Genomic DNA, 237,807 nt, shown 5'->3' with positions numbered 1-237,807 from the left:
TAAGAAGGAAGGAAAGACAAATATCACCATAGCAGCTGATTTTAATGTAAATGTGATAAGTCATGACAACAGCTGAAACAAGTTTATTGATTTAATTCAGAACTAGGGTTTCAAACTAAATTTTTGAGACTTCACTAGAGAAAATGCTTATTCTGCTACTTGTATAGACAATATCTTAACAAATTACATTTTCGACAGTCAGAACAAGTTCTGTGTAAACTTAGGAATTTCTGACCATTCTGCCTTGTTTATTCAGCTGGCAAGAATAAATAAAGTGGGAAAGGTTTTATGGAAAGAAACTTTTGTAAAAATAACTTGAACCTGTTCTGTGAGAAGACAGGTGGCCTATAAATAATAGTGTGTTAAGTACTGAGAACTTTGATAAATTTCTAAGAAGGTTCCTAGAGGTACTCAGTGAGTCAATTTCACCTAGGATCTGGCACCAAGAACCCAAAAATAAATTAAACTGGATTACTCAAGGTTTAAAAATATCTATTGCGAGAAAATGAGAACTACATAAAGAGCTGAAACACAATAAAAACCCTGAGTTTCTTATCAATGCAGGACGTTACAAAGTTGTGTATAAAAGTGTTGTTAAAACTGCCAAAATAGTTTCAAATGATAAGTTCAGTTTAGGCCATAAAAATAGGTTTAAGACAGTTTGGTCTGTCATTAAACCCAAGTTAGGTACAACAGTTAACTACCAGAAAATTGAAAAAATTAAACAAAAGATAAACACTATTTGAACCATGTTCAAATATCTCAGTGGTTTAATAAATTTATCATCCATGTAGCAAAATCTAATGTAGACGTGATTACTTATCAAAACAGTGGACATTTCTTTGTCCTGAACCAGAACAGTAACCCCTTGTGGCATTAGAAAAGTCTCAACTGAAGTTATAAAAAACAAAAGTGCTTTCGAGTGGATCAAACATCAACTAAAGTAATTAAATTTGTGGGTGATAAAATAGTACACCCTCCAGTCATTTGAGCTAGCCAACTTCTCTGATCTTCTTAAGTATGCATACGTAAACTCACTACACAAGAAAGGATTAAGGGAAGATATGGGAAATTACCATCATATCTCTGTTCTCCCAATGTCATCCAAAGCATTTGAAACAATAGCTGCAGTCCAGATAACAAATTTTATCATGAAACATAATGGTATTCTCAAAGACCAATAGCAGCTCCACATTGGGAAAAGCACCATGAGTACAATTAAAGAATTAATTGAAATAATCATTTCATCACTGGATAAAACAATAAAGTGGCAGGTATCTTATTTACCCTTACAAAGGCATTCGATTCAGTGAATCACTCCATGCTGCTTCATATACTAGATAGGTACAACATCAGACAAATCTCTCTGCAGTGGCTCAGGTCTTATCTGACAAACAGTAAGAAAAGGGTAATTATAACATCTAATACCATAAATTATGCATCTCATTGGGATACAATTTCACAAGGAGTCCCTCAAGGCTCAATCTTAGAACCAATCTTGTTTGTCTTTTATACAAATGATTTATCTCTCAATATCGATAGCATGCCAGACACATTTTCAGATGATACTTCAGTTCTTACTGGAAAAGAAAATGTGAGGAAAACTCCAGAATGTGCAATAAACACACTAAACAACCTAGATACATGGTTTCAACTATTTGGTTCAAATGTTCAAATGTGTGTGAAATCTTGTGGGACTTAACTGCTAAGGTCATCAGTCCCTAAGCTTACACACTACTTAACCTAGATTATCCTAAGGACAGACACACACACACACTCCCATGCACGGGGGAGGACTCGAACCTCCACCGAGACAGCCGCACAGTCTATTGACTGCAGTGTTTTAAACCGCTCAGCTAATTCCACGCGGCTTCAACGATTTGGTCTTAAACTTAATATTTCCGACACCCAGTTTACTCAATTTAAAACCAAATAATCAAAAATCAGTGACAACAATAATTGTACACAGAAATCAAGTTATGGAAGTAGTTCAGTCGATCATATACTTGGGACTAAATGTGGACAGAAAGGTTATCTGGCAAGCACACACAGGTTATTTAGCTACTAAATTAAAGATCTTTTTACACAGTACTCCTGAGCTAACTGGATAAGACCATTTCAAACGTACATACAACACAGGTGAAAGAAAATTTCATGCTTCCAATGCATCACTTAAAATTCTACTAATGGGTACCCCAGCACATGGGAATGATACTCTACAATAAACTCAAGGGTCGAGATGCACTGAGAATGGAGACAGGTTCACTGAAGCGAAAACTGCATGATCTCCTGGTGGAAAAAGGCTGCTACTCAGGTGAGGAATTTATGAATAATGATATGATCATTTTAACAGTGTCACAATGTAATACCATATGTTGTGTATACTATTAAATACACTCCTGGAAATTGAAATAAGAACACCGTGAATTCATTGTCCCAGGAAGGGGAAACTTTATTGACACATTCCTGGGGTCAGATACATCACATGATCACACTGACAGAACCACAGGCACATAGACACAGGCAACAGAGCATGCACAATGTCGGCACTAGTACAGTGTATATCCACCTTTCGCAGCAATGCAGGCTGCTATTCTCCCATGGAGACGATCGTAGAGATGCTGGATGTAGTCCTGTGGAAAGGCTTGCCATGCCATTTCCACCTGGCGCCTCAGTTGGACCAGCGTTCGTGCTGGACGTGCAGACCGCGTGAGACGACGCTTCATCCAGTCCCAAACATGCTCAATGGGGGACAGATCCGGAGATCTTGCTGGCCAGGGTAGTTGACTTACACCTTCTAGAGGACGTTGGGTGGCACGGGATACATGCGGACGTGCATTGTCCTGTTGGAAGAGCAAGTTCCCTTGCCGGTCTAGGAATGGTAGAACGGTGGGTTCAATGACGGTTTGGATGTACCGTGCACTATTCAGTGTCCCCTCGACGATCACCAGTGGTGTACGGCCAGTGTAGGAGATCGCTCCCCACACCATGATGCCGGGTGTTGGCCCTGTGTGCCTCGGTCGTATGCAGTCCTGATTGTGGCGCTCACCTGCACGGCGCCAAACACGCATACGACCATCATTGGCACCAAGGCAGAAGACTCTCATCGCTGAAGACGACACGTCTCCATTCGTCCCTCCATTCACGCCTGTCGCGACACCACTGGAGGCGGGCTGCACGATGGTGGGGCGTGAGCGGAAGACGGCCTAACGGTGTGCGGGACCGTAGCCCAGCTTCATGGAGACGGTTGCGAATGGTCCTCGCCGATACCCCAGGAGCAACAGTGTCCCTAATTTGCTGGAAAGTGGCGGTGCGGTCCCCCACGGCACTGCGTAGGATCCTACGGTCTTGGCGTGCATCCGTGCGTCGCTGCGGTCCGGTCCCAGGTCGACGGGCACGTGCACCTTCCGCCGACCACTGGCGACAACATCGATGTACTGTGGAGACCTCACGCCCCACGTGTTGAGCAATTCGGCGGTACGTCCACCTGGCCTCCCGCATGCCCACTATACGCCCTCGCTCAAAGTCCGTCAACTGCACATACGGTTCACGTCCACGCTGTCGCGGCATGCTACCAGTGTTAAAGACTGCGATGGAGCTCCGTATGCCACGGCAAACTGGCTGACACTGACGGCGGCGGTGCACAAATGCTGCGCAGCTAGCGCCATTCGACGGCCAACACCGCGGTTCCTGGTGTGTCCGCTGTGCCGTGCGTGTGATCATTGCTTGTACAGCCCTCTCGCAGTGTCCGGAGCAAGTATGGTGGGTCTGACACACCGGTGTCAATGTGTTCTTTTTTCCATTTCCAGGAGTGTATATAAACTAATGTCTCGAAAGTTTAGACTCTATGTGCTGGTACATCATGGGAGAAACAATTGATTAGTATTATTGTGTTCAACATAAAACATATGCTAGTAAAAGTAGTGTTATAGAATTATGTAACTATGTATATCATAAGGTCAAAATTGATATGTCTCTTATGGAATAAGATCAAATGTTCTATAAAACCTATCTTATCAGATGAATAAAATACAGATACAAATGTACATGAGTACGTTTCTGTTGAAGTAACGTATTGTAGCATGTATGTTGAATTATTTTTAAGAGTATGTTATTCCTATCATATTTTTCACATCATTCCTATCATAAGTTCAAAGTATGGTATCAAACAGTAATCCTCAGAAAGAATGACTCGATCTGTATCCAGTTAGCTGTTCACATATGTATCTATGGAAGTCAGAATTAATAAATAAAAAGTAAAGTCATGATCATGTGAGATCGAATGCCACTGCACAAAGCTCATCTCAGTACTGTGCAGGGAAAGTAAGGCCACAAGACACTATACACCATACAGAAAGTCTGCATATAGTATTAGAATTAAGGAACTAGCATTGAAAATTGTACTTTTCACATTACTGAAGGGTGAAAGAATACTGCAGTAATATGGCGCCTGGACATTTCAAAAGATCAACTTTCGGTTGCTGGAGGATATATAGGATACAGGTACATAAAACAGTATGTAGAAGGGAACATAAAGAGCCTTTTTACTTTATCGACTGCATTTTGTTTTATTTCCAAGCATCAAGTAACGTCAAAGAGCTATTTTTCTCCTTAGACAGATCTGACATTTTCACTGATAAGGTTTTTTATGAAAATTATTTCATGAGATTATGTTCTCATTCATGCCCATTTCGGATTTTCTCTTTGTCCTATGGAACCTTTGCAGAGTCGCACAAAACAAAGCAAACAGTAAAATAAATGTTAACTGGTGATATATTTCACTACCATAACATGAGTGAGTGCTCTAAGAATAGCTTGCCTTCTGTTGTTATCAGACTAACCTCTCGTTTCGTTGATTGAACATCTGACTAAGCAAATGTTGATTTTCTGTTGGCCAGTAGTACATATTTCTCAATTTTATATTCATGTGATTTATGAACATTGTCTCATTACTAAACAATACTTTCTCCAAAAAACTTTTGTATTTCTGGAGAACCCATCGACAGTATTCAAAACGATGTTGAAAATCGCTTCCTCGTAGCTCTTGATGTAGAAAAATATGAAACGAGTGATATTAATGTTTTTTTAGAATAAGCAGAACGTTTATTTGGCTAATACCAACCTCTTCTTGTATCTGATGAGAACTGTCATTTTGATTTATTGCAGCAGCTACCAGAATTGCAGCAGCTACCAGAACCGCTACTTATGCAGCTTCGTTGCTAGCAGTTTTCTTTTGTATACATTATCTTGAGGCACAGCTTCAAGTCTCGCGACGTCTTTTGATGGTATTAACGGAGATGCGACTGGTTGAACAGCGCCTACATGGGAATATGCTGCTCTTGATGCATTTCGGTAACAGTCACCTTAAATTAAGAATTCCTGAAGATAGTTTATGCATTACTATCGATTCGATTATGTGAATGTTTTACAAGCAACAAACTATAAATGAATTACAGTATTCCTCATAAAAAACCTGATCTATGTCGACAGTGTTCTACTGCAGTCCAGTTAACTCCTGTTAACTTCTCTGGTGGCAAAAGCACAACTGACGACATATCATTTGACTCGACTAACCAGGTTTCCTTCGAGAATACCTAACTTATGGTGTTATCAGCGGAGATAAGTTGGATAGTGGCGTACATTTATGGGGGGTGGGCCGCTGAACAGGAGCAACAACATCCAAAAATCCGTGTGTCCGATATATTTGTACTTTATGATTTCTTGTTAGGTCTATAAAAGAGTTTTATAACTGAATTTGTCTCCTAGAGATCTGCTACTGAGGCGTAGAAAATAGCATAATATCGTTTAAAAGAATAAAACTGATGCCTGTGTCTATCCGTGGATGAAGTTTTAAGAATGAATTGTTGTTTGTTTCGACTAAGCGAAAACAGATTTCAGATAAAGGGTCTAAAGTAACTTGAGATGAAGAAGTTAGACACTTTACTACGTAAAGAATGTTCAATGAGTCTGTGCCCAAAATGACAGGTATGACGGTGGAGACAACAGCAAAAATATTTCGTCAAGGAACCAGTTCTTCGAAATTTTCGCTGAATGAGTATGGAGTATCCAGAAGGCCATTGGAAGTGACTGAGAATTTAAAAAAAAAGTTAAATGTGCTTCACTTCATTATTATTCTGATCAGTTACAATAGTTGCTCAAAATGAGCAATACTTAGCAAGGTGTCTCGTGTTCAGTGGAAAATGTGTGTTGTGTTCCATATAGATGTGATAGCTGCAAGAAATCTTTCTAATAATCACTTCTTTTAGTTCACAGGGGTGGAATACATTTCCAGTGAAAATTTTGTCTCATATAAAAAGGAGGCTACCTGCGTGGAGTGAGATACAGAGAACTCGCAGGCAGTATGTAGTGCTCCATGTTATGTACTACAACCATCAAGCAGGCACCACGTACTGTTTACTGGCTCAATGGGAACGTCATTACGTCACAACACTATGAACCTCAAATTAACTTTGGTGTAATGATGTTTGAAAAAGGGACTTTTCTGTTTATCCCCTTCGCTGCCAGACTACTTACATATCACAGTGTTCGCTCAGTATATGTTTCCGACACCTGGTTGCTTAACGAAATATGCCAGTTGTTGTCTCCGTCATCATATCTGTCAGCCTGGGCACTGAGTTTTGGAACTCCCAGCTTTAGGTAACACTACACTAGCACTTTTCACATGCTTTTCCGCACTGGGTCACTGCGGTGTGAGCAACCGAACTCGAAGCCTGTCGGTGATCGTGTGCATCGTCGCACACTTCCTGCTGTCTCTTATAAGTATGGCAGGTTTATTTAAATGGGTCATTTTTTACGGAAATGTGCGGCCACGTGGTGTTGCGTGAACATTGTTGTAGCTACAACATTGTTGTTGCTGACACAGATTGCTGATAGAGCAGGTTGTTACAAGTAGTTACAGATGTATGACCAATGTGTTGCTGGTGCTGTGCACCAAGGTCGAGTACATTTTGTATGCCGATAACACTGCAGTGCCAAGTCAGGTAATCTCAGAGATGAAACAGTATTTTTTGCTTCAGTTCGAACAGGTGGCATGGGCCTGGAAAGACACTCGCTTTGATTGTTGTCTGGAAGAATGTAGAAGTGGACAAATAAATTTAATATTTACTGTTATGGCTGCAGCTATGGAACATACAAACTGCTATTACAGATACAACAACCTGAAAAAAGCTCTTGCTGCTATTGTTGTAGTAGAAGATCTGCAACAGTTAGCTATAATTCTATTTCACACAGGATAAATCTTCTAAACCTGTTTAAGCCTCTTCACACATGTTTCATATTCATGGACAACAGCTTGCCAACTGCCCCTTTTTGTTACTGTTTCCATATATGTTCCACAACATTGGTTGTAGATGTTCTCTCATTGTACTACTGACCGAAAATAAAATATTATGAAACTTATTCGCAATTGCGGACATAAGCTGCGTTAGGTATGATGATATTACTTATTAATGAAACGTGAAAATTTGTTCCAGACCGGGATTTGTACCTAGATTTCCCACTTGTCACAGGTGGTCACATTAACCACTTTTTCTATCTGAGTGCACTTACTCGACCGACCCAAACTTCTGTATGTCACACTGTATTCGACACCATCGTTCGCAACTTTAATGGGATTTCGACCACAGGGCTTCAAGTAGACAAATGTATTCCATGTTAATGTCACAATTTTGCTCATCGAAGCTTATGACCTTGTAATACTTCTTTTTAACAATATCTTAAGGAACAGATATTAGTGGGCCGGCTGAAGTGGCCGTGCGGTTAAAGGCGCTGCAGTCTGGATCCGCAAGACCGCTACGGTCGCAGGTTCGAATCCTGCCTCGGGCATGGATGTTTGTGATGTCCTTAGGTTAGTTAGGTTTAACTAGTTCTAAGTTCTAGGGGACTAATGACCTCAGAAGTTGAGTCCCATAGTGCTCAGAGCCAACAGATATTAGTGAAGCTCATGCAGATGTACTAAATTTGTGAAATTCATTCGCAACCATGTAATCTTAGCGGCGTTAGGTATGAAGATAGTACCTGTTGATGGCACATGAAAATTTGTGTCTGTCTGGGTCGGATTTCCCACATGTCTCGAGTGGCTGCCTTAGCACTAGAAGGACCATACCGTCATTTCGAAGGGTGCTTTGCTTTAGTAAAGTTATTTTCTTATAAATGGTTTATTCTACATTTTCCATCTTCTACAACATTTAATAAATACAGTATTAAGTACATGAATGAGATTTTCACTCTGCAGCAGAGCGTGCGCGAGACTCTCCTGCGAACCTTTTTCGCAGGAGAGCTTATGTAAAGTTTGGAAGGTAGGAGATGAGATACTGGCAGAAGTAAAGCTGTGAGGACGGGGCGTGTGTCGTGCTTGGGTAGCTCAGTTGGTAGAGCACTTTCCCGTGAAAGGCAAAGGTCCCGAGTTCGAGTCTCGGTCCGGCACACAGTTTTAATCTGCCAGGAAGTTTCAGTAGAAGTACATGTCTACCAAGAAATAAACGTTTACGACCTTTCTGAAGAGTTGCACAAGGAACTCCTGCTAGATGGTGGACTGTTTGACAGGTATGAATGTGTGAAACATAGCTGTCGCACTTGCCCACTGCTATTGACGTATACATTTGTGGTAAGTATATTGCATTCTGCAGACACTTTGATGATGAGAAAGGAAGCTTCATTGCTCAAGTAGCACAGTTTGTGTTGAGTACATTTCTATTGCTTCATAATGGCGTTTCAAAGCCATGGTTTGTATGGTAAAGAAATTTTAAAGTATATGATCAGATCCAGCAGTTTTCCGCAACACAATGAGTAGAAATCAATTCACTGATAATTTGTGGTTTATGCGATTTGATGAAAACGACACACGTTCCTAAAGACAAGGATAGATCGCTTTGCACCTGCTATCTCTGCATAGAATCGTTTTATTGCTAATCCCAGGAGAAAATATCACTATGGATGAGCAACTGTTTCCATGCAAGGCTTAATGCTCTTTCGTCCGCAGCTCGTGGTCTCGCGATCGCGTTCTCGCTTCAAGAGCATGGGGTTCCATGGTTCGATTCCTGGCGGCATCAGAGATTTTCACCTGCCTCGAGATGACTGGGTGTTTGTGTTGTCCTCATCATTTCATCGTTATTCATGAAAATGGCGAGATTGGGCTGAGCAAAGGTTGGGAATTTGTACGGGCGCTGATAACCGCGCAGTTGAGCGCCCCCCCCCCCCCCCCCACAAACCAAACATCATCACCATCATCAATGCTCTTTCATTCAATATAGGAGCAATAAACCTGACAAATTTGGAATAAAGTTTTGGCTGCAGTTGATACAAATTCTAGGAATCTGGTGAATGGTTATTCTTACTTAGGCACAGATGTGCAGTGCCCCTCAGGCATTCCTCTTGCAGAGCATGTTGTAACACATTTGTTTCCACAGGAAAAATATTACTTGTGACAAATGACTTGTAGAAAGTTTGAAATGTAAGAATAGAAGCTTGATGGGCATAGTGAAAAGCTCTATAACGGAAATCTCTCAGTCAGCGAAAACTACTGTAGCACCTCTTGCATACAACTACACTTTATAAGTCCTGTTATATGACTAACATGCTATCAAAGGCAAAGAACAACAATGTGCTTCTTTTGAATCGAATGCCTAACTCAGTAACTATCAATTAATGACATCCCGAAAAGTTACCAATGTTTCTTTCAATATATTGGACTTGGCAGCCATTAATGCATGAGAATTCTGCAAGAAATAAACAGATGAAAAAGTAAGCAGACGTCAGTTTACATACAAGTTCGAAGAAGACCTTCAGCATATAAGGCCATGAGGGTATAAAATGTGCTTCCTAACACAGTACTGCAACATAGGAACATTCCCAAGACTTGTCAAACTGGAAGATGCAGGGGGAAGAATAGCAGCAAGCATCTATGTACAAAGTGCAGGAAGTATGTTTGTGGACCACATTTAGACAATGCTGAATACATATGTGCTAGGTGTCACAATGCAGCAGGAGGCTTTGAATAAACCAAATCACAGCTAGGAATGCTATGTATACGTTGTGATTCATGAAGATATGTAAATATTTTAATAAGTTATTCTACAAGTAAAACTAAAGAAAACGTTCCTGTAAACATAGGTCCACAAATGGTTAGTTACGAAGTTACACCTAATAAAAGATTTTGCCAGAAATTTAGCAATTTCGCTAATATGAAGACATCACAAAATTGTATGAGGTTAAAGTGAAGCACGATTTCTATTTATTTTGTTGTTATTGATCTAGTGAATCTAATAAAACATGTCCCAGACGTGTCTCTGCAGTAGTTTTCCAGAACATCCGGAGAAGCAACGATTATTACACAAGCAAATTTGTTTACTTTCCATTAAGAATGAAGAAACGTTTATGTCATTGTTGGCAACCGTTAGTGAGTTGTTTTAGTCGTTTTTTAAGCCTGAAACGAGTTAGTTTTCTGCAGTATTCAGTGAAAGAACATAATAACAATAGTGTATTTAAGTGAAACCAGACAGTAACTGTCGTAGTTTGTAGATTATTTATGAAATATGGATGCCTTTCAAATTTACGACAGCAGAATACGCCGATATGGTGTTTATTTATGGCAAATGCGATGTAATGCTGCAGCTGCAGTTAACGAATATCGCGTACGTTATCTAACTCGAAGGATTCCAAATGCACGAACCATTAGTGGAGTATTTCGAATGTTACGGGATACAGGTTCTGTACCTAGCGTTCATAACCAGTACGAGGGCTCGATACGTGAATATGATGATGAGGATATTATGGATGCTGTTCACTGTAGCCTGAGTACCAGTACATGATATATCTATCAACGATTAGGCATTTCACAATCTAAGGTATGGCGTACACTGAAGCACATAAACAAAAACTGCATCATTTACATCTGGGATATCCTGCTCTTCGCTTGGAGCTGTGCAAGTGGTTAAATACTAATAGGCAGTTACACAAATACATTTTATTTACTGATGAGGTACAGTTTACTCGAGACGGCATAAAACAACTTACACAACAATCTCATATGGTCTGAAGCAAACCCACCTGCAACAGTGCAACGCAATTTCCAGCAGCGATTTACCATATATGTGTGGTGTGGTGTAATCAACACACACTTTATTGGACCATTCATTTTCCCAGGACGTCTAACTGGCGAGACGTACTTACAATTCCTTCAAGAAGAAATGCCCTGCTTGCTCGAAGGTGTTCCACTTGTTACTCGATTGCAGGTGTATTTTCAACACGATAGCGTGTCTCCAAATTTCACCAACGCCGTTACTACACATTTAAATGAACATTTTCCCCAGAAATGGATTGGTCGTGGTGCTACACGTCTGTGGCCACGCAGATCGCTCGATTTAACATTAATGAATTTTTGTGTGTGGGGATGGATGAAAGACATAGTTTACGAGGACAAAGTCAATACACGTGTGGCATTACTTGCTCACAATATGAATGAATAGACGAAATTAAGAACAACCCTGTGAAACTGAAACGAGCAACAAAATCTGTTCATACACATGCAGCTAAATGCATTGATCTCGATGGAGACATTTTTGAACACTTATTGAGAATATATAGTGAAACTGTATGTACACTGTATAACTTCCTTAACACTGAGCTTTGGTTTTTCCCGTTTACCACGATTTCACATGTGCTATGGTATTAATAAAAGCTGATAATATGACACATTCATACAGTTTCATTTAACGTTATTACCATCATTTTTCCAAAATTAAATTCTCTATAACTTATGGCAAAAACTTTGTGCAGTTCTCTGGATTTCAGAAAACAAATTGGGTTAAGTAGTTAATAAATTAAAAATTTTACAAAATTACTTCTTTACTTCTCTAGATGTTCTGGAAAACTACTGCAGATACATGGCTGGGACATGTTTTATTAGATTCACTAGTTCAATAGCAACAACATAAATGAAAGTCGTGCTTTGCTTCAACTTCGTACAGTTTTGTGATGGCGTCATATTAGCGAAGTTGCTAAATTTCAGGCAAAATCTTTTACTAGCCATAACTCCATAACTAAACATTAGCGGACCTATGATTACATGAACTTTTTTCATTAGTTTTACTTGTAGAATAACATATTAAAACATATGCATATCTTTGTGAATCACCCTGTATTGCACTATTCAAAATTTTATGTCGAAACAAGTTTTTGCTGGGGGAAGCTATCCATTTCACAACTTGCTATCATATATATTTTGTATGAAGTGTTCATTATACCACACAATGTTTCCCGAAAAATAAAATGACATCCTGGCAACATATATAAATACTACGAAATAAATTGGTATATAGCCAAATTTGTTTACTATTTTAACTAGGCAAATCAAACTGTACCTGTGAAAATGGCAGGTTGATCCTGGGGGGGACCACAATCACCAGTCCTTCTAGTGTTCACCACTACAGCTGTCTGAGCATGCTTCCAGAACTGACCCCAACTTCCATATGTCATACTTCTGTATGTCATACTGTATACGATCCCATCACTTGCAATTCTACATGGATTCCCACCACAGGGTTTCAAGTACACAAAGGTATTCTATGTTAGTATCACAATCGTTATGTACCACTCGAGACTTGTAATACCTATTTTTAATAATGCCTGAAGAAACAGAATCTCTTGAAGCTGTACTAAATTTGTGAGATTCGCTTGCAGCCGTGAAATCTTTCTGACATTAGCTGCGTTAGGTTTGAAGATATTATATATTGATGAGGTATGAAAATTTGTGTCTGACTGCGACTCAGACTGGGATTTCCCACATGTTGCGAGTGGTTTCCTTAACCACTTCAGGTCTCTGACCTTGCTTCCAGAACTGACTCCAACTTCCATATGTCATACTGTCTACGACACCAGTGCTCGCAATTTTGCTTGGATTCCCGCCATTGGGTTTCATTATTATAAGCCTTGATGAGCAAAATGATGTTTGTAATACTGCCATTGAATATTTTTGGCTCTTTGAATCGTTTTGGTGGGAATACAAGTAAAGGTAGGAGTGATGGGATTGTAGATAGTATCACATATGAAAGTTTGGGTTGATCCAGGAAGTGTGCTCCGACAGGTGACAACTCGCGATAAGCAGGAAATCTGGGTCCGAGTCCTGGTCTGGCGCAAATTTTCATGTGTCGTCAATAGGTAATATTATCATAACAAATGCTGCTAAAATCTGAAAGAGTCTGTAATTACGAATAAATTTCATGAATTTAGTATAGCTGCTAGAGGGTCACCAATGTCTGTTTCTTCAGAAATGGATAAAAGTAAGTAACAAAATGTTAATTTAAAAATTCGATTCCTTGAGATTTTTTGCCACAGTGTTGCAGTTAGTGGTACCAAGAGGCATACTCGTGAGAAGTGTACTTTAAAGAAGTATACTAAACTTGTACATGAATCATCAGTAGCCAGTTATCTTACAAACTTTTATACAATCTTTCATATTAGTATTTATTTTATTAGTTCTTGGACAAATTGCTATTCTGACATATTTAGATTGTGTTTCAATATTCTAAGTGAGGTGTGCATCCAGCATCAGTTGTACATTAAAAATTGACAAAGGTTTGCTTATTTAAAAAAGGATACACCTACAAAGTCCAAATCGTCTTCATATTTTATCATTCTCGTTGTGGAATTAAAATGCAGTGTAGTGCAATATAAACTTACAAAAATTCAATGGCGATGTTGATCTTGTTGTGTCACTTTCATTAAGAAAAATAACAAAATTATTTCTGATATGTTAACCAGCTTTAAATAATGTTTAGTTGAACGTAGGTGCAGCAAATGTAATTAAAGTTCCTCGACTACTAATTGTTAAAGTTCAATAATAAAGTTTACTCTCCTTTTTCACATATTCTGAATGTAGACTGGTGATTAAACTCAACTGTGAAGTTAAGTGACTCGAAAATTGCTTGGGACTCAATATTGTAGTTAGTAAACACACTATATAATTAAAATAATGGTTAACACAGCAAGTGTTTACAGTTGAAGTTTTTCGAAGTGACAAATCAACACAAACACAATAAAATACAAGTCTAATTGAAACACGATATAACGATCATAAATATCTATCAGCATTGCAATGTACAAAGTCCCCATTAGCGAACTAGGTTAAAGTTAGACTCAGTGCATAAAACTATTGCGTCCCAGAATAATATTCCAGGCAGATAATAAGCAAAGTTCTTTTTTGGCAAACCAGAGACAATGCATAATGGTCAAACACCAGACAGAATGCCAGCAAGTGAGAAACACTGATGCAGTAGCTCCAAACATTCGAGCGACTGCAACGTTCTAGATGAGCTGGTACTCATGGAAGCGAACACAGCAAAGTGGAATCATGGCAGCACAGGCAAAACGTCATAGTTTTGACTGCACAAAGTGTCACAAAAAAGCTCAGATGTAATGCAGGAGTAGGTAATCATCGAGTTACTGATTCAGCTGAAATGAAAGGTGAAGGTGCGACATTCTCAAGTGACCAAATGCCCTGACGAACTCCGAAAACTAGACCATGTTCTGTCAGCCCCGCTGAAAGATATCATCATCGACACAGGCCAACAAGTACTTATAGCCTGGCTGCCACAGCTTAGCTCTCATTTATTGTCTGTTATAATTTAGTGTTGCAGTAACTAGTACCGACGCAGAACCTGTGATACTCTTGTCTGCAGCCTACTGCAATCTAAGATGCCATCGCCAACTAGATGTTATGAAGTGTGGTGCTGAGAGCTGCTGCTACCTCATCCTCACCATCACTGATGGGAATACTTTGGCGCCTTAGCAAGTCTTACTGATGGACCTTGGCGAGCTGATAAATCATCATCCTTCCAGGGGAATGCAGTAATTTCTGTGGCCAGACTTCCAGCTCGTGGGTTGATCTCTCTCTCCTCTGGTGCCGAGAGCAGCTGCTACCTCATCCTCGCTATCACTGATAGGAATACTTTGGGGTCTTACAACACCATCTACATCTAAATCATACTCCGCAAGCCATCTAATGGTGTGTGGCGGAGGGTACTTTCGGTACCACTATCTGATCCCTCCAACCCTGTTCCACTAGGGAATGGTGTGTGGGAAGAATAATTGTCGGTAAGCCTCTGTTTTGGCTCCAATTTCTCAAATTTTCTCCTTTTGTTCAATACGAGAGATGTATGTGGGGGGAAGAAATATGTTGCTTGACTGCTCCTGAAAAGTGCTGTCCCAAAATTTTAATAGTGAATCTCTCCGTGATGCACAACTTCTCTCTTGTAACATCTGCCAGTGAAGTTTGTTTAGCATCTCCGTAACGCTCTCTCGCCAGCTAAACGATCCCGTGGCGAAACGCGCTGCTCTTCAATGGATCTTCTCTATCTCCGGTATCAGCCCTACCTGATAGGGATCCATGATAGTTGAACAATACTCAAGAATCTGACGAACAAGCGCCTTATAAGCCACTTCTTTCGTGGATGAGTTACATTTCCTTAAGAATCTTGTGATGAATCTGAGTATGGTGTCTGCTTTTCCCACTATATGTTTTATATGCTCGTTACACTTAAGGTCGCTCTGAATAGTTACGCCTATATATTTTACGGCAGACACTGTTTCCAGCTGTTTGTCATCAATAGTGTAGCTGTACAGTAATGGATTTCTTTTCCTGTGTATGTGCAATATATTACATTTATTTACGTTCAGTGTCAACTGCCAGAGTCTGCACCATTCATGAATTCTCTGCAGGTCGTTCTGCAAATTCTTACTATCTTCTGGCGTTGCTACTTTAGTATAAACAACTGCATCATCAGCGAATAGCCTTAAAGAGCATCCCATATGTCTTGAGTCCCATCTGCAAAAAAGTCTTGAATCCAATCACAGGTCTGCTCCGATACTCCATTTTTTTCATTAAACGGCAATGCGGGACGGTGGCAAATGCCTTACTAAAATCAAGGAACACGGCATTAGCCTCAGCGCCGTTGTCCACTGCGCTGTGGATCTCATCGAGGAAGAGAGCGAGCTGTTTCGCAGGATCTCTGTTTGTGGAATCCGTGTTGGTAGAGGAGCTGTTCATTTTCCAAGAACGTCATAATTCTTGAGTATAAAACATGTTTCATAATTCTACAACAGACTGACGTCAACGATATAGGTCTATAATCGTGTGGATCAGTTTTGTGGCCTATCTTAAAGACGGGAATAACTTGCGCTTTTTTCCAGTCGTTAGGTACCTTTCGTTGCTCAAGCGACCTACGATAAATTACTGCTAGAAGGGAAGCAAGTTCTTTTGCGTAATCTTTATAGAAGCTTACAGGATCTCATGTGGTCCTGCAGCCTCTCCACTACTAAGCGACTGTAGCTGCTTTTGAATCCCGCGATCGGCTATCTCAGTATCTGCCATTTCGACGTTCACACGATGATTGAAAGAAGGGAGAGTGTTAAGATCTTCCGCCGTGAAACAACTTCGGAAGACCGAATTCAGTATTTCGGCCTTCTCTTTGTTATTTTCCGTTTCTGTGCCGGTGTGATCGCTGGGAGAATGAATAGATGATTTAGACCCACTTATTGATTTTACATATGACCAAAATCACTTAGGGTTTTTACTCAGATCGCTCGACAACGTCTTACTTTCGAAATCATTAAACGCTTCCCTCATTACTCTTCTTATGCTCATTTTCCCTTCGTTCAGCTTTTGTTTGTCAGCTACTTCTCTTGAATCTAAGATGAAGTGCTCTTTGTTTACGTAGCGCTTTTCTAACACGGCTATTAAACCACGGTGGATCTTTCCCAACCCTTAAAATCTTACTCAGAACATACTTGTCTAAGGCATATTGAATGATTCCTTTGAATTTTTTAAATTTGTTCTCTACATCTTCGTACTCGTCACAGAAAATTTGATGCCAACTGCTGAGATATTCTGAAACTTGTATCCTGACACCCTCTCTGAGAAAATATATCTTCCTACCTTTTTTAACATTCCTTGTAGGTACCGTCGTAATAGATGCTGTCACAGCCTTATGATCACTCTTACCTTCCTCTAAGTTACTGATTCGGTAAGTTCAGGTCTGTTTGTTGCCAGGAGGTCTAAGACTTTACCCTCAGGAGTTGGTTCTCTAACTATCTACTCAAGGTAATTTTCAGACAAAACATCCAGAACAATGCCACACGATTCCCTGTCTCTGGCATCAGTTTGAAGGCATAACACTCTGAATCTATACATGGCAAGTTGAAGTCACCGCCTATTACAATTGCATGGTCAGGAAAATTACTAATGTCTGAAGGGCTCTTCAACTACAGATCCTGACTCAGGTGGTCTATAAAAGCATCCAATCACCATTTTTGATCGTTCCTTGATACTCAATTTCACCAAGATTAGTTCACATTCGGAAACCGTGATAACGTCGCTAGATTTTATCGAATTTTTTACTGTAATAAACATGTCGCCACCATCCTTACGATAAATATTCCACTCTGAACTTAGTATTAGGTTGTCATTGACGTCTGGCTTCAACCAGCTTTCTGTTCCCAATACTATCTCTGCATTATAACCTTCAAAAAGCAATACTAATTCTGGGGCCTCTACACGCTGTACTGATGGACCTAGGAGAGCTGATCAGTCACCTTCATTGTAGGAGAATTCAGCAACTGCTGCCCCCTGATTTGCAGCTATGAACAGACTCCAGCTCGTGGTCTGGTCTCTCGTAGAGAGGCTATGATGTGACTCTTCACGACTACAGCCACTTTGAACTGAGCTGCTGGGTACTTTTCTGATGCACAGTCTATGATATCAGCAACAGCGCCCTAGGAATTCAGTGGGAAGAGCTGCAGGCATCGAAGCAGAACTGGCTGTGCTTGCAGTGCTATTGTGTCAGCAATCATCGCTGACTTAGTGGCTACTATGTGAGCTTCTCCACTGCTGTGCTGACAGAGGGGTGGTGCCCATGTCCACAAATATTAGCCATTGACAACTCTGCTGGCTGCCTGTCTGCCACCAATCTGAGGAAAGATGGTGCTGTACTAATTGTTAACAAATCTTTAAACTGACGGTAATGTTTCTTCAGCACTTTTGGGCATTTGACAGATCCTCACTACTACATCCCACAGGCCTTACTGATGTAATTAAATGCCAGTATCTTGATAAAACGTCCAGTAATGTTATTTGATTTCAGCAACTGGCTGCCAGCAGCAGAAATGTCTACACCTGGTTCCACATCTGTATGTCAGTAGACATAGTTACTGGTTTAGGACTCAATTCCCAAGAAAATGGTTTTCCATATCCATTTCCCTGGAAACTGATCCATAAATCCCAAATAATATCTACTCAAAGTTAGTTCATTTAGACAAAAACCTTTCAAGCATAAAAATCTAGATATAAAACTTTCACATCATCTCCTCTTTTTCACCCCTTTTTGTGCTCTTGAAGATGTGGATAAGAAATTGGAAAAACTCAGATGCAATAACTTTTTATTTCTCTCTCTCTCATTTAATCACTTAAAAATTTATATCAAAAATATTTTTTCATTGTATATGGGTTTATTCAAAGTTTTGGAAGACTTAGGAAATTTTAACATGAAATATATTTTGTTATTTGATAAATCTGTGAAAATGTTAATTATAACATACACATTCTATAATGAGAATTACAATAAATCTTTTTTTTAAATTTCAGTGATGTTATAAGTTTAAAAGATGCTTATGGTGGCCACGAATATAGACTTGGAGTCAAATAACATATCACTTATTACTTTCGCCAAAGGAAAACATAAATATTGAAAGTGGATTTAAAAAAATTAAGAATATATTACATGTAAAATAGTTTGAAGCTTCTGACTCAGTTCCCAAGAAAATGAAAAATGGCAAAATGTGTTGTGTTAATGTTTTCAACATTATGATTTATGAATGTAGATATATCATCGTCATCAGGATAACAAAGACATAGAAAAGGTGAGAGTGCAAGGTGAGAATGCATCCATTTTATGTTAATAAATTCTTATACAATATTTTTCTATTCATTTATCCAAGTATTATATGAATTGCCAAATCCTAACCTTTTAAATTATATTTTATCCTCATTTGTTTCAATCTCTACATCCAGAAATTTTGTTCTTGAAGTTATTGCTAATAACAATTTCCTTTTTAATCTTTCAGGTTGTAAGTAAATGATTCCGAACATATAACATACTATATTTCAAAATTTTCTGTCAACCAATTTTGTCAAAAATTCTTTTCAGTTTGTTTAACCCTTATTTTAAATTTGGGTTTATAATCGTTAGATACAATTCTAATCTGATTTTAATTAGATTTATTTACATCTTTTAGTTTCATTTTTAGTATTAAATCTTTAATATTACAATAGTCATCATTCAATTTTACAGCAAAATCAACCCAACTGTAATAATCTTGAATAGAAAATTTTTCCACATTTGTTCTTTTAGTGTTTTATGGAATATGTCAACAACAGATATTTTTAACTTAGAAAAATTCAGTAATGTTTATGTTATATTTTTTCATAAGTTCTTGAAAATCTTCTTTAAGGAAGGGTTTTCCACTAGCTGTCGTTAGATCTCTCATAGTTTTTGTTACCAACATTTCTTCAAAACCTCCTGAAACATTTATACCTGTTTTATCTTTAACTGCAATAGTCGAGGTGAATTCTAAAAAAATAACAACAGCTATAATTATCACATATTTGTATACATTATTTATTTTTGATGTTCCTTATAATTTACCAGTATCCATTTCAACTAAATCTGCTACAATAATTGTCTAACTCAAATGACAGAACATTTCTTGTACTAAACATTTTCCTTATTGACATATGTAAGTTATTAATTATTTTGTCACAGACGTATAAAAATTTTTTAATAGATTTACATTTTTAAGTTCTACATACCCCACAAATTCCTTCAATCCTCTGACTTCCATTTTTAGTTATTTTTCTTTGATGATGAGTTGAAGAAAGTTCTTGCACTTGAAACACAAAATATGATAGTTCTTAAGGACTGGGGATGAATTTTGATCACACATTTATATAGATTAAGTCTGACAAAATAACTTGTTTTAGATCAGATGCTACAGTTTAACTGTATTTTTAATGTTACTGTTAAAAAATTTCATTTATTCACTATTATTGATTGTGTCTTAATATTTACTTCATACTGAGTATAATTTCACTTAATGTAATATCAAAATTAATAAATGTTAAATCCTTGGTAGTATTTTTACCAGTGACAAATATTTATTCAGCATAAAATCATACTAAAAATTATATATCTGTTGCTCATTTCCTAACAGAAATGAAGATTTAGTTTTTTGATTAAAATGTGACTTTTTTCTAGTACACCAACAAAATCTTTTGCACAAATTTCTAATTCTCTTTTCAATTTATTAATCTCTCCACAAAGATATGTTATAGTGATGTAATTATCATTATGAAGCTGATGAATTTTTTCGTTAAGATGAGTTTTAGTGAAATAACTACTTAATTGCATTAGAATACTTTTGTCTTCAGATTTTGGAAATAGATTATAAAATTCACTTTCTAAGTTTCTTTTGTTAACTGCATCTTTTTTGTCAGCTGGACAATTTACATCTGTTAATGTTCTGCTGGTGAATACAATATAAATTTTTGTTACTTGAATAATGGACTCAGTTCGATACAAAACTGTAGAACAAAATTTTTTGATTGCATTGTCTTTTAATCTCATTTCCTTATTCTCTTAATTTTATTTTATAACGCTTTGCAAGTTTATTATATCTCCTAAAATGTAAATCAATTAGATTCAAAATATCGTTAAACTTATAATTATTTACCAGCAGCTGTACCACAAATAAACTGAAATGAGGACATGTGAGTTCCAATGATCTTGTAATCCTTCAATATTTTAATATAATTTATTTGCACCTAAATATTTAATCAGGAGTTTCTGAAAGTTAATGCTAGTGGGGAATGGTTAATGGAAGGATTGTGTTGGCATAATATTAGTGTTCAAACAACATTAATTTTTTCTTAACAAAAACAGACATAAATTATGGTAAACAAGTTATTGATTGAATATCGTAAACAATTAACAGGTGGTTTAAGACTACACAGGGCAAGGATCCTAGGTTGGCAAAGATGGTTTAACTCTGGCCCTAAAGTGTGGATAACGCAATCTGAATTTATCTGACACTGAGGAGACTTTGATTGATCAAATCTACTGAAGTTTCTCTATATAGCTGCAGCTGAGAGCAAGTGGTGATTGAGATCTGTACGCCCCGACAATGCCTGGGCAGCATTACGCTACCTTGTTTGCTCGCTGTGACGGAAGAAATGCAAAAATCTCACTGTCTAGGGATCAGGCAAACGGATCGCAATTTCCTCTCTATCAGAGCCCTGAAATGACAGTAGATTTCAGTGTGTGACACACCCATTCTCTGGTTGTACCAAGGACCAATTTGGCTCACTTATACGACAGATCACACAAGGATATCAAACATCAAGACCGATAAATAAAAAACTAATAAGTGTACCCTCGGCAAATGAGCAGTCTGAGACGTTTGAAGTCACACTGTTGGTAGAGTAAGAACTTCACCACAGGCCCGCAGTATAAACTACTCGCAAGCGAAGTCAGTCTCAGGACAAGTATCATGTACCAAATACACATGCCAGAGCCTCGACTAGAAATGCTTACCAGACCAAAGTCCTGCACCAGACCCAAGAAAAAAAATCTGCTTTCCCGCAAAGTGCACGAAAGGTACCGCCATCACCACATCTTGAGCCAATCACAGGGCTCTAGAGGCGCTAAAGCTCCCCTCCCACACGACAGCACAAACTCATGCCAAACCAGTGCAAGAGTTAAGAAACCTGCATCTCTCGAAAAAAAGAGAATCCGCCAATTATAATCTTTTTTTAGTTTTCACAGAGGTGGAAGAGACGATTTTCTCTGGTGTCATGTCACTTCCCATGGAAACAAGCGCACAGATACAATCTTAAAGACCTTTATGTAAATCGCCTGTGCCTTGGAGCTTGTGAGTCCTAGCTATGAGGTGTAATAAAGATTCTATCTAAAAACAATTTCTCAGATACCGGATTTTTCTTATACAACCAAGACGGCCTGGGGGAGTGACTCACTGGCCTATTTGCACTTTCGGCAAATATGAAAACTTGTGAATTTGTATTGCATGTGGCTCTGCACACAATGCCCGGTTTATGACTCCACTGTGTAGACGCAGTCCTTCTGACTGTCGCCCCACCCCAGGCTTTCTGCTGGGGCAACGGCAGGTATCACTGCATTGTTCTGCTGGAGACCTGTGTAGATTAGGAGCTGTCCTGTCTGCCCTGTCTGCCCTGTATGGCGGTGGGCCTGTCCAGTAAGGGATGAGCTCACCCCCAATTCCTTTCAACTCCCAACATGCCGTTTCTACGAGCTAATAATCATAAAAATACCTCATGTTTTTGTCACTCTACCAGGCTCCAAACACATCTGCTCAGGCTGTTAACTTTCTAGAGTCTCGTTCAAGGTGCATAAGGTTGTAATAAAATCGTTAATAATTTTCCATATGTGGAAAATATGTGAGAGAGCAACTTGTCCTCTCTCAATTTTGCCATATTGCAACCAACTGAATCAAATACAATATTTGTATTCTTTAATTATAACAAATCCAATATTTGCATATACACTCCTGGAAATGGAAAAAAGAACACATTGACACCGGTGTGTCAGACCCACCATACTTGCTCCGGACACTGCGAGAGGGCTGTACAAGCAATGATCACACGCACGGCACAGCGGACACACCAGGAACCGCGGTGTTGGCCGTCGAATGGCGCTAGCTGCGCAGCATTTGTGCACCGCCGCCGTCAGTGTCAGCCAGTTTGCCGTGGCATACGGAGCTCCATCGCAGTCTTTGACACTGGTAGCATGCCGCGACAGCGTGGACGTGAACCGTATGTGCACTTGACGGACTTTGAGCGAGGGCGTATAGTGGGCATGCGGGAGGCCGGGTGGACGTACCGCCGAATTGCTCAACACGTGGGGCGTGAGGTCTCCACAGTACATCGATGTTGTCGCCAGTGGTCGGCGGAAGGTGCACGTGCCCGTCGACCTGGGACCGGACCGCAGCGACGCACGGATGCACGCCAAGACTGTAGGATCATACGCAGTGCCGTAGGGGACCACACCGCCACTTCCCAGCAAATTAGGGACACTGTTGCTCCTGGGGTATCGGCGAGGACCATTCGCAACCGTCTCCATGAAGCTGGGCTACGGTCCCGCCCACCGTTAGGCCGTCTTCCGCTCACGCCCCAACATCGTGCAGCCCGCCTCCAGTGGTGTCGCGACAGGCGTGAATGGAGGGACGAATGGAGACGTGTCGTCTTCAGCGATGAGAGTCGCTTCTGCCTTGGTGCCAATGATGGTCGTATGCGTGTTTGGCGCCGTGCAGGTGAGCGCCACAATCAGGACTGCATACGACCGAGGCACACAGGGCCAACACCCGGCATCATGGTGTGGGGAGCGATCTCCTACACTGGCCGTACACCACTGGTGATCGTCGAGGGGACACTGAATAGTGCACGGTACATCAAAACCGTCATCGAACCCATCGTTCTACCATTCCTAGACCGGCAAGGGAACTTGCTGTTCCAACAGGACAATGCACGTCCGCATGTATCCCGTGACACCCAACGTCCTCTAGAAGGTGTAAGTCAACTACCCTGGCCAGCAAGATCTCCGGATCTGTCCCCCATTGAGCATGTTTGGGTCTGGATGAAGCGTCGTCTCACGCGGTCTGCACGTCCAGCACGAACGCTGGTCCAACTGAGGCGCCAGGTGGAAATGGCATGGCAAGCCGTTCCACAGGACTACATCCAGCATCTCTACGATCGTCTCCATGGGAGAATAGCAGCCTGCATTGCTGCGAAAGGTGGATATACACTGTACTAGTGCCGACATTGTGCATGCTCTGTTGCCTGTGTCTATGTGCCTGTGGTTCTGTCAGTGTGATCATGTGATGTATCTGACCCCAGGAATGTGTCAATAAAGTTTCCCCTTCCTGGGACAATGAATTCACGGTGTTCTTATTTCAATTTCCAGGAGTGTATGATTTGAAGTACCTAATGATTGTTCGTACAAAACCCTTCGGTTTATTATGAAATTTACCAATCATAAAAAACCAAAAAAATTTTTAGTTTTAAACTGACTACATTTTCTAGTTCAAAATTTGATAATGCTCTATAATATTTCTGATTTATCTTTTCGAATTTTTAATTCCTTTATTTTCATTTCTGTTGTTAAATTATGTCTTGTTTGTTCTTCTAATTCAGAATTAATTTTTGTATCACTAGCTGATTTACCAAAGGCTGCTGTTCCGCCAGATATTGAATTAACAGCTATTAATTCTACTGATAAAGTAGGTAAAAAACCTCCAAGGCAGCTTTTTTCATTAATTATCGAATTTTTTTGTGTAACTGACATATCTAATGTAATAAGTAAATTTCCACCAGTATTTTACCTGTCTTTCGTTTTTGAGCAACAGTTACAAAATTATCAATTCTATTTGATTGTTCATTATTGAGTTTAATTTTGATTGATTAAGATTTTGGTTGACCTAATCTCTTTTTATTTCCATACATTACTGCTCTAAATGCTCTTCCAGCTAATTTTTCTCACAATGATGCATTGTTTCTTTTGTGATTTTATGGAGTTGTTTATCTGCTTCATGCCTAGATTCCAAAAATTTGTTTTTTGTTTCAAATATTATGTTTTTTATATCCTCCACCTAACAGATTTATAACCTGACCTACTCTAGCTAATCTCTTTTCAAGTTCAGTTCCTTGACCACAATAATGATAGCAAGGAAGATGCATTTAAAAACTAATTTATTAATTAACATGGTCTGCTAAATCATTATCATATTTCTGACATTTACAAAATGCATGCTAAAATTGTTCAAAATTTAATTAAATAATGTATACCTTTTGGACTGTTGATAATAAAATCAATTGCTTCCTAGTTAACATTTAAGACATACCAAAATTATCATTATGTTAATTCTTATTTTCACCTAATCCTTCATAATAAATTATCATTAATCTCTCAATTACATTTCTTACATAATTCATGCACACATATTCTACTAGTTTTACTGAGTAGATTTTTGTTAATCTTTCACCAGTTAAATTGTCATCATAAGAATCGGCTGCTAGTTTTGGAAAATGAACCAAGAATTTCGGTTACGATATTATTGTGATAATACCTTTACTTGACTTTATTTTATTTGCAGCTTTTCTGAATATAGTACTCCTGAATCAAACAATATATTTGTATATTTTGAAAAATGAACAAACCCAAATTTTGAAACTGTATCTTCTACCATAGTATATGTTATAGTTAAAAGATTCATTAATCCATCTCTAACAATGTATTCTCTTTAGTCAATAATTTATTTATGTACATGAAATTTATCAGGTAATGTTCCAATATTCTTAAACATATTAACAGCTCTTACTTAAAAAAGTGTACTTTCTCTATTGTTAACGAATTTCAACATTTGTTACCTATATTCATATTTACACTTTATTCCTTTCAATTCTTCTTCATATTAATTTTCCTCTTGTAATTCTGATTTGCTTAATATAGAATCAGTTGGTGGTACATCTTAAAATTTTCATAAATACTGACAAGCATAAGTTTCGCTGCAATAAGTAATAACTTTGTTTTTAGCTTCTTCATTTTGTTCAATAGGTTTTGAGATGTTATCACTTTATCTTGAATTCCTTATTTATCTTTTTATGTTATATCGAAAACAGGCTGATGTTATTTTTTAAAATTCTCATATTCTGTTCTCTGTTGTTTTTCTATTTTTTAAATTCTTCTTTTGATTCTCCAACATTTTCTATTTCATGTAAATTATTTAACAACTTCAAAACAGAATGAAGTAATTGTCAGATTGTATTTTGGTAACATTTAATTACAATATAAAAATTAGTAATGTATTATTTTAATATCTGGGTATATGTATAAGAAGTTTAACATTTATGTCTAATGGTCATGTTTAATGGTTATGTTCAACATATATGTTTAAAGTTCAACATTTATGTTTCTATTTAAGATTCACTTCTAATGTATATCCTTAAAAAAATTATTTCTTAAATTTTACTTTCAAAACAAAGTCCTAAAAATTAACATTAAATTATATTAATAGATTTTTAATGTCCCTTTTGTAAGGTCATTTAATTAAGATGGAAAATTAGTTCCTTCTGTGGAAATTTGTTTCCTTAATTTGATATTTTCGAACATTAATTTTTCTAGTTGTATCTGTTGTAAGAAATTCGAAGTCTCTCTCATTCCAACATTTACTACCTTTTCCCTAAAATCATTAAAATTTAAATCACCACCAACAAACTCATTTGTAAATATGACTTACACTTCTCTCATTTTGTCTTTATGTATTTGAAAAATTGAGATTATCTTTGATTAATTCTGTACCTATTTTTGAATATGTTTAATATAAATAAAAGCAGTCTATTCTTTTTTGTATGTTTCTGGTAAAATGATTATTCATTCCAGCGTTATTTTCAAGAATGAAATCGCGAAACAAAACAACTGTATAATTTCGGCCCTTATCTAATGGTGCAATTTCAGTTTCTTTTTAATAAGAGTAACAGCAGGCTGTTTAAAATTTAGACATTTCTATAAATTGTAGGTAATTTGTTTTAGAATAAAAATAAAAATAATTGATATTGTATTATTTTAACTGTCTTATAGCTAAAATATAATTAGTCATCTTTTTTATTTTATTTTTCCAATCCTGTTTAGAACAATTTATTTGCATTAAACTGAATTAGGTATAGGTTATATATGTTTGTTTTAAGATTTCTTCTTCTAAATTTTTATTCCTGGATCCCAATCATTTTTCAATTGACTTAGTAACAATTTATTAGTTCTAAAGGAGTCAGTTATTTCAATTAAGTGGTAATTCGCCAGTTCCCAAGGAAAGGTTAACTCTACCCATAAGTTATGGTTATAAAAATATTGCACTCATTAATTTTATTCAACATTGTTAATTCCAAATATTATGTCAAACAATATTCAGCTGTATTATTCAACATTGTTAATTCCAAATATTATCTCAAACAATATTCAGCTGTATTATGATCGAGAAACAGTAAGAAATCCTGTAGATCAATATAGTTTAAAAGCAGCTGAAAAATTTAGTAACACAAATTATTTGATATATATACTAAAGCAGATGAAAATTTAAATATATTTACTATTGAGAGTAATATTAAATTTTTTATGGACTTGAAAGACGCTGTTCAAATTGTGTTACCATTTAGTAATCAAATTAATGAAGTTAGTAAAATAATTATTAGATATTACATTAGAAAACTGTACCATATGATTTAATGAAAATTAATTTCAATTCAGCTGATGCAATCTTTGCAAAATGTTGTTTATTGTGACCATGAAACTAGTAACATATACGCCCAATGTCAAAATAGGTGTACCTATAATTATGAAACAATTCATCCTTCATTTCTTACAATTCATGTTATAATTCATAACTTAGACGTAAAAATTAATGATGAAAAAGATGTTTTGATTGACTTCAATAATTGTAACCGTTATTTTACGATTGAATTAATAAATTTTAATCTTTATAAATGAACAGGATTTCAAGGTATCAGTTTTATTGTTTTGCAGTGCATGAGAAAAATCATAATAATAATAAAAATTTTCCTGATAAGAAAGTAGACATTAACATTCATATTAGTGATGGGTGTTTCTATTCAAATCATATTCAACTGTACATAAATTTTAAAATTATTACAGTTGATGAAACAGATAATCCAACATATGATGGAGGAATTATGGAGAAATTAACTGATATCAATGTAACAAAACCATCGGATTTTTTAACTATCAAGGAAGGTAATAATGATTTATCTAGGCTAGGACATCCTTTTATTTCAACATCAGTTTCATTACATTTAACTCTATCTCTTGCTGATGAAATGTGCGTGTTAGGACATACTTAATAATGATAAAATAAGGAGCATTAAAATGGAGTATTATATTCACATGAGATTTTTGTTGGTATTTAAATATTTTAAAGAAGTAATATGGGAAGGAGATTTAGATGTAATTTTTACTTGGAGTTCAAGTTCAAATGACATTATATTCCGATTGCCTCATTTTAATGATGCTAGAGTCCGAATAAAACTTGCAAAATCAAAAGAATATAAAATTATAGTTGGGAATGTGGAGATTTGGCAGTCAGTTGTGAAGTATGACCCAATTTTGAGCTTGAACAACGAGATATTATATTGAATCTCCTAATATAACGATTTTTTATATAAGTAGAGGGAAAATGCTTGTTCCACTCTCAAATTTCAAGATGAAGCACTTTTATACGATTTGATCTAAATTAACAAATCCTATAAAAGCATGTGCATAACTTGTTCACAAAATGGTAATCTCATTTTGGTGCATTCAGGATAATAAATGAATGCAGCTAGTGATTATAAATGTAATATGTACAACAAATGTTGAAATATTATGTAAGATTTTCGAATGCATATTAAAAATTTAGTAAGACTATATGAAAAGTACAACTCTAAAATAATTATTGAAGTTGCTTGCAGAAAAAATAAGAATATGTTTAGATAAATAACATATTTATATGAAAATCTGTAATCAGATAATACCTAATTGAATGATGAGGTTTGAAAAACCAATTGTGATTAATCTACCTGGCCTACCTGATTGTAAACAATCAGATTTTTGTCAAAATTGTACACAATGGTGGTGTGATGGTAAAAAATGTTACTATCGCTATCCTAACCAGTCACACTCGCATAACAACCAAATACATATGTCTAAAAATTTTGATAGGCATTTAATGAATTTTTGTAAAACAGATAATGAAGGTGTAGATATGTTTATGTTGAAAACATATAAAAAGGATTGTATTGAAGAATTGGTTAGTATATTTAACACATGGCACAAAAGTAAAACTTTAGCATATAAAGATTTCATTGTAAATATTGCGAACTGTTAAATATTGATCGTCAAATAAAAATACATAACACATTGTGTTACATTAATTTATGATATTAATTTTTGAAGATGACTCCATCCCATGTGATTCAAAAACAGAAGAAATTTTATGGATATGTGGAGGCTCAGCCTATGGAGTACCAGTAATATAAAATTTCATAGGTAACGTAGATGAATAAAGTTAATAATTTTCATTTCACATGTGAGATTTTTCTTACCATACATAATTTTGTAGGTAGTGTATCATTTGGTATGTAATCATTAGGAGCTGCACACATTTTTATAAGAGTTTTTTCAGCATGTCATATTAATGAGATAGATACAACAAGCTGTTCCAAAATTATCAGTGGGTTATTTTAGGATTAATTTGAAATACAACAAATTCAAAAGAAGGCAAATAAAATTCAATCAAATTATAATAATTTATGATACCTGTTTCAAATTTTTTGTTATACTTTAATCGAGTAGCCTCTGTGGTTTGTACTTCATTGAATGATATCGATATTTTACGATTTTTCATCATTTTTTATCGAATTATGTTCGTATTTAACAATTGGTGTTCGAATTTTCGTATTTTCAACTACAATTTTACCTTGTTTTCTAAGACTATTTTTTTATTTTAACTCCTGCATCGTTATAATAAGTCCATCTAAGAATCCAGTCATTTGTACTTGAACACCACACGAAATATACAGTAATATCATCATACCACATAACTTCTATGTTATAATCTTAAGAGTAGCGACACTCAATGCTGTAAAAGTTTTTACCGTTTCACAGTTGGAGCGACACTAGCGCTCCAAGCGGCGAGAAAGGAGAACATCAGAAGCGTCGTAGGCATAACCTTTGTTTTGTATCCCTTTCCTACATGATTTACAAAATATTTGAATTATTTTCTTACCTCAAGAGTTTGTGTAATATCAGAAGATGTAGATGTTTCTAAAAATGATTCTAAAATAAGTGCAAGTTGGGATAAAACTCACGAATCCAGTGGCAAGCTAGAACGCGTTTGTGAAGAAATACTTTGGATAGAACTGCAGCTTACCGCGTTGATGTCAGAGGAACAGAAACACATAGATTCACACATAAGAAGCACAGAGATGTACCTCTACATGCAAAAGGGATCGACGCCCCATTTGTCATTCCGTAGGCCTACTGTGTTTTAGTCATTGTCAGCTGTTGCCAATAGTACGACCTTCATCTTTGTATTATTCTAAGTGAGACAAAAAACAGCGAAATAGTGGGAGAAATGTGCAGTACGTGTAAATTCAAGGTTCTCAAAGACAATAACACTGTCAGAAATTCAGTCATATGTTAAATTTGACACTAGAGACATTTCATCCAATGACATATTCACTAGTTTATCTGTGTCGGAAAAATGATGTACTTTCTGCTTTAAAAGGTGGAATATATTGTCACTTACCCACATTTTATTTGTATGCCTTCCACATACCTTTGTAATGTACACACTGATGGAAGCATAAAACATTCTGACAAAATCTCTATGCCTGAGTGCTGCAATATATTAAATTTAGAGCAAACAGCTTATTTTCCTCTTTCCAGCTTCCAGCACATTTCTCCTTCAGTGGCATGTTAATCTGACTTGACAAAAAGTAAAGGGCATCTGTTTTTAAATATCGGGATCCTATAGTCTTCGAAAATTGTTCATCCTTGTTCAATTGATCCTTCTGACACAGTTTCTGTTGCTATCTGTACTTAAAATGATAGCCACTTTCCTTGTCCCATAATAGTTTAGCACCAAGTCTAGCGATCTGCACATCCTAACACTTCACACACTTCTGCAATACACAAATAGTTGCACTTAATCCAACCACTTCATCGTCAAAGCAGGCCTGTGTCGACGATTCAGATGAATCTGGCGCTGAGATATGGAGAGTTGAAATGGCTGCTTCTGTGCTATAGGACTATTCTACAGCCTTAGACGAATTGTCGAATCTTGGCGGCAGTTTCCTCCTCGTCGTTAGTTGAGGTGGCTTATTTGGGATGTCAAAGAGTGTGGGTTACTGCATTCCACATACGTTTATTATTGTCTGCATTCATGAACTGGTTTTATTCGAAGTGTAGTGAGCAATACTTAACATTATATAAAAAGGTAAACTGGGTCTTTTTCAAAAGATCCTCTTATCTGCTATTCACTAGCCATTTTCTTCTTCTAAAACGAAACATTAATCATTAACCACACATAGAATGAAACTTTCACTCTACAGCGGAGTGTGCGCTGGTATGAAACTTCCTGACAGATTAAACACGTGTGCTGGACCAAGACTCGAACTCGGGACCTTTGACTTTCGTGGGTAAGTGCTCTACCGACTGAGCTACCCAAGCACGACTCACGCCCCGTCCTCACAGCTTTAATTCCGCCAGTACCTCGTCTCGAGGGCAAGTGTTCTACCAGTTTGGAAGGTAGGAGACGAGGTACTGGCGGAATTAAAGCTGTGAGGACGGGGCGTGAGTCGTGCTTGGGTAGCTCAGCGGTAGAGCACTTGCCCGTGAAAGACAAAGGTCCCGAGTTCGAGTCTCGGCCCGGCACACAGTTTTAATCTGCCAGGAAATTTCATATCAGCGCACACTCCGCTGTAGAGCGAAAATTTCATTCTAGAAACATCCCCCAGGCTGTGGCTAAGCCATGTCTCCGCAATATCCTTTCTTCCAGGAGTGCTAGTTCTGGAAGGTTCGCAAGAGAGCTTCTGTGAAGTTCGGAAGATAGGAGACGAGGTACTGGCGGAATTAAAGCTGCGAGGAGGGGCGTGAGTCGTGCTTGGGTAGCTCAGTCGGTAAAGCACTTGCCCGCGAAAGGCAAAGGTCCCCAGTTCGAGTCTCGGCCCGGCACACAGTTTTAATCTGCCAGGAAGTTTCAACACACACATAGTTTGCAAGCGAAACCCGTTGATACAATTTAGTAACATGATTGTCTATACCTCTCAGGGTCCTTAGGAAACCTACAAAAAGACAGATGAGGTGTCTTCTTCTTGTTGTTGTTGCTGCGATTTATTGCGCTACAGACGCTGCAGTTTGTAAAAACAGTTGTACAAACCAAAATAAACCACTTATATTCGCATTCATGATCGCGCCGAACTCAACAGATTTACTTACTGGCCGCTTGGCGCTCTGCTGCCGCAGTAAGAAACAAAATTGAGGAGAACTGTCGCGACTGTTATGTTAGACTGTGGCGGCACTGTATACTACTGAAATGGTTTTTTTTCTTCATAATAAAGTTTTCGTTTTGTACAACTAAAGCATTGCCAATTGCAGAGTTTTAATTTGTTTCTTGCTTACATTTATCAGATGATGTCTACATGCAAGTTTGACTAAAATTTTCCTCTTTGATATCGCCGCAATACCGGCACATAAAAATGTAAAAGAAATGAGCGATCATGAATGAAGAACAATGAAACAGAAAAAGACTGACAATGAAGTCTACTGGTAAGTTAATATTTTTCGGGTGGGCAATAACACAGACAATTGGCCGCAGAAGGGCGGACGACAGATAGATGCACGATTGTTTCCCGCTCCACATCTCACACCTTGCAGGCATTTTTCTGAACTGGCTACTGCAAGTTTTACATTACGTTAATAATGATAATGGCTGAAAAGTAACTACATGAATTTGTGCAAGACAGGCGGAGATCGGTTTTTCTTTTTAACTACGGCATTATTCATGTACTGTACACTATAAAAGACTGTCATTAGACTTTTTCATCAAAGACAGTGTCGTATAAATGTTCAATTTTCATTTAATACAACATAAGTAATATTTTCCGTTTCTGAAAATCTAGACCTTAATTCCTAACATGGCATTTTCTTTTTTCCGAATGACATATCTGCGACATCCACACAGAACTCTACACCGCGATATTGACACAAAGCCAGTAACAACTGAATGACAGTTTGTGGTTCGTTATCTGTGGTAAGGTTGTTGAATATGGCGGAAAAACAAAGTACAAAAGTTTCGGCAGATAATGGGCAATGAATTCTCTAGCTTAAATTGACTTAATCCGTGTGTTAATCGTTAGTGACGCGTGTTTACGTTTCTCATGTGATGTGTTACTCAGCAGAAGAGGAGGACTTCTTCAATGCCGATAATATAAGGTGAGGCACGAAATGATAGCATTTGTTTTGCTGAGAAGTTTGTTTGAGCAAACTGTCGCATAAACACAAACAATTCTGTTTCCACTGAGATATTTTCAGAAATTTAGATTCTTGTGTGACCAGGCTCCATTGAAACATCGGGTCTACATCCGTACTTACCTCTTTCGTGAATTGTCAGTGCCTTTCATGTTTGTTTAGTTCGTGTGTTTCGAATTCGTAAAGCTCCACAAAATAAATCTAAGTCTCATATCACGCTTATCTCCTTTGTTTTGGTTGACAGCTGCTGAACGTGAATAATGATAAATTTTTACCATGTGATTCTGGTCGTACCTACTGTTTACAGTCAAGCAAGTTGACATGATACAGAGAAACACTTTCTGTATGTTTCGGTTTGTATCGTTCGTTGATTAGTAGATTGTAATATTCGGTATTCATGTCCCAAGCCCATCCCCAATATTGTTGAATACTACAAGCGAAGACGGGGGTTGATGTGCAGTAACATGCATTCTTCCATGCAGAAGGGTGTGGTCATTGAGTATCTGGTAACAAGATACTTTATACTGTTGAATGCAGTTGTTTTACATCTGAATACCACACTTATTTTCTAAATTTAAACATAGTTTTGGCAGGATATATATATATATATATGTAATATATGGATTAAGGTTTTGACCTGTAAAATAATAAAAGTTAATATTTTGTTAACAAAAGTACCCACCCTTTCTAATAGATAATACCACTTTCTGACAATGTGACTTGAGTTGTTATGTGCTGATTATAAATGCACATGTATACCTGAAGTGAACAGGACAGAAAATCTCACGTTAGTTAACAACTTCTTTCTTGCTATTTTCTCAGAGGTCACTAGACACACATTCTGTTGAGAGCACGGTAATTGGAATACGTACTGTGGCGAGGATTATCATTTTTTTACCCATACAGTTTCAACAGTATGAGCTAACATGCTTAGGCAACATTGTTTGGTAAATGTTGGTAATGAATAATGTTGATTATTATAGTGCTCGTTGGTGGTCATAAATGATGGGAGTAGAGCAGTGTAGTGAAAAACTCAATATTCTGCCTCTTAGAACAGAGAAATTAGATCTGTAATTTGACTGTAATTAACAGTACAATGTATTTAATTCCGTGTTGGAATAAAATTTCACTCTGATCATTGACACTTTGTTAAGTGATGGATCTCGAATAATTTTTCTGTAAATATTATCTAACTAAAAAGATAAAGTTCTGGGCATTAGATTAGATGTACTTTTCATTCTAATATACCCATCCATATTGAGGTGGTCCTGCAGGGTCTAGAACATGTCAAGCACGAATACACCATAAATATTTACAAAGAAAAACAAACGTACTGATGTAACTTCCTAGATCCCGAGTGAAATGATCCTCATGGATGGGGAAAAAAAACTTAAATATATTTTCATTTAAAAGGTAATACATAAATTATCACAAATCATGTAAATACACTGATTAATAGACGATTCCATTATGGTTAGTCATGCATGGTCACATTACTGCAATAAATTTGTACAGAAGTCAGTTTGTACGAATACTTGCATTATTTGATATTATTATTAACATATACTCATTAGTTGGTTATACTAAAAATTCATCAGTGGATTAGAAGGAGTTGGCCACCAATAAATCCTTTACATTCCTCTTAAACTGAACTGTATAAATATGTAAACTTTTGATTGCTGGTGGCAAGTCACTGAAAATGTGTGTTCTTGAATAACCTTAAGGAACTGTTCTTGAATAACCTTGAGGAACCAAAATGATTTTAAATGATTGTGAAGATTATTCTTATTTGTAGTATTGATTCCACGAGCTGAGCTGTTGGCTTTAAAAAAGATATACTGGGTGTCCATAAATTATCTTTACAACTTAAGACAAAACTACACTAGATATTAACAAGTGGTTTTCAACATGGGATAAGATGACTGATAAAGTTTTATTTCTTCTTTCATACACATCAGTGTGTGCACCATTAGTGTCATAGATGGCTAGTCGAGATTCCATTTCTTTCCACATATGATTCAAGATTGCCATGGTGATTTGTTCAAATGCATTGGAAATGCGTGTCTTGAAGTCCTGTAGGTTTGATTCGGTAGACCAGATCCTTTACGAAACACCACAGGAAGAAGTCTAGTGGTGTGAGGGATCAGATGTCATCTGTATGAACCAGAAATATTTTTGTTGTTTGTATGGGCTGCTTTTGCCTTGCCCTCCACTGAGCTGCTCTGCTCTCATACTGATGCAGGCACATTTTAAAGAATGGGGCACTTCTACTTCACCTTTCGCTCACCGTAGTATTGACTAGATGTGATTGGTATGCCTATGGTCTTTTAACATTGCTCACTTGATGATGCGGCTTAGTCACGAAATAGTCGTATTTTAATAAACAACAATTTTACCAGCTGTAAGGTGTGTTCTTCCTAACATCATGTACGAACCAGGCCAAACACTGAGTTTTTGAGTGTGGTGTCCACATGTTATGAGATTTTCAAGTTCAATTATCCATCAAGTTGTGTCACCCTGAGATTATTTTTAAAAAAAGGAAAAAAAAGAAAGAAACTTTATAAGTTATCTTATCACATGTTGAAATCATTTGTTAATATCTAATATAGTTTTCAAGTTGGTAGTGTTGGGCTGTAAAGATAATATATGGACACCCTGTATAATTTAAATGAAAAAAATTATTAAGAAATAAATGTATTGGGAAGCAGTAGTTAATATCCCTGGTTCCTTGAACAGGCATCTGCAGGATGTTCTTTAGTTCACATCATAAACTTTTTGAATGTGGAAAACTTTGAAGTGAATTGATTTATTTGGCTGTAAACAACTGTTGTGTAGTCCAAGGCATCATTAGTAGATACATAAATATACAAATGGTTAACATATGTAAATATTATTACACTGATATTGCTTGCCTTGTACTCATCACATAATAAGTAATTTTGTGACCATGTGGGGGGAAAATGATTATTTAAATACCCCTCTGTGTGCTGTAATTAATCTAATCTTATCCTCAGGATCCCTATGGGAGCGATATGTGGGGGTTGTATATTTGTAGAGTCATCACTTTAACCTGTTCTTGAAACTTTGTCAGTAGACTGCTTCAGGATAGTTTCTGTTCCTCTTCAAGAGTCTGCTCATTAAATTCCTTCAACATCTCAATGTTGCTCTTCCACAGCTCAAACAAAATGGTGACCATTTGTGCTGCCTTTGTCTGTATAAGTTCAATATTCCCTGGTAGTCTTATTTGATATGGGTCCCACACACTTGAGCAATACTCGCGGATGGGTCACATGAGTGATCTGTAAGCTATATGATTTGTAGACTGATTGCATTTCCATAGTATTCTACCAGTATACTACCTGCTGTACCCGTGACTGAGCCTATGTGATCATTCCACTTCATATCCCTACCAAGTGTTACACCCAGCTACGGATTCCAGCAGTGACTCACTAATATTATAGTCATAGGATACTTTTTTTGTTTATTTTGTAAAGTGAAGGGCTTTACATTTTTGAACATTAAAAGCAAGCTGCCAATCACTACACCACTTTGAAATCTTATCAGGGTCTGACTGAATATCTATTTGTACATCTTCATTCAGACTGTACTTCATTTTAGATAACTGTGAAAAGTCTGAGGTTGTTATTGATATTGTATGCAAGATCATTAGGCCTAATATACAACATGAACAGCAAGGCACCCAACACACTTCTGTTGGGTACACCAAAAGTTAATTCTACACTTGTCAATGACTTTACATACAAGATAATGTGCTGTGTTCTCCCTACCAAGAAATGTTCAGTCTACTCACATATTTCGTCTTATATCCCAAATGATAAAATTTTTTGATAATAAGTGTAGGTGTGATACTGAGTCAAATGCTTTTCAGAAATCAAGAAATACTACATTTACTAAACTGCCTTGATCCATGGCTCTCAGGATGTCATGTGAGAAAAGTGCAAATTGGGTTTCACATTATTTGTGTTTTTAAATTCCACCCTGGTTGACATGGAGGTGGGCGTTATGTTCGATATACCTAATTATGTTTGAGCTCAGAATATGTTCTAGGCTTCTACAACAAATGGATCTCAAGAACATTGGATCACTACTGCTACCCTTTTTGTGGGCAGATGGCCTGTGCTTTCTTCTAATTGCTAAGAACAGTTTTTTGTTTGAGGGATCTACGATAGATTGGAGTTAACAGAGGGGTTAACTCAGCTGCAAACTGGGTATAGAATCTGATAGGGATGCTATGGGTCCTGGGGCATTGTTCAGTTTTAACCATTTCAGCTGTTTCTAAACACCACTGACAGTAGTATGTATTACATACATCTTTTCAGTGTTATGGGAGTTATATTGGGACAATACATCTGGGTTTTCCTTTGGAAAAGAACATTTGAAAACAGGGTTAAGGATTTCTGCTTTTTCTTTGCTACTCTCAGTTTCCGTTCTAGTCTTGTTCATGTGTGACTGTTCACTTAACTTTGGTGCCATTAACAACGTTTACATATTACCAGCATTTCTTCGTGTTTTGTGAGGAATTGACAGTATTCTACTACAGCAGTCATTGAAGGCTTCACGCATTGCTGTCTGGATTGTCAGATGTGTTTCATTTGGCATCTTTCTATCTATAGCCCTGCGCTTTCTTTTACACTTATTGTGCAACAGTGCCTGCTACCTTAGAAGTTTCATTATCGTGACTGTACATCATGGAGGATCTCTCCCATTCTGAACTGCCCTACTGAATACATTTCTATCCAGTGCATGGTCAACTATATTTTTAAATTAGTTTTTTATGCTGTTTTTATAGGACTCAAATTAGGTTGTTATAATGTTCTTTATTCACATTTATAATAAAAATCATCATTTTTTCCATTGTATATAAATTAATAGAATTCTTTTTCTTTCGACCATCTGTTTACAATGATTTTAAATTTGTATTCATACAATGTCCCTTGTCATGTGGTATGTTGTTGGAAAATATGACTGTAAAAAGTTATTTTGGACGTCACTTAAATGAGTCCAAGCAATGTCCAGTAAGTTCCTGTTTCTGGTTCCACATGAGTGCATATGGGATCTACTTTCACATATGTGCACATTTTGTTTGGCACGCATAAGTACTTTGACCATGTGTAGATTAGATACTGTAAGTATTTGCTGCTTAGTAAAGTACTGTCTGCAAGAAGTTACATCGCTCAAATGAAAAATACATCTAATGGCTTTCTTCTGCCAGAGGAAAACCTCTTTTATCCCAGCGGAGTTTCCCCAAAGTATTCCATAATGCAAGTGTGTATGAAAAAGGCATAGTTTGCGATAAACATGAGCGGGTCAAGAGGAATGTTTGATACAACTTGTTGGCTTTCCCATTGATATACGTAATGCTGATGGCTGCTATCATGTCACATTTTTATGCATATATTCACAGTTCTGTTGTTAGTTGGTGAAGCCAACTAGTGTGAAAGCAAAAAGGACTGGTTCTGGTGACACATTGATCTGTAGCTTAGCCTGAGGTATGGGTTAGGTTGTAAGGAGACAGTGTGGTTGTGAGTTGATGAAGCTAACAAATGTGAAACTAACTGGTGTGGTGACAGACTGATCTTTGCATTTTCCAATATGGTACAGACGTAAACAGTAGGCTTCCCTTAGCAGTCAATTTCTTATCCCAACCAGATTTTCTGCTTTCACATTTGTTGGCTTTGCCAACTCTCAACCAAATTTCCTCCTTCCAACCTAACCTAGAACTTGAGCTTCAGTACAGATCAATTTATCACAACAGCCAGGATTGATTTATTTTTTATTTATTTATTTTTTTTTTTTTTTGGGCGGGGGGGGGGGGGGGCGGACACTTCAATATGTAACTGTAATCAACATTTTTCTATATTCAGCACACGCTCCTTTGCTAACATACTGTACAGCTTTTCTGGGTGGGTATTCCAACATAATTTTTTATCAAGGTATATGCCTAACAGTTTTCTAAAAGAGGGTGTGTTCAGTTTTATTTTTATTTAATGTCAATGTATATTTTTGAAACCAGTGAGGTGCCTTTCCCGTTGATTTGTTTGGCAGTTCATATCATTATGTGATACGATGAGAGTTTGTGTCATTGGCATATATCGTGGATTTATATGGTAGTAAGTAGGATAGGTCATTCACACAGACAATACATAAGCAAGATCCCAGTGTAGATCCTTATGGAACCCCATATTTTATCTTGCTAAGGTCTCATGTTTTATTTGAGTTTACAAACACCGTTTGGTTTCTTTTTGTTAAATAGGATTTCAGTAATGCTTGTTCTATTTCAGGCATTCCATATCTGTCAAGTCTCTTAATTAAAATGCTACGTGAGACAGTGTGAAATTCTGTAGTTAAATCTGCTATAGTTGTATAGGTGTGCTCCCTATTTTCAAAACCCTGCACTACTGATAATACAACTTCTTCAACTGCCTTAATTGTTGACAGCCCACTTCGGAATTCATATTGGGTCCCATTAAGTAGTAACACTCAAACGAATCATTTCCGGTCTGCCACACGTTCTGGAAATCACGGAATATCAGGGAATATTAATACATATCAGGAAAATCAAGGAACTATCAGGGAAATAAATAAAAAAAACTGGAAAATCTTGTTTCTGTATCAGTAGATGAAATGATTTGTTTACTGAGATATCATGCATCATCGCAGGCTGGGTGCAGATGAGTATGTGCGCTGCTTCCCTACTCCCTCATTTTTACTGCTTCTCCCCTCCCTACCACTCCCCTCAGCTTGTAGTCAGTGCTGTCACCACATCTTGCCACTAGCCTAGCAGCTGCCGACAAGAGGCAGGGAGGCATGAGGAGTGGTTTGTTTGGATCTGATTCTCAGATACTGTTGATGCAGTGGCCAGAGATGGCGGTCATGTGTGCATGAGTTGTGTGAGTGATTGTGTATGTGCACTCTCGTTTTCTGACAAAGGCTATGCCCAAAAATTTAGTTGTCAGTGTGTGATTGTGTTTCCTACGTGCCTGTCTGCAGCTCAGCGATCATCGTTACAGTGAGTTGTTACATATCTTCATTAGTATTGACTCTCATTGTATTTGTGCAAGTTACAATGAAGTGCCAAAGGAACTGGTATAGGCATGTATATTCAAATACAGAGAGATGTAAACATGCAGAATACGGCTCTGCAGTCGGCAATGGGTATATAAAATAACAAGTGTCTGGCGCAGTTGTTAGATCGGTTACTGCTGCTACAGCGGCAGGTTATCAAGATTTAAGTGAGTTTGTACAAGGTGTTATAATCGGCGTACGAGTGATGGAACACAATATCTCCGAGGTAGCGATGAAGTGGGGATTTTCCCATATGACCATTTCACGAATGTATCCTGAATATCAGGAATCTCATGAAACATCAACTCTCCGACATTGCTGTGGCTGAAGAAAGATCTACATCTACGTCCATACTCCGCAAGCCACCTGACGGTGTGTGGCAGAGGGTACTTTTGGTACCTCTATCGATTCTCCCTTCTATTCCAGTCTCGTTTTGTTCGTGGAAAGAAAGATTGTTGGTATGCCTCTGTGTGAGCTCTAATCTCTCTGATTTTACCCTCATGGTCTCTTCACGAGATATACGTAGGAGGGAGCAATATACTGCTTGACTCCACGGTGAAGGTATGTTCTCGAAACTTCAACAAAAGCCCGTACCGAGCTACTGAGCATCTCTCTTGCAGAGTCTTCTACTGGAGTTTATCTATCATCTCCATAACGCTTTCGCAATTACTAAATGATCTTGTAACGAAGCGCGCTGCTCTCCGTTGGATCTTCTCTCTCCTTCTATCAACCCTACGTGGTATGGATCCCACACCGGTGAGCAGAATTCAAGCAGTGGGTGAACAAGTGTACTGTAACCTACTTCCTTTGTTTTTGGATTGCATTTCCTTAGGATTCTTCCAATGAATCTCAGTCTGGCATCTGCTTTACTGACGATTAATTTTACATGGTCATTCCATTTTAAATCACTCCTAATGCCTACTCCCAGATGATTTATGGAATTAACTGCTTCCAGTTGCTGACCTGCTATATTGTAGCTAAATGATAAGGGATCTTTCTTTCGATGTATTCACAACACATTACACTTGTCTACATTGAGATTCAATTGCCATTCCCTGCACCATGCATCAATACTTTGCAGGTCCTCCTGCATTTCAGAAAAAATTGCCATTGTTACAACGTCTGAATATACTACCGCATCATCCGCAAAAAGCCTCAGTGAACTTCCGACGTTATCCACAAAGTCATTTATGTATATCGTGAATAGCTACGGTCCTACGACACTCCCCTGCGGCACACCTGAAATCACTCTTACTTCGGAAGATCCTGCAAGAAAGGAACCAACAAAGACCGAAGAGAATCACTCAACGTGACGGAAGTGCAACTCTCCTGCAAATTGCTGCAGATTTCAATGCTGGGCCATCACGTGTTGGTGTGTGAACCATTCCATGAAACATCACCGCTATGGGCTTTCAGAGCCAAAAGCCCATTCGTGTACCCTTGATGACTGCACAGCACAAAGCTTTATACCTCGCCTGGGCCTGTCATCACCAAAATTGGACTGTTGATGACTGGAAATGTGTTGCACGGTTGAACGAGTCTTGTTTCAAATTGTATCGAGTGGATAGATGTGTACGGGTATGGAGACAATCTCATGAATCCAGAGATCCTGCATGTCAGCTGCGGACTGTTCAGGCTGTTGGAGGCTCTGTAATGGTGTGGGGCGTTTGCAGTTGGAGTAGTAAGTGACCCTTGATAAGTCTAGATATGACTCTGACAGGTGACACGTACGTAAGTGTCCTGTCTGATCACCTGCATCCATTCATGTCCATTGTGCAGTCCGACGGACTTGGGCAATTCCAGCAGGACAATGTGACACCCCACCCAGAATTGCTCCAGGAACACTCTTCTGAGTTTAAACACTTCTACTGGCCACCATACTCCCCAGGCACGAACATTACTGAGCATATCTGGGATGTCTTGCAACATGCTGTTCAGAACAGATCTCCACCTCCTCGTACTCTTGTGGATTTATGGACAGCCCTATAGAATTCATGGTGTCAAATCCCTTCAGTGCTGCTTCAGACATTAGTTGAGTCCATGCCACGTCGTGTTGTGGCACTTCCGTGTGTTGCCAGGGACTGTACGCGAAATTAGGAAGGGGTACTAGTTTCTTTGGCTCTTCAGTGTGGGTGGTGCATGGATTGATTACCTCCTTATCATCTAATCAGGATGCTATCTGTGACATGTGAATAGTTGGCCACGTGAGTGGACTTCCACTACAGGCCATAACCGCAGGCCATTTCTGTGGGTATCTCTAACGGATCAAGCCTTCTGATCTCAAGCCCATCATTTCCCACTAATGCACAAGCTCTGTCCGTCAGATTTTGACTCATCAATCTGACCACAGGCTGGGTCTGTTTGTGTGTTGCATAATGCTTTGGATTTTTGTGGTTTATCCAAGGACACAGGACTGCGGTGCTTCGTGGCAGGTCAGAGGCCACAGGTGATGGATTTCAGGAATTTTGACTGCCTCACCCCAAGTACATTGTACAGTGCGGCATTTTATAGACATTTTATTTATTCTATACATTTTGGCACTTTTAAAGTAATTTATATATCAGAAAGCATGGATGATATGGAGAAAATTGTGGCTGTCACTGGCAGTTTGTGTGCTATGTACTAATATATTTCTCGAAAGATAACTCACACACTACCTGTAAAATAATAGACATAACACAGTGGGTAATAACTGACAATAACGAACATAGTAGAACCAACATTTTAATGGCGGTCACCCATACTGTTGGTTTACACAGCTCTTCACTGCCATATACACTTCTTTCAAGAGGCCTACTTTTTTCTGAGGTTATTTCTCAAATCAGTGCAGGTATTTTAAATCTGTCTTGCGACTCCAAGGAAATGTGTGTTTTTGTCACCAAATGTGTTTTGTTTTATTGAAATAAAATAACAGTGGTCTTAGTGAAACACACATACTATTTTGCCTGCTTTCTCCATCTAAAAACAGTCATTACAAAAGATGTTGATGTTGGTACTTAACATTTTTGCTCACACGGGGGAGAAATACAGAAGTCTGTAAAATTTTTTTGTCTACTTATGTCTTTACTTACCCTTGAGAGCTCAAAATTTGTCAGGGAAAAATGCTAAAACTTGGCTGGAAACCAGGGAATTTCACTTGAGGAAACTTGTGGGAATGCTGCATTTAATTGGTCTTCCATTAAACTTTCAATAATTTTTTATATTATTGGTGCAGGTCTGTAATTTTAGGGTGAATTTCTGCCTCCTTGTTTGTACATGGGCAAGACAATTGCCAGTTTCAGGCTGTATGGAAATGTTCCCTCTCGAAACATCCTGTTGTTGTAAGGTAAGACAGTGGAATGTATATAGTATCTATTTTCTACAGGGACTTTTAGACCAGTGTAAGTAAAAAGGTATGTTACATTTCAGTTTTGACAGCACTTGATCTCATATTGTATTTTGTGTATGATAAATTTTTTAAAAGTACATAGCTATGTTTCATTCTGACAGAGTGTTTCTTCTTTAAATATTAGCAATTCCAGTTTACTGTAATGTATTCACATATCTTAACAATCTCATGACACATAATCAGGAAAATGACCATTATATTATCACATGTTATATGTTTTTTATGTTATACTTTCTGATGTGTTCCATACCCACAAGAATTATCTCATTTTTGGGTTTACAGAACGAGAACTGAATCAAATCTAATCTAATCCCAATCCTAATGCATGTTTTCAGTTCTGGAGTTGCTTTTGGCAAGTGTACTGCCGACTCTGTTTCCTGTGAATATGGAAGTCTATCCTCATTGTCATCTAAATTACTTTTATCTGACATAGTTAATTTTCCAGACTTTATGACTCTATTATTTAGCTCATCTGCTCTTAAAGGAGCCCTGTTTCCACTTTAACTATGTTCCTTGCTGCTTTACATTTGTTACTGAACTGAAAAATATAGTTATCATTGGCTCCTTTCTTTGCAGAAAAGGTATATTTTCTGGAAAGCTTTTTTAATTTGGAACATGAATGTTTATACTCATTATTAGTACAAGACTTGTCGTGGTACATTTCTGACGTAATCCTTAAATTATTCAAGTAAAGTGTATACTCATCAGTTACATTTCTCTTTTGTTTTTTCCTTGCAGTAAATCTATAGTGTTTAATGATGAGGAGACACTATTCATTAAAGATAGTGGTAATGGTTTGTAAGAAATAATCAAAGGCATCACTTAATGACTCATTCTCCATGATGAGTTAACCCAAAAAATAACCCTGTAAGACATTATGGAATGAAAGTAAGCATAGTATGCCAGCTTTTTAATTTTTCTATGACCTAAGTCTGACAACATTCACTCTGCAAATAGAGATTTATTTCAGGGCTTTGCAGTTCTGTGGTGTGCTGCTCCCAGTTGAACTTACCATCAAGCTGTAATACCAATAATTTAACACTGTCAACTTCTATGTGTTTGTCATCATATTTTAGGCATATACTGGTGGGAAACACCTTACAAATTCTGAACTGTGTATAGTGTGTTGTTTCAAAGTTTAGTGACAAAGAATTGGTTAGGAACATTTTATTAATATCCATTAAAATTTCAGTAACCAATCTTTCTGAAACTATACTTGATGCACACAGAAGTGGTGCAATACAACATGCCATGGACGCAACTAATGTCTGAAGTAATGCTGGAAGGAATTGACACCATGAATCTTGCGGGGCTGTCCATAAATCCGTAAGAGTATGAGGGAGTGGAGCTCTCTTCTGAACAGCATGTTGCAAGGTATCCCAGATGCACTTAATAATGTTCATGCATGGGGAGTTTGGTGGCCAGCGGAAGTGTTTAAACTCAGAAGAGGGTTCCTGGAGCCACTCTGTAGCAATTCTAGACATAGGGGTGTCAGATTGTCCTGCTGGAACTGCCCAAGTCCGTCAGAATGCACAATGGACATGAATGGATGCAGGTGATTAGTGAGGATGCTTACGCATCTGTCACCTTTCGGAGTTGTATCTAGATGTATCAGGAGTCCCATATCACTCCAACTGCACACGCCCCACACCATTAGAGAGCCTCCACTAGCTTGAACAGTCCGCTGCTGACATGCAGGGTCCCTGGATTCATGAGATTGTCTCTATACTCGTACACGTCCATCCACTCGATACCATTTGAAATGAGACTCGTCCGACCAGGCAACATGTTTCCAGTCATCGACAGTCCAAATGTTGGTGTTGATGGGCCCAGGCGAGGTGTAAAGCTTTGTGTTGTGAAGTCATAAAGGATACACGAGTGGGCCATCATCTCTGAAAGTCCATGTTGATGGTGGGTCATTCCACATCAAATCATCCAGAAATTTTAGGAAATGACACCCATCATTATGCAGATCCTTGAAATTTTGGGTGGTGGAAGTTTACCTACATATATTCACATTTCCAAAATTTAAATGTTGCAGGTCAATTACTTTTTCACTTATGATGATAAGAAGTTGTATAAATTCAGGAATTTAGGCTTTCGTAGACAAGCTCCTTTGTAATTTAAAAATGCAATAGTTCCTACAGTTTTTGCAGTGGAAGCTTGATTTTTAGTTAAAGAGGAAGCTTTATATTTTTATAGTAATGCTTCTTTTAGTGAATATCCATCATCTACATCTCAGAAAAAATTGTAAATAATTTCTTTTAAACAAAATCCATGCATGGACATTATAATTTTTTAAGGTGTTGCCCCCTCATAGATACCTTCGAAAAATTTACAGTATTATTATAAATATTCCATTATGTCACACAAAAAGAAACAGCTTGTAGAAATAATGGTAAGTGTGAAAAACAACATTATTGTAAAAGAAATATTGATGTTGCTAATTCATGTCACCCCTAAATTGCTGAAGTTGACTACACTGGATATTCCTAGGAACAAATCATATCTGAGAACACTGTTTTATTGTCACTACATGTATTGTATCAACAAGTTCCTTTGTTTTGAGTAATGTGTTCACTGAGCATGCAGTTCTGAGCTCTTCTACCGAGTTGTACCCAGAGTCAATTATTGGTTAAAAATTCAGTTGTTGCAGTTTTTAACTATTCATTCCATAACAAAAGTAAGTCCCCTAATGTTGCAATAATAATGTGAAATACTTTTGTACTGAAACAATGGCATAGAGTGATTTCTCATTATTTAATTACTTTTTATTTTACACCAAACATATTTTGAATTATTTATGACAGATATTGGTTTTATGACTGAAACAGTATGGAAAGTACAAGTAGGCAGTATTTTCTTGGACAGTATCTGCGAGATATGTGTGATAATGCTCTGACTTGCGTGAATGAATTGACCAGTGAAGAACAAGAACTTTTAGTATAGCAAAGCAACAGTCATTCATACTGTGATTTAAGTGTTTCGTGTGTGTGTGTGTGAGTGAGTGTGTGTGTGTGTGTGTGTGTGTGTGTGTGTGTGTGTGTGTGTTAAACACGAAGACAGATTCTCTCGCAGATTCTCTCTACATAAGAAAGTTTGCTGTGATCCCTTCAAGCGCCATGAACGATTGCATAAATTAGTTTAGAAAAGGCAAAGACCTTCAAAATGAGAGGCTTAAGTGTTATTCCTGGGGAGAAAATGTGCCCAACCTGTATCAAACTTTTTATTAATAAAAAAAAACAAGCAAGTGGCGACTCATCACCAGACTTTATAAATGACAGTAATGGGAAGGTGCGTACTCCTGAAAAAACTGTGCTCAATACTAGCTTAGGAGTATCTGCTGCAAAGCTGCATTCAGTTGCTCGACATTGTCGGTGTATAGCAGCCAAATGAAAATTGGAATCAGCAGCTGGGGCTCTGAAAACTAAAATTCACATACATATCAAGTTGAGCTGGCTGCTGATGCAAGCACTACCCCTGACAGTGATTTAACCGAACTGGAAGAAAAGGCACAACATCATGATGAACTCATCGACAAAATCAAACAGAAAATTGAATATGCAAATAATCATGAAAAAATTCAGTTACTTACTCTTGTGTCACCAACTTGGTGTCGACAGAAAGTCTGTTCCAAATTTCAGGTTTCTGAATATTTGGTACGACAAGCACGAGCTCTCTTAATGCAGAAGGGTCTTTTATCAACGGCTGAGCAGAAAAGAGGAAAGACATTGCTACATGATACAGTGGAAAAAGTTGAGAGATTTTATTTTGATGACGGAAACACAAGAACAATGCCTGGGAAAAAAGACAAAAGTGAGCACCAGCAAAAATACCTATCAACAAAAACATCTTGTTTTAAGTAATTTAACTGAACTGTATTCTCTCTATAAAAAGAAGTATCGAGAAGACAAAGTAGGATTATCAAATTGTGCTTCTCTACAGCCAAAACAGTGTATACTTGAAGAATCATCAGGAACACATACCATATGTGTGTGCATTTACCACCAAAACGTAAAATTGCTTCCAAATTCCATTTCTGGTAAAGAAACATAGCAAGATATAATTAAAATAACAACATGTGATATAAATAACTGAGCCTGTATGCTTCGTCTGTGTGAAAAATGCCCCACCAGTTCATTGCTTCAAACCCACTTACAAAATGAAATAGAAGACTATGATCCCGAAGAGATGGTTCACTATGGTCAATGGGTATCAACTGATAGAATGACTTTAAGTGTTCAAATCACTTCTCCATCAGAATTCTGTGACACACTATTTAAGAAAATTGAAAAACTTACTCCACACTCTTTCATTTCTCAATCAAAATCTGATTATCTGAAAATGAAGAAGGAAACACTTGAAGGATCAGTGTTAATTTTAATGGATTTCAGTGCAAATCTCAATTTTGTTGTTCACGATGAAGTTCAGGGGTACCATTGGAACAGTGGCACCTGCACTCTTCACACTGTCCATATATATTACAGAAAGAACAAACAGTTGCATGCAAAAAGTATTTGTATTGTCTCTAATGATCTAGAACATCTTGTTGCCATGGTGTACCAGACTCAGAAGACTGTATTGAATTTTTTAAAGTGTGAATTTCCAGAAATTCACCTTGCTAATGTTGAATATTTCATTGATGGTTGTGCTGCACAATATAAAAATTGTAAGAACCTTAGGAATATGCGCTACCATGAGCACGACTTCAACATAAAGTGCAACTGGTCCTTTTCTTGCTACCAGCCATGGCAAATCTCCTTGTGATGGTATTGGTGGCACTATTGAAAGACTTGTTACAAAAACAAGGTTACAAGGAGTTTACAAAGGTCAGATACTTACAGCTTCCCAGGTATTTGAATTCTGTCGCGAAAAACTGCAAGGCATTTCAATTGTCTTTGTTTCAAAGGATGAAATGGTAGAAGTCAGACATTATTTTTCTCAATGCTTCACAAGTGCAAAAACAATTCCTGGAACATGATCTGTGCATCATATTGTACCATTATCACCAACCAAGATCGGAGCAAAAAGGCGGAGCTGTGATACAGGTCTTAGTGTTGTGCATGACTTCTTTGATGCACTTCCGCCACTAATACCAGAATGCACTGTGCAGCCCAACTGCTATGTTGCATGCACATATGACTCTTCTTGGTATTTGGGAATTGTTGAGAAGGTGAATTGTGAAGGAGGACATATTACAGTAAGGTTCATGCATCCTCTTGGACCATCCCTGTGCTGTTGGCCTGATGATGATGATTGTGATGTTTCTTTCTCTCATATTCTGTGTGAAGTTGATATAATCACAGCAACAGGTCATACTTATTCTCTGAGCAAAGAGTCCTCAAAGTTGGTGGAAGAAAAGTGGTTTACTTCCTAATTTTTTCAGTGTTTTCCAGGGGGGGGGGGGGGTGAGGAATTGTCCAAAATATTTTTTCTCATTTAACAATAAAATTAATTTATGAAAATTTAATTGGACAATTCTAACATGTTTTCAGAAACTACATGTCCAAAAGAATATTCAGGGATAATACTGTCAGCATACCATTTTTTGTTTAAAAACTGCTGCCAATTTTCAAATTTTTACAGTTTGCTTTGAAATAACACATTGCATAAAACTTTCATCGATTGCTACCAACAGAATGTATATAAAGCAATAAAAATTGGCAAAAGTGTATGATATTAGATACAAAAGCAGTACACAAAACCTCAGTTCACAACTAGATACTGGGTGTCATGGCCTGGATGACTTAACGTGGAATGACCTTCATGTTTGGTTAAATGGTTCGCATGCTGACACTTATTGATGGCCCAGCATTGAAATCTGTAGCAATTTGCTGAAGGGTTACACTTCTCTCACATTGAACGATTCTCTTCAGTCATCGTTGGTCCCGTTTTTGCAGGATCTTTTTCTGGCTGCAGCGATGTCAGAGATTTGATGTTTTACCGGATTCCTGCTATTCATGGTACACTCGTGAAATGGTTGTACTGAAAAATCCCTGCTTCATCACTACCTTGGAGATGCTGTGTCCCATCGCTCGTGCGCCGGCTATAACACCACTTTCGAAGTCACTTAAATCTTGATAACCTGCCATTGTAGCAGTACTAACCAATCTAACAACGGCACCCAACACTTGTTGTCTTATATAGGCTTTGCCGGCTGCAGTGCTGTAGTCTGCCTGTTTACATATTTCATGCATATACCAGTTTCTTTGGTGCTTCAGTGCATTACAGATGAAAAGTCATTGATATACACAAGAAAAAGTAAGGACCCTAAAATGGGACCTCGTGGGACACCACATGTAATTAGTTTCCAATTGAATGATGCCTGATAAATTGACACATCTCTCTCTCCTAATGACATCTTTTGTTTCCTGCCAGATATGTAGGGTTTGAACCATTTTGCGACATGTTCTGTTACACCATAATATTCTAGTTTACTTATGAAGCTATTATGTTTTACAGAGTCAGATGCCTTTGACAGATCACAAAATATACCAGGAGCATGTTAATTTATTGCCTAATGAGTTAAGTGCATACTTAGTGTGTGTGTGTGTGTGTGTGTGTGTGTGTGTGTGTGTGTGTGTGGATAGGCTTCTCAGTGTTGGGACCCTTTAGAAATCTGAACTTTGCCTTTGACAGTACATTATTTGCTGTTAGATGGTGAAAAAAGCCGATTGCATACTACCCTTCACCCTTTTCTACAACTTTTGAGAATGCTGGCAAGAGTGAAATTGGACTGAATGTTGATGGTATATCTCCTTTCTTAAACAAAGTCTTAATTTCAGCATATTTGAACCATTCAGGAAATGTACCACTGATAAACAAATAGCTACACAGATAACTTAATGTGTTACTAAACTCAGAGTAATCAATTTTTCGCTTACTAACCGCTTTCGTGCACTCAGATTTAGTAGGTTTTATATCCATTTCATTATTAACATTTAACAAATAGAACTGTTTGTCATCATCTGAAATACCATTGGTTATACAAGGGTTGTCCAGAAAGTTGTCCAGAAAGTTAGTTCCGATTGGTCGCGAAATGGACACCACAGTGAAAACCCAACGAAGCTTTGCACAGATGTGTTGGGTAGTGTTTAGTATGACCTTCAATCACATCAAGACACTCTTTTCGGTTGTGAGTGAGTAAAGGTGCCTAGAACAACGATGTCTCCTGCCAAGTAGGAGGGCCCGCATAGAGGTTTCGCCTTAATGAATGCAACCCACCTAACACAACTGCCACACGCTTTCTTCTTCATGGCAATTTTCTGCAGGGGCAGTGTAGACGCTCCTGCAGCCTTTTCGGTGGGAAGTGTTTGATCACCCACAACACAGCCCTAATTGGCTCGTCCTGAGTATCATCTCTGTTCACATGAAACGCTGGATACAAAGACAACACTTGGGCGCAGGCTACATGCTATAGACCAGCATAGAGAATTATCGGAAAGCACAGGTGGCTGCCTTCAATGACGATGGTGTTGGAAATTTGCTATGACGCTCCGACAAATGTCTAAGTTGGAGTGGCGACGACGTAGAGAAGTATCTGGAAAGTGTAGCTATCTCTTTCAAATAAAATGTTTCTGGTTTTCACTGTGGTTTCCATTTAGCGACTGATCGGAACTTACTTTCTGGACAACCCTCGTATAGTATAATTTTGTTCCTCAGAACTTTCTATGAAGATATTATCAATAGCTGTGTGTGGGCAATTAGCTACTGGTATGGTAGTTGGGCAGTGTACAGTAGGAATTACTTTGGATGATAGCATTACTGACTGTAATAAATTCTTACTGGAAGAGTTTGTCAGAAAATGTACATTAAAACCACCAATAACCATTGTTTCTTTGTTTTATTGTTAAATAATCCAGTCGAGCTTCAACGTGATAAAATTAATAAAGCCTTCATTAACAAACAGGTTTGTAATAATGCCTCATTAACTATGGTCTCTTGAGTTCAGATTGTTAAGGAATATGAACTCCAAAACAATGACCTTAGGTTTATTTTCTGGTCTGGCCACTACACTGTATGTTGCTATGGATTACATTAAATTAATCTTAGCAGACTTGTGGTGGGTCTCTTGAGAACCAGGGCACATGTTTTTGTCACTTTTTGCCTGTTTCAAGCACTCATCAGCACATTTTACACTTTAAAATAATAGAAATCCTTCTACAGAATAGGAGTTTTCAAGGAGAAACTCTTTCACTTTGTTTTCAAATTTTACTTTGCTGTCTCTCAGACGTTTTATAGCCCTGGGTAAGGAAACAAAAATTTTAGTTGCAGCATTGTGCACCATTTTTTGTTCTAAAGACAACCTTAATGTGGAGTAATGAATGTAATTTTTCCTTCTGGTATTGTAATTATGTACACCAAACTTCATGAGAAGGTAAATATATTTTGCAGTAGTGATTGGATGAGCACCACATATAAGAATAACAGCACATTTTTGATCAAATTAGGCTTTTTTACTTAGATTATTTGCCCCAGAACAGTATTCCATAAGACATTATTGAATGAAAATATGCAAAATATGTCAACCTGATTTGTCTTGCCGCAAGATTTGCAATGATTCTAAATGCAAATGTAGCTGAACTAAGTTGTTTTAGGGATTCCGAAATGAGCTTTCTCCAGCTTAAATTTCATCAATATTGTCGCAGAAGAAGCTGAGTAGTACTATGGTGTAGTGGTTATGATACTAAACTGTTGAATGCAGGGTCATGAGTTCTAAACTCACCTGGACTGTACCATTTTAATTTCTATATTCGGTTCGAGTACATTCTAGATGTATCCACAAATGTCAAGAACCATTGTACTGGAATGTTCTGTAGCTGTATATACACTGAATGTGTTCTGGCCGGAGGCAGTTCGCTCTGCGCTCTTGTATGTGCAAGTGCTGAATAAACCTTCATTAAGTGAAGTTAGTGTTCGTCATTCATCTAATTACACCTTCTTCTACGTGACATTTTTCTGGTGGAGGCGCTGGGCATTGGAACTTGTGATAGCGTACATTATTGACTGTACAGTGGCTACCATCAGACAATGACAGAGCCACCGTTTACGTGGCGAGAAACCCAAGTTCGAGCCATTTTCAACAGATCGCAATCTACCGGAGACAGAAGAAGAAGAGCGCGTTACCATGACAGCAACTGTGTGCCACCACATGAGACATCCTTCCGGGTCCTCTGGTGACGATGGCCAAGATCCAAACAAGTGGCTGAAGGTATATGAGCGTATAGCCAAATTTAACAAATGGGATGACACCACGTGTTTGGCTAACGTATTTTTCTACGTTGAGGGCACTGCCAAGCAATGGTATGAGAACAACGAGGACAAGTTCACAAGCTGGGTAGTATTCCAGGCGGAACTGCGCAAGTATTTTGGTGACACACAACAACAGAAGTGCAAGGCTGAAGATTAATTAAAGTGCAGTGCTCAGTGTCCATGAGAAACTACATTATCCTACATTCAAGATGTCTTGGAGCTGTGTAAAATAGTGGATCCATAGAATGGAAGAGATAGGTAAGGTTGCACGCCTCATGAAGAGTGTTGCTGAGGACATGTATCAAACCCTACTCCTGAAGGAGGTTCTGACAGCAGACGGCTTCATAAAAAGGTGCCAGTATATTGAGACAATGCATAAAAAAAAATTACACACAAGAAGTTTGAACGGCTTCCAAATGTTGTATCAGTGTCTGTGATGGAGGAAGCAACTGATTTCACAAGTGTTCTTCGTCAGATAGTAAGAGAGAGGAAGTTCAGAAGGCACTTGGATTGCATGGCGAGCAAAAAACTGAGACACTTCAAGAGGTCATAAGGGAGGAAGTGGAATAGACATTGAACCCAATATCTCGTCCTTCATTTCCCTTTAAAACGGTGAAAAAGTCGAGACCCAGGCGGAGTTACATTCCTTCAATGCTGCATGAGGAACCTGTTTGGGCACCAAGGAAGATTGATGTCTGGAGGACCCATGATAACCAACCAGTATGTTTCCACTGCGGACGACTGGGACATGTGGTGCGCTATTGTCGAGAAAGGCGGCGGATATTTGATGACGCCCACGCCAGAAGACAGCAGACCGATCTCAGCCAACGCCAACTCTGGGACGACAAAGATGAACAAGAAGATGTGGGTGCAGGACGACGTAGGTCACTATCACAGCAAGCTAGCTGCTGCAGACGACACTCCCCAACACACCGATCAAGGTCTCCATCGCCGTTTAGAAGCTCCAGCCGATCACCTAGCAGCCACAACCTGGAAAACTAAAGGGCGCGACCTTCCTTGGAGCCAAGGCCCCTGAAGAGAAAAATCCTCTGCCGTCGATCACTACAAAAATGATAGGAAACTATGTCGATATCCTCATGGATGACCAACCAGCCCAAGCTATTGTGGACTCTGGAACATCATATTCAGTCATTTCGGAGAAGTACCGTCCCCAATTGCAGAAAACCATATTCGTCGACAACAAAACATCTCTGCTGAAGGCGGCTAATTGGAAATATGGGAAACCTACAGGAAGATGTACCATTTGTGTGGGTATAAGTGGCCATACACAGCCCTTAGAATTCATCGTCTTACAAGAGTGTAGTCATGACGTCATTCTTGGATGGGACTTTTTGAAAGCTTCTCAGGAAATTATAGATTTTGGTCACTCGAAGATTATGCTAGACGAGATGAGATACTGTGGACAGGAAGATGTGCATCCAAGTGTGTGGAGACTATGTGTGCTGGATGAAGTGATCATTCCTGCAGTCAGTGCTAGAAAGGTAACTGTCACTTGTCATGCAATACATCAACCCATGGATCTTGTAGTGGACTGTAAGAGAAGCATACCACTGAAGAATAACTCGGTCATCCCAGCCTCTGTGGTCTCGTTTAAGAACAGATTCGGTGAATTGTGGATAGTTAACTGTTGCTGAGAACTACAGATCCTTCCAAGACGCATGTGCATAGCAAATGCTGAGCCATTAATTGAAAAACATCTGAGCTTCATAGAAACCTGCCATGCTGAGTCTGTGGGCAAAATTAGCGCTACCAGTACGAGACAAGATCTTGTAACTCGACTATCACCAGATCTCACTAAGAAACAACAGAAGCAGTTACTTGCCATTCTTCAAGAGTTCTCTGAATGCTTCAGTCCACAGGTGAAGAGCAGATTAGACAATTCGACGGTGAAGCACCAGGTTAGCACTGGATACCGTCAACCGATAAACCAGAGAGCATGTTGTGTGTCAGCAACAGAATGTTGAATAATTCGCGTTGAGGTAGAGAAAATGATGATGAATGACATCATTCAACCTCCACAGAGCCAATGTTCGTCACCAGTGGTCCTCGTCAGGAAGAAGGATGGCAGTTGGTGCTTTTGTGTTGATTACAGGAAGCTTAATAAGATAACTAAAAAGGACGTTTACCCTCTTCCATGAATTGACAATACACTAGATTGAAGTGGGCTAAGTTTTTTCTCAACCATGTACATGTACTTGGGATACTGGCAAATCAAAGTAGATGGGGCTGATCGTGAGAGAACTGCATTCATCACCCCTGAGGGCCTGTAAGAGTTTACGGTAATGCCGTTCGGTTTGTGTAATGCACCAGCAACTTTTGAATGGATGATGGCTAATCTTCTATGTCACCTGAAGAGGACAATGCGTCTATGTTATTTAGATGACATTATAGTGTTCTCAGAGACATTAAATGAACATACAAAAAGACTGAGGGCCATTCTTAAGCGGCTGCAGCAAGTTGGACTGAAACTTAATCCAAGAAAGTGTCTTTTTGCAGCAAAATATATCAAAATACTTGGACACCTGGTGTCAAAAGATGATGTGCAGCCAGACTCAGAAAAGGTGAGATCTGTAACGGTATTTCCTATTCCTAAAAGTATTAGAGATGTTGTTTTTTATTTTTATTTATTTATTGTTCCGTGGGACCACATTTAGTAGAAGTCTCCATGGTCAGGGAACGAGTCAATACATGAAATTACAACACGATTGTAGAAACAGATAAAATGAAATATAAGAAACATATTCAGGCGACAAGTCGTTAGTTTAAATAAAGAAAATCAAGAATGTAACACTGGAATTTGCTTAATTTTTTAGCTCTTCCAGGAGCTCCTCGACAGAATAGAAGGAGTGAGCCATGAGGAAACTCTTCAGTTTAGACTTAAAAGTGTTTGGGCTACTGCTAAGATTTTTGAGTTCTTGTGGTAGCTTATTGAAAATGGATGCAGCAGAATACTGCACTCCTTTCTGCACAAGAGTCAAGGAAGTGCATTCCACATGCAGATTTGATTTCTGCCTAGTATTAACTGAGTGAAAGCTGCTAACTCTTGGGAATAAGCTAATATTGCTAACAACAAACGACATTAAAGATAATACATACTGTGAGGGCAATGTCAAAATTCCCAGACTATTGAATAGGGGTCGACAAGAGGTTTTCGAACTTACACCATACATAGCTCGAACAGCCCCTTTTTGAATCAGAAGAATTACCCCAAAAAATAATACCATATGACATAAGCGTATGAAAATATGCGAAGTATACTACTTTTCGTGTTGAAATGTCACTTATTTCAGATACTGTTCTAATGGTAAATAAAGCGGCATTTAGTTTCTGAACAAGATCCTGAACATGGGCTTTCCACAACAGCTTACTATCTATCCGTACGCCTAGGAACTTGAACTGTTCCGTCTCGCTTATAACATGCCCATTCTGTCTGATTAAAATGTCAGTTCTTGTTGAATTGTGGGTTAGAAACTGTAAAAACTGAGTCTTACTGTGATTTAGCATCAAATTATTTTCCACAAGCCACGAACTTATTTCATGAACTACATTATTTGATAATGTTTCAATATTACACACAAGATCCTTCACTACCAAGGCGGTGTCATCAGCAAACAGAAATATTTTTGAATCACCTGTAATACTAGAAGGCATATCATTTACATAAATAAGAAACAGCAGTGGCCCCAGCACCGACCCTTGGGGAACGCCCCATTTAACAGTGCCCCATTGGGACTGAACATCATTACCACTCTCAATATTGCGGAGGATTACCTTCTGCTTTCTGTTCTTAAAGTAGGAGGCGAACCAATTGTAAGCTACTCCCCTTACTCCATAATGTTCCAACTTCTGCAGTAATATTTTGTGGTCAACACAGTCAAAAGCCTTCGTTAAATCAAAGAAAACACCTAACGTTCGCAACCTTTTATTTAATCCGTCCAAAACCTCACAGAGAAAAGAGACTATAGCATTTTCAGTTGTTAAGCCATTTCTAAAACCAAACTGTACATTTGACAGCAAATTATGTGAATTTAAATGCTGCAGTAACCTTGTATATACAACCCTCTCGATAACTTTAGCAAACACCGATGGCATAGAAATAGGTCTATAATTGTCAACATTATCCCTGTCTCCCTTTTTATAAAGTGGCTTCACTACCGAGTACTTTAATCGGTCAGGAAACCGACCACTCCTAAAGGAAAAATTACAGATATGGCTAAGTACTGAGCTAACATACGTGGAACAATACTTCAGTATTCTGCTAGATACCCCGTCATATCCATGAGAGTTCTTGGTCTTTAGTGATTTAATTATTAACTCAATCTCCCTCTTGTCAGTATCATGGAGGAGCATTTCAGGTAACAGTCTTGGAACACTTTTTTCTACGAGCGCTATATCATTCCCTGTTGGGACTAGGTTTCTATTTAGTTCACCTGCTATATTCAGAAAGTGATTATTAAGTACTGTACATATTTGCGACTTATCAGTAACACGGACATCCCCACTACGCACTGATTCTATATTCTCGACCTGTCTCTGCAGACCAGCCACTTCCTTTACGACTGACCATATGGTTTTAATTTTATTATCCTGAGACTTAGCTATTCTATCTGCATACCACATACTTTTTGCCTTCCTAATAACTTTTTTAAGCACCTTACAATACTGTTTGTAATGGGCTGCTGCATTTAGATTTTGACTGTTTCTAACGTTTTGATATAATTGCCACTTTGTTCTACAAGATATTCTTATCCCTTTAGTCAGCCACCCAGGCTGCCTGTTTGTGCTAGTACCCTGTTTTGAACGTTCTAACGGAAAGCAACTTTCAAAAAGCACGAGAAAAGTCTTGAGGAAAGCGTTATATTTATCGTCTACTGTATCAGCACTATAAACATCTTGCCACTCTTGTTCCTTGATAAGGTTTGCAAAAGTCTCTACAGCAACTGGATCAGCTTTCCTAAAAAGTTGGTAACTATATTTAACATGTGTTGCAGCACAAAAATCTTTTAGACTTAAAATTTGTGCATCATGATCTGAAAGGCCATTCAACATTTTGCTAACAGAATGACCTTCTAGTAATGACGAATGAACAAAAATATTGTCTATGGTTGTTCTACTGTTCCCTTGCACTCTCGTTGGAAAGAATACGGTTTGCATAAGATTATATGAATTAAGGTGGTCTACCAGCATCCTTTTCCTTGCACAATCACTTATACAATTTATATTGAAGTCACCACATATAACTAACTTTTTGTATTTCCTATAAAGTTAACCAAGAACCTCCTCTAGCTTTAGCAAAAATGTTGTGAAATCGGAGTCTGGGGATCTATAAATAACAACAGTAAGAAGTTTAGCTCCACTAAATTTAACCACACCTGCACAACATTCAAACACCTTTTCAGTGCAGTACTTTGAAACATCAATTGACTCAAATGGGATACCGTTTTTCACATACATGGCTACTCCCCCACACCGCAAAGAGCTCCTAGAAAAGCTGCCAGCCAACCTGTATCCTGGTGAGAAGCTTCCTCAGATTATGTTCTTATTACTGACATTTTATCAGAGACTTTTGTATCAAAGCCAGGCCACCCCAAGAGTTGTTAAAAGCCGATGCTAAATTTATCTAGGGTGTTGTTCAACAAGATTTTTTCGATGTGCTGCGAAAAGCTCTGATGACTGACCCTGTACTTGGTCTGTATGATGAGAGAGCACCCACAGAACTACACACAGATGCCAGTGGATATGGAATCGGTGCTGTTCTGGTGCAAATTTCAGATTGAAAAGGGAAGTTTATAGCCTACACTTCTAGGACACGTACAAAAGCCGAGAGAAACTACTCGACTACAAAAAGAGAATGTCTTGCTGTGATCGGGGCCATGTGCAAATTTTGACAGTGTCTCTATGGAAGGCCATTCACAGTTGTTACAGACCATCATTCACTTTATTGGTTGACAGGTCTTACAGATCCAATAGGACAACTCACCAGGTGGGCACTATGTCTTCAAGGGTATGACATTACCATAGTGTACAAAAGTGGAGGAAAACACCAAGACACCGACTGTCTTTCAAGAAACCCTGTGCAAGACCATCAAGACTTTGTTGAAGATAGTGACTGTCTTGCTGCACTCCAGGATCTCTCTGCTGAGCAGGAGAAGGACACCAATATATTTCAAATTATGCTTGCCTTAAATCGGTCAGAGGATGTGAAAGGACAATTTAAGGTAGTTAATGGATTACTTTGCAAGAAAAACTTTGATCTGTTTGGAAAGGGACGGCTACCAGTGATTCCTAAACACATGCGCCTAGATATTCTACAGAAATTCTGTGACACACTTGAGGCCGGAAATTTAGGATTTATAAAGACCTACGATAGAATCCGCAAGAGATTTTTCTGGCCAGGTTTATTTAGGAGTGTCCGTCATTATGTGTCACAGTGCAGCGAGTGTCAGAGGAGAAAGGCAGTTCCTCAAAAACCACCTGCCCGACTCATACCAATTCCAACAGCGGAAACGCCTTCCCAGCACGTTGGGATTGAACTCCTCGGACGATTTTCAACGTCTGCTAGTGGCAATAGATTGATTATTGTTTGCACTGATTATCTGACACGCTATGCTATTACAAAGGCCGTGGAAACAGCCAAGTCATCTGAGGTAGCCAAATTCATCGTGGAAGACATTGTATTAAAATACGGTGCCCCAAGGATCGAGGGAAAGTTTTTCAATCAAATCTTGTGACAGAGATAAACCGTCGGTGCAACATTACTCATCACATGCGACTGCCTACCATCCACAAAGTAATAGGCTTACTGAACGCCTTAATAAGACCTTGGCCGACATGCTATCAATGTTGAGCAGAGCAACTGGGATGAGGTGCTACCTTTCGTGACGTTTGGCTACAACACCACCAAACAAGACACCACAGGATTTACGCCATTTTTCCTGGTGCATGGGCGTGATGCGACTACGATGATGGACACTGTGTTTCCGTTACATCCTGATGACGTGGACGACGACTACATTGGCCAGGTGTTAACAACAACAGCTAGAGCGACTCCGCACACTGCAGGCTCAAGAAAACGATCGTGGAAGGTATGACACGAGCCACCACCCTGTTGTCTACCAGCCTGGTGACCTCGCCTGGATCTTCACTCCTGTTCGGAAGGTTGGTCTCTCTGAGAAGCTCCTCAGGCGCTACTTTGGACCTTATAAGGTTGTAAGACAGTTGTCTAATGTTACTTTTGAAGTTGAACATTTTGACCCTGACGCAAGACAATGAAAGGTCAGAGAAACGGTCCACGTCCTTCGAATGAAGCCCTACAAGGATCCTGCCACCCAGGGTAAATTCGAAGCTCCGGCGACGGGCCACAAGCCGATCACCGCCAAAGCGAGCATCAGTCATCGGGAGTCGGAGTATGCAGGACCGATGACTCGTTCCCGGACTAGGAGGACGTAACACAAGGACACTGTTCTCTTTAAGGAGGGAGCAATGTCGCTGAAGAATCTGAGTAGTTCCATGGTGTAGTGTTTATGATACTGAACTGTTGAATGCAGGTTTGTGAGTTCTAAACTCACCTGGACTGTACCATTTTAATTTCTATATTCGATTTGAGTTCATTCTATAAGTATCCACAAATGTCAAGAATCATTGTACTGGAATGTTCTGTAGCTGTATATATACTGTATGTGTTCTGGCCGGAGGCAGTTCACTTTGCGCTCTTGTATGTGCAAGTGCTGAATAAACCTTCGGTAAGTGAAGTTAGTGTTCGTCATTCATCTAATTACACCTTCTCCTACGTGAGAATATGGACGCCTAAGAACTTTGAAGTTTCCACCCTATTTATTATTTCCTCACCATGTGTTAGACTTACCATTGGTGTTGTACCCTTAGATGTCCGGAGCTGAATATATTGTGTCTTTTTAAAATTTAGAGTGAGACCATTCCCAGAAAACCGGTCAGTAATGCTTTTAAGAACATTGTTTTCATTTTCTTCTGTTTGTGATGTATGCTTGGATTGATTACAATACTAGTGTCACCTGCAAAAAGAACTAATTCTGCTTGTTGTATATTAAATGGAAGATCGTTTACATACATGAGGAACAATACTGAACGTAAGCTTGAGTCTGACGGAATCCCACATGTGATTTCCACCCAGTCAGAATAATGTCCCTGGATTATATTGGTTGATTTTCTTAGTACAACTTTCCACATACTTTTGGTTAGATATCACATTAACCATTGGTTGGCTATACCATCAATCCCATAAAACGTCAATTTATGTAGGATAATGCTGTGATTCAAACAGTCAAATAACTTAGCTAAGTTGCAGAAAATACCAACTGGTGCTACTTTATTATTTAGTGCATGTAAAATTTGAAACTTCCTTGCAGATTAAAACTGTGTGATGAACCGAGACTCAAACTTGGGACCTTTGCCTTTCACAGGCAAGTGCTCCCCTGTGGGTCTGGGGGTTAGAATAGGCCCGAGGTATTCCTGCCTGTCGTAAGAGGTGACTAGAAGGAGCCTCTCACTTTTTGGCCTTTATGTGTTAGCCCCCCTGTAGGGTTTGACATCCATTTTTCAAAATTTTCCTGAAAAGCAAGCCAATTTGGGAAGGGCACCTTACATGGTGCATCGTGTCCATCGTGCATTGAGATATTTAGCCCACTTTCTCGTCGTCACATTGCAGTCCCGCCCATTCTCCATCTCTTGGGCGAGGACACCTTCCTGGGTGCGTTTTCCACCATGCATTATGCAGTGTCACTACTGTACCGACGATGACTGTGGACTTCCTTGCACCTCATATCCAGTAAGGTAGCCAGTCTGTTGTGGTGGGGCCGGCATGTATCCTGTTGGTTGTAGCCCCCTGACAACACAGGTATGGCCCTGTTGATGCCTGTACCGTGAACTCCCCATGTATGCCAAGGAGTAAATGCCCGTCACCCTGGGGCATCGGGACTCCCGGCAATGGCCATCCTGCCAGCTGGCCTTTGCTGCGTCAGGGCCCCTGGTCGGAGTGGGTGGCATCAGGGCGGATGACACGCCATGAAGTGTAGTATGCCATCTCTTGCTGGTGGTCCACTGCCAGCAGTCTCTAAGCGGGCAAATTCTAACTTTAATGCTAAGAAGTATGACCCCAAGTCATTCCCCTCCCAGGCCACACCATGATAGGAATGCCAGGCTAAGGATGGCAGTGAAGCTTATTCGCCCCATTACCTCATATGTACGAGAGTTGATGGGGAATCTTTCATGTCCATGAAGCCTCAGTTTTTTGTGGAGCATTTGGAGGACAAGTTTGGGGAGGTGGGGGGCTTGTCCAAAATGCGCTCTGGGTCAGTTTTGATAAAAACAGCGTCCTCTTCCCAGTCATGGGCATTACTCGCTTGTGGAAAGTTGGGGGCTTTTTCTGTTACCGTCACGCCTCTGAAGAGCTTAAATATGGTCCAGGGTATCACATTCCTCTGGGACCTTCTTTTGCAGTGTGACAATGAGCTGCGCGCCAATTTAGAATGGCGATGTGTTCATTTCGTCCAGCGCGTCCATCGGGGTCCGAGGGATAACCAAGTAGCCACCGGTGCCTTCATCTTGGCCTAGAGGGTGACACATTGCCTGAGAGCTTTAAGTGCTGGAAGTTCGGCCATATGTCTTCCCATTCTACTTCCAGCCCCACCTGTCGAGGACATCCATTGCATCCCAATACTCCATGTGCCCCACCTCCCATCTGTGTCAACTGCAAAGAGCATCATTCACCTTGGTTGCCAGACAGCTGGATTTTACAGAAAGAGAGTAAAATCATGGAGTGTAAGACCTTGGACAGACTGACCTACACAGAGGCCAAGAGGAAATTTGAGCGCCCACATCCTGTGGCTATGACCTCCTCATATGCCGCCGCTATGAGAACAGTTGTCGCCCCATCACTTCCTCGAATTCCTGTTGCCTCTCAGAACTGGGAGATTACACCTGCCCCTTCGATGGTGGGGGGCACTTCCCTCCCTGTTGCTCCTGCACCATCTACTTCAGGGGCAACACCCCCCCCCCCCCCCCCCCCCCAACAATTGGGGATTTCAGTCCCCACTTCTGGGCCAGAGAAGTGTAAGGCTTCTTTGGCTCCTCTCGCTATGAAGGGGTCCCTTGGGCCACTCCCTTCCCAGGTTTCTGCTAGTGGGACTCCTGCCAATGGCTGAAGATTTTAACACCCATAACCCCTTGTGGGGTGGCACTGCGCTTACTGGCCGAGGGAGAGATATCAAAACTTTACTGTTTCAGTTTGAACACTGCCTCTTAAATTCTGGGGCCGCCACACATTTCAGTGTGGTTCGATGTAGTTACTCGGCCATTGATTTATCAATTTGCAGCCCAGGACTTCTCACGTCTATCCACTGGAGAGCATATGATGACCTGGGTGGTAGTGACCACTTTGCCATCTTCCTGTCACTGCCCCATCGTCAGGCCCACAGACACCTGTCCAGATGGGCTTTAAACAAGGCAAACTGGGAAACTTTCACCTCTCGTGTCACTATTGACTCTCCCCCACATGGTAACATCGATGTAATGGTTGAGCAGGTGACTACCACAATCATTTCTGCAGCAGAAAACTCGATCCCTCACTCTTTAGGGTGCCCCCGACAAATGACAGTCCCTTGGTGGTCGCTGGAAGTTGCTGAGGCAATTACAGAATGTCTGTGAACTCTACAGCAACATCAGTGACACCCTTCCCTAGAGCATCTGATAGCCTTTAAGCGGCTCTATACGCGCACTCGCCAACTTATCAAATGACGGAAGCAGGAGTGTTGGGAGAGGTACATGTCGACCATTGGGTGCCATACGTCAGCTTCCCAAGTCTGGACAAAGATCAAACATATTTTTGGGTACCATACCCCAACAGGTGTCCCTAGCATTACCATCAATGACATGCTATGTACTGACGCAAACACGATTGCTGAGCACTTTGCTCGACCCTCTGTGTCGAACTACCCCCCAGCCATTCGCACCTTCAAACGGCGGATGGAAAGGAAAGTCCTGTCGTTCGCTACATGCCACGGTGAATTGTATAATGCCTCATTTACGGAGTGGGAGCTCCTCAGCGCACTTGCACATTGCCTCGATATAGCTCCTGGGCCGGATCAGATCCATAGTCAGATGATTAAACATCTCTCGTCTGACTAAAAGTGCCATCTCCTTGTCATCTTCAACCGGATCTGGTGCAATGGCGTCTTTCCATCGCAATGGCAGGAGAGCACCATCGTTCCGGTGCTCAAACCCAGTAAAAACTCGCTTGATGTGGATAGCTATCGGCCCATCAGCCTAACCAACATTGTCTGTAAGCTGCTGGAACGTATGGTGTGTCAGTGGATGGGTTGGGTCCTGGAGTCACATGGCCTACTGGTTCCACGTCAGGGCGGGTTCCGCCAGGGGCGCTCTACCACTGATAATCTTGTGTCCCTTTAGTCTGGCATCCGAACAGCCTTTTCTAGACGCCAACACCTTGTTGCCGTCTTTATTGATCTACGCAAAATGTATGACACCACCTGGCAACATCATATCCTTGCCACATTATGTGGGTGAGATCTCAGAGGCCTGCTCCCAATTTTTATCCAGAATTTCCTGTTGCTCGGTACTTTCCGTGTCCAAATTGGTGCCTCCCATAGTTCCGCCCATATCCAGGAGAATAGGGTCCCGCAGGGCTCTGTATTGAGTGTATCACTATTTTAGTAATCATTAACGGTCTAGCAGCAGCTTTAGGCTGCTCGTCTCACCCTCTCTGTAGGCAGACAACTTCTGCATTTCGTACTGCTCCACCAGTACTGTTGCTGAGCGGTGCCTACAGGGAGCCATCCACAAGGCACAGTCATGTGCTCTCGCCCACAGATTCTAGTTTTCGGCCTCTAAGTCGTGTGTCATGCACTTCTGTCAGTGTCGTACCATTCATCCGGAACCAGAGCTTTACCTTCATGATGATCCACTCACTGTAGTGGAGACATATAAATTCTTAGGAATGGTTTTCGATGCCCGATTGACTTGGCTACCTCACCTTCGTCATCTTAAGTGGGAAGTGCTGGCAGCACCTCAATGCCCTTTGCTGCTTGAGCAACACCAACTGGGGTGCAGATCGCTCTACTCTGCAGCAGTTGTACAAAGCCCTTGTTCAATACCGCCTTGACTATGAGAGTCTGGTTTATGGTTCGGTGGCAACCTCAGTGTTGCGTGTACTTGACCCAGTGCACCACTGTGACGTTTGCCTAGTGACAGGAGCTTTTAGAACGAGTCCGGTGACCAGTGTCCTGGTGGAGGCCGGAGTCCCTCCATTGCAGATCCGACGTGCACAACTGCTCACCAGTTATGTTGCACACATTCGTAATTCTCCTGCGCATCCAAATTACCGTCTCCTTTTTCCACCTACGACAGTTCACCTCCCGCATCGGTGGCCCAGGTCAGGGCTAAGAATTGCGGTTCACATGCAATCCCTTCTGTCTGAACTGGAGTCCTTCCCTTTACCACATCCGATCTAGGTCCATCCGCATACACTTCTATGATGTACACCTAGGCCGCAGATTCGTCTAGACCTTTTGTGTGACCCTAAGAACTCAGTTACTCCTGCCGCTCTCCGCTGTCACTTCCTCTCGGTTCTTGATGTGTTCTGGGGCTCTGAAATGGTTTATGCCAATGGCTCAATGGGTGATGGCCATGTTGGCTTCACCTACGTCCACAGAGGCCATTTTGAACAGCATTCCTTGCCTGATGGCTGCAGTGTATTCATTGCAGAGCTGTTGGCCATCTCTCGTGCACTTCAGTATATCCTTTCATGCCCCGGAGAATCGTTTCGTCTGTGTACTGACTCTTTGAGCAGCCTACAAGCTATTGATTAGTGCTACCCTCGCCATCCTTTGGTAGTGTCCATCCAGGAGTCCATCTATGCCTTGGACCGGTCCTGCTGTTCAGACTTGCCGACAGGCTGGCCAAACAGGCTACGCAGAAACCGCTTCTGGAGATGGACATCTCTGAACCTGACCTGCGTTCTGACTTACGCTGTAGGGTTTTTCGGCTTTGAGGGATGGAATGGCGTAACAGTACACACTACAAACTGCATGTCATTAAGGAGACTATGAATGTGTGGAAGTCTTCCATGCGGACCTCTTGCAGGGATTCAGTTGTCCTCTGCCGGCTCCGCATTGGCCGCACTTGGGCGACCCAAGGTTACCTCCTGCGCCGTGAAGACTTTCTTGAGTGTCGGTGCGGTGCCCCGTTGTCAGTGTCCCATATTCTGGTGCACTGTCCCACTTTGACTGCCCAGCTATGAAACATTGGGTTACCGGACGTGTTCCCACTAATTTTATCTGACAATGCCTCACTGGCTGATTTAGTTTTACGTTTTATTCGTGAGGGTGGGTTTTATCATTTGATCTAAGTTTTAGTGCATTTCCTTTGTCCCTCTGTGTCCTCCACCCTAGTGCTTTTAAGGTGGAGGTTTTAATGTGTTGAAGAGTAGCTGGCTTCTCCTCTTTTTTTGTCAGCCAGCCGTCAGCAAGCGCTCTAGCATTTGGTGAGTGAACATGTAAATTTCATTCTCAGTAGAGTAATTCTTCTGAAATCCAAATCGTGATTTGCTGAAGATATTATTATTGTTACGGTGAGATACTATGCAAGAATAAATCCTCCTCCCTCCCCCCCCCCCCCCCCCCTCAAATATTTTAAAAAATATCAGCAGTGGAACAGATTGGTAGTTACTGACATCTCTCATATCACCTTTCTTAAATAGGGGCTTGACAACTGCATATTTCAGTCTCTCTGGAAAAATGCCTTGAGTTTGTGATGTAATGCATATTTGAAATAAGATACCGTATTTACTCGAATCAAAGCCGCACCTTTTTTCCGGTTCTCGTAATCCACAAAACCGCCTGCGGCTTAGAATCGAGTGCAAAGCAAGCGGAAGTTATGAAAAATGTTGGTACGTGCCGCCACAACTAACTTCTGCCGTCGAATATATGTAGCACTACGCAGGCATGCTTTGTAGGCACAAAGATAAATACTGGCGCCAAAACCTCTGCGTCAGTAAATAAATTTTTTTAAAAAAAGTGGAAGACGAGCTTTTTTTCTCCGCCGCGAGTTTCGACCACTGCATTTTCATACATTATGCAACGAAGTAAATACAAATTCCGTATTGTTCATCTTCGAATGTAGCACAATTTCAGTGTACTACGAAAATCTGACTGGCAAGACTGTTTGGGATTTTTGTCAATATGGCCAACTCTACGTTCTGAATTTTTTCCTATCTGTGAGAAGAGATGGGTGCTAATAGGAACCTGATGAAATTTGAATCACATACAGTATTCTCTTCCCCATAAGAATAATACGAATATACACATTTTGCCATGTATTCTTCCGTGTTTGCTGCTATCTCATTTAAATCCTGTCTGCCTAATAAACTACGAAACTAGTGAGACAACAGCAAACGCGGAACAATATACGTATCGTGTCATGTTTGTATTCGTATTATTCTTATGCCTAATAGTGATACAGTCAGAAATGAAGCACGGCAAGGGACTAGATTTTTAAATCTAAGATGACTCTAATTTCTGTGCAGAATTTGATGTAATAAAGAAGCGGCCGCAAAGATTTTCAAACGGAGAAAAATTTTCGCCTAACTCTCGTTCAGAACATGTTCTATCATACGTAGTCTATTACTTGATTCTTGTTGATCATTATCAAAGAAAGCAACAGTGTAAGTAACAACAAATAGCAGTCTCTTGCCATTGTTTCGCTAATGAGACGGTTCTTCACTTTTTTTTTTTTTTTTTTTTTTTTTTTAAATTGTACGCGGCGGTAGCGCGCACAAAAGCAAGCTATGTCGCGAGTCGCGACAGGCCGTAAACACGCACTATCAGAATGCGACAAACAATGCATGACACAGTGCAGTAATGCATTTTCAGCTTAAGAGTGACGCAAACACCAATAACGAAGAAAACGGCACTTATCAGATCAAAGCAAAATAAGCAATCGATTCAAACCAGACGAAGCACGTGAAAAAGGAAGGGTACCCGTATAAATACGGACGGAGCGCCTGACGCATAGAAATGGCTACGTGGTAAAGCTTAACTGCTAAGCTTACGACTCGAACCAAACTATTGTAGCTGTATCGTCATTCATTCGACCTAAATTGTGTCTCATATTACAATGGACCAACTTTGTTTCGATTTGGAGGTGCGGCCTAAAACTTTTGTGTCCCCTTGAATTTCGAGTCTCAAATTTCAGGTGCGGCTTAGATTCGGGAATTTTTTTTCCTTTATTTCGAGTCTCATTTTTCAGTTGCGGCTTAGATTCGAGTAAATACGGTAGGTCTTATTATAGGGGAACAAATATATATCATTCTGTTGGAAACCCCATCAAGACCAAATCAGTTTTTATTTTTTAGAGAATATATTATTTCCTTATTTTCAGAAGGAGAAGTTGATGATACATTCATAAATTGAATGTTGTTGATTTTACTTTTCAAACTACTACTTAAACCAAAGGCAGCGCTAAGTCGTGATGATTTTACATAGAACATGGCACAGAATTCCCCCTATCCTAACTCATATTTGTTGATAATCTCTTGTGTGGTGAATAGTCTCATGTGGCTAGCAAAGAGTGCAATTCACTCCTGTTTACCAAAGGGATGAAATAATGAATGTGCAGAATTACAGACCAATATCTCTGTTGTCACACTGTTGCAGCTCAGTAAAGCGTATTTTAAGCTCAAACATTGCTGGAGGAAATGATGAATTCACGGGCATGGATTCAGGGAAAACATTGAATCTCGCGCGCGCGCGCGCGCGCGCGCGCGCGCGTGTGTGTGTGTGTGTGTGTGTGTGTGTGTAAAAGTAAGCAAGTAAGATATAATTCATTACATTGTACCTGACAGCAACACACAAATACAAAAGAAGGTGGTAGGGTTTGTATGGGAGCATACTGTCTATCAGTTTCTCTGTTTATAATTGGAACAGGAAAGGCAACAATATAGTATCTTCCATCATGTAGTGTACAGTGGGTTGCAGGGTGTTGTCTTCTGTAGTCCGGGGCCACAAGAAAACTATTTTCATTACAAAAGGAAACGAATTTGATACATACTGAGCCAGGCTCCATAACTGCATTTGAAAATGGCATGTAAGGTTGAAATTGGCAAGCTTTAATAAAGTGAACACTTGTCAACAATCACCAAGTTGGAAACCTAAATCTTCTAAGAAATACATGGTACACCACATGAAGAAAATGATCAAAAAATATCGTAATTTATTTGAAACGTTATTCGATTGAGGGACTGTAAATGTGTAGGTCTTATGTTATTGAATATGTACTACAGCTACATCTACATATGTGCTATGGTACTTGGTGGGGGGGTACCTTGTACCAACACTAGTCATTTCCTTCCCTGTTCAGCTCACTAATAGAGCAAGGGAACCACACAAGCCGTAATTTGTCCCACCATATCTTCATGGCCCTTGTGCGAAATGTGCATTCGCAGCAGTGGAATCGTTCTGCAGTCAGCTTCAAATGCTGGTTCTCTAAATTTTCTCGGTAGTGTTCTTTGAATAGAATGTGGCCTTCCCTCTGGCGATTCTGATTTGAATTCCTGAAGCATCTCTGTAATACCTGTGTGTTGTTCGAACCTATCGGCAACAAATCTAGCAGCCTGCCTCTAAATTGCTTAAATAACTTTTGCAATCCACCCGGTGGTGATCACAAACACTCAAGTAGTACTCAAGAATGGGTTGTACCAGTACCCTGTACACAGTCTCATTTACAGCTGAACCACATTTTCTTAAAATTCTTCCAATAAACTGAAGTCAACCATTTGCCATCCCCACTACAATCCTTGTGTGCTCATTCCATTTCATATCACTTTGAAATATTACGCCCAGATATTTAATAGACATGAGAGTGTCAAGCAGCACACTACTAATACTTTATTTGAACATTATGGGTTCGTTTTTCCTACTGGTCAAAACTGACGTACATTTTTTGACATTTAGAGAAAGCTGCCATTCGTCACACCAACTAGAAATGTTGTCTAAGCCATCTTATATCATCCTACAGTAACACAATGATGACACTTTCCCATTCACCACAGCATCATCAGCAAACAGCTGCAAATTTCTGCTCACTCTGTCTGTATGGTCATTTATGTATATTGGAAAATAATAGCAATCATAACATACTTCCCTGGCGCACTCCTGATGATACCCTTCTCTCCGAGGACAACATACTGGGTTTTATTACATAAGAGGTATTTGAACCACTCTCATAACTGGGAATCTATTCTGTATGCTTGCACCTTCATTAACAGTCTGCTCTGGGGCACCCTGTCAAATGCTTTTTGGAAATTCATAATATGGAATCTGCCTATTGCCCTTCATCCGTAGTTCACAGAATGTCCTGTGAGAAAAGGACGAACAGAGTTTCGCATTAGCTCGATTTGTGAATATAAGCTTTTCCATCTCAAGGAAATTCATTATATTTGAACTGAAAATATGTTCAAGAATTCTGCAGTAAACTGGTGTTAAGGATAGTGGTCTGTAATGTTGCAGGTCTGTTCTTTTACCTTCTTGTATACAGCAGTCACCTGCATTTTCTTGCAATTGCTTGGGACTTTGCGCTGGGCAAGATATTTGCATTAAATGCAAGCTTAGTAGGGGGCTAATGCCCCAGAGTACTCTTTATTAAACTGAACTGGGACTCCATCAGGACCTGGATACTTATTTGTTTTCAACACACTGTTGTTTTTCTATGCTGGTGATGTCTATTACTGTCCCCTCTGTATGGCAGTCTGTGTGATGTTCAAATGATAGTATGCTTGTAAGAGTCTTGTGTGTGAACAATTTCGTAATTGCGAAATTTATAACTTCAGCTTTCCGTTTGCTACCATCTAGTGCTACACCATACTGGACAACAAGTGACTCATAGTAGCCTTCAGACCATTTAGCAATTTTACTTAGGACCAGAATTTTCTTGGGTTTTCAGCAATATCTTTTGCTAAGGTATTACAGTGATAGTTGAACGCTTTGCGCATCGATCCTTTTACAAATGCATTAATCTCTAGTAACTTCTGCCTGTCATCATTTGCGCTTTCTCTTTTGAACTGAAAGTGCAGCAGTCTTTGGTTTCTCAGCATTTTCCAAATGATGATGTTAAACTGCAGTGGATCTTTTCCATTCTTAATCCACTTACTCGAGACATACTAAACTTCACCCATAAATCCTCTATGTCCATCAAACTGCAAGTAAATGATGTGAATTCATTGTCTAAGTGGGATGCTAACAACTGCTTATTGGCCCTTTCCGATAAGAATGCTGTCCAAGGCTTCTTGACTGATTTATTAACTTTAGTAACCATGATCCTAAATGTGCATTGTCAGTGGTGGAGTTTAATATGAATCAGTTATGAAGCAATAATCTACCAGTTGGTCTCTCTCTTGAATTGTTATTTGTCATGAGTGTTTGCCTTGTTTGCAGACTAGATAGGTGAGAGTGAATTGCTGAGCATGGGCCTCCGAGGTAAAGCGACGAACTGCAAAGAGAACTCGAGGACACGCTGATTGTATAGGCAGTGCAGAGGGCGCCACTGTCCATCACAAGGTGTCGGCTTTGAGATTGTCTCTGGTAATGCCAACATTCTCTATTGAAATTAATCATTCGTCACACTTCCGGTGCAACACTGACATCCAAATTTTATTCAGTTTAACACTTTCCTCTTTCCTGTTAAAATTATTATGGTGTTAACCAATCTCGATAGCCTCTCTATTCGTGTGCGCATAATAATGCGATGCTTTAGATATGACACTCGTCTCACTGAATTTTATTTCATGATTACGTTTCTGGTAAACATGTTCTGCTATGGCCGATTTACCTGTGTGACCCAGGCTGCAATTCCTCTTATGTTCAACAAGATGGATGTTAACACTTTTCTTTGTGGTACCGATTTAAACCTGTCCACAACTACAAGGAATTTAGTATACCCCAGTGTAGCCAAAGGATGTCTTGCATCTTTTGCTGATCTTAAATATTCTTTTATTTTTCTAGTGGGTCTGAAAACAGTTTGCACCCCCTACTTGCTTATTTCCCAATGCGATCTTACTAATGAATGGAAGAAAAACCTTGTCGTTGGGCAGCTGTTGTTCATCGTTGCTCCTGATTCTCTGCCTAGAGCGAAGTGCTCGATCTATCTCCTTGCTAGAATAGCCATTCTTCACGAAAGTCGACCGTAGATGTTCAGTCGGATCTTTTAAATAAATAGTTTCACAAATGTTGTACCAAGGTTTTTATTACACCTCTTGGTTGTCGAGGGTGGTGGTTTGAATCTTTATGCAGATAATGATCAGTATGTGTGGCCTTTCTATACACCTTATGGCCCAATGTTCCACCCCATCATTTAATCACAGACACATCCAGAAAATTCATGCCTGCAGTGACTCTCTCATCCCTGCAGTCGCAGTTAGCTGAGCTGACTACAGAAATTGCTGCGCTCCAAATGACACACTCATCAATGGCTGTGTGCCAATCATCCTGCTATACTGAATAGCTGCTGGTACCATAAGAAGTTTGTCAACAACGTCTGAAAATATAGTCTTCTGAGTTTAAACAGTTCCACTGGTCACAAAACTCCGCAGACATGAATATTATCGAGCGTGTATCGGATGCCTTACAATGTGCTGTTCAGAAGAGATCTCCACCCTCTCGTACTCTCACGGATTTATGGACAGCCCTGCAAGATTCATGGTGTTAATTTTCTCCAGCACTACTTCAGACATTAGTTGAGTCCATGTCATGTCATGTTGCGGCACTTCTCTGTCTTCATAGTACATTGGATTTTTGGGCTGTTTAGATGTGTCAGGAAGGCATTCAACTCCTCTGCTCCATGTGTCCATACTGTGAAAGTGTCATTGACATAGTGATACCAGCTGGCTGGTCTCTTACTGGCAGTCTGCCACGCCTGTTGCTCAAAAATCTCCTTAAACAAGTTAGCCACAGCAGGACTAAGAGAACTACCCGTAGCCACCTGTCAATCTGTTTATAAAAGTCACTGTTGTATTGAAAGTAGGTTGTGGTGAGGCAGTGTCGGAATAATGCCACAACGTCAGTAGGAAAAATATCTTCTATGCATGAGATAGCTTCGTTTACCAGAATCATGGTAAATAACAACACATTATCAAAACTCACGAAGATATCTTCTGGGCCCACACTCATTTCCTTCAACTTGTTAATGAAATGAGCTGAATTTTTAATATGACTGTCAGTCCTACCAACGTAAGGTTGCAGCAATGAGGCAATGTGTCTAGCTAACTTGTTGGTGGGGCCACCTACAGTGCTGACAATTGGCCTCAAAGGAACCTCGGGTTTATGCACTTTGGGTAATCCATAGTGTCTAGGTGGGCATGCTTCTCTTTTACAAAGCAGCTTCTTATCTTCGGAGGAGAATGAAGATGCTTTTACCAGTTGATTTTTAAAAAAATCTTTATATTCGGATCCTTCTGAAGTTTTTTGTAATTGGAGTAATGTTGAGGCACTCAAAGGTTTTAGGAGGGAAGGTGGGAGCACATGTCAAGAAACTGTAGATAATAATTTTTCCTATGAAACGATGTTATATTCTTTTATAGTTAGCACCATTAATTATTGTAGTATGCTGGGCAACTTGTAGAACTTTTTTGCAATTCCTAGTAATAAACAAAAGGTAAAATTTTATATTTCAATTGAAGCATCTTTTTGTTGAAATTTAACCATGTAGTGGGACACATTTCAATAGGGGATATGTGGTACTTTTCAGCACCTAAATGAGATCAGCTCTTTTTATTTTTAAGTCAACTAAAGATATATTTTTTGAATGTATCTCACACACACACACACACACACACACACACACACACACACACACACACACACACACACCCTTCCAGGACCAAATTGGTGATCCCTTGATGTCTCAGAATATGTCCTATGAACCAATCCCTTCTTCTAGTCAGGTTGTGCCATAAATATCTTTTCTCCCCAATTATACTCGGTACCACGTCATTAGTTATGTGATCTACCTATCTAATCTTCAGCATTTTTGTGTAGCACCACATTTCAAAAGCTTCTATTCTCTTCTTGTCTAAACTGTTTCTCGTCCAAGTTTCACTTCCGTGCAAGGCTATACTCCATACAAATACTTTTAGATAAGACTTCCTGACACTTAAATCTATACTTGATGTTGACAAATTTCTCTTCTTCAGAAACATTTTTCTTGCCATTGCCAGTCTACATTTTATATCCTCTCTACTTTGGCCATCATTAGTTATTTTGCAGCCCAAATAACAAAACTCATCTACTGCTTTAAGTGTCTATTGTCCTAATCTGATTCCCTCAGTATCACCTGATTTAATTTGACTGCATTCTATTATCCTTGTTTTGCTTTGTTGGTGTTCATCTTATATCCTCCTTTCAAGACACTGTCCATTCAATTCAACTGCTCTTCCAAATCCTTTGCTGTCTCCGAGGGAACTACAATGTCATCAGTAAACCTCAAAGTTTTTATTTCTTCTCCGTGAACTTTAATTCGTACTCCATTTTTTTCTTCTTTTTTTTGTTTCCCTTAATGCATGTTCAGTGTAAAGTATGAATAATGTTGGGGATAGGCTATAATCCTGTCTCGCTTCCTGCACAACCACTGCTTCCCTTTCATTCCCCTGGACTCATAACTGTCATCTGGTTTCTGTACATATTGTAAATAGCCTTTCACCCCCTGTCAGAGAGGGTATTCCAGTCAATATTGTCAAAAATGTTCTTTAAGTTAACAAATGCTATAAATCTAGCTTTGTCTTTCTTTACCCTATCTTCTGTTAGAAGTCATAGGGTCAATATTGCCTCGCATGTTCATATATTTCTCTGGAATCCAAACTGATCTTCCCCGAGTCTGGCTTCTACCAGTTTTTCCATTCTTTTGTAAAGAATTTGTGTTGGAGCGACTTATTAAACTAATAGTTCAGTAATATTCACACTTTTCAGTACCTACTTCCTTTGGGATTGGAATTATTAAATTCTTTTTTAAATCTGATGGTATTTCACCTGTTTCATACCTCTAGCTCACGAGATGGAAGAGTTTTGTCATGGCTGGCTCTCCCCAGGCTATCAGTGGTTCTGATAGAGTGTAGTTTATTCCCGGGACCTTGTTTCGACTTAGATTTTGCAGTGCCCTCTCAAATTATTTTCATGGTGTCAAGTCTCCCCCATCTCATCTCCATTTATGTTGTATGAGGTCTGTTCAAAAAATTCCAGAACATTTGTGATTTTGTGCAAATGAGTGTTGGAGCGAAATGCAGTTGGCATCCCTGCACACACCTGTGTTCAATGTGTAACTACTGGAAGTTTCATTGTTTTATGTCTGTTAGTTATTGTTCAGAGCTGTATTGAGTGGAACGTTGTGTCATACAGTTTGCGAATTTCGAGATGGCAGAGTTAGAGGAGCAATGTGTCTACATTAAATTTTGCAGGAAACAAGAAAATCTGTAGACATACACCAAATGCTGCAGGAAGCCTATGGTGATGAGTGCTTAAGCCATACTCGGTGTTACAAGTGGTTCACACGGTTTACAAATGGCCAGACAGAAGTTAAAAATGACCCTCGCTCAGGACGCCTTTCGACGTCTACTGATGATGCTCATGTCAGTAACGCCAACAAAATTGTCCATGCCAATTGAAGACAGACTGTCTGAGAGATTGCAGAAGAATGTAACATTTCAGTTGGATCATGTCATGAAATACTGACACAGCATCTTGGAGTGCACCGTGTTGCCACAAAGTTCGTCCATGGCTCATGAGTCAAGACCAGAAAAACTTTTCCATCGTAATCTGTGAAGAACTTTTGGATCGCAAAAATGAGAACGAGATGTTCCTTAAGAGAATAATAACTGGTGATGAGACATGGGTCTATGATGTTGAGATCAAGGTTCAATCTTCACAATGAGTTGGGAAAGATTCTCCAAGACAAAAAATACTTGTCAGGCCGGGTCAAATGCAAAGCCATGCTGAGAGTTTTCTATGACTTTGAATGATTAGTTCATCATGAATCTGTGCCACAGGGACAAACTGTTAATCATTGGTACTATTGGAACGTATTGCAATGCCTGCAAGAAAATGTGAGAAGGAAATAACCTGAATTTTGTGAGACAATGTATGGCTCTTGCATCATGATAACGTACCCCCACATTCATCCATTTTGGTGTGTGACTGTTGCACAAAAAGTGCAGTCACTTTGCTACCTCATCCTCTGTACTCTCCAGACCTGGCCCCTGCAGACTTTTTTTTAACTTCCAAAGTTGAAAACCCCATTGAAAGGATGAAGATTTGCAATGATAGATGAGATGAAAGAAGATGTACAGATGTCATTTCACACGATTCAGCAAGAGGTGTAACAAGACTGCTTTTGGAAGTGGAAACGATGTTGGGAGCGGTGTATGAATTGGGAACATAGTATTTTGAAGGAGACCATGCACAATGAGTAAAAGGTAAACATAAAAAAATTTTGTGATTTTTTTTTTTTTTTAACATAACTCGTATTCTATTTCTATAATACTGCCCTCAAGTACGTCTCTCTTGTATAGACTCTGTATGTACTCCTTCCACCTTTCACCGTTTAGCTTTCCCCTCAGTGGAGGACTGGTTTTCCATCTGAGCTCTTGATATTCATACAGGTGGTTCTCTTTCCTCCATAGGCTTCTTCAACTTCCCGTAGATGGTATCTATCTTTCCCCTAGTGATCTATGCTTCTAAATCCTTACATTTGTCCTCTAGCTATCCCTGCTTAGCCATTTTGCACTGTTTGTCAATCTCATGTTTTAGACATTTGTATTCCCTTTTTCCTGCTACCTTTACTGAATTTTTATAAATATCTCCTTTTGTCATTTAAGTTCAACATCTTTTGTGTTACCCAAGGATCTCTACTAGTCCTCATCTTTTTACTTATTTGATCATCTGCTACCTTCACTGTTTCACCTCACAAAGCTACCCATTCTTCCTCCCTTGCTCTTGTTAATTCTTCCCTAATTCCCCCTCTGAAACTATCAACAACCTCTGGCTCTTTCATTTTATCCAGGCTCCACTCCTTAATTTCCTACCTTTTTGCAGTTTCTTCAGTTTTAATGTACAGTTCATAACCAATAAATTGTGGTCAGAGTACACATTTGCCCCTGGAAATATCTTACAGTTTAAAAACTGATTCTGCAATCCCTGGCTTTCACTATATAATCAATCTGAAACCTTCCGGTGTCTCCAGGTCACTTCCATACACACAGACTTCTTTCATGGTTCTTAAACCAAGTGTTAGCGATGATTAAATTATGCTCTGTGCAAAATACCACTTGGCGTCTTTCATTCCTTCCCCTCAGCTCATATTCACCTTCTATTTTTGCCTCTCTTCATTTTCTTACTATCAAATTCCAGTTCCCCATGACTATAAAATTTTTATCTCCCTTAACTATCTAAATAATTTGTTTCTCATTGTACATTTCCCCATTCTCTTCATCTACAGAGCTACTTCATATATAAACTGTACTACCATGTTAGGTGTGCGCTTCATGTCTATCTTGGGTTCAATAGTGCATCCACTATGCTTTTCATAGTAGCTTATTCACATTTCTATTTTCTTATTCATTATTGAACCTACACCTGCATTACCCCTATTTGATTTTGTATTTACGACCCTGTATTCACCTGACTAGAAGTCCTCTTCCTCTTTCTGTCGAACTACACTAATTCCCACTCTACCTAACTTTAACCTACCCATTTTCCTTTTTAAATTTTATAACTTACCAGCCCGATTAAGGGATCTGACATTCCACACTCCGATCCATAGAACACCAGCTTTCTTTCTCCTGATAACGACATCCTCCTAAGTAGAGATCAACAGGGGGGCTATTTTACCTCTGGAATGTTTTACGCAAGAGGATGCTGTCATCATTTAACCATACAATAGAGCTGCATGCTCTCAGGAAAAATTATGGCTGAAGTTTCCCCTTGCTTTTAGACATTTGCAGTTACCAGAACAGCCAGGCCATTTTGGTTGACGTTGCAAGGCCAGATCAATCAATATACAGACTGTTGCTCCAGCAACTACTGAAAAGGCTGCTGCACCTCTTCAGGAACCACACATTTGTTGGGTCTCTCAACAGATGCCTCTCCATAGTGGTTGCACCTATGGTACAGATATCTGTATCACTGAGGCCCACAAACCTCCCCACCGACGGCAAGGTCCGTTATTCATGGGGGGGGGGTCTTTGTCTTTGTTTTTCACATTTTACTCCTGCCTGAGGAAAAGGCTGGATTTTCAGATGTTCTTCATTTGTGCTTGCTTAAAACAGATATTTGATTTTTCTCTTGCAGGCGTAGGACTACAGCTTGTGAGTTGGCATGAAAGCAGTGCTGTTCTCGGCTTTCAGCTGTGTAGCGCTAATGGTTGCAAGCGAAAACAACAGCTGCGACAACGCTGAGGCGCATTCATATTTATGTTTACAAAATTGCATTACATGATTGGTTGATGTAGGCGCACTACAATTGTCGGGGATCTTCTTAATGCTGACTGAACTACAGGTTCTCATGCAATAGTGCAGCTTCAAGCAAGTAAGTGAAGCATCTGGGATGTGTATTCAGTCTACTGTGGAATCATCTGAAATAATAGTACCTGCATAATTATGTGTCATTTGCTTTATTAAAAGTTGCTACTCTTGTTATGCTAGTTTGTTCAGGTTTTCATTAGGTGAACTATTGATAACGACCCCTGAAACCCTTGACCAAGTCAATTCACAATATTTATTTACATTCCAACTACTTTGTATGCTTGAACCCAGCTATTTTGCATATTTTTATGCAAGCTGTCATATCTGTTTGTGAGACAGTCCTTAAATATTAATAATGTAATCACCAAGCTAATGTTCTTCATTTGCAACGAAAACTTGTTGACTTGTATACATCAAGTGATAACAGTTTGGTGATGGTGGTGTTTCATTACTGTCACTCGGCCACTGCATTACTGTTTCTTAATCTGTCAAATAAAGCAGAATAGTACATTCTAAATAGATCTACAGCATAAGAGACATTTAATCTTTTATTGCGTTCATGCCCATTACAATTTGTTCTTCGCTTGCTACTAATTTAAGACACATCTTTCGACTTACTTTGTACAAATTATTCCATAAGTGTATTATTCTCTAAAGAAATAATTTAGATGCACTGCGAGGGACATTTCAACAGCGTTGAAATCTACCCCCAGGTTTTGTTGCAATCTGCATCTACATACATACTCACTCCGCAAGCCACCGGACATTGGGTGGCGGAGGATATACTGTACCACTATTAGTAGTTTCCTTTCCTGTTTCACTGATAGATAGAGCGAGGGAAAAACGACTGTCAGTATGCCTCTGTATGAGCCCTAATTTCTCATATCTTATCATTGTGGTATATTGGCAGCATAGTATTATTCTGCAATGAGCTTCAAATGCTACTTCTCTAAATTTTCTTGATGGTGTTCTGTGCAAAGAATGTCACCTTCCCTCAAGTGATAACCATTTAAATTCATGAAGCATCTCCATAATACTTGTGTGTTGTTGAGACCTACCAGTAACAAATCTAACTGCCCGCCTCTGAATTCCTAAATATCTTCCTTTAATCCAAGCTGGTGAAGATCCCAAACACTCGAGCAGCACTCATGAATAGGTTGCACTAGCGTTGTGTTTGTGGTCTCCTTTACAGGTGAACCACATTTTTCTAAGATTCTCCCAGTAAACTAAAGTTGACCATGTACCTTCCCCACCACAATCCTCACTTGCTCATTCCATTTCATATCACTTTGCAGTGTTACACCCAGATATTTAAATGACGCAACTGTCAATCGTGACAGTGCTAATGCTGCATCTGGACAGTACAGGTTTGTTTTTCCTACTCATTTGCATTAACTTACATTTTTCTACATTTAGAGCCAAATACCATTCATCATACGAACTAGGAATTTTGTTTAAATCTGCCCCACCTTCAGCCATTAAGGTAAAGCTCTGTTACTCACTTTTTTTAAAAATGTGCGTCAAGTAGTTTATAGTATATTAATAAACAGAATCTCCTCCTTGATTGTGTGAAAAAATCTCACTTACCTCAGTTAATATTAAGTACCAGTAATATGCTATTGAAAACAAAAGTACTTGTTAAATAACAATCTTCTTATGGATAATAATGGAGAGCAATCTGTGGTCAGTTTTTGTCCTCTTGAGGAACTCAACTGTTGGCCTGTTGATCAGTTAAACAGAGGTTCTGACAGTGAAAAATTCAAATTGTTGAAAAGTGCTCCCCCTCTCCCCTCCCCGGTTTACTAACTAATGTGTGCACCTATGAGAAAATGTTTTGCGACCATGACCAAAGTAAAAAAGTTATATTAGTGATAGTGGTTTTTGTGTACTGAGTGGGGGGAAAACATAAAACCTTTTGTTTAAATTTGATTATAAGAGTTTTTATTAAAAAAAATTATTTTATGTGTTAAACTCTCTCCTGTTTCAGACAGTATTGTTAATTTGGTTTGCTAGTTTCCAAACTGAGTGCCTTAAAATGAGTATGAAGAGGATTCGCCGCAGGCTTTCTCAGACGTTCCGTTTCAGCATTGAAGGATCATTATCTGAGTTAGCTGAACAGTTGACTATTGATAATAATGAAGAAATTAAGAAGAATGGTGAGTCAAATAAGTCTTTACAGATTTTTTCCTTCTTATTGCTCATTGGCACTTAAAGTGGAATTGTAAAAGTTAGATAAATTTGCGATAATTTACTATTGCTGAGGCTCTCCAATATTGGAATAGAACCTCAGCATTGTACGTAATGGGGAAGTCATGCTTGTACCTCAGGCATAGGTGATGTATTGATCTGATATAATTAAATTTTCCTTGAGACATTTGTATGATGATCTAAGAAGGGGAAAATAAGCTGAATATGTGAATTGAAGTTTGTGTTAGGGAGGGCATTTTACTAGGGTATTCTGTGCAGCTATGCTAGTTGTAGTGCTGTGGTTGTGTAATGGCTAGCATACCTGCCTAGCAACCAAGGAGACCTGGCTACAAGTCCCAGCTATGGCACAAATTTTAAATCATATCTTCAGCTTCCATTATTATTGTTGATAAAGATGAGACTCAAATGCCTCTAGGAAAATTTAATTATATCAGATTAATTAAATTTAATCCACTTTACAGTGTGTTCCACCCCACTATGTGAAATTGTTTAAAACATACAATGGAAACTATAAATTTAACTGTGTGGATTAAACCTGCCTCCACTAAAACAAGTCCAATGTTTAAACCTGCTAGGTGTTACAAAATGCTGTGTAATTGAAAAGGCCTATAATTTCACAACTTTTCAAGGATTGTCCTCAGTGGAGTGGCATGTGCATGTGTGTGTAGCTATTATGTGTGATGCTACCAAATTACAAGATACAACCTGCTTCCCTCCATGTTAATAAATGTTCTATAGCCAAGAACTCAGCTTACTTCTGTGTTTTCACATATCTGTAGGATCATTTGGTATCAAGAGAGGGTACGGATGGTGGAAGAAGAAAACCCAAAGGCCTGGGTAATTATTTGACTTGGGTTGAAGGCTGTCAGTTGGTCTGTGGTTTAAAGGAATGGCACCTTTGTTTACGCCACTTTACCGTATTGAGATGATTCAAAGAGTTGCAGGATAAAATGTCAATCTCAAGGGCTCTCTGCGGATAGCTTGACTTCCTCTGGCATTTATTAAATAGAATATTGCTGCAGTACTGAAACTAATGGAAGAAAATGAATGTGTGTTCAAGCGTACTATAGCAAGGCAGCTTTGTTCTTTGTGGACACCACAGTTCTTTTCACAGGAACAAAACGCACATCATGTCTCATGGTAGAAAAGAAGAATTTTTACAAATTTCTTACATAATGCATCTTGCTTTGTGAGTAATACCTCTACAGGCAGCAGAAAATGGGTTTATTACTATGGTCTTCAAATGAAGAAATGACTTTTGAAGATGGTGGTACACTTGTTACAGTCTGAAGACCCTTATCTTTCTTGCTATAAGGAGAATGTCCAATCATTTGATGTTTGACTATCATAAAAAAAGCCACTGGTATGTGGCACAAAGCTCGTATTGAATCCCAGAGTACTTCAAATTATCAATCAAAGAACAAAACACATTTAATTTTTACTTTGTTCAAAAGTTTTTTTTCTGACTATTCAGATTCGGCAGGCTTCAGACATCAGGTGCATCATTTGGTACAGCCTTGATCGTGCCACATGCAACTTGGCTACTTTCTACATGTAAAGACTTCTTAACTGATAGAAAATTTGCATTGATAAAGAAGTCTTAAGATACATGGGATAATGAAAAAACTCACCTGCTCAAAGACACGTGGAAAAGTATTTTAATGAGTGAGTTTGAAAAATGGGCAGATACTTTGACTGTAACTTACTTTTTCTTTTTTCAACTGAGTAAAATAAATAGTGATGTATTACTCTCCTAATATCTCTCGTATATGTAGTATATAGGGTAATGGCATGGAAATTTTCTGCTGGTATTGTTATTTATGAGAAATAAATTCCAACTGAATTCTACTAAGTATACAGCTTGAAGTAATAAAGGAATTCTCTGGTGGAAGATGAGTATTACCACCATTATTTCAAACTGAGTGAGGTGGCGCAGTGGGTAGCACACTGGACTCGCATTCAGGATGATGACGGTTCAAACTCGCGTCTGGCCATCCTGATTTAGGTTTTCTGTTATTTCCCTAAATCGCTTCAGGAAAATGCCACAATGGTTCCTTTGAAAGGGCACAGCTGACTTCCTTTCCCATCTTTTCCTAATCCAGCAGGACTGATGACGTCAGGTTTGGTGCCCTCCCCCAAATCAGCCATCCAACGAACCAACCAACCACCATTTAAAAAGCAACAGCAAGAAATATGAATCAAACACTATTTTGTGTGTTACCTGATATGTCACTGAGACACCATTTCCATTATTAAACATAGTTGTTTCCACTTCATGATTGGCAAAAATTTAATCATTTTGTTTTTAGTGATTTCAGTTTCAAGTATTACTCAATTTCAGGCAGTTGGAAGCGTGCAGCGTATCACTTACTTACAGCACTTGTTCAGTCCAACTTCTAAATGCACAAAGCTTTCCACACAACCTAATTTCCATTGTCGTGCTATAAAGACACATGCATCGCCTGTCAATTTTAACCATGTTATATTCAGTTATCAGTCATTTGACAAGTTGCGAAAGTCACTACAGCCTTCATATTCTCAAGAAAGACTTCAATTTCTTTCCCAGATTTCCTGTCGAACAGTGCGATCAAAGCAGATGTAGTGTAGTCCAATACTGGGGTAGGTGAACTGGGAGACACTAGGGTTTCTTCCCCTCTGGCTATGCTCAACTTCTTTAGTTGTCAGCCAAACTACAATTATCCGCATGTAACTGTGCAATCTAGCACAAAAATGGTGCAATCAATCTTGAGCAGTAACTTTTTTGCCCCCGCCCCCTTCTTGTAACTATTAATTATTAAGGATAGAGAGGGAAAATACAAAAATAGATAGGTCGCACATGGCAAAAGCACCCACCCCATAAATCCACGCTTACTCACACTGTTGGCTACGATCTGGCAGAAACAAAGCATGCAGTGGAGTCATGTTTGAGCACACCAGTTGAATTAGTGCAGTGATGTGCTGAAAACCGACCACACTAGTTTACCCAATGCCACTTCTGTCACCAGTTGTAATGAGGGTGGAGTAGAACAGCAGAGGGTTGTCAGGATGGCGTGCCTGACAACATATCAGATGGTTGTACTGGGTCTGTACATTATCGGTTTCTGGTCGTAGGCTGACACAGCAAGGCTATGAGTGGCAGCAGTATCTGTGTTTGTTATCTGCAGCTGTGGCTCGGTGATCCATTCTCAGGTTTGAGAACTGGCTCCAGTAAATAATCGAAGACCTGGACAACTTTAATGGATTTATTATGACTGTCCATCCAGTACAGTTCACATCTTTGGTAAGTCTAATGGTGGTCAAACTCCACACACCGAGACATCTATAGGCTTCAGTACTATGAACTGGCATAACCTGTTGGATAGTAGCCACCACCACCATCACCACCATCTTTTGGGTAGGTTGTTGAACATATTTATAGGCTGTGAGCCAGCCCAGCCCACACCATTCAGCAACTTGAATGAGAAGCTTATAATGGCCTAGGTACCTGCATCTTCACCTTCCATGCTGAGAGCAGTTTTCTGTCTCTTCTAATCAATTATCCTTTCAATCATACTCGGCCCTGTGCTTCAACTGGGATGACTGCATGTAGGAAGAAAACTCTAAGTACCACAGTATTTACATTGCAGACATGATTGTTATTTCTAGCATTTCTTTGCTCCAGATTCCTATGTTATTTGGTACACTGTAGAATATGACCTCCTTACATAGTTCTTGTAAGCAAAGAAATGAATTTTGGATGTTCTGGCCTAGTTTCTCTGATAAATACATGCAATGGATGGCCTGAAACACAGTTAAGGAGTAGGAGTGGATTGAGGAACTAGAGTCATAAACAGATGTGGGTCATAACATACTTAGAAGCTCACACTCAGATCGGAGGTGATGTTGAATTTGATGTCCTCTGCCTCTTGGTACACAAGCTGCTGCATACAGAACTTATGTAGCGATGGGGTCAAGCTGAGATTTTTCAGGTCTCTGTGGCTGGAGACTGTATAGAATGACTGGGATGTAAGGCTAAGGAGGTAGACATGGTGATGACAAGGAAATGAGACTCTGGGTTGGTTTTCTGGTATGCTTTTTACCGTTTCTTCGCGTGTTTGCATTGAACATGCAGAAGACCAGAGACACCAGTTTGTAACATTAGTAAGTGTAAAACACAGACAAGGCATAGCAGATTTTCCATTAATACAATTAATACATCCCTGTGACACAAGTGCATACTATAAGCAATCACATCTTCTCCATCCTTCATCTGCACTCCCAGAATTTCCTGTGAGCCGGATTGCAATTCCGTGCACATGGTCATAACACTTCTCTTCTTTTCACTTCGTGCATTGGATGCTGCACGTGAGATATCTAAGCATCACTCCTTTGGTTACGAATGTGGTGGTGGTTACCAACGTATAGATGGAAATGCGTGTTTTCCAGTTGAGTCTCTCAGTCTCTGCTACCATTTTGTATAATCCAAACTTATTTTCTAATTCATTCATATGCTATCCTATCCCTCCTGCGTGCTACTGCTGCCAGGGTTAGACTAATAGTGGCAAAGTGACTGGGGCTCTTCATGTCTCTGATGATGATCACTTCGTCTCCCTCCACTGTACTTTAAGAATTCCTATACACAAGTCATTAATCAGTTTTGACATAGAATTTAGCCTTTTCTTGCTGCTTTATATTTCAGAATACATCAACTCAACTTTTATCACAACCTCACATGTCTAAAGTTAAATGAGCTCCTTTAATCTGTACACCTATACTGTTATGAACTTTTTATTTGTTAATTGAATGACTACATTTGGTCCAAGCATCCTTAAAACATGAAAAACATCTTGTCTCCTGCCCTGAATTACTTGGGGTTTTGAGCACATTGATAATACTCCTTATTCTTCTCCTTATATTCCTTATGACCTCTGTATGTGTTTCCTCTATCTTTATCAAGGGTGATGGTGGATGGGGTGTCCATTTCCCTACTCCAGTGCAACTCGGCCACATGGCGTCTCTTATCCTGATGCATCTGTCTATAGTGCAGTTCCTTGCACAATGACTTCCTCTCATACATCTAAAACAGTAATCTCTCATAGACTGGATTCACCAAACTTTTCTTTACAAGAGGCGATGGATGCTTTTTTCGTTAATGCTAGATCCACTGCTTGGGCTAACATTAAATCTTCTGTGCTTGCTCTCATGACTGTTTCAGTCCTCTCATCTTCAATTCATCATATAAATACTGCTCGTGCCACTTTCCCAATTAGCACTGGGCTGCCCAGAATGTCAGATTTCCCATTATTTCCAGGATGGCTTCTCAAAATTGGTCCTGCAATGTGTCAACACAACATGCCCATTTGGTCGTATTTTCGGCCCTGGTCTGCGTACCAGAGAATGATAGACGTGCAGGATAATCCAAAGTCCATTTTGACTCATAGTTCTCCAACAAAATACCCTTCACATTTACCCAACTTGTTGTCAAATTGCATACAAGTGGTTTTCTTTGAACTGCACCCGCAATCCTAATTTCAATAGCACACTGTGACTTGGTCACAATTGCCTATGAATTCTCTAATTTCATCATACAAGACTATATAGTGAACAGGGCCCTCACTAACTTCCACATCCATATTAGGTGGTTTTTTATCCTTTCTGAGAAAGGATAGTCTATGGCTGTGAGAGCTGTAGACTATGTTGTGATTCACTCACCGTCAGTCAATTCAACAGTGCTGCATTGGCATAATGCTGGAATTTGGTGTGGTCAATACGCACACGCTGCTGATGCAGATGATGGCAGTCCCAGCCTTAGTTTTCATAACAGCTGCAAAGCCATTCTCTGTTGTTTACTCCAGTGGTGTGCTCGCTGCTTTATTGTAATTTTCCAACACAGGACGGTGGACAACCTCCTGACTTCTTCTTGTTTTGCTCCTGCTGTGTGCTGGAAAGGACTGATCTACCTGTTCATTGTACCTGATGTACCTCGAAAGCTCAAGCCGATTCATTCTAAGACGGGGTTTGCTAGTTCTCCTTAGAAAAAATTCTATCTTTCATGCTCTAAGGCACCTTACTTCTTAGTAAAGGTAGTAAGCCAGGTATCAAAGGCTGGACCCAACACCTGGCACCAGTTTGTGTGTGGTAACCTGACATGGACCATAACGTACTTACTTAGTTGATGCGGGATTTGAGGTGATAGGCGTCATGGTACGTGAGTGGCTGTGTCTAGGACTGAGATGATGATGGGTTCAACCTGAGGTTTTTCTGGTTTCTGTGGTTAGAGACAGCATGGTATGACTTGGATGTTAGGCTAAGGAGATAGATGCAGTGATGACAAGGAAATGAGACTCTGAGTTGGTTCACTGGCCTGCTTTTTATTGCTTCTTCATCTTTGAAATGAAAATGCAGAAGAGGACAGACACTAGGTTACAATATTGTATGTGTAAGGCATAAATGAAGCTTACTAGATTCTCCAGTCAGTAACCAGAACAAATGGCCACTTCGGCTTATAACTTCATTAAGATTTGGGTATACACAATAACGTATGGTACTGCAGACCACAAACCATGGAAGTGCCTGATCATCGCTCTAATAGAACCTTTAGTTTGAAGTCCTCGTCACATTGAAAGTGATGTGCAGACATAGATACATGCAGATAAATGTATGGTGGAAACCAATAACCCTAGTCCAGAGGTACATACAGGCATACTTTGCAAGTCCTTAGTTTGCAAAGTTAATTCAGTATAATTTTCACTCCCTTACTATCTGCTGTGGACTGTTTGTCATCCAAGGCTTCTGGCTGGAAGTCTCCCCGGACTGGAACTCTACTTTGTTTGATATGAGAGGGCCCTTTTTTTTGGTGCTGTTTGCTTACTGATGTATATGACAGCATCGTTTTATAGCCACAATTTGCAGCCATTTAGCATGAAATCAGTTTCTCAATGTGTATGACTTCTTTGTGGAGTCACAAAAGCGGTTTGCACTGTACCTCTCTAAGTTAAAATGCTTACTGCTAATAGGACAAGGAATTCTGCCTTATGCAAGACACTTTTTCAGTTTCGTTTTACACAGACATGGTTCAGCACTTTTTGCACTATCTTCAGTGGGTTATTTTATTTAGCACAAAAAGTGCTGAAATGTGTCTGGGTACAACAAAACTGAAAAGGTGTCTTGCATAAGGCAGAATTCCTCGTTCTATTTTCATAGCAATCGTGGACATAAGAAGTACTGCATCAGCACAAGATGATTATTTATTGCTAATATTCATATTTAGACGTTTTTTTTTTTTTTTTTTTTTTTTGTGTGCAACCGTTTGTGATTCGGTCAAAATTTCTTTTGACATTCATCCATTACTGGCTTGAGTGGTATTTATTTTTCACAAGGATTCCCACTTCACGATAAGCTCTCTCTTGTCTGATGATGTCCTTTCTATGGAATGTATGTATCATTAGCACAAGAACTCTTAAAAACTGGTCTTGTGCAGACTCCTTTCCTAATAATCTTTCTTTGTTCTACAAGCACCATGGGGCATATATGTTAAACACTGTAGTATTGGAGCCAGGTTACTGTATCGGTTTTTCTTTTCATTTGCCTTTCAGCCAACATTAAAAACTCACAACCAACAGTGGCCTGATTGTGGGGCTAGAGGTTCCTTGTAATATACTTTATATTCCATGTCTTCTAAGATTGGGCCTTCATCAGACCCTTCAGATGAAATGTACACCATTTTATCTGGTGACTTGTTTGCCATATTACTTGGTATGTGCTTCTTGGTTCCTTATTTGCTCTATGGGGAGTGTCTTGGTTGTGTTTCTAAGGTATCACTAACTGTAGTGAGTATGTTTCAGGTATGATTATTACTTTGGTCATAATTGTTCTCTCTCAATTTTTGACACGGAAAGATGGCAGGTTTAGTGGTAGATGTTCTCTCGCTTGAAAGAACTGCATGACACACACGCATACAAGAGCATGTTGAGTCCATAAATGCACCATCTATGTCTCCGAATACACAATTTTTGCTATGATATTTCTCACTGCAAAGACAACAGATATAACAAAAATTAATAGCTACATGAATTGGCACATTTTTCTAGCCTCGGGCTGGTGTACACATTTACTCTTCTCTATTTCTTGGATCTTTTTGTCTTTATTATAAACCAGAATCCTTGCTAGTAGCTGAATGTTAGCTTGAAAAGATAATATACTTCTGGTGACAGTTATCCTTTGCCCGACCTGTGCTACTTCGATAAATCAAGTAGCAAGACCCTCGCAAACAAGTGTGGTATCGCTAATTCTTTTGGCATTTGAAGCTCTGGAGATGATTTGGGATGTGTGAACCAACCCGTAAGCAGATAAATCAAGGCTTAATATGTTCAGCCAAAACTGCTGAATTGAATGTCAGAATGAATGTGAGGTATTTTCGGGGTTAATGGTCATCAATTTGTTATATTTAGCACTTGAGAAACGGCACCTTGCTCCCATACTATATGTAGTTTGACAGGAGCCTACATTGTTACGCCCTTGAATGATATGACCCGATATCTTGAATTAAGAATTTTGTGCAATTTTGCTACAAAGGGATATGTGCTACTCATCTCCCCATTCAGAATTTGCCGTCACTACTCTAGATATCACATTGTTCACAGACAGTATTACATTCAGTCGCATCTTAACTCGTTTTAGACAACTTATTGTTTTCTGTATTCACTTTTGTGCTTTACCCTTTCATGCAAATTACCACGCCCAAAAAGAGTGGCCCAGATGAATATAAACTTAGATTATGTGTAGAACAGTGTGCCAATGTGACTCATTGACATGGGATGGCACAATATTAATGTGTGAGTGAGTTTGATTGGGGCAGAATCGTCTGTCCACATCTTGTGCATATGTCACATTGTTACATTTTGGCTCATATGGCATGCTGCTACAACAGTAATCTGTGTGGAAGCAACAGACTGTGATAAGTGAGTAATGGACAACGCCGTGTGGCTACAACATGGAATGATTCCTGTCTTGTCCACATGTCAGTAATGCACATTACAACTTTGTCCAGTTACTTTGGGTTGATACTAGAGCACAGCAACAAATGTGAATCTGTCTTTGTTGATGGTTCAGCACTGTCTGTTGTGGACATGCATACCATTGTGTTAGATTTCATTGTCTAGAAATCAAAAATACTTCAAACTGTAATGGACAAATGAATGTCATTGCTAACATTCGCCATTGCAAAATGTAGTACTTTGAAGGGGTGCCACTTTGTCCTACCCTACTTCGACACTCCCGTATGTATTTAGACATTACAGGAATCAAAGTTATGTGCCAGTTTGTGCCATAATAGGCAAACAGTATGTGTGATGTCATGGAGCTCTATGGGATACAATCAGTGATCTTGACTCCTATCACAGAATGCTGCATCATGGAGGCTTTGTAACTCTTAGGTACAGCCTCTCTTTTGGACAGCTCTGTTCCAGATGGAGGCATAAAATGTTCAAACTTTCGTTGAAATATTCTAAGTAATACTGGTACCACTGTTTTCTGTGCCTACATATTTTCTTCAGATGCAGGCATCGAAAATGTTGGGGATGTGGTTGGTCAATAATACCGGGTGATCAAAAAGTCAGTATAAATTTGAAAACTGAATAAATGACGGAATAATGTAGATAGAGAGGTACAAATTGACACACATGCTTGGAATGACATGGGGTTTTACTAGAACAAAAAAAAAAATACAAAAGTTAAAAAAATGTCCTACAGATGGCGCTTCATCTGATCAGAGTAGCAATAATTAGCATAACAAAGTAAGACAAAGCAAAGATGGTGTTCTTTACAGGAAATGCTCAATATGTCCACCATCATTCCTCAACAATAGCTGTAGTCGAGGAATAATGTTGTGAACAGTACTGTAAAGCATGTCCGGAGTTATGGTGAGGCTTTGATGTTGGATGTTGTCTTTCAGCATCCTTAGAGATGTCGGTTGATCACAATACACTTGCGACTTCAGGTAACCCCAAAGCCAATAATTGCCCGGACTGAGGTCTGGGGACCTGGGAGGCCAAGCATGACGAAAGTGGCGGCTGAGCACATGATCATCACCAAACGACGCGCGCAAGAGATCTTTCACGCGTCTAGCAATATGGGGTGGAGCGCCATCCTGCATAAACATCGTACGTTCCAACAGGTGTTTATCAGCCAGGCTGGGGATGATGCGATTCTGTAACATATCGGCGTACCTCTCACCCGTCATGGTAGCAGTTACAAAACCAGAATCACGCATTTCCTCGAAGAAAAAAGGCCCGATAACAGTAGATGATTTTTTTCTTTTTTTTTTTTCCTAATAAAACCCCATGTCATTCCAAGCATGTGTGTCAATTTTTACCTGTCTATCTACATTATTCCATGGTTTATTAAGTTTTCAAATTTATACCGACTTTTTGATCACCCGGTACTTTCAGCATAGTCCTCCAGCAACCAGTGGTGATGCTGTGTAAACTCATATAAAACAGTGTGAAGGCTGATTTCTCAGGAACATATCTAGCCTTTGTTTGATTCCTCGCTGCAAATTTTAAAGACTCTGTTACCTAATCTGTGGTATGCACTTTATTTCATTCATATAGATCCTTCAGAGTGGTTGTAATTCTCACAAAAACCAGTGTGAATAGGATACTGACAACTCATTAATGGTCCCACCTGTGTTTTTCTGATGAGAAAAAGAAAAGAAAAAAAAAGAACTCACAATTTGAATCCATTTGTCTTGGTACTTATAACGGATCCTTGTTTTATCCAATATATGCTTAGGAAATTACCTTGTTGAGTTGGGTGTTTGTATTTACCAAGAATCAACTCATCCTGTTGGGAGTAGAAGAAAAAAGCTGTGTAAGAACCATCTTGATCCCCCAGATAACTGTGGAAATGTATATCAGCTCAGGTAGGTAGTCCTGTGTGTGTCTGAGGAAGCCTAATGTGACTCAGGGAAGATAAGTGCACTGAGTTTGCCAGTTAAGATGTGTTTCACCTCAACATCCATATACCGTAATAGCATGTAGCTAACATGGAGGTTGCATCTATGTGGTATAGATGCTTATAACAACTTCATGATCTATGTGGTAAAACCAAGGTCTCTACTCACCAGTGTTTTAATATCGTGCCTAGTGGTGGGTGCTGAAGCATTCGCAGAGGACATCTGGCACTGATCAGACCCGCTCTCACTTACAAATGGCATGTTCATCACACTTATACCCAGACAGAACTAAGTTTCCTGATGTACTCATCATTTAGAAATACTTCAGGAGTGGTTGAGAAACGTGCATGTGGTTTGAGATTCTGCCTAAAAACTGTTGATATTTGTTTCATGAGCATTAAAATGTGGTCCAAGGCAAGGCAGATAAATCAGCAGTAATAGATCGTGCACTAGGGCAGGGAAGCCATGAAATTGATTTCTCAGATACTGTTGTTTTACAAGATATAATAATTACTCTCCTAGGATGTGCAGAGGCCATAGAAATATCAAATCACAAAAACAATTTCAACAGAAGAGGAGGAGGAGGATTGAAATTAGACATGGTGTGGGAATTAGCGTTTAATAAAACAAACTGTGCCAGCTCTTCCCCACAAATCCATTGCATACATTGGCATGACTCTGTGATCTTAGGCAGGAGTCTGATGACATCACAAACAAACTCTTGTGTGGATGCATGTAAACAGTTTGGCTTTCTGAGTTGTTAAAGCCTCCGATGATGTGTCCAGCGTTGGAAGACAGCACATTACGCAGAGAATTATGCCTTGAACAATGGCCTAATGCCCATAATACAAATATCAGCAATATTGCAGATACCGGCCATGGAAGTTTGCCTTCTGAATTGTGTTACGTTTATGTTTTAGGGTTTGTGTGCATAGTTCACTGTTTCCATTTGACATAAGTGTGTGACAAATACAGTGTACTGACTCTACTACAAATGTCAATTATTAACAATGACACCTTCCCTATCTTCAAAAAATCTGCAAATGAGGCTGCATTATAAATCTAGTAAAAAGTAAAAACCTCATTCAACTTCATAGCCACTCTGATACCTCCTTGCATGCTATCCTGACTCTCAAAAACCCTCAGATTCTGTTCTTTGACTTCTTGTCATTTTTATTTCTGATTATTTTATGGAATCTTTTCATACATTTTCAGTGTTGATATAGGTTACTAGAAAGTTGAATGGAGAGGTTTGAGAACCACTTTGAAATAGATAAAAAATGCTTATAATTCAGGAGTGGAGTACTGGAAGTGGTGTGTCATTTGACTAAAGATATCTACAATAAAAAGGATATTTCAGTAAATGCCAAGATCAGTTTTGCATCAGTTCCCAATGCAAATGAGTAATCGCTAAACACAGCCAAGTTCATTGTGAGCTGAGAACTCAATAAATACCAGTAAAAATAGCCAGAAAATTAATGTTGAGAGCAGGGTTGGTATTCGACTACTTTACGAGACTGAATTGCAGCTCCTTGCATAGCCCTTTTGCTGTGAGTGATGGGGCCCATATGAAATGCTGCACATGCCTTTGGTGGGGACACCTGTCAATCACAAGCAGTAATGCCTCTGAGTCACTATCGATATAGGACAGCAGCGAGGATATTAGGTCCCTTCCCCCTGAAATTGGCACTTAGGTCTGAAAATGTTCCAGCTCCTTTCAGTGTTGGTGGGGTGGGGAAGGGATTGGGGGGAGGGGGGGGGGGGGGGAAGTTGGGCGGAGTAACAGCACTCTACACCAACAGAACCATGGGCTTAGGGTTGGCCTTCTCAAGCGACCTAGCCGCGAACTGCGGGGGCAGTGCACCGGAGGTAACAAGCTGCACCAGTACAACCTGGAGACAGTGAAGATGGCAATGCATCAGAGGCAGCAAGCTGCACTGGTACAACCTGAGTGAGGGAAGGTAGGGTCAGAGAAAATGGGTCTGTCTCCACAGACTCTGAAACTGTGATCCCCTCGCTGTCCTGCTGACAAGCGGAGTTGCAGGGTAGAGGTTGTACTGGCTCATGAGGCAAGACCAAGAGGCTTCGCTGGTGACAGCTGTAGTGTCCTATCTGGGGAGCAGAGGCAGAGTTTGGGAATGCCAGTTGCAACTAGTCTAAGCAGGAACTTGTTGCAGAGGTGGGTCATTGGATGTGCCTGTATGCAACATCAAACAACTGAGTGTCCCTGTAGCCTGCGAAAACCCCATAGATGCACCCTGGATACCAGCTGAGTGTGCGTGCCCAGTTACAAGTGCCCCATGCACAGGCAAGCCTGTATGCAGGCTGGGCACAGTGCTTGGGATGCTGGAATTCTAAAAGGGTGCAAAGTTGATGCAATATTCATCTGGCCTTGAACCTGTTGACTGTGGTGCACTTTGTACATTTTGAGGGATCTGTGCAGGGCATCCTTGGCACATGACATTTGTAAAGTGATCAGCATCTGAGTTTTGAATGTGTGGAAGAAGCTGTGCAGTTGTCAGTTGGGAGCTCTAGTCGACACCAGGTGGCAAGTCACCTGGCGAAAATCCTCTCGAGGGCATGGATGGTGACATTCGTTTCACATATGAGAAGTTAGAGAGCATGTCCCCAAGCTGCCACATAGTTCCCTTAAATGGCCCAGCAAAATCAATGTAGACCCTCTGCCATGGGTGGTGGGGCTGGGGACATGGTGGGAAACGTGAGCAGGAGTCGCCTGATTGAGGGAGCAGGCATGACAGGAGTGGCACACACATTCAATTTTGGCATTAATGGTAGGCCAGTTGACGTGGTGCCAGGCCAATGCCTTCATGCATGTCATCCCCCAGTGCAAAGGCAGCAACAGGCAGATTCCATATTCCCAGACATCCGGAAAATATTTGACATGGTGCCTCAGTGCAGATTGTTAATGAAGGTCCGCAGAAGTGCCCCAGGGAAGTGTGATAGGACAGCTCTTATTCACTATATACATAAATGATCTGATGGACAGGATTAGCAGCAATCTGTGGCTGTTTGCTGATGATAGTGTTTTGTATGGAAAGGTTGACCGACTGCTGAAGGATACAAAAATGACTTCAAGGTGATGAAACGGCAGTTGTATTTTATTTTATGTTTATGGTATGTGAAGTTCAAGACTCGAATGTTGATATCCCAAAGTTGTTTGATGCCACTCTCAAAAAGATTGACTTTGAAGTTTTCTGAGCACCTTTAGTACACTAAATTAATCTCGATATTTTGACAGGCAGTGTGGCTTTGTGGTAGGATGCTCGCTTGGTGAGTTGTTGGCCTGGGTTCGATACATGACCAATGCAAATTTTATAAAAAAAAATTATATTTGGAATGAAAATTGGCTTTTTGTGTGTGATATATAATTAAGAAAAAGATGATGTTCATTTTTCATAAAAAATGACAGTTGTGTGTGTGTTAACTAGCATAATATTAACGACTTTTATATTTAAATGCTGTAGGTATTCAAACTGGGAAAAAAACCAAAATGTGACTCTAAGCAGCTTACCAATCTCTAGCATTACCATTTTCTTTTTTTCATCTTAATGTATTTTATGCTTCAGGGAGATGCTCGTAGTAGGGCCTGCACCTTTGTTTAAAAATTTGGTTCGTGTGACAGTCGAACCCAGGCTGCTCTCATTTAAGATGAGCTCTCTACAACAGAGCTACACTACCTGTACAAAATTCGACCTTAGTTTAGGATATTAAAGGTACTTGGAAAATTAAAAATGGATTTTCTCGAAAATTTTTGAGAGTTGCATCGGTTTGCTGTGGACGATCAACATATGAGTTCTGGACTTCACATACCATAAACATAAAAAAAATTCAAAAATCTGATTGCTGTGTGGGCTTCTTGGAGAAAATACCCAGTTAGTGTGATGAATGGCAGCTTGCTGTAAATGTAGAAAAACTTAAGTTAATTCAGATGAGCTGGAAAAACAATCCTGTAATATATAAATGCAGTATCAGTGGTGTATCACTAAGGCAAACGGTAGACTTTGATCTATTGGGAGTATTTTAGGAAAGTGTAGCTCATCTGTAAAAGAGACCACATATAGAACAGTAGTGCAACCCATTGTTGAATACTGCTCGAGTGTTTGAGATCCCCACCAGTTGGGTTTATAATAAGACATCAAAGCAATTCAGAGGCATTCCCCTAGATTTGTTATGGTAGGCTTGATCAACATATGAGTATTACGAAGATTCTTCGTGAATTCAAATGGGAGTCTCTGGAGGGGAGACGTACATTTTGTGGCACACTATTGAAAAAATTTAGAGAACCAGCATTTGAAGCTGACTGCAGAACGATTGTGCTGTCTTCAACGTACATTTTGCCTCAAGGACCACAACCATTAGAGAAATTAGGGCCCATACAGAGGTATGTAGACAGTTGTTTTTTACTCGTATTTGTGAGTGGAACGAGAGGAGACAACTAGGTGTTGTACACAAACAATTCCGGAACTTTGTCCACAAAATTTTTGTACACTTACCTTTTAGTGTAGATTGCTCATTCAGACATATGCTCATGTTAGAGTTGTCCATAGTTCTTCTCATTATGAAATCTATAACTAATATGAGAAGGAATGGTGACGAAATGCATACTTGAGTGATGCCTGTCAGAATAGTAAAGAAAAGGGTGTTCTCATCTTTTGTTCTCATACAGGAACTCGAATCTATAGATACAGGGTTCTGAAAACCTCAATGAGATGGTAAGGAATTCCTTTTAGGCCTACAATATTCTGCAAGGATTCTGTCAAATGCTTTTCAAAAACTGATGAAATTTGTGTGCAGTGCACAGTTGAATTTTGTGCACTGTTCAGTTATATTTTGCAGAACAAATGTATGTTCAGAGCAGGATCTCCAACTTTGAAAGCCAGCCTGTTGTTCTCATAGTTGACAGTCTGCTGCTTCTTGTATCCTTTTCTAGAAGAACAGGGCAAAAGACTTCGCTTGGTTGTGAGAGAAATGTGATATCTCACCAATATGTACATTCTACATGTACATATTTACTCCACAAGCCACCTTACAGTGTGTAGCAGAGGGTACTTTGTGTACCAGTGCCACTTCCCACTTTTCCTTTTCCAGTTGCGGATGGTTCGTGGGAAGAACAATTGCTGGTAAGCCTCCGTGTGGGCTCTAATGTCTCTGATTTTATCTTCTCTGTCTTTGTGTGAGATATGTGTAGGAGGATGCAATATATTGGTTGACTCTTCTAGGAATTTACTCTCTCAGAACTTTAACATACACCTCTCTTGCAGCGTCTGCCATCAGAGTAGGCTGAGCATCTCCACGACACTATCGGCTTACTAAATGAACCTGTATCAAAATGTGCTGTTTTTTGTTTGGATCGGATCTTCTCTGTTTCGTCTATCAATCTTATCTGGTATGGATCCCAGATTGCTGAGGAACATTCAGGTATTGGTGGAACGAGTGTTTTGTTAGCTAATTCCTTTGCTGATGGACTACATTTCCTGAGGATTCTTCCACTGAATCTTAGTCTGATGAATGCCATACATGCAATTAATTTTATGTAGTCATTGCACTACAAATCGCTCCTTATGCATACTACTAGATATTTTTTGAAAGAACTGCTTCCATTGACTGTTCTGCAATTGTGTATTCATACAATAAAGGACCTTTCTGTCTGTCTATTCGCAGTACGTTACGTTTGTTTATGTCGAGGATCAATTGCCACTCCCTGCATCAAGCATTGATCCTCTGCAGGTCTTCCTGCATTTTGCTACAATTTTCTGACATTGTGACTTCCCTGTATACAGTAGCATCATCTGCAAAAAGCCTCATGGAAAACTTCCGACATTATCTTTTAGGTTATTTATACACTGATAAGACAAAAAATTATAACCACTGCCCATCGCAACATTGGATGCTGCCTGGTGTGGTTGCAGGCACGTGAGGCGGTAACAAAAGTAAGCAGAGCAGACATGGACAGGGAATCACCCTAGCAGTGATATGAGCTGCAAACAGGGAAATCCATTGAGATAAGCAACTTTGACAAAGGGCAGATTATTAATGTGCAGAGCCTGTGATCGAATATTTCATAAACGGCGAAGCTGGTTGAATTCTCGCGTGTTACTGTCGTGAACACCTATGGAAAGAGGTAGGAGAACAGTGAAATGACCAGTAGGTGCTAAATGGTGGGGACCCTCATGACTCTTCACAGAACGTGGGGTTTGGAGCCTTGTTGGCCCTGTAAAGTGGGGTAGATGGTGATCTGTGTCATCTCTGCTGAAAGAGCACAATGCTGGTGCACACACAAGTGTTTCGGAGCACACCGTTCATTGTTCATTGTTGAACATGGAGCTTCGCAGCAGACCACCCCTCTGTTTTCACATGTTGACCCAGCATCGTCATTAATTACAACAGTGGGCATGGGACCATTGAGATTCAACCGTTGATTGATGGAAATGTTCGGCTCTTCAGGTGAATCAAATTTTTGATACACTAGGTCGATGGTCATCTCCACAAAAACAGAATCGCAGCTCGAAGCATGCAGCGCACCACGGACACAGTCTGGTAGGAGAAGTATTATGCTATGGGAGACATTCTCCTGCATTTGTATGAGACCTGTGGTAGTATTCGAAGACATGTTGGCAGTTGTGAACTACCTGCATCCCTTTATGTTTGTTGTCTTCCCCGATGGTGATGTCGTCTTTCAGCATTACAATTATCCATGCCCTGTAGCCAGAACTGTGCTACGGTGGTTTGAGGAGCATTGTGATGAACCCATATTAAAATCTTGGCAACCAAATTCACCTGATGTAAATCATATTGAACTTATCTGGGGCGCTATCGGGCGCCATCACCACATACGCAAATCAGCAGCCCATTATTCACGCGAATTACACGAGCAGTGTGTAGACATCTAATGCCACGTACTTCCACAAAACTACTGACGAAGTGTTGGATACCTGATACACAGAATCAGTGATGTGTTTCATTCCAAAGACGGACAAACAAGCTTTTAAGCAGGTGGTAATAATGTTTTGGCTCTTCAGTGTATGCATTGTGAAAAGTAGTGGTCCTATAACATTCCCTTGGAGAACTTGTGAAGTTACATTTATATCTGAAGACTTCTCTCCATTCAGAATGACATGCTGTGTTTTGTTTGCTAGAAACTCTTGAATCAGATTGCACAGCTGGCTTGATATTCCATACACTCAAATTTTGTTCATTAGATGGCAGTGCAGCACTGTATTGAACACCTTCCAGACGTGAAGGAACACTGAATCTACCTGGATGCTTTTATCTGTTGCTTTCAGGATGTCGTGGACAAACAGAGAAAGCTGCGTTTTACATGATTGTTGTTTTCAGAACCCATTTTCATTCCTACAGAGATTTTTTGTCTCCTGAAATGTCATAATGCATGAACATAAAACATGTTTTACTAATCTACAACAGATCAGTGTCAGGAGTATAAGCCTATAAGTTTAGTGTGTGTTTGGTGTCCCCTCTTGAAAATGGGGATGACTTGTGCTTTTTTACAACATTAGGAATGCTTTGCTCCTCAAGAGACTTACGGTACACTGCTGTTAGAATAGGAGCAAGTTCTTTCACATACTCTATGTAGAACCAAAATAGTATCCCATCAGGTCCAAAGGCCTTCCCTCTGTTGAGTGATTTCAGTTGCTTTTCTATTCCTTGGTCACTTACTTCAGTACCTGTCATTTTTGCAACAATTTAAAGGAGAAACTACAGTGCAACCTTTCTCTGTGAAACAGTGTTGGAAAAGGATGATTAGTATTTTGGCATTTTCTGTGTATCCTCTGATTCAGTGCCATTATGGTCACAGAGTATCAGGACATGTGGCTGCTATCCATTTACTGATTTAACACAAGGCCAAAACAAAAGGATTTTCTGTCAAGTTTGTAGATTGAATTTTACTTTCAAATAAATTGAACTCTTCGCACATGGCCCTCCTTATACTAATTTTGGCTTTATTAAGTTTTGTTTGTCAGTGAGGCTTTGGCTATGTTTAAATTCACAATGAAACTCTCTCTGCTTTTATAGCAGCTTTCTAACATGGTGGGTCTCCTCCATTCCTCACAATTTTGCTCATCACATGCCTGTCTAAAGTGTATTGTACAACGCTCTTGAACTTTATCCATTAATGCTCAGCATTGTCAGCTATAGCAGTCTTATGATCACTGATTCTCTGTTCTATGCTGAATGAGTTGAAAAGTTCAGGTCTGTTTATCAGCAGCATGTCCAAGATGTTACCTTCATGATTCAGTTCTCTGATTAACTGCTTGAGGTAATTTTCAGATATGGCATTTAGAACAAATTCACACGATTCTCTGTCCCTAGTACCTGTCCTGATCACTTGAGTCTCCTAGTCTATAGTTGGTAAGTTGAAATCTCCACATCAAACTATAACACGACAGGAAATACACTAAATATTTTCCTAGTTTCCCCCTGTGACTGATCCACCTTAAACATTTGTCTTTACCCATATCTGAACTAAACCCACTAGTTACTATCATATTTTTTTATTGCTATAAATGTGTATCCACTACCAGTGTTCAGCCTGTCTTTGCAATACACATTTCAGTCCTAATTTAGAATTTCATTGTTGTTGATGTCTGGTTTCAGCCAACATTCTGTCCTGAGTATTGTGTGGGCAGGGTTACCATTTATGAGTGAGACTAGTTTGGGAACCTTCCCATGGATGCTTTTGCAGTTAACTAATACTTTATTAACGTTCTCTGATCTGCAATGATGAGTGCTACCATTTCTGGACTCAGAACTCATCTTATTGGGCCTGTGGAGGGATTTCTCTATCGTAAAAACTTTACATATGCACGCAGCACTTACTCCATCTCTTTGGTAGCTGCGTCCTGCATGTCAGGCATGGCTGACCCATTAAGGGGGGGTCTACGTTTCTACACCTGATAGCTGAGGTCAAGAAATCCACATACAATATTATCACAAAATTGTCTGAGCATTTAAGTCTTCCACTCGGCTCCAAGCCAGTGAACTGCAGTCCATTCTGGGGATGATAGCAAGGTTAGACCTCTTCACCCCATCAGCCAACTGCCTGTAGGAACCAAACATGGCCTCTGAACTCAGGCAGCAGGCATCATTCTTGCCAATACGAGTTACAATTTGCACTGTGTGCACCCAGCCCACATCTCACATCTCAGATTGCATTTTTATCGTTTCATGGCTCAATAACAGGAAATATTAGCTAGCTCCTGAAGAGACATAAAACCAACACTGTCTTTAGGTCCCCAGCAAAGATCTTGCAAATAAAGAATCTGGTGAAAGATGATGTGGGCCTCAGAAAACTTGGAATATACTGTATGGATGTGGGTGGCTTTATGTCAGCCAGACTGTCCACACTGTTGAACACTGGTGCATAGAACATTAAAGGTGTTTCTGCCTATGCTATCCCAAGAAATCAGCTGTAGTGGAACATGCACTTGAAAACACACTGAATTAAATTCAACTGGACTTCTATTATTAAACGGACCAACAGTTTCTGGGATAGTGTAATAAACGAAGCAATGGAGACAGCACAAACAGTAGAGATGGTGGACTGTAACTGAGTACAGCCTGGCATCCTGTGATTTAGGAGTTGAAGTGGGCACAATGGTTGCACCACCAAAACATCACCATAGATGGTGTGGGACTGAGCACAAGTGACATCACTGGCAACAGCGTGGATATATAAGCACGGTAGCAGCATCCACATAAAGGTCAATCACTTGACAATGGCACAGGAGATCTCTGCCAAAAGCTCATGGGCAGTTAACCACTCGTCGCAGCTTGAAACCCAAGAATATTTTATTAATGAATATCGCTGTGAGAACATGCATTCATTCTAGCATACACAAGTAAAATATGAGGTACAATTCACTTCATTGCTGAAGTATGTGAGAAATAGAAACTAAACTAAGTTACTGTGTATTAGCAAACTGCAAGAGTTCCAGTTATGTTCTCTCAGCTCTGTGATAACTGCTACACTTAGATTTTCTTTCTTCAGTAGTTCAACAGTGGTGTCACACCTTTAGTCTTTTGGAACTTGCCTAGTTTGCAAAAAGGTATTGCACAGTTTAGTAAGGTGGTGAATTAAGAGTGGATCTTGACATTTTGGAATTTCAGCTGAGATTGGATCCAAACCAGCTGCTTTATTGTTTTTAAGTTCTCAGATTGCTGCGCACACCTCTTCATCTGTGATATCACTTTTTTTACTAATAGCTCCATTTTTGGCTCATTTTTGATTAAGCATTAAAACCATTAACATAGAAATACACTATCTGATGAAAAGTATCTGGACATCCCTACCTAAAGTGGGAATGACCACTGGATGTCATGAGAGGTGGACCCACCAGTATAAAGGGAGATGGAGAGTATTGTGTCTTCTGTAGAGAAGCAGGAACACAGAGTGGTTGGTCGGGATGGCTCACTGCCTTTGGACATGGACTAATCATTTGATGTCACCTTAATACGTGTTACCGGACAGGATCCTTCAAGCATTGTGGAGAGTGGTTGTAAAAAAATCACAAGAAGCCAGCAGAAGGAATCACTCGTGTGCTCCAAAGTGCTGCTAGCAGTTCAGCTGATACAATGGATATGCATAGGGAGTTAAAAAAATGGGGTACATTGTTTGAGCAGCTCCTCATAAGCCATACATTTGTTTAGGGAATGCTAAGTGATGTTTGAGGTGGTATAAAGGGCAATACTACTGGACAGTGGATGGCAGGAAACAAGTGATTTAGAGTCTTGAATCTTGTTATACACTGGCAATGCAGTGGAAGTGTTCGGGTTTGCCGAGTACCAAGTGTGTGTTAACCTGCCATCATGTGTAGTACCAACGATGCATTATGGAGGTGGTGTTACCGTATGGGCTAGTTCTTGTGGTTAGGGTGTGTTTGCTTATTGTGGTTAAGAAATTGCAAAATGTGGAAGGATATTAACATATTTGACAGTGTTGTGAGCTCTGTAGGGTAGAGGGGAAATCCAGAGGCAATGACTGTTTCTATCAGAGATGATAACTGTTTGTGTCAGAGACAATGATTGATTGTATCAGCATAACAGTGCATCATATCATAAAGCAGCATTGTGAGGCAATGGCTTGTGGACAATAAAATTCCTGAAATGGACTGGCCTGCCCAGAATCCTAAGTTGAAGCCAATGGATCACTTCTTGGATGAGTCAGCACATTGACTTCTCTCCAGACTGCAGTGTTTAACAACACTACCTTCTGTGGTTTTGGTTCTTGGGGAGAAATTGACTGTCATTCCTCCACAGACATTCATACACATCACTGAAAGATTCCCTAGCAGAGTTATAAGCAGATGTTATAAAGATGAAGGGCAGACACACCCCATATTAATGTGCACTAATAGGTGATGGGACACTTTGGATCAAATAACATATTTAACAATTAATGACTCAGATACAAACAACAATACATTATAAAAATGACAGACTGATAGTGCATTGACAAGAAAAAAGTAGTGAAAAGTGTTAGGCTTTCCAATTTTAATTGATTTCTAAACTTTACTTTTTTCATTTCATGGCAAATTTAATGGCAATGAAAGTTATAACAAAAGATAAAACAACCATAAAATTACTGGAAACAGTGGAAGAAACTGCCATAAAATTACCGGAAGCACGTGGAAGAAGACTGTTTTAAGAAATGGAACATTCAAAATTGCAAATAAACACAGCTAACATATTTTAAAATTTGCTTTTTCTAGTGTTTCGTGGAAATGCCCTTTATATGACCATTGAGTTCCAAATAATATTGGTTATTATAGTACTAAGATTCAATTTCCAAATGTTATTGCTCAATTAGCTTTGTTTATACATTCAGTTTTACATATTTCTGTGTGATTAATTTTTAGGTGTTGTTTCTGGATTTTCGGAATTCAACAGGAAGCTTTCACTGTCACATTCTCGAATTCTGGAACCAACGCAGCATGGAGGTAAGCACATCACCAGGTTTCACTGTTTGTGTTTTGTATTTGCACTTTCTTTATGTAGTCTAAGATCGTCACCATTATTATTTGATATTAGTGGCAAGTAATCCTTCAGGTACATATTCCTTATTGGAATTTGTTTAATATCATCATAACCTATACATTTGACAGCTATTCCATTGTTAAATAACCTTCCAACTGCTCATTAGTAAACAGTTTAACCACAATTGTACTATGACATCCTGATTATATGTGATACAAACTTGGAACACTCATAATGAAATACAACAATTTTATGAAAAGCATTCATCATAACAGGAGACGTTGAGTCGCAGAGAGGCACAACAAAAAAGACTGCTATAAATTTTAGTTTTTGCCCAAAGGCCTTCTTCTGAAATAGAAAACATACACACATTCATACAAGCACATCTCATCCATGCAACGTCTGTTCCTTTCCACAGCCCTCATTATCACACCAAGGATTTCTGGCCACAGTATGTCAGATTGCCGAGTCACCCTATTTGATTCATAGCCAAGGGTTATGCTCTTTGGGTCTTGAAGGTACACCACTCACACTCCTCGAGTGATGTAAATCTCATTTTTTTTTGTCCCTGGAGTCTATGGTGAACCTGCAAGATAACTTTTCAAAATAAAGTCCCAGCAAAAATGCAATTCCCCATAGTATAGAAAAGGCGAAAATGTGAAACTGACACAGCTGCAAAGACTGGTTTTCTCTCTTGGCAGTTTCTAAGACAGTTATTTTGTAGAACTGTGGTAAACCATCTACAAGAAGACAGACCATTTAATTATTTAATTGAGGAATTCAAAGGGGCTTCAGGGAAGATATATGGTTGAGATGAACAACATGTTCAACAATTCCATATATTTCAAGAAAATAACTCTGTGCTCAGGTAGACATTTTTTTCGTAGAGGAACACAGAGTGAAAAACTCAGTAACTAATCTGTCAGATGCTCATGAATGTGACATTGAATATAAAATCTCAGAGTCCTTTTGTTTGACAAGGAGATGGGGTCTCCCATCTCCCTCTCTTGTTTAACTAATAAGCAAAGTTATTATAGAATAGGAAAAAAAGGCTTCAGAACTTATAAACAATGGACTTTGTGTGTTAGAGAAAGAGAGAGAGAGAGAGAGAGAGAGAGAGAGAGAGAGAGAGAGAGAATGAATCAGTGTTCAAAGCTTAGCCTTTACTGATAACTTAGAAGTTATTGCTAATACTAAACACTGTGTTTAATGGCACAGTGGTTAAGGCACTAGACTCGCATTCGAAAGAAGCAGTTGTTCAAATTGCCACCTGACCGTACAGTAGCAGATCTTTTCATGGGAAACCACCCTTTCAAACAGGTATCATCCTTGCATAATCTGAACTCATGCCAGACACTTGTGACCTCATCATGGATGGGGCGACTAACCCAAGTAGGTTGTCAGTGTGGTTTCTGGACCATGTAATGGTCTTCTCTGATTGTCATTGACAAGAACTTCCAGTGTCAGGGTTCACACTTCGGTTGCTTATATTCATGGTCACCCACACTCTCCGATCCCCTCCCTACCCCCCATCATGGGGAGTCACTGGGAATTGATCAAGTGTCATCCAGGAATATGCCTGCTCAGCCCAACCCATACAACTTAGGCAAGAGGACTACTTACTATTCAAGATAATGATGTAACTCACTACTGGTCATGTGATATAAAATGGGTGGGAAATCTGTGGCCCAATGAGAACACATTAAAATGGTGAGAAACCCCATGAACCAATAAGATTCGAGCTTCCCCTCCTCTTTATTACCATCTTTTACAACTACCTTAACTGTGTAGACCTCTTCATGCTGGATTGGAGCCTCACAGGGGATAGTTCTGGTTTGCTGTAAACGAGTTATTAAGAACAATAATTCCTTAGTGGCAGAGTTTGGAAATAATCACAATGATATAACAGATTAAATAGTAGTTTATTATGAACAGTTTTTTTTTGCTTCATATTATTTACAGTTTATTTGTATTTTTACAATGCTGTTTGTTATGGGCGCGCGCGTGCGTCCACACACCAACACCCACCCCCACCCCCCCCACACACACACACACACACACACACACACACACACACACACACAGGTAGAGAGAGAGAGAGAGAGAGAGAGAGAGAGAGAGAGAGAGAGAGAGAGAGAGGGGGGGGGGGGGGGGAGGGAGGGAGAGTGTGCGTGTGCATGTAGGGCTTATTTACAGAGTTTTACTTCTGAAGACTGACTACTATTAGGAACAAGAAGACATAAACACCATGTTTTCCACTATCTGTCTGTGTAGAATTTTTTAGTAATTTTCCTTCTGATTGCTTCCATTGTTTTATACACAGCATTTACATTTAATCATTTCTTTCAATATAAACAGTATTTACATTTAATCATTGTTTTTATTTCTCTATATACAATATATACATGGATAATGGGGACTATAGTCTGCTCAAAATTACTTTAGGATTGTGGAGGCACGGAGCAGATTTGTCGCATCCCTCACGGAACACACATATAATCTTGCATTTCATTCAGTTCGCAAACCACTCACTTTGTAAATGTGGAACTTGCATCACTGTGTTCTGGAAGGGCCGCCCTTTGTTTTCATTTTAATGTTATTTGCTGAGACACATTATTAAGGCTGTATATGGTCAGTCACCGAAAATGCATTTTTTGAGAATGTTACCAAATTGTCAAAGTGGGGGAACTTTTTCGGTTATTGAAGTTATGTGAACACTTTCAGTGAATGAAATCTTACAGAGACTTCAAATTTTTATCTACTCCGCACTGGAACACTGTTAGTTTTCTAATACGAGATAATTTCAGTAAAATATGACACACTATAGTATGCCCTTGCATCAAGTACCAAGCGGTCACCCATAAGGTTTTGTTATGACAAACAGATCACTAGGTTCATAATTAACCTGTAATAATTTTTCTGGTCCCCCAACTTACTTTGAACATAATAAAATACACTGAAGTCCCAAAGAAACTGGTGTAGGCATGTGTATTACAATACAGAGATAGGTAAGACTTATGACCAAAGCAGTTGAGTCCCATAGTGCTCAGAGCCTCAGAGATAGGTAAGCAGGCAGAATACGGCACTGCAGCCGGCAACAATCTATATAAGGCAACAAATGTCTGGCAGAGTTGTTGGATTGGTTACTGCTGCTACAATGGCAGGTTATCTAGATTTAAGTGAGTTTGAATGCAGTTTTATAGTTGGTGCACGAGCGATGGGGAACAGCATCTCTGAGGTAGCGATGAAGTGGGGGTTTTCCTGCACTACCAGTTCATGAGTGTACCATGAATATCAGGTAAAGCATCAAATCTTTGACATCGCTGTGACCGGAAAAAGATCCTGCAAGAATGGGACCAACGACAACTGAAGAGAATTGTTAAACATGATAGAAGTGCAACCCTTCCGCAAATAGCTGCAGGTTTCAATGCTGGGCCATCAAAAAGTGTCAGCGTGTGAACCATAATCAATATCTACTTTCAGAGCTGAAGGCCCACTTGTGTACCCTTGGTGACTGCACAACACAAAGCTTCTCCTGGGCCCATCGACACTGACATTGGACTGTTGATGACTAGACACATGTTGCCTGGTCGGACGAGTCTGGTTTCAAATTGTATCGAGCAGATGGATGTGTATGGGTATGGAGACAACCTCATGAATCCATGGACCTTGCATGTCAGTAGCGGACTGTTAAAGCTGGTGGAGGCTCTGTAAATGGTGTGGGATGTGTGCAGTTAGAGTGATATGGGGTCGCTGATACATCTAGATACAACTCTGAAAGGTGACACACATATGTAAGTGTCCTGTCGGATCACCTTCACCCATTCATGTCCATTGTGGGTTCTCACAGACTTGGTCAATTCCAGCAGGACAATGTGACACCCCACATACCCAGAATAGCTACAGAGTGGCTCCAGGAACACTCTTCTGAGTTTAAACAATTCTGCTGGCCACCAAACTCCCAGACATGAACATTATTGAGCATATCTGGGCTGTCTTGCAACGTGCTCTTCAGAAGAGATCTCCACCCTCTCATACTTTTACAGATTTATGGACAGCCCTGCAGGATTCATGGTGTCATTTCCCTCCAGCACTATGTCAGACATTAGCCGAGTCCATGGCATGTTGTGTTGCAGCACTTCTGCGTGATTGCGGGAGCCCTACATGATATTAGGCAGATGTACCAGTTTCTTTGGATCTTCATTGTATAAGACGCATGCGTTTTTAGCATGGTGACAAAATGTATCTTAAAATGGTGAACCAGTATTGGGAAAAAGAACAAATGTGATACAAAAAACATTGCTTCAGTATCACTGTAATTATATCACATATCACTATAATTATATCACAAACAGTAATATATTTTTTTCAGCGATATAGACTGAATTCCTGAGACGAACTTAATTTGTAGTTGGTTGCTGATGAAACCTTCTTACTAAAATGTCAAAACTTATACTAATTAACATTGTAAAGTGCACACTTTAAATATTTAGTTGAATCCACCTATACTTTATGTCTGTGGTGATAATGGAAAAATTCCACTGACATCACTCTCATCACTATGACACGTGATTGAAGTATCATTGTACAGATCACTGTTGTTATTTAATGAAATGAAAAATTTGTGTGCAAATAAATTTATAGTGATAAACTAGTTGTCCCTTGAATGTTTGTCCCCCCCCCCCCCCCCCCCCCCCCGAAGAGTTTCAAGCTTTGGCGTTTTCCAGTTTCCTTGTATTCCTCGAACATTTCCTTGTCCATCTTTGCAGTACTGTTTTTGTTTATGTTCAGAGCTGCAGCATTTTATCAGTTACATTGTTAATGAAGATTAGCGAGCCACCATTAAGTATTTCAGTCTCAAAATAGGGGCATAACACACAAACCATTTCTCTCGGCTGACGTCATATGGCCATTCCCTTGCGAAGAGGACAACAGTGAACTTTTCCAATCACATTTTTCAGTGAGATTTCTGCAGACATTGTTCGTTACTACAGTAACAACAAATAAGAACAAATAAAATAACAACTCGTGCAACAGTAAAATCAACAGGAAACAAAACCACGGGGTCAGCTATCATACAGGACAGAAAGTTGCCTGAAACTCAAAAAACAGTGCAAGAGGGAAGTGTTGTGGAGGTTGGGTGAAAGTTAGCAAGCTTTAGGGATGTGCTATGGCTGTAGGTATTGTGGGGCTGGCAGAATTCAGACTGTGCCTCCTGAATGGGCTCCCCCTCTACTACTTCCATCTTTAGCTATTAATCCTAAAGTAATTTTGAACAGACTAGCAGCACCAGGCGAAAGGGGGAAAAAATCACTTTCTTTCTGAGAGCTTTCATTATTTTGTATACAGTATTTACATTTCACTCTTTTCTTACACACAAACTACTTATGAACAAATAAATAAATAAATAAATACACAGCCACATGCTCAATGACTCCAATGAATAATGTGAGTACAGGAGTGTCCCGTCCCCACAGTTGACAGTTTGTCGTCCTGATGTGACAGCCCTACATTCAGCTGCAGTGCAGTGTATATCTCATGACCACCCAACTGAAAGATTACCTGGCGCACCATATGGGTCCCCCCAAGCAGGCACCACTTGTAACCGTTAGTCATGAGAGCCTTTGAGACCACTTGATGCACACCCTTAACCAGATTTTGGGTGGCACCTGCATCTATGTGGTATGTGTTTGTTTTCAGTCTTAGCCTTACAAACTCCATGATCTGTGAACTGGTCACCTCATCTTTGATCAGGTTGATAACCTTCTTATTTTATGTTGTTATGCCAAAAGGATTATAGACCCCCCGTATCCAGGCATGCCAAATTGTCTGTGAATGTAGCTGATTACTTCATGTGGATTGCAGCATTTTATCCAGCATAGGAAACTGTGGAATTGGTACATGTGGGTTTTGGAGAGGTCCAGAACATGCATATTGATATTGACAGGCTTTGTGAACTGCAATCAAACCTTTGCCATCTCCACAGTAAGATGGAGGCCCTCTTGAAATTGGGCCTTGCGATGTAATCTCTTGCGCCATAATGCCCATTCCACCACTAAACTTGATGAATTTTGTGGTATTCTGTAAATTTTCTATTGTTTTTCCAAAAAATCAATTATTCATTAACTTGTAAAAGTCACATCACAAGAACCCCCTGTTTGGTGCTAGCACAAATGTACTTCTTCAGCCAGCAACGCTGCTTGAAGAAGATACTGAGGGTGGTACTAAGAAGTTCTATAATCCAACCTGAGACATTGCTGGAGGTTTCTGTAGTGCAAAATATATCGCCGTTTATTCCCCAACATTGTCAACAGCTTTGGGATGGACCCATTTTGCTGGACTAGGCTCTCTGGACGCAGCAGCAAGTCACTGTGCATGCCACGCAAATGGTGGAATATGCCAGTTTTACCTCCAGAACATATATCTTTCCAGAATCCTCAGCCACATCATGCATTGTTTCTTTATGTCTGGCAATTTCCTCCTCGGGCAGCCCTCGGAACTCTCTGAATGGTGCACTTGGTTGTGTGGAGTACCCAGTTGTTTACATCCAGGCAAAAGACATAACTTAAATCATCATGTGTCCTGTCCTCCTTGTCACTCATTCACAGGTTATTCACTTGTACACACTGGCTAAGTCTACCATGAATCCGGCATTTGAAGAAGAGCAACATGACAATATCAATCAACTGTTTGATGCTAACATTTGTATTCTTTCACATTGTGTCCCATTGAAGTTGTGGGGTGGTGAAGTATGCCTAGGAGGATAGCAAGTTCTTAAAGCCTAAGAACGGCTGCTATGAGGATTGATGCCCCTTCGTCGCTAATGCTGACATAGAGTGTCATCTGGTTCGTGTGGCGCATTGTGGTTCTTCCCATACTAACTCCACAGAATAGCACCTACTGTATGTGGCAGCGTATCAGCTTGTATGCTCATATGACTCCAGTTCAACAAATTTGAATCATACATTCGCGATAATCCTGTAAGGTGGCTGCTTGCCGAAATAAAAAAAATGTGTGTGGGAAGTTGATGGGACTTTGTTCCCATGACTGACATGCAGGAGAATGATGCCTTGTATGAGCAGGCAGATAAGTGTCATATTTGTGGGCTGCTGTTGGAGGCAGAAACAGAAACCCCACATAAGAGACCATTGTCATGTAACAAGGAAGTTCTGCGGCACAGTTCACAATTCATGCAACTTGAAGTACTGACTGCCACAGCACATTCCCACTCAACACTTGGATAATTTCAGTGTGAATAATGATAACGCCAGTGTCATTTCCAATACCACTGAAAAATACATTCCTTTTCCCGAGAGAATGACGCCAAGAATGTCGCTCTGATCACTGGATTTGCTTCAGTTCATGCACATGTCACTTCAGAAATTTGCTGAGACGACACATCAGGAGGACATGCATGTCACCAGATCTATGTACCTCAATGTACATAGTTTCAGCTTGTGATAAAGAAGGTGTGGCCTTTCCATACAAATACCTTGATTTGATGATGAAACTACATTACATATCAAAACAGCGTTCTCCAGTAAATTACCAGACACTGCCATAATGCATGTGGTGTATGAGCACATGGTAAATGTTTGGCAGGAATTCGGCATCCCTTATTTAGGAGAAAGTGCTAGATTGTATGAGGGGTGTTCAATAAGTGATAGCAACACATTTTTTTATGAAAGCAGGTTGGTTTTATTCAGGATTCCAGTACATCATATTATTCATCTCTCTTTTTGCTATAAAACCATACTTTTCAACATAAGCTCTGTTCAATGTGATGGTCTTACACTACCTTATTGGGAGGGCCTTTATGCCTGTATGATACCATTCTAATGGTCGACATGGGAGGCAACTTTGTGCTTCATCAGTAACAGAGACGTCCAGTTGAGCAGTGAGGTGTTTGATTGTGATCCATCGTTCACCTCAAATGAAAGTGTCCACAGACCCCAACATTGTGAGAGTGTCTGCACATCCCAACATTGCAGGAGTGACAGTGGTTTGCAGCCAGCTAGCATGTGGAAGATCATACATGTTTGCACAACCTTGTTGCAGTGATGACAGGTACCTCACTCAGTGACTAACTGTGCTTTTGTTCCCTGCCAGGTCTCTGTCGGCATTCTGCAAGTGCTTATAAATATCTATGATGCTCTGGTTTTCTGCCAAAAGAAACTCTGTAACAGCTCTCTGCTTGGGAGACACATCCATTACAGGTGCATTTTGAAGGCTAGGTATAGAACTGCCACCTATCGGAACTTAATGAAACAAGAGGGACTGAAGCGGGAATATTCCATGAAGTCCCACAACAAATTCTGCACTTTTCAGTTTAAATTGGGCGAGGAAAAAATGTGTTGCATTACTTACTGAAGACACCGCATCCATGAACACTGATGTTCACCTGCATGCAGACAGTTGAGAGACATTCTGAAGTGTATGCCTGTGCACATACTCTCTGGATCCTGCCATCTGTTACACTACGCCAGGGCTTTTGTTGGCACTATGTTAAGAAGAACATCGAACTGTTGAATGCAGGATTCACAGTGGATTTAGGCAGTGTGTGCGCAGGTCAGCCAAGGAGAATAATCCACGAATGAGTGATGAGGAGTGCTAGTCATCTGAAGATTTAAGTTACATCCTTTACCTGGATGTAAACAACCTTTGCTGATACGCAATGCAACAGAGCCTATGATTTGGAGGGTTCCAATGGCTGTGTGGGGAGAGAATCATCAAATTGAAGGAAAAGATCCACGGCGTGGCTGAGGATGCTGATGAGTGATATGGTGTGGAGTGAGAACTGGCGCATCCTACCCATTTGTGTGGTGTGCACAGCAACTTGAGACTGTGTCCAGAGTGCTTAGTATCGCAAAATGGCTCCATCCTGAAGCTGTTTACAATGCTGGTGATCAAACCACAATATATTCTACATTACAAAATCGTCTAGTAACGTCTCAGGTTGGGGATGGTACTTCTTAATATCACCCACAGTATCTCCTTCAAGTAGCATTGCTGGTTGGAGTACATTCATGTTAACACCAGACAGAAAGTTATTGTGACCTGTGACTTTGAAATTGACTTTTACAAGTTAATGAATTATTCAGTTTTCAGAACAACCATGGAAAATGTTAGAGAATACTACAAAATTCATTTAGTTTAGCAGTGGGATGGGCGTTATGCTGCAAGATATTACATTGCCTGGCCAAATTTCAAGTGGGCCATCATCTTCAGTGAAGAACTATTTGCTGTGGAGATGGCAAAGGTTTCAGTGCAGTTCATAAAATCTGTCTACATTGGTATGTGTGTTCTGGACATCTCCAAACTCCGCTTGTGCCAATTCCACTGAGAGTTTGCAAAACCAGAGAGAATGAGTTTCATCTACTGGGTGAAAGGTGAAGTAATTAGATACAAGTACAAAGAATTTGACAAATCTGGATATGCGGCTGACAATCAATTTAGAATAACATAAGGTTATCAGCTTTATTAATGACAAGGTGAATCATTTACAAATTGTGGAGTTTGTAGGGCTCGGATTGAAAATGTACATATACCACATAGATGCAGATGCCACCCAGAAGCGATCGAAGGTTGTGCATTGTATGAACTCAAGGGCTCTCATGACTGGTGATTACAACCGGTGTCTGTTTGAGGGCATTGATACCATACACTATCTAGTGCACTCATTCAATTGAGGGGTCAAGAGATACACATAGCACTATAGCTGAAATTAAAGCTGTTGCATCATGGTGAAAAGCTGTTTATGTGTGGGATCAGGATCTGCACCCTCCTGTACTCACACTACCCATTGGAGTGATAGTGTGTAGCTGTGTGTGTGTGTGTGTGTGTGTGTGTGTGTGGTTTGAAAGAAATGATTGAAATGCAAATACTGTGTATCAAATGGTGAATACAATCAGAAAGAAAATGATTAAAACATTTCCCATTTCTTCAATTTCAACGGTTTGTTGAAAGGAAACCAACAACTTTGTTAAATACCTTAAAGTGTTCATTAACAATTGTGTCAACAGTTACAGTATTTACATTAGGAGACTAGTTTTGAACCTTACCGATTCATTTTCAAGCCTGACCTACTGGAGCTGCACTGAAAGTGCCTTATCTTAATAATAAATATCAAAATGGCAACATAGCTCTTATAAATGTTTGCAAAATGAATACCCCAATCCACATATGCCTCTTATGAAGTCAAAATCAAACTCACCTGGTAAGAGGTGTGTATGGATTGTGGCAATTATTCAGCAAACATTTATAAAACATGTGTTGCCACTTTGATGTTTATTATTAACATCAAGCATTGTCAGTGCAGTCTCAGTATACCAGGCTTGAAAATGAACCTGTAAAGTTCAAAACTAGTCGCCTAATGTAAGTACTGCAACTGTTAACAGAATCGTTAATAAAGACTTTAAGGAGTAAAACATATACATAGACAAATAAAAGGTAACGTAGTGTTTAAGTTTGTCTTGTGCCTAATGGTCATAAGTCTTCAGAAAAAATACTTCGTGTGTCTGGGAAAGGGTATGGGGGATGTATGGGCATGCATGTGTGTAAATACACCAAAAAACTTATAAATTATTGTATATAAGAAAACAGCCTTGTAAAAAATACCGTTGTGTGAATAGTGAATGATTTTAATTAAAAGTAATTGATAAACAACAAATTATTGTGAATAAAAACACACACTGCATATAACAAATAGCATTGTATAAAGGAAAATAAATTGTAATCATTGTGATTATTTCCAGAGACTGCCACTATAGAATTACTGTTAATAATAATTTGCTTATAACAAACCTGAACCTACCCCTCGTGATGCGCAGAACTGGAATGAAGTATACTACACGGTTGAACTAGTTACAAAGGATGATAAGTGGAAGGAGGGGAGCTTGAATCTTATTGCTTCGTGTGGTTTCCCACCAATTTCATGTCACATGACCAGTATAGAGTTATATCATGCATGACCTTGAATGTAAGTAGCCCATTTTCCCAAGGTACATGGGTATGGCAGGGGTGCTCTTCGATGACCTTAATCACTTTCCAGTAATTCGTGGGGGGGGGGGGGGGGGGGGGAGGGGGTTGACACATGAGTATAAGTCACCAAAGTGTGTGTAACGCGATACCTGAAATACTTGTCAGTGACCTTGAGATGAGATTGTTATATGGAACTGAAACTGCTCTGATAATCCACTAGCCCAATTGTATGTTTTTTTTTTTTAAGATGACAAAATAAAGCAGGAACATCTTTGAAAAATGACTTAATGCTAAAGGCATGCCTCAAAATATTGTATGACAAACCTGTGCTCTAGAAAATGCATCATCGTAAGAGAGAAACTCCACTATGGATAGAATAAGTTAAGTTTTCAGAGGTATTGTGTTTCACACCCCTTGGAGAGAGGAGACTGCCATCAGCACTGAACAATGTAGCCACCTAAGAATGACAATTGAACTCCAGAAAAGCCCACAGACTAACACAGGATTACCAGAACAAAAAGTAAGACAGTGGTGTGCACTATTGTGACATTACAGAATACCTGAGTTTGGAGGGAGGAAGGAATATTATTAGAATTTAATGTCCCATTAATGAAGAGACCATTATAGATGAAACACAAGCTTGGATTGGGAAAGGTTGGGGTAGGAAATCAGCCATGTGTATTTCAAAGGAACCATCCCAGCATGCACCTAGCAAGATGCAGGTAAACCACAGGAAACCTAAATATGGATGGCTCGGTGGGGACTTGAACAGCCACTCACCTGATTACAAGCCCAGTATATAACCACAGCACCAGCATGCTCAGGAGAGAGAGAGAGAGAGAGAGAGAAAGAGAGAGAGAGAGAGAGAGAGAAAGAGAGAGAGAGAGAGAGAGAGAGAGAGAGAGAGAGAGAGAGAAACTGACTGACTTCTTACATGCACAAGTGAAAAAAAGTGATATGGTAACAACCATCCATAGTGGCTATCGCTAGAATTCATAAAAAAAAAGGAGTAAAGATGTTTTGTATATACTGAAGAAAATACTTTATTGAAATATGTAATACATACATATTGCCCAACCAAAAAAGTGAAGTGCCCAGAAGGGCAGGAGCAAAATTGAGTCAAACCTCATTCCTTGACCTCTCTCTGTGTGGGAACATCTATTAGATAATCAGTGATAATGCACTGTGCGTCGAACAACTTTGGCCGCTGAATTTGTTATCTCCGCACCGCCTCGGCCGAGGCACTATGAGCCCACCTATCAGTATCACATTGCACTCACTCTTGTGTGGTTGCATGCTTTGTATCCTGAGGCTGGTTCACAGTAGTTGTAACTGGACCATGATATCCTGGATACTGGCTTTGGGACGGAGCTCACAGCAGAGCTTGGCGCACATGTGTCCTGTTGAGTACATATCTTGGGATTCCCTCAGGGTGCTCATTACTCTTTCCGTGAGTACCTGCTTTGTGAGCACAGGGCTCAAAGTTATGGTAGCATCTCCTTTCTCTCCTGTGCTGCAATCCTGCATCTGACTACCCTTCCTCCAGTTGTTCTATTTCTCATTGTGGCAGCCTTTGAAGTTAGCCCATCTATTCCCTAGGTTTTGCCTTCCTTTCTTGGAATATTCTGTCATTCACCACCTTTTGGCTTGAAGTAATTTGTGGTCTCCTGGGTTTGACCATTATCAAGTGGGTTTGACCATTATCCAAATTTTTCTGTGGTGTGGACAAGCTGAGGAAGAATGTCTTAAATAGCTCTTACTGCATACAGTATTACAGATCATCTGTGCGCAATATCTGCGTAGGCACTTCAAACCCAATATGGTAGCCAATCTGACATGATGGGGTATTATGTACCCTTTCGGTTGACTCCTGACTACACAAGGATGGCACTGATAATGATTGAGCTGCTAGTGCCCCACATATGCCAAAGAATAAATGCCCATCTCTCTGGGGCATCAGGACTCTTGGCAATGGCTATTGTGCCAGATAGCCTGTGCTATGGCTGGGTGGTGCCCTTGGGGAGAGCTCTTGATCAGAGTAGGTGGGATCGGGCATTTCACACATGAAACATATTAACTTACACTAGAACAGTGGCCATTCTGATCCAGCCAATATGATCTCTTCAGACAGGAATCGAAACTGCAATGCAAACTTACAGCCCTACTGTTTTCTCTAACTTGACTACCCCATGTGTAGAAGGACAGCCAGATGTCCAGGAGTAAAACATTTTATTTAGTACGTAGTATGTACTCAAAGTGATGGAGATACTTTCACTGTGACAAAGCCATTATTTTTTATGGAGCATATTGAAGATAAATTTGCAGAAGCTGAATCATTAGGAAAAATGCACACTGGTTTGCTATTGATTAAAGTGTCTTCTGTTACACAGTCTACAGCTCTTCAATCATTTGACTGTCTAGCTGGCATAGCAGTGGCCATTGCCCCACACAAGACTTTGAAGATGGTCCATTGAATCACCTTCAACTGAGACCTTACCCTCCACACAGACAAGGAGCTATGGGCTAATTTTGAACAGCGAGGTGTAAATTTTGTCTGACTCGTTCAAAAAGGTCCTGGGGATAATAGAATAGATACAGGCACCTTTATCTCAACCTGTGAAGGGAAATTCCTCTCAGAAAAAGTCAGTCATGGTGTACAGATCTAATGGGAAACCTTACATCCCCCTACGGTTCTTTCAGTGCTTGCACTAGATCCGCATGTCGTCCCATTGCACAGAAAACTTAAAACATGGTAACTGTGGATGAACACTCCACGAAGGTAGTCTTTGTGAACAACCACCTCTGTGTGTGTAAATTGTACAAAACAGCATCCTCCACGTTAACGGGTTTGCCTAGTCTTCAAGAAAGAAACGAAAATACAGGAATATAAATCTCTTGATTGTCTGTTGGATACTGAGACACATAAGAAAAAAAATTATGTAGAAGTCTCAGTCATCACACCCACTACCCCAATTTTTTCAAAATGAATTCTCCCACTGCCCCTCTCTCTTGCAGTTCCCATGGCACCATCTTTGGGAACCGTTTCTCATACCCGGCCGGAAGTCAGCTTTCTCCTCCAGTGTCTACCTCTCTCTCAGGACCCCTTTCTTTGGAAACCCACAGATCAGAGGCTTGATCCGAATCAGGAACGACCACTTTTGGGCCCCAGGACTGTGCCTGCTCTTCATCTGTCCCCATGCACATTGGGGATACACCTCCACAAGAATCCTGGCCGCCAATGGCTGCGAAGCAGAGGAAGAAGAAGAAGAAGAAGAAGAACAAGGGCTAGGCTACTGCGGTGACACTGGAGACACCAGATCCACACATGCCATTGTTTTCTGGACCAATGCTCGTTGATGTGGTTACACCACCATTGGTGACAGGCTGCGATCCTGGGGTATGACCAGTCCTCCTGGCCCCTTCACTCATAACCTGGATACCCTTAACATGGTCGTTCAGTGGAACTGTAATGGATATTATGATCACCTGCTGGAACTAAAACAACTTATTTCCTCCTCTTGTGCCATCTGCATTGCCCTACAGGAAACGCACTTCACTGATCATCAATCCTCACTACTCCATAGTTATTGTGCATTCTGTCAGAACCATGCTGGCCCTGAGAGGGCATCTGGAGGGGTCTGTACACTGATCAGCCAGAAAATTACAACTGCCTACTCGATTGCCTGTATGTCCACCTTTGGCATGGATAACAACAGCAATGCATCATGACATGGAAGCAATGAGGCCTTGGTAGGTCGCTGGAGGGAGTTGGCAGCACATCTGCACACCCAAGTCACCTAATTCCCATAAATTCCGGGGAGGGGGCCGATGAGCTCTGATGCCACGTTCAGTCACATCCCAGATGTGTTCGATTGGGTTCAGATCTGGTGAGTTGTGGTGCAGCATATCAATTGGCACTGTGTTGCTTGAACCGCTCCATTACACTCCTGGCCTTGTGAAATGGCGCATTATCTTGTTGAAAAATGCCACTGTCATCAGAAAACATGATAATCACGAAGGGCTGTACGCTCTCTGCAACCATTATACAATACTCCATGGCCATCATGGTGCCATGCACAAGCTCCACTGGATCCATGGATGTCCACATAAATGTTCCCTAGAGCTTAACGTAGCCGCCGTCAGCTTATCTTCCAGGGGAACAGCTTCTTGATGTCTGTATTGTGGGTTGGAGATGATGGATTTGCACCCTCCCATCAGCATGATGAAGATGGTATCGGGATTCATCAGAACAAGCAACACTCTACCACTGTGCCAATGTCCAGTTGCAATGATCACATGCCCATTTCAGTTGTAGTTGCCAGTGTCATGGTGTTATCATTGCCACATGTATGGGTTGTCGGCTGCGGATGCCCATCATTAGGAATGTTCGGTGCACTGTGTGTTCAAGTGCATTTGTACTCTGCCCAGCAGTCAAGACTGATGTTAGTTCTGTCAAATAGGCATGTAAAATTCTACTTCAAAAATAATTGGTTTTTGTAATGGGAAACAAATTGATACTTTCCATTCACACTGGGAGTCTCTTGAAGGATGTAATGAGCATTATTTGTTTGGGCTGACTCCAGCTACCACATTGCAAAAATGAAATTGTAATGAATTGTAATGGGAAACAAATTGATACTTTCCATTCACACTGGGAGTCTCTTGAAGGATGTAATGAGCATTATTTGTTTGGGCTGACTCCAGCTACCACATTGCAAAAATGAAATTGCAAGCAGATGCTGAAACACCAGAGAAAATGTGCCTAATGACTCTTAGGAGGGACACCTGGTGTGTGTGTGTGTGTGTGTGTGTGTGTGTGTGTGTGTGTGTGTGTGTAATTTACCATTAGACATCATGTGAAATAGAACCGCCAGTATAAAATTAGGAGACAGGGCATATTGTGTAGAGAAGTAGAGCTGGTCAGAAGAGCTTGACTTTGAACCCGGACTGCTCATTGAATGTCACGTGCATACACATCCATTGGGGACATTTCAACCGTTCTAAATCTTCCTGAGATGGCTGTTGGTGATGTGACTGTAAAGTGGAAACACGAAGAAACAACCATGTCTAAATCAAGAACAGCAGACCTCGTGTACTGATGGATAGGGACAGTTGTGCTTTACAAAGTGTGGTTGTAAAAAATGGCGTGAAATCAAGATACTCGATAGGGTGACTTAAAAATGATAAGGAAGAAAGTTCATCTCTCCCCTCCTCCTCCTCCTCCTCCTCCTCCTCCTCCTCCTCCCTCAAAGCCAATAGGATAGGATGACTAGATTTCCAAAATCAGAACACGGGACCCAAATTAGAAGTTGAAATAAATCAACATTTTGTGGAAACCTTTGTTAATATTATATCTGTGTAGTAGATTTGTGTTAAAATACTTGGTTTATGGTACAACTAGATAGGTCATTATTAAAACTAGCACTAAAGAAAGAAAAAGAAAAATCACTGAGAGACATGGCTCAGTGTTTGCACAGTGGGATCGCATTCAGGATGATGATGGTTCAAACCCACGTCCGGCCGTCCTGGTTTAGGTTTTCTGTGATTTGCCTAAATTACTTCAGGCAAATGCTGGAATGGTTCCTTTGAAAGGGCACGGCCAACTTCCTTCCCTAATCTGGTGGGACTGATGACATCACTGCTTGGTCGCGTCTCCCAAATCAACCAACCAACCAACTAACCAAAAACTGTCAATATATTGCATTACTAATTGAGTAAATATTTTATTGATGCCACATGCAAACACAATATATCATTTTAGTATAACAAGGTATTTAACTGGGGTAGACAATGACTATTACTTACATCAGTTACATCAGTATTTCCCACTTCCAATTCATCTGGAAGTTTCACTGAGGGTATTTTCTGAAAAAAAACTTTTTGTTATATGCTACAGAAGAATGTATGTCATTTGGGGGTTTGTTATTTTCAGATAGATCCTATAAAAATTAACACATGAAGTATCATTTAAGTTTGTACACTAAACCTATTGCTTTCATCAGTCCATACAGAATTTGTGGATAGAAAATGCAGCAGCTATAACGATAATTTTTACTGAGAGTTTAATTTTGTCAACTGAGGCGATCCTTCTTTGTAATAGTAGAAAAGCATATCTCGGAGATAAATTAATGTTAACTTTAGAATGCAAGGCATTTTTAATTAAGTAAAGGAACTTGGACATCAAAGTGGTGGTGTTTTGCTGGTACAGTGCAACCAATTTTTACACACCTTCTCATTCTCTGAAACACTCAAAAACAATTTTTCAAGAGTTTTTATAGAGATATTTATATGGTGTGTTACTACATACCATTTTTAATTCGTTTTCTGAAACGCAAATTCCAAAATAAGACATCACTTTGAATTAGCTTTGTAATAGTAGGAGCAGCGAGCTAGCCAGCGACGTCAAAGGCATCACATGATTCGAATGGAGCGTTCCAGTGGACTTTAAAAAAAAAAAAATACTGAATTTCAGGAAAGAACAACCCACACTGTGACATAAAATGACATAATTAACAATTTAAAATGATTAAAAAAAAAAAATAAACAGTCAAATACCCTATAGTATGCATTTTGCCCAGTTGCGAGCTCCGACCAATTCTCTTGTTGCATCACAGTCATGATGCTCTCGGCCAATTACAATGCAGCATGTTCTTGAATTATTAATCACTGCTAAGCCACCATTACGTCAATAGTGTGTGTGATGCCATAGTGTATGTGTTAGAAACGAACCCATTGGTAGGAATGAGGACATCATATCACATCACATCACATCATGGCAAATTCTATAAGCACCACTGATTTCCAACCAAAGATAATGTACAAGAAGTACCTCATTGCAAAAAATAAACCTCCTGCTAAGCCACCACCACATTACTATATTGTATGACGTAGTAGTAGAGTTCAGATGCCTGCGTTATGAAATGGAACAAGCATGTGAGGATTGTAGTAGGGAAGGCGAGTAGTCGACTTCAGTTTATTCGGAATATTTTATGAATGTGTAGTTCATCTATAAAGGAAACAACATACAGGTAGCTATTGTGACCTGTTCTTGAGTACTTCTCGAGTGTTTGGGTTCCACACAAGGTCGGATTGAAAGAAAACATCAAAGCAATTCAGAGGCGAGCTGCTAGATTTGTTACCGGTAGATTCAATCAGCATGCATGTGTTAACAGATACGCTTCAGGAGCTCTAGTGGGAATCTCTGGAAGGAAGAAGACGTCCATTTCAAAGAACACTACTGGGAAAGTTTAGAGAATCGGTATTTGAAGTTGACTGCAGAACAATTGTACTGCTGCCAACATACATTTCTCGTAGGGATCACAAAGATAAGACGCAAGAAATTAGGGATCATACCAAGGCATATCGATAGTTGTTTTTACCTTGCTTTATGTATGAGTGGAACAGGAAGGGAAACGACTAGTTGTGGTAAAGGGTACCTTCCTCTACACACCGTACAGAGGCTTGCATACTCCACAAGGTAGATACAAGCGTATACAGCTAGCTCAGTGCAGCGTTAAAAAATTATTGCTACAAAAACTGGGAGACATCACGCATATATGTAAGATTTAATAGTGGGAAGTCACTGCATTACTACTAACCTAAAACAGCAAAGTATTTATACAAGTAACCCCTGTGTTATTATTAGTTTGCGGCGATGCTATAAGACTTGTCAATAGATGTGTAAATAATCCAAAGTATATACATCCTTATCACACACAAATGAGACTGATGAATGACTGCAGTGCAGCAAAAACAAACTATTTTCTATATACAATGTGATAAACTCACAGATGTCACAACCCCCGCCCCTTCTCTTGCTAAGACAATCTTGGAGAGCTGCAGAGTTCACAAATTGTCTGTTGATAAGCATATTCTTCAAAGACTCAGTTATAATTAACCTGCCATCATATGGACTCAGGCTGTAAATTGCACATGCACAGTGACTGTTGGAAAAACTGTTTGCACATACCTGATAATGGTGCAATCACAATCATACTTAGGGCTTGATGACATGTATTTGTTGGTGCTGCTGCAGCACCAGTCCATGAGGGATCGACATTGGCACTGTGAGCCATCAGACAACCCTGGAAACAATGACTTGATCTCAGCCATGCAACACATCTCTCACTAGTCCCAGGGCTCGAAGTAACTGTGGGAAATGTCCTACGCAAACTGATAAATCTCCGACCTGTGTGCCAGTCTAAGGGTTCTTTCAATGGACAGCAACACATATGAACACTTTTGCCTGATAACTCGCCACTCTTCTTAAGAAGTTTGTCCAGTGACTCTTAAAAAAGAAAGAGAAGCTGAGAAGAACATATGCGCTGCCAGTACCGGAAGAAACCAATGATTGATAAGGTTGACAGTGTGTGTCACCTGATGAAGAGCAGTGGCATCCAGAGAAAGCTGTATGAATAAAAACATTCTAATTTTGTTTTTATTACATGTCTGTGAACTGGTGGATTTAACCATAAACTGCTATTAACAAAACTGAATTATTTAGCTGCAAATAAACCCCTACGTGTACTAGATAAAATAACATCATCAGGTATAAAGTATCGGACATTTAAAATTTTGCCACAAATACATCTCACTCCCAGCTGTCACATATTGGCAGAGCTCCAATAAAGTCACACCTACGACATATTCGTTGATAACTACAGTCTTCCACAACATGTACGCATCCAGCTACAAACATAATTATAGGAGCCATAACGGTAAAAATACGTCACAATTAACATCATCTAATCTAGTATTACTTCCGCAGTACACAAGTTGCAGAACAGTCATGGGGCTCCTGTATGTATCAGGAAGGTATAATTTGCTCGACATAGTTACCATTAAGACAACCAGGACTCAACTTTGCCCTTGTCAGAATTACTGTCCTTAGATTTCTTTCATATTCGTAACATATACATACAAAACATTTTAGGGAGGATTGTGCAATTGATAGCCACAGTAACTGCAAATAACAAAACTGCTTCTAACACCATTAACTTTACTGACTAAATGATTAGATGAACAGACAACCACATCCTTCTGCCATTAGCAAAACCTTACGGGTCCAGCCTGTCATTTTTCCTTAAAGTAGAGTATCGATGTGTGGTATTGCATCCTACCATTGCCAAATAATCTAGTAAAATTAAAGTCTTCCACAACGTGTACACATCCAGCTGAAAATTATAACACTTACATATTTCAATTTTATGAGCCATAAGTACAGAAGTAGTCGTCATCAATACCATTGTAGATAGTATCACTTCCCCAGTAGACAAACTGCTGAACAATATTAGGGTTACATAGACGATAATTTTAAAAGGGTAGTGGTCTAAGTCTGCTTAACACGTATCGCCTCCTTTATGTATCAGGAGGATATAATTTGTTCCATACCTCTGCCAGCAAGACAGTCAGACTCTCTATGGATGTTTAGTTATTCTGGCATTCTCATATTTATGGCTAACAGAATTGTCCATTATTAAAAAAATCCCTGGGAAGGTATTGTATCCCACACTTGTTTGATTATGATAAATGGAGTGTCATCCAACCTACATATGATCCACAGAAGAACTGACAACATCGCTGTTTGGTGGCTCATGTAATCCATTTCCAGGTTAAATAATTAAAACTACAGACAGAGCATAGCGTTATAGCCAATTATTGACTCTGATTATGTGTAATGTATGCACAGCCACATAAGTCAACAGTATTTACTTTAATTCTGCAGAAGATGCTGGTTTAGATATCACAGCAATCTGCTTTAGATATCACACCAGTCTTCCTCAGTATTTGTAAAAGTGTAGGACAGACACTGGTTGCATCATAGCATGTCAGTATGACCACCAACAGCAAATGCTTTTTTCACAAATGGTGATTATTCACTGTAGTAGCAAAATACCATGATGGCAAAATTTCTGTGTAACACAATCTTCTAAATGTGACTGAAGTCTCACTATGTTGGGTGTACCATGACATTAGTAACCCAGTACCAGGGGATTGGGACATGGAGTCTGGCAACAGTGAGCAAACATGCATAGTGCTACTCTGTATACCAAAACCATGTACTTGGTGGTGTCTGTTTATTAAAATATCAGCCTCAATGTCTATAAAAAAATGCGATATTGTTCTAAGTAGAACTAAGATGTGTGAAGTCCTCAGTCTTGGGCTTGTGTACCCTTTGTTTTAGTTAATAATTAAAAATTATAGATAGGTAATATTTTGCGTTAAGCAAAAGCAGGTCAAACACAGTGTAGTTGATGAGTCATAAACCATCCAGGTAAAGGCCCAAGATGACAACACTTTTTCGTTATACATTCTAAATGTGGCTGTAATTGTTCTATTTTATGTGTGTTCTGTGATGTGAATGTTCCAGAGGAAAGGGGGGGGGGGGGGGGGAGGTGTGGTGGATGTGATTTTTTTTTTTTTTTTTTTTATGCTAATGGAGGAAATTCCCTTTAAAAGACACTCAGACCACTTTACAGCAATAGAGTCATTGTTTATATTTTTTAAAAATTATAATAATGTATGATGGTAAAATGTTAACCAGAGGATGGACAGAGGATGTTGCATGCTGTCAGATACAGCTATTTAGGTGACTCTGACGATTCAGCTGAGACTATCTTACTGCACAGTGCTGTAGCAAGGAGGTACGAAGCAGCATCTCTGCTGATGGCGTCTTAGACCATCCCTCACCAATGGGGGTTCACTCATCACCAAAGCAGTCAATGTTATATGTGTCGAAAGCAGTGAATTTCCCCCAATGGGTACTTCTGGAGAGAACAACTAGAAAAAAGGTTAAATGTATGATAAATGGGGTTAAAATTAGACAAATGCCGAACAGTACTACTAGGAGGTAATCTAAATCATGTAGATATAAATTATGTTACGCATGTTGTCCACAGAGCCTCTTTTTACCCTCTATCAGCAAACTTCTTAGTTGTTCCAATTCCTCTTGACTTACTACCCGACCTGTATAATGATTTTGTTTTTTTCTAACAAGGAAAACTCCCCAACGCACACCCCCTCAGATTTAGTGGTAAGAGGGTCCAGTGGAGAACCCGTCAAAAACTGAACACAGGTCAAGCACGAAAAAGGGAAGAAGGTGTAGTAGACTGTAAAAGAAAAGCAAAATAGAAACAGTGAACAGTTCAAAAACAACAAGTGCGATATAGAGAAGCGCCCAACAAATGTCGTGGTTAAGTGGTTATGGTGTCGGACTGTCAAGCGGGCGAGGAGTGTTCAAACCTCCCAAGTGGCATTTTTCTTCTCTTCCCCCCCCCCCCCCCCCCCCCCACTTTATTCAAATTTGTGTCTATGTCATGGTGTAATGTCCATTTGCAACACCAAGGTGTAAGGTACGGACCTATAATGAAACTTGATTCTGCACAGCTACTCTGTTAGGAGCTGAAAGGAAGTGGCTGTCAAATGGGAATCACAAAAGTTTGATGAGAAGGTGGCAAGCCAACTGAATTTTCCACCGGAAAACACATCTGGTGTTTCACACACAGCATTAACAACAGTATGTTTTTCAAATCACAGGTATCTCTTATCGACCCACCTAATTTTTACAACTGGTAAGTGAGTGAGAGATATGCCTCCTTTCATGATATATGTGTTTGTATGAATGTGAATGTGGTCACTCCCAAGGAAATGAAGAAACATAATAGTTTGCCACATAAGCTGCAAAAAATGAATGCAACAGTTTCACAATCGCACAGTTTATCTGTGCTCTGTCAAAACATATGTTCTTAATGTTTTTGAAGTTGTGTTCCATTTTGGAGGTCTTAACTCTTGAATTCCTTTGCTGTAACATGATTAACACCCATTTATTTGCTGTTTTCACTTCTGTGAGACGTCTCTGTTGTATCTCGCCTGCTCTCATTATTCATCACATTTATTTGTGACGGTACTGTATTCTTACCACATAACTCATGTTCTATAACCAAAGTATTGTATGATAACTGTGAAGACTACAGAGAGAGAACAAACAGTTCAGTGACCAGACAGTTCATATTCATATTGTGAAGAAGAAGAAGAAGAAGAAATGATGATGATGATGATGATGATGATGATGATGATGATCTATCTCTCTCTCTCTCAACCTTTAGTGCAGATCTCAGTCGATTTGGAGACAGTTCATGTTGTGATTCTAATCAGTCACATCCTTGTTGTATCTCTCCAGACACTTTGATCTAGTGCTTATGTCACATCTTGGCTACACTCTAAGTGTAAATTCAGATATCCTATGTGACAATATTGTATTTGGATGTTTTTTCCAAATTTTTGACATTTTCCACATTTTTCAATATCTGTCCCTTTTCCCCATATTCTTTGTGTAAAAGTAAAAGAGTACGAGTATATATGCTCGTATTGCCAGTGATGCCAGAGGTCTTGGTGGAGGGAGGCAGTGGAGTCCCCAGTGGGGAAATCAACACAGGAAATTGTGAGTGTGTGTGTGTGGGGGGGGGGGGGGGGGGTGTAGTGTTGATATTTGAGGACATAAGTAGATACCTTGGTTTTGACTGTTTTGGTGGAGAGTGAATGCCCATTGGTGATGGATGGTCTAAGACACCGTCAGTGCAGATACTGCTTCATTTCTTATCGATACGGTGCTGTGTGGTAGCTTAGCCTCAGCTAAATTGGCAGGGTTGCCCAGATAACTGTATCTGCCTGCCTGCGACATCCTCTGCCCAGCCTTCTGTTTAACATTTATGGTCATACATTACTATAATTTACGAGGTGCATTCAAGTTCTAAGGCCTCCGATTTTTTTTCTAATTAACTACTCACCTGAAATCGATGAAACTGGCGTTACTTCTCGATGTAATCACCCTACAGACGTACACATTTTTCACAACGCTGATGCCATGATTCCATGGCAGCGGCGAAGGCTTCTTTAGGAGTCTGTTTTGACCACTGGAAAATCGCTGAGGCAGTAGCAGCACAGCTGGTGAATGTGCAGCCACGGAGAGTGTCTTTCATTGTTGGAGAAAGCCAAAAGTCACTAGGAGCCAGGTCAGGTGAGTAGGGAGCATGAGGAATCACTTCAAAGTTGTTATCATGAAGAAACTGTTGCGTAACGTTAGCTCGATGTGCGGGTGCATTGTCTTGGTGAAACAGCACACGCGCAGCACTTCCCGGATGTTTTTGTTGCAGTGCAGGAAGGAATTTGTTCTTCAAAACGTTTTCGTAGGATGCACCTGTTACCGTAGTGCCCTTTGGAACGCTATGGGTAAGGATTACGCCCTCGCTCTCCCAGAACATGGGCACCATCATTTTTTCAGCACTGGCAGTTACCCGAAATTTTTTTGGTGGCGGTGAATCTGTGTGCTTCCATTGAGCTGACTGGCGCTTTGTTTCTGGATTGAAAAATGGCATCCACGTCTCATCCATTGTCACAACCGACGAAAAGAAAGTCCCATTCATGCTGTCGTTGTGCGTCAACATTGCTTGGCAACATGCCAGACTGGCAGCCATGTGGTCATCCGTCAGCATTCGTGGCACCCACCTGGATGACACTTTTCGCATTTTCAGGTCGTCATGCAGGATTGTGCGCAGAGAACCCACAGAAATGCCAACTCTGGAGGCGATCTGTTCAACAGTCATTCGGCGATCCCCCAAAACAATTCTCTCCACTTTCTCGGTCATGTCGTCAGACCGGCTTGTGCGAGCCCGAGGTTGTTTCGGTTTGTTGTCACACGATGTTCTGCCTTCATTAAACTGTCGCACCCACGAACGCACTTTCGACACATCCATAACGCCATCACCACATGTCTCCTTCAACTGTCGATTAATTTCAATTGGTTTCACACCACGCAAATTCATAAAACGAATGATTGCACGCTGTTCAAGTAAGGAAAATGTCGCCATTTTAAGTATTTAAAACAGTTCTCATTCTCGCCGCTGGCGGTAAAATTCCATCTGCCGTACGGTGCTGCCATCTCTGGGACATATTGACAATGAACGCGGCCTCATTTTAAAACAATGTGCATGTTTCTATCTCTTTCCAGTCCGGAGAAAAAAAATTGGAGGCCTTAGAACTTGAATGCACCTCGTAAAATCACATCTGTCATACCTCCTGCTGGCCCTGGAGCATTCACATCACAGTACATGCATAAAATAATATAATTACAATCACATTTAGAAGGTATAAAGGAAAAGTGTCATCATCTTTGCGCCTTTACCTGGCTGTGTTATATGATTCATCTACTAAACTGTGTTTGATCTGTTTTGGTCTAATGCAAAATATTATCTGTCCATAATTTTTAATTATTTATGATAGGAAACAATTGGACAAACTCGTGCTATAGGTTTTATTTAAAACGATATCAGAGTCATCCATATATTATGATGACCCTGGTGTAGCATTACCATGTTCCTCCATATGGTTGTCAGGTTTGAAAGCTGCATATCACATTTTTTTATAGACATCAAGGCTGATATTTTAATAAATAGACACCACCAAGTATATGGTTTTGGTGCTCATTGTTACTGGACTCCATGTCCCAACCCACTGGCCCTGGGCTATCCATATCATGGTTCACCCAATATAGAGTGATTTCAATCACATTTAGAAGATCGTGTGTCTTGGAAGTGTTGTCAACATGGTCTTTGCCCAGTGGCTTACTGCTTCTACAGTAAATAATCACCATTTGTGAAAAAAGCATTTGCTGTTGGTGTTCATACTGACATGCTATAATGCAACCAGTGTCTGTCCTACACTTTTACAAATACTGAGGCAGATTGATATGATATCCAAACCAGCATCTTCTGCAGAATTAAAGTAAATACTGTTGACTTTGTGTGGCTGTGCATACATTACATATAATCAGAGTCAATAATTGGCTATACGCTATGCTCTGTCTGTAGTTTTAATTATTTAACCTGGAAATGGATTACATGAGCCACCAAACAGCAATGTTGTCAGTTCTACTGTGGATAATATGTAGGTTGGATGACTCTCAATTAATCATAAACAAACAAGTATGGGATACAATACCTTCCCAGAGATTTTTTTAATAATGAAGAATTCTGTTAGCCATAAATATGAGAACGCCAGAACAACTACACATCCGTAGAGGGTGTGACTGTCTTGCTGACAGAGATATGGAACAAATTCTATCCTCCTGATGCATAAAGGAGGCAATGTGTGTTGAGCAGACTTAGACTACTACCCTTTTAAAATTATTGTGTATGTAACCCTAATATTGTTCAGCAGTTTGTCTACTGGGGGAGTAATACTAGCTCCAGCGGTGTTGATGACAATGTATTTCGTGCTTATGGCTCCTAAAATCAGATACATAGGTATTATATTTTTTATCTGTATGTGTAGATGTTGTGTAACTCTGTAGTTTAAATGAATTATTCGGTAATGGCAGGATATAATACCGTACCTTGATACTACACTTAAAGAAAGACAGTCAGGATCTATAGTGGCATACGAAACTATGTGCTGTTTGCCTATAGTTTTACTGTCAAACTCAATTACACAAAACAGAAGAAAATCTGTCAAAAATGTAACAAATAACCCCAAAATTGTAAAGAGCAAGAGATGGTCGTACTTTGGAATTCTTATAGAATATGACATTACATATTAATAATATGGGACATGTTCCTTACAGTGAAATGTAGACTTAGTATGTAGCAAGAGTTTATTTAATCAAATAAGGCAAGGGACATTCATACATTTCCTGTTTTTGTAACTTCATTTAACATTGTATGGTGTACTTATGTGTGAAAATATGCATATAATTCTTTATCTACATCAGGTAGTGACAGTGCACCATACATACTGCATACATAAGCACAACACTCATTGAAATTCTTTGGAAAAACGTCCTCTGAAGTGTTCTGATGGCTATGGTTTTTAAGCATGTACCATACATTTCATAAAAATCCGTATACAGCCTCATACCACCAGTGACACTCATTTACAGCACACTGGTTGACTGAGCAAGCACACAAGAAGTTTTTGAACGTTGATGACTGAAGGTAAGTGCACTCCTTGGTATCCAATTGTTATATATTTTATCTGTTTGCGGGTAGTCACCAACACATACAGACCAAGAGATGAATACATTAAGCAGATTCAGAAGGATGGAGGGTGCAGTAGTTACTTGGAGATGAAGCAGCTTGCACAAGGTAGAGTAACATGGAGAGCTGCATCAAACCAGTCTCTAGACTGAAGCCAACAACAACAATAACAACAGCCAGATAAACACAAAATGGCTTCATACAGGGCAATGATCAACAGAGGGCACAAAATCCCATTAGAAACAGCTGACCACACTGACAAAGTAAACACCATTAAAGCAATTTCTTACAATAATGGCTATAGTCAAAATTAATAGATGAACTAAATATTAAGAATAAATTCCCATGCAACCAATCACAAATACAATCCAATGCTAAAGACCACATCATAACTAACAGAAAATATGTAAGCATCACATTTTTAGGAAAGTTGTCATATAATACCGAGGAAGAAATGTCAGAATCAGCTTTTACACAAATAACAAAATGAACCACCGTGTCATCTAAAATATTAAATATAATAGCAAGCTATACAATTGATCAGGAATATACTAACTTCACTGCAATTCATGTTTGAAGATACACGGTGATCAAACAGGAAGAAATTTCAATATGTTTCTGTGAACATGTGGATGCTCTTTGCTGAAAAAAACTTAAACAAATCCACAATTGCTTACATGTAGCTGGAGATGAACATCAAGTGAGAGACAGAGAACTCAGTCTACAAATATTTCACGTGGCAGCAGAGGTGTAAGAATGAACTCCCTTGAAGAACTTGTGATTTATTCTCACAAATTCACACCCCCAGATGACGTGCTAAATGACCAAACAAAGTTACCCAACAAAATGTTTCTAAGTTACTTCCAAAATTTACTTCTTCAATCACACACTTTTGTACAGTCATGAAAAATAATACTAATAATGAATGAAAGGTCACATTTCCTTTCCCGCATTATAACTGACACTCCAGTGTGTCAAATTTACTAACTGTGTAAATAAAGTAGGTGATATAAGTTCTTTTGTATAAAATGTACTATATTTTTGCGATATACAATATATAACCAGTTAGTACTGCACTTAAAAAACCACACATAACACTCAGTACATTCATACTAAGAAATTTAAAAATATTTAATGTTTACATCAGACAGACTTGCTGTAAGTTGTTACAGTGGTAAAATTCAGAATTTAAGTAAACTCTGGTGTCTGTTAAATTACAATTGTCGAATTTGCTCGAGTCACATTTGAGGTTTGCTTTCCTGTCAGTTTGAAATGTGAGGATGATAAGTCGAGGGGTTTCTAAGTGAACTGATTATGTGAATGTTGCATGATTGTCTAGATGGCCTTGGAAGTTGTGGGTATTGAAACAGCTCCCATGATTTGTAATTTAAAAACATCTGAATTCCAGATGCAAGAAAATTAAAAGTTTCAAACGTCCTTCATCAGTTACAGAGACATGAGGCACTTTCCAAATTACTTTCTGGAGCACAATCTTGTTCTGTTACCCATTGAACCTGGAATATATACATTACCAAATTTTCCACTTCTTACTAATATAAGATCATGCATCACTATAGTCCTCCACATATCCTCAAAGTACCCAACACACATTCTGAGAGCTATGCGTGCACTAAATTGCTTCACTTGCCTGCTGATGATGGAACCATCCTGTTTTTTCTGATCTGTTAAAGTCCGATTTTGATGCTGAAATGTATGTTTTTAAAGTTGATGTAAAACTTCCTTCTGACTGCGCTCAATTATTCAGCTCTTATCTTATTTCCTGATACAGGAAGGAGAATGTGTTAGTTGTAACATGGGATGCTGCTTTGGGACTCCCGTTCATTTTCGTGAATTTACCCTTCAAGTACAGGAAACTTGCTTGGAATGGTCAAAGCGTCGTGGTCTTGGATCACAATGTGGACCTCATCATTTTTCTCAAATGTTGCTGAAGCAAAAGGTTTGTGTGCGAATCATTTCTGCTGAATGATTCGTTCCTCATACTTGACTGGAGCAGTTCAGTGATGACACTGTTCTTGCACGGTTTTCAACACATTGTGTTTTGGTTTTAAAATGAAGTGCTTCTGGCTATGTTTGCTGGTTTTATACCCATCCTGCTTCAGGTGAATTCCATCAGGGTTTCTTCATCGCGAAAAGGGACGAGACTGTCCCCTTGGTTCACAAGCCTGAACTAAACTCTGGGGGTAATTTGCGTTCCTTGGTGTCTCCACAGTTTTATATCTTAGAGCGGTTGCAGGGAAAAATCCGTAGATCGTCTAAATCAGTGTGTTGAGAAATTAATTTGTCGCAATAATGCACATGATTTGAATTGTGCTAACCGGTAGTATAGGCCCATCCACTGAATGAACTGATTTGTAAATTTTATTCAGATCGTTCAGCAGAATTTGATCATTTCGAAACCTAGTAGCGATTCTATTGAATTATCCTTTGTAAAGTCTACCACATGCTCGTCATTCAGTTTCATGTGTGTTGATGTTCATGCATAACTCGAAATCGGTACTGCCCATTCTAAACATCCATTTATATCACCAGTGTCGTATGCGTGGTGCTGTACTTGCACAACTTCACCACTTCTCAGATGTAGATTGCAGTTTGACCTATCAGTGCAATACTCCAATCTCCTTTCATAAGTTCGACTGGTGGGAAGCAGTTCACGCTTAATATCGATGATTCACCATTTAAAGTCAAAATCCATCCCTGCTCAAGCTCAGCTGACTAAGGAGTGTGTGAGATTACTGAATTTGTATCGTCATTGTAGCTGTCAGGATGAACATGAGACAGAAGTGCCTACAGAGACAAGCAATGAACTTTTGGTAGCATTGAAAATTGTAAAATATATGATTAACTCCAAAGTAGGAGCGTAAATATTCTGGAGGCTGTAAATCGCCGAATGAGTCAAAGTAATATACACTTCTTCTTCTTCTTCTTCTTCCTCCTCCGTATGCCACCTAGTGAGTTCCAGGTCCTCCCGCAGCATCTAAATTAAAACTCAATATTCATTAGAATTGCACATAGTCTTGGATTGCGTATTCCGCATGAACACACCACCAAATCTACGGATAGAGACCATTTTGACGAATTTCAGCAGGTCGGCGTTTGTAAGTGGTCTGTTGGGCAGTACAGCTGGGCTTATATATACACAATGCAAGCCTGTACCTGCGCAGTTTTGAATATATTCCTTTCCAAATAGCCACAGATTCCAAGAATCTGTTGTGCCTTTTGGCCTCGTTAAGCTGCTCCTGTGTGTTTCCCACATTTTTTACTGTTCTAGCGATAGCTTCCACTCTGCCGGTTAAATGACCAACAACTGAAAGCCCTGTGCCAAAGCTGGAATTAAAAACGGAAGGATTTTACCTGATATGCCTTGGCAGTGGTAGGAATGTAGGTGTCTTAAATAGTTTTCGTTTTGAAGCTCTTTTAGCTGCAGCCAATGATCACTGAACCCATTTTTAAATACCGTGACTTGCCCTTCTTCCTCTTATTCTTCTGCTTATTTTTCAGCGGACGGTGAGTTGCAACCATAAATTGACTGAAATTTAACCCCATACCCAATTTTCGGCGCGCATTGCGTTACCTACGAAAAGTGCGGCGATACGTTGATTAATACTGGTATCCCTTCTTGAACGCATTTCCTTAGCTCTGTTGGCAAATTTTCTAACCGTGACGTGGATTCCTGGGAGATTCTTATTTGCTGCGCACACGATGTAGTGACTTCTGCAGGCCTCGTTTAAAAGATTGACCCTGATTCAATTGAATCGTCGAAGCCCTGAGCGGCAACTGCACACTCTTTCAGAATAATTTAATTAAATCAGCAAGACACGTGCAAATCCGTCCATGTGATGGCAGTCACACTAAACTACTGTTAAAAGGCACAGCGTTCCTAAAATTTAGAAGCAGCTGTGTCTAGTGAACTGATCTAAAAGGCATAGTGATATTGTCAGCATTCTTATTTATGAGGAGACAGGAAATAGTAACTATCGAGGAAAATGACTGGAGTACGTCACGAGGGTAAACTCATGTTATAAACTGCATCAATGAAGGGACACAGATGCCGGTGAAGCTAAGGTGCATACACGCGATGCCTTTTCCTGTTCAGCGTCGCGTATGCGCATAAATCTGCAACAGCACAAATACACATGCGCATTTGTGCATGGATAATTTCCTGGAAATGGAGGCCGCGCGTGAAGCACATTGCTTACCGCCTTTGGAGGGACTCATTGCGCTTTTTAGGGCAGCTGGGTCCTTCTCCCAAGTGCGTCTCATTGTGTAATGCGCTCAGGTTATGTTGTGAAGCGGTTTATGTACAGTGATGTCTGTTGACTCCAATGAAAGTACGCAATTTATCGATGATGACAGAAAAGTCGTGTGGAATGCAGCTTACAAAAATGTGACATGTGATGCCCTAAGTGTCAAGTATTAGATGAAGTCCCTGCTCATATTACTGTAAAGAATAAGATGCCGATACCTAAGTTTAGATGTAGAAAAACGATAGCTAGAAATTTATGTTTCAAATGGCTCTGAGCACTATGGGACTTAACTGCTGTGGTCTCCATGCCCGAGGCAGGATTCGAACCTGCGACCGTAGCGGTCGCGCGGTTCCAGACTGTAGCGCCTAGAACCGCTCGGCCACACCGGCCGGCAGAAATTTATGAAAAGTGTGTATGAAAACTGTGGACAATTCAGGTGGGATATGTGCATGTCTTCAAGAAACTACTAGAAATAGAAATGAAGGACACTGATGACACAAAAAATACAAAAGTGGAAAACACAACCTTTGTTATAGTAGATTTTGACGTCTATGAAATTCCCAAATTTGTCGATTCTGAGGTTATTAATCTACATATTATCTTTCATGGTGATAAAAGTTGTGTAAACATCTTTTTCATACGAAGTACAAATGACGCTCTGAAAGTTAATTAACCTTCACATAATGACTAAGAATCTCCCTTAAGCATTTGTGCTTCTGGAATAATCACTGAAATACTTTGTTTTCAAATTTAAACTAATAATTCGAACTGTAAGTCTCCTGTTGCTTGCTAACGAAATGTTGTTGCCAGCCTTATCGCTGCAGTTTCCCGAGCAGAAAATCTAAAATCTCGCTGTGACCTCCTCCTGAAATTTGCAAACAAAACTTTGTCACTCTTGTGTTTCTCTTACCTACTGTCGCTTTTGCGCTTTCCCTGTCCCCTTTTCAGCACATTAAACGCGGTGCAAGGTCCCAAGCAAAGAAGGGGAACCATAGCATCCGGCTTGCACAATGAGACAATGTGTGGGCACGAGAACGCCCATGCGTATATGTGCCCTTCCCACAAATTTTTGTGCATGCCCTTTTATTTCTTTGCGTCTGCGATTGCGCATGAGGAAAGAGTCATAACTGTCTCCACACTGCTTCAGCTTTGGATGTTTCACTGTTCTGCTGTTGCTGATACATATTTAGTTGCGTCTACGCCTTGAAATCTGAAATACTGCGGCACGTCATGAGATGACTGTATCAGGAACTCTAATTACTTCGAGCGAAGTGTCCCTTCTTTTTCAAAAAACTGAAAATAAATTCTTGTGTACATCCTTTACTGTACAATGTAGTTACTGATTCAGCTAAACAAACTTTTTCCAAAGCAACAACTAGTACAAATTCCAGTAATATTATCAATGCTGTACCCTACATTTTACGGCCATGGCGTAGCCCAGAAAGAATGTCATGTTTCGTGACCGCAGGAAATACGTATGACGCATGCACCGAACATACACATCACATTCTTATCTAAATTTCATGCACCGAAAGAATTTAGAGGTACCGGAACGGCTTGGTACTGCGAAACATCCAATATACACTACGCGGTTGGAAGTGGACTAGCCAGCCAGACCTCATGTACTGACGCACAAAGACGGTCGAGCACTGCAGAGGATAGTCGTAAAACACAGCATGAAATCAGCAGAAGGAATCACTTCCGAGTCCCAAAGTTTTACCAGCAGTGCAGCTAATACAAGGAGTGCAATGACCGTGCATTGGGAGTTGAATGATCGAGCAGCTCTACATAAGCCACACACTTCTGTGTCTGATGATGATGGATATGTTGGTATGGGCGCATGACAGCAAGGTCTTCAGTGCCCGCGCGATGACAGTTTGAGGCCAGTGTCGGTAAAATTCACCATACAGGAGGATAAAACAGCAAGTAAAATAAAGGTAGCAAGGTGTACCCAAACGGAAGTACGGAACGACGTATGACGCCAGTATTAAAACACTGACTAAACAGGAACTCTGGAAATTTCCCATGGGACCAAACTGCTGAGGTCATCCGTCCTAGGTTTACACACTACTTAATCTAGCTTAAACTAACTTACGCTAAGGACGACGACACACACACACACACACACACACACACACACACACACACACACACACACACACACACACACGGCCGAGGGAGGACTCGAACCTCCGACGGGGGAGCCGCCGCGCGAACTGTGGCAAGACGCCCCAGGCTGCGCGGGTACTAAACAGGAAAAAAGTGGATAAGGAGCTAAAACACTATACCAGATATATGTGGCTGACTGACCGCAAGAATAAAAAAGGAGGAGCCAGCCACTCCGCCACTAAACCTCCAGCCTAAAAGCTTAAGGCCAGAGTCCAGACACATCACAAAACCTAAAACCTTAGTTACACAAGTCTCATCATCAGCTAAAATAGAGGGCAGATCCCCACCAATATTTGCTTCTGCCCTTGTATCACGGTATAAAACGTACTCTGTTAAAGTATGATGTACAAAGATTTGCACGCCCCAAGTATCACAAAAGGGGGCACCCTCTCGCCGTAGTAAAAAGCAATGTGTCTGAGGGCGGTGGCCAGTTTGAAGACGTGTGAGGGTCACTTCTGTAATCAGTCCTAAGCAATACATGAGGTGGTGCACAGAGTGACGCTACTGGACTACTGGACAGTGGATGACTGTAAACGAGTGATTTGGTATGATTAATCACGCTATCTTCTCTGACAATCCGATGGAAGGTTTCAGATTTGGCTAATGCCTGGAGAACGTTACCTGCCATCATATGTTGTGCAAACAGTGAACTACGGAAGAGAGAGTATTATGGTATGGGGTATGTTTCGTGGTTAGGGTGTGGGCCCCGTATTACAATTGAGAAAACAATAAATGTTGAGGGATACGAACACATTTTACAGCATTATGTCCTGCATACAGTGGAGGAATAGTTCAAAGACTATTGATGTATTGCAGAGGATGATTGATTGCATCAACATGACAATGCACATTATAATAAAACATAGCATGTGAGGCAAAGGGTTATTAAGACACCTCATTGAAAGTGTCCCCAGCAAAGTACAAGCCCTCATAAAGGCGAAAGGTGGACACCCTCCACCCCCCCCTCCCCTAATATTAATGTCCACTAACACATGTCCAGATACTTACGACCAGAAAGTGTATGTTGGTACTACAAAGAGCTGAACGCAGTGGAAACTTCAGCTGCTATTTTCCCTGAGGGCATGCAGCTCTGCTGTATTGCCTTATCATGATGGCATCCTCTTGAGTAAAATAAACCAGCTACGACGCACCACGAAGGAATTAACCAAATGGGATGTCATATCAAGGTACAAACAAAGAAATGATTACAAATTCAGAAAAATTGGTCGATTTATTCAAGAGATAGAGCTTCACAAACAGAGCTCATCAATAATACGTTGGTCCACCTCTGGCTCTTACCAAAGCAGTTATTCGGCTTGGCATTAATTGATAGAGTTGTTGAATGTCCTCCTGAAGGACATCATGCCAAATTCTATCCAGTTGGTGCGTTAGAGCAAAATCCTGAGCTGGTTAGAAGGCGGTGCCTATAATGCTCCAAATGTTCTCAATTGGTAAGAGATCTAGCGACTTTGCTTGCCAAGGAAGAGTTTGATGGGCACAAAGAAAAGTATGCATGTGGGCATTCTCTTGTTGAAATGTAAGCCCAGTATAGCTTGCCGTGAAACGCAACAAAACGGGAGGAAGAATATCGTGGACGTAGCACTGTACTGTAAGGGTGCCGCCGAGGACAACTAAAGGAATCCTGCTATGAAAAGAAATAGCACACCAGATCATCACTCCTGGTTGTCAGGCCGTATGGTGGGTAACAATCAGGTAGGTATCCCATCGCTGTCCGGGGAGTCTCCAGACACATCTTTGCTGGTCCTCAGGGCTCAATTCGAAGTGGGACTCATCATTGAAGACATTTCTACTCCAGTCAACGAGATTCCAAGCTGAAGACGTGTCTGGAGACGCCCCAGACATTGATGAGATACCAACCTGACTGCCGACTGCCACACGGTCCGGCAACCAGGAGTGATGATCTGGGGTGCCATTTCTTTTCCTGGCAGTACCCCCTTACAGCACATCGGCACGTCGACTATACTGTGTCCCCTGATTTGTTGCCCTTCATGACAAGGTCTCAGGATCTTCACCAACTGAGAACGTTTGGAGCATTATGGGCAGGATTTTCACGTCCTAACACGCCAATTGGACAGAATGCAGCAGGTGGATCAATGCATTACTTGGCTTCCTCACTTTGTGAAGCTCTCTCTCTCTCTCTCTCTCTCTCTCTCTCTCTCTCTCTCTCTCTCCCAATTTTTCTGAAATTTTAATCATTTGTTTGACTGTGCATGTACAAGACATCTAACAATTTCCATCCCAGTTGGTTAATTTCTTCATGATGTGTCCTTTCTTTCTTTCTTTTATATTTTTAATTGTGTATTTTGAAGGTAAAGTACTCCCCATTTGGAACTCTGTCTGGGAACTATTCAGGAGCACGTCATCACCAAGGAAAACAAGACTGGCGTTCTATGGGTTGGAGCCTGGAATTTTAGTCACCGAATGTAATAGTAAAATAGGAGAAATTAGATACAATGGTACTTAGAGAAATGTGGTGACAGGATAAACAAAACTTATGGTCAAGTGAGTAGAGGATTAGCAACACAATATCAAACAGGGGTAATGCAATAGGTCTAATAATGAGTAAGAAAATAGGAATGTGGGTCAACCAGTATGAACAGCAGCGTAGAAGTACTATCATGACCAACATCGTTTATATGGCTATTCATTAATCAGGTGATGAAGAAAGTGAGTTAATATCTGACGATATAAAAGAAATTATTCAGATAATTAAGGGAGACGCAATGTTAATTGTGATGGAGAACAAGAATACGTACGGTATCAAGAAGAGTTGTAGATTTATGGGAAGCATCATTCAAAATAAAGTAAGATAACGGTGTAACCTGATACCCCACCCACGCATTTCCGTCAAATACACTTGTTAACTTCAAGGTCACGGGGAACTACCTCCCCCTGAGAAATCCCTGATCTCGGGTATTTGACTGTTTTCTGGAAATCGTCTTAAATGGTTAATTACGTCATTTTATGCTCATAACATGCTTTTTTCCCTTCTTGAATTCCAGTATTTTATAAAAACGGAAATGCAATTCAAATAATTTAAAAGCCCGCTAAAACGCTACCTTCAAGTCATGCGATGCCTGTGACGTAACTCGTAAACTCACTGCCTTTACTGTCATAAAGCTAATTCACAGTGATGTCTTGTTTTGGAATTTACGTTTCGTAAAATGGATTACAAATACATCCATACAAATGCTTGAAAAATTATTTTTGAGTGTTTCAGAGAGTGAGAAGATGCGTAACAATTGGTTGAACTGTCCCAGCAAAATGCCACCACGTCGATGCCCAAGTTCCCTTACTTAATTAAAGATGCCTTGCACTCAGAAGTTAACATCAGTCGACGAAATTAAACTGTTAGTAAAAATTATCGTTATACCCGCTTCCATGCACACCATTGATGGCTCGGTTGGTAGAGCGGTGGACTGCTGAATATGAAAAGATGAAATCTATAGGTCCATGGTTGGACACTAGCCTGGAATAATATTTTAACTTATTTGTAAAGCAAATCGACAGTACATTAAAATGAGAATCAAATCGCTATTACCAAACTTCACTGCACCACTTAGAAACATAGTATTATTGTTTTTCCTTGGCGTTTACATGCCCTTGCACTCGCAATAGCTGTTCACACACGTCATGTTGAAAAATACATTTTCTAGTTAATGTGACCACGCACTTTTTCCTTTGTTAGGAACATTTTTTAATCTTCGTACTTTTCAGCTAGGGGCTTTATTGTGTAAGCTTTTGATGCGTCACCATCTGACATAAGATGAAGTTAAGTCTGCTTCAGACACTGGCGTTAGTTTACACTCACAAAGAGCACCGCACTTACGTTTGTGTTACCCGCATGATGTAGGTGCTTTGGATCTCTCCGCATACAAAACCTCACTGTACTACACCTCGTTGTACTGTTGGAGTGTGGTGATATCTACAATACTAGCAAAGCTCTCCAAAAAAGGCAATTGTTTGTAAGCAAAGTAGATGCATTTATCCTCAGTTGTCCATTTCTCAGACTAAGATTAATGTGAAGCTATGTACAATATATCCCACTATAGAAATAACTGCTACAATGTTTTCATATTTCGAGGAAAACTTTAAAATGCTTGTGCCCCTTCCAGGATTCGAACCTGTGCTCTTATCCGTAGTTACATTCGCTATCCGTTACGCCACAGAGCTCTCGCTTCTTCGTGCAGGTCTGCTGGGTGCCTTGTATAGCGGAAATCAGCACTAAGATTTGCAAAGGATAATTTTGTTGTGCTTTGGTTCGTATTTCATGACTGATAATCGAGAATACAGATATAAGATACGGACCCATTTGCAAAAGTTTCACAATTCCTTAGCTTTGAGCGGATTTAATAATGTTGCAGGGAGCTGGGAAAAGAATGTCCGCCCTTGCGCATATCGCCGCCCTAAATGAGTGGAGCATAAACGCATCAATTTTCGAAAGGTTTCCACTATCACCGTTCACAAAATTCATTTCTGTTGTTACTTAAAAACTTGTAAATGCGTTTTCCATCACGAAATACCGAAATTATTTGTAGAAAAAGTACGTAAAAACCTAGTTACTACGGCTAATACTCCTATTACACGGGCATAGCTTCGTCTTACTCCTAGTCTGTGACGTCATCAGAGCGCCAGCCAATAACAGAGCGTTTTCCATCAGTTACCAATCTTGAGTATTTAATGATTTTTAATCTTTAATTACATGATGATAAGAGATATTGTGTGAGAATATTGCCGTATATGCCATTTGAATCTTATTATCACTCCGATTAACAACGAACCGAACCATATTTTTAACATTGGAAAATAGCCCATGGCGTATGGTACACTCAAGGTCACCGGCCTTTTATGTGAGAGTGAATATGGCAGAGAGAGAGAGAGAGAGAGAGAGAGATTGATTTTACATAATATGTTCATTGCCCGTGTATGTACATTATCGATGTTATGGTATTCAGTGTGGGGACTGTCCACGATAGTGCATCCTGTGCAAGCAAAAAACACCTTCATCTCTGCATAACTACCGCAACTTCCATCCATTCAAACTTGGTTACTGATTTCAACCCTGGTCTCTGTTCACAAATTTACCCCCCACCCCCACACACTCATGCACACACTCCTTTCAATTACTAATTCTAAAAATCCCTTGACATCTCAGGATATGTTCTTGGTACCTCTTCATCACTCATCCGATCTACCCATCTTTCAACACTCTTCTGTAGCACCACGTTTCAAAAGCTTCCACCCATTTTTGTATGAACTGCATATTGTCCACATTTCACTTTGTATAAGGCAGCACTCCAGACAAACACCTTTAGAAACGACTTACACTGAAATTTATAATAGATATTAATAAATTCCTCTTTGGAAAGGCATTCCTTTGATATTGCCAGTGTAAATTTTATATCTTCTCTATTAGCCATTGTAAAGTTATTTTACTGACCAAACAGCACAACTGATCTGCTACATTTTTGTGTCTCATTTCCTAATCAAATTCCCTGAGCATTGCGTGATTGAATTTGATTACATGTTATTATGCTAGTTCCACTGTTGTTGTTATTCATTTTAGAACCTGTCTTCAGTCCATTCAACTGAACTTCCAAGTATTTTGTTACCTCTGACTGAATTACAGTTTCATCAGTAAACCTAAAACTTTTTATTCCTTTTACTCAACTTTCATTCAGTTTCCTAGTTCTTCGGTGTATTTGTTTCCGTCTTGGTCAGTTTGTAGATGGCAAAACGCCACGAGGGCTTACAGCCCTGTCTCATTCCATTCTCGACTACATCTTCCTTTTCATGCCCTTGGACTCATAACTGCAGTCTGGTTTCTGAACAAGTGGATTACTTTTTGCCCCCCCGTAAATTATCCCTGTTGCCTTTAGAAATTCAAAGACTATATTCCACTCAACATTGTGGAAAGTTTTCCCTAAATCCACAAATACTATAGAAGTGAGTTTGCCTTTCTTCGGCCCCACGCAAATCAGGAAAATTGGGGGAAATAATTTATAAAGCTTTGAAAGTTTGGGACGTATTAGTATGAAACAGAAAAGTTCCCCCTCATAGTGGATGAGCATTTCCCTCCCTCATGCGTTAATTCAATTTTTTTTTACCTTTTTTCAATTTTTACGAAATCAGTTCATTTCTTGAAGACGCTTGTTGTGACAAAAAATATTTCTAATGAAATTCTCCTCAAAGGAGGCCATATGCCTTTTTTAAGCAAGATAACCAGTTTTTGAGACGTTCTACATCTACATTTATACTCCGCAAGCCACCCAACGGTGTGTGGCGGAGGGCACTTTACGTGCCACGGTCATTACCTCCCTTTTCTGTTCCAGTCGCGTATGGTTCGCGGGAAGAACGACTGTCTGAAAGCCTCCGTACGCGCTCGAATCTCTCTAATTTTACATGGGGCCCCTTAGGGAAATGGCAGCAAGAGAGGGGAAGAAAACCAATGTGCGCTCCGTGTGCATACCGGGGGGAGTCATTCCAGATGTGGAAAGGGTCCTTCCGGATGCCATGAAGGGTACAGGGTGCACCCATCTGCAGGTGGTCGCTCATGTCGGCACCAATGATGTGTGTCGCTATGGATCGGAGGAAATCCTCTCTGGCTTCCGGCGGCTATCTGATTTGGTGAAGACTGCCAGTCTCGCTAGCGGGATGAAAGCAGAGCTCACCATCTGCAGCATCGTCGACAGGACTGACTGCGGACCTTTGGTACAGAGCCGAGTGGAGGGTCTGAATCAGAGGCTGAGACGGTTCTGCGACCGTGTGGGCTGCAGATTCCTCGACTTGCGCCATAGGGTGGTGGGGTTTCGGGTTCCGCTGGATAGGTCAGGAGTCCACTACACGCAACAAGCGGCTACACGGGTAGCAGGGGTTGTGTGGCGTGGGCTGGGCGGTTTTTTAGGTTAGATGGCGTTGGGCAAGTACAGAAAGGGCAACAGCCTCAACGGGTGCGGGGCAAAGTCAGGACATGCGGGGAAAAAGCAGCAATCGGTATTCTAATTGTCAACTGTCGAAGCTGCGTTGGTAAAGTACCGGAACTTCAAGCGCTGATAGAAAGCACCGAAGCTGAAATCGTTATAGGTACAGAAAGCTGGCTTAAGCCAGAGATAAATTCTGCCGAAATTTTTACAAAGGTACAGACGGTGTTTAGAAAGGATAGATTGCATGCAACCGGTGGTGGAGTGTTCATCGCTGTTAGTAGTAGTTTATCCTGTAGTGAAGTAGAAGTGGATAGTTCCTGTGAATTATTATGGGTGGAGGTTACACTAAACAACCGAACTAGGTTAATAATTGGCTCCTTTTACCGACCTCCCGACTCAGCAGCATTAGTGGCAGAACAACTGAGAGAAAATTTGGAATACATTTCACATAAATTTTCTCAGCATGTTATAGTCTTAGGTGGAGATTTCAATTTACCAGATATAGACTGGGACACTCAGATGTTTAGGACGGGCGGTAGGGACAGAGCATCGAGTGACATTATACTGAGTGCACTATCCGAAAATTACCTCGAGCAATTAAACAGAGAACCGACTCGTGGAGATAACATCTTGGACCTACTGATAACAAACAGACCCGAACTTTTCGAATCTGTATGTACAGAACAGGGAATCAGTGATCATAAGGCCGTTGCAGCATCCCTGAATATGGAAGTTAATAGGAATATAAAAAAAAGGGAGGAAGGTTTATCTGTTTAGCAAGAGTAATAGAAGGCAGATTTCAGACTACCTAACAGATCAAAACGAAAATTTCTGTTCCGACACTGACAATGTTGAGTGTTTATGGAAAAAGTTCAAGGCAATCGTAAAATGCGTTTTAGACAGGTACGTGCCGAGTAAAACTGTGAGGGACGGGAAAAACCCACCGTGGTACAACAACAAAGTTAGGAAACTACTGCGAAAGCAAAGAGAGCTCCACTCCAAGTTTAAACGCAGCCAAAACCTCTCAGACAAACAGAAGCTGAACGATGTCAAAGTTAGCGTAAGGAGGGCTATGCGTGAAGCGTTCATTGAATTCGAAAGTAAAATTCTATGTACCGACTTGACAGAAAATCCTAGGAAGTTCTGGTCTTACGTTAAATCAGTAAGTGGCTCGAAACAGCATATCCAGACACTACGGGATGATGATGGCATTGAAACAGAGGATGACACGCGTAAAGCTGGAATACTAAACACCTTTTTCCAAAGCTGTTTCACAGAGGAAGACCGCACTGCAGTTCCTTCTCTAAATCCTCGCACAAACGAAAAAATGGCTGACATCGAAATAAGTGTCCAAGGAATAGAAAAGCAACTGGAATCACTCAATAGAGGAAAGTCCACTGGACCTGACGGGATACCAATTCGATTCTACACAGAGTACGCGAAAGAACTTGCCCCCCTTCTAACAACCGTGTACCGCAAGTCTCTAGAGGAACGGAGGGTTCCAAATGATTGGAAAAGAGCACAGATAGTCCCAGTCTTCAAGAAGGGTCGTCGAGCAGATGCGCAAAACTATAGACCTATATCTCTTACGTCGATCTCTTGTAGAATTTTAGAACATGTTTTTTGCTCGCGTATCATGTCATTTCTGGAAACCCAGAATCTACTATGTAGGAATCAACATGGATTCCGGAAACAGCGATCGTGTGAGACCCAACTCGCCTTATTTGTTCATGAGACCCAGATAATATTAGATACAGGCTCCCAGGTAGATGCTATTTTTCTTGACTTCCGGAAGGCGTTCGATACAGTTCCGCACTGTCGCCTGATAAACAAAGTAAGAGCCTACGGAATATCAGACCAGCTGTGTGGCTGGATTGAAGAGTTTTTAGCAAACAGAACACAGCATGTTGTTATCAATGGAGAGACGTCTACAGACGTTAAAGTAACCTCTGGCGTGCCACAGGGGAGTGTTATGGGACCATTGCTTTTCACAATATATATAAATGACTTAGTAGATAGTGTCGGAAGTTCCATGCGGCTTTTCGCGGATGATGCTGTAGTACACAGAGAAGTTGCTGCATTAGAAAATTGTAGCGAAATACAGGAAGATCTGCAGCGGATAGGCACTTGGTGCAGGGTGTGGCAACTGACCCTTAACATAGACAAATGTAATGTATTGCGAATACATAGAATGAAGGATCCTTTATTGTATGATTATATGATAGCGGAACAAACACTGGTAGCAGTTACTTCTGTAAAATATCTGGGAGTATGCGTACGGAACGATTTGAAGTGGAATGATCATATAAAACTAATTGTTGGTAAGGCGGGTACCAGGTTGAGACTCATTGGGAGAGTGCTTAGAAAATGTAGTCCATCAACAAAGGAGGTGGCTTACAAAACACTCGTTCGACCTATACTTGAGTATTGCTGATCAGTGTGGGATCCGTACCAGGTCGGGTTGAAGGAGGAGATAGAGAAGATCCAAAGAAGAGCGGCGCGTTTCGTCACTGGGTTATTTGGTAACCGTGATAGCGTTACGGAGATGTTTAATAAACTCAAGTGGCAGACTCTGCAAGAGAGGCGCTCTGCATCGCGGTGTAGCTTGCTCGCCAGGTTTCGAGAGGGTGCGTTTCTGGATGAGGTATCGAATATATTGCTTCCCCCTACTTATACTTCCCGAGGAGATCACGAATGTAAAATTAGAGAGATTAGAGCGCGCACGGAGGCTTTCAGACAGTCGTTCTTCCCGCGAACCATACGCGACTGGAACAGGAAAGGGAGGTAATGACAGTGGCACGTAAAGTGCCCTCCGCCACACACCGTTGGGTGGCTTGCGGAGTATCAATGTAGATGTAGATGTAGATGTAGATCTCCTCGGGAGGTATAAGTAGGGGGAAGCAATATATTCGATATCTCATCCAGAAACGCACCCTCTCGAAACCTGGCGAGCAAGCTACACCGCGATGCAGAGCGCCTCTCTTGCAGAGTCTGCCACTTGAGTTTGCTAACATCTCCGTAACGCTATCACGGTTACCAAATAACCCTGTGACGAAACGCGCCGCTCTTCTTTGGATCTTCTCTATCTCCTCCGTCAACCCGATCTGGTACGGATCCCACACTGATGAGCAATACTCAAGTATAGGTCGAACGAGTGTTTTGTAAGCCACCTCCTTTGTTGATGGACTACATTTTCTAAGGACCCTCCCAATGAATCTCAACCTGGCACCCGCCTTACCAACAATTAATTTTATATAATCATTCCACTTCAAATCCTTCCGCACGCATACTCCCAGATATTTTACAGAACTAACTGCTACCAGTGTCTGTTCCGCTATCATGTAATCATACAATAAAGGATCCTTCTTTCTATGTATTCGCAATACCTTACATTTGCCTATGTTAAGGGTCAGTTGCCACTCCCTGCACCAAGTGCCTATCCGCTGCAGATCTTCCTGCATTTCGCTACAATTTTCTAATGCTGCAACTTCTTTGAATACTACAGCATCATCCGCGAAAAGCCGCATGGAACGTTCTTGGCTTAATTTTCAATTTTGATTTTCATTCAGTTAATTCTTTCTTATGTTTCTTCACAAATACTTGACTTTTTATACATACAGGAACATATATGTAGCACTTAAATGTTAGTACCAAAATCTGAAGGTAAAAAAGAGTGAAATTTCTTTTATAACTGACTCTTATTAATTCTGGACAGTTCAGGTACACAGGTTTTTGTTCAGTGCTAATATTTATATTGGAATCAAAATTCCTTTGTCAAGAGAATGTAGAATTATTGTAGAGTTAATGTACAATTACTGTCTTTGTAACACATTTACAGTAATATGTATTACATGTACACAAATAAAATACCAGAATATCCATTGAACAAATAAGCTGTTCTATATAATTATTTACAGGAATCCATTCTCCAAATCATGTATCAAATCACTATGAGTCATGCTAACAAAGTTTTATCATTGGCAGATTTTACACATTGTTGTGCTGCACAAGTCATCGTTCACACACTTGAATTACCTTCCACAACCCTGGAAACAGCCACATGAAATAACTAGTAATATCTTGTCTCGAACTGGAGGTCATTTCGTGTGAATTGGGGAGAGGGATGAGTTTGATCCCTCCAATCCTAGTTTCTGCGGTTAGCAACCATAGCTGGGCTTGTACATAAACTTGGAGGCACAAACAAAAGTGTGTGACTGAATACGTATTCTGGGGACATAGTGCCATGAAGGTATGCCACCGAAGACATTACTGATGAGTCATGGGATTTCGCACCCGTCCCCAATCTAACAAAAGTCAGTTGTCCTTCATATAAATGGCGTAAAATTCAGATTTTAGTGAGAAGCTCAAAAAATAGCCCAATTGTGCTAGTATCTTTCACCACTCCTGTGGAAGTCAGGCTCTTATTCTAAGTATATACACTATGTGATCAAAAGTATCCGGACACCCACAAAAACATACGTTTTTCATGTTAGGTGCATTCTGCTGCTACCTACTGCCATGTACTCCATATCAGCGACCTCAGTATACATTGGACATCTGAGGAGAGAGCAGAATGGGGCACTACACAGAAATCACGGACTTCGAACATGGTCAGGTAATTGGGTGTCACTTGTCATACGTCTGTACACGAGATTTCCACACTCCTAAACATCCATAGGCCTACTGTTTCCTATGTAATAGTGAAGTGGAAACGTGAAGAGACACGGTACAGCAAAGAAGCATACAGGCCGACCTCGTCGATTGACTGGCAGAGACCGCCAACAGTTGAAGAGTGTTGTAATGTGTAATAGGTAGACATCTATCCAGACTTTCACACAGGAATTTCAAACTGCATCAGGATCCACTGCAAGTACTATGAGAGTTCGGCGGGAGATGAGAAAACTTGGATCTAATGGTTGAGCGGCTGCTCATAAGCCACACATCACACCGGTAAATGCCAAACGACACCTTGCATGGTGTAAGGAGCATAAACATTGGATGATTAAACAGTGGAAAAAAATTGTGCGGAGTGACGAATCACAGTACACAGTATGGCAATCCGATGGCAGGTTGTGGATATGGCGAATGACCGATGAACGTCATCTGCCAGTGTGTGTAATGCCAATAATAAAATTTGGAGACAGTGGTGTTATGGTGTGTTCGTGTTTTTCATGTAGGGGGCTTGCACCCCTTGTTGTTTTGTGTGGCACTATCACAGCACAGGCCTACATTGATGTTTTAAGCACCTTCTTGCTTCCCAGTTTTGAAGAGTAATTCAGGGATGGCGATTGAGCACCTGTTCATAATGAACGCGTGTGGCAGAGTGGTTACACGATAATAAGATCCCTGTAATGGACTGGCCTGCACAGAGCCCTGACCTGAATCCTATAGAACACCTTTGGGATGTTTTGGGACGCTGACTTCATGCCAGGCCTCACCGACCGTCTTCGATACCTCTCCCCAGTGCAGCACTCAGTGAAAAATGGGCTGCCATTCCCCACGATACCTTCCCGCAACGTGATTGAACATAGGCTTGCGAGAGTGGAAGCTGTCATCAAGGCTAAAGGTGGCCGAACACCATATTGAATTCCAGCATTACCGATGGAGGGTGCCACAAACTTGTAAGTTATTTTCAGTCAGGTGCCTGGATACTCTTGATCACATAGTGTAAATATGGTGGGAAGGCCAAGAATGCACATTATCATACTGGCTGACCTGGAATACTGGCACTGACACTATGACGTCAGAATCCAAGACTCAGTATACTGGCACTGGCTCTATGGTGTAAGAATCAAAGTTTTGGAATACTTGCATCATTACATCAGATTTCCTGAACAAAGGATGTCCTACATTGTATGATCGCCCCCCCACCCCTTCCCCAAATCTACTATTTACTCAGACGTGTACGGTCATTGCATACAGCTTTTCCTAACTCTCAAGTTTGGATCTCTCCACTTGCATCATTATTTAAACAAACACCAGGGGTGGATAAGGGCCTTCTGGGCATACCCCGATGCCACTGCCGCAGCTTATTCCCCTAAATTTAAGTCCAAACTGTATGCTGTGTAGTCTTTCACCTTATTTTTATTTTTCGAGACATTGTTAGAAAAGGATATTTTAGATTTGAGTATTGACTTTCTGTATGGAATGTAGCCATTTTTGGTGTTGTATTATTATCTCAAGAGATATGTAGAAATATTGCAATGTGCAATGAAAACACAGGGCTGTATGGGAGGGCGCGGACTGAAGACCATAACAATGTGGATAAATCTATATACATGAACACTAAACCCATAAAAATATTAGGTATAATCTCTCTTACTCTCTCTCTCAGCCGCATTCTCATTCATACACAAGACTGGCACTGTGGTTTTGTGACCTGGAATGTACCACACCGGGATCCGTGGATTTTCCAGGGGATGGGGTTCCCCATGACCTTGATGATAACAAGCGTATTTACTGGAGATGTGTGGGCGGGGTATTGAGTTACACCATTATCTAGAGTGACGTGTGCCATAAATATAGAACTGTGCCATAAATCTAGAACTGTGCCATAAATCTAGAAGTCTCCTTGATATGCTACTGTTAAAATGCCAGGTCAGTCATATCGTTGCCCCTCCAAATACTGAAAAAGCCGCTATCCCACTTCAGAAAACATACGTTAGCCTGGGCTTTCCACACGCATCTCTCCCGTGTGGTTGCACCTACGTACGACTATCCGTATCGTGGAGTGACGCAAGCTATCCCCGCCAGAACTAAGTCGGTTTATCCATATTCGTTTCATATATTGTTTGTCAGGGTGCTAATAATTACAGTCTTAAAACGCTTTAAAGAAACAAATAAATCAGTCCATCGAACATACTTGTGATGAACTAGAGCGTTGGGAGCGTGCGTGCGTTAATGGAGAAACATTCACCATGCACCAGAAAGAATGGAAGTAGATTGAGCCTGCAGTGGATCAGAACTTAATGGACAACCTTACATTACATTAAAGGCTTTACTATGAGCTAAGGGAAATCCTGACTGCCATTACTTTCATTATTTACATGTTACGAAAGTGCGGTAGTAGTTGGTCTACGACTCCCGGCTGCCTAGTGTATATAGGATGTTTCGGAGCACCAAGCCATTTCGGTGCCTCTAAATTCTTCCGGTGCATGTAATTTAGACAAGGATGTGATGTGTAGTCGGTGGATGCGTCATACGTACTTCCTGCGGTCACGAAACGTGACATTCTTTCTGGACTACGCCATGACCGTAGAATAAAGGAGACAGCATTAATAATATTACTGGAATTTGTGCTAGTTGTCGCTTTGGAACATAAAACTGGTTGTAAAATTTTATTATTTTGCTGAAGTAGTAGTTACATTGTCCAGTAAACATATACATAAGGATTTACTTTCTGATTTACTGAAAAAAGAAAAACACTTCGCCTAAAGTACTTAAAGAGTTCTTGATACAGTTGTCCCATAATGTGCCGTAGCATTTCTAATTTCAAGGCGTACGTATGAACCGTTCGTATATGTAACAGTAGTCGCAAAACAGATAAACTGTCGTTAATTTGTGGATGCTTGTTAGTCTCGTCCACGTAAAACACCCAAAGTTGAGGTAGCGAGAAGGCTGAAATGTATTAACTTTGCAGATATGTGTGTTCTTTCATTGTTTATAATACAGTTTATAACATGAGTCCACCCTCATGAGTGCTCCATTCTTCCTTTTCCCCAGTCGTTACGATTTCGTATCTTCTCACAAATAAGAATCTTGAAAATACCACTATGCCTTTCTGATCAGTTCACTAGACATCGTTGCTTCATAATTTTGAAGACAGTGCCTTGTAAGAGAGATATTGGTTCGTGTGACGCCGTAGCAGCGTGGTAGAGTATTCAGGCACGACTCGGGGGAAGTAGGTAGTTTAGTGTGACTGCCACCAGATGGACGGATTTGCGCGCGCCTTACTGATTTAATTAAATTACTCTGGGAGCGCGTGTAGTCGCAGCTCGGGGCTTCGACGGTTCAGTTATGCAGACAGGTAACTAGAGTATTTTGGTGAGCTCTACACTTTCTTGGTGTGTCACAGTTCCCATTGTTGTTGGTTTCTGCTGCGTAAAACTATGAGCGTATTTAGCGCTTTCCTGTTGGAGGGGGGGGGGGGGGGGGGGGTGTTAAGAAACTCTTTCAGTTTTTAATCACGTAGATTTTTCTGCGTTATTAGTGTGTGTGTGTGTGTGTGTGTGTGTGTGTGTGTGTGTGTGTGTGTTCACAGTAGTGACAGTTTCAGTTTGACACTTGGAATGGAAACAGCACTGAAAGTAAAAAAGGATGTTGCTTATTTATTTACCAGCAATGTCACGACTTGTATGTATGTGTACTCCCTAGTGTATCTTTTTGAATGTGGTAGAACGTTTTTATGGGTTTCATTACAGAATTCAGATAATGTTTTATAATTAGTTAAGTAAAATGTGATGTGGTCCACTGCATTATAATACTGATTTTGCTCTGTATTAACTGCAATGATTGATGGATCAACACAATCCATTGGTATCTGAGACATCTCCTACTAGCCTGTGATTAAACAGCATGCCCATAATTTGCAAATAAATAAATAAGTAACTGTGCCTGTCAGATAATAAAGAAAGTAAGAAATACTAAGAGACTGCCTGAATGGACTCTTAATAAACATGTCATTTTCTGAAGTGTTTCCGCCAGTATTACAGCAGAACTTCATCTGAAACTGTGTAAAAAGTAAGTTGGAGTCTGTCTGTGATACACATCATATTCAGCTGGTTTAATGAACTAGTAGTATTTAATATGGAACTTGTAGTTCTTGTAAACAGTACATGTCACGGGGGACTACATACGCTGCAGTGTTTGCCCGAGTAAAAATCATAAATTTGTTCAATAGTGGCATACATCAGATTAATGATTTAGCAGAATGTGATCCCCGGTCGGCGCACTTTTAGGCTGAAAGTAGTCACTTTACCTGAATTAAGTTGCACCCCCCCCCCCCCCCCATATATTGCTCTATATGAGATCAGGGAATAAATGGATGTGACGTAAATTAGCTTAAGTGAATTACTACAGAGACTGGTGGTGGACATTATTCGAGCAATAGACTTAGCTGCATTTAACAGTTGCAGGGGATCATGAGGTTGTGTCTTCCATTAAAGTTTATCTATTGTCAGTCCCAGATGTCTGAGGTACTCAACTATGTAAGGATGTAGAATATCACCCACAACAGAATTATGTTTGAGAAATGGAACATATGATACGTGATTGTTGTTGAGAGACGGCCTATTAAATTTGACCCAAGAACTGATTCCCTCTAACCCATCATTAGCTTTATTATTTGGTTACTGATGTCATCCCTTAACAAATATTTTTATGTTATTGGCACATACAACAGCTCAGAAGCTATTTAATACAGTGAGTAGTAAGTAATTGATGTATATTACAAAATGGTGCCAGTCCAAGTGTGGTACTTTGAGGAGTTACCAGTGTCCCAGTCAAGAGTAAGTTTATTCCTAGGTAGATGACATTGGAATCAACTGTTTGACTTTTCCTGTTTCCAAATTATGTTATTCATTTATCAGTATCACCATGGTGTTGCCCACACTGAAGAGCCTCAGTTAAATCTCAAAATGTTTTTGTTTATTTATTTATTTTACTAAACCCCTCTGTGGCTTCATGTAGGAAGTGTTAAATCACCATTTCAACTAGTGAGCCATTTCTGCAGACAAAATGAGTCTGCATTAGTAAGTTAAATGATTAGTGAAATGATCGGCTAGTCCATTATACTTTTGTAATTTTAGGAATTTATTACTATTAACAGTCAAAACTCATATTACCAAACTATGACTATAAATTTCAAGTAATTCTAGAGTTCAGCGTATAGACCCCTCTGAAGTAGTGCTAATTCCCCTGCCCAATACCAGTACTGCTTATCTTTCTTTTATCTTCTCTATGGGTCAATCCATATGAAGTAGTCCAGTAATGGTTGATTGACCATTTCTAAATATTTTAATTTTCTTACATGTGATTGCCCTATATTTGAGAAGTTTAAAACAGTTATTTAAAATAATTTATCTTGCACATTTACTGGATGGTGGCCATTTTTATTTGGAGGCGCGCAACGATTTTTCAGTCTGGAGACATTAGCGAAAATTTGAGTATCTCTGCACTGGGTTAAGTTACAGCATTGCAATTGACATGATAGTTTTTAGAAAAGTGTCCTCTACAACATTGTCTATTACACAAAATACCCTAAATTCAAAAATAACCGCTCAAAATTACCTCCAAAGTTTGGTATCAAAATTTTCAAAATCCACTTTTTAGTCCCAAAAATAACAAACAAGGAGTGATTTCTGAGAGTCTATTTTTCCCTATAGTTAAATATCATACACTACTAGCCTCATATAGAGCAAGAACATTTACAAATGTTTCCTTAATTTTTTTATGAATTTTTGGAATTTGAAAATTTTCATTTTTTGTAAAGTTTGGGGTTAGTTATCTCAGGTAGGACTGAATATAAAAAATATGATTTTTGCACGGTTTATACACCTATATGATAGCAACATATTGTAAAAATTTCAACATTGGTATCTGACTATGAACAAATATAAGAATTTTTGAAATGAGTAAATAATTCACATTACTCTACAACTGATCTTATGGCTGTTGCATATTTAAATGGTTTATTGTTTCATTCTAATAAAATTTAATTGTGACATATATTTAGTTAACACCATCACCCAATATTCATTTAGTTTATTTATTTTTCATAATGCAATATTAAACAATAGGAACTTTCGCTTTTGTCTATGGTAATAAAAATGCCCATTTACGTTTAGGTTTATTGTCAATAAAGAAGTACATTATTGCTGGGTGTGGCACTGTTGTAGTCAGCCTGTTCTGAAACCTCTGTTAGAGTGAATCTACATACTTCATCAAGAGTGTAGAATGTGTTATGTGCTTTGTTTTGTGTGTAATTTGTAATTAATTTTGAGAAATGAAATGGCTCTGAGCACTATGGGACTCAACATCTCAGGTCATCAGTCCCCTAGACTTAGAACTACTTAAACCTAACTAACCTAAGGACATCACACACATCCATGCCCGAGGCAGGATGGTTCCGGACTGAAGCGCCTAGAACCGTTCGGCCACAGCGGCCGGCTAATTTTGAGAGATTAACTGGAATGCAATAACAGGGATTAACAGTGCTCTGTTGGACAGATAGCAAGTGAAGTGTGTCACAAAACAGTTTATGGTTCAGTTTCAAAATACTTGAAAAATGTCAATGACTTTGATTAAGTTAGACAAACTTTGTTTAAATTTTGAGTAAGTTCTTCTGTAACATCAGTGTGTGAGTATCATGAGAAGAAATATATTCTGAAGTACAACCACATTTTTGGAAGAGAGTGCTGTGATCCACTGAAAGTTCATAAAAAGCCTATTACTAAAGGTTTGAGGGAAATAAAACTTGAACATTTGTTCTTGTTATGTGAGAGTGAAATAGCTTCCCAAGTGAAACATAATATGATTCCTGGAAATTCCCTGTGCCCAAATTGTTACTCAAAAATATTTGTTGTGAATCCAGAACCAGAATCATGTAACCTTGTTAATGACATTTATATTCGTAATGAGGAAGCTGTTAGCATATTGGATTTTGCTTGTTCTAAGTTAGACATATCTCCTGCTTCAAAAATAATAAAATTAAGTAGCAGAAAAAGAAAAGCAGCTATTGAAAATAAGGTGCAACAAATTTCAGACAAAATTATAAAAGACTTCGAATCATGCTTTAATAATGCAGATACCAACATTATTTCTGAAGAAGAAGAAGAAGAAGAAGAAGAAGAAGAAGAAGAAGAAGAAAACCTACCACCAGCATAATCTGACACTGGATATTTGAGCTTTATAGAGAAATTAAAAATTAAATGTTCAGTGACATCTAAAGAGGAGAAAGTTAAAATTTTAAGTTTGGTCCCTGACTCATGGTCAAGAGAAGGAATAGTTCATTAATTCAACGTTTCTCATCGTTTGGTTAAACTAACCCAAAAATTAGTGAAAGAGCAAGGCATTCTTCCAGTTTTAGGAAATAAGAAAGGAGTAGGTATAAGTGAAGAAACAATTAAAAAGATTCAGCAATTTTTTTGAAGATGAGGAAAACAGTAGAATGTGCCCAGGTTGCAAAGATTGCAAAAGAGTTGTTATAAATGGAATTAAAGTAACAAAGCAGAAACGACTAGTGCTGTCAAATTTAAATGAACTTTATGTAGCTTTCAAAAATTCTCATTGTGAATGCAAAATTGGAAGGTCAAAATTTTGTGATCTCTGCCCTAAGCGGTGTATTTTGGCTGGATCCTCAGAGATACACTCTGTATGTGGTTGTTTATATCATCAAAATGTCAAACTGATGATTGCGGGTGCAAAACTCAGTGATCTTAACTACAAAGAGTTACTAGATTTAATGGTCTGTGACACTAACAGTTATGACTGCATGATGAGTTTGTGTAATAAATGCCCTGGTAAGGAAACTGTTATTGAATTGTTTCACGAATATGATAAGGAAATGCCAGACAGTATGACCTTCAAACAGTGGGTCACAACTGATAGGACAGAAATGATAACAATGGTTAAATCTGAGGAAGAGTACTTTGAATCTTTAATTGATAACTTACAAAAACTCAAAAGTCACCACTATGTTTCTAAAATCCAAAGTAAGTTTTTGAAGGACAAAAAAGCTCAACTTCATGAAACTGAATGCATATTGCTAGCTGATTTTGCAGAAAATTTTACATTTGTGCTTCAGGATGCAATACAAAGGTACCACTGGGTCAATGACCAGGCAACAGTGCATCCATTTATTCTCTACTTCAAAAATGAGAAAGAGGAAGTTTCCAGTTCTTCAATTTGCATTCTAAGCAACTACTTGGAGCACAACACTTTGGCTGTACATGTGTTTCAAAAGTATGTAATAAATTACATAAAAGAAAATTTTCCCAAGGTTGAGAAGCTGATATACTTTTCAGGTGGAAGTGTTAGTCAGTATAAGAACAAAAAGAATTTTTCAAATCTGTGCAACCACAAAGTAGACTTTGGGTCGGAGGCTGAGTGGCACTTTTTTGCATCTTGCCATGGTAAAAATGCGTGTGATGGAGTAGGAGGTACAACAAAAGGTGAAGTAAGTAAAGTCAGCCTACAAAGATCAACTACAGACCAAATTCTCACAGTACAGGACATGTATGTCTTTTGCAAGGATAATATGAAAGGCATTACCTATTTTCTGATCAAGAAAGAAGAAGTGGTTCTGCATATGAAAACAACACTTCAAACCAGATTTGAAAACTACATTAGCAATAAAAGGAACAAGGCATTTTCGCAAATTCCTTGACATTTGCAAAAAACTTAGTTCGATGCTATGTAACATCAGAAACCAGAATTTATGAGTATCATTGCGTCAGTAAAGTTTCATCACTGTCTTTAACGTGGAATGACATAGTGGTATGTTTGTATGATGGACAGTGGTGACTTGCAGAGGTTTAAAGAATAAGTTTAAAAAACAATGATGTTTTTGTGCATTTTTACCACCCCACTGGCCCAAGAACATCATTCAAGAAATCTACTAGTGACAAAGTTTGGATACCAGTGAAACATGTTTTAAGGAAACTTTCAGTGCTTGAACTTACCACAACAACTAGGAGGTCTTATTATATATCACAGAAGCTGCCTGAAGAAATAAGTGTTCTTAACATTCACCACCAGGTTTAGAAACAGTCGCATCTTGAAGGATGTTAATTGAAAATATTTATTTTAAGCATGTCAAAATAATATAAATGTTAATTTCAGTGATGTTTCCACTTTTTGCATATAATTCAGTACCTTACTTCAATAATAATTGATTATATCCCACCCATGTCACACATAAATAGGCAACAGCCATAAGATCATTTGTAGAGTAATGTGGATTATCTCCTCATTTTCAAAAATTCATATCTTCGTTCACAGTCAGATATCAGTGTTGAAATTTTCCAGCATGTTGCTATCATATAGGTGTACAAACTGTGCAAAAATCATATTTTTATATTCAGTCCCACCTGAGATAATTAACCCCAAACTTCGCAAAAAATGAAAATTTTCAAACTTCACAAATTCACAAAAAATTAAGGAAACATTTGTAAATGTTCTTGCTCTATATGAGGCTAGTAGTGTATGATATCTATGTATAGGAAAAAAATGGACTCTCATAAATCACTCCTTGTTTGTAATTTTTGAGACTAAGAAGTGGATTTTTGAAAATTTGGATACCAAACTTTGCAGGTAATTTTGAGTGGTTATTTTTGAATTTAGGGTATTTTGTGTAATAGATAATGTTGTAGAGGACACTTTTCTAGAAACAATCGTGCAATGTTGTGCGCGCTTACAAATGAAAATGGCCGCCATTCAGTAAAGGTGAAAGGTAATTTTTTAAAAACAATTGTTTTGAAGTTCTCAATTATAGAGTAATCACACATAAAAAAATTAAAACATTTAAAAATGGTCAGGCAACCAACTTAATTTTTATTGGATCACTTCATTTGGATTGACCCCTATGAAATTTATAGTTGTAAAAATGTATAAATTGCATCATTAAGTCAGTACCAAAATTATGTTTTAAGGTGTAGTGTATGAGAATCGACGGTTTGGATCTGATGGAGAATCAGAAGAGGCATCAGGAACTTCAGATGAAGTAATGTCTCCAGCTCCTGTGAAACTTCGTCCAAAATGTCGGAGACTGAGTGAGGTATGCAGAAGTTTATTTAGGGATATTTTGAAGGTCAGGAATGTGTTTCTGCCTTACTTTATCAGTGTATAAAAATGTTCATCATAATTAAGTGGCCATTGGATTTTACTGAATGATTATCATTAGACTTATATGTACATACATGACGTCTCGTGTAGTGGTAATTTTATTTTTTATTTTTATTTATTTGTTTATTTATTTTTTTTTTACCTGTTGTCACATTGGGGAACAGATTTTATAGAAAAGATTGAATTATGCAGTTGAAGACTTTCTGAATTCACGAAATATAATTTCTTGTGTTAACTACTAGAATATTATGGAAAGTCAATGTAGGAATAACTTCAATGGAAGGTCCAGGATGAAAGATATTGTTCCAATTGTAGTTTAATTCAGAGTTGTCATTGTTATCTCAGAGATTAACACTGCCAAAGAGAAAAGCAGTACTTTGCCCACCATTTTTCGTGACTTGGAGTCAGTTTAACATCACTTTAAACATTTGTTTTTATACTGATCTCTAATGATAAATTTTTATCATTCTTGTACTGATATCGGAAGATTGGAGCAGCTGTAATGCTTCAAATATGCATCCAGGAGAACTTGTTGATGGCGCTTTGAATTTCAGTGAAAGCCTGACTTACTGATCACAGTAACATTGTTAGCGTATGAAGCGTGATATATATGAGAGACACTAATGTTGATTTTCAAGTTTACTAGATCCAAATTATGTTCTTGCGAGTTAATATATATGTAGCTTCATGCAGTGTTGATTTAGACATCTCTGTATGCAATGCGAAGAGTGTACAAAATTTGTCTTATAAAAAATTAGTCAGTTTAAACTCAAACTTACATGTATACTGTTTTATAAATGTGGGCCAAATTCACATATCATAGATAAAGAGCTTTTGGAAAGCATAGAATATGTATGTATAGATGTACTCAGTCGTATCACAGTCATTTCATGGCATATGATAGTTCTTCCTCTGTGTGTAAAGGCTCATGTAGTGCGCTTTGAGCTGCATTCTCTTACAGTGAGATTGTAATGTTGGCTACAGGGAAGGGAATAAGTTATTAAATTGGCATTGTACAATTTTATGTTTATGGTGACTGTGTGGAGAAGCAGATGAAGAAATATGGCACGTAGCATGGGTTCGTTCTGTGGCATATTGTTAATAAAAACTTTTCTGTGGTGAAATAGTCTTTCTTTTACTAACAGTAATTGCATGGTTATTCTGTAAATATTACTGGGTCATTCCATGCCCGTTCAACCAGCTCCAGCTCATTGTCTCAGATTTGACTGAAATTCAGTACACTAATTCTACCATGTGTGGAACACTCGTGTACAAAGTATTAGTTTACCCTGCCAATTAGTTCCACAATTATGGCTTGTGAAAGAAGGTGGTGTGACCCAGAAATTGCAACCCGCATCTGGCAATCTATCTTCAGACCCATCTTCAGATCTTGATAACTTTGAAACTATTCTACACACTCCAGTGAAATTTTTACAACCCAGTAACATCCATCTAGAGAACACACTCCATGAATCAAAACACCAACAACATATTTCTGAGGGAAAATAGAAAATTCCAAAATGTGATTAAAAAAATGTAATACGTTAAAAGGTACATATTGTAGGTGCCCTCTATGCCAAATATAATTCACTCAAAAAGGATATAAATTTTTGTGGTTAGCTTAATGTGGCCTAAACACACACACAGAACTCATCTTGCCCATATCAGTCACACAAGCAGAGCTACATGCACACGAGAATATAAAAATTTGAAAAATTACCTAAAAAACATGGATTTTCGAAGTGTGGTATCACAAAAGGGACAAGTGGTATCCAAGCCAAATTTCACACACTGCGTAAGTAGACCATAATGATATATATCTCAAAATTTCAGCATGTTATTGCAAGAAATTTGTGTACAATGGAAGTTGACAGATGTATTTGGTGATGTGGCCATTGTTCCACAACCCAATTTTGTAAAAACATATCGTAAACTGTTCTGCCTCTCGTATCCTCTCCCACAACTGTTTAATCACTAAGCAACAACATATAGACAGATTAACACAACCTTTAATTAATGTTTACTGCACCTTAACTGCTAAAAACCAGTCGATTGTGCTTCGAACAGAAGTTCTCCCACACTTTAGCTACTGTACTCTGTACATTGAGGGGCAAATTGTACTGTCTTCCTGACACTGTGGTAGGAACTGGAACTGTCATAAGAATATGTTTAAAAGGAATCCAACACTTGTCTGCCAAACGTGGCCAATGAAATGATCTTGCTGGTCCTGCTGGTGCCATGAAGTTCACAAATACATCACCTTCTGCTTCACAGCACTCTGCAACACATCCTAAGTACCATTTGTCATCATAATCAGCAATAACATAGCAACCTGGTTGTATGTTGCTGCTTTTGCTTCTGAATCCTGAGTCAGACACACTGTAAAGACACATGTTGTGCATGAACCTATAGTTATAACCGGACAGTTTGCTCATCTGCACATTGTCAGAGTCCGCTGGAGAGAAGTGATGATGGCTCCTTGTGCCGGCAACAGTTTTAACGTGTTCTAGTCTGCTTTTTAGCAACTCTTTGACTGATTTCACCTCATCTTTCAAAACATAGAATGATTGTATGCCAGAGATATTTTTCTGTACCCGGGTAAATAATTGAAAAGGTGTTAGAATGTGACCTTCTTTAGGGTTCTGCAGACTAGCTCGTGATGCCATGCACTTAATGGTAGCACCAGTACCATCACATACATTTTTACCATGATTGTGAAAAAATTCCATTCTGCGTGAATCTGAAAATCATGGTAATGCATGCATAAATTTTTGAGATTTTTACAGTTTTTGTACTGACTAGCAGCCCCATCACTGAAGTATTTCGCAAAATGTATGTGAGGCAGCTTGTTTTTCACATATGCCACGACAGTGCGAATGCGGGCATGAACTGCAATGGCATCATGAATTAAACAGTCACTAAAAACGCACAGGTTCATGACAGACGCATCACCCGATTCACCTCTATAGTAAATCGCAAATGGCTGGAGAGTTGCTTGACTGCTGTCACAATGATATCCTTGGATGGCATCTTGAACTATAAATGCATAATTTTCAGAAAAGTTTAGTATTACTATAATTTCATCTTGTTTCAAATTATCCTTACAAAACTGGAGATAAGCCGATTGTGCTGTTGCTGTGAAGCTGTGTGTGGTCAGTTTGTCTGTTTTTTGACAACACATTTCAAAAAATCTTCCACTGTACTTTGCTTTGTTTCAAGACCTGTGCAATCGATGTGTGTCCATTGTTTATAAGATACAAGTTGATCGTCATCCATACAGTTTGTTATTCATGTGTTCTGCAAGATTTGCCTTACCAGGACACTTTTCACACCTGTGTATCATGCACTGGTAGGAATGGATGTTACACACTAGCAGCTTCATTGCACCTTTGTAATCCAGACCAGAATCCTTTATAGCAGCAAACATCAGCTTAGAATTTTGTTGGGTCTCACGTACACAAACATTGTGTGTGCCCCTTGCACTTACAGGCACAACCCATTTTGGCCGAAGATTGAAAAAAGATGATAAACCTACTTTGGTATTGGGATACTTTTCCTTGAATTCTACATATAGTTCTGATATGTTGCATAGCAACAGTCTTTTTTGCATCTGTACATGTACATTTCCCATTTTTGCCGTTACATAGTCTTTTTTTTCTAGGCATTATTTGGCTGTAGTCATTATTCGGCTGTAGTCATTATTTTCATAAAACTTCGACACTAGCACCTTTATTTCTGAACTCAGTTGCTTATCCTGAGCCTGCTGAAGTTGTGGAAGCACTCCTTGGGTTGCTTTTATTTTCCTACCTTACTTTACCATATATGTAGAAACATTGAATTCCTTTGCAGTGTAGTCAATAGACCAGCTGGAAGATGCAAGGGTAAGAATAGCTACTTTTTTCTGGCGTGTGGATATGGCACATTTTTCTTTCAAATCATGCACAATTTTGTCCAAATCAGAGCATTTCTGGCATGATTTCTGTTCCTTTGGAGCAGATAGTTCTTCCTCTTCCATCATTAGTGTGTCAGCTATTTTGTGTTTTAATTCTGTTTGAGCTTCTTGCAGTTTTCTTCTACCATAGCTGGGCCTGTCTCTTTTTCCAACTTTGTGTGTGACAAACCAAGATCAGTCACTGAAGTATTTAATTGCTCATCCGCTGTGGTTGTAGGTGGCTGATACTCTTCATCACTGTCATGTAAATTATCAGAATATTCATCATTTTTTAGCAGTGTAACACACGTGGATCATAACTTTTGTCCTGGTTTCATGCACAGTCCCATGCACAGATTCACTTTCCATACTGATATTATATCAATTTCTCTGAGGCTACACTTCACTGTCTTCGTATGAATCCGAAATGGATTAAAACAACTTCTTTGTAGGAAAGAATACTTATCCAGAAACAGTTTCATATGATGATAAAAAACACTAAAGTTTCATGGAACTGTACTTCTTGTGCCCACATGGTGTATCCCGGATCTCCATAGCAACAAATCTTGGTCCGATTCATTCAGATCATGCAGTACAAAGCGAATGCCACATTTTGTTCCACATGTTGTTTTATGACATGCAGATGCTTGTGCTCTACCAATACAGCAACTTGTTTGAACAAAAGCACCACCAGTACGCTCTTCTGACTCCATACTGATTTTCCACAACAGTACTGACCAGTCCGAACTAGAATCTTAAAAACATGAGTAACCTGTAATTGTTGCTCATTTCCTTTGTTGTTCCTGCGTAACAATGACTCATTCTGTCCCTGAAAACTACCATTGTTTAACTTTCTGTTGCCTAATGGCTCCCAACAATTGCTGCAGCCTTATTTGAAACAAGCTGTCTGCATCATCACTATTACTTGCTAAATCGTGTTAAAAGAAACGTAACCAAATACATCTCCGTCAACTTTTATTGTACACAAATGCCTTGCAATAACAAGTTGAAATTTTGCCACATATTATATTATGGTCTACTTATGCAGTGTTTGAAATTTGGGTTGGATATCACTTGTCCCTTTTGTTCTACTACACTTCGAAAATCCATGTTTTTTAGGTAATTTTTCAAATTTTTGTATTCTCGTGTGCATGTATCTCTGCTTGTGTGACTGATATGGGCAAGATGAGGTCTGTGTGTGTTTAGGCCACATTAAGCTTACCACAAAAAATTTATACCCTTTTTGAGTGAATTATATTTGGCATAGAGGGCACCTACAATATGTACCTTTTAACGTATTACATTTTTTAATCATATTTTGGAATTTTTTATTTTCCCTCAGAAATATGTTGTTGGTGTTTTGATTCATGGAGTGTGTTCTCTAAGTGGATGTTACTGGGTTGTAAAAATTTCACTGGACTGTGTAGAATAGTTCCAAAGTTATTAAGACCTGAAGTTGGGTCTGAAGATAGATTGCCAGCTGCGGATTGCAATTTCCGGGTCATGCCACCTTCTTTCGCAAGCCATAATTGTGGAACTAGTTGGCAGCGGAACTTAAAATTTTGTTCATGAGTGTTCCGCACTTGGTAGCATTGGTGTGCTAAATTTCAGCCAAATCTGAGACTATCAGCCGGAACATTTTCTCAAATTGGTTAAATTGACAATGGAATGACCCTACTGTATTTATCCAGTTCAGTTGTCTAAGGACCTGTGGCGCAAATTTGCGCTTTTTTTAAAAAAGGAGGGAGAATGTGAGGCAAGTGCAGCAATTGTTAACAAATACATACATGCACGTGCATGTGCCCACCATGACATAGATAAAAAACCGCTTAAAAATAGTCATCAGTGCTTGAAAGGCGTGAAGTAGACCTCATTGTAAGCAACATTTAATATTCTTGGTAAAGTCATTGGTGACCCCATTTGCAAAATTTCAACCTCCACTGAAAATGAGTAAAATGAAGAATGGACATATATGTTAAAAATTTACGCATTTTGCAGTGCGTATGGATATGGCTACTGGCTTGCTACCTAAGAGGCTTATGCAGTACTCTCTACTACGGCCAGCTGGCTATACAATTTATCTGTTTACTAGAAACGTATGCTTGCTTTTCCATGAATTACAAAGTTTTTTCTGTTTATTTATTTGTTACAAAGGACATAATTTAAATGCTTGTAGATAGATTTTAGCTTAAAAATTTTAAGGCGTTCAAAGCTTTATATTAATTTCTATGTGATAAGCATCTGTGCTCAGAGTTGATGTAATGAGATACTACTTTTCTGGTTAGTTTACTAATACGAAGTAGGCTTGGTTGTATGTCCTCAGTTTAAGAAAGGAAAGTATTGTGATTGTTAGCAAAAATTTTTGTCATACGTGAGGAAACAAAAGCATGAGCTCTGGTTGTTGTGACATTATAAATAGCACATACTGAAATTAGTTAAGTTTTTACATTTTGTGATTTCAGAATTGTGGTGTGTTATTTCTTGCTAATTATTTGAATCTGGCATTTATTTTGCTAACTATAATGTGTCAACAGTACTACTAGAACAATACATACAAAGCAGCACTTAATCTTGCAGGAATTTCATTTATAGTATTATATGGAATGTGTGTGTGATTATTTTGCAGCAAGACATTAACAAGCGACTGTCATTACCTGCTGATCTTCATCTTCCGGAATCTTTTATTGCAAAGCAAAATGTGAGTCCTACAATTGAGGGTCCACTCACACGTGCTACGAGAAGGCAATCACTTTCAGAGATTGGATTTGGGCGTATTGAAACGTATACAAAGTTAGATAAACTTGGGCAGGTATGTATAAGAAAAAGTATAGCATTATTGTAATTTTTGCTGTTCGTGGCATTATAACTATCACAGCCATTAAATTTTTTCCAAGCTTCACTTTGTGACTAAATAGGAGCAAATTCTTTTCCACAGAATATAGAGAAGGAAGAGAAGTTAAAATAACAACTTTAAAGAAAATGGTATGAAAGAACCACAATGCATAATATTAATGATGGTAGGGAGGATTCGAAAGGGTGATTTGCTATGCTTTCATTGGTTCCATCATTCGTTCAGATTATAATGCCTAAACTCCAAACTAGACTGTCATAACACTTTAAACTCCATCACAATTGTTGACCCATAGCAGCAGGATTTTACATGATATAGAGTGTTACGGAATTAATTTAATTTCTTGAGTCACTAACAAGGCACAAATCTTAAAAAACTTCAATCTTAAAATGAGAAAAAATATTTGATGGGACTCAACGTTAGGAATTTGCGCAGAATTTAGATTTATTATATTTAACCAACTTTGTTCCCTATTTTACTTTTGAGGAAGTCACAGTGTAGACCAATTCCCAAATCTCCAAAGTACTTAGTAATATACAGGGTGGTCAGAAACAGTGTGTAAAGCTTGTGAGGGTGTTGCAGGGTAGGTTGTGTGGAGAAATAAATGTTAAGAAACAAAATTGATACTGTGCACTGTTTCAAAGTTAATTAGCATTGAAGTTACCTAATCAGGCCACTGCATGCACAAATTGAAGTGGCCTACCAGAGATGGTGCTGCAAAACATGTTCTTCTTTTGGTTTTCTAAAACCAAGCAAGAGAGTGATACAAAAATTGGACATGGGATGGTTGTAGGGATCAGACACAAGCCAAAAGCTGAACGGTCTCATGTGCTATCATCTATGCTATGAGAACAACTGACACAAATTATATCTGGGAGGCCACCGGAATTTGCGCGCACAATGGCCTGATTTGCTAACTTTGATGCTAATTAACTGAGAAACAGTGAAAAGTAATGACTGTTTTTTAAACAATTATTTCTCAGCATGTTAAAAGTTTTTCAGACTGTTTCTGACCGTCCTGTATATGGGCCCATAGCAGATACTAATCCTGAAAAAAAGTGTGAGTGGGCAGTCATCATTAGAAAGAAGAATCTAAAAATGAACAACTACAATTATAATAAAACACAAGATCTAAACTGATTATGTTTCATCTTATTGGCATTATGAAAAAGACATCAAGCTTATGGATCCAGGAAGCGTGTAAAAGAATTTCCGTAATCTGAAAAGTACTTATATTTGCTGGAAGATACTTGGAAAAGTTTAGTTCACCTTCCAGGAGGTAGTAGACTTTGGGAGCCCACATCCCTTGAGGAAAGTCCAAGGAAGATGGGGAAAAAGATGGAATCAGACAAAAGTGCATGGTTTTACGCACACAAATGTACTAAAATGAGTCTTGTGCCATTTCAGCACACACATTTACTAAAGTATTATGAAAAGGAAAGTTGCTATTCACCATATAGCGCAGATGCTGAGTCGCAGATAGGCACAACAAAAAGACTGTCACAATATAAGCTTTCGGCCAACAAGGCCTTTGTCGAAAATACACACATTCATGCCCGCACGCGCAAATGCAACTCACACACACGTAACTGCAGCCTCTGGCAGCTAAAGCCACACTGTGAGCAACAGCAGCAGTTCATGATGGGATTGGCAACTAGGTAGGGGTAAGGAGGTGGCTGGGGTGGGGAGGGGGAGGGATAGCAGAGTAGGGACAGAGGGCAATGAAGTGCTGCTGGGGAGCACACGGGGACAAGGTGGAGAGAGGGTAGGGCAACTAGGTGCAGCCGAGAGGTTAGATGGAGGGCAGGGGAGAGGTGGTGGTGTGTGTGTGTGTGTGTGTGGGGGGGGGGGGGGGGTTGTGGAAACGAGAGAAGTAAAAAGACTGGGTGCATTGGTGGAATGAGGGCTGTGTAGTGCTGGATTGAGAAAGAGAAGGGGCTGGATGGGTGAGAACAATGACTAAAGAGGATTGAGGTCAGGTGGGTTATGGGAACATAGGATATGAGTATATTGCAGGGAGAGTTCTCACCTGTGCAATTCAGAAAAGCTGGTGTTGGTGGGAATGATCCATATGGCACAGGCTGTGAGTCAGTCATTGGAATGGAGGATTTCATGTTGGGCAGCATGCTTAGCAACAGGGTGGTCCACTTGTTTCTTGGCCACAGTTTGACAGTGGCCATTCATGCAGACAGACAGCTTGTTTGTTGTCATGCCTACATAGATACCCCTGCCGTTGAAGGGATAGGTGATGTTTGTGACCAGACTGGAGCAAGTGGTGGTGGTGGTGGTGGTGGTGGTGGTGGTGGTGGTGGGAGGATGTATGGGACAGGTCTTGCATCTTGGCCACTGACAAACTGTGGCAAGAAACAAGTGGACCACCCTGTTGCTGAGCACACTGCCCAACACAATATCCTTCATTTCAATGACTGCTTCACAGCCTATGCCGTATAGATGCTTCCCACCAACACCAGCTTTTCTGAATTGCGCAGATGGGAACTCTCCCTGCAATATATCCTACGTTCCCGTAACCCTGCTTGCCCCAACCTTCGTTAGTCATTGTTCTCAATCATCTGGCCCCTTCCCTTTCCCAGTGCATCACTACACAGCCGTCATTCCACCAATGCACCCAGTCTTTTTACTTCTCTCCATTTCCGCTACCCCTGCTCCACTTCTCCCCTGACCTCTTTCGAACCTCCCAACTGCAGCTAGGTGTCCTGCCCTCTTCTCTACCTCGTCCCTGCGCACTCCCCAGCAGCACTTCACTATCCCTTCCCCTCCCTGCCCCAACCTCCTCCTTACCTCCACCCAGTTGCCACTCCCATCATGCGCTGCTGCTGTTTTTGCAGTGTGGCTTTAGTTGCCAGAGGCTACAGTCGTGTGTGTGTGTGTGTGTGTGTGTGTGTGTGTGTGTGTGTGTGTGTGTGTGTGTGTGTGCGCGCGCGCTGGCTGAAAACTTATATTGTGGTAGTCTTTTTATTATGCCTATATGTGACTCATAATCTCTGATATATGGTGAGTAGCAACACTCCTTTTCGTAATACTGTTACATTCTGTTCAGGATTTTCCATTGTTTGACATTTATTAAAATGAGTCTTGTGCCATCTTCAAACCAAACTCTAAGGAAACTTCACACATAAATACCTCCTAAGGTACAGTGGAACATACTTGGAGCATCTGAAACTTGAATCTCAAGGATGGTCTCAATGTTTACTATTATGGAAAAAATACTTATTGAAATGACACCCATGTATTAAGGAAATACAGTCTCTACTGAAATAATGCCTGACAGGGGGCCAGGCCTAAAGATGGACTGACAGTCAATATGAATGTTGCACACACCATTCTGCACCTTTCCCTCTCATTACAGATTCTGAAACAATCACTGTAAGAGTGCATATTTTACTTGGTGTACTGTGTTTAAAAATTATGTTCTATTCCAAGAAGTTCACAACATGGACAATTACACTAACTCTCAGACCTCCCTCAACTATTATTTCTTTCTAGATTTTTTAGAGCACATAATATGCTATAGGATTCCACATCATACTGTCCAGGAATAAAATGACAGTCTGTGTCATACTTGTCAGTTAGGGTGAGGCATATGATTGTGCAACATTTCAGAAGCTAACCATCTGCAGAGGACCCTGGAACCTTACACACCAGCAAAAACTGAGTGAAGTTGTCTCGAGATAATTCACCTGTTCTCACAACACTGAATTTTCCAACTTGGTTTAAATTTATCAGAATATTCATACTATGAGGAATGCATGGAATGTTATGAACTCATATCAGTCATTAACACAGGCGTTTCTAACATTCCACCATCAGCAAAGGCATCCCTTATCATACTTGTAGGCGAGTGAAGATAGTGTAGGCTACCCACCAAATGGCCCTATTGCAGGCATTCTGTGTATAAGTGAGCTGGTTGGCTACCCCTGCCCTGCAAGTGTTCAGACAGTCCAATACGGTCACTTACACTATACCTTGTCCTCAAGACCACCCCCGCATCAGCTGTTTGCCCACCCCAGCCCACCTCTGCTGGTGGGTGTCTGGCTGCTAATGGTGCATGCTTGAGCTGGAACTGCTTGCATTAGAGTGTCATGGAGAGCTTACACTATTCTAAATGTCTTTCATCCATTAGCATTTACAAAAACAGAATGGCTAGTAGTTTAGTATCTGCTAATTGAGTCCCCTATATATTTCTTTACTCACAACCTATTCAGCATATCCATTATCTCCACAGTTGCCACTTCTGTAAGACAGTGGGAAAGGAATTATCAATCTGTTGGTTAGTCAGGCAGGTGGGGAATGAGGCAAATGAGGTAGCAGATACAGCAGCGTAATGTACAACAGAGAAACGGAAATGAGCGTACGGCATTGTGGGCCAGGAGTCTCACATTCGGGGAAGTTTGGCCGCTGAGGGCAAGTGCTTATTGCATACGATGCCACATTGGGCTACTTGTGTGTCAGAGATGGGGGTGAAATGATGATGAGGAAAACACAATACGCAGTCCCTGAGCGGAGAAAGTCTCCGGCCTCCTTGGCGTAGCAGCATGCCGCTGCGCTGACCACTCAGCTAACGGGGGCAGACTACAACAGAGAATCATGTGGTGACACAAGAAGTAAGGAAGAGTAAATGTAGTTGCCTTTTAACACAGTTCTGTTGTATTTAAACCATAGAAGTTTACATAAAATTGTATTTTAACTGGTACTGTTTTATAATCTGATGAATGAGGAGCCATCATAACAGCTGGGCTCCATCCTTATGTTCCAGCAGAAGAAAAATACTGTAAGATTTTTGAAAGATTATTATGTGGGGAGCAGTGAGTCTGAATGCCTGTACAGATGAGCACGGATATAAATGAAGACATTACCAGTACTATCAACTGGCACTAGCATGCTAAAACCTCGTGCAGTGCAACACGAAGTCCATGTAGTTGAAATCAATGTAAGAGCTGCTGAGCCAAGCCTGTCACAGCCGACAGGTAAACACCTTAGTCAGTGACTCTGCGCATGACACACTTCATGTGCCACCTTCATGACAGTGTTCTGTCCTATTCCACCGCTGTATCTTCACCACCTCATCCGCATCCATTTCAGTGGCTGAAAATGGCCTGGCTTCTGCTGCAAAACCAGTGAGGGCGCGAGGTTCCCTGGCAGTAGATCGACCACTGAAGGAAGCAATGCTGATGCAGCTAGACGGAAGACTGTGGAGGCTTTTGTGACAGTTGGTCCATCAGCATCAGTTGGGATGGGCACTTGACCATTAGGAAGTAGGGGGAGGAGGGCACTGGGTCAAATTCCAGGGGCTCCACATCAGCAGTTGTGGGAGCTATGCTCGCTGGTATCCCAGTCTACAGTCAAAGGTAGGTTGGCGGAAGGCACAGAGAGCTGCCCACGGGGGCACATACTGCGACTGGTAAGAGCACCCCCCCCCCCCCCCCCCCATTACTCCTCTCTCCCTCCCCCTCATTAAACTAATGCCCTGACCGACCGCGTCACTGGGGCAGGTTGGAGGTGGCGGCAAGGTTGCAGGCACAGCTGATTGGAATAACAGATCCAGTGCTCACAACCATCATCTGCCGCAAACAAATGCTGACTTTTGTGGCCCACCATTACAACCAGCAGCCATCTTTGCTGCCAGCCACAAGACCACTTGTGACTCAGGGTGCAACAAATCCAAAAGACCCCTCAGTTGGCGCCCTTCTAAATGCCCCATCAGATTGCGCCCATTAACCAATGTGACCCATTATGTGGCAAGAAAACTAGATAGTCCATTGTCACAGTACGAGGCAGACAGAGGCTTTTTCATTTGAGTCTTGAATGTTCACACGAATCACTACACCTCCATGTTAGAAGCTGTATGGAATGGTGCAGTTTTCAGATGCTGGATACCAATGTGGATGCAAAAGTCCGCGATCTCCTGCATCGTGAATCGCCAACCGTTATCAGAGACTAGGATCTGTGGAGAGCGCTTGATAACAAAAATGACAAACAATGTGCAAATAGTGACTGTCAATGTCATGGAGGACAGTTTGGCAACGTATAGAAAACTGAAAATACATTGACCACCAACCTCTACCCACAAAGGGACCCACTGAGTCGATGTGCGCCCTGTCCCCAAGATGCTCCAGAATTGGCTGAGGGGAAAACTGATGCAGTGGTGCTGCCTGATTCTGCACACAGGCTGTACAAACCTGGACACGGTGTTCAATATTGCTATCAGTTTCTGGCCAGTAGATGTGATGCTGCACCAAAATCTTCATGTGGACATAACCCAGTGCATTGCATGCAGCAGCTGGAGTATGTGAGGACGCAGTACTGGAGAGACGACCACTCAATATCTTTACTCAAGCTGATGATTCCTTAGCAGCTTTAAGGTATGACACGTGTCTCAGAAAACAATACTTTTTTTTTATCTGATGGATTTTTGAATCCTGAGTAATTAGTGTAGCCTTTAGATTGCCTATAAGTTTTCTGTGAGAAGGCCCCATATCACATACAAATTCAGATTCAGTGCTTCTACGACTTGAATTATTTCAGTTAACATGTACTTATAAGAGGCTGTATAAAAAGTACAATCAGTAAGCTCCTTTCATTTTTGTACAAACTTTTGATGATCATAACTTGAGAATTGTTGTTGGATTCTCCAACAATCTCTTCTACCCTTGTGAAAACATAAGTCACTGTTAACTTCATATCATGGAAACTAAGAATTACATGTTTTTTTCATCATATTAAGGCTTAAATCAGCAACACTTTGTGACACTCTAAACTCCTTTAGTGTTCTTGTAATAATGACTGCAGTAAGAAGAGGATATTTCAATGCTTCTTTGGCCAAACATAACACTTTTTGAGATAAACAGTGTAAAGTCACTGCCCTTAAATATTTTCAGATGACCAGTTAGTCCACAATCTTTTAATAATCTCTCGTTGTTGACAGTCAGGCAAAGAACCACAACCCCTCTTTGAAAATGTTTCATTTTAGTACCTCTGCATTATACCAAGAGTGACGAACTTGTAAATATGTGTTATTTTGCTTAAGTTCTTTTATTTCATTTTCCATAATTTACTGGGTGATCAGAAAGTCAGTATAAATTTGAAAACTGAATAAATCACAAAATAATGTAGATAGAGAGGTAAAAATTGACACACATGCTTGGAATGACATGGGGTTTTATTAGAACCAAAAAAATACAAAAGTTCAAAAAATATCCGACAGATGGCGCTTCATCTGGTCGGAATAGCAATAATTAGCATGACAAAGTAAGACAAAGCAAAGATGATGTTCTATACAGGAAATCCTCAATATGTCCACCGTCATTCCTCAACAGTAGCTGTAGTCGAGGAATAATATTGTGAACAGCACTGTAAAGCATGTCCGGAGTTATGGTGAGGCATTGGCGTCGGATGTTGTCTTTCAGCATCCCTAGAGATGTCGGTCGATCACGATACACTTGCGACTTCAAAGCCAATAATCGCACGGACTGAGGTCTGGGGACCTGGGACGCCAAGCATGACTAAAGTGGCGGATGAGCACACGGTCATCACCAAACGACGCGCGCAAGAGATCTTTCATGCGTCTAGCAATATGGGGTGGAGCGCCATCCTGCATAAACATCGTACGTTCCAGCAGGTGTTTATCAGCCAGGCTGGGGATGATGCGATTCTGTAACATATCTGTGTACCTCTCACCCGTCACGGTAGCAGTTACAAAACCAGAATCATGCAGTTCCTCGAAGAAAAAAGGCCCGATAACGGTAGATGTGGTAAATCCAACCCATACCGTGACTTTCTCGTCGCGTAATGGAGTTTCCACGACAGTTCTAGGATTTTCGGTAGCCCAAATTCTGCAGTTGTGGGCATTGACAGACCCTCGGAGCAATGAAATGAGCTTCGTCGGTCCACAACACGTTCCAATCGTCATCTTCCACCATCAACAGTTCATGATGCCGATGGATTTTGTACGGATGGCATCGGAGGGTACGCCTCAGTGCCAACCAAACAGTAGTCTATGGAATGCCGGTGCAACTGCATGAGCGCTGACTTCCCCATACATAGACGAACCCGCTACAGTCTCCATTTCTTCCTGAACTGTCTCAGCAGCATTACGCCTTGTGCTCGGTCGGCCACTACTAGATCTATCGTCTAAACAACCCATGGCTTCAAACTTCGAAATCATTCTCGCCACAGCTGCATTTGTCAATGGCCCTTAACCCATTCAAATCCCCTTCCTATGGCGATAGGATCGTAACGCTGAACTAGCACATTACCCGTTCTGGTAATACAGCTTCACTAAAAGCGCCTTTTCAGGTAACGTCAACATGCTGCGGGTGCTGGCGCATCTGATTCTCTCTCTCATTACAGCTTCTTTTATACATGATTGTCATGTGCAGTCACTCACGTTTTGCTGTCCAGCACCATCTGTCAGACATTTTGTGAACTTTATTTTTTTTCTCCTTTTTTTTGTTCTCTCTCTCTCTCTCTCTCTCTCTCTCTCTCTCTCTCTCTCTCTCTAATAAAACCCCATGTCATTCCAAGCATGTGTGTCAATTTTTACAATTTTTACCTCTCGATCTACATTATTGCATGGTTTATTAAGTTTTCAAATTTATACTGACTTTTTGATCACCAGGTATAATCGTTTGATACAAATGTGCTCTGACACATTTACAGCATTATTTGTTTTCATAGTTAATGTTTCTTTTAATACCAATTTCTCTGTTAGTTCGTAACATATTTACTTGTAAAATCTAATCTTCTATTTTATGGTAACTTCCTTTTTTGTGTGTGAATTTTTCTCTCACTGTTAGGCTCATTGCTGCCTCTAAATCAACCATGGAAAATGGAAGATATAGAGCTGGGACAGCATAGGGGGGTCAGCTTGTGTTTTGGAAGCAGATTCAACACTTCACTTTTCAAATACCTTTCTTAATCTAAATCAGCAAAATGTTATGGCCACACACATTAGCAACTGAGAAAAAATTGGCATGTTTACTGGCATTTATCCATATTTGTTTTATAAATGTTTCTCTTTTTCTGCAGGGATTAGTATAATTCATGATTGCACAGTAAATTGTTATTTTTCACCATAAACAATTCGTAACATTCTCTCAGAACCCCTCAAAACACAATGGCAACACAGTAGATTATGGCAATGGTTGGTTACTGGGTGGTGGCAGGGTCACATGCGACATCATCGTTGCAGCTTGCTACTGTGCGCACGCTCTGTGATCTTTACTTTGTATTCTAGTAACGGCGGTGTAAATATTGTTCAGATAGCTCTACTTACCACCCCTTACCTTTTCTCCAAATCTTGTATCTTCATTTCTAGTCTAGGTTTGCAGTTGTCATTTTTCTGAGAGATCAATGTTTCAGAGTGATAAGTGTTGTTATTTCCAATTTCAGTTAATTTTTTGTGAATATTTTCTGTCTTACAGGGCACATATGCAACTGTTTTCAAAGGAAAATCACGGCTGACTGATAACCTTGTTGCCTTAAAAGAAATTCGCCTTGAACATGAAGAAGGCGCTCCATGCACAGCAATAAGAGAGGTTTCTTTACTTAGGGAGCTCAGACATGCCAACATAGGTAACATTATTTTCTAATGTAGTGTACTTGAACTACTGATTCCATCATTAATTTTTTAAATTTGAATGGTTAATATTTTAACATATTTTTACGATATACTAAAAAAAGTATTAAGTTGTTTCAGACCTATATTATATGAGTTTAGTAAAAAGAAACAGTGACATATGATCATTTGGGTTTCAAAGTACTGCACTGAAAAGGTGTTTGAATGTTGTGCAGGTGTGGTTAAATTTAGTGGAGCTAAACATCTTACTGTTTTTATTTATAGATCCCCAGACTCCGATTTCACAACATTTTTGCTAAAGCTAGAGGAGGTTCTTGGTTCACTTTATAGGAAATACAAAAAGTTAGTTATATGTGGTGACTTCAATATAAATTGTATAAGTGATTGTGCAAGGAAAAGGATGCTGGTAGACCACCTTAATTCATATAATCTTATGCAAACCGTATTCTTTCCAACGAGAGTGCATGGGAACAGTAGAACAACCATAGACAATATTTTTGTTCATTCGTCATTACTAGAAGGGCATTCTGTTAGCAAAATGTTGAATGGCCTTTCAGATAATGATGCACAAATTTTAAGTCTAAAAGATTTTTGTGCTGCAACACATGTTAAATATAGTTACCAACTTTTTAGGAAAGCTGATCCAGTTGCTGTAGAGACTTTTGCAAACCTTATCAAGGAACAAGAGTGGCAAGATGTTTATAGTGCTGATACAGTAGACGATAAATATAACGCTTTCCTCAAGACTTTTCTCGTGCTTTTTGAAAGTTGCTTTCCGTTAGAACGTTCAAAACAGGGTACTAGCACAAACAGGCAGCCTGGGTGGCTGACTAAAGGTATAAGAGTGTCTTGTAGAACAAAGTGGCAATTATATCAAAACGTTAGAAACAGTCAAAATCTAAATGCAGCAGCCCATTACAAACAGTATTGTAAGGTGCTTAAAAAAGTTATTAGGAAGGCAAAAAGTATGTGGTATGCAGATAGAATAGCTAAGTCTCAGGATAAAATTAAAACCATATGGTCAGTCGTAAAGGAAGTGGCTGGTCTGCAGAGACAGGTTGAGGATATAGAATCAGTGCGTAGTGGGAATGTCCATGTTACTGATAAGTCGCATATATGTACAGTGTTTAATAATCACTTTCTGAATATAGCAGGTGAACTAAATAGAAACCTAGTCCCAACAGGGAATCATATAGCGCTCGTAGAAAAAAGTGTTCCAAGACTGTTACCTGAAATGCTCCTCCATGATACTGACAAGAGGGAGATTGAGTTAACAATTGAATCACTAACGACCAAGAACTCTCATGGATATGACGGGGTATCTAGCAGAATACTGAAGTATTGTTCCATGTATGTTAGCCCAGTACTTAGCCGTATCCGTAACTTTTCCTTTAGGAGTGGTCAGTTTTCTGACCGATTAAAGTACTCGGTAGTGAAGCCACTTTATAAAAAGGGAGACAGGGATAATGTTGATAATTATAGACCTATTTCTAAGCCATCGGTGTTTGCTAAAGTTATCGACAGGGTTGTATATACAAGGTTACTGCAGCATTTAAATTCACATAATTTGCTGTCAACTGTACAGTTTAGTTTTAGAAATGGCTTAACAACTGAAAATGCTATAGTCTCTTTTCTCTGTGAGGTTTTGGACGGATTAAATAAAAGGTTGCGAACGTTAGGTGTTTTCTTTGATTTAACGAAGGCTTTTGACTGTGTTGACCACAAAATATTACTGCAGAAGTTGGAACATTATGGAGTAAGGGGAGTAGCTTACAATTGGTTCACCTCTTACTTTAACCCTTTTAGTGCCAAATACGATCTGATCGTGATCCAGATTTTCGGCGAAAAATGCCAGTAACGATCTGATCGTGATGCCTTTCTCATTCATTTTTTCCGCACTTGAAGGCAAAGTTGTTAGTATTTCCTAGCGAATGAGAAAGGCATCACGATCAGATCGTTACTGGCATTTTTCGCCGAAAATCTGGATCACGATCACATCGTATTTGGCACTAAAAGGGTTAAGAACAGAAAGCAGAAGGTAATTCTCCGTAATATTGAGAATGGTAATGATGTTCAGTCCCAGTGGGGCACTGTTAAATGGGGCGTTCCCCAAGGATCGGTGCTGGGGCCACTGCTGTTTCTTATTTATATAAATGATATGCCTTCTAGTATTACAGGTGATTCAAAAATATTTCTGTTTGCTGATGACACCAGCTTGGTAGTGAAGTATCTTGTGTGTAATATTGAAACATTATCAAATAATGTAGTTCATGAAATAAGTTCGTGGCTTGTGGAAAATAATTTGATGCTAAGTCACAGTAAGACTCAGTTTTTACAGTTTCTAACTCAGAATTCAACAAGAACTGATATTTTAATCAGACAGAATGGGCATGTTATAAGCGAGACGGAACAGTTCAAGTTCCCAGGCGTACGGATAGATAGTAAGCTGTTGTGGAAAGCCCATGTTCAGGATCTTGTTCAGAAACTAAATGCCGCTTTATTTACCATTAGAACAGTATCTGAAATAAGTGACATTTCAACACGAAAAGTAGTCTACTTCGCATATTTTCATACGCTTATGTCATATGGTATTATTTTTTTTGGGTAATTCTTCTGATTCAAAAAGGGTATTTTTGGCTCAAAAACGGGCTGTTCGAGCTATGTGGTGTAAGTTCGAAAACCTCTTGTCGACCCCTATTCAATAGTCTGGGAATTTTGACATTGCCCTCACAGTATATATTTTCTTTAATGTCGTTTGTTGTTAGCAATATTAGCTTATTCCCAAGAGTTAGCAGCTTTCACTCAGTTAATACTAGGCAGAAATCAAATCTGCATGTGGAATGCACTTCCTTGACTCTTGTGCAGAAAGGAGTGCAGTATTCTGCTGCATCCATTTTCAATAAGCTACCACAAGAACTCAAAAATCTTAGCAGTAGCCCAAACGCTTTTAAGTCTAAACTGAAGAGTTTCCTCATGGCTCACTCCTTCTACTCTGTCGAGGAGCTCCTGGAAGAGCTAAAAAATTAAGCAAATTCCAGTGTTACATTCTTGATTTTCTTTATTTAAACTAACGATATGTCACCGGAATATGCTTCTTATATTTCATTTTATCTGTTTCTACAATCGTGTTATAATTTCATGTATTGACTCGTTCCATGACCATGGAGACTTCTCCTTAATGTGGTCCCACGGAACAATAAATAAATAAAATAAATAAAAAGCAAGTCAGTACATCACATGTCATAGGATAGCTTTCAGGATACATATTCATTGTGAGTTAACCAATACACATGTAATGCAATGGATTTGAATCTGTAATTTTGTTTTTGCAATTCATTTATTGGACTTCTGTGAGCAGATATTCCCATTATTCACTAATTTAATAGTTGAGGAACTGTAATGACCTTCCATAAGTACTTTAGAGATTCACTTATTTGACAGTAGTATGCAATGCAAACAATTAGGTAACAAATGTTGTTTTATTTTCATGTGAGCAAGCAGATCAGTAGAATAAATAGTTGACAAAATGAATGACCTGTGGAAATAAAAAGTTCTTCTCAAAGCTTTTCTTTATGAAAACTCACGGTAGCGAACAAAATCATTGAATATTATAGTAGTCCAACAAATATTAACCAATGTGAATAATAACCATAATTCTCTGTTGGGAAAAGCTGCTATTAAAATGTTCTTATCTTACATACTAAATGGAAAATTGTTTTGAGTCAAAAGATATGAGGTCATTCAAGCTGCTATGAAGTTATTGTTTCTGTTTCACTTGTATGACAGTGTAAAAAATTCTCTTACCATCGTTGAGGCCTATAAATCCTCAAAATGCAGGATTCTGTGTAGAGTTATGCACTTCATGGCACAATGGCCAAATACAGTTAAACCTAATATTAACCCTCGAGTGTGCGCATCCATGTATCAAGTGTGGTAACAATAAAAAACATTGTCTTACACCGTTCCATTGTTATTTTACAACTGTGAGCCCAGAGCTTTTCCTTCTTTATTGCTTCAGCTAACACAGTGATAAGTTGTGCTGTTATGTGTCCAAGTTGGCAGCAGTAATACAAAATAAACAGCAAGCTAGGTGAGAAAAAATTTATGATCTGTACAAGAAAATTACCCAGATTCCAAGCTAGCAGCACAGTCCCACAATGAGGCAGTTGGGTGGGATCTTATGCAGCTGTGCTGTTTAATGTGTCGAGTGGGTCATTACCATGAGATAATGTGTACGCAATAATGGAATGATATAATGAAAGTTTATTTTATTATTATTTGATTATACAGTGATTTAGTTTATGTAATGTAAGTTTATTTTATCGTTTTGTAATTAAACTAAGATTAAACTGTGATTTTGCTCATACATGTGTACACTGGTAACAAAGGCAGCTGTTCTGTAAATGTGTACTACGCACCCGCTCATGTTACAAAAACAACAGTATGCCCGTTCGAGTGTTAATGAAACTACCTTTAAGAAACTCCAACATTTTGATGGGCACTTCTTGTGGTTCTGGTGAAACTGCTGTAAAAATTATTATGAAATTATTTATGAATTACAGCTTATTTTTTATTTAATTCTTAACATACCAGAGAGTTTGTGGTTTCTTACTATTGACGACTGGCAAAATATATGACAGAGGTAAAAGGGTAGAGATGGGGGACAACAAAAAACCGATAAGAATTGTGTGTTATAATTGATAGAAATGAAATGATCTCATCATTAATAATGGTTAAGTTTAAAACGATATGTTTTAAAAACATGGAGGGAGTCCCATGCACTTATGACTTCAATATCAATGCCTGGATGACCACAGAAATTTTTACAGTGTTACCTAAAAGTTTAGATGCCAGGACTGGAACAAATGAATGGTTGTTCTTATGACAGAAAGATCCCTTCCACGTACAGAGGTGACTTAATTTTTTTAGCAATGTCAATGCTATGTTTTTCCTGCTAACTGCACAAGTCACTTACACCTCTGTACCTGGTCATAGTTCATTGCATGAAACCAAAATACGAAGTGGTTGTTGTGGAGAGGATAATTTAGTCCATGAGGAAATATGAACATTTTGAAAACTATACACTTGCTTGTTGCTGCCAGGAGTGTGGTGACTTAAAATACTGCACTGAACTGTTTTGGAAATGTTGGCTTTGGTTCAAGGTCGGTTGCTCTAAAAGAAAATGACTTACCTAAAGAAAAATGGAAAGTCATCAGAGATATGTTTATGGTGATGGGATTCAGGCTTTCATTCACCAGATAGTTGCAAATGAGCTGTGTTATACTCTTGTGAGCTGAATACAAGCCGAATAGGAAGCTGGCAGTTGCAGCACTGAGAATGGAAGAGAAGACAAAGAATCAGTTGTAGCTTTGGAACTACCTCATATATTTTGGAACTGTTTTTTCCTCAGTTCATTTACAAGACACCAGTGTTTCAGTCAGGTGAATGTACATGATATGTTGCATGACAAAGATACTACATGTCATGTGACAACAAAGATTGTATTCTATTCTAACATAATGTTTTGTGCTAATTTTTTGTGTACATGTTTCTCAGATAATGACATTTGTTCCAGTGACATTACATGACATAGTTCATACTGAGAAGTCTCTCACCTTAGTGTTTGAGTATTTAGAAAAGGATTTGAAGCAATACATGGATGAGTGCTGCAACATTCTCAGCATGAACAATGTAAAGGTATGGAATGTTAATACTTTATTACATTTAATTAGTGAAAATTTACTGTGTAATAGCAAAGCCTCATTTGGTGTGACATCTAACTGGATGGAAATAAAGTAATAAAAGGAACACATAATGTTCCATTAGAATGTGTTTTTCTTAAATTGTATACATCTTCTAACCAGCTTCTTACATATGTTCAACTTTCATTTGAAGGACACCTAGCCTCTGTTGTAAAGGGGATGGGGTAGTCTAGTTGAAATTTGACTGTTGCAATTCCACCACATCCACACTTCTTGTCTCAGTGCCACAACATTACACTACCACTGTGGGAGGTCAAACTGCAGGTGCCCTCCATTTCAAAATATTAGTATCATTAGAGAAAAATAATCATCCATATTGTATACATGCAGCCCATAAGAACAAATTTATTATATACAGAAATGATTCTTACTGAGAGCTGTCCACAGTTGTTGATTCGCTGTTAAATATGGAATCTTTAAAGTGTGATTCCATCAACCACATTTGAAGACTGTATCTGTATAGGTAGCTCTTTGAACTATCTGGATGCAAATCAGTTCCCTGGTCACTCACTTTGTCAATACTTTCACTTCAAAACTCTATTACAATGTTTTTCAAGTTCCTGTAACATTAGAGCATTGCTATGCCAATGTTCCCTTCCAGTGTTTTTCACGTATACAGCCACTTTTGTCCAGTCTTGTTCTGTTATCTCCCTTGTGCACCTTTGTATCATCCTTCCTAAGTTTGTAATGACAGATTGCAGAAATTTGTCACACAATATTTTTGTTTAATTATGCTTCAAATCAGTTTGATTGTATTCAGGTAGGGGAGATTGTGCGTGCATGTGTGTGTGTGTGTGTGTGTGTGTGTGTGTGGTGGGGGGACATTTTCTTTTAAAACCCTTCCCACAATGTCCAAGGTGTTCTGTCACTGAGGTATTACTTTTTCACAACCATTACAATGTATTTACTACGTGGGAAACAAGGTTCAGAGTTTAATTTCCTTGAACTGTGCAATGTGGTGCACTATCATGTACACTATGCATCTGTCAAAGAGATTTGAGATGCCTTTCATGCAGCCACTTATTATAAATAATTTTTGTGTTCATCCTATCAGCTTTGCAATGCATTAATGAGGCACTTCTGTTTCCATACTTTCCTCATTGCTTGGTTTTTGATATTAGTACGTCTAGGCCCCAGTTCGGTTCACTCTTTGGCCTTGTCATTCTGTCGTGTTGTCTTCGAAGTTTGGCTGTCACTGTTGTTGTCTGTCTGTGGTTTTTGGCGACTCTCCATTGACGGCCTTGACCAGTCGGCCATTGTCTTCTGGTCTTGTGTGATTCCAGTTACTATATCTTGGAATGCACATGAACAATGGCTGTGTTACTCAGGTACAGGCTATAACTACCCCTTATGGGAGAACATGATTTCCCCCACCCCACCCCTTGACAGCCTGCAAGGTTAGTTCCAATATTTTCCTCCAGTAAAGATATTTCAGATAAGTTATACACTCACTACTAAAAGGTGTTTCCATGTGACTGTGAATGTCCATTAGAGCAAAAACTTCAATAATAACAAATTATTTAACTCACATCACTACAAGCAGATAATGGAATGATTTCATACCAGTACAATATTACGTCCAGCACAATAGTGGTACCTACCTTTCCTGTGACCAAAAATAGTATCTTTAACCATGGTTTGTACTGCTTCTCCCATATCAAGCTATTCCAGTTAAAGTGTCAATCTGTGAACAGCTGGGTGCCCATGGTTACATGTGGGCAGTAGAGATCAGAAACAAGCTCCGTATACTCACCTTAAATTCGCCAGCAGGTGCTATGACACTATCTCGGATACTTGCCTCACCAGTCTCCACTGCTGCCCATTTAATTGAAAACTCATCAGTTTCATCTATTGTTGGTACATGTGGACTATGCCAGCATAGAAAGGAGAGCGAGGACACGAGTTCACCGAGGACTCGTGTCATTGCTGCTACATAGACAACCACTGGACATGATGAGTTTTATATACAAATACAGTGGCTGTGTGTGAACAGTTATGTTGAGTTAAAGATACTTTCAACCTGTTACTGAGTTGTCTGTGATGACAGTATAAGAAAATGAGGATAAAATGTACCCCCTGAATGGTGATTACTTTTTAAAATAAATTTCCAGCAGTCTTTGAGAAAGTTACAAAAATGAATTATAAGTGACACAACTTGCTATTAGCCCATAAATACAAGTTTCTGTGGCCAAAAGAACACACAGATAGCTTGATTTTTGGTTACAGGGACACAACAGTGATGTTGTTCTGTGCCTTATTTTGATTTGAGAGGGCACATATGTTTTTTTTCCTATGACATATGGACTATAGCATGAAACTTTTTCCAGGCATCAATATCAGTTGCACATTGGCAATTGTATACACTGCATCACTTAATTTATTTCTTACACGCTTTACTGTCTCACAAAACATTGATTCACTAGGGCTCATCTGATCCCATAAGTCAGTCATTTCCACTCTATCAGTGCTAATTTATTGCAGTAAGACTGCACACTTAACTTCCGTACTGTGTCACGACTAGCCTTCCGCCTTAGCAAGAGAGAACTAGTCGATGAGTAGAAAGTGACCACAGTGTCACTGTTCTCAGACTCGTCGCACTTACAGAACTGTGGGAAGAAAGGAAGCCAGTATATCACTGATGTAAAAGTAGTGCCTTGATTTCTAATGTATGCAACCCTCAATTTTTGACTCAAACTTGTTCCATTTCTGATCTCCAGGGGGCAGGGGTGTGCAGTCAGCTGACTTGGGTATAGTCTTTCAGCCAGGCCATAGAGTACATGATCATTTTGCATTGTCAGAGCACATGCAGGCTGTAGTGGCCAAGCTGTTCGTGCATGTACACAGTGTTCGCAATAGGACCGCCTGGTGGGTGCCTGCACCAGTGTGCAAGTGTGATGAGGAGCACCGTTGCACTATGGGACAGCACTGGACTGGAAGTACATTTTTTTGTGTGTAGTAATGGTATCATTCGCTCAGAAAATTGTAGAAACTGCCAAGGGATAGTAATATTTCTAAAATACTTGTCTTGTATATACAAGTCAGTTAATTAACCACATTAAAAGCATTTCCAAGTTGCAGTATGTGATCTTTTGATTTGTTCTGAAGAAGATGTTAACAACCCTTAACAATTACAATGTAATTTTTCACAGTATCGTGTATTGCAATGTCTTTCTTGTTTTTTTTTCCCAAGCACGTGATCATAATGCAGTTTGCGTAGTTTGTATATTAATTTTTTTTTTAATTTGTTGTTCTTTCAGATATTCCTTTTCCAGCTTCTTCGTGGTCTTGCGTACTGTCACCGAAGGCGAATACTACATAGAGATCTTAAGCCACAAAATCTCTTAATAAATGAAAAGGGTGAACTAAAGGTAAAATAATGGCAAATTTTTGTTTAAAAATTTTTTATTATTTGGGCTGTGGAAGAAATGCAATATAATGTAACATAAGGCTTTTGTTAATTGCTGTCGAACTTTCCTCAGTGCCGTGAAACTGTGAAATAATATTATCTCGTATTTATTACATGATCATATGAATCAGTCCAGCTGATCCCTGAAGCACACTAAATAGAGTAGCTTAATTTCCCAAAATCGTCATTGCCAGCCAGTTACTACTTTGTTCACCATATCCTTCCATTTCTCTTTGTCTAATTTGTGATTTCGCTTATTTCAGGTCTATGTTATGAGGAACTTAGTTTACGTGCTGCCTAGTGTTGTTAATGTAATTCATTTTAGTTTCATCTACAGGATATCTCTCATTCTTCTTCTTCTTCTTAACTGTTGGCAGCTAGCTCCGACTCCATAAATATATTTCCAGTTTGATTTTCTTTTTTTCTGTTGTCTTTGTCAGGATAGTCATATAACATCTCCTTCCAGTTTGTCAGTGCTGGAAAATACCAAATCCTCTGTGTGAGTTATTTTTTAGTTTTATTAGGTTTAATATCTTAGGCTGAACAAACAGTGTAACTACAGTACACCAAACCTGATTTCATACTCTGGTAAACTTCAGGAAGATTACACTTTTCCTTTGCCACCAGCTGTCCTCCATCTGAATGATATTCTCAACTCTTTACTGCATTTGGCTATCCAGTGGGCATAGAGTGATTTAGGTTGCAAAATCTACCTGTTCTGTAGGTGACAATATCCATATACAAGGGCTACATATGAGGCTTCCATATGGTTTTGGAACACTGTGTTATATGAATGTGGGTTTATAAACTGGTTACTTGTTTTAGTTTCACAATGAATTATTCATTTGTTTCCTACCTTTTTTTCCAGCCATCAGTGTGAAATGTGGCCTGAAAATGATATTGCTGTGCTAGGCATGGTACTGGCACAAGATATATGCGGTCCTTCTTCTGACCTTTGAATCAGTTCACCTAGGGTATTATAGTGAGATCTACAGTTTAACATTGAATGTTAACTATGGTGCAGCATGCTATATTTCACTTAGTCAGAGCAGTCCCAAAGAAGGAAAGTCATGTTACGTGTCATAAAAAAACCTGAGAAACAAATTCAAAGCTTTGGATGTACAGTCTGGCACTTAACTGTACATCCACCAAACCATGGATTTCAAGTTAATCCTTTTTTTGTTAATTGATCACCAAAGTGTGTCATGCACATTTTTAACCAAAATAAATCTTTTGGCATATAAATAGCTTCAAGCATACCCCAAGGAAATGTTGTAGGTTCAGTACAGGAGCAGCAAGATTTACAGGGTGTAAAAAAAAACTGTGTATACAAAATTTTAGAATGTTTAGAGGAGATAAAAAGAAACACTTTTTATATGTCAAAAAGACCCACTAGGGGTCCACAAAAGTTTTGATGCTAGTAATGTCCAAAGACAGTGTTCAAATGGCTGTATTTTGAATATTGTCTTAGAGATGTTGTTGAAGTTCATCCATTTACAGTAATGCATAACTGGCATCTGTGTGCTAATGATTGTCTGACACTATCAGAACAACCAAGTGTTTCACAAAAAACAGGTTGCAGCTTAAGCCAAACTGGCAACCAGCTCTTCTGGAGCGTGTATCAGTGTCTCATACACCAAATGCTTCATCTCCACCCACAAAAAGAACCTCTAAGAGGTCAGTAACATCTCTAAACAATACTCAACACACAGCATTTTGCACACCACCTCTGAACATCACACATCAAAACTTTCATGAACCTCTAGTCAGGAAACAGTGCACCTGTGACATTTTTGTCACATAACAAAGGGTGTCGTTTTATCTTATCTAAAAACTTCAAAAATTTTTATACTTTTTTTTCACCCTATGTACAGAGTGATTCATGAAGGTGTGCAAATATTTTAATTGTTATTCTACAAGTAAAAATAAAGAAAAAAGTTCACATAAACATAGGTCCACAGATGTTTAGTTATGGAGTTATGGGTAATAAAAGATTTTGCCTGAAATCTAGCAACTTCACTAATAGAAGCCATCACAAAACTGTATCACGTTAAAGTAAAGCACAATTTCTATTTGTGTTGTTGTTATTGATCTGGTGAATCTAGTAAAACATGTCCCAGATGCATATCTGCAGTAATTTTCCAGAACATCCAGAGAAGCAAAGATGTAATTTCATAAAAATTTTAATTTATTAACTACTTGGCCCAATTTGTTTTTTAAATTCCACACCGTTGCATAAAGTTGTCAACGGAAGTTATAGAGAATTTTGGAAAAATGATGATAATAACGTTAACTGAAACTGTATGAATGTGTCAGATAATCTGCTTTTATTAATACCATAGCACACATGAATTCATGTTAAACCAGAAAATACGAGCCTGAGTGTTAAGGAAGTAGTACAGTGTACATACAATTTCACAATACATTCACAGTAAGTGTTCAAAATATCTCAGAGTTCAGTGCATTTAGCTGCACGTGCATGAACAGATTTTGTTGCTCGTTTCAGTTTCACAGGGTTGTTCTTAATTTCATATATTACATTCATAATGTGAGCAAGTAATGCCGCACATGTATTGTCTTTGTCCTCATAAACTGAACAACTCATTTCAAGATTAGGAAGTGACTGAAACAACTTACTAACGGTTGCCAACAATGACATAAAAGTTTCTACATTCTTAATGGAAAGTAAACAAATTTACTTGTATAATAATCTTTGCTTCTCTGGATGATCTGGAAAACTACTGCAGACCCACGTCTGGGACACATTTTATTAGATTCACCAGAGCAATAACCAAAAAATAAATTGAAATCGTGCTTTACTTTAACCTTGTGATGGGTTCATATTAGCGAAGTTGCTAAATTTCAGGCATAATCTTTTACTAGCCGTAACTCGTAACTAAACATTTGTGGACCTATGTTTATATGAACTTTTTTCTTTAGTTTTACTTGTAGAATACCATATCAAAATATTTGCATATCTTCGTGGATCACCCTCTATAAATGACCTGGTAGATTACGTTAGAAGTTTCTTGAGGCTCTTGGTGGCTGATGCTATTGTGTATAGAGAAGTGACGACACTAGAAAATTTCAGGGAGGCAATTGGCCCTCAGTATAAACATTTGTAATATATTGCTCATAAATATGTGGAAAGACCCATTATTGTCTAATTACACAGTTGCCACTCAGTCACTGAAAGCAGTCACATACCTTAAATATCTCTGAATATGCAGAGTCACATACAACTAGTCATAGGAGAAGGAGATGTGAAACAGATTTATACGGAAGAATCATCAAGAAATGTAGTCCACCCATGAAGGAGGTAGCTTACAAAATTTCTGTTCAATTAGTATTTAAGTACTACCCCTGAGATTGGAACCCTAGGATTGATAGAAAAAATAGAGAAGATACAAAGAGGGGCTTATTTCACCTCAGATTTGTTTTCTTAATGAGGAAGCATCATTAAGATGTTTGTCCAGTTCCAGAGGCAGACCTTACAGGAGAGATGTTGTGCATGATGGTGTGGTGTACTGTTAAAATTTCAAAAACTTACAATACAGTCTGTGTATTTTAATCACAAACTGCCTTGAGGCATACATTTTTGGTGTTCCGTGTAAAGGTGTGTGTGTGTGTGTGTGTGTGTGTGTGTGTGTGTGTGTGTGTGTGTGTGTGTGTGTGGGAGAGAGAGAGAGAGAGAGAGAGAGAGAGAGAGAGAGAGAGAGAATCACAGTGTGGCTGAGGATCACATGTTTTGTATGTTTTACCACCTGTTGCATACTTTTCACGAAACAAAATCGTGTTCATCACCCATCAGTTGAGTATGGGCACTGATGACATTGCTGTTGAGTGCCCTATATGTACCTCCACCACTGCCATCCCTAGAGCTTATAATAATAATAGGATAGATTGTTACTCACCTCATAGAGGAGGCATTGAGTGACAAGTTTAAAAGTAGGCCTAACTACCAGGCACATTCCTCCTCCAGATTTAGGAGAAAAAAAAAAAAAAAAAAAAAAAGACCAATGACCGTAGCAGTCTGGTCCCTTTAATCCCACATTTAGAAAAAAAAACACACACACATTCATACACGTACACCTTTTTGGCCACTGTCATCTCCATGTGCTGAGACCTGACCAAAATGAGTAGGAATCTCGGGCGGGTGGTGTGAGGGTACAGAAGCAACAAGAGGGAGAAGATGAGGAGGGAGAGTGAGGAAAGGATGGGGGAAGATGCTGTAGTGCTGCCTGTAAGAGTCTGCAGGAATGTGGTAGGGATAGGATGATCAGCTGCGAGATGCAGCATCAAGGGGCCATGTTGGAAGGGGCGGGGGGTAAGAGAGAAGCAGGGAAGGGGAATATATAGTGTACATACACTAAGGGGAATATATAGTGGACATACACTGAGGTGACAGAATTCATGGGATAGCAATATGCACATATACAGATGGCGATAGTGTCATGTACTTGAGGTATAAAAGGGCAGTGCATTGGTGGAGCTGTCTTATCTTCATGCCCTCAATTGTGGAACTTCCAACCCACGATACTTCCCACCCCCTCTTAAAATAGTATTCTACTGCCTATCCAACTTACACAACATCCTGCCCCATCCACACTCACAATCCCTAGCCACAAGGGTCATATCCCTGTGGAAGACTCAGCTACACAACTTGTCCAGTTCACTTACCCAGTATATACTACTGTGGTTCTGCCACATGTTTATCCTATTGTGTCAGAGGCATGACTACCTGTGAAAGCACCAATGTCATACTAGCTCTACTGCAATTTCTGCACAGCATTTTATGCGAACATGGACACACAAAACTGCTCAAGAGCATAGTTGATCACCCAAAAGCAGAACATGCTGCTGAGCACAACATGCTAGAGTTTAAAGTGGTGCTTCACTGTCGGTGCACCCTAGCTCCCCCTCGAACACCAGCTTTTTGAAATAATGCTGATGACTTGTAACACAGTATTCACTCACATAATCCTCCAGGCTTCAATCTCCACCAAGCCACCCACCTCACCTACACGCTCTACTCAACAGCCTCATTTTCCTCTGTATTGTCGTCCCTTCCCTCTCCACTCCCTCATGTCATCATCTTTGTGCACCTACTGCCTCTGCCTCCCACATTCCAATCCCACACATGTGCTGCATCTTCCTTGAGCTGCCAACTACCTTTTCTCCTACCTCTCCTCCCACTTCCTGCCTCTTTCTCCCTCTTCCCACCCCACCTGGCACAAGAACCTCAGTCCACCTACTGAACTGCTGTCCTGGCTTTGTATATTCAGCAGTCAGCACAATGTAGCTAGCTCCTAAGATGGTTCATCCAAAAGCTAGCGTTGTTTTCGTTCTTTTTTTGTGTGCCTGTCAGTGACTCAGTGCTTTCAAGTGGTGAGTGGTCTCCTTTACTCATAAATTAACATGTTAGAAAGCCCTGTGTATCAACTCCATTCCCATCATCTACCAATAGGCACTCTGAATTTGAAGCAAGTAGACATTGTGTATCCCACGATTTTATTTTGAGGTCTTAGTTATTTCAAGATATTCCACTGCCCTGTCACAAGACGAAAATTTTGCCCCTTTTGCAGATGATATAAGTATAAAAAATAGAGTAGTTCTCTTGCTGGAAAGTCAGTTAATGAAATATTCAAAAACGATAACAGGTGGCTTGAAGCAAATGGATAGTCATTAAATTTTTATGCCTACCAGCATGTACAGTTCAGTACTTTTCATTGAAGCTGTAACCATTGTCTTTGTACAAGATAAAATAAAAGAAGTAATAGTTTTTAGTTTTAATGACTACTGATAAATCACAACCTGAATTGGAAAACCAGCACCCTAGAATTAATGAAGGGACTTATTTCAGCTACATTTGCATCTACTTACAGTTATAGAGGATTTAAAAATGAAGAAATCAGTTTATTTCACTTAATTATATTCAATAAAGAATTACCAAATCATTTTTGTGGAGCTGTCCGTACAGGGATAACATTTTCAGACTACAGAACTGAGTTGCAGACAGTATTTCTAGAACACCCTGCAATGAACTCTTTAAAAATACCCAGTTTTTTGAAAACAGTATCACACTGTGTGCATTCATTAATGTCTTTTGTTGTTGCCTGCATCCCACCAAACTTGTACAAAGCTTGCAGGGGTTTAACATTAGTACAGAATGGAGTAAGATACATGCATGCACATGTGCGTAACAACTTGCCAGAGTATATTAAATGTGTTGCCTGTAATATAGTGGAGTTCAAGAGTGAATTAAATAAAACTCTTTCCAAAGACTTTTAAAAGTAGTGTATCATATAATTAATATTAGCAATGTAATACAATAAAACTCCAGTTAACCAAACTAAGGGGGGGGGGGGGGGCGGCAACCGTTTAGGACAACAGTTTTTTCGATTAAACCGTTAACATCTAATGTGTACTGCAGTATTTTGTTTTGTAATTACAGTATGTATTTATGAAAGGTTTTTGAGTCAAACGAATTCTAAAATCTCTTTGTACACTAAGCTTACGTTCTTTATTAAGGTTAAAATTGCAAAACATAATTATACAGTATATTGTACTTAATAATTTATGGGGGATGAATTACTCATCCCTCCAAACGTTTTCTATTGGTGATGTCACACCATTCAAAATCTTTGTGGAACCAGATGATGATCATCAGCAACAACTCTGCGGGTTTCTGCAGCGAGCTTAGTATATACTCCATGACAGAGCACTATGTACCGACACGGTTGAACAGTGCTCGTGACAGCGCACCTTTGAAATACATACTTAGATGCTATACGCCAAATAAGTAAAAAATAAATTCATTTGGACATTAGCGAGCATTGACTCACTGCATTGTTCAACAAATCTTACAGTAACCCAAAATAACAACAAATTTACTATAATTTCTGTGTTGTTCTATACCCAGTAGGTTGTTGAAAGATAATGGATTCTTAATTTAGGCTTATCTCTAGTGCTTCAAAAGCATTGTCAGTTGGCACACTGTCATCATCTGCTTTGAGCTCTTCAGTTCTGTCAACATTTGATTGCAACACCGTTTCGTGGTCTGTGATTTCTGGCGAATTGTCTGTGGCATCGTATTCATCCACCATACACTTTTCCATGTTTTGCACCCGAAAATTTGCCGTTTCTGTCAGGTGTTCATAATTTTGTGAGTTGTCTCCTTCAAGCCCATCATAGTTTTCTTCAACACCTGTGAAAGAGGTTCTGCTTTCACTTTATCCAAGGCTTGCACACATTGACAAATTATGTGTTTGATAGTTACTGCCTTCATTCATGTTTTCATTTTGCGTATCACTATCCTGTAAGATGGTTTCCAAAATGTCACTATTACCCCTCAATGCAGTGGGTAAATGAGACAGGCAAAATGTAGGGGAAGGAAATGCACAGCAATATTGCAACTTTTTTACTTCAATGTTGCACCGGCAAATGTCAATAAGATCACATTTTTGGACAGCTCTTCTTCAGTTAAAAGCTTTTCAACCTCAAGTTTAGTCTTATCACGAAACCATGTGGCTCAGAATTCACAAGACATCCAAAAAGTGTCTTGGCTTCCATAAAAAAACTGGTAGTGCATTTCGGGCAACATCCTCCATTGTTTGATGATTTTTCAACTTCACGATGTACATTGGAGCAGTTTGTACGTGCCAGAAGTGTTTTATGCTAAGATAATAGTTCTCCATTCTTTCCTCTTTTTGTGTCCTAATGCAGAACTTTCTTTTGAGGTTTCTAAGGGTTTTGAAGGCATCATCTTGAAATTAACACTTGTGACATTGGTATTGTGTACTTGATCCTTACTGTAGCCTTGGCTATAGTCTTCAAACTCTGTTTTGAAAACATCAGCCATGGATGGGTCTGCGTATAAGTTTTCTCCACGTATATTCAATTGTCAAATGCTTTATCAGTTTTTAAACCTCTCTAACCACGTAGAGCTGCAGGAAAAAATCTTTACCCTCCCCGCCAGACAACTCTGTTAACTCTTTGGCTTTTTCTTGCAGTATCGGGCCAGTCAAAGACATGCCTTTTTCTTGTTGTTGGGTGAACCAGATATAAAGAGCTTAGTCTACTTTTTGAAAGTTGGATGTTTTAGTGGTCTTTCTGAGGGTTTTTCACAGCTTGCTCTAGAAATTTAGCTTTACATGTCACTCATTCTCAAATGGTGGAAACGTCATCTCTGTAATTATTTGCAACAGTTTGCAGTGAATGTCCTTTTTCACTATCTTTGAAAGTAGCTAATATATTAGTGAAAGTAATCATAACACACATTCACTTAGTCACTGTACCATGAAAATACACACACAATGGAAATAAACACTCATGTGGCTGCACTTTTTTTTTTTTACAGTCTAGCTATGTTTATACTGGTGAGTTGGTGGCTGGGGAAGCAACTGAAGGGTGGGAGTTCACGTCTCACTGGTAGCCTCAGTCTGACTCCCTCTCACTGTCGCCCTCGAATTTTTTCCGTGCAGTACAGTATTATTTTTTGGAGTTGCTGTTTTCGGACACATTTCCAATATCGCAGGTTTTGGGTGATCCAAGTTTGGATAACTGGGGTTTTACTGTATTGTAATGTTACATAAAGCTAAGTCCTTATATTATATTGTCTTATGTTGTACTTAAGTCAGAAGTATATGCTTGATTTCTTTCCATATACCAGGGACTTCTCTTCCTAGGATCCATTAAATAGGATTCGTGTAATGTAAAATAGATGTCATTTTGACTTAAGTGAAAAATCTTAAGGTCTTCTTAATAATCACACTGTACTTCTTACAACTGAATTAAAATGGGTGATTTACATAGATAATACTTTTGCTGCATGTTGTATTCTTATTTCAATCTGTGGGTATGTACTAGATGTAAAATTGTACATGATGGCTCATCATTTGAAGGTGGTATAATATTTTCATCATCATCTATTCCATTATCACATTACCGTGTAAAGTATTGTGTGCCACATTGTTTTCCGCCCACATAGTCACACGTTACAAATTATACTAGTTTTATAATTGTAGGTGTCCTTGAAAGAAATATTATTTTCAGTTTGATTAATACATGGTGTTCTGTTATGTGCCAGAGCTAAATGTGTAAATATACAGTCACCACTACCCTTCATTGGGTCATATACACTTTTGAACCAAAACATTATGACCACCTGTTTAATAGTGTGTTGCTCCAGTTTCCAAACACCGTACAAGAGAGATGCTTCTCGGTATGGGTTCTACATAACTATTGATGTTGTAGGGTTGTATGATGTGGACTCCATGTTCCATGGTGGCCTTTGAACGATGTGATCCGAAACACTTTTGCCTGCACCAGCATTGTACTTTGTCGTCAGATCTGCCACAGATTGCTGTCTATCCTGGATCACACAATGGGAGATCCTCCAACCTCTATGTTTTGTGATGAGATGTGGTCATCCAATACCATATGACCTACTCGTGGTTTCACCGTTCTTCAGCCACTTTCCATGGGTACTCATGACAGTATTATGCCAACAGGTGACCAGCTTCACCATTTCAGAGGTTCTCGTTTCCAACCAGAGCACCACATCAATGTGCCCTTTGTCAGAACTGCTTATATCAGCATATTTTCACATTTGTGACCCGTATCTTCACTATAATGGCTGTCCATTCATCTCTCTTTCACTTACATTCTTTCCTTATTGCGCCATGTGCCTGTAACACCACAAGAAGGGATTCAGCTTCGCGGTGGGCAGTGGTCATAATGCTTTGGCTCATCAGTGTATGCTTTGTTAGCTGTGTTGTATATGTGCTTTGCAAGGTTCAGTGACGAACTGCAAGTAGGGCATCACATTGAGAGCTGTTTTTCAAATTCCAAGAACAAGTCTTAAATTATGATTCTAAAACCAGTTTTTACTTTCGCCTCTTTGCCTGTCCTTTTATAAACACACAATGCAGAGGTGAAATTAGTGAAATAATGACATGCAGGGACACTTAAAAACAGTCTATTCACCTAGCCACTTAAAAAGGTGGCAAATAAAAAGTTGGTAATGTTACATTACATGGTATGTTATGCAGTGGTAAGTGAAGTTTAAATGTAGGTGCATGTATATATAAATGCTGTGTCCATAAGCTCTCACACTAAATGTTTCAGTGTATTGACAGGCTTTTAGGAAATATCTAATACTACATATTGTGAATAAAACTTGTTCATGGGTTTCAAGTCAACTTTAATATATTAATACGCACACTTTTAAAAATGTGCATTGCCTGCATCAGTACATGGCTTTAAATCCACTCTTAATTTCCTACATTTGCCATTGTTTTTTATCACTAAATAATGAACTATAAATGTCACAGATTTGCATAAAAATTACCTTTTGTTTATTTTCTTTAGCTGGCTGATTTTGGTTTGGCTAGAGCAAAGTCTGTTCCTACAAAAACATACTCAAATGAAGTCGTAACACTTTGGTACCGCCCACCAGATGTGCTTCTCGGTTCTACAGAGTATTCAACTCAGATTGATATGTGGTAAGTAAGGTGTTCCAAATCATGTATTGACTATGTTGTTTTATATCACAGCAAACTTAAAAGGACTTTTATGGTTATGTGAAGTAGATTACCTTGTTCCTTACATTGTTAGTGGAAGCAGCAAAGCTGTGTCTGAAACCAAAAAGATTTCTTACGATGTGGCCCATCATGGAGGAGGAACTTCTAAATTTCATACACAGTCACACAACAATGTTGCAGTGACATTCATTTGCTGAAAGTTACATTATGAAATAGTAGGTTAATGAAACAAATCTTATGTTGGACTGTGAAAGCTCTTTTTATTGAGTGATCTGTTAGATAACAAAAATTTTTCATTTGTCTCTATTTGTAAGGAAATCACAAGAGAACAAAATAGGACAATGACACAAAGTTTTTGCTGACTATGTCATAGCTTTACACGCAATCAAATTGTACTTTTGACTGTAAGCCACCTTGATTTGCAAATACTGGTTCATATTACAGTGGGGTGATAAAGAGTAGAATTGGTTAAGAAAGGAATGTGTGGAAATCACTAACTAGAAAAAGAGATAGGATGATAGGACACAGAAATGTGTTAAGATAACAAGAAATAACTTAAATGGTACTAGAGGGAGGGAAAACCTGTTGGGGAAGACAGAGATTGGAATATATCCAACAAATCATTGGACACATTGGGTGTAAGTGCTGCTCTGAGGTGAAGTAGTAGACTCAGGAGAGGAAATCAGGGCAGTCCACATAAAACCAGACAGAAGGATAGTGTTAAAAAGAAAAAAAAAGTAATCAAACAAGTAGAGGGAGACCACTGATCCACTAGTTTTGATAAACTACAACGTACTAGTGAGAAGAGGGGGTGGGGTCACTCGAAAGTAACTCTTGTGAAAGAGTGTAGATCATTACATTCCAGGTTTTGAAAAAATATAAATATCAAACTTGATGACAGACAATCTGTTTTGTACCAGATGGGACAGAACATATAAAAAGGGGAAAATTTTCTTTTACATATCAAGCCTGCCAAGTTTCCATACCAAGTTTCCATACCAAGTTTCCAGCAAATTGGACAGTGAATGAATTTCATCAACTGCAGATACACATGAAGAGGAAAGCCCTTGCTAAGTCAGGTTGTGGCCGTGTGGTGTGTAAGGCCTGCATTCAGATCTGTCACTCTCATTGCACCCATATTGGAATCGCACTTTTTTGCTGTGTTTTACTCATTAACAAGACAGTGAAAAATACCATGAAATGTTTATATAAATATATTGAATGAAACGAATTTTACACATAGAGGCATACTACCCTTTGGTAGAGTCAGGATAGTGGCTTTACTTTCAGTATGACATACACAGCAAGATGTTGCCGATAGGTTACATGTCTGTCAAGTGGTGTGTCTAAGGTGTGGAGAAAGTACAGAGAGATGGAAAATATGGACAATAGGCCTTGCAATGGTCGTCCTCATATGGTAACATCAATGCAGAATGGTTTCCTCCAACTGTCAGCTCGCAGGCACCTATCATCATCTGCCAGAAATATTGAAAATTACTTATCCTGAGCAACAGGGACTTGTATCTTAAACCGAGCAATGCATAGAAGACGGCATCAGCATATTCTTCATTCAAGAAGACCAGTGAGAAATTTTGCACTGAACCAATGGAACAGACGCAATTGAAGAATGTGGGCTCTTGCACATCAATATAGATAGGACCATTGCAGAATGGAGTATTGTCCTGTTTGCTGATGAAACCAGGATTGGTTTATGACTGGACACCACACATTTTAGGGTTTGGAGATGCACTAGATGACACCAGGAACACCAATAGGTTCAGGAAGTCCATACGTTTGCATGTGGAAATGTAATGTTCTGGGCGGCAGTAATGATGGGATGGCAGACCCCTCTAATTTCCATCTACGGCAATTTCACTGGGTCCGGTACCTCCAAGAGGTCCTACAAACAATTGTAAGGTCCTACAGGTGCGAAGTCAGTATCAGCTTCGTCCTAGTCGATGTGTGAGACCGCACCATACTCGTAACAGTTTTTCAGTATCTTCAAAGATGCAACATCGACCAAATGCATTGGCCAGCACAGTCCCCAGGCATGAATGCAATCGAGCATGCATGGGACCTGTTTAAGATGGCCATTGCACAATGTCCGAATCCACCTGACAGTCTTCAGGACCTCACTGAAGCCGTCATTGAGGAGTGGGACCACATACGCAAAAATAAACTTTATGGTCTTATCCAGAAAATGCCTCGCAGAGTGGAAGGACTCATCCATGTGTGGGGAACACATACTCACTACTAAAGGCTGATGATCATGATGAGAGAAAAATGTTCTCTGTTTTTGTTTTTAAGATTTACACTTAGGAGAGATCCGGCTTTGTTCTGTAATGATTTTTTCTAATTAACCAAAATTGTTCTTGTTTTCAGAAGGAATTATGCTTATTTTGTTAATAAGGTATTGCACAAGCATCAGTGGGTGTACTATAAGAAGTTATTGTACTAAACTCTGTGATATTCCAAACTTTTTTTGAGGTGTGTGTGCCTCTCGTAGGGATCATGAGGAAAAGATAGAGAGATTAGGGCATGTACAGAGGAATGTAAACAAGCTCTGTACTGGGGTATCTGAAGTATTTATGTAGATGTATACTGGTAAGTATAGAGTATACTACTGCTTTTGCACTTCGACAATGTATGTTCTTTTCACAGTAAACTTTAACATTTTTACTCCTCCAAATGTTTACAACTTAAAGAAACATCCCAAATAGTGGACAATGCTTTTGCTTTGTCACAACTGAGTCCATAAGACACAGGAAGTGTTAAAGAGCTATGCTAATCTATAACCAATCAACAGTCACTTGCAGCTAATGGAGTTCGCTCAGGGAATAGGCCACATTCATGCCCCCAGCATCCCAGACATGACAAATAGGGTGGAGATTGTGATCTAGGTCAGACAGCTAAACTGCATGTCAATGGAATGGTCATGAAACCATTCCTACATAGTATGCGAACATTGGTTTCATTATTGCTTTTCTTTCATTACAGGTTTCCAGCTCGATTCGATTGGTTAATGAATGGGGAATATGATGTGCCTGTACACTTTCAAATATTTACCAGCAGTCCTTATCACACCTCCTGTAATAAACATCCCCAGTAGAAAGATAGTAACCAGTGAATCCTGCTGGGACTTCATTAGCTACCAGCACACTTATACCCTGCCATCACTATATGCAGGGTGTCTTATGAGAACAAGACAAGTGCCATAACACAATTTCCCAGAAACTTTGCTCAGTGAAAGAGGGGTCAAAATAAACAATCACATGTGTCAGCTTATCGGTAGACACTCGGCCATTTCTGAGAAAACTACAGTCAAAGTTTTCAAGATATTTTGTGTCATTCAGTGACTCCAAATGAAGCAATGGCACAGTGATTAGCATTACAGCTTGACACATTTGTGTTTCATGTTAGAAACCCATTTATCATGTTCATTTTTCATTTATCTACCCATGTCCATAGAAGGTTATTACATGAACTTTGTCCAATATATGTTGAATTAACATTGTTCTTATTCGTCTGCTAATTTTATGTCTGGTAAATGAATGAAAAACAAGCAAAGGACAATAAATGAATTAGAAAATTTGAAATTCTTTTTGATGAAATTCCTGTAGTATATCTTAATTCATAATCAGTTGCAAGTGCCAGCTTTAGGTAAAGTAATCCATTATGCGTGGCTTGCCATGAAATTTTTGCCAACACATGAAATCTTCAGCAATGTTAACATTGTTTCTTTCCTGGGTGAGATTCATACAAAGAATTATAACTGTGCGTAACCTGCATTCACGTGATGCTCATCGTGTACAGAATTTCTATGTTCCAATTGTGTCTATGATCGGTATCATCCAAGGGAATGCACCACCCGCTTGTCCGTTATTATTTTCAATTTTTCTTTATTTACCCTTCTGCTTTTTATAGACAAATAAAATATCTGTAATAGAGGTGATCAAGATTTCGGGTCATAGGCCATGCTCAGGCCTGAGTGCCAAAGTGCTCAGCCTTGCTTCACATATTCCCTACTGCCATGCCACGCTGTCTGTGCAAGGAGAGGGAGGAGGGGAAAACAGCGAACACACTGCATTTAAATGGCAGAACAGTCGCACTGCATGACTTGGTTTAAGAGTTCATATTTCTCATAACACAGATCACAAGCAAAACAAGCTTTCAGTATTAATTAATTATTTTTGGTGAACTGAAGACATAATATAATTTTTATCTGGTACAAACTGTCGGTGTAGCGACAGGTGCAGGCAATACCACTGGGTTTCGCACTCGAGTTGCCACATAATCGTGACTCATTCAGTTTCATAATCGAAAAAAGATCTTTCGCCCAAATATGTCAATCAAAATGTTGTAGTACTTTTGCAACCTCATTATGAAGACGTAGAAAACCTACCTGAAAAAAGCAATGTAGATATCCTGGACAGTTTTACTGTAAAAAGCCTTGTAATTAAAGCTGGAATCACTTTGCAAGTGAGTCAGTTACATTTGCATATGCACAGGGGCACTTTCAATAGAAACAGCAAACACTCTCAAAAACAGCTCGAAAACAGATGTAAGATTGACAGTGTCCTCGAAACCTTTATGAAACTATCGTTGTAATCCTTGCAAGGCCACAATGAATTCTTCAAACCTCATGCTTTATGTAATGCCAGTGAGCTTAGAGAACTGGATTGTGTTTGTCAGAATGTGTCCTTTCTACAGTGCAATTTTTGCATCCCCATCAAATAAGAAAGAAATTACCTTGCAATATCTTATTGTGGGCAGCATGCAGTCAAGTCTACTTAAAATATAAAGTGTGCAATCCATTCCGGATGTTCTAATTTTCGTTTCTGCTCTCCTTTTTCCTTCATAAATCCAACAAAAGTGAGATTTAAATTTTAAAAAATCATTCCAGGCATGCCACTTGACTTAAGCAACTCACTTTGCAGTGATCTATGAAGTCTCCATATTCTTAGTTCTTTTCCATCGAATGTTGTTGCAACTGAAAGTGGAATAATGGATGCGACTTCATGAATTTTACTATTTGTACCACTAATTTCTTCGAGTGCTCCATGCCTGCAAATTTACTACAAACTGCTTCTCGATGTACAGAACAATGAATCCCGGCTGTTGATCATTGTAATTTTTTGCTCTTTCATTCTCATCTAAAGGTTTAAATTCTTTCTACATGGTACTATAATGTCATTTTGTAGCAAAAAAAGAAGTACATGTTGCTTATGTGAATTGAGAATTCTCTTCCCTCTCTTCTGTCATTCCTGTTCATTTTAAAGGACTGTGGTGATAGATTGCTGAACTGGCTCTATTTGTGCGAACAGCCATCGGTCCTGTGAACATCCTTCATACCACGGACAAATAGCAAAGGATAAAAAGCGCTGGTGCCACGATCCTTCAGAACTCAAAGTTGTGCCAACCACACTGCAATGCTAAATCAAATGTCGTGCAGTTCTGGGTACTTCCAAGAAGGACTGAACAAAATCTAGTGACAGGCTGGGCCTTGGCCTGCATATGCTGCATGCCTGAAGTTTGGCATGCTATGGCCAACCGTGACCTATAAAATTTTTTCGCCATATCATCAGAAAAGTAAAACCATGTGCTCTTTTTAAATATATATTATATTAATTAGAACAGATTCCACAACATGAATTGGTGCAATAGAAAATGATAAAAAATGCTGCTGGCTGACACTTCTTTTTTAGTCCAAAATTTTGAGCATTGGTCTGTCTGTGTGTGTGTGTGTGTGTGTGTGTGTGTGTGTGTGTGTGTGCGCGCGCGCGCGTGCCTGCGCGTGCCTGTCGTCCCCCCCCTCCACCGTTTCATATTGTGAAATCTGTTCTAAATTAATTATGTTCCAATGACACTGTTCAGGAAACTGTCTCATGCAGAAATACTTGGAAACACACAAGGGTTTGATAACCTTTATAAATTAGAGGCAGTTAATCAGACTGTCGTGTATAAATTTTATCTGTATATTAATATAGCACTGTCTCATAAACATATGGCCACAAAATTGCTGAAATTATCTCTGCAGTGCAAGATTTTATAGTACCATGTCTCAATATTTTTCCAATATATAAAGTCTCTCATATCAATACGACATTTATAGTTATACTTCTGTTGTAATAGTATATACATGTGAAAAGTAACTCATCTTCCTTTCACACACTTCTTTTTACATCCATAGCAATGACAATACTGCACCATAGCTGTTACTAAAACTTAAACCTGGACAAACAAGTAAAACAAGGCGAATAACTGTAATATTCAAGTTTTGCTATTATTGCAAGTTGTAGACAAAGAGTGTTGTCCCAAAGTCACTTGACTAGCCTGGTTTGACGTAGAGAACATGTGCAGTAGGCAATGCTCACTCCTTAGATATGTATACTCTTAGGCGGGCTGCACTGGTGGCATGCTGGTGTTATCCGGAAGCTACAAATCCAACTGACTACAGTGAGCATGTAAATACCCTCAATAAATACTGAGGATCAAACTATATTGTTTTCAAATGTGTCTCATGTCATGCTGTTCTACAGTGATGGCCACATTTATATCAGGCTTTGAATAGCATAGTGGAAAACGTCAAGTGGAGTAGTTTGGTGTTTGTTTGATACATGTGATCTTGACGTCTAGATATTGAGAGCAATCCAAAGAGGAATCACTACATCAGGCAGACTTTTGAAGACTGAGATATTGCCTCACCTTCAAACCAATCCACATACCATATTTCAGCAGGACAGTTGCCTCAAAGTTAGATTGTCACCTCCTCCAGCAATCAATCTTGATCCTTTGTGGAGTCACATCCAATTTGTGTGAAGGGAGATTCCCCAGAAACATACCTAGTCCCTCTTTGTTTCCATGCCATGTTGTTTAAAGCTGCTAATTGTAGCATAACACTAAACTCACAGAGTTGGAGAACATGTACAGTCTGTTGATTCTAATAAACATATAATTTATGGTATAATGTTCTAAGTCACACATAGCATCCTTAGTGTTGCAGTTTTTATAAATGTTAGTTTACATACTGGTTCTTTTCAGGCCAGGTGACGTTTTTTAGTGCTTTGAGCATCAGTGAATAGTGTTCTCTCTCTCTTTCTCTTTTTCATAACCTTGACAACGGCATCTCATAAGGCCAGTGTGTGCGCAACTTCAGTAAGGGCATGTCCTATGCATCTGTTCTCAATGACACGACATTGAGATTTTGTCCTTGTCACTGCTTTGTGTTACTGACAATCAGTATGAAGTGTGATTACATCTCAGTCATATGCTGGAGTGATTTATTCCATTAACTGTGGGAACAGGAGCACTCCCTTCAACACAGTATTCATGTCTGATTCAGTTGTACTTGGGTGTACTTGACAATGAGTGTGAAGAGAATGTGAAGAAAATGGTGAAATTAGTATAAAATCGTTATGAGTAAGGAAAAAGTTTCAATTTATTGACAGCTTTGTTGCGAACGTGTAGAAGATTCTTCACTGACTGACTGTAATGTTTTTTATTTTCAAATTGGTATAAAATAACATTATTTCCATAGGATCTCTGGAAAACAGAGCAGTAAATGTTTCCTTGTTGAAACCTGTGTAATTTGTATCTGAAACACTTTTAAAAACCTGAAGATTAGTTGCACAGATCTTTTTGAGCAACATGTTTGTTGTGCCTTTCTTGTAGCCCATCTGTGTGCACTATTGTGAATGTGTTCAAAGGTGCATTGTAGGTGCTTTCGTATCTGTGTGTGAAAATTGTGCTGAAATACTGGTACATAATTTGGTGTAGATTTGCAATTTAGTACTGATCAGTCCATGATTATGACAATGTATCCACAGTAGCTTATTGGCTCCTGGACAACGTCTGATACATCCTTGTTAAAATACATTATAACCAGAGATCTGTTCTATTACACTAAAAATTCTTTGTGTGGCTGTAATGTCAGCGCCATTCATAACAGTACCTATCGTGGACAAACTCCTTATGAAACACTCATTATCAAAGATATTTGGAAGTATCCTAAAGTTGGTGAATTATAATTGTGATTCAGTAAATAAATTTTGATGTGATGCTTCACAAAAATCATAATAAATACCCAACTCTTTGTTGTATATCCAAATATGTACCTTCCATTACTTTTCTGCATTCTTTTCTCTCTTACTGGGACACTTACAGTAGTACGAATCCAGCTTTGTGTACCATTATAGCAGATTAGTGCCATTTATACCGATAACAATTTCATGCTGATTTATTCATGGAATTTTCTAAACTGAAACATACATCTCAGGAATGTGAAATGCCTTTTCTCTCCATTCATCACTGCAGCTCTCTCCACAAATTCTTCACTCACTTTTTAAGATCTGCTTGTTTCTCTTCATTGTGAATATCCTCACATCCTAAACTGAACTGCTTCTACCTGTGAATCATTGGTTCCCTTATTGTTCCTCTAAATCTCACATATTTACAGTAAGTATTCACAGCTATCTTGTTTTGTGCATACATAAAGGTATTGCATGTACCTCACTAGCATTGGTTATTCTGATTCTCTTCTTGGCATAACTATCTGTCACGACGTGGGCACTGCTCTGGTATAAATACAAATAGTATTTTTTAGCTATGACAAGAACCTCTATGTGGCAGATATACAAAGGTGCAGCAGTGCCAGTGGTATCAGGATTCACCAATGAAATAACTGTCCAGGTGACATAGAGTGTCTTTGCTTGCATGGGATTCAGTATCCTCATATCCTGTACCCAAGTTTTTGCCAAGAATACTGTCATCCATATACCTATGCAGGTAGATGTATTATTTATACATGGAAATCAGTACTGTCATCCACATACCTATGCATGTAGATGTATTATTTATACATGGAAACTGGCATGTAAGACAGCATTGATAACTGGCAGTATGATTCTGCTTGAATCAATGTATTGTCTCCCACCATTCTGTCCATCTGATATTGAAGGATGAGGGCTACTTCACTCTTGTTCTTATTGATTTCTTGTTGTTATCGTAAATGTCTTACTTTCACTTTTCTGTGCTCTTTCTGTGTAAGCATTATTCTAAATCCATTATTAAAAACTTGAGCACTCTCTTTGCAGTAATTCATCACAGAGCAACGTAAGTACAGTGGCTAGGCTAATGGACTCACATTTGTGAGAATTGTGGCTCAGCCCCCCATATGCCCATCGAGATTTAAGTTTTCAGTGCTTTTATGAAATCAGTTTGGATAAATATCAGAATGATTCCTTTTAAAAAAAAGGCCATGGCCAATTTCCTTCCCTCATCCATGTCCTGTCTTTAATGATCTCACCATCAGTGGGACATTAGACCATGATCTTCCTTCCTTCTGGTACAAAATAAAGCAAGATGTTGATAATCTCTCAATGTTTTTTTCTGACCACAGTGGAAAGATACATAAAATTACCGTATATCCCCTCTTGCCATCACTCCTCTCCTCACCTCACCACAATTTCACAAATTTTACTCTTTAAAGATTTCATTTCAACATAACCCTCTACATAGATAACTCCAGCTTTTGTTGTATGCTGTTGATAGTTCTGACCTTGGAGGTTTCTCTTATGCACCAAGTGAAATAATGTAATGGAAAATCTCACTGCTGCAAGAATTTGAATTCAGATCCTAATCCTGGTTGGTTCATTGTGGTCTGTGTCTTTCATGGTTTCTGTAAATAAGCTCATGAGCTTATTTCCTGCTATGCCTGCTATTCTATATTTATTTGTTCCACAGAACTCTTTATGTGGAGATTGATACAGGAACGTTGAATGTCTGTTGGGAAGAATGATTTCCTCGTCGTACTTTGTTAGAGAAATTGCAGCTTTCCACCTTAGCCACAGACTCATGAGCCCTTCATTATTTTATCTTTCATGTTAGTTTTCCAGTTTGAACTGTTACAGCTGAACACATGTACTAAAATATGATCAGTTTTGTCTTATTTCAGTATAATGTTTGCTTCTCTTGTGATCTAATGGAGTTAATAATTCTATCTTCACAAAGTTCATTTAGACGTGTGTTTTTCCCAGGACATGTGTTGTTGAAAAGTAATACATATTCACTGTTTTGTGATTTAATCCCTCATTTTGAGATGCATAGTTATTTTATATTACACTCATGACATGCACAGATCTTAGGCATTGTATTCAGCAATGCACCATGTAGGTACTTAAAACAATGTTCAGTTGGAGCTTATTGCATGAGGTTGTCCACCATGTCAGCATATTCTTCAAACCTTTTTCATGTTTTCAGGCAACTTGTGTAGCTTGTTTTGAGAAAATAACAGATTTTGGCACTGCTGTTTTATTTTGTGTGATTACTTTTTTATATATTAACAAGTCATAATTTGAAAACATGTAGCTTGATGACTATTGCATGTGTTTTTCATGGCTGCCATCGAAGTTGCTTAAGGACCACCGCATAGTGAACTGATTTTTTTTTTTCTTTTTTAATTGTATCCTGACCAACTTGTCTACATTTTTCAGTTGAGAATGTGGCTCTTAAGACTACACCACTAGCTTCTATTCACCCTGTGTCCAGAGTGGCATTTCTGTGGTCACAGAAGACACAGTCGATTGTGCCTGTGAGGTAAAGAAAGGTACTGTGGCAGGCTTTTGACTCTGATGATGTTACACTCTTGCTAATATACTTCAAGTAGTCCATGGTGAAATGGATTGTGTCAAACTGATATGTGTTCAGCTGGCTGAATCTGGGATATAAAGTCTTTGTAGAGCTTCCTGAAATGTCCTGCCATTGTATTCACTTCACTGACATTGCATGTGTGGCCAGCTTGGGAGCCATCAAATTGTACATATTTATATCTGAAGCGCACATGAAATTTGCAGGAAGTAACATGGGAACGTTTAAAGATGGTGGTTCGGCACTAGCTTTTCCAATTGCACTGTGTGTCTTTGTTTGTGTGATCATTTCTTTATGGTGTTTTTGTCTACCTGTCTTATCAACCTTTTTTTCTATTCCTATCCTACCCCATAATCTCGGTTTCCCTTGCAGTTTTTGTTATATGTGACACAACTTATCAGCTTTAATGAGCACTTGGGGCTCTTTCCATCTGTTACTCCCCAGTCACTGCTACATGAAACATTAAGGGCAAATTATATACCTGGCTTTGTTGTTGGGAATTCCTACTTACAGGTGACAGTTTAATGCATGTGAACAAAAATGGCTACTTCAGATAATTTACTGAATGTAATGTAACTTCAAACAATTAATATATGAGTGTGTGCATGCGAGTTACAGTGGAAGGCTATGTTATGTAAAGAGTTACATGATGTGAGAAGAGCTAAGTGAAATAGAAATATCGTCTCATTTGGAAGTCCTTTTTTTTTTTACAAATTGGGAAAACAGAAAACAAAATAAATCTGAAAAGGAAGATAAACTTTAAAGAATTTCAGTGAGTTGGTTTCTAGATTAGATTAGATTGTAATAAATGGCTATTTGACTTTGAACTAACAGAAAGTTTTGACATTATGTTCAAAAGCCTAAAATCAGTAACATTCACCGTAAATCACTGTGCTCCTTCATATGGCTCATGTATCGTTCATTACCCATTATAATTAGTTTTTTTATCATGAGAAGTGTGCTTTTAGTTAATGGACCCCTATAGACATATTGTTATGTTGATCAGAAACAAGCCTTCACACATAAAGCAAGTATTTTCAGACTACTTGTTGTTGAACTTGAAATCTATGTTGTATTTTTTGAAAAGTCCTTAAGCACCTTTTGACTGTAAGAGATGTTGGTGATGCTTTTCTTACAGTAATTGGAATCACCCAACCAGACTGTTTTGACTTGTGAAGCATACCCAGAGTTTTACATAATTATTGTCGTCCTTTTCTGGAATGATAGATTTTGTGATGGACATTTAATTCAGTGAAAAAGAAAATCTTGCATGAAACTATATATGCTAAATACCTACAAGTATTCCGTATTAACTTCAAATCCTGTCTTAAAGTATGTTACAATGTTGCAGGATGTTATTTTTATGATTTATTTTCACAAACAAAAGTCCTTGGCTTTAACCTTTTAAAATTGTGCAGCTGTAAATGTGAACATTCGTTTGTACTCAGCCACCACTTACGTATAAACTCGTCTGTCACATAGCTTTTTTGGCTGGAGCTCATGTTCATCAAAAAATGGATGTGCCACCTGGACACCTTTCACCTTAATCAAATTTTGCTTCCGTAGAGTTTTTTCATGTTTCAAAAGTTAGTGTGACGTTTGTCCAAGTATATACAAATCCTTGTGAATATTGCTCTGAAATTACGCACCTCGAGCTCTACCCCATACAAAACTGAACTTTAAAATTAAAATACAGGTAAAAAGTAATTCCTAAAGTTAGTGTTAAAACTTGCCAATGGCTGTCATGATTCGTCACCAAAAATTTTCGTAGAAGGTGGGACTGTGGTGTTGGTTACAAGGAACAGGTGACTAATAAAATACTATCTAGAAACAAGTAGTCCTCTTGATGCTGGAACTCACATCCGTAAATAATGTTTTTATTGATGATTCATATCCAGTCAGCAGATTTCAACATAGGAACCATTGTTGTCTGCAGTAGTTATCTTTGTTGTAACTGCTAATACATAATGTAGTTTAATACAGAGAAATTGTAATAGGAACAATTATTGACCAGTAGTGAAACTAAGATCCTTACGTGAAGAATAGATTTAGGTACAGGTGGTTAAAATATTTTATGGTTAAACTGTTGAAATTCATTGCTAGTTTTAAATATTTCTTTTGCCACATCATCTACTGAAAACAAGAGGAAAACAATTTTGAAATATACCATTTCTGTGCTTTCAAATTTCTTAGAATCCAGGCTTGTAAGAAAAACAGTTCAGATGAGTATGTGAAATGTTGAAAGTAAGTGAAAATGACATAGACAGTTAAGTGCTTCAAAATTTGGATATTTATTTAAAGAAAAACAAAACAAAGTCAGAATTATTCCCAGGAATAAAATGTTAGTTCATTTAGTTTTAACTTTCATTCTGGCTTCTTTTATACAAAATCATGCACATTGGACATATGTCACGTGACTCACAGTTGCACAAGATTTTCCCACAGGTGCTTTTACATTGTCAAACCTGCCATTTTTATGGTTTATTCATAAAATTTATGGAAATTGCAGCATTTTACAGTTTTACAGATGGACAGTGTCTTTTACGACTTCGCAGAAAAAAAATTTGTAATTTAACATTCAATAATCACCCCACTTCTGAACAATCAGTTGTTTGCGTGGGTCGAAGGGAAGTCTACAATAGTCGATAACTCACTCTTTGATATGATTAGTACTTTTAACCGTGTGATGTTCATATCATCGTTGGAATTGAATTTAAAGCCAGGATAACAGTTCTTTCATTTGAATCTTACCTGTTGACAGGCTCTGCTCCACAAATTCTTTGTTCTGTTCCATTCACTTGTTGTGATTTAACCCATATTCTTTGACCATATGTGGCCTAATTACATTTGTTCCGTGTGTGTGTGTGTGTGTGTGTGTGTGTGTGTGTTTTCTTGTTAATAGTTTTTGTTCACAAGGTTGTCGATGTGTTCATTTAATGGTTTAGGACCTTTATGTGCTTTGACATGTTTCGATGAAGTGTTTGACTGCCTTGAGTGTTTACTCATAGCGTGTAGGCTTTCACGGCCGGCGTCTTCAGTAATTAAAACATCCGGGCTAAGAGGCCGTGGTCCAATAGTAGAAATACTTCTCCCTGACGTTTCGTTGCCCGCAGCTGGCAACAAAACGTCAGGGAGTAGTATTTCTACTATTGGACCACGGCCTCTTAGCCCGGAAGTTTTAATTACTGAAAACGCCGGCCGTGAGTCGTAGACTCACCTCAGATGATGTTGCCCGCAGCTGGCAACGAAACGTCAGGGAGAAGTATTTCTACTATTGGACCCGGAAGTTTTAATTACTTGAGTGTTTATGTTATAATTTTATGTGAAGTTCAGTGATCCAGGTTCCTTTTGATGTTTCAGTACATACCGAGGCATTTGTTCTCAGACATTTTCATACGCAGTATTCCTGTTGTAGGGTTCATGAATAAATCCAATAAGAGAGAGTACTTCCAGATTTAAAGAATCATATTCTGTTGATTTTCTGTGCATACTTTTGCACAGTATGTGGGTGTGATATTAGTATTGCACATGGTGGAAGAAACAATTTAAGTAATCATATGAAGTGTGATAAACACGTAAGTTATGTTAAATTGAAGGAAGATACAAGAAAATCAACACCTTTTTGCCAAGTCTGGAAACATTTACAGTGACTTAATTAGGGCCGAGTGTGTTTACTTCGTTTTTCGTGGAATGTAGTGTGCCCGTAATTGTGGCTGATCTTGCTGGTGCTTTATTTAAGAAGATGGTTCCCACATCAGAAGTTGCAAAGAAATACAGCTGTGGTCACACAAAAATCACATGCGTTATAAATAAAATGATCAGAATGGACCATTTTCTTTGACAACTGATGAAGCAACGACATGAATGCCAAGTTGTATCTATTGTTACATTCTATGATATTACGCAGGAAAAGTAGTGAGAAGTGTGCTGTCCATACCAGCGTTAGATGCGACTCAACAGGGCGAAACATAGGTAACCTGGTGTTGTCACAGTGGAATTCTCATAACATACCAATTGAAAACTGTGTGGCTTTCTGCTCCGACAATGCTCCTGTTGTGATAGGACACAAAAATTGGGTTTCAGCAGTTCTGACGGAAGTTCAACCAGTATTGGCATCATAGGTTGCATTTGCTACCTGGTTAATCTAGCAGCAGAAAAAAAGGCGCTGGAGGATTACCACTCAAAGTGGATGAGATATTTCATTTTTTGGAGAAGGGTGTCAAAAGAAAAGAATGCCTTCAGAAATTTCAGAACTTGCACAATAAAGAGGCAAAGAAAATTCTGAAGCATGTACGTACTAGGTGGTTATCTCTAGGCAGATGTTTGGATAGACTACTGGAACAGTGTGGTCCACTTCTTTCTTTCTTTCTTTCTTCAAGGATGAAGTAATATTATGTATCAAAAACATTTCCTTAAGCTTGACATCTTTCAGAATACCTAGAGCTGAACAAAGTGGATCCAAGGAGTACCAGAAGAAGAGAATTTTTGATACTGCTACTAAACATGACCCTAAAAGAATAGCATAGTTTTCCAAATGTGACAAACCCACCCTAAAAAGTAAGACTTCTGCTAAAACACCTGAGGAAAAATTGTTTGTGTCAAACTTCAATAAGGCCTTTTACACTTTCCTTCATATGACTATTCCTGTGTTTGACAAACTGAATGTTGTCCTTCACAATTCTTCCTCGCAAGTTGTGTGTGTGTGTGTGTGTGTGTGTGTGTGTGTGTGTGTGTGTGTGTTAGAACTTCTAATGGATTTGCTAAAGCAGTTGTTCACCAAGTTTATTAAGCCAAAAAGTGTCAAAAGCTCCTCAGTGCTTGAAGTTGAGTATAACTTGATTCAGAATCAAAGAAGTGATGAAGAGTTAGTTATTGGCATGCAGACTTCGAGCCTAGTGAATGATCTCCAGGATACAGATAATTCCCTTTTCCTTCCATCAGTGAGGAACTACTTTTGCACTGCCGGTGACTACATCATCAACAAGTTTCCATACAAGGATGATATGTTAAAAGCATGCCCAAGTTGCTAGGTTAGACAAAATTGAAGATGCACAGTTTTTTTCCATTTGTTTTTTCTTGGAAAAGTTTCCTATCATGTTATGCAAGGAAGGGGATGAAACTACAGATGAGGTGGTGAATGAGCTACAGAGACAGTTCAAAGTTCTTCCGGTAGATTACACTTTGGCAGCAAATCAAGATGCTGCAATTGATTCCAGCTGGGCACAAATATCAAGAATTTGTGGAGGCGATGGACGTCTTAAGTATAACTGAATTTCTAAAGTAATGCTCTTTTTCTCACCATACCCAATATCAATGCAGAATGTGAATGTGTTTTCAGCCTTATGAAGAAAAATAGAACAGAGATCAGATAAACCATGTCCAGTGAATCTCTGGAATCTATTTCTGTTTTGAAGACCTGGAGTTCTGGTCCCTGTTATGACAAAACATTTTCGCAATACTTTTTGGAGGAAACTAAAACACCCACAACTATGATGAACTAGTGTGTGATTTGCAGTGTGTATTTCATTATTTCTTGCTTGTGTTACATCAAACAATTTTTATCGTGTAAAGCCTTTTTCAGTTCTCGTATATCTGCTTAATTTATCAAGGAAGTCTTGGTATGTATGCTCCTAACCAATATCGCCACACCTGCTGCTTTTTAACATGGATTTCTTCTTGATTGTTATGTTCATCTACAGATCATTGGCGTATGATGCAAATAGATGTGGTTTCATTGAAGTATCCTCTTTAGAGCATGAATTATTGTCCAGAATGAGATTTTCACTCTGCAGCAGAGTAACAGAACTTCTGTGAAGTTTGGAAGGTAGGAGACGAGGTACTGGCAGAATTGAAGCTGTGAGGACGGGTCGTGAGTCGTGCTTGGGTAGCTCAGATGGTAGAGGACTTGCCCACGAAAGGCAAAGGTCCCGAGTTCAAGTCTCGGTCTGGCACACAGTTTTAATCTGCCAGGAAGTTTAATTCATTATTGTGTTTTGTAGCCCAGATGTATTATTATTTTTGTCAAGCTGGGGGTATGTCGAAAATCGTTATGTCTTTTTGTCGTGCGTGAGTTTCACTGGTAGCTCTTCTGAAAAGTTGGCAGGTATGGGCGTGTTTCAGTAAAGTAAAACATACACAAATTATTTACATCCTCCATACACTTTCTCATTCTTTCTAAACTACTTACACAGCAAAACATAATTAAATGAGAATGTTGATAATATTAATTTTAGCAAACCATTGTAACCAAAAAGAAAGAAGAGTCTACATAAGCAATTTCTGTGAAGTGATAATATAATTCTAGTTTCAGATGTTTGTAGTACAAGAAAAGTTATTATGGTTTTTAGGTAAAATTTATATCTCCGAAAGTATTGTACATAATGGTCTGAGATTTTAACTGCACAGTTGTAGTAGTGACACAAGACAAGACTGTATATGAAGCAAGAAATAAATCGGAGAAAAATTAACACTATTTTCTTCAGCTTCATAGGGAGTGTGAATATGTGTTTCGATCATATGCCAGGCTGGTTCATTGATCAAACGCAGAGTGTTTGCTGCACGTATGCTTGAGAGGGGGGGGGGGAGGGGGGGGGGGGAAGGAAGGCCTCACACCTGGCTACAGGACAAGACACTAGGATTGTGTTATTCACTGCAACGAACGATAACGAATAATCTACTACATCACAAACTATTGCAACAACTGAAAAGATGACCTGGTGCATTGTGCTGAATATCAGTTGCTTCACCTTTCTAATTTTTATTGGTTGTTTGTTAGAAAACATGCCCTGCGTGTTGTGTAAAGCTTTTATTTGAAATATTGCGCAATGTTCCAGTTATATCCTGAAAACATTTTACTAAACCAGATTCACTTGGCCACTATCCAAAACATTTCCTCTTATCTGATGTGTCTGACTTCAATGAAATGTCAAGATCCCATTTCATCGTTACTCCTGATTTAACTTGTTTGAAGTTCAACAACTAAATATTTTCATGTAAGTTGCTTTGAAAGTTTCATGAAGTGATGAAATGGTTAGATTAATGAAAATTCACTTTAACATCTTCCAGCCTACTCTTCAAATTTTGTGAATAGTTGCGTGTTATCATAAACATTGCTAAAGGCTTGTTGGGAAGGTTGTTCACAAACACTTATGGGTAGACACAGACCATTTTGGAGGCCCAGTGTGATGTCAACACACGACTTTTTTTTTTGTATTTTTGGTTAGAGAGGAAAAGATTCACATGGCTGGGAAGAAGGAGAGGGGATTAGATACATTGTAAGATAGCTGCAGAACTGTTTGGTTTTGAAACTCCTCAAATCCACTTTGGAACTATAAAAACAGCAATCATATGTGAATGCTCCCATTATTTCAGTTCCATGACTGTCACTGAATACTGTGTGATGCTCAATGGCAAAGTACTTTCCACAGCTTCCCAGTAATTTGTACGTTGAAACCCAAAAACATTATCGCAAATTTGTTTTATTCACTTCAGTAACTGGTTTCGATTGTTATGATCATCATCAGTATGATCTAAATAAGAATGTGCATATCTATGAGGATGAGCATTGTAATAAGTTACAGCAATGCAAGTAGTAGTGTTGATTCACATGATCTGAGACGCATGTAACAAATAACATACCTGTCTCCTTAAACTTAGGAAAATAAGCAAATAAAATGTATAGCCATGATTAGCATCATTGCATAATATAAAAACATAGTGAAACTGTGAAGACGACTCATAGTCCATGATTTAGGGCCACTGTGAGCACACTGTGCTGACAGCTGCCGTACAAACAACTGAGGGGGCTTGGTTGCTAAGTGTCACTGCCTGTAAGCACAGTTTCCATTGGTATGTTACAAAGCCACAAATAGGATGTTTAAAATCGTACATAAGCAAAAATTTCATTTAAAATTGTCATATCTTTTTTTATTGATATGGCTACTCGTCAACTTATGATTTTTTAAAAATTTTACACTTTCATTGGCTAGCTGTCGAGCCACAGCAGACTCATCAGCAGTTCGTGGGTATTCTTGGACATTACATACTTAATGCAAGATGCAGCTAATTGCTAGAATCTTTGTGCTGCTGAAAATAGCTACTTACATGATGTAATTCTCAGGGAATTAGATTAGGAAATGAGACACTTAAAGTAGTAGATGAGTTTTGTTATTTGGACAGCAAAATAACTGATAATGGTCGAAATGGTGAGGATATAAAATGTAGACTGGCAAGGGCAAAAAAAAGTGTCTGAAGAAGACAAATTTGTTAACATTGAGTTTAGATTTAAGTGTCAGGAAGTCTTTCCTGCAAGTATTTGTATGGAGTGTAGTCATGTATGGAAGTGAAACATGAACAATAAACAGTTTAGACAAGAAGAGAGAAGAAGGGATCAGTTGGTAGTACACATTCTGAGAGATAAAGGATAGCCAATTTAGTACTAGAGGGAAGGGTGAGGTTCAAAAATCGTAGAGGGAGACCGACAGATGAATGCAGTAAGCAGATCCAAAGGATGTAGGTTGCAGTAGTAACTTGGAGATGAAGAGGTTTGCACAGGATAGAGTAGCATGACTAGCTGTCTCAAATCAGTCTCCTGACTGAAAAAGAAGAAGAAGATGATGACGATGACGACAACAACAACATGTTATGTAATTCCTGAAATTGTGTGTATGGCACTTCACATCGATCCATCACATGCCAGTGCAGAAAATGCAGCACTTTATACACTTTTAACAAGTTGGGTAGAAACATCTGATTGAGTGCTAAGAATAACAAGTTATGAGATACAAAAACTTGGTAAATCAAATAGTTTGATGTATAGAAGTCCATTGTTGAAAGATATTATTTACCTCTCATGTATTCAAAGGTGAAGATATGTGATGATATGACCTTAAATGTACATGTCTAGAGAATATATAAAGTTCATTCAACTATTATTATTATATTTAGAATAAACAGATAAAATGTGTGAGTTATAACTGTGCAATCATGGGCAGCAAGTTCTAGTCCATTTCAGGCAAGTCTCTTCACAGGTGTCTGAGCAATCATTTGTCTGTCTTGCTCTTTCACAAACACACAGTTCTTCAATGAACTGTATAAATGCATTTGGTGCCCCCATTTAAAGATTATAACAGCTTATATATCTTCATGTTTGCACACATGAGATGATATTGGCATAGCTATTCATAATATCTTTTGACAACGTGTTGCTACATCTCCAAGAATTTGATGTAGCAAATTATCATATCTCATAATTTGTCATTCTCAGTACTTGGTCGAATGTTTGTATCGGAGTTGTTAAACCAAGTGTATCTGAGTGCTGTGTTTTCATGCTGGCCTGTAATAAATTGCTGTGAAATGCCATTAGTTACAACTTTAGGAATTACGTAACTTGTAAGTAACAAAATTACACAGTTGTTTATTTATCTGCATAAGATTGCTGAATATATATAATTCCAACTATTTTCACTAGTGCTGCAGTCTCAGCAAGTAACTAGACCTGGTACAAAGTATAAAATGCCTGTGAATACCTACAACTTGAGGATGAACCTACTGTGAGTCAAAATCTGGCTAATTGCAAAATTTTTTTGTTAAACAGTTATGAAGCAACTAGTCACAGTATCAATACAAAGCATATATTTTAATTACAGATGCAGGTTGTGCATCTCTAATGGTTTAAAATTGTTCCATATTTTGAGTCCTTTAAATAATTTTAAAAGTGTGGTCTTCTTAAAAAGCAAACTCCTAGCAAAGGGTAGCTGTTCAGGTAGCGAGCTCTGATCTTGACAGTCGTTCATGGAAAACTGCTTCTGATCTCCAACTGTGCCGTGTTCTTTTGTCTTTCAGCTACAGGTTTCTCAATTTTTCATTTAACATTTTGCCATGTAATTTTCCTGCAATGATAAGTTGTATTAACTGATGTCCCATATCCCTCATTTGTCCAAAGTATTGTATCTTTCTTTGTTTTATAATACATAGCTGTTCTTTTTTGCATTTTCATCCAATGAAGGACCTCGACATTTGATATTTTCAATATCCATGGAATACACAAAATATTATGATAAAAATACATTTCAAAGCCTTAGTATGTTTTTCAGTACCTCAGTTAAAAGTCCATCTTATACTACTTTCTTAAAAAGCCTAAAAACTAAATATCAAATAGTGAGAATATTATGAAAAGGCTAGATTGTTACTTATCATACAGTGGAGGTGTTGAGTCACTGACAGGTGCAACAAAAGTGATTCAGCATCTCCATTATATGGTGAGTAGCAATCTAGCCTTTTCATAATATTGTCATTGTTCCATCCTGGAGTTTACATTGTTAAATATCAAATAGTTACAGAGTTAGCACTTCACATGTAACCATACAAAAGAGGAGGCTGTGCAGTACCATCTAAATACCAAATAATCTTAAAAGACATTTGTCATTAGACTGCTGCAGGGGATCAGTGGGCATCTCCTATATCTCAACTACAGATGATATCAGCCTGAAAAATGAACAGAAGGCCAAGAAAAACACTGAAGCCAGTTGTTTTAATAGTTGGCTGCGTCTCCACAATGCTTTAAAAAAATCTCTTCATGGCTCCTCATCAATGTTCATTGTGTTACCTCGTGAACTTTTTAAACAGGTCTTTGTTTAAAATTTTCCAGAGTGCTTCTAAAATTAAATGCAGCCATTGTTTGTTCTGTGAGTGAACCCCCCCCCCCCCCCCCCCCCCCCCCCAAGTTAGCTGAGAGCACTAATGCACTGCTTCCTGGACTCGGGTGGGCACGGCTGTCCCCGGATCGAACCTGCCCGGCAGATTAACTTCGAGGGCCGGTGTGCCGGCCAGCCTGAATGTGGTTTTTAGGAGGTTTTCCACATCCCACTAGGTGATTACAGGGCTGGTCCCCATGTACCACCTCAAACTTACATGCCTCGTAGACATTTGCAACTGGTTCTCACTATTTCATGATTTACACTAGACGCAAACAGCTGGGGTGCACTGATTCCGTCCCAGAGGGTACAGGGTGGTAGCAGGAAGGGCATCCAGCCACCCCTTCAAAGTAACCAAATCCAAATCCGATTATAACTACACCGACCCTGTGAGAACTGTAGGACAAAGGCGCAAGTGAAAGAAGAAGAAGAAGAAGAAGTTTGTTCTGTGAGTGAATGCATTATCTCAGATCTTCATCCTATCAGTATACTGTGTCGCTACAAGTGCGAGGAGAAAATTTGTCAGCCTGTCACAGAGATGATTTTGATATCTGGTTAAATTTTGTTTTTGTTATGTTGGTATGTTCTGTGCAGTAAAACAGCAGAGAGGCTACTTCATCTGTAATGCAATTAGGTTTATATTGCTTTTTTGAGTAGCTTTCATGGTTCATTCAAACGAATGAGCTGCAATATGATGTAGTCATAAAATTCTGTAACGTCAATTCAGTTATTTCACAATTGGGGAAAGTTTATGTGAAATGTGGTCCTTGATTTTGAATGGTTAAGAAATAACAGCTGAATTTATACTTGGCTCTTGTTCCCTTGAACAGGATCAGTGTGAAGAATGTTCCAAAACTGCAAACATAGGTGAAAATTTTGAGAAAGTGCACAATATACATTATGGTATTAAACAAACGTCGCCGCACGCGATTAGCCGAGCGGTCTTAGGCACTGCAGTCATGGACTGTGCGGCTGGCCCCGGCGGAGGTTCGAATCCTCCTTCGGACATGGGTGTGTGTGTTTGTGCTTAGGATAATTTAGGTTAAGCAGTGTACAAGCTTAGGGACTGATGACCTTAGCAGTTAAGTCCCATAGGATTTCACACGCATTTGAACACGCGCATTAAACAAACAATCATTGATTAAAGGAGTTTGAAACAGCTAATACCATAAGAATATCAGAAGAGAGGTTGCTGTATATTTCATGCAAGGAATTAACCATGAAAAAAACTATGTTGAAGATGGGCTTTGCAGTTGTTAAATGCTGACCGAAAGCTAATAGGCAAATGACTTTCTGAGTGATGTTTGGTCAGTTTGGAGGAAAATCAACCTGATTTTGAGTGGGTGTTTGTTGTTACTGTGAATGAGACACAGTTCCACCAATCTATGCCAGAAGTGACCAGCATTCAAAGCAGTGGATGAAAGCCCTTATAAGTGGTAAAATACTGGGGAATACTGCAAAAGTCTTTTGAATCAACATGATGATGAAAAATATAAGAGAAGCAGCCTGGGTTACCAAAGAAAGAAATCGTCTTTCATCAGGACTATTAGTGAGAAAACTGAGGGATGTGCTGTACAGATTGATGGGACAGCGAACACTGGCAGCCATGGATGGATATTGTGCAGTCATTTTGTTTGCCACTTGGCTGCTTTGAACTTGCACCTGAATTTACTGAAAAGGATCTACACAAGATTGCATTGTGGATAAATGAAAAATTGTTGTGCTGTGTAGTTGCATAATTGTCAAGCGGTGTGGTACAGCCTAATGTGTTCTTTATTGAGGTTTGGGGATGCTTACAGTCAAGGGCACTAGAATGTAGTCAATTTTCATGTTGTCCCTGTTCTGTGCTTTATACTTTGCACTTCCCAAGGAATTGTTGGTATAATACTAGAGGGCAGTTTTTATGTAAACATAATATGTGGTCCTACTTGAAATGACATGGAATATATAAAATTTTATAATAAAGTTAAAGACACTGAATTTGTATTCAGCTTTAAGAAAATGTTCCAAATGTTCAAAATGGTGGTTCCAGTTTGATACTACACATGCAATGTCAATGCAGATTTTGATTTTATCTTTCAAGCTTTCTCTTTGTGATAAATAACACATTGTTTTGTGAGAAATGTGTTGCAGCTCTTAAATGTTGTAAGAAAAACTTTTTCATGTATTAATCAAAGTTACAATCAATTTTGTTGCTGCCTAATTTTGGCCATAACCCATTTTTGCAAGAGATGTAATCTGTATTTAAACGTATATGTATTTTGTGTGAATAACTGTATGTATGTAGATCACCCTTCAGGTGGAGGTAAGATCTCATTTATGCACCATAGTATTATTTGATCCATTTAACATGTGTAGTCTATATTGTGCATGACGGTGGATATGTTCTGATTAGATTTTACTTTGTTTTATGCTGGATTACTTCACATAAGACAGTATCATAATTTGACATAATAGTTAGTACATACAGTTCTGTATCATTATTTCAGGGGTGTTGGGTGCATCTTTTATGAGATGGCAAGTGGCAGACCACTTTTTCCAGGATCTACAGTTGATGAGGAGCTAAGACTTATTTTTCGGGTGCTGGGTTCACCCCCAGAGGATGCCTGGGGTGGTGCTGCTGCATCATATGCACATCCTTACAATCCTCCTACACCACTGAATTCTTGGGCTCCTCGTTTAGATGCAGATGCCACTGATTTACTCACAAAGTTCCTCAATGTAAGTATATTTGACTTGCTATGGAATCTAATATGCAGCTTCATCTTCAGATTTTTGATTTAGAGCAACATAAGGACAAGAAAAACTTAGGCAAAAACATTATATTGAAATGAATGTGAAGCTTACATTCCCGTTTCCACATTGTGTAATTCAATTCAGACACAGATGTATAGTGATCCAAACTAAGCTTTCCAGTTCAAATCAGACTCCTGAAAACTGTTGTTGGCTTGTTTCATGTTTAAGGGTTTTAATAGGGCAAAGTGTAACTGCACTGTATGAAACTAAGAGGAACTTCGCATTATGAAATGAAATGCGATGTCAGCATTGATCATATCATCTCCAAGTCAAGCCTGTGGGACAGGCAACATGTAGTTCACTGCAAATGGTAGGGTACAGATTGACTAAATACACTGATAATATAACTTCCTGGCAGATTAAAACTGTGTGCCAGACCGAGACGTTAACTGAGGTCCTTTACCTTTCATGGACAAGTGTTCTACCGACTGAGCTGTCCAAACATGACTCACAACCCACCCACACAGTTTTAGTTCCACCAGTACCTCATATCCTACCTTCCAAACGTCACAGAACCTCACTTGGTAGAGCACTTGCCCATTAAAGGCAAAGGTCCTGAGTTTGAGTTTTGTTTCAGCAAACAGGTTTAATCTGCCAGGAAGTTTCATATCAGCGCATACCCCCCTGCAGAGTGAAAATTTCATTCTGGACACTGATGTGTCATTCCTGAATGGTGGGACTCATTCTAATGAAAAGGTTTCACATGAATATCTCAATCAGTGCTCTACGTTGCATAACTGTGGTGTTAGAAGTGACAGGCTTCAACAGAATCAGACTCCTTTGGTATCTTCATAATGGAGAACAATACAGAAAGGAGCTGGACATTCCATAGCAACTAGCTGCAAACTAGAAGCTGAAACCGGTAGCACCAACTAGGTGACTCCCAAATGTGCTTTGTAAGCTGCAGCTGCAGCTAGAGATGTAGTGAAAGGTGCTGCTGGTTTTATATGAAGAATGGAACTTAGCACCACATTTGATTTGTACTCGCCATACCACTTTTTTTTTGTCTAATGGAGTCTGTATAAGCAGGCTTCATCTATTAAGAAATCCATTTCAGTCACTGTGTCTTGATACAGGGAAGACAGCTGAAATTATTTCATCAACATACACAACCTGTTTGATGTCTAGAGTGAATGGAGTGTTTTGCTACAATCACTTCAAATCATTAGCATGAACAACAGTAGTAACCAAAATGAGAAACATTTTGTGGATAACTGGCTGGGAGCCTCTGGTTTGGCTTTTTGATAACTGTTACTCTCTCTCTCTCTCTCTCTCTCTCTCTCCCCCCCCCCCTCCCTCCCTCCCCTCTCCCCCCCCCTCCCTCCCTCCCGTCTCCCCCCCCTCCCTCCCTCCCCCTTTCCCTCCCCCCTATCATTAAATTCTCTATACCCTTTCTGTTTGAAACTAGAAATTAAAACAATAATGTGTAATAAAGAAGAAATGAGAATCTTTCTGTGCTTAAAAAACAAATTGGTAGTAAATAATGTATGTATATATCAGTTCAAAGTACACTATTGTGCTCCAGGGGCACAGCTAGCACTGTGACAGTGCAGCACCCAATGTGTAACCAACATATCTCGCATACCACAGCCAAAGGATTAATGATACGGTAAAAAAGTAAGTGATTCTTTATCTCTCACTGTAGTGATCTGTTGAAACTTGTAGTATTAGACTCCCAGAATTAGTGGATGTTGCACAATATGTGCCGAGACTCAGAAAAGTGTGTAAAACCAATCATCTAACTTCAAGCCACCACATTCGTTTCTTACATCACAAAAATACTCCGGTGCTGTGGACAAGAATACACAGCATACTGGTCATTACCCTCCGTTAAAATCGTGCTCTGCAGTCATAACTTTTCTGCTTTCACAAGTGAATCACATACTGAAAGGTCTACAGGGAATGATGAATGTGCCTATCTGTGAAAAGTAACTTGGGAAAAAATTGATTGTTGGACTGTTATCAGAGGATAAGAGATGCTATGATGGCAATGGAAATCATTTTGAAACAGTAAAATTAATGGGTTTGTTACACAAAAAACATCCTTTGTGCCCTTCGCACTTAGTTGGAGCTGTTGTTTGCTAAAATTTAGTTTAGTTAATTAATACAAAATTTTAATGCACAAATTTTGTTGGTCTTCATAGCGAAATGGTTCACATGTGGACATAAGTGGTTTAGAGGAATGTTCATTTGACTCTCATAATTTCCTCTTGGATATTGCAACAATACTGGTACTGTTCTGTCCCTGTTTGTTGGATGCAGTATCTAAAAGTTCGTAGTACCTATCATGATTACATGCTGCGTCTGTCATTTCACAATAGACTATCCCTCGATGACAGTGATTTACTTATTCTCCGTCAGTAACTGTATGGACAGTAGGCCAGCCCATGTTATTTCTTGTACCTGCCGATACTTTCCACTGAAGCTGCAGTGTTACTGTGTTTCTTGTCACCAACAGTGTGGTGTCTTTCTCATAGTTGTGTGACGCGCTGCAAATTTCAAACTATGGTCGAGAATGACTTTAGCTAAATAAGCAGTTATTCTACCATACTTAGTAGAGAACTTTTTTGTATATCACACTTTTATTCAGGTTTGCTCCTCTTGCTGAAGGCAGTTCATTATAGTACAACAATTACAAGGTATACAGTATCAGCATCATTACATTAGAAAAATAATGTACAGTATTGTTCTCTGACTTAACTTGCATATATATTGTAGACCAAACTGTCTAAAGTTGAACAATTCAGTTAATACTTTCGCTAGTTACAGGGGCCCAATGGAACAAAATTGCAACATACATCCAATACCTCTCGAGACAATTGCTCCACTGGCTATGTTTGATATCTCTGGAGGTCACCAACCCCACTACACTTAAATTGAAATTGTTATAACTTTGAACTGAAGTTCGTGTACTGTCGTACACACTCGTGGGTGTTTCACAATATTATTCCCATTTGTTACTAAAGTGTATTTATTATCAACTAATGGAGTACCTGGCATTGCCCAGGTATGTATGTATTCCAGGCTTCTATTAGGCCATCTCCTCCTCCCTCCTCTCTCTGTCCACATTCCCCCCCCCCCCCCCCCATCTTATTTCCATCTCGTCCTTCCCCCCCCCCCCCCCCTCTTCCTGTTCATCTCCTCCCCTTTCTTTCCTCTGTCCATCTCCTTCTCTTTCCTTTCTCTGCCCATCTCCGCCTCCACACCCCCCCCCTCATCTCTCTCTCTCTCTCTCTCTCTCTCTCTCTCTCTCTCTCTCTCTCTCTCTGTCCATTGCCCCCCCCCTTTCTCACTGTCCATCTCCTCTGCCCCCCTCCCCACCAATGTGTGCCCATCGGCCCCCTCCCCCTGACTGTCAGCCCATCTCGTCCTCCTCCCTTCTCTCTCCATGCTGTCATGCTTGCCTCAGTAGGAGGTTTGTGGTTCTTACCCCACAGCATTTCTTTCCAGACTGTATCTAATATATGTACCAAATTTGGTTGAAATCATTCGAAGGGTTTAGGACGTATTTATGTCATTGATATTTTTGCCTCTTAAAACATGTTCAGCAAGACTTTCTGGGTTTCCAGCTACGAGACATTCTCGTGACATTATCTGGACTGCCCTTTTTACCACATTCACAGATGGTCATTATCCTCCTATCAATTTTCTTCAAATATATAGGAAATTTATTGCCCATCTCCAGAGAAGTAGGGGACCCTTAACTGGCTCAAAATGTGTTAATTGAAGCCTCTCATTTACAAGAGAAACATTGTCTTTCTGGTGTCTGAGGAATTCCACCTCTGGTGCCATTCTCCAAGTAACGATTTCTGTCTTTCTGACTTTTTTTTGCAGTTGGATTCCTTACTAGTGTTCCAAGAATTTCTTGTGCCTTTTCATACAGTTTCTCCTTAGAACATATGTTGACTCCTCTTTTTCTTATCAGAAAATCCAAATTACATATGCCTGCTCGTAGATTGGGCACTAGAAGCTCCACAGCTGTGCTGTATTCTTATCACCACAACAACATGTTTAGACTCTGAGTGCCCAGACACTGGCTCCATAACTCATAATTAAATTTAATATGAACTTGTGATAGAGCTGAAGTTAGTATGGGACATACATGTCAGGACTGTGGTTTGATGTTTCACTTGGGCGATTGTATTAGGGAAGCCACTGAAGTGTCAGATGAGGCTCTCTCGTGGAGTTGTAGATTATGAACTCAAGAAAAGAGTCACAGAACAGGGTAGAGAAATTTGTGCTCTTCAGGTAGAATTAGAAACGGTGTATTTTGAATGAGTCAGGCTGAAGGGAGAAAGATACTATGCGAGCTGGGAAAAGGTAATGAGCGATAAACAGAAGGTGAAAACCTCAGAAATCACATTTCAAACTCTGGTTAGCAATCTGTTTGACTTGTTATGTGAAATAGGAGAAGAGCCTCAACTGGTTTTTGAGCAAAGTAGAGTGCAGCAGATCGTAGGTACAATTTTAAGGGTAGGTTGGTAGAAAGAGCAAGCAGATAGATAAGAAGCCAACTGGTAGGCAGCAGTCATGGGAGGAGTATAGGTCAAATGCTACAGGAGAAGCTAGGGGTAGAACACCAGGACACAAGTATTGTTCAACCTAGTGCCGAGTTTAGCCAGGTGACAATATAGGGGCCTTCAGCAGAGATTTTGATGAAGAGGATCTTGTACTTATAGTAGGAGGAGCAAGAAACAGCCTGGCTAGCAATTTATTGTATTAAAGTTGTCCTGGAGGAAACAGGAACACCAACAGCATACACATGTGTGGGGTTTGGGGAGTTTTTGCATCATAACCAGCCCTGGATTAACATGGCTGTTAGGTGTGTAAACAAAGAGCTGAGTGGATTGCCTTTGACTGAAACAAAGTCTCATATCTGTTCTTTACCTGTTGCTGCAGTTTGGAGATGCAGATCCACAACGCAGGGCCTGCATTTGAATATGAGGGGCAAAGACAGATTAGCTGTATAAGGGGTGGAGAGGTGGGTGGGGGGCACATTTTTTACATTGTAGTGAGGTTATAGACAGTCTTGAAGGCAATTGGAACAGAACAAGACCATAATATGTGTAACATTTATTATGTGTTTGAAAAATAAGATACATGAGCTTCTTGTATTTCTAGATGTGGAAAATTCTGAAGTGATGTACTTTTTGTGCCTCTCACCATATAACCTCAATAATAGAAAAGTTAAATATAAGGCATTATAGACTAGAATCATTTTTCCTGGTATTTGTAACAGTCTACAGAATTCCACTAGGAAATCTTCAGCTATTTATGAGATATTTAGATACATTATTGAGCTGCTTGTCAGACAAGAAGAAGAAGTAATTTGTACAGATTTGAATGTAGATTTCTTCAAAGATATACCTAGGAAAAATCAACTGGAATCATTATTTGGGTGTTCCAATCTAATTTCAGCAGCAGTTAATTTTCCAACTCTTACAGCAAGATAGTGGGACCGTGATCGATTACATTTTTATAGAATGTGCCCAGGCTAAAACAAGTAACTTGTGAGAAGAGAGAGTGCTTAAATGCCTTTATGCACTCTGTAACTAGTCTAACCTTTTCTGTGATGTCCCAATGGGAATGATATATAGAAAGCTGTAGTATACTCCAAGTTTCCACATTTGAAACTGGTTCTTGAAACAGAGAACACAGAAAAAACAAATGGAACAATGAGAGGAAAAAGGATGTTAGTTTCAGAAGCTTGATATTCAGTGTGATAGTTTATATGTTCCTGTTAAGTCAAACCCCTATTCCCAGAATACATACCAAATATTAGTGCTTTAGTCATGTATTTGTATTTTCATTATATTGCAACCTGTCAGTAGTTTTAGTCGGCTTTCCTGAGTCACTTAATTGAATTACTGTTTATAGATGGACGCAAACCAGTGTTAAGTATTTTTCCTACATTGATAATGCTGATTTCATTCAGGTTCCAATAATGTGATTATCTACAAGTATTATACACTGTGAAAATACGTGTACCCTTTGAAGAGAATGTTTAAGGAAAGTAATTAAAGGCAGAAGACATTTCCAGCAAAGGTTACAAGCATTAGCAACCAGCCACAATTGTGAAAACACCACACTCATACACACACAGAATATTTCATAAATATTTTTCCAACTTGTAGTGGAGATGGTACAGCAACTAGTAATATATGACAAATGAACAAATAGTCTTGTTTGCTGGATTGTATATAATAGAAGGAAACATTCCACGTGGGAAAAATTATATATAAAAACAAAGACAAAGATGAGGTGACTTAGCGAACGAAAGCGCTGGCAGGTCGATAGACACACAAACAAACACAAACATACACACAAAGTTCAAGCTTTCGCAACAAACTGTTGCCTCATCAGGAAAGAGGGAAGGAGAGGGGAAGACGGAAGGAAGTGGGTTTTAAGGGAGAGGGTAAGGAGTCATTCCAATCCCGGGAGCGGAAAGACTTACCTTAGGGGGAAAAAAGGACAGGTATACACTCGCACACACGCACATATCCATCCACACATACAGACACAAGCAGAAATATGTCCCCTCTCCTTCCCTATTTCCTGATGAGGCAACAGTTTGTTGCGAAAGCTTGAATTTTGTGTGTATGTTTGTGTTTGTTTGTGTGTCTATCGACCTGCCAGCGCTTTCGTTTGGTAAGTCACATCATCTTTGTTTATACACACTCCTGGAAATGGAAAAAAGAACACATTGACACCGGTGTGTCAGACCCACCATACTTGCTCTGGACACTGCGAGAGGGCTGTACAAGCAACGATCACACGCACGGCACAGCGGACACACCAGGAACCGCGGTGTTGGCCGTCGAATGGCGCTAGCTGCGCAGCATTTGTGCACCGCCGCCGTCAGTGTCAGCCAGTTTGCCGTGGCATACGGAGCTCCATCGCAGTCTTTAACACTGGTAGCATGCCGCGACAGCGTGAACGTGAACCGTATGTGCAGTTGACGGACTTTGAGCGAGGGCGTATAGTGGGCATGCGGGAGGCTGGGTGGACGTACTGCCGAATTGCTCAACACGTGGGGCGTGAGGTCTCCACAGTACATCGATGTTGTCGCCAGTGGTCGGCGGAAGGTGCACGTGCCCGTCGACCTGGGATCGGACCGCAGCGACGCACGGATGCACGCCAAGACCGTAGGATCCTACGCAGTGCCGTAGGGGACCGCACCGCCACTTCCCAGCAAATTAGGGACACTGTTGCTCCTGGGGTATCGGCGAGGACCATTCGCAACCGTCTCCATGAAGCTGGGCTACGGTCCCGCACACCGTTAGGCCGTCTTCCGCTCACGCCCCAACATCGTGCAGCCCACCTCCAGTGGTGTCGCGACAGACGTGAATGGAGGGACGAATGGAGACGTGTCGTCTTCAGAGATGAGAGTCGCCTCTTCCTTGGTGCCAATGATGGTCGTATGCGTGTTTGGCGCCGTGCAGGTGAGCGCCACAATCAGGACTGCATACGACCGAGGCACACAGGGCCAACACCCGGCATCATGGTGTGGGGAGCGATCTCCTACCCTGGCCGTACACCACTGGTGATCGTCGAGGGGACACTGAATAGTGCACGGTACATCCAAACCGTCATCGAACCCATCGTTCTACCATTCCTAGACCGGCAAGGGAACTTGCTGTTCCAACAGGACAATGCACGTCCGCATGTATCCCGTGCCACGCAACGTGCTCTAGAAGGTGTAAGTCAACTACCCTGGCCAGCAAGATCTCCGGATCTGTCCCCCATTGAGCATGTTTGGGACTGGATGAAGCGTCGTCTCACGCGGTCTGCACGTCCAGCACGAACGCTGGTCCAACTAAGGCGCCAGGTGGAAATGGCATGGCAAGCCGTTCCACAGGACTACATCCAGCATCTCTACGATCGTCTCCATGGGAGAATAGCAGCCTGCATTGCTGTGAAAGGTGGATATACACTGTACTAGTGCCGACATTGTGCATGCTCTGTTGCCTGTGTCTATGTGCGTGTGGTTCTGTCAGTGTGATCATGTGATGTATCTGATCCCAGGAATGCGTCAATAAAGTTTCCCCTTCCTGGGACAATGAATTCACGGTGTTCTTATTTCAATTTCCAGGTGTGTGTGTGTGTGTGTGTGTGTGTGTGTGTGTGTGTGTGTGTGTGTGTGTGTGTGTATATATATATTTCCAATGACATGTTTACCTGCTTTAGACATCCTCAGATTGGCTGATGTTACATGCTGTTTGTCACATGGGCATGGGATACTGAGCATACAAAAAATGCTAGCAGTTAATTGCATCATCAAATATTCGCAAACCTTGCACAGTGTCTGTGTTGAGGCATGCAGCGTAGCACAATGAATGCAAAATAGAATCAGGCCTACATCGATTTCTCACCACTTAAACGTGTTTGGGGTGTAGTTGCTCATATTCGGGTTAAGCAGATACTATTTGCATAGCCCAAATGTGAGCCAACTACCCCTCCAAGTTTTTGAGATGGTGACAAATCTGTGTAAGCCTGATCCTGACTTGTATTCATTGGACTATGTTGCATACATGAACAAGGACGCCATGCAGTGTTTTTGAATATTTGACGAGCGCAATTATTTGCTGGGACATTTTGTATGCTCAGTATCCCTTATGCCCAATACCATCAGCCAAGCTGAAGATGCCTCAGTCAGGTGAAACATGTCATTGGTAGACAAATGATAATGACAACCCTGCAACAGAGACTGTTTATTTCTTCATATGTCATAAATGTCTTGTGGTTGGCATGTTGGGTTTTCATCTCTGTACATAGCTATCTCTTGCCTGTCATGGCATTTGGAGCTCACTGCAGAAAGATCCTGCTATGTTACACAGTTTATCTTTTAGGCAGAGTAAGCATTGAAATTTACTTTCAAATTAATAGAAGGCTATATTGTTTCAGTATGAAGCCAAAAAACGCATATCTGCAGCAGACGCAATGAAACATCCTTACTTCCATTCACTGGGATCAGCAGTTCATAAACTACCTGATGGTACGTATTTTCCCCAATACATTTTTTTACCAAACTCTTGTTTCTTTTTCAAAGTTGTAAACTGCTACATGGACATACCACAGTTTGTGCGTATTATTGTGTATTAGTTTACAGTCACTATTAATAATTTTCGTAGTTTCTATGTAGATCAGAATTTCAGAAATCTAATGCCTTATAGTGAAAGAAGTATAACTGAAATTAGAAGTTGAGAGTAAGGTGTATAGATAATTTAACAAAAGAAAAGAATATGGAAATCAATGAGTGAATAATGATTGTGAAAGTGTTGTTGTACAACAACATTGCTTAGGGCAATATGCAACTAAGAATTTCTAATGTAGCATTAATCACTCTTGTTTGAGTAAAAGGGTATAGCTCCAGAAATGGGAAAAAATTTAGAATGGCTCTCTTATAGGAAATAGTGACAATTTAATTTGAGCAAAGGGTATAAGCCTAACTTCCTGGCAGATTAAAACTGTGTGCTGGACTGAGACTTGAACTCCGGACCTTTACCTTTGGTGGGCAAGTGCTCTAACATCTGAGCTACCCAAGCATGACATACGCCCCGTCAGCTCAGATGGCAGAGCACTTTCCCATGAAAGGCAAAGGTCCCGAGTTCAAGTCTCGGTCCGGCACACAGTTTTAATATGCCAGGAAGTTTCATATGAGCGAACACTCCGCTGCAGAGTGAGAATCTCATTCTGCGTAAGCCTATTTTGAATACTTTGATGAAGAAGGATTTCTTTTGAATTTGGCCTTAACCTGCACAAATATACACTGAGGTGACAAAAGTCGTGGAATAGTGATATACACATATACAGATCGTGGTAGTATCATGTACGTGAGGTATAAAAGCGCAGTGCATTGGCAGAGCAGTCACTTGTACTCAAGAGATTCATGTGAAAAGGTTTCTGACATGATTATGGCCGCACAACGGGAATTAGCAGACTTCGAATGCCAAATAGTAGTTGGAGCTAGACCCACAGGACATTCCATTTTGGAAATTGTTAGAGGATTCAGTATTCCAAGATCCACAGCGTCATGAGTGTGCCAGGGATGCCAAATTTCAGGCATTACCTCTCACCAAGGACACTGCAGTGGAGACTGCCTTCACTTAATGATGGAGTCCAGTGGTATTTGAGTAGAGTGTTAACAGACAAGGAAGACTACATAAAATGGCCACTACATAAAATGGCCACTACATAAAATGGCCACATTGTTCATGGCCATCAATGTGGGATGTGCAAGAAACGTATCCACTAGGACAGTACAGCGAAATTTGACTTTAATGGGTATGGCAGCAGATGACTGATGCGAGTGCCTTTGCTAACAGCACGACGTCACCTGCAGTGTCCCTCCTGGGCTGGTGACCGTATCAGTTGGACCCTAGATGACTGGAAAACTGTGCCCTTGTCGGATGAGTCCTGATTTCAGTTGGTAAGAGCTTGTGGTAGGGTTTGAGTGTGGGACAGACTCAACGAAGCCATAGACTCCAGCTGTCAACAAGGCACTGTGCAAGCTGTGGTGGCTGCATAATGGTGTGGGCTGTTTTTGCACGGAATGTACTGAGTCCTCTGGTTCAACTGAATTGATCATTGACTGGAAATGGTTATGTCTGGATTCTTGGAGACCATTTGCAGCCATTCATGGACTTCATGATCCCAAACAATAATGGAATTTTTATGGATGGCATTGTGCGGTGCCAGCGGACCCAATTGTTCATGACTGATTTGAAGAACATTTTGCACAATTCAAGTGAATGGTTTGCCCTTCAGTTTGCCCAACATGAATCCCATCAACCATTTATGGGACGTAATCGAGAGGTCAGTTCACACACAAAATCCTGCCCTGGCAACACTTTCACAATTATGGACAGCTGTAGAGGCAGCATAGCTCAGTATTTCTGCAGGGGATTTGCAACAACTTGAGTCCATGCTACATCTAGTTGCAGCATTATGCCGGGCAGGAGGAGGTCTGACAGAGTATTAGGAAGTATCTCATGACTTTTGTTGCCTCAGTGTATATAACCTTCAGGCAGCAGAATATAAGTGTCTCCTATTAAATTGACGACGCTGGACCTATACCCTTCTCCTCAAAGAAAAGTAAACTATTTGATGTCTTCTGTGTTGTACATATATTTGACTGATACAATAGCTAAAACTGCTAACACACACTTGTTTAGTTGTGGCACTCTTGACATATTTTGCTTTAACCCTCACCGTGAAGAAATATCATTGCAAGGATGCAACCACCAAACGCAGAAGAGATGATGACATGAAATTCCTGATCAGTAGATATTTCATCAATGCCTTGGATTAAATTTGTGCAGTTTTTCTTAGAATGTGAGCTTATTATGACACAGTTCACTATGATTTATCTGATGGATGTGAACTATACAGGATGGGATGAGGTTTGGCATGTATGTGTAGTTCCGGGATAGTTTTGTTTCTCGATGAGAACAATGGAGCTGTGGCAAAATGTGTGTGGCATTTTTTCTGTCATAAGAGATATGTTTGGTGCACATAGGGAAGACAACATATTTCTGGAAGAGACTGCTACAGCCAAAGCTCCAAATGGAGCCTAGAAGAGCAGGAGAAGAATGTGTTAAAGGACTGGAAGCCAACATCCGTGAAAGTGAAGTGTGTTTGTCTACATCTGAGATCCCACGTCAGGCCATTATGCTTTTATTGGTCAAAGGTTGCTTGCCCAAGAGTTTCTGTCAGCAACCTGTACTTTGAGAACCATGCTTAGTCCAGGTCCGTGCACTGGGATGATGAACAGATTCTCAGTGTGGTTTCTCAACAAGCATGGAAATTAATTAAGAATAAAGAATTTTGTAAATTGTTCCTACTCCCTCCAGCTGGGTAGAAAGTTAAACTTGGGGGGACTATTTCATGCTTCAGGAGAGAAGTAGCTGTGTGACAGAATTGGAATTCAGCCTCTCTCTTCTGTCATTGTCATCATCGTAATTGTCCTCATCATTAACAACAACAACAAGAATAATAATAATAATAATAATAATACTTATACACCTATACAAAATAGTTACAATTAAGACACCTGATGTGAAAGCCATTCGAGTAAAATCAGGTAGAAATGCATGCCCCAGAATGTGAGCCACATGAGAGTATCAGTAAAATATAAAGCTTTCCTCAACCCAGAGATTTGTTGGATTCAGTGTATACAGACATGATCCTGAGACTGTCTTTGCTCAGATTATGGCCGGAGTACTGAACATACCAGTTGGAGAAAACTACATGTACATAATTTAAAAATGAGCGTGCGATATAAGTCAGAATAGCTGTTTTAAGTTATTGAAGTGTCGATTCCAGGAAGGTCCAGTGACCATAATATAATCATAATAGATCACAGCTGTGTAAGGTGGTCTAAGTCAGAGCTGTTCTATACATCTTCACAGATGCTTGTGGTTCCACTGAGTTTTGCCGACTGGCACGTCAGATGTCATAGAGTAACATAAAGACTTTGTAAAAGGGGTGTAGTAGAAGTATACTCATGATCATCTGAAAGAATCCTTGTCAGAGATAAATTTTAACTATCATACTATTGTGTGTCAAAGATCAAACTTATCTGTCAATTCTGTAGAGCTTCTGTCATATATCACTAAGTTTCAGGGATTCTTTTTTCTGTTAAAATTCTCTCTATGTTCATATATCTTAATGGTTTCTTGATATAACCTACATAAACCTTGGCTGTATAAGGAAGCCATCGAAGTATATAAATCTGGGGATAATTTCAACAGAAGAGGAGAAGCCATAAAACTTAGTGACACATGGACAGTAGCTCAACATAATTGATAGATAAGTTTTATTTTTGACAGGTGACTGTTCAGTAGTTAAGTTTTATATTTGCGGATCATGTGTAAACTTCTACCACAGCCCTTTTTCATAGCATTTATGACGCACTCTGACATCTGACCTGTCAGTGGGCAATACATTGCAGAACATAAGCACCTCTTAAGGTGCAGGTCTGGACAGAACACTAGAGCAAATAAGTTTCATGGACCACAGCCTTACAACCCATAAGATTTATGAGCAGCACGGGTCTAACCCAGAAAATATAAGAATGAGCATTATATTTTAATTATACTTGTACTTCAGAGATTTGTGTACAACCTAATTAGATTCAAATTAATCAAAGCATTCCTCCCATGAAGTTTCCACAAAACTAAATGGAATACTGATAGATAGGGTGTTAATTGAATCTTCTATTTCAAAACCAAAGCCAGTAAAGGCATCGAGACCAAAAATGTTAGTTGCTACTGATGAAGGCACTATAAAATGTGTTATTACTGTACAGACGTGTTTATAGGTAATGATGACTGTTACTTTTACATTTAAAGCAATAGTTGAGTGCAAAACAACATTTAGTTGCCTCCAAAGACAAAAACCTGATATGTCTGTACGTTTCAGCACCAATTAAGACTACAGAAGCTCGTATCTGCTTGTAAATCCACTTCCATGTTATTGATTACCACTGAGATCATTGGATTTAATGATGTTTTGATATTGGCAGGTAGCACTGGTGTGATGGTCGCAGTGCTTTATTGCATCATGATGCAGGCCATACAAGGCTTTGACATACAGCACCCACATAACCACATTTGTTGCATGCAAAACGCAGTGCTATGCTGTGGCTGTTGTATTAGCTGTAATTGAAAGAAGCGCTTGGTGCAGGATTTCCTTGTTTCCACAACACATTGCAAATATCATTATTACTAGAATTTCTATTTACGTGGCATGGTATTTTTGCTTGAATTAGAATTGAGGGGGACCATTCCATTCAGTTGACTGTAGAGAACAACATTGCCTGAATGCATTTTTGCCATGCCTCAGTCATTGCTGGATGCATGTAGCGCAGCTAATGTTGCCGTATTGCATGTGCTTTCCACACTGATGCAATTTCAAATGACTGAGCTATGTGAAGATCCTCACTTACACTACAGAATTTCTAGGAGTGCAAGCCATTAGCTTTGAGTTTCTAGTCACAACCTCTTTGTTGCAGCCTGACACAAGATACACAGATCACTGCTGCAAAAATACCTTATTTGTTGGCTGTAAGTACAGTAGAGAGTGAACATTATTGTACTGTCACCTCAAATCTCTGCCAATTGACAGAGGCAGAATCATATCACCATTCAGTCACATAGAGCTCCAAATCAAAGACCTGATCCAGAAAGTGAAGTAACAGTTGTATTTATAAATTTGTGTTCAGAGGGTTCAGTTACAAGATGCATTTTGCCAGTTCATCTGGCAGGCTGTTGGGTATTTATTTTCTGTTGTGGGCTAACCGTCACCTCCATGTGATTTGTTTTCCTCAGTGTCACAGCAGCTGAAGGCAGAACTCTCTATTGCACAGACAATATTACTATCACACTCTATATCAGTTTCCATATCACTGGTATTATGGGATTGTAAGAGGTCAGCTTGAGATTAAAGTCCTTCAACTGCTAACAATCACTAAAACAGCATAAATCACCCTCTGTCTCTTACAATTAGAATGAAATTCATGTCTTAAACAAATTTTTGCGAAACCTTCTACAAGCGCTCTTGTCTTGTAACAACTGTTAACTTCTAATCATTAATTATTAGGACGTGACCATCCATTAGCCTCGGTTTCTTTATGTCTTCCTTTTTCTGGAGTGATCATTTGCTTTCAAACTGGATATTTTAAGCTCATTCAAGAATTCGTATTGGCTTTTTAAACAGATCTGAAAGTGGTTCCAGTAAACATCTGCATTCACATTGAATGCTCTCTGTTTTGATTTTCAGGTTTAGAAATCCGTACACTATGTGCTCCATATTTCCTTGGCACATTGTGAGGCTTCAGTGCCCTCACATGTCTAGTTATGGGCATTTTGATATAATTTAATATTTTCTGTTATTTGCACGTCTGGTGAGTGGCATACCATATCTGACAGATCTTTGTCTAATAGTAATGGTGTTTTGGTCGACAGTTTTGACCATGACTGGTATGAGAGTAACAGGGTCTCGCGGCAAAGGACAGTAAGAGTATTAGTGGAAGTTGTAGAGTTCAGCGTGGAATGAAATGACATTATTGTTGATGTATGGAGTAAAGTTCATCAGAATGTGCTAAGTTACTGTGATCTTTATGGTGAATAAATTCAGTGTGTATCATATGTAAAACTGACATTAAATCAAAAGAAAACAAATGCTACTCATGTCCGATCCTAAATGAGAAAAGTCACTTTTGTTGGTTGTGGAATGGAAGAAGTTAATATGGTGGTATTCAGCTTCTAATAGAGGCAGGAATCATTAAAATATGCTCGACATTGCTGTCAGAGTTTGCCAGTGGATTTGTCTCATGCGGTGGCATCCTTGTATGAGGTGACTCAACTTCTGCATCTGTGATCACTCCTGCTCCCCCAAATATATTGCAGTCATCTGGATAAATATTTGGTGGAGAATTATTGCCCATCCATGAAAAGAATTGAAGCAGATGTGTATGGAGTGATGCTAGACAGTCGTGAAGTTGTAATCCTTCATGGCATGGTATGTCTCATAATTGGTGCTCATTCTCTGCTTGTTCATTGGTGGTCAAAAGAAAGTAAATGGCCAGAGGACCGATGTAACATACTGTCTTCACTTTGTGATAGACCATAACTGCTCCAAAAGGAAATTTCATTGTAGCACAGTGTAAGCTGATAGAGGCCATTCATCAAACCTGAAGGTCTCTTCCATCTCCCCCATGGCACCATACTTATGACATATTGTTGTTAATTAGTCTGGAAACTTCATTATATACTCACATGGTGGTGTATTTTGAACCATTCGTCCAATGCATCACATGTCAGTGACTGCTTGACCCAGGAAACGAAGTCAAAGCAGAACTGTTACAGTTGAGAATAAACACTAATACCATATGGGGTGTTTGAATGAGAGTGGCAATGGAAAATTGCTAGTTTGTCAAATGGCATTTTCAGAACTTCATTATTCGGTAAGTTCAAAACCTGAGGTCAGTGTTGGTTTGTGTGTATTCCATTATGTGTTGATTTGACCATGAAAAACAGGAACATGATACAGGGTGTTTGGGAATGCCTGTTACAAATTTTTAGGACTTGTAGAGGGGAGTGAGTGCATAATATTTTGAATAGGAACCCGTGTCAAGAAATATACTGTTTCTGTGCTACAGTCATTTGAAAACATGTTTGCTATGTAGGTATACAACAGGTTAGTCATGGTTGGAAGTAGTTATGTTGGATCAGCTAGTGTTATTTGATGTCTGTCCTACTTCTCTGACCTGGTTCAAGCCTTATTCATGTGTCTGTGAGTGTTAAAGCAACTCAGTTGAGTACATGTTTGCAGAATACACCAACACGATCCTTCTGAATGACGAAGCTCACAGTAATGAAAGGGCTACTGTTTCTTTTATCTAGATCATTGTTCACAATGTCTGTGTCCATCGCATACCCTTTTTGCCACATTTACACAATGGCTTCGAGAAAAGGTACCTTCACCATCAGCAGGCATGACTGTGGTACTCCAAGGAGATGCCGCACACCCGAATTGGAAGGGGTCGTTCTGCATCACGCTGAAGAGATCCCATCATCAAGTACATGTGGAATTTCTTTCGCTGTTAGTGAGTGGAAGTGTACTGCAAGTGGTGTGGAATTGTAAAACAGGTGATGTACTGGGTCAAGCATTACCAACGTGTTTTCAGATGGTTGTAGCATGGAAACGGTACTTTCCTGGGCATGGATTAGAAGTCAGAATATTATCTACTCACCCCCTTCTACAAGTTCTAGAAGTTTGTAACGGGAATTTCTGAACACACTGTAAATGTGTTCATGAGGGCTGTAGCCTCTCCCACTTTGTTCCATCGCTGACATGCATTCAGCTGAACGTGTTAAAAGTCCCTTAACTCCACTGAGGAGCTTATTTCCAGCTACCATATTATTTTTTGTAATAGAAGACGTTACTTATATTCTTCTTGCATTGGGCAGTTTTTCTATGTGTACTATGTTCTGTGAATATACTTTTTGTCCTAGAGTGTAAGAAAGTATTGTGTTTATTGAAAGTGTTCCGATTTTGGTTTGGAAAAATTAACTTTTTATGCTTTTTTGTTTCTAGTTGCTTCTATCTTTACGATTCCTGGAATACAAATTACTAGAGATCCTGGATCTCATTTCCCAAAGTCAACAACAAGTGGGAGAAATCGCCGGCAGAGTATGTTGTTATGAGACCCTGCTCAATGTAGAAGAATACATTGTAAATAGTTTTATTATTGACTGTGCATTCAGACAGGACAACTACTGAAAATAGTAAATACGTTATTTTTTGATGATCATATTACCTGTGCCTGTTAGAAGTGTGTGGAAATGTTTACTTTTTACCGTATTTCAATATTCTCAGAAAAAGGTGCAAGATTGATGCAGTCTTCTCTCTGAAGTTGATAATTCATTGGAAGAACAGAATTACTCGAGTGTGAGAAATTATTATTGTTTTATTGAAAGTGTATATATCTATATATGGATCAGACACACAATGTGAATGAAGGTCATTTCAAAGCAGAATGTTATTTTGGCAAACTATTTAAGTAGCTGCCATTTTTCCAAATAATGATTGAAAGTTTTTCTTGGTAGTAAATGAGTAGTACTTTTAGTACATGGTTGATTATTTGTTGTGCTTATAAACAAAGCTGACTACATGTCTGCAATTGTTTCTGAAGAACCTGACTACCCATGCTGGTCATGGAATGGTGAGCAAGGCCCATGTATACACATCACACTGTGTGCAGACTACAACTGCTTAATTGTGAAAATTGTCTGTTAGTGGTGAAAATGCCAAAAAAATTAACACACTTTTGGCATGCAAGAGAATTTTTATAGTATTTCAGTAGTTACAAAATGTGTCTAGCTGCTGCTGAAAACTCTGTGAAGTATGACAAATCTGTGTCACCTCATTAAATATGTTATCTCACCATACTGGTCATAAAATGTTGAGGCCCACATCATCACATCAGTTTTATGGAAAGAATTCCTTGTTGTTCACATAATTCCAGTTTGTGTGTGATTCCCATTTCATGCCATCCTTAAGGTGTAGGACAAAAGACACTGGCTTTAAATTTTCGCATGAGCAAATTTTATTTTTATGTTCCTCGTTATTAATATTCATTCATTTTAATCTTCTTTACACTCTCTTTAGATAAGTGATAAGTTTCAGAAGTTCTGCATATTCCTGATGTTTCGCCAGTACCAATAACTATGTATGCTTTACTACTTCATACTTACCAGATGTGGCAGGAAAGGGAACAGCTTACCTAAAACTGTGTGACATTAGAAATTATGACATGTTCTCTATAAGTGCAAACTGTATGGGTATTGAATGTGGTGCATCTCCAGTTTATTTAAAGCATTGGTGTAAATCTACAACACAGATGCCAAAAAAGATTATTTCAAGTGCAATAAAGATTATTGTGTCATCTCGCTTTATATATCTGTTAATGATGATGATGGCAGCAGTTTTGACGCTTTCGTACTATTTCCCTAACTAATGAATTTTTGTTTACAGACTCCTCTGAACCTGATAGATGACATTCTGTGTGACCAGTGAATAGGAAGGGATTTGTAATTTATCAGATCCTTACATTACGAATGCAGTGGTGTTTATTTCATTTTTAAAAAAGAAAAAAAGCTTCTGTGTTGATTTCTTAAAATTTCTTGGTCTTCAAAATGCTTTAAATCGAAAGCTTTTGCCTCAGGA

General features: G+C 39.5%; 1 protein-coding gene across 2 annotated transcripts; it reads left to right on the top strand.

Moving 5' to 3' along the window:
• Positions 1-32,938: 32,938 nt before the first annotated feature.
• Positions 32,939-237,536, top strand: LOC124555034 (cyclin-dependent kinase 17-like). Of its 2 annotated transcripts, XM_047128797.1 has the most exons (13): positions 32,939-33,140; positions 71,403-71,549; positions 80,460-80,628; positions 103,508-103,588; positions 158,660-158,784; positions 165,410-165,592; positions 175,075-175,225; positions 180,805-180,926; positions 184,249-184,359; positions 194,769-194,902; positions 218,769-219,000; positions 227,980-228,070; positions 236,176-237,536. In XM_047128797.1, the coding sequence occupies exons 3-13, from the start codon at positions 80,508-80,510 to the stop codon at positions 236,283-236,285; spliced, it is 1,461 nt and encodes a 486-aa protein (XP_046984753.1). In that variant the 5' UTR covers positions 32,939-33,140; positions 71,403-71,549; positions 80,460-80,507; the 3' UTR covers positions 236,286-237,536. The 2 variants fall into 2 exon arrangements, with proteins under 2 accessions (XP_046984753.1, XP_046984752.1); XM_047128796.1 differs by lacking the exon at positions 71,403-71,549.
• The last annotated feature ends 271 nt before the right edge of the window (positions 237,537-237,807 follow it).

This window comes from Schistocerca americana, chromosome X (assembly GCF_021461395.2).
Source record: "Schistocerca americana isolate TAMUIC-IGC-003095 chromosome X, iqSchAmer2.1, whole genome shotgun sequence".
Taxonomy (NCBI): domain Eukaryota; kingdom Metazoa; phylum Arthropoda; class Insecta; order Orthoptera; family Acrididae; genus Schistocerca; species Schistocerca americana.
Note: the sequence above shows the minus strand (reverse complement) of the source record. Positions and strands in the feature narration are given on the sequence as shown.

Excerpts from the sequence above, each read along its gene's own strand:
- LOC124555034 (XM_047128796.1), top strand. The coding sequence starts at position 80,508 with ATGAGTATGAAGAGGATTCGCCGCAGGCTTTCTCAGACGTTCCGTTTC. Across the intron at positions 80,629-103,507 it reads TGAAGAAATTAAGAAGAATG|GTGTTGTTTCTGGATTTTCG; the intron begins GTGAGTCAAATA and ends ATTAATTTTTAG. Across the intron at positions 228,071-236,175 it reads AGTTCATAAACTACCTGATG|TTGCTTCTATCTTTACGATT; the intron begins GTACGTATTTTC and ends TTTTGTTTCTAG.